Source organism: Arvicanthis niloticus, chromosome 2 (genome assembly GCF_011762505.2).
Source record: "Arvicanthis niloticus isolate mArvNil1 chromosome 2, mArvNil1.pat.X, whole genome shotgun sequence".
NCBI classification, from domain to species: Eukaryota; Metazoa; Chordata; class Mammalia; order Rodentia; family Muridae; genus Arvicanthis; species Arvicanthis niloticus.
Window position 1 is genome coordinate 10853386 of NC_047659.1, and position 288358 is coordinate 11141743.

At 47.6% G+C, this 288358-nt stretch overlaps 1 protein-coding gene and 2 long non-coding RNA genes across 9 annotated transcripts; 2 read left to right on the forward strand and 1 right to left on the reverse strand.

Moving 5' to 3' along the window:
• Nucleotides 1-57739: 57739 nt before the first annotated feature.
• Mvb12b (multivesicular body subunit 12B) lies at nucleotides 57740-212109 on the reverse strand. 7 transcript variants are annotated; one of them, XM_076928542.1, is made up of 11 exons: nucleotides 211930-212109; nucleotides 199168-199290; nucleotides 166643-166750; nucleotides 159968-160064; nucleotides 153749-153878; nucleotides 150731-150853; nucleotides 127682-127776; nucleotides 82510-82565; nucleotides 79779-79838; nucleotides 75312-75439; nucleotides 57740-61497 (listed from the first exon to the last, which is right to left on the reverse strand). In XM_076928542.1, exons 1-11 carry the CDS (start codon nucleotides 212002-212004, stop codon nucleotides 61200-61202), a joined length of 1293 nt encoding a protein of 430 aa, XP_076784657.1. In that variant the 5' UTR covers nucleotides 212005-212109; the 3' UTR covers nucleotides 57740-61199. The 7 variants fall into 7 exon arrangements, 6 of the variants coding, with proteins under 6 accessions (XP_076784657.1, XP_076784658.1, XP_034350762.1 ...); XM_076928543.1 differs by lacking the exon at nucleotides 211930-212109 and adding an exon at nucleotides 211705-211867; XM_034494871.2 differs by lacking the exon at nucleotides 75312-75439 and having other exon boundaries at nucleotides 211930-212105.
• LOC143441277 (uncharacterized) lies at nucleotides 67350-74276 on the forward strand. Its single transcript, XR_013108533.1, has 4 exons — nucleotides 67350-67650; nucleotides 69272-69779; nucleotides 71141-71316; nucleotides 71743-74276. It is a non-coding gene; the product is annotated as an uncharacterized LOC143441277 (long non-coding RNA).
• On the forward strand, nucleotides 153096-162542 carry LOC143441278 (uncharacterized). The gene is made up of 3 exons (XR_013108534.1): nucleotides 153096-153341; nucleotides 159804-160178; nucleotides 162102-162542. It is a non-coding gene; the product is annotated as an uncharacterized LOC143441278 (long non-coding RNA).
• Nucleotides 212110-288358: the final 76249 nt, after the last annotated feature.

Here is a 288358-nt window from a genome sequence, read left to right on the forward strand (position 1 = left end):
GCAGGCAGGCAGACATATTGCTGAAAAAATAGCTGAGAGTTCTACATCCAGATCCACAAGCAGCAAGAAGAGAGAGACTCTGGGCTTGGAATGGGTTCACTCTCAGTGACACATTTCCTCCAACAAGGCCACACCATCTAATTCTTTCAAATAGTGCCACTCCCTGGTGATCGAGTATTCAAATCTATGAGCCTATGGGGGCTATTTTCATTCAAACCACCATAAGCATGGGGTCGAGTGTCTGGCATGCTGATGAGAATTTCTCATCACTGCCCATCTACCCCTCAAGGAGAAGTCCTTCCCAGTTCACAGCTGGTCCTTACGTCCTGTGGGGGTCTTTGCTTCTTTTCTTCAATTGTGTTTAATCAATATGGTTGTTACATCTTCCTAGGGAAGAATGAGTGCTTTGGGTCTTTAGTAGTTACTTTTCTGTTGCTGTGACAAAATACTACAGCCAAGACAACTTACAGAATAGATTTGAACTGAGTGGTGAGGCTCACACTTTTCATCTTGGTACTTTGGAGGCAGAGGAAGATGGATCCCTGTGAATTTGAGGCCAGCCTGGTCTACACAGTGAGTTCCAGGACAGCCAGGGCTACACAGAGAAACCCTCCACCCCACAATGGTTGATTTGAGCTTATAGTTCTAGAAAGATGAGAGTCCATTAGCCTATTACCATAGTGGGGTGGGTGGGGCAGAAGTTGAGCATGGTAGCAACAAGCAAAAAACAGAGAGAGTAAACGCAAAGTGGGATGAGACTACAAACTCTCAAGGCCCACCGCCAATGACATTCTTTCATCAAGGCTCCGCCTCCCAAAGCCCCCACAATCTGAGTACTGAGAAATCAGGGATTGAAGTCTCATGGAACCTGCAATCTCACTGAGGAGAAAGAGAAATAAAATTCTGCAAACAAATGAACAAGGTTGTCAAAGCATAAGAGATGCAGCTGACAGAGGGTTACTGTGAGCCAGGTGCTGAGATCGGGGAACCTGGGCAGGGCCACAGAAAGTAGTTGCAGTAGGCCTGTCTTAGCCTGGACTTCCTAGAAAGCAGGGCCCTAAATAAAGGCATTTTCTTGGAGTGAGGATGTGACAGACATGAACTGAGGACGGAGAGCCAGGATGAAGGTGTGTCTCTGAGCACCTGGCATCTGGAGCTGGCCAGTTGTTGAGTCTCCCAGGACAGCTGTTGCTGTCTTTACACTTTTAGGGGAGACACTTGTCCCACAGAGTCACTTCTCACCGCCAGCCTGCTCTTCCAGAATGTATTAGTGAGGGTTTTTATTACACGATGAAACACCATGACCAAGGCAACTTGGGGAGGAAAGGGTTACTTTGGGTTACACTTCCACACCACTGTTCATCACTGAAGGAAGTCAGGACAGGAACTCAAACAGAGCCAGAACCTGAAGGCAGGAGCTGATGCAGAGGCCATGGAGGGGCGCTGCTTACTGGCTTGTTCCCTGTAGCTTGTTCAGCCTGCTTTCTTATAGAACCCAGGAGCACCAGCCCAGGGGTGGCCCCACCCACAATGGGCTGGGCCATCCCTGTATCAATCAATAATTAAGAAAATGTCCTACAGCCAGATCTTATGGAGGTGTTTTCTCAATTAAGGTCCCCTCTTTTCAGATAACTCTAGCTTGTGTCAGGTTGACATGAGGCTACTAGCCAGCACACGGAGCATCCAGGCTGCATGTGTGGACACTTCCAGTGGATCTCCACTGTGCAGGAGCCAGCCTGAGAGAGGCTCCTATGGCTCTTGACCACTGAGCCATCTCTCCAGCTCCTCACTCGTCCCATTTGTAATGTAGTTCAAGAATTTATTTTTTTAGAATTTACTTGTTTTTATTTTATGTATATGGACGCTTTGCTTGCATGTGTGTCTATATGCACTGTGTGTGTACGGTGCCTGTGGAGGCCAGAAGAGGGTATGAGATCCCTCTGGAACTCTTAGAACTGGAGTTACAGCACCGTGTGGGTGCTGGGAACTTCTGAACTCAGGTTCTCTGCTGCAGCAGCAAGTGCTCTTAACCCATCAGCCATCTCTCCAGCTCATAGAAAATTGAAATGGCACTCCTTTTCTGTTTCCATTGGCTGACATTGCTTGCAAACAACTACCCACAATTATCAAACCATTAGAGATCCAGATGGATGCACCCAGAATCCTGCTGTTATTAACAGTTAAAGCATTATTTTAGGTGGACATCCCATGACTTTTTTTTTTAAACTAGGCCTTTAAATTTTAGGTAATAGTTGTAAGGACAATGCAGAGAGGTCACACTGTTGCTGTCTTCCTGCCAATGGTAACATTGTATAAAACTGTGAGGAAAACCTGAGATGAATGCACACAGGAGTGTGTGTGTGTGTGTGTGTGTGTGTATGTGTGTGCCTGTGTGTGTACATGTGTGTGTGTGTGTGTATACATGTGTGTGTGCAGCACAGCATGCATGTGGAGATCAGAGGACAAGCTGCCAGAGTCCTGTCTCTCCTTCCATTATTTGGGATCTGGGGATTGGAATCAGGTCCCCAGGGCTTGTGGCAAGTGCCTTTACCCGATGGGTCGCCTTGTTCTGGAGTCTTTATAGCTGCTGGCTTAGAGGTCTTAGTTCCAGGAGAAGGATGATATCCCTCGCGGATACAACAAGGATCCCGTTGAACTGAAAGTTAAGATGCCCACCTAGATGCTTTGGGCTCCACATGCCTTTGAGTCAGTACTGAAGAAGGATGTTTCAGTGTTGACTGGGATGCTGGATCTTGGTGTCCAAGGGAAACAGGACCTTCACTTTACAAGGGATGTGAGGAGGAGTAAGGCTGGAGCACAGGGGCTTCTTAGGCCAGCTCTTCACAGTACGAGCCCATGATTTAGCTTGGGGAAACCTTAGCAACCAAATCCAAGTGAGAGCAATGGCCTAGCTCTGCTCCAATTTATTGCTACAACAAAGAACTCGATGCTGGCTACTTAACAAGGAAAATGGGTTATATAGTTCATAGTCTTGGAGGCTGAAAGTCCAGGCGGATGGCATCAGCCTCTGGGGACGGTCATTAGCTGCATCATAGCATGGTGGCTCATGGTGACAGATAATGGAGGATCTCATCCTTCAGGTACCCTTCAATTCCCTCTGCTCCCTCTTGTTGAAGTGGTGGGTGTCCGGCTGGAATGGGCATACCTACTGTGGTCGGTGTATCTAGGTGGGCTTTGGACTCCCCTTCTTCTGCACAGGGACACTGATCTCTCAGTGTCACAAGCTGTGTCCTTGGGTAATGGCCAAGCCAGCCAGCGATGCAGGGACACAGATGAGGAGACAGAGCTGAGCAGGCATGCTCACTGATAGTCAGGGACAGGGCGGAATGTGCCTGGAGACAAGCTGGGCTGTGGCTTGTGACAGTGGGACAGGCTTGGAGATAGAATGGGAGAATGGTTGGGGATCTAACAGGAAAGGGCCCCAGGGGAACCTGACTTGGAGCTGTCTCTGGTCCCTCTTAGGGGCTCTCTGCCCCGTCCCCTAGCAGACTGCTCCTTGTAGCTCAGCCACTGAAGTCTTTGAAATCTTAACTCCCATCGTGTTCTCTGTTTCCTCCCTGTCCAGACCTCATCTGTCTCCTGCTTCCCCACCCCCACCTGCCACTCATCTGTGGCTTCTCCCCCTCTGTCTGCTGCCTACTGTCAGCCTGGCTCCTGTTTTTCCCTTCTCCTCCAGGGAAGAGTTCAAAGTAGTGGCCTAGGGCCCTGCCCGCTGTCCGCAGCTTGCTCCGCATCGTGTACCCTCAGCCCACGGCTCCTGTCTTCCCTCACTAGAGTTTTAGACTGCAGCAGAAGAGGCACCCTACCCTATCTTCCCCATCCCCCATCCCTGAGGCCTGGCTCCCCCCCCCCCCTTCCTTCAGGCATCGTTTCTGACTTTCCCAGGAAAAGCTATCTCCCATTCTTCCTGGCTTGCCCAGTACAGTGTGTCCCTTGGCTTTGCCTGGCCCACAGCTGCCTGGGATTGGGTCTCCAGTTTAGGTTATGACCCCACCCAGAACAACCTCATTCAGATCAACAAACATGGATCTGCTCAAATGCAGAAACTGAGGCTCTACACAGAGAAATGGGCTCTGTGAGCAGGTGGCCCATTTCTGTATAGAACTCTTGGCAGGTCTTTACCAGTCTCCTGTCTCCCCTTCAGGACTCTGCAGTGTGGCCCCTTCAGCAAAGCCACTGAAGGGAACACTACCCCATCCTTGTATCTCCACAGGTCGGTTCTGGATCCTCGCCTCCTACCTCACAGAGATCAGATAGGAACATTCTCAGCTTCCCAGGGTCAAGATGAACTAGGAGTGGGCCAGCCTAGGGATTGAGAACTGTCCAACTCCAGGAAGCAGTGAATCCCAGGTCCTGTCCTTGCCTACCCCAGGGTTTCAGTTGCCCCAACACTTCTCCATGCTAGGAGAATCAAACTCCCAGTCAAACTGAGCTGACTTCAAGCCATTTAGCAGCTGAGCTCTCCTCAGTGGGCTGACTCTTGAGTCTGTAAACCCTGGATGGTGAAGGCACTCTATCCAATTTATACTGTACTTTTTATTTTGCTTATATGTATGTGGCTAGATATACTTGTATGTGCATGTGTATGTGCATATGTGTATGTGTGTGTGCATGTGTGTGCATGTGTGTGCATGTGTGTGTGCATGTGTGTGTGTGTGCATGTGTGTGTGCATGTATGTGCATGCATGTGTGTGTATGTACATGTGTGTGTGCATGTGTGTATGTGTGTGCGCATGTGTGTGCATGTATGTGCATGCATGTGTGTGTATGTACGTGTGTGTGCATGTGTGTATGTGCATGTGTGTGTGCATGTGTGTGTGTGTGGTAACCAGAAGATGGCCTTGGGCATTGCTCCCTGGTGATGACATGCACCCTATTTTTGAGTCAGGGTCTCTCAATGGCCTGTCCTCCCCGGTTAGGCAAGGCTAGTCAGCCAACGAGCCCCAAGGATCTGCTTGTTTTGGTCTCCACAGCACTGAGATTACAAAAGCCCACCCCCTGCTCATTTTGCTGTTGTTTTGTATCTTACATGCGTTTTGTGGATCCAGCTCAGCTCCCCATGTGTGTGCACCATATTGCGTGCTTTGCCAAATGAACTTTCATTTCAGCAGGGCTAGTGAGAACAGGAGGGCTTGCCTGGCATACAGCAATGTCCCGGACAACTGGTCTGGGAGCCACAGACCCAGCCACTGCGACGGAACACAAACCTGGGCATGAAGCTTGGGTACAGAGTGTTCACACTAACAACCCACTCTGCTCTTGCTGTGGGGGCTGCACCTCCATTTTCTCCCCAGGTATTAATTCTGTTCAAGTCCAGATGAGCCATAGAGGGTGTGGCCCCTCATGGAAGCAACATGCAAGCAGGCCTTGGGTGTGGAGGCCAGAGTGTCACTTGAGGTTGTAGAATCTTGGGTCTGATCTGACTCAGGAACTTCCCACTGGGTGGCCTGGGCAAGTTTTGGTCACTCTTTCTCTCTCAGCTTTAGCTTATCCATCTGTGAAAAATGGGGCTGATAGACTTTACCTCACTGGGCCACAGCGCAAAGTCAGAATCGTAATTGCTTCACTGGTTGATAAGGGCGGACAGCAGAAACTCCAGGCTGGCTTCTGTCTCAGTCCTGTCTGGCCCAAAGCCTAAGGTTTCAATGTTATGGCTGCTGTGGACTGTCCCTAGAGGCCCCTGTGTTGAAAAGTTTGCTCCCCAGTGTGCTGATATGGGGAGGTAGGGAGCCCTTTCAGAGGCTAGGTCTAGCAGGCCACTCTGCCACTTAGCTGTGCCCCAGAGGGGATTGTGGGAGTAGGCTTCTTCTTTATAAGCTGACTTATCTCAGGTAAGGAAGGGCCATCTGAGAACACTGTGGCCCTTGTCTCTGCTGTCATGGATGCTCAGGTCACAAAAGTCAACCAGAGGTGCTGAGGGGAACACAGAGCACCCACCCCTCACACACACACACACACACACACACACACACACACACACACAGAGAGAGAGAGAGAGAGAGAGAGACAGACAGACAGACAGACAGACACATACACAGACATACGGAAAACCCGTGGAGCCTGAGTATTCAGGGCCTCTAAAAGTGGTTGAATTTATCTCTTCATCTGCACCTTGAAAGATGAGACTGAGCAAGAGACAGCCCCCAGGGCACTGGGCAGGTTTCCATTTGCTTCCATCATTGTCCCTTGAAGTGCAGTACAGCCAATAGCTCATTGGTGAGATTTCACAGGCTTGCGGGGCAGACAGTGCACTCTAGACACAGGCCTACTAATGTCTTGAACCTTTTAATGGCTCCCACTGTCCAGAGGAACCAGTCAGCTAGTTGGATAAAAGTTCTGCAGCCCACACATCTACACTTCTCTGGTGTGGAAGACCCTGGGCACATGTGTGTCTATTCCGAGCCTCAGTTTTCTCACCTGGAGAATGGGGAAAATGTTTTCTTACATGCTTGCCTGGATCTACAGGAAGTCCCAGGCTGTGGAGCTTTGAGTGTTATTATTTCCTTCCCCTGTTGCTATGATACAATATCTGCCAAAAGCAACTTAAGGGAGAAAGGGCTCATCTTGGCTCACAGTTTGAGTTATGGTCCATCATGTCAGGGGTGGTCACAGTGGCAGGGTCTTGAGACAGCTGCGAAGAAGCAGAGTGCTAGATAGCAGTGCTCAGTTTACTTTCACCTCTTTATAAGGCCAGGATGCCACCGCCCACAGAGGGCAGGCCTTCCTTTCTCAATTACCCTAATCAAGGTAACTCCCAGGTGATTCTGAATCTCAAATTGACAACTGAGATTAACCATCACATAGGCTACAATTCATAAAGGCCCAGGCTAACCAGCATGAGCTCAAAAGTCAGGTTTAGTATGAGTGATTTGGATTCAGCATGAAAGCCAGACTCAGCATGAAGGAGTCAGGCTCAGCATGAGGGAGTCAGGCTCAGCATGAGGGAGACAGGCTCAACATGAAGGAACATGGCTCAAAAGACACGTTATCCTGTGATGGGAACCCTGCAAGCGCCTACTACAAGTCCTTGGTTCTACTCTTGCCCCCACATGTAGGTGGAAGCCTGGAAGGGCAGGTGGAGGTGGCCTGGGGTGAGGTAGTAGACAGGATGGTTCTGGGGAGGTAAGACCCATAGCCCTCCTGCTGCCCAGCTTTGCTGCTCTGTAGTGTGTCCTTAAACAAGTAAATTTACCTCTTGGGCCTTAGTTTTCCTGTGCATAGTAAAGTGGGAAGCAAACCCACCAGGGTGCCAGTGGGCAAGGCCTCCCTAAGGGTTCAATGGGATGACCCCTCTGCAAAGCTTACCAGTTTCTAGAGCAAGCATTAAGTGAGCAATTTGAAGCCTGGGATGAATTAGATTGGTCAGGAAGCCTCCCACGCAGGACCTCAGGACCCCAGTGTGTCTCCATAACTCCAATGACCTCATTTTCCTGACGGGGGAGACTGAGGCTCAGGCCAAGAGAGGACATTTCCCAATGTCACAAGGAGTTAGGGGTTAGGATTAGAAGCTAGGCTGAAGGGAACACACTTTTGTCTCTCCTTCAGACAGCTTTCCAGCCTGGCACCCCCTGCCCCTGCTCCCAGACACACTCCTCACTTCCATGCCTTCTGGTAGGTCCCACCTTGGTTTTTAATTTTTATTTTCTTATTTTATTTTATGGGTGCTTGGCATGTGCCTGACCTCACATTTGTCTCTCCTTCAGACAGCTTTCCAGCCTGGCACCCCCTGCCCCTGCTCCCAGACACACTCCTCACTTCCATGCCTTCTGGTAGGTCCCACCTTGGTTTTTTATTTTTATTTTCTTATTTTATTTTATGGGTGCTTGGCATGTGCCTGCCCAGTGCCCACAGAGGATAGCGGAGGACAGAAGAGGGTTTTAGATCTCCTGGAACGTGAGTCACAGATGGTTGTGAGCCACCATGTAGATGCTGGGATTTGAACTCAGGACCTCTGAAAGAGCAGCCAGCGTTCTAAACCACAGCGCCATCTCTCCAGCCTTCATTGAACTTGCCATTGGTGATAATCGATTTACTTTTTTATTTCTCATTCATGTCTCCCCACATGAATGACAGCTCTAAGAGGGTGCTAACTTCCATCTTTGACATTCACCAGGAAACCCTTAATTCTGAATCTGATTCTTAGAAAGCCCTTGTCTCATGAATTCATAGTTTTCTTTCTTTTATTCTTTTCAAGACAGGATTTCTCTGTGTAGCCCTGGCTGTCCTGGAACTCACTCAGTAGACAAAGCTGGCTTCGAACTCACAGACATCTCTCCTCCTCCGACTCCCAAGTGCTGGGATTAAAGGTGTGTGCCACCACCACCCGGCAAATATTTAGTGTGACTCTTTTTTATAATTTATTTTTATTTTATGTTTATTGGTATTTTGCTTACATGCGTGTCTGTGATAATGGCAGATCCCCTGGAAGGGGAGTTACCGACAGATGTGAGCAGCCATGTGGCTGCTGAGAGTTGAACTCTGGTCCTCTAGAAAAGTGGGCAGTGCTCTTAACTGATGAGCCTCTCTACAGATCCTGTGTCCCATCATTTTCTAATTAACAGAAAAACAAACAAACAAAAAAGTTTGTTCATGTTGTTTCAGCTACAGCACTGTTTCAGTGCTACAGTGCCCCGTTGCAGCCAGCAGATGGCAGCAGAGAACAAGCTACCTGCCGGGTGGAGCCCAGGTGAAGCCACAGGTTTGATTTTCCAGGTTGGCTGAAGGGCCATTCTATGTGTGTGTGTCTGTGTGTCTGTCTTCTACCTCTTTCCTTCTAAGCCTCAAGAAGCCTTTCTTAATAGCATACACTGAACATTGTCGTTGAGTAGGCACATTATGTTGAGGTGGCATGGGCACCTGCCCTGTTTCCGGCTTCCAGGGGTGGTGGTGGCTGGGAAGCACAGCCGTTCCCTGTGCTGTCCTGTGATGAGGCTTTGAGCATCTATGGCCTTGATGTCCAGACAGCCAACACAGTGCGGGGTTCTGGGTAAAAGTTATGGAGAATTTCCACTGAACCAGGTCTGCTGCCATCTTAATATTCAGAAGGCTGAGACAGGAAGACAAAAGGTTGAGGCCAAGTTGGGTTATGTAGTCAGTTCCAGGCTAGCCTGAGCTACAGCATGAGACCCTGTCTTTAAAAAAAATCCACCCTAACCAAAGCAAACAAGAAAGCCAAAAATAAAACTTTCTAAAAGAGTCAAAAGATGGTAGGTCAGAGTGCTGAGAAGAGCCCTTCTATGTTCCAGGCTTTCTGTGCTATATGGTCAGATGCAGGAGGCCGGATCCATTTGTTTTGGGTGAGGAACCCGTGTTAGGGCCATCTCACGTTCAGCAAGTGTTAAGAGCTGAAGCCCTGGGCTTGGCCAGTGTGTAGGGCTGAGCAGGGGAGATGCCTGGAGGTCACTTGCTCTGAGCCAAGGAGGCCAGCTCTGCAGGAGTCCCGGAAAGAGGCCTCAGCCCCTCTCTCTTCCTCAGACAGGCTTCTTGCCTGAGCCTTTCATCCGTGCAGTGATTTATCTCCTCATGCAGGACGGGGCAGCCTTGGAGGCAAAGGTGCTTTTGATGGGCTGTGAGCCTCTCCTTGGCAGAGCCTCCAGCTGCTCTCCAAGGGGCCGGGCTGACCCATACTTCCTCTCTGCCAAGTGAGGATCAGGGAACCGTAAAGCAAGGACCCCTAAAACCCTGTCCAGAGAGCACACATTTGGACCTCAGATGCTGCTGTAGCAGGATGGGGACTGTTGAAGCTTGCTGTCTGGAGGAGACTCTACTTGGAAGCCCGTTTCTGGTTCCCGTCTTATGGGGGCGCCTCCTGGTCCAGCTTGGAGACAGAGATGGTCAGGGTCACCCCAAAACTAGGGACCCCAGATGAATTCAGGGCTAAAAGAGCTCACTGGTGTGGTCAGGGAGCAGGCTAGACTGCGAAGAGACAGCTCCTGGGCACCCTCCATGTGCTAGACACAGACAATACAAGCCAGTCTTGTGACTCCCAGACAAAGAACCCAGGAGTGGGGGTGGGGCAGGGGTGGGGTGGCAGTGGGGGAAGAAGCTGCTTACCAAGGCCATACAGCTAGGAAGTGATAGTCTGAATGGATAATTAAGAGAAAAATGTTACATTATACTATTTAGAAAGAACCATCTATTTCTCAGATGTTCTCTCTCTCTCTCTCTCTCTCTGGACAGGGTCTCAGGTATAATGATAAACTTGATATAAAGCTGAAGACAACCTTGAGCCTGTAGTCCTGTCTTCAGCTACTGATGCTGGGATTAAATGAGTGTACAGTAACATAGGTTATGGGTGATGGGGATCAACTCAGAGCTTTGTGCGTCCTCTGCAAGCACTCTCCCCGCTGAGCTACATCCCCAGCCCACTTTTATTAAGTATTTCTTTATTTTGATACATATTTTCATTATCTTACCCAGGCCAGCATCAAACTCCTGGGCTCAAGCAATCTTCCTGCTCCAGCCTCCCAAGTATCTGGGGTCACAGGTGCACTGTCATACCTGGGCACCAAGTATCTGGGGTCACAGGTGCACTGTCATACCTGGGCACCAAGTATCTGGGGTCACAGGTGCACTGTCATACCTGGGCACCAAGTATCTGGGGTCACAGGTGCACTGTCATACCTGGGCACCGTTAATCTGTGTTAATGACTCAGTTATGGGGAATCTGGTATGAAACTAAGATCCTCTGTAGGAGCCTTGGGGAGGAGGCTTCTTTGCCCTCTGCTTATGTCTCTGCTCTAGACTGGCCCAGACTGGCCCAGACTGTTTTCCACAGTCCTCACAGAGAATCTGAGGGCCAGGAAAGGATGCTGGAGAATAGTATGGGGAGAGCAGCAGCAAGATTAGCTCAGGAGGGGCTGAGGAGGTGGTACCCATCAGCAAAGTCCTTGCTGTAGAGGTATCATGATCTGAGTTCAAATCCACAGCCCCACATGAGAAGCTGGATACAGCAGTGTACGTCCGTAACCCAGCACTGGAGGGTGGGGTGGACAGAAGTGAGCCCTGTGTTTTCTGGTGATCCGAAATAGTGAGCTCAGGGTGCACTGTCAGGGTCTACCTCAAAAAGGTAGGTAGATGTCAAGAGATGATAGAGGAAGAGACTGATGGCAGACATGTGCACACACCTGTACACACACACACACACACACACACACACTAGCATACACACGCACACGCGCGCGCGCACACACACACACACACACACACTAGCATATGAGTAAAATCAATGACAGAAAATGATTGGAAGTGTTCCCTCCCTCTCCAAAGGCTACATGTAAGGGATAAAGCATTTTGAAAAAAGCCCACAGTATTTATTATAGAAAAGGAGACAGACTTTGTAAATGAAACCACGCCACTCCCTTGGGCCAGTGCTACTGGACATTTAACCTTCCTCTAGCTCTAGAAATGTTGTACTCCTTCAATACACTATCTCTGTTTCTACCACTGTCTATGAGTTCCTGGTCCCGTTCCTGCTCCACCGCACAGATTTGGACGTCCCAGGAGTGGCTCTCAGGACACTTTTGCAAACCTGTAATGTGTGCAGGCAAGCTGAACTGTAACACATCTGTAACAGAGGTAAAAGGCAAGTGCTGTACACCTGTAACAGGTACAGGAGGCAAGTTAAGTTGCACACCTGGAACAGGTGCAGAAGGCAAGCACTGCACACCTGGAACAGGTGCAGGAGGCAAGCTGAGCTGCACACCTGTAACAGGTGCAGAAAACAAGCTGAGCTGCATATCTGGGACAGGTGCAGGAGGCAAGCTGAGCTGCACACCTGGAACAGGTGCAGGAGGCAAGCTGAGCTGCACACCTGGAACAGGTGCAGGAGGCAAGCTGAGCTGCACACCTGGAACATGTGCTGCATTGCCTTTGAGTGTGTCCTATCTACCAACTTCCCTTGGTCTAAACAAGCAACCCAATGTGGGTGGGAGAAGATTCAAGAGTTGTTTAGGACTTTTAGGGGATAGCACCTCACTTGGGTTTAATTAATCTAGAATTAACCCCAAGGATAGACCAGCCAAGAGCCAGAACTGAGCATCCCACCTGGGAGGTCAGGTTGTGATATTCATGAGCTTAGACTGCAGATTGGTCCTGGGAAGGGTCTCCTCAGATGGACCACTTCATCCTGAGCAAAGCACAAGGGAGGGAGGGACTCAGGTCCAGGTATCAGTGTGGCATGTCTACCTGCCCAGTCCAGAACATAGGCCTGAGGGAGTGGCTTCCTGGCCAGGTGAGGTGCATGCAGGCTAGAGCAGAAGACAAGAACTCACCACTCATAACAAGCTGAGTGAGCTGAAAACTGTCCCTCCTCCACTGGTCACCTCTGACGCTTCATAGACCAGTGAGGAAAATACCCTATAAGATAGCCAAAGGGTTGAGTGGGCAAAGGAGAAACAGCTGATGTTGACGCCTGTAATGGTCAGTGTCCTGTAGAGTAATAGAACTTATAGAATATATATTTTATATAGATTTATTATATATAGTGTGTAACTATATATAGGGTTTCAAATATTATATTATTAAATATATTATATATAACTATTATGTTATATGCAATATAGAGAGAGTATTATAATTGATTATAGGCTGTGGTCCAGCTAATACAACAATGGCTGCCTAAGAATAGAAAGTCCAAGAATCCAATAATTCAGTCCACCAGGCTGAATGTCTCAGATGGTCTTTGGTAGACTCCAGAATCCTAAAGAAGGAGGCTCTAATGCCAGTGCGGGAGTGGACTTGCCCCTGCTGGTGAGTAAGCAGGCAGAGAGAGAGAGAGTTCCCTTCTTCCATGTCCTTTAGATAAGGCTGCCAGCAGAAGATGTGGCCCAGGTTAGAGGTGGGTCTTCCCACCTGGAAGATGCAGATTAGGAGAGTATCCTCCCACCTCAAATGATTCAGCAAAAATCCCTCACAGGTGTGCCCAGTCATTGTTGAGTTTTAGTTAATTCCAAACATAGACAAGCTGACCACCAAGAATAGCCATCACCCCGGGAAGGCATCTTTGGGTAACCTACTTGGGATCTTTGTTGCTGTGATACACACCATGGCCAAAAGAATGTTGGAGAGGAAGGGGATTATGGCCTTCGGTGTCTCCATCCCAGCGCCTCACTGAGGCAAGTCGGGAACTCAAGCAGGAGCAGAGGCAGGAAAGCAATCCGGGGAGGAAAGCAATCAAGAAAATACCCACAGACATGTCTAAAGGTCAATCTGAAGAAGGAATCTTCTCAATTAAGGTCCCCCTTCCCCAGATGACTCTAGTTTGTGCTAAGTTGAGAAGAAAAATAAAACCTAACTTGCTGAGGTGTGGGGGAGGGACAAGGGCTTTAAAGGATGAACAGTGGTTCACCAACAGTCCTAGAAAGGAAGGAAAGGGATTTTTTTTCTCTACTGCACAGAGTAGAGCCAGTGCAGTAGAACAGAGCTGTGGAGGGGGCTGGAGGGCAGTAGGAGGCAGGTCCATCTGGACGAGCATGAGATAGCATCTGAGAGAGACAAGGCCAGAAGCTCTAGAAAACATTGCCAAGGTCTGAGGTACAGGCGGAGTCCACATGTGCCCTGGCTGCAGTGGAGTGGTCCTTCCCTCAGGAGCCCACCCCATCCTGCCTTGGTGACTCTTCTCTTTTTAGGGGTGTAGTGTTCCAGGGCCCAGAGGATCTTACTCACTTCAGGTTCCCCAGTGCTGTGTGCCCAGCTTGGCACCAGGAGGGGCTCGCCCAACTCTTATGAAGAATGAATGAATGCATATATTTCAAATGAATGAACAAATGGGCAAACAGGAACAGGAGAAATGAACCCAAAAAGATAGTAGTGGAGCCTGCAGAGGATTTGCATTTGGTTCTCAGCAACCTTGCAGAGAACCTTGCATGCTTTTTTGTAACTCCAACTCCTCGGGATTTATCGCCCTCTTCTGGCCTCTGAAGGCACCTGCACTCATGTGCACAACCCTTCTGCCTAACACTCTCTCTCTCTCTCTCTCTCTGTCTCTCTCTCTCTTCTTCCCTCTCCCCCCCCCCCCCACAGTTTCTTCTTTTAGAAAAAGAAAAATAGTGTTCAATTACAGGGGGCTTCATGTTCTAATGAATTAGTTAGAGTTGATGTGTCTATCTGTATATGCACATGTCAAACATGGTATCTTAAGGGGATAATGAGAGACTTTCGTGGCTTACAGTAAACAGGGATGGGAAATGCTGGGGTATCTGGATGTGAGGTGTCAAAGGGGAACACACAGAGCCTCATCTGCCTCACTTAGAGCCTGAGATAACAGGGCCCAGGTATTCCAATGGCAGTGTTGGAGAAATGCAGTCAACAGACAGAGTGGTGACACATCCTATAATCCTAGCACTTGGAAAGGAGATGGGGGCAGGTCAGAAGTTCAAGGTCATGGAGCCACCCTAGGCTACACAAGAAACTGTCTCCTAGAAAAGTGTTATCAGTTACTGAGACTCATATCACATGCTTTGCTGTCTTATTTGATGCCTCTAAATCTCCAAGCGAGACTCATAATCTTTGTTTTCAGGGTAGATGAACGGAAGCCACGATCCTTTCAACTCCTAGCCTACCCATGATCAAATAGTATAGTCCTCAGTAAGTAATTTCTGAGCCTCAGTTTCCTTATCTGTAAGATGGGGGCAAACAGTTCCTCCCTGAGATGCTGTGGAGCACACAGGTCTCAAGATGGGCTAACACCTGAGCCCTCTTCTAGAGCCACACACCACACAAGGGGATGGCTGTCACCTTGCCTAGGTTACCTGTGGTTTCTGGGGTAGCGCTGGACAGTGCTTCTGACTCACCCGCTTTCTGAGTGGTAGAAGCCTGGCACACAGTGGCTGGGGTGAGACTGCCTTGCTTGACATGTTGACTTTGTGAGAGGAACGGCCAGGGCAGGATGCTGGAGGACAGGGCTTAGGACACAGACACCCAATGAGACCACCAGTTTCCTAGCAGCTAACGCTGTGCTAAGGGGTTGTATGACCAAATTTAATTAAGAAACACACATGTCCCTGCTGCAGGCTGGCTATGACCAGGGCGTGGACCTGCGATTAAAGCTTAGCCTTACAGAACCAGCACAGAGGCATGGGTGCTGGAGCCGCTGGCCTTCTTGGAAAGAGTGTGCCCTCCTTGCTTCTGTTATTTATCGAGTTAATTTTGCCTTCTGCAGCGTGAAGCCAATCTGGGTCTGTGAGTCCTAACCCTGGCTCAGAGCTGGCCGTGTGCTTGCCTCCTTTGAGGGAGGAGGGAGGCCCCTAGGTCTGCTCCTTGCTCAAAGGACCTAGGTGAGGTTTTTGTGGCTTTGCTGAGAGGGAGCAGGTGACAGTTCTCTGGGGTCTTCAACCATGCCATCCAGATGGCAGAGCTATAGCTGCTTCCCGGACTGAGGAAGGTCCCAAAGAGACATCAAGAGAAGGACTCTGCACCTGGCAGCTACTTAGAGTACTTTTGTGGTTCCCCGTTAGACAACTGGATAGAACCTGGGCCAGCTGAGACAGCTGAGGAGCCAAGGCTGGCACTCAAAGTAGCATCTACCGGAATTAATGTGGAGCTCTGACAGAAAGATTCAGGTTCAAGTCTTGACTCTGCTGTGGTCCCTGGGTCTCTGCTCACCTGCAAAGAGGGACAACCACCTTCATCACCAGCCAGAACCCAGTGCCAGTGTCTTGAGAAAGGTGTGGACTCTTCTATGGAGGCTGTGAGGACTCCCAAGGCTGAGACGAGGCTGGGGGGGGGGGGGGGTCTGGCTTTGTGCCCATCTCAGGACAGAGCTTTCCGGGAGGCCATCATATGACTGCACCCTGCCGACAGGAAACCACTTCCGGCATATCTACTCCAGGTGCCCACTGCTATCAGGTGGAGGGGTGGGGGGCCGTGCATGTGCAGGGGTGACAGTCTCATGGCCAGATAGTGGCACAATAGTAGGGCCTTTGGGACAAAGCTATCGGAGGCGACGACAGGATACTGAATGGGCTTCTCGGAGCGGGTACAGAATTGCATTCGGCTTGGATTTAATTAAAAAGACTCAAATCTTTCTGATAATCCTCCCCGCAACGGCTGAAGCGGGGCCTGCAGCAGGCTCCCTGGCAACGGGTGCATCCTGCTGACAGAGAACTTCCAGGGGAGGAGATTGTGAGCCCCCTCGACTGCTGCCACTATCACCCTGCCCATCGCTGTGCAAGGCCAGGGTAGCAGCTGTGGCCCCCACCTCTACCGCAAGCCTCAAGCCCTTTGTGCCCCACGCTCCTCCGAGGCCCCTCTGTGGATCTCTTTGTTCATAGCTGAATCCCCTGCCTGGCGTCCACACTCCTTCCCGGTAGCTCTGGGCTTTTGCCTCCTCCTGGTCCTGTGAAGCTGTCAGGGAACTGCAGACTCCACGTCACTCTGTCCTCACCAGCCTCACTCCAAGTCTGAGTGCACTGGAGGAGGATGAGGTCAGGCATTGGTCTCTGATAGCACTGTCTGCCCCCAGCCTCTGCCTGCCGCCTCTGTCCAGCCCAGCATCCTTCCTTGTCCCCAGAAGCCCCAGACCCAACTCTGATTTACAGGTTAAGTGCCCCCTCTGGAGACAAGTGCCTGGCAGGAGTGGGGCTCAGGGATGGCTAATGAATGAGTGAATGAGTGAATGAGTGAGTGAGTGAGTGAGTGAATGAGTGAATGAGTGAGTGAGTGAGTGAGTGAGTGAATGAGTGAGTGAGTGAGTGAATGAATGAGTGAGTGAGTGAATGAGTGAGTGAGTGAATGAGTGAATGAATGAGTGAGTGAGTGAATGAGTGAGTGAGTGAGTGAATGAGTGAGTGAGTGAATGAGTGAATGAGTGAATGAGTGAGTGAGTGAGTAAATGAGTGAATGAGTGAGTGAGTGAATGAGTGAATGAGTGAGTGAGTGAGTGAGTGAGTGAATGAGTGAATGAGTGAGTGAGTGAATGAGTGAGTGAGTGAGTGAATGAGTGAGTGAGTGAGTGAATGAGTGAGTGAGTGAATGAGTGAATGAATGAGTGAGTGAGTGAATGAGTGAGTGAATGAGTGAGTGAGTGAATGAGTGAATGAATGAATGAATGAATGAATGAAGCTGAGCCCACCATAGTCCCAGGGCTCTTCTCCATCACTATGGATATCCCTACTGACCTGGAGGCTGTACCATGGGATGACTCCAGAGAATCAAACGGTGTCCAGCGGCTGCCATTAGAGGGCGCTCTTGCAGACACGGATCCCACGGGGTTGAGCTGGGGCTGAAGTCAGACTGCTCAGGTTTGATTGTTATCATTGTGACCCCTGAACCCTACAGCCACAGATAACTCTGTGGTCCGGGCTTCCTCATCTAAAGAGTGGGGTCATCGGGCTTTTCATGGGACCTACTTTCAGGCTGGCGATGAATGAGCTAAGCAGGAGCCTGTGGGAGGTGGCGGCGCTTGCTTGCTTTGTCTTTGTAAGGACCTCTGATGAAAGGAGAAACAAAGGCGTGGAGGCAGAGCTGGGTCTGCTGAAGCCAGGCCAGTACCCTACGTCAGCAGCCTCCTCCCCGAGGGCTGCCCTGCCGCTAGCAATGCCCAGCCTGCCTGCCACAGCAGTCTATGTTGCCCCACCCTTCCTCCCAGAGGTGAAGTCCCAGAACTAAGAATAGGTAGCAAAATTCTGTCTCAAAGATCATGTAGAGTGAAAAATTATAAAGGCCATTTTATGAAATATGTGTAGATTTTTCGCCTTACAGAACTCGGAACTGAAAATAAGATTTCAGGCCTTCACATTCCAGGTGAAGGACACTTGCTGGATTACATTCCCCAAGCCTCGCCCAAGGCAGGAAGGCATTCCTGACTACAGATAAAGATGCTACCACCTAGGTGGGGCTATAGCCCTATAGCCGAAAAAAGTAAAGATAGTAATCTGAAGTGGCAGGATAGGACACAATAACATGGTGAAAACCACATTTTTGAGAAGAATGAGTGTGCAGAGTGATCTCACATGACTCTAAATCATTTGGGCTAGATTCTCTGAAATGTTCCACTGTTCTTGGTTACCCCTCCCTTGGTCTTCCCAGTGCTATGTTCAAAATTTGTAAAACAACCAATCATGTGTAAGCGCTCGAAAATGCCTTTCTCCCCCCACCCCATGCTATAAAAGACCCTTTAACCCACCACTTGGGGCCAAAAACCCTGCTCTTGGAGCTAAAGAGCTTGTTGTTTTTGACCGCCGACTCCTCCCCTAATAAACCTCTGCTGATTGCATCCAGGTATGGTTTCTTGTGATTTTTGGGTGGTCTCGATTTCCAGAGGCTTGAGGAAGGGTCTCCGGAGTTTGGAGCTCTTCAATCACATCCCTGTATTAGGCCCTCCCTGGCATCTGCCCTGTGCTAAGAGTGCCCCTCCGGTCTCCAGGGTCCAGTGCCAGGGACAACTCCACCCCGTATCATTCTGCAGAGAGGACTGTGGTGGCTTCAGAGATGGTACCTACCACTGCTACTGTTAGGAAGATGTGAGGATGAAGGTGTGGGAGGGGGAGGGCACGGGGTGAGCCAGGAAGAGGCAGGCTGTCCTGTGCTCACCCAGCTCAGGGATGAGACCTGACGAGGATGTTCTTACCTAACTCACATGACAACTCAGTTTCAAGCCTGACTATGATGTTTACAGAGGAGAGTGGGGTTCAGAGAGGACAGGATTTTTCCTGAGGCTGCACAGCTCACAAGCCTGTCCTCAGCAGAGGCCTTAGAAAGACCACTGTATCGCAAACAGAATCAAAAGTATTCCCCTCCCAAAAGACCACATGCCCTCCACCTCACCCAAGCCAGCACGTGTCCTGTGTGCTGCTGGAATCAGCTCTCAGCATCTTAGTGTGAATCAGACAGCAAGTGTACCCCAGGAGAGCTGGGCCAACCTGGTAGCATGCCTGTGAAGGTAGCCTCTGACATTTCTCAGCCTGTGGGTTCTGCCACCTTTGGGTGTTGAATGACCCTTTCATGGGGGTCTCCTAAGAGCATCAGAGAACATAGGTAGTCACACTAAGACTTGTATCAGCAGCAAAATTACAGATATGAAGTAGCAATGAAAATAATTTTATAGTTGGGGATCACCACAACAGGAGGAACTGTATTAAAGGACTATAGTATTAGGAAGGTTGAGAACCTCTGCCCTGGACTATGTCTCTGTCAAGGTCAGGCCCAGAACCATCAGATAACTGAGAGTCATTCCAAAGGGACAGACAGAGCAGCTGCAGCCCTGGGGCTCCGTAGTCAGCGTAGTGTCATGATTTAGCTCATACCCAGTGTCCATCCCAGGGTGGGTCCCTCCATGCTGGAGGGGAAAGGCTTTTGGTAAAGATGAAGCTGAGAGGGCACAGGGCAGTGTCATGTTCCTGGGAATGGAGGGCATACAAGCAGACATGTCCAGCAGAGCCAGGGCTAACCCTAGGTCTCTCTGTCACTACTTGCCAACATCAAGGCACCAGGGCTTGGCTGTCACCTGGGAGCTTGGGGGCAGTGAGGAGTATGCTGGGGGATGCCAGGGTTGGGGGGAGGTTATCAGATCTACTGCTAGGAGGAGCTCCAGATGAGGGTGGGGCTAACAGGGGCAAGTGGGGAACCAAAGCCCCCAGGGACCAGACCTCTTCCTTCCAGAACCCAAGATGAGGTTTCTGACAGTGTGAGGTGCTTGGCGTGTTAGGAGATGCCACAGCAGTATTGCTGGGAGCACCCCCTCCTCTAATCTGCTCTGGAAGCTCCACATTGATGTGTACGGCACTTCTGTGAGCCAGTGGTTTAGACAGAGGATGACAGCCATTGTGGGCACTGGGGACCACATCCATATGAAATGGAGGTTGTTAAACATTTGCCTAGAACAACCTGCCTCCAGGATGCACACACAGCTATCAGCAGTGGGCTTGGGGCAGAACGGGTGTTAGGCAAATGAGGAGCTAGTGTGGAGACCCTGGGACTCTGGGTCTGGGCTAGCTATCTCCAGACTCACTTGATAGTGGGGGGCTGTGGACACACACCTGAGAAATAGGTCCATGGATAAGCGAGACAGGAGCTAAATGGGAGCAGCATCATGGACCAGAGCTGTGTATGAGGATGGAAAGGAGTCGGGGCGGGTCAGTTCCCAGGGGAGTAAGCTATTTGGTGGAGTAGTAGGGTGGTGGGGTGGTGGGGTGGTGGAATGGTGGGGTGGTGGGGTGTTGAGGTGGGATGGTGGGGTGTTGAGATGGTGGGGTGGTGGGGTGTTGAGGTGGGATGGTGGGGTGTTGAGATGGTGGGTTGGTGGGGTGGGATGGTGGGTTGGTGGGGTGGGATGGTGGGGTGGTGGGGTGGGATGGTGAAGTGGTGGGGTGGGGGGTTGTGGGATGGTGGGGTGGTGGGGTGGTAGGGTGGTGGGGTGGTGGGGTGGTAGGATGGTGAAGTGGTGGGGTGGTGAGATGGTGGGATGGTGGGATGGTGGGGTAGTGAGGTGGTGGGGTGGTGAGATGGTGGGGTGGTGGGGTGGGATGGTGAGGTGGTGGGGTGGGGGGTGGGGGGATGGTAGGGTGGTAGGGTGATGGGATGGTAGGGTGATGGGGTGGTAGGGTGGTGGGGTGGGGTGGTAGGATGGTGAGGTGGTGGGGTGATGGGGTGGTAGGATGGTGAGGTGGTGGGGTGATGGGGTGGTAGGATGGTGAGGTGGTGGGGTGATGGGGTGGTAGGATGGTGAGGTGGTGGGGTGATGGGGTGGTAGGATGGTGAGGTGGTGGGGTGGTGGGGTGGTGGGGTGGTGGGGTGGTGGGGAAGGGGCTTTGGCATTTCAGGCCACAGGTCCCTGGCTATTTCCAGAGAGCCTGGCTGAAGGTCCATATGAGTGTTCCTAATGAGCTTCTGGGAATCTGTCACTTGCTCAGGATGGAAACACAGAGGTGGTGGGGATGATTGGGAAGGCGCCTCTGCGGGACTGTGTCCTGGGCAGGTCCATGGGATGTCTTCCCTTGGCCAAGGTACGTCTAGTTAGTTTCATGATATCACCAGATGCCAGGCTCTTGGGCCAGATGCCAGTGGCCTGGCCATTCGCTGTGCATTTTGCAGGGAAATTATTATGCCTCTTTTACAATTAAAAAAATTCTGAAGGCTAGTGAGGTGAGTCAGCCAGGAAAGCACCTGTTGTGTGAACACAGTTCCCTAGGAGTCACCCAGTAAAAGCTAGGTGTCATCATGTAGACCTGTAACCTTAGAGGTGGGACTAGAGGTGTGGAGTCAGGTGGATCCCCAGAGCTCGCTGTTCAGTCAACTTAGCCAGTTGGTAAGATCTGGGTTCAGGAGAGACCTTGTCTCAAAAACGATGGTGAAGGGTAAGAGAAAGGACACTTGGCATGGACCTTTGACCTGTGCCCCTCACGGTTCACACACACGTGCACACAAACACATAAAAAATGTTATGAAATATACAAAATACCTACTAGAACAGCGGTCCTCAACCTTCCTAATGCTGTGACTCTTTAATACAGATCCTCATCTTGAATTATTTTCATTGCTACTCCATAACTATAATTTTGCTACTGTTATGAATCATAATGTAAATCTCTGTGCTTTCCAATGGTCTTAGGAAAGAAAGGGTCATTCTATCCCCAAAAGGGGTTGAGAACGGCTGTACTAGAGAAACCTTAAAGGAAGTAGAAGAATATAGAATAAATACAAGAAAACGAAAGAATAAAATCCTCCTATCCGCTAACACAGGAACACACAGGGGTTTACATTCTAAGAATATGCATCACCTATCAATGAATATGCATCACCTATCAATGAATATGCATCACCTATCAATGAATATGCATCACCTATCAATGAATATTCATGGTACTCAGCTTCTCGTGTGAGAGGAAATGTTGGATCAGCCAGGTATAGACAACACATGCACATAAATACAGGTATTCACACACACGTGTGTGTATGTTTTGCTTTAATGTACATATGTGCATCAGGGAGGCTAGAAAAGGACGTCAACTCTCTGGAACTGGGTTACAGATGGTTGTGAGCTGCCATGTGGGTGCTGGGAACTGAACCTGAATTCTACAAAAGCAGTTAAGTGCTCTTAACTGCTGAGCCATCTCTCCAGCTCCCAGAATTATTTTTATTTTTAAAATTATGCGTATATTTGAGTTAATCTGCTTGTGGATAAGTGCATATGTGTACAGGTACCTGAAGAATCCAGGAGAGGGCACCGGATCCCCTGGAACTGCAGTTACTGACGTTGTGAGCTGAGAAGGGAGCCTGGGTCCTCTGCAAGAGCAGCCAGTGTTCCTAACCACTGACCCATCTCTCCAGCCCCATAATCTCTTTCGACTGTTTCGTATTGAACATCCTTCTTTCACTCCTTCAAAATACTCTGACATACCGCATATTTTGTAATTTTATTTAGAAATATGTAGGAATTAATATTTAATGATTTTATTTATAGATAGGGTCTCACCACGGTAATTCTGTATGACCCAGAACACACTATGTAGATAAGGCTGGCCCAAACCATATAGAGACAGTCTGCTTCCCTAGAGCTGGGATTAAAGGCACTGACTATCACATCAGCCTAATATTTAATTGTTTTAAATATTATAGCAATTTAAAAATGTTCATTTTCATCTTTGGAGTCATACTTAGGAAAAATTTTCTTTCTTCCCCACATGCAAGAGTATGTAAATGTTCACCAATATTTTCTGGTAATTCAATTGATTTCCTTCTGAAACCTTGAGTCTTCAATCAATCTGGAGTTTATTCCCCATCAAAGCAGGGCTCTAATGTTATCTTTTGCTCTGTCTCTCTCTTCTTTTTTTCTCCTGGTTTTTTTTTTTTTTTTTTTTTTTTCAGGACCAGGGATGGAACCCAGAGGCCCAGTCACTGTCCTACGCCCCCTGTCAGCCTTTCCCTTTTCATTTTGAGTCAGAGTCTCACTAAATTGCTTAAGCTAGTCTTGAACCTTTGATTCTTCTGCTTCAGCTTCCTGTGTAGCTGGAATTGCAGTTCTGTGCCACCACAAACAGCTTCTTTTTTTTTTTCTTAAGGTTGATTTTTATGCCGGGCGGTGGTGGCACTCACCTTTAATCCCAGCACTCGGGAGGCAGAGGCAGGCAGATGTCTGAGTTCAAGGCCAGCCTGGGCTACAGACCAAGTTCCAGGACAGCCAGGGCTACACAGAGAAACTTGGTTTCAAAAAAAGACTGATTTTTTTTTTTTTTTTTTTTTAATTTAGGTGTCTGTGTGTCTTTGCTGTCATGGATGGTAAATGTGGAATTAACTAAAATCCAAGCAGTTAGGTACACCTTGGAGAAAATTTTCTTTTCTTTCTTTCTTCCTCTTTCAAATTTCATGTGCATGAGTGTTTTGCCTGCATGCATGTCTGTGTGAAGGAGTCAGAGCCTCTGGAACTGGAGTTGCAGGCAGTTATGAGCTGCCATGTGGGTGCTGGGAATAGAACCTGGGTCCTCTGGAAGAGCAACTAGTGCTCTTAAACAATGAACCATCTCTCCAGCCTGAGGATTGATTGAATTATTTGAAGTGGGAAGACCCTCCCTAAGTCCAGCTCTTCTGAGGTGAGAAGATCCGCTTTTAATCAGGGACACACCTTCTGTGGGCAGCCTACATCATAAAAGCCATGGAAGAAGGAAGCTTTTGCTCTCTGACCACTTGCTCGGCTCTAGCAAGTCCATCCATCCAGCCTCATGGACTGAGCAATTGCTGGATTCTTGGGCCTTCCCTTGGTGGACAGCCATTGCTGGACTAGCTGGACCACAGTCTGTAAGCCACGCCAATAATATATTTTCAGTCTCTCGGTTCTGCTCCTCTGGTGGAGACCCTGACTAATGTGGGTGCCTGTGGATCCTCTGTAGCTGGGGTTCTAGATGTTTGTGAACAGCTACCTAATGTGGGTGCTGGGAGCTGAACCCACCTCCTTAGGAGCAGCAAGTGTGTTTAACTGCTGAGCCATCTCCATGGTTCCCAAGCTTCACTTTAAAGAACAGAGTCTCCATGCTACCTAATTGAGAATAGCCAACTTAACTACATTTAATTGGAAAAAGTACATTTTAGAATGTTAAATTATATAAGAAGATTTCCCTCATTTAGACCTGAAAGAAACCATAGTGTGGTATACTTTTAAAAACATTTAAAAATTACATTTACTTATTTATTCTCTCTCTCTCTCTCTCTCTCTCTCTCTCTCTCTCTCTCTCTCTCTCTCTCTCTGTGCATGAGTGCATGAGCCATGGCACCAACTTTGCAGGAAAGCATTCTCTCCTTCTAGCTCATGGATCCCAGGGATAGACTTGGTGGCAAGTGCCTTTACCCACTGGGCCGTCAAGATCCACAGTAATGTTCTGATAACATTTGGTTTGTATGTTTTCATCAGTATTTAGAGGTAAACTCATTTGTAGGGTCTATGCTGGGCTTTGGGATTTAATGTGCGTGTGTATTCATGTGTGTGTGTCAGAGAGAGACAGAGAGAGAGACAGAGACAGAGACAGAGAGAGAGACAGAGAGATGTGGATAGAGTTGGGGCTGGAGGGACAAGGAGAAGGACTGTGATCCAGTCCTGGTCATGTGGATGGAGAGGCTTCTCTCTTTAACCTGGGGGTTCTTGAGGGATTGGTTCTGTCTGGCACATGTCAGGCCCTGGGAACCTATGGAGAATTCTGGAAGGCTGGGCAAGGTGCCTGTCACTCAGGCTTGAAAGCAGTCTTGGGGCAGGAGTATGGGCCTGAGTCATTGTCTTCACTCTCACAGTCTCCACCAGAACAGTTAATAACCAATGGCTGAGAGATGGCCTAGGGTGAAGGGCACCGGCTGCTTTTCCAGAGGACCCTGGTTCAAGTCCCAGCACCCCACACTGTAGTTCACAACTGTCTGGCGCCCTCTTCTGGCTTCTGTGGGTCAGACACCCACCTGGTTCACAGACTTTCAGGTAGGCAAAACATGCACACACATAAAAATAATTAAAGAAATAAACAATATTTTATCACACTTATTTACTTACTTGTGTGTGCATGTTATAGTGTGTATATGGAGATTAGGGGACAACTTGGGAGAGTTAGTTCTCTCCTACCATGTGGGTCCTGGGATTGGTGCTCAGGTTGTTAGTTTGGCAGCCAGTTCCTTTTATTTTAAAATTTTATTTTATTTTCATTTTATGTACATTGGTGATTTGACTACATGTATGTCTCTATGAGGGTGTCAGATCCCCTGGAACAGGAGTTACATACAGACAGATGTAAGACACTATGTGGTTGCTGGGAATTGAACCTGGGTCCTCTGGAAGAGCATCCAGTGCTCTTAACAGCTGAGCCATCTCTCTAGCCCTAGGCAACTAGCTCCTTTAACAGTACAAAAGCAATTCTGTAAAAGTAACTTAATTGGCTGATGAAATTGTCATCTTGGAAGCTTATTGCTGAATAAATTCACCCTTTCTAATTCTTTCTGATCTCTGGCTGGCTGGATCAACTCAGCTGTTCTGGCTCAAACTCCTCTCCAAGCTGACTGATTCAGTCTGGCTTCCCTCAGCTTCTGACTGAATTGCTCTGCTTGGCCTCAAACTAACTTTGACAATCTGTTCTAATCTCCTGGCTCCTTCTCATTCTCTGGCTCATCCTGTCTTCACCTGTGTCTAGCTTGTTCTCTCTGTCCTGTCTCTATAAAACTGTCCCAGTAAAACTGCCTCCTCTGCTGACTATGAGCCGTGTGAGTTCATGGACAAACTCAACCCCACTGCACTGCACTGACCACTGACTGCCTGAACAGAGTTCATGGCAACTTAACCCAACTGCCTCTCCTTGTTCTCTTGAATGGCCTCTTTCTCCTGGGCTCTTCTCATGGCAGTTGGACGTATCCTATTCTGCCAAATCTTTCTCTGATTTGTCACTTTGTCTGTCCCTCAATCTGATGTCATTGTTTGGGATTAAAAGTGTGAACTAAGAGTGTATCTATAGTCCAGCCCAAGTAGCCATTTTGCTGGGTTAAAATTCCTCTACACAGTTCTTTTTGTCTATTTATTTATTTTTAAAAATCAAGCGCTCAGTACCTACCAGGTTTTGTGCACAGAGCTCTGTGTTGATTTCTTTATTGGTGCATCATTAGATTTCACAACTAGTTTTCCAAAGAGAAAGGTTCTGGTTTGTGGAGTATGGTGATTTCTGTGGTGTAAACCCCCCCAAGGCAGCTGGCTACTCTACAGTTGCAAGCAGGAGCTCACTTAGCATAGAGCTAGGTGATGGTAGGAAGCACCATCAACAGTTATGGTCTTCAGTGTCTCTCAAAAGCTCTAGTCTCTTTCTTTTCTCTCTCTCTCTCTCTCTCTCTCTCTCTCTCTCTCTCTCTCTCTCTCTCTTTCCTTTTTTGAGACAGGGTTTCTCTGTGTAGCCATGGCTGCCCTGGAACTCACTCTGTAGATCAGGCTGACCTCAAACTCACAAAGATTCCCCTGCCTCAGACTCCCGAGAGCTGGAATTAAAGGCATACAACACCATCACCTGGCGTTACTTCTTTTCTTAATTTTGTTTGTTTGAGACAGACACTCTCTATGTAGCCCCAGCTGGTCTTAAACTCACAGAAATCCTCCTGCCTCTGCTTCCCAAGTGTTGGGACTAAAGTGTAGGACCCTTACCCAGCTTCTTAAAAACAATGTAATATTTAGTGTTTGTGTGTGTGTGTGCGCGCACACACACACATGTACCTATGTACAGATTCCTGTGGAGGCCAGAAGAAGGCTTTGGATCCCCCGGAGCTGGAGTTGCTGGCAGCTGTGAGCCTTCTGACATGCTGGGAACTGAACTCTGGTCTTGCAAGAACAGCTGAGCCATCTCCAGCCTCTCTGGTCTCATCTTTGTCTTCTTGGCTGTGTAAGAAGCAGCAGCCAAAAGGCTGTGTCTGCCTAGAGGTATGTCTTGCACACCTTACACACCTTGCACTCTTACCACAGGTCTAAAGTAACAGTGAACCAAAATTCTCAAACAACAAGTCAATTAAACATCTATGAGTCTGTTACCACATCATTCACAGTATAATTATTCATTCCATAACCACAGGTGAGTCCTCAAGATGTTGGTTCGCAGTAAAATCATGAGCGGGGAGCTTTTATTACTTTTGCTCTGACTATCATTTATTTAATTGCAAGTTTAGATAATTTGTGTATGTGTGGGTGACTGTGCACACTTGTGTTCATATGTGCAAAGGCCAAAGGGCTGCCTCTGGTGTGGTTCCTCAGGCACTGCTCACCTTTAAAACAGATGGCTTATTTTTATTTTATGTATGTTAATATTTTGCTTACATGGAGTATAGCAACACAAGTGCAGTGGCCAAGGAGGCCACAAGAGGGCATCAGATACCCGGGGACTGGAGTGAGCTGCCATTTGGGTGCTGGGAGTGAAACCAAGGTCCTCTAGGAACAGGGGGTGCTCTTGAATGCTCAGCCCTCTCTCTCCAGCCCCTACCTTTTTAGTTTTTGAGTCAGAGTCTCTCACTGGTCTGAAACTCACTGATTCGACTTAGGCTGGCAGGCCAGGGAGCCTCCTGTCTCCACCTCCTAGTGCTGTAATTATGGTGTGCATCACCATACCTGCCTTTTTATTCATGGTTTCTGGGGATTGAACTTGGGTCCTCAAGCTTGCAAGGTGAACCTTACCATCTCCTCATCACCAAGTCTATATAATTAAAAACTTGAAGCACACTCCTAGCTCACAACAACATAGATATTTCATAAACATCAAACAGGAAGACCTCAAAAACTAGTATAAACTGCTTCCAGTACATGAAGGTAATCCCCAGCTGTAGATATTGCTATCTAGGAGGTGGAGGGGGTTGCCCAGACAGTAGACGGTACAGTTGTGTATCTTTAATGAACCTCTGTTTTCCCATCTGTGAAATGGGGACAAGAAACTGTATCTCCCAGAATATTGCAGGAGACTGAGCTATTTCCAAAACAGTTAGCAAACAAGAAATGCTTGGTAAGTGGGGATCAGACCACTGTTGTGATATCATTGCTTATTTTTCTTTAAAATAATTTTATTTATTTATTTGGTGTGTGTGTGAGAGAGCTAGTATTTTGGCACACAATTTTCAGTGATCAGTTTTCTCCTTCCACCATAATATCTGAGGATCAGAGTCACGCCTTCAGGCTTGCCTCACACCGATATTTTTACCACCTGAGCCATCTGTGGGCCTCGTTATTATAATAATAACAAGCATGGACCCTGCCCTTAAGATATTCATAGTTGCCTCTGATCCCAGTACTCAGGAAGTGAGGCGGGTAAATCTCTGAGTTAGAGGCTAGCCTGGTCTACATAATGAGTTCCAGGACATCCAGGGCTATGCTCCAGAGGAAGGAGGTGGATGACAGCATATGCATATGTATGTGTATATGCATATGTATACATTATCATATATAATATATGATATTGCACTTTCTTCCAAGACGAAAGGAGCCACGGTAGGCAGGGCAGCCAGACTGGCCTTGTGGAGGCTCAGTGTGACTGCAGAGTGGAGAAAGGCCAGGAGGGCAAGAGTGGCAATGGCCATTGGAGGTGCCCTTGACCCCTCCTCCCCTGCAGCAGGAGGTCCCGCCCCTTCAGTCCTTACTCTAGCCTAGGCCACTAATCCTGGTGACACTGGGTCCTGAGGCTGGGGTGGGGCAAGCCGGGCAGCTGGCCTCAATTAGCTTGGGAGGCGGGTCTGGACATTGTCATTAGGAGAAAACCAGAGCCCAGCCATAAACTCTAATGAATGCATTAATGGACGGCTTGTGCGCCTCAAAGGGGGGAAAAAGCAGGTCTAAATAAAGTTATTAACACAGCCCACCTGTGTTCGGCCCTCAGCCGCTATTGTTCAAATAGCCCATTAGTTTCCCCGAGCAGCCGGCCTTGGAAGGCAGCCCTGCCTCTCTGAAGCAGCCATTTAACTGCGTTCACATAATTCAATTAGATTTCTCAGCCCTGGTCCAGAGGCTTTCATCTCAGTAATGGCCTGCAGGCCAGAGAAGGGAGCATGGGGTTAAGAAAGGCTTGGCCCCTGCCTGTAATGCCATTCACCAGCATCAGAGGACCCTCAAATGAGTTTCCTGGGGTAGCACTCTCCAGCCTTCAAACAGGGGTCTGAGTCTCATCTTGCCCGGCTCGGGATTTGCACTCAGACTCACGTGCATTATCCACCTGGTGTCCAGCCCCACACCCCTGGTTCGCTCCCCCACCCCATATCCTTTGTCCCACATCTTAGCCCATCTCTCCTCCCTCCACACAGCCAACCCTATTAATAAAGAGTTGAGAAAATTCATTAGGAGTGAGCCTTTTATAGATTCCGCTAAAGCCTTCTTCCTACTTCTGTCACCGAAATAAGGGATAAAAGTGCCTTTATCACTCTACAACTTGTTAATGTCCCACCCTGGGAGCACTTCATCTGTAATAAACATCTTCACAAAATATGCGTCTCCAGGGAGGAGCCGTTAATTTCCTAGAGGCCTCCCACATGTGAGGGTTTTTATTGCCTGCAGGTGCTCCTGTGGTATTGCGGGAACCACTAATAAACCACTAGTAAACTGCAGGTAACCATGGCAGACCAATAGGGCTGTGCACCTGTCTGCCAAGGCTCACAGTACCAGCCTGTCCCTCCCGAGGCCCAGCCCTGGTCTGGTCCTCTCCCCCGAGTCCAACCTGCCCCCAACCTGCCCCTCGAGACGACTGACCGACAGGTAAGTTCTGCTGCCTCTAACCTACTTGGTCCACTTATAGAATAGAGCCTTGGGAGGGGCCAGGGCTCTGCCGTCGTCATCATCATCGGAAAATTCGCCCCTGGAAGCTGCGTGCCTTAGCAGGGATTCCCTAACACACAAAGCTACAGACACCCATTTTCTTTGGCACCCTTTTCCCTCTACCCTGTTTGCCTGTTGGCTGCCAGCCCCTTCTGTTCTGCATCTCTGAGACACTGTGATTACTGACACACTTAACTTTCCGTTTTCTTAATAATCACTATGGAGGGGGAGAGAGAGTTCTCTCTCAAGCGAGATTTCTGCAAAAACGTGGCTTGCATATCTTAAGGGCAATTTCTTGAATGTTACCAATAATCGCTAGAACCATTGTAGCCCAGTCAGTAGGGGGAAAGAAACAATTACTAAAGGAATAATTAGAAGTTTGAATTTAATAAGTGTCTCTCTCTGCGCTTGGGTTCATTCCAAGTTTTGATGACTGAACAAATTGTGGGGTCCATGCTTGGGGTCCTGATGGTGTGTCAGGGTGGCTGTGGATACTGTCGTAGGCTCTTTTCTACCTGTAGATATGAGCTGGGGAACAGTCCCTGGTGCTTCACAGAGGCTCTGGTGGAAAGAGACAGAGGGACTGTTTAGGTCACAAGCTGAGGGCTCACAAGATGACCAGTGCAGACCCTTTCCAGGACAAGGTGGCTCTGAGCATCAGCAGTAGGGGATGGTTTGACCACCTTTCAAAGGCACTGTGTACAGTTTCTGGGTTTGAATTCATGGGTATTTTCTGTGCACGGCTGTGGAGGTGGCTCAGAAAGCCATGATGAGGTCTGGATGGCAGTTGGTCAGCACTGTGAATGCTGAGGTGGATGTTTAGTCCCCCAGGCTTGGCAGGGGCAAGCTTGAGGCTTGGACCTGGGGGAAACCATCCAGCCGAGGTTAGAAGGACACACAGATTTAGCCCTCATGCAAGGGTTACGGTGGCTAGAGAGAAGCATCCAGAAAGAGAAGATATCCTTAATAGGATTCCAAAAGCTTTGTTTGCAGGCAGGGACTCTTGGAAGGTTCCAGCAGTCCCGGAATCTAGGCGCTGGGGTGACATCAAGCCTGACAGGCATGGTCATTGCTGGTCTGGGGTGGGGAATGTCAGCATATGATGTGGTCACCAGGGTCAAGGCAAGTCTCTCGGTCCTGCCTAACCTCGCCAGGGGTCAGATCAACTCATTAGACCTTGTTCCCAGCTCCTTCCTGTGTATCCTTGAAGGTTGGAAGTGAAAGTCATTTGTTCAAGGTTCTCCAGTGAGAGGTGAGAGGAGAAGGCTGGGCGGAAGCACAGGCTGAGAGTCCACCTGAGCCTCCTCAGCAGGTTACAGAGTAGAGGCTCGCTCACCTTGGCCGTGGGGGAGCCCGGCCCTGCATCTGCCCCCTTTCCTGAGGCATGGCTGCCCTTTCCTCCCTCCCTGGTCAGCAGGGGGGAGAGGTCACTCACCCCTGCCCCACTCCTGCTGGCCAGCCTACTCTGGCCCACCAAGACATAGGAGGGCCAGGGACCCCTGGAGTGGCTTCTGAGGCACGTTGACCATGATGAAAGCCTGAGAGCATGAGGCCCAGCCCAAAGGTTAGAGGAAACGGGATTATTCTGCCCAGGGAGCGGAAGGCCCAGGGGGCAGGGGCCCTGGCTAATGGAGAGCACCAGATGCTGGCCAGCTGTTCTCTGTCTCCCTGGAGGCCAAGCAGGACCAAAGGGGGTTGGTTGTCCTACAGCAGGATGGAGTTAAGGCAGATAGGAGAAGGAACTGGTTGAATGAATGGATGATACCAAAGAGAGGATGTAAGAAGCGGGGATGCTAGCTCCTGGGAGCTGAGAAGGGCCTAGGCCCAGAACCTTGCCCGGTCAGTGTGCCTTTTATATGTGCAAGGCACTTAGAAAAGATGACCTCCTTTTCTAGGGATGTGACCCCATGGCAGGGCCTGTAGATGAGGTCTCACTCATTCTATATAGAGCCCTCTGTAGCCTCTTCCCCTCATTCAGTGCAGTAAGAGAGATGTTTGGGAGAAGTTTCAGGTTGAGGCTATTCACAGGTGACCACCAAGTCAAATCAAAGCCTTCGGCAGTCAATGCCTCCGAAAATTCCTAGTCCCACCTGCGAACTCCCATTCCCCACACCCAGTGCAGAGGCCAAAGGCCGCAGTGTGGCCTGATTCTTCACCCAGGAATCCCCCAGTGTTTTAAGATGTTTATGGGCTTCAAGTTAGCTGGTAGTATGTGCATTGAGACCGTGTACTGGGTGACCCAAACCTCCTTAGAGCCTTTATTTCTTCATCCCTTGACCCAGAAGCTCTGGAAGACAGGCTAAACTGGAGAAGGGAAACTTTTCTCAGGGCCGGTGGGGGAACTGGCCAGCTCCCTCCCTCCATCCCTTCCTGCAGATTGCAACTCTGTCTTATCAAGAAAGGAGACCGTGGCAAAGGAATCCCTCTGTCAGCCGTCCAATGGCCAGTTATATCTCATCTCCTGCCTTGTACAAAACACTGGCTGGCCTCAATTTTGTTTCTAGATTTTTTTTTTTTTTAAATAGAGCTGTTCCCACTCAGCCTTTACCAGCCTGTTTAGACCCGGGCTTCAGGAGGAAACAAAGGGCCACCCCTCCATGCAAGCTGCCCCCTAACAAGTGAATGGTGGTTTTCAGTACTGGTCTGTCTTCTGAGACATACTTAGATGCAAATAAATAAATAAATAAATAAATAAATAAATTCTTATTTGAAATTCATATGAAATGGGCACCCTTATTTCACTTGCTAAATTTGATCCCTCACAAGGGGGACCTTCCAGGCCCCTTCTGTGACAACAGAAACTGCAGCCAGACAGAGCTGCCTGCCCTCAGCTTGCAATGACAACAGATTGAAGATGCAAAGAGAAAAACACACTTTTTATGAAAAAGTATGTATTCATATGTATTTTAGGAAAATATCTATTTGTTCATACGTATTTTAGAGAACTGCCTCACCAGGGAGCCAGAAGGGAAAGAAGGCACTTTTGAATTTGTTCTTGGTGGACCTCAGGGCAGTGGTGTGTGTGTATGTGTGTGTGTGTATGTGTGTGTGTGTGTGATTTCAGTAATTTGCAATTTAGAAAAAAAATAGAGCCCAGGGCAAAAGATGCATTTTTCTCACTAAAATTCTGGGCTCTTAGTGTCTCAGTTTAATTCCTGCTGAGACACAGGTGGATTTTTCAGTGTTAAAAATGGAAAGAAAGGCAAATTCAAAAGTGCCAGTCCGTTGAATGGCGCTGGCCATACGAGGTTCCCTGCAGCAGTGAGATTTCATTTTTTTTTTTTAAATAATTGAGGGATATTTGAAAAAATTATTTCTAAAAGTCTGTCCCGTTTGCTAAGAAGGTTTTTGCCTTCCTGTCTCTTTGGGCGTCTTTCTTTTTTGAGCAAAGACAAAGATGTTGAAGACAGATTATTATTATTATTATTATTATTATTATTATTATTATTATTATTATTTGAAATAAGCAAATAGGAAAACAACCTGACCATTTGTAGGATGGATACATAGCAACTGAACTATGCAACTGAAAGTGGTCCCAACACACAGCAAGAGCATCCCTGTTAGATTGTCTTAGAAATATTTTAATGTTTGAGTTTCTGTTTTATACACCAGTAGCCATACACGGACCTGCTATAACTGATATTTTCAGCTCTTGTCCAGGTTACTTCCTTACAAATTCTTTCTAAAGATTTGGTGACTTATAAACAAAGTATCTTCAGGGACCAGGAGAAATATCGCAATGTGGGAAGCTGACAGTCAGATATTTCCTCTCTAGAATGGTCTCTGGGGGCTGCCAAGCTCCACTCTCAAGACACTAAATTTTGTAAAGCCCTGGTTTGCACTGATGTCCGCAATCGCTGCTACCCACGTGCATTGAAGGCAGAGGATGGAGGGGGAAGAATGGCTACACCCCAAGGGACCAAACCCAGGCCTGTGCCTGTTTTCCCATCTTTCAGACTCTCTGAGCTCAGATCTCAGTGGGGAACCTTAGTGGAGCCTGGAGGCGGGAAGGCCACTTGATGCCTCTTACAGCCCAGTGCCTGAGGTGTCACCAAAGAGTTAACTAGGATGTCCCAGTGCGTAAATGTGGGGTAATTAGGAAACAAATTCTCCAAACATCTTGAAAGAGGTAAGAGACCTTTGATCCTGCCACAGAGCGGCACCGTCTCCTTGCTGTGGCCTTCTGGGGCAGGCACAGATCTCATACCAGGCTAGAGGATGGTATCTTTTGAGAAATCAGCCACACCTAATCCCACGGTCCCTTAATTATCCTAACTGGTTTCGAATGGCCCAAGGCATTTTCCCTGAAGATTAGAGCTGGAGGAGGCCTGACACAATAATTAAATATGCAATTTGCCAAGCGTGGGCAATATGGCTTTGAAATCACCTTCGCAGGAAGCCTTATGGCTTGTTCATTGACATGTATATTGCGGGCTTCAGACTTTTATTTAAGCTGTTTTGATTGCCTTAATGGATTAATACCAAGCACCGTCAGCGAGGGGGCAAAGACTTGGGGGCTGTTTCTAATTTTGAAAATATTGCGCCTGCTTCCTCTGGTGTTGTGGGGAACTTAAAGCAACAGGCGGGTCCCACAAATAATGGCCCGCCATATGAATGTGCGTGTGCCTCATGTGTGGTGTTACAGGGAGCTCCAGTGATGCCAGGGCAAGCATTCCTAAAATGAGCCCATCGTCTGTGGGAAGAAGGATACCTTTTAAACCAGGGCTCCAGGGCAGCATCCAGGGGTGTGGAGGAATGTTACTGTCCTAGCTTATAACTCCTGGGTAAGAAACACTCCTCAGGGGTGGGCCAGGGAAGCTTGCTATCTGGGATTCCCAACTCAGCCTGTGCTGCTAGCATCTATGAGAGGCTTCTGGAAACCCAAGCCCAGAGCAACTAGTTTGTATCATGTGCTCCGATTTGGGGATCTGAGTTCAGGGGAAGGAGAGTGTACCTTGCATATCATTTCACTATGCTGGGTGAGACAGTGTCCTGGCATCTCCCTGGACAGGACCGGCTAGGAGAGGCTTTGTAGTGATGGGACACTTTGAAAAGGTTACTCCTCTGGGCAGAAGGTATGTGCTGAAAAAAATTAAAGGGCGGGCCAGGAAGGAAGAGGCTGAAAAAATACAGCAAGATCAAAGAGGTGCCAGCTGCTCTCACCTGCAGTCCCAGGACTCCGGAAAGGCATCCTGAGTTTGAAGCTGGTCTGGTCTATACAGTGAGTACCCAGCCAGCCTGGGCTACAGCAGGAGATACAGAACAAAACAGAGATAACAGAGGAAGAGAGCCTCACACAGATAGATGCCGTCTCAAGCTCCTGCAAGCAGAGACAGTGGGCTCCTTGCCTTTGAAGGGAGGACAAGGCCTAATTGTCCCCTGGATGTGCAGAGTGGCTTGACTTTTTCATCCTTTTTGAATGCCTTAATGAGGCTGTGGCCTCTCACGGTGGGGAGCTTTGCTCCCTGAAACTGGGTTTGATAAAGTGGACAGACCGTCTGGGACGAGTTACCAGGTTCCACTCCTTTCCCTTTTGAACCTTGCGGTGGTTTTGTTCTTTCGTGGCCTGCAGAGTGGGGACGAAGAGTCTGGCCTCAGTTGGCAAAGGCCATCCTACCTCCCAGGACACCCCTGTGTCGGGGGATAGGGAAACCTTGGTCATTAGCAGTGGGTAAAAGGGGGACTTAGGGTAACAGCATATTCAAAGGTCTTGGTCCACTCAGCTGGGGCTGCCAGCACTAGCATAGGCAGCTTACGAAATCAGACCGGCTTGGCACCCGTGCAGCCACAGGCCTGAATCACAGCAGCACTGATGTCTGTGGATCTCTCTGCACCAGGCTTGGGGCCAATGGTCTGACAAGAACCATCGATTACAGCCTCCAATCAATCACACCCTTTGGTAGAGGAGAAACAGATTTAGAGAATTAGATGGCTTATTGCAGATGCAGGAGGTGACGGCCCCTCTTGCATCCACTGACTTTACTAAGGGCCCCAAGTGGCTTCTGGACCCCTTAACATCCTCGGTTTCTCGTTGTGCGTTGTGTGCATCGTTCTTGCCTGTATTTGTTTTTTTCTAACATCCAGACTATGTCTGTGAATTAGCAGCACCCTGGCTCTGGGGTCCCAGGGCTCCTGCCCTCGCCTCCCCCATTTTATGATAGAACACAGCATCCAGACTCCCCTGAGCCCTCACAGGCCCATGAGGCTCTGGAAGAGGTGGCTGCTGAGCCAGTCACACATGGGCAGGAGGCAAGGGAAGGGTCTGTTGCTTGCTGCAGCTGTCCCCTGGAGGAATGGGAGCCCAGCGGGCCTTGGCTTTGATCTCTGGTGATTAAAACCAACTCCCTCTGGGTGGGCGGCTCCCCCCTTTGAGGATGCCCTCTCTCCTGGTCAGCAGACATGGAACAGAGTGTGGTTGTTGTGTCCAGTCTGGTCTTGATTCCAAGACAGCTGTGAAATGCCCAGCTCTGGTCATGGCAGGCCTGGAGATAACAGTCCAGGAGCCTGTGACTCCTCTCCTGATCTCAGCTGGTCTCTTCTTGCCGTGGATAGCAGCTGGTGCTTTAGGCTTTTCCACTGGGGTTCCTCAACCTTCTCTTGGGCTATGCCAGCCTGCTTGCCTGCTTACACCTCCCAAGAAGGCAGCTGGTGTACCTAGTCCCCTGCCACTGCTGGCTACTAACCGCTTCTCTCTGCAGGCCTTTCCTCTGTGAGGAATAACCTTGACTCTCTTGGAGCCTGTGAGAAGCAGACGTTGGGTACCAGCTGTGACTCTGCTCTGCTCTGTGTCAAGGAGGCTGTGTGTGTGTGTGTGTGTAGAGTTGGAAAAGGTTCTGCATCACAGTCTCTTCTGCACAGGGGTTAGGGGTACCCCAGAGTGCACCCACACTGTGGCAGAGGGAGCTATGGATCCTCTGGCTTGGTGTCTGGTGGCTGTTCTTCTAGTGATCCTGGAGAAGGAGGGTGTGAAGACTGTCACACTGGATGTTTCCTGCTTTCTTCTTGGGGCCCACCGAAGCTCGTGGCTGTCCCTGTGGGAAGCAGGAAATCTGGGTACACTGTTCCACCTTGTCAAGCCTGTGGGCACCACTAGGTTTCTCCAGGGATAGTGACTGCAGAGAAAGAAGTGAAAGCGAGGAGGTGTTGGTGGTGTGGTGAGGGGAAAGAGCTTCCCTTAGCTGAATGTTTGTCTTTATTTTTGACAATTTACTATATGCATACAATGAAATATGGTTCTTTCTTTATCCCCCGTTCCTCTTCCCCAAGTCGCCTTATGTCCCTCCTCAACACGCCTTCTTCCCAACTTCATCTTAAAAAACAATGCCACCAGATTTTTAATATGAAGTTTTTCAAATACAAAAAGCAAAAGCTTAAAAAGCAGGATAGACCCCCCCCTCCCCCAGCCAGCCATCTTGCTTTCTGTGGTTAGTTCCTAGCAAAAAAAAAACCCTGGGTTCCAAAATATGAAAATACTTGTCATGACACACTTGAATGAAAGACCACATTCACATAACCTTTACTTATTTTTACAAATTAAATTCGTTTTTTTTTTATTTAATTAATGCGTGTGTCCATGTGTGCACACATGTGTGGGGGCCCAAGGATAACAACAGACATGGGTTCTTTCCTTCCGTCATGTGGGTTCCATGGATGGAGCATAGACCAGCGGCAAGCGAGCGCCTTTGACCCGCTGAGCCATCTCAGCCCCTTACGTAACTTTTATTATATAATATTATCATATTATTTTATTATAAGATAGTATCATGTTTAATTTATAAAATCAACTCATCATAGGGACAGATACAAGAGTACACGCATGCGCATAAATGTCTGTGCATGATATGCAGTAATCATGATCCAGGCATGAGGGGCTTGGTGTGTATCCTTGGTGGGTGGGTGGTGAGTTCATAGTGAGTGCTCACATGCTGTTGTAGGGCACAGCCCTTCCAGCTTAATGGGCATCACCCCCATGAGAGCGGCAGGGATCCCTCACAGCAGGGGGAATGGGGGCATGGGGGCATGGGGGCATGGCACTCTCTCCTGATCTCAGCTGCTCTGTCCCAAACCTCCCAGCTATGTATGTAATCCTGTCCTTGTACACTTGGCCTTGTGGTTAGAGGTGTTAGAGCATGGGGGTGTGGAACACTCCAGAGGAGACCCCATCCTTCATGCAGCTACAGGGAAGTCAGCACCTGAGCTGGAGCAAGACTGTTGGTGGAAACGGTTCCCACTTGCTGGTTTCCCAGGTGGGACTTGGGTGGAATTACACTTTGGTTTGTCTTTGGGTTTTCTGCAAGGAAGAGTAGATGTATGTCTACATATTTATAGGGAAAGAGTTCTCATAAAGCACCCTCCCCCCAACACACGTAAAGCCTTGGCTGCCCCAGCTCTCTGTCTGTGTATATACATGTCTACATTGTTTGGAAGTACACTTCAGATGCTATCCTTAAATACTTCAGTGGGCAAGGGTAGTCTCTTAACCACAAACCATTTGAGGAAAATTAACAGCAATCGGAGAGGGAGGGCCCTGGGGGTTGATGGGACATCAGTACAGTGTCACAGTTTGAAACCTGAGGCTTTACACAGTGCTATTCAGTGGAAGCATCCCTTTGGTTTCAGTCCCCTGCTGGGCAGCAGAGGGAAGATGGACAAATGCTTGGGTTAGAAGCCAGAGCGGCTCACAAGAGCTGAGGCTGGCTGGCACATAGCAGACTCTTAGCTGTGCCCCTCAACTGTGAGTAAAAAGGGAAACTATCCCCTGCAGAGGCAAGTCCTCCAGACTGTTTTTCTAACTGTGTCTGTCAGCGGAGAAGAGCCAGTGGGAGAGGGGAGCCTTCTGAGGCCTGGAACTGGGTTTGATTTTCTGTGAGACTTAGGCTGACTAGGGTGCTGGCTCTCCTGGGAACATGAAAGCTGAGTTCAGACAAGCCGGAGTGGTAGCCCCTTCATTGACCCCCATGGTGGGAACCTGAGGATGGCGAGAGACACATGGAATAAGGTCAGAGTTCAAGCACCCAAATGTTCTTCTCTCAATTCTCAAGTGATGGGTTCTTGGACCTTTCAGTTATGATATCCAAGAACCCTCAGAATCTCCCACAGCTCTTTCTTACCTGAGGCAGCTTGGCAGGGCTGTTCACCTGGTCCTCCATGTTCACCCCTCGCCCGACAAGGCAGCAGCATATGGAGACCTATAAGTGTGTCTCCACTACTGTATGGCTGTGTTTCTTACAGGTGGCCTGCATGTGCCCACCTCTGTTTCCATGTGTAAGAAAAATGGGACAAAGAATACATTATTGTAGTGTGTATCTATATATATGAACATTTGGGGTGCATATCTCAGAGGGTCCCCACATAGGAACGTGGGCCTGTGTGACATTACAAACAGGAAAATAGGATTTGAGTCGATGGAGATGGAATAGATTTTATCATTCAAAAGGGAGGAATTAAAAAATGGTGCAGGGTCTACTTGGGAGGTAGAGATAGGAGGATTTGAACTAAAGTTTATCCTTGGCTAGCCTGGGCTACATGAGGTCATAGTTTTTGTTCGTTTGTTTGTTTTTAGAAAGAAAAAAAAAAACTTTGATGAATATTTCTGCATGCACCTAGGAAACTTTATGCTAAGTGAACCAGTCAAAGAAACATTGAGGCGTGGTAGCTGAGGTCCTGAGAAGGCAGAATGGCAGCTGCCAGGACCCGGGACTGGGAGAGGGAGAAGATGCGTTCTGGGGGTGGATGCGGGAGGAGCCCTGCAGCCCACTGTCGCTGGATTATATTGACGGCCACTAAACGAGAAGCACAGTTGAACAAAACCAAACCAGTGAGAGTTTGGTTTCGTGGTTGCTGCTCTTCCAGGCTTCCTGTTTCAGAAGGATGGGGGTACCATCTCCTGTCCCTGCCCCTGAGAGGAAACAACGGCTCAGTGGCTCCGCTCACCTCACCGTTGTTCTCCAGGAAGGCCAAAATACTCTCAGTCACAGAGACACTGCACTGGAGCTGAAGGCAGGCTTTGAGGACCGTGGGGTTCCTGGCCTCTGAGACCCATGGCTTCTGCCTTTGGAAGTCCCTCCAGCCAGCAACATCAGAGGCATTTTGTCAAAGGAAAAAACCTTGATGAAAAACTGTTTTATGAAACCCAAATTCAGGCATGTTTGCACGTTCCAGTTTGTCAGAGCGCGGGACCATAAATGTTAAGTATGTTGTTTATTATTGTGTGCAGCGATTTCTTTATGATGACAGTCTTATTTAGAAGTTCGTCACAGTCACTGCAGTTCTGTGTGTGTGTATGTGTGTGCGCACATGCACGTGTGTGTAGTAGTTCTAGAAGAATTGTAAAGGGGGGGGTGACAATTTAAAGAGATGTTCAGAAAACAGCTTTTATTCAAAAAGTGGAACAAAACAAAGTGGGTCCTACTGAGGCCCAGCCCCTCTTTTGTCAGGGGTCTTTTTGGTATTCTTCTGGGGTTTCTGGCCATGGACCTTGGGTTGGTGGCTACTGATAGTAACCATAGTCAAAGGTAGCTGCTGCCAACTGGCTGACACCTTGGTGACACATGCTCAGACCCCCACCCCCACCTTCACCCCCGGCCTCCTCGTTTGGGTGGCTGCTGTCCACTAGAGTCTTTACCTTTGCAAGTCTGTAACAAGGGTTGGGTTCAGTTCAGCTTTTAGCATGCTGAGGCCTGTGGGTCCTGGGAGGACCTGTGAGCACAGCAGTCCTGACACCTGCAGGCTGGGCAGGACTCCTTTCCTCTGGGGCTGCATGAACACAGGTTCCATGGTCTCTGGGCTGGGTGCTTTGGAGGGAATGCTCCACCCACATCCAAAGGCCTGTTTTCTGAATAGTATTTCAGACCTCAGGACTTAGCCTACCCGGCTGCTGCAAGCATCCCCAGGGCTGTCTGATCACTGTGCCCTCCTCTTTGGGTTGATGATGTGAATGCTCTTCACCCTGGAGGTGATTCCTGATTTCGGGGTTATGGTGGGTGGAGGATGGGTGGGGAGTCCTGTGCTGAGCAGAGTCAAATAGCCCTGGCCACACCCAAGTACCTTTGCAAAGCTTGGGCGGGTCTGTCCTCCCTTGTGTGTTGGGGGGGGGGGGTGAGTGCCTTTAAGCTCCTGGGTCTGTACTCTTGGCTGAGGTTAGTGAAACCCAGCTTGTGACTTGGCTTTCTTTTGGGTTTTGAGCTGGAAACCAGCTCCTAGTGGCAGGACAATGGCTACAGCTCGTTGTGTGAATAGGGGGCAGAGGCTGTGGCTCTGATCTGGACCACATAGCTCTTTCCCAGAGGAGCTTCCCCTGCTGAGGCTGGGCCCAGGGCCTCCACCACGGTACCCACAGTCTCAGGCACCACCTCTGCCCCTCCCCCAACCACCTCGGGTACCACAGTTCTACTTGCGTGCATAGATATTTTTGGGCAAAAGGAATCGAGGGGGCTGGCCTTTCTCCCCCCATACAGTCTAGAATCACATGGTGTCCCAGCCCCTGTCACTTCTGTCCTGAAGCTCCCCCAGCCACTGACACCACCCTACTACCTCGGCTGAGCCTCTGTCAAAGGATAAAGAAACGCATTCTTTTTAAGTTGCACAAAAGCTGTATGCATAATTAATGTGCAATAAGTGTGGGCGGCTGGAAATTAACTAAATGAAAAAATGAATATACTTAACTGTGAAAATTTAATTTTGCCCTCCTTCTTTGCCTTTCTCCCCCCTCCCTCCCCTTTCCGGGCCTCGCTCTCCCTCCCCTTCCCCTGCCCTTTCACAACTTGGTCTACTCCCTCTATTCCCGGAGCCCACTCAGATCATACTGTGAAAGCTTTGCCTGCTAACCTCTGGCCAGGGAGTCTCCACCAAGATTAGTTTTAAGCCAGAGGCCCAAGGTCCGAGAATGTTGTCGTGGGGGTGGGGCTGGGGTTAGCCTGTGGCACAACTGGAGTTCTTCCTTGGGGGACTTTGTTGAGTGATTTGTTTAAGGCTTTGGTGGATGTGATTTTGGGAAAACACAGAGTCAGTCCAATATGGTATTTAAAATTCTTAAAATTCATTTGGTGCTTAAAAGGCCAGAGCACTAAATACATTTACATATGTTCGAGCACAATGTATCCTAAGCGGGGAATCTATAGTGCCTTTATTTTTCTAAATTTTTTTTTAAAGGGTAAGACTTTTCTAGGTGGTGAGATAGATTTCCCAGTGGGCAGAAAAGGAACGTGGTGACATATTCTCATTACTGAGTGAAGCCTCTTAATAACACATTTGACTCCAAAAAACAACTCATTCACATGAGAGAAAATGTGAAAAGACGCTCGGTGAGAGAGAGAGAGAGAGAGAGAGAGAGAGAGAGAGAGAGAGAGAGAATGAATAAGACTCTACTAATAGCTACTTGAAAATCTGATTTATTGCACACAGGTAACAACAATATGTGAAAATATCAAATCCTTGGAAAGAAATCACTGCCAATTCTGTCTCCCTGTCATGCCTGCATCTGCTCACTTTCTGGCCCCAGTTGTATCTGCAGATAACTATCAAATCAGTAGCAAGACTGAGAGATGACGAGATGGCACCCACAGCTGCTTGGCTCCTTGGGCAAAACCGATGTTTTCTAAGTCAGTCTCTCTCTCTCTCTCTCTCTCTCTCTCTCTCTCTCTCTCTCTCTCTCTCTCTCTCTCTCTCTGTGTGTGTGTGTGTGTGTGTGTGTGTGTATGTGTGTGTTTCCCGTCCATGCTCAGCTTGCTGGTCTTTCCCAAGCATTTGCAAGCAGGGATGGACTTGGGTTACCCTATTGCTAGGTTCATTTACAATAAGAAAAGACGTAGTCCATACATCCTTGCGCATTGCTGGCGGCTCTGCCCAGGTACCTGGTTCTGCAGCTGCATACACATGGCTGGGGACCATAGCAAACTGTAAATAAACAGGTCTGTGGCTGCGGATACCACTGGCTGGCCAGCATGCCGGGCTCCACCACAGCCCAGCTGGAAAATTCGGCTTTGCCTCGGAGCAGGTGGCCTGCAGGAAGTGGAGGACAGGCAGCGGCAGGCATCAGCAGGCAGGTCCTGCAGCCTCCACAGATCTGCAGGATTCCTGAGTGCACTTTGTACAAGGGCGTGGCCGGACTCCACGTTCACACCTCTGTACCAAGCCGCTTGTGACCTAGGACTAGGAGGAGTCTGCTGGCATTGTCAGAGCAAAGCAACAGCATCCTCAGGTCCCCTTCGCTGCAAACAGAACTCAAAGGCTGTTCCGGGATAGATCTCAGTTCCATTTGTATTGATCACAGGGATATGTCTCATTTCCTGTGTGACAAATAAGGCCATCTGGGGACTGACTAGTGACACTGGCAGAAAGACATTTGTTTGTACAGCAATCTGGGGACAGCTGGAGCTGTCGTGACAGTTTTGAGGTTGAGGCAGGAAAGCCGTAGCTAAGATGCAAAATCACAGACCATGGACCGAGGATGCAGCCTTGCTATCCAAGAGTTAGTGGTGTTTCTAGGTGCACCATTCTGCAGATGACAGAGAATGCACTCGCCTCAGTACTGCTGAGGAGGGCATCAAAGAATGGAGCTGTCTCCACGGCAGTCACTGAAGAGGCACGACCAAAGGAGAGGGTGTTGGCTGGTGAATGGCAGATTGGCATTTTTGTTAGCAAACAGTGGTGGAATGTGACCCACATATGAATCTATCTCTAGCACGTCTATTGAACCGGATGGCTTTCGGACTTAGCAGAGAGATGGAGATGCCACCTCATGATACATTATTAAATGCAAATGCAGGCTGCAGAGCTGTGCACCAGCCCTGTTCTGAGTGTACTCCAGAGGACATGCACCCATGTGCTGGTCTCCACTTTCTGATGGGTCGGGCATGAGAAATTGTTCAAGGCTTACCTGGAAGACGAGAAGAGGAGGCTGAGGGTAAGCTGGTAGTAGAGCTGACTCTGTTTCAAAACCTTTGAGCTGTCTGAACGCCACATCGTGTGTGCGTGTGTGGCAGATGGCAGATAGGTCAACGTTTAAAGCAAAGTTTAAAATGTCACAAAGCTCTCCGTTCTAGGTACTGAGGGCTTAGCAGACTCCGTGGGCAGACAATTCAGGGCCTTCATCACACGGCCTCAGTTTCTCCATCCATCAAGTGGAATGACCCCATAACAAAAGTATTTACATCTCTGAGACGCAAACATAGCCCGGAGAAATCCGTAAACACTGTGTGTTTTATAAACAACACGTAAATCAATCTCCGCATAGTAATCCTTGTATTGACTAGTGTTGTCACTTTGGTCATCCTGGAAGAGACCTTAAAAACAGCCACAGTGTGTTCCAGGTCAGAAACGGAGATGGCAGAGAGTGATGCTGTCCATCTGGGGAACTGGTTCACTGTGTGGTCCATGCTGGGTTTGCTGGGTGGATCTGACACTTTTTTTTTCTTAACTGGTAAATGGTCTTCCGTGTCTCTGTATACTCAGGCAGGTGACCTAACGGAATTAAGCTTATTGGTTTAATTCCTTTGGGCCCCCTTGGCAAGGGAAGAGCAGCTGGGTGAATATTTTAATTAAGCTCTGACACCCAGAAGTCAAAGTGCTGGGTGGTTCCATCGGCAACTGCTCATGGTTTGGGGTTTTAATCAAGTGTGCCTTCAGAGTTCAAAATTCTTCCTGGGTAGAAATATGTCATTAGGCACCCAAGGTTTCCACTGGGAGAAAGAGAGAGAGAGAGAGAGAGAGAGAGAGAGAGAGAGAGAGAGAGAGAGAGAGAGAGAGAGAGAAAAACAAACACAACTTGACTGTATTTTCTCTAGAGAAAGACACTGTGATTCGATTAGCCTTTTTCCTTGACATTTTGCCCACTTTATTAACTTCTGCTCTGCTTTTAGGCAGGCAACTACTGTTTTACTTCCCTGAAGAAGCCCATAATATTATAATTCAAGTGTCAGGACAGATTAGGTTAAACGAACTGTGTAATTCCCGAAGGAAAACAAACTTCAAAACGGGCGAGGTTAGCCTTGTAACACACCATGGATTGCATTAGCGTCCAGCCGGCGAGCCCGTCACCTAATGTGCTAAAGTTGGCTCTGATGTCCCCTTCGCTCTGCAAGGTGAGAAATTACTTAGCTAACAAAATATTCCGTTTTTCTCCCCACCCCTCTTTGCATTCTTTCTTTATGAGATCTCAAATTGTGACATTCGCACCAAAAAAAAAAAAAAAAAAATCTCTGTGCTTATTTGTGAAAAATGTATATTAAAACCAAAACCCATCACATGGAGAGAAATCCCAGATGGTTTTATTCACAAGCAGTAGAATTAATGGCCTCTCTTCTCTTTATAAATATTAGAAGCAGATGAGTTCATTAGGATTGTGCCGTAATAAAGAAAACCTGCTTATTCTGACAAGACAGTCACTTATCTAATCTATCTACCGAGTAACAAAGCTACTTCCGGCCTGTAAAACACAGCCGAAGTCATTCGTGATACTTGGGCTGTTTCGAGATTAATGAAAACCACGCCAATTCCACATTCTGCAAAAGAAAGGCTTCGGGTGGCGGTGGTGGAGTGGAGATGGAATTCAAGAGATTTTTTTTTTTTTTTTTTTTTTTTTTTTAAATGTGAGTGATTTTGAAAAGCGAGGGTTTTGAAATGTTTACTTTGTGGTGGCTTGAAATTTTTACATCTTTCAACAAAGAGGCCAGAGAAGTGAAAACACGTGAAAAGACTTTCTGAAAAGCACGATTCAGCAGAAGTTGGGTGAAGCCGCTGAGGGTCCTTTATCCGGGGCAATCTGTGCGCGTCACGGGGTGGGGAGGCTCAGAGCTCAGCCCCACTGGTCCACCCGAGCCCGAGGCCTGGGCTCCGGCTTCAAAGCGCAGTTGGAGGAGCATCTTGGGAGGGAATCGGACACCTCGCTCTGGGGACCTTTATCCCCAAGCACTGTCGCCTGATGTGGTCATCTCGTTAGTCATGGGAAGCCCGGGGAATTTTTGTTTGTGCGTCTTTCCACACTTATTAAGCAAGAAGTGGGAGGCCGACATGAGAAACCAAAAGATGTTTGTCGTCCCCTGGGCTGCATCACTTGGGACCACAGCTTATCCATCACTGCAGAGGCATTGCGGAGAAATGGAAAGAGTCAGCCGTGCCCAGAGGGGGAGAAAGTGAGCACTCGGGGGCTCCCCGTCTGTACATCTTGGCTGGGCTCCCGTGGAAGGGCAGGGCGTGGGCTCATAGTCTGAGAAGGGAATGCCTTTGGGGGAGCCAAGCCACAGCTTAGGAAGAATGGCATGTCACCAGGTTCGGTTATCTCACTATGTAGCTCAGACCTTTCCCCCACTCTCCCTAGCTAGGGACCAGCGACAAGCTGTCATACAGAACTCAAGCACCTGTACAGACCTGTCTCTGCTGTGGGAAACGGCGAAGATGGAAATAATCTCCTCCTCTCCTCTCCTCCTCTTCTCTTCTCTCGTTTTTTTCTCTCTCTGTCTCTTTCTCCCTCCCCCTCTCACCGCCCCCCATCCCCTCTGTAACAATAGGGTTGGAATCTAGTGTTTCATGCCTGCTAAGCAAGTGCTTTAGCAGTGTGCTATGTCCTCCTAGCTGAGAAACCTAGTTTCTGAGCAGCTCCTTTAGACCACCAAGCCCCAATACCTCCATCACCAAGCCCCAGTACCTCGACACCGTTCCAGAACCTGCATCTCTCTGGCTGTCCTGTGTCCTGTCCTCTTCCTCTCGGGGCTGCAATGCTCCCAGAGGCCCAGGTAGAATTCTGAATTTCAAGATCATCAGACTGGCCCCTCATGCCCTAATCCCACATGTATCAAACTTCTGGGCAGATTTTTTTGGGGGAAGCAACAAGTTTGAGCCAAGACCCCATGATTGAAATTCTCCAATAAATCCCTCCCAGCTGAGCCCTGAGGGTCTGTAGCCAGCTTCAGCAAGAAGGGATGGTGGGAAGGGTTTCTTTTTTCTTTCTTTTTCTCCCCCCCCTTTTTTTTTCCCAAACTTCAAACAGGACCTAGGGGTGTGGGGGTGGAGAAGGGCTGTGTTGAGAGAGGAGGCCACAGACCAAGGGCTCAGAGTTAATTAAAGAGACGGCATGCTTACACCTATAAACTCAGCCTTCTCTGTACATTAAAGCCCGCTGCTTTCTTTCTCGTAGGGCCACCTTTCGTGGTGAGTCTGGAAGTAGGACTAGGCTCAAGCCGCACTGAGAATGGGGGGTGGGGGGTTTGCAGTCCCTGGAAGGCTCTGGCCAGAGCACTTTGCCCCTTCCACCAGGAGCTAAGACTGCATTCAATAGCTTTATTAAACATTGAGGATCTACAATTTCACATAGGCCTGGACGTCTCTGGGGATCTGTGGGGCACCACCTCCCCCATTTGTCAGGCATGGAAAGTGACATTCAGAGGGGCAAAGTGACCAACTCAAGAACGCATTGTGATCGGGGGAGAAGTCAGGGCTAGAAGGATAATCTTCTGTCAGTGGCTAGGGCAGGGACCAACAAGGGACATGCTGCCCTCACCCCAGCCCTGCCCCCTTGCACTGCCTGTGACATTCAATCAGGTGCTGGTGATGCCTGGCCCAGCAGTCCGGGCAGGGCCTCCTTAGCCTCCCAACGACAAATGGTTCTCGTTTGAAAGGGAGGTTATAAAAACACGTGCCCAGAGACACTGTCAGGGAAGGGGGATTAATCTTACTCAGTCAAAGACCATATTCCAAATATTTTTCTGGGGGTGGGAGGGAGTGGGGGAAAGAAACAGCCCTATCTGGGAAGGCAGTCGGGTTCCTGGGGTGTCCCTTAGGCTGGGCTCCAGGAGGCATGTTATGGTGCAGGATCACGGAGGCCAGAGGTTACATGTATGTACCTGGTGAGACTGGGTCCAATCAAGACCATTGCTCAGGTCCCCTGAGCACGGGTCCCCATGGCTGGCTTTGCAGGAGGCTGCCACACTGGCTTGGATGTTCACACCGTGTCCAGGGTCTTGGCTGTGTTTCAGAACCCCGAGAGTTACCGAAGAAAAGGATTAGATGCCTGGGACATTTTTGTTTTTCTGGATGGTGTCAAAGGCTGAGTGTTTTCTCCTGCCTCTGGAGCAGAAAGGACCCCAAAGACCAGCCAGGGGGGGTGGTCTTGCCTCTGTGCCCTTTACCTGGACACAAGTAAAGTCACCCAGAAGCGCTGGCTTTTTGGCTCTCAGAGTTGGGGATCTAGGTCCTTCCATTGACTCTGGGATTCCAGGCATAGTCTCTTGAGGATACAGGCTCTTGGCTGTGGCCAGGCCTGAGGTTTCCAACAATCCTGTTTATTGAGGGCATAAAGGTCTATAGTGGTATGTTATATGTTTTTCTATACCCTGGAAATTAAAAAAAAAAAAAAAAACTTGGAAGGACTTTTATTGAGCCCATTTTCCAACAGAGCAAATTGAGGCTCAGGGATGTGCAGGTGGAAACCAAGAAGCTGCAACGTGTCTGCTTAATGTTCTAAACATCTTTTCAAAGTAAGGACTGCTAGCTACTCGTTTCACTGATGCAGAAGCTGAGGATCAAGAATTCAACTTATCCAAGCCCTGCCCTGCTGGCAAGGGGTGGAACTCTCGGGCAGTGAGGACGGGGACTCCACAGTGGGCTGGCATCTTTCCAAACACACGTCAGCAGCATGCAGACCGTGGATTTGTCTTCCATCTGTTAAAGAAGCCCCATGTTGCTTTGCTTTCCATGTGAGAAGTTCTAAGGGCCCTAGATTCATGGTAGCACATGTAGGGTCAGAAGCATCCCCATGGGGTCTCATGAGGGCTGGCACCAGGCCACACATGCTTAGCCCAGAGATTCACTGTGACCTGACTAGGAGCAACAGACCCTCACTTAGGCTGTCCCAGGACTAGATAGTCCTCATTTTATAGAAAAGGACCAGGGACCCACCCCACAGCTACTTGAGGGACTGGGTTGGTCCTGTACAGCTCTGAGTTCCTCTTCTCTGGGGACCTAAAAGGGACTCCTGGTACTGCAGAGATCCACCCTGGAGCCCCCCTTTAGGCAGTAGAGTCCTGTGCTAGGGTCCTGCAATTTTGGGTAAGTTTATCTGATTTCAGTTTAACTTGAAAGTAAATTTCAAACAGGAGCTGGGACTGTCTAGCAAGATGGGGTGGTGAACAGAGAAAGTACCTGTATGCATAGGTGTGTGTGGGAGAGTCACAGACCTTATATCCCCAGGCCCCCCTCCTACCCACAGTGGAGGAGTCAGGGACTACCTCAGTGGTCAGTCAATTCTTCTTCTAGACAGCCCATTCCAGAAGTCTGCCCACTGTGCAATCAGATAATGGGGCCTGACCTCACTTGCTCCATCAGAAAAAATCTCAGAGTGGCTGATTGTTATTACCTTAGTTCCTGGGTCTGGGTCACCCGAGGAGGAGATGGCAGGCCTGAACTGCCTGGCTCCAGAAGCCATCTATCTCCAGAACCCCTACAACAGGAGACCTCCCTTCAGATGACATCTTCTGGGCTACATTTAGGAGCTGAGGTTAAGGGAGTGTGGATCACTGATCTTGGTTTGATGGGATCTCCTGGCATCACCTGGGCCTCAGGCTCTGTATTTGCCAACCCCTAGCAGCAAGACTATGCTGACAACACTCAGTGGAACACTGGCATTCCCCACCATCTCAAGACAGCATCCAGGCGCGTGTTCACCCAGGGATGGCCACCATCTGGGACCAGCTCCCAAGCTCAGGGCACACCTCTGTCCTCAAGAACACTTCCCCACCCAACCCAACCCCACCTGTCTTGGAAGAAACAAATTGTCAGGATAACATCTATTTTGAAACTATTTGGGAGGACAAGGAGATTTTTTTTAAAAACTGGCATAGATAAGTGTATGTGTGTATGTGTATGAGTATACATGCATGGCATGTATGTGTATCATGTGTGCACATGCATGCATGTATGCACGTGTGTGTGTGTATATGTGTGTGTGTGTGTGTGTGTGTGTGTGTGTGTGTGTTCTCCTGGAAGCCAGCAGAGGGCATCAGACGCTTTGGAGCTGGACTCATAGGTGGTTGTAAGGAGCCTGCCATGAGTGCTGGGTACTTAGGTCCATCCCTCTGCAGGGACAGTACATGCTCCTCTCCATCGTCATTTTTTTCAGCATCTCCCTTTGTTTCTAACATTGCAAGGTCTTGCTGTGTGGCCCTGGCTGGCCCAGAGTGTGCTGTGTACAGCAGTACACTCAAACTTGCAGTGACCCTCCCACTCTTCCTCTGGAGTGCAGAGATTGGAGACGTTGCACCCCATGCCCGGCAGACATAGATTCTTAAATAAGCCATAGAAAACTCGAATTGAAAGGGAAAAGATGGATCATTGACCCAGGTTTATTACTACATATTCACAGGTAGAGCCGCCAAGGTGGAAAGTGAGCTATGGGGTGGGATCAATGTCTGCACAGATATATGGTGAAGGAGTCCCTTTGGATGGGTAAACATATGAACTCATTGTGGCAGCATGGACTTTGAGCCTCGGCTACTTGAGTGGCTGAGGCAGGAGGATCACCTGAGCTGAGAAGTTCTAGGCTTCCCTAGGCAACAGAGTGGGACCCTGTGCCCTAAAGAAGCAGAGTAAAGAAAAGAGGCTCAAGTTTTCCTTTCCCCCACAAATGGATGAAAGATTTTCAGGCCTGTACGAATGACCCATTACATTCAAATGTGAGCTCAGCCCCATTTGTGAGCAGAGTAACACAGGACCCAAATGCACGAAGATGCAACTTCACGCTGACTAAAAGCCTGTAAGACCTAGAATGTTGTTGAGGAAGTGAGGCTATGGGACCCCTATGCTCACCCACGGTCTTATCGTGGCGCCTCTGCTTCAGGGACACACTGCTTTCAGCTCAGAAGAACACGTTAGCACACAGTTCTAACTTCATGGGGAAAGTGCAACTTCTGGAGTCCACATGCAGTTTTTGCTTCTTATTAACACCCCCTCAAGAGTGTGGTGAAATGGGTGTTTTGTTTGTTTGGTTTGATTTTGGTTTGTTGAGACAGGGTTTCTCTTTGTAGCCTTGGCTGGCCTGGAACTTGATCTATAGACCAGGCTAGCTTTGAACTCATAGAGATCCTCCTGCCTCTGCCTCCTGAGTGCTGGGATTAAAGGTTTGTACTACCACCACCTGGCTGACTGTTGCTTTGTTTTGCTCTTAAAGATTGATTTTTCATGAAGTTGTGTGTGTGTGTCCATGTGTGTGTGTCCATGTGTGTGTGTGCACATGTATGACACTCATGGAGATCAAAGGCATCGCTCAGATCCTCTGAAGCTGGACTGATGGTTGTGAGCTGCCTGGCTTGAGGGCTTGGAACTGAACTGAAGTCCTCCAAAGTGCTTTTAACTATGGAGGCCACTCCCCAGCCCCTGACACACGGTCGTCATTAGCTGTGCAGTATCTGTCTAGAAGGACGAATCCTCTTTAAAACATGTTTAGGGATATATAACTCAGAAAAGTTCAGCTTGTCTTGCATTCAAAAAGTCTGGGTGCCATACATTCACACACCAAAAACGTCTAAGGTTGGGCTGGTGAGATGGCTCAGTGGGTTAAAGGTGCTTGTAGCCAAGCCTGATGACCTGAGTTCAATCCCCAGGCCCCACGTGGTAGATGAGGAGAGTCGGCTGCTGGAGACTGTCCTCTGACTTCCACATGCACTTGTCACTAATGTCTTTCCACATATACACAAACAAATGTAAAAACATTTTGAAAAAGCTTACTGCAGATTTCTATTCATTTTTATACACTTTAGCATTTTAGAATAACTGTCAAATGCCAGTAGAATTCTTGCATGAATTTTTCCTTTTTGAAACTTTATGATTTTTAAATTGCACAATTCTTTTGCTGACTTGAACTGAATATGTTAGAAGAGAAGGCAGCATTTTTGTACCAATTTAACAAGTGAACCATCACCAAGAGCCTATTTTATGCCAAAATGGCTCTGGTCATAGAATCTAAGCTAAGGATAAAAATTCTTGCTTTTACAAAGTATAAAATGGTTTTAGAATATTAAGGTTGTAACATAGGATATTTTCAAGACTGGAGAGATGGCTCTGCAGTTAGGAACACTGGCTGTTCTTCCAAAGGACCTGGGTTCGATTCTCAACACCCACACAGCAGCCCACAACCATCTCAAACTTAAGTTCCAGGGAATTCAATGCCCTCTTCCCTCATCTGGCCTCCCTGGGTACCAGGCATGTAAGTGACACAGACATATTCACAGGCAAAACATACATGTGTGTAACAATAATAATACAAAATCAGGACATTTTTGCTAACTTAGACATCCTCTGCTTTCATGAGAGTTCAGAGGTCTTTGCAGACAATTTTCCTTTTGTTAACACCCCCCTCCCCAACACACACATTATGCCTCTTTGAAAGACTTTCTGTTTTACTTCCTGGTCAGTTGCTGACTACAGGGAGAGGAGCGCTGTTCACTTCCTACGGCTGTTTTTATATCTGATGCCCTTGCACTTCTCTCTGATCATGAGTCCTACTCATTTGTTGGGTCCACTTTGGCTTTTTACACAGACGATTATATAATGGACTAAAAAACGACAGCTTTGTCTCTTCCCTTCCAGTCCACATCCTGCCGTCCCCCTTTCTTGTCTTGTGGCATTGGCGCACGTCCCCAGTGCACCATGAGGAGATGGTGGTAGCAGACATACATCCTTGACTTGTCCTGATCCTGAGGTTGGAGCTTAAGAGGTTTGTAAGGTGTTTATTAAATGCGTCTTCTGCATTGTGGGAGGGGCTGCGGCTGTATTTCTTTAGTTCTCTGTGTAGATTTCCCAGGCCCCCTTCCTCGTGTTGAGCATTCTTGAATTTAAATACATGCTTTATGTTTATGTATATGAGCATGGTGTCTGCATGTGTGTATATGCACCATAAGTTTGCGCCTGCCTCCCACAAAGGCCAGAAGTGGGCATCAGATCCCCCCTAGAACTGGTTACAGGTTGCTGTTGGCTGCAGTCTGGGTGCTGGGAACTCACCCCATGGTCAGTCTGTAAGGATGGTCCTCTGCAAGAGCATCACGTGCTTGTAACTGCTGAGCCATCTCTCCAATCTCCATCAAAAAGTATTTGAAGATTTTATTTTATGTGTGTGACTGTATTGCTTGCATGTCTGTATGTGGACCACATGTGTACCTGGTGCCCTTGCGGGTCAGAAGAAGGCATTAGATCCCCTAGATATAGACTTATAGACAGTTGGTGCTGGGAACTGAACCTGGGTCTTCTGTAACCACTGTCCCTAACTGCTGAGGCCTCTCTTCAGCCCCTCCTGCATCCTTGGAATGAAATCTACTAGTCATAATTATTTTTGAATATGTAGGTGGATTCAGTTTTATATACTATTTCATGGAGAATTTTGTACTCAGACTCCAAAGCAAAACAAGGCTTTGATTTATGTGTGTTGTCCTTATTTAAGATCCACTTAAGATGAACCGAGCCACCTTCCTCCTTCTCCTGAGTTCTAGAGCAGGTGTGTCAGAAAAGGCATGTTGTTTCATAGGTTGTTCAGTTCTTTGTCCGTTACTATAACAACCACTGAGCTAATCTGCTTATAAAGAGAAAAGGTTTCCAGGCTCATGATCTCAGAGGTTTTCTGCTTTGAGCCTGTGCTGGAACATGAGGCCGAGCAGAGCCTCTGGCCTCATGAATGGAAGCAAGAGAGAAAGGGGAAGGGCTAGGCTTCCACTATTCACTCTGACCAGTGACGCAAAGACCTCCCAAGAGGCCTCATCTAGCAGGCCCACCACCTCCCAAAAGTTCAATTCCGGCGAGTGAGCCTGTAGCACATGGGCCTTTAGATGACACATGGGCTCTACACAGACGTGGGCTCTACACTGCAGCAGCCTCAGTAAACGCAACCTTAGGGTACCTTGGTCTTGAGGATATTTTGAGGGTGTGGAAAGAGATCTTTAATAATTGTTTATTTTTCTTTGTGTGTGTGTGTGTGTGTGTGTGTGTGTGTGTTTGCATGCACATGTGTATAGCTCCCCTCAGTAGCTGGAAGAGTGTGTCAGATCCCCTAGAGAAGGAGTTACTTATGTGTAGGTGTGTGCTGGGGACCAGACTCAGGTTTTCTTCAAGTGATTATGCACTCTCACCCTCTAAGCTATATCTCCAGCCTTGTGTTTATTTTTCTTTTAGTATTTTTATTATTATTTGTGGTATTACTACTACTACTACTGGTACTGGTACTGGGGATTGAACCCATGGCCTCAGCCATGCTAGGCAGTTACTCTCTTACTGAGTTATACCCTCAGCTCCAGTGTTTCTAAAAGATTTTATTTTAATTATTGTGTGTTTGTGTGTCTGCATGTGTAGGTGCCCTCAGAGGTCAGAGGCATTAGACCCTAAAGCTGGAATTACAAGAAGCCAAGCTCTCAATGTGCCTGCCTACTTGTTAGTTTTCTTTTTTATTAATTAATCAATCAATTACTTAATTGTATATAGATAAATATACAATAAATATATTTCTGAAGACAATATATATAATCTATACAGAATAAATATATATATCTGAAGACAGTCTGTAGCTGTCTTCAGACACACAAGAAGAGGGCATTGAATCCTATTACAGATGGTTGTGAGCCACCATGTGGTTGCTGGGCATTGAACTCGGGACTTCTGGAAGAGCAGTCAGTCTTAACCACTGAGCCATCTCTCCAGTCCTGTTAGTTTTTTTTTTTGAGACAGGGTCTTACCAAATAACCCCAAGCAGTGTAGAACTTTCTATGTAGCTCAGGCTGATCCTAAACCCTTGATCCTTCTGCCTTGGACTTGTTGCTTTAATCCTGTTACGAGATAAAAGTACCTGGGGCAGAGGAAGTCTGTTCACCTCATGAGAGCCAGGGAGCAGAGAGACTGAGAGTGAGAGCGGCAGGGAGAGGGAACGCCCACAGTTCCCTCAGGTGTATATATTCTAATGTCCTTACTTCCTCCCACTTCCTGAAGTCTTAGAGAGGCTGGCAATCAAGGCTGGCTGCTAACTGTGCTTCTGAGGGCTTTGATGATCCAAACCACAGCTGGGGAAGTGTGGAGCCTTGAACAACTTCATCTAAGCTGCACTTTGAAATCACCTGCCTGGAAGCAGGTCCCCTGGGCTCACTGCCTGCCGCAGAGGGTCCCGCTTCATCTCCTGGGTGAGGGTCTGCTGTCAGAGTCTGAGGAACTCTTAAGACTCCCATTGGCAGCTGAAGTTGACTGTGTCGTGTTCTCCCTCCTGTGGATATGGGAAGAGGGAGATGGGCATGTCTAAGGCTATTTGAGGGGATCAGTCAGGGGGTCCAAACCCTCCGAACCTTCTAGGCCTCTGTCCCAGACCTACCATTTCCAACAGCTGCTGTCTGGCCACCGCTCCCTAGTCTGAGGTGTGGGAAAGGGGAAACGGAAGCACAGGGTTCAGCAGCCTTCCTCCACAGCCCTGTATTTTCCCAAACCCTCTTAAGAGTTTCTACCTCAGGCCAGGTAGGAAGGTTCAGAACCAGAAAACAGTCCTGAGAAGGCTTAGATTAGGTTCTGTGGTTCAATAACCTTATGCCATCTTTCTCCCCAGAGCTGGCTGCAAGGGAGAGTATCTGAAGCAAAGGCCAGTTACCTGTTCCAGAAGCAGCAGCAGCAGCACCACCACCACCACTACCTCCACCACCATGCCACTGAGGCCTGGCAAGCTTGGAGCCATGCCAGGGCCAAGGCAACAAACCTGTCGAGGCCCATGGTCTCTCTGGGACACATCAAGACAAGTGTAGAGAGGCCACTGAGGGACCTTATGGTACCACAGGCACCCACCCCTCCCTGACTTCTACCATCTGCTCACAGCTCCTGTCCGCCACGCCCAATCCACGTGATGGACACTGCCACTTTCTAGACCCACGGCAGGGGAGAAAATAGTAAACATGGCATGGTCCCTCTTCTAGGGACACAGAACTGGATCAGAACACCCAGTTTCTGCAGTTCAGTGGCATGTGGGCACTTCCGGTGGCTTGAGGTGGAGAACAAATGCCTTTGCTGCAGCGTGGGGGCAAGGCAGGTCTTGAAGGATGCCGAGTTTACCAGGCAGAACTGTGGAAAAATGCATCCCTGGTAAAAGGAACGGACAATGCAAAGGCCAGGAGGCATCAGTCTAGGAGGGGAGTTACATGAGATCTAGCAGGGCCATCAGCAGGAGTGAGTCAGATCTGAGAAGGGAACTAGGTTTCTGAAAGACCCAGGCTTTGTTTTTAGGATGAAGGAGATTTAGGCAGTGAGAGTAGGGGTTCTCCCCCCCCCCCAGGATGAACAGGACAGAGATTGGAGTAACTCATCTGGGGAGGGGTTCTAAGGGATGTTGCAGCTCAGGGGAAGAATGTTGGGCCAGCCAGTGCTGGAGCTTTAGATTAAGGATTGTCCTGCAGCTGATCTTCCAGGCCCCAAAACTCTGGATTTGGGATGAGAATGGGGCTTCAGCCATTCCGGAACTGAGATTGTAATCTCAGAGGTTATGTTATCGTTCACTTGCTATGATAACACACCTGAGGTCATCAACTTTAACAAGTGAAATTTGTTTACTCTGAGGATTCAGATTATGGTAGTATAGTCTTTCAGCTCTGTTGCTTTGGGCTGAGGTGATGCAGATTATCGAGGCAGAAGGAGTGACTGAGGAGAGCTGCTCAGGCCATAGTGACCAGGGAGAAAGAAGGTGGAGGCAGGATGCAGCACCAAGGGCAGGCTCAAGGACCGAGTCCCTTCAAGTAGGCCCTACCTTTTTCTATTGCCTCTCAAGAGTTCATTAGATGATAAATGCATCAGTGGATTAGGCCCTTGTGAGCCCCTCACTTCCAGAGAGGCTGTGAATTGACAACTAAGATGGTCACTTTGCTTTTGGAAATCTAAATCATAACCACGCCCACGTGCTTGTGGGTGTCATGGTCACTGGCGTGGGAGAGTGGGAGGCTGCCAAGTGCCTGAGGAGTGAGGGCTGGCAGCGGCATCTGCTTGGGTCCATGAACCTGCTCCTGGCCTGGCCACCTCACCATCTTTGGCCTAGGTTGGAGGGCATGGGGACACATTTGGCCCAGGCATCAGGGCTCATTCTGTCTTTCCCATGTGGTGGTTAAGGCCTCTGCCTCCCGTGACTCAGGTACTAGGCTTTTATTTACTTCCTGGTGTCTCAGATGCAGGCCATAGGAGCTTTGCATTCTGCACAGGCCACACAGAAGGGCCTCCATGTCACTCAGCCATGTGCTCAACATGCTTGCCCTCATGCCATCTTCCTCCCAAGGGGGCTCTGTAGGAAGGGAAACCTTCATTCTGTCAGATGAGCGCCATTGCTGAAGTAACCCACATAGTCAGAATGAGAATACAGACCTGGCTCCCCTTGGAGATGTGAGGGAAGGACTTCCTGTGTGGAGAAAAGATTCATAGACCGAAGGCTGGGTTTGGAAAGTGGTGGAGCATACAGGTCTGAGGTGCCCCTAAGTTCTGGAGAATCAAAGATGACCATTCCAGCTCTCCTTCCCACCCCCCGCTGACTGGGGTATGCAAAGCTGCAGGCAGCCAATCCAGCTGTGAGACGGACCTGGAGATGCAGAAGTCATAGCCAGAAGGTGAGGGGCACTGTGATAATGAAACTGCAGGCCCCTCACAAGGAGCCTACATGTGTGTGGGACCTGCAGCCTTCTCTGCAGGTTTACAGTGGCATCCTGTGGCAGGTGAGCAGTCAGAAGAGGCCCAAAGCCAGGAAGTTTGTCCTGAGACCCAGAGGCAAGACAGCAGCAGGAGATGAAAGAGCCTCTGCATTCTCTTCAGGCCTTGCTGGGGAGCTTGTGAGGACCAGAGATGTCAGCAGCCCTGAAGCCCTCATCTCCTGCCAGCTCCTTCTGAAAGGCTAGAGTAGTGGCTACCTGGCCCCCAGGAGCCCTGGAAAGCAGGCGGACAGTTTGCAGCAGGGCAGAGGGCCTCCTCTGAGGGACACTGACCTCTGGTGGCTTTAAAAATAACAGCAAACTGGGGAAATGAGGTTAAAACAAACATTTATTTAACAAATTATATTAAGATACAGTCACACAGTGAGACCTCCCTCTGCCCAGCAGTCACCTTGAATAAATACACAGGAAGGCAGCTGTGCCGAAGGTCCTTGTCCCAGCGCCACATGGTGGCTCAGTGGCTCACAAGCTTTTGAAGGGGAACAAAGCCTGGTCTCCTGATGCAGATGGCCACAGTTGCTCAAGGCTCTTGCCCAGAGTGGGTGGAGAAGGCGGGGCTGCCCTGATGTACTGGGGCACCTGAGAGGGAGCCGGGTGCAGGGACAGAGCCCAGCACCTGAGAGGGAGCCGGGTGCAGGGACAGAGCCCAACACCTGAGAGGGAGCCGGGTGCAGGGACAGAGCCCAACATCTGAGAGGGAGCCGGGTGCAGGGACAGAGCCCAGTCTCTTCATCAGGCTCTTTGGCTCAGCTGGACACAAACCAATTCCGTGAGTTCAGCCCTTCATTGCTTGGCAGCACACTGAGGCCCTTTTCTACCTCCCTGGCCATGGGTCCACAAATGCGGCAGGATGCTCTCAGGCTGGGGAACCCTCAGGTGTGGGGGGCATACAGGTCAATCAGACTCTCAGCCTGACCCATGCTTGGAACCCACTGCCATGGTGTGATGACATCTCCACAGCAAAAGAAAGCCTACAGGGATGGACACAAAAGCCAGGTGGTTGGCCCAGGGGCTTTGGGGTCAGATTCTGTCTGTGCCACTGGCAAGCTTAGACACATGCCTCAGGCTTTTCATGTGACAGGGCAAAGAGCACCCACTGTTGGCTTGTGTGGGGGATGACAGGAAATGTGCTTAAGACTGCCAAGCCCAGTGGAAGGGATGGTGTGTGTGCTTAGTACCTCAGTCTCCTTGCTGGATGTCCTTCTGACAGAGGGGCTGCAGCATGACCTTGGTCACAGGGGGCCACATGCTGCTGACCACCAGGAAGTCAAGTCATGGCTTTCATCTGTTTCCCCCAAGGAGAGTGGCCTCTCACCTCCCCACATGGCAGAATCAGGGCTGACATAAATTCTTAGATTTGGTCTTATGATAAATTTGCAAGCGAGCCAGGATCCCCCCTCCCCACCCCCGCTTGTCACCTATGTGCCATTTCTAAGGCCTTTAGGAAAAAACCAACTTTTCAGTGTGGGGATGGTGGGGAGAGGGACCTGTGCTCTGGCCAGCCATTTCAAGAGAGATGCGTGTGCTTGGCGGGGGACAGTAGCAGTTGTGGGACATGCTGGTAGGGAGGGGAGACACACGGGAGAGGCTATGGCTCCTCATGTCTCCCAGGGAATCCTTGTGCTCATCTGACAGTGCGCCTGTCACACGGTACCCGAAGGCCACTCAGTGCTGCTGTGAGCCACAGCCCTACCTCCCAGGTCTGGATCTGCCGGGTCCACACAAGGTGGACATGGTATGCACACACGACCATTACCATCACCAGAAGACAAGAAACCAGGGGTTGGGTGCAACCTAGAACCTACCACAGACATCAAGTCATCCTCAACACTTCAAAAGCCGGAAGCTGTTGGTGCTACAACATTCTCAGTCAGGGTTCTTCAGCTAAGTCTCAACATCGGGAGGGCTCCAGCTCAGAGCATGTGCTCTGCCTTCCTCCCAGTGGCCGAGTCCTGTGGGAGTGCACGCGTGGGCTGCAGAGTTCTCCTTTCTCCAGGAGCCGCCTTACTTGGCTGTCTGGATCACTAACAAGGGTTCACAGTCTTCAGTTTTGAACTTCTAGGACCTGCAAGAGCTGCAGAGACGCCACACTCTCCTCTGAGAGAAGAGGAGGGCCATCTGCATCACATGGCAGAGGTGACTTCATAACTGGGGAATGGAAGAGGTGGTCAGACAGTGTACAAACTTAAATAAAGTCCAGAGCGTTGTGCCCGACCTTCCTAGTTAACTCAGACGATGGATGGTTGCTCCCTCTGTTGGGCCTCAGGTCACACAAGCCACTTGATGTTGCACCACCACCACCACCAGCAGCAGCAGCAGCAGCAGCAGCAGCAGCAGCAGCAGCAGCAGCAGCAGCAGCAGCAGCTGCTGCCACCGCCACCACCACAGGTCCTTGGGATCCCCAGGTTGTGGAGCCATCTGGGGTCAGTTCATTAGCTCCTTTGAGCACCAGTGTGACACTAGGTTTTGCTAGAGACGCCTATGTTGACTCCATAGGCCTCTGGGGCATCACCTTTCCATGACCTGTGCTGCCAGGAGGATGTGGGGCTCAGAGGCAAGGTGTTGATGGGTTCCCCATAGGGTGTGCTCACATCTGAGGGGAGGAGGCAAGGTGACCCTTCCTGACACACAGAAATGAAGTACCATCAAGCAGAGAGGCTGGCTGACTGGGAAGGAAAGGGAGTTGACAAAGGGCCTGAGGGTCTGGCACAGAGGAGGGCTGATGTAGGTTGGTGAGGTATTTTTGGCCTCGCCCCGGCTCATGCCATCTTGTTGGCTTGTTCTTGTTCCTGACCCTTTTGCCCCGCAGGTGCCCTGCTGCCCGTGGTTGTCTCTACAGCTGTAACTGGAGAGGTTTGTCATGGCCGCCGACCACTGTGCAGATCTTCACATCCACAGATGCTCTGGGGACCTAAAAGCCAACTGTGGCAAAGCAGTGCATCACGGTGAGGCTGGGAGCTGGGACCGCGGTGACCTCTGTTTTCATGGCAACACATGTGGGGTTCAACTTGGCACCTTGGGTTGACACCTGTGAAATGTCCTGGCCCAAATTCTTAGGCCTGGGGCAGAAGAACTTTTCAAAATAGCAGCTCCCGGTGGAAGGTGCCTTCTAGACAGTGGGGTGGGCCTGGCTGTGAGGAGTTGGTGCCTTTGTACCATTCTTCTCAGAGCATGCTCTGTGTGAGTTGCCACCAGGTCAGGGCACCAGGCAGAGGCATATGGAGCTGTTGTCGGCATGTGGAGGCTCCACAGATGAGCCCTTTGTGGGGATTGGCACCTGTGGCTGGGCACAGTACCCTAGCAGCCAAGTTTCCATTCAGGTAGGTACCCAGTCACCTCCATAGAAAGCAGGGTCCCGTCTGTGCTCTCTGGACGTCCAGTGTGTGGAGTGGGGTAAGAGTCCACGGTTGTCTCCAGTGCATCTTAGGCCTGCTTTCTCAGTGCTGTCATGAAACGCATGGGCCACTGGAACTGCTAACCAGCATTGCTTGTTCCCAGGTGACTGGGTCAGAGGCCATCAGTGCATCTTGCAGGGTCCTAAGGGAAGCAGTCAACCCTGGAGTCTCCCAGGAGGGAGCTAGTGGCTTTGTGGGATTTCTGTGGTAGGTGATGGTCAGTTGAAGGGGAGCCAGTGGGTGTCACTGGGTGTCTGGGGTATGTGCCCAGGCCCTCATGGGTGACTCCAGGTAAGGGAGGAGTTTTCTTTCTTGGTGGGGTAAGTGGTCATCACACAGGAGCCTCTGGTCACTAACAGCACATACATTAGTCAATTATAAACAATGTTCCCGGGGAGGCAGGGAAGTCTCGTCAGGCGAGCTGATGACCGTATATGACCAAGCAGCTGCCCAGAGTCTCTTGGTCAGTGAGCAGGGCAAGCAGAATGGGCAGGTGAGGGAGGAAGTGACGCTCGCCCCAGCCACCCCATCAGTAGTCTGGGCATCGGGTAGGAGATGTCTTCTCTCCCAGGAGGCTGTGGGCTCCTCAGGACTGGGGGATCTGCTGGCACCGGGTAGGGCTGGGTGGGAGCCGGGCTGCTGCGCTCTGCTCGGTGCGGAAGCTGTACTCGTACTGTAAGAGAAGGAAAGAAGCAGAGTCAGGCCACAGGACCCCAGAGAAGGCCCAGCTGAGCAGAGGGGAAGCTTCTGTTGAGCCTAGGGCAGAGTGACTGCAGGACAGGTATCCGGGCTGAGAACTGGGGCTGGGATAGCACTTCACTCTGTGTAAAAGTGTGTGTGTGTGTGTGTGTGTGTGTGTGTGTGTGTGTGTATGAGAGAGAGAGAGAGAGAGAGAGAGAGAGAGAGAGAGAGAGAGAGAGAGAGAGAGAGAGAGAGTATGTGTGTGTGTGCGAGTATCAGAGAAGGGGGGGCTCAGGAAGTGACAACGGGTAGGTAGCTTTCACAATCCATGCCTGTCTCTGCAGGGTGAGACTTTGGCACCAGCAGTGTCCACTACCAGTGCCAATGGCAAGCTCACACGAGAACTTTGTGTCATGCTGAGAGGCAAGTCCTTTCCGGCTCCAGTTGTACCTAAAAGAGGGACCACTGCAAGGCTCTTGGAGACAGACCTGAGAATGGACTCCATGCCTCTCTCAACCCTCAGGTCCTGGGACTCCTTGTTGTGCACCATCCATGACAGCCACCTCAGTGACCCGAGGGGCCAAGGGAAGGGCTTCTGGGCTGCTCTTGCAACCAGATACCCTCTGTAACATTTTCTCACTGCACCAGAGCTTTCCTGGTGGGGACCCTCACAGCTACAGACAAGCCAAGCAGCGACTGGTGGTGGTGGTGGGGTGTCAGCGTGTGTGAGCCTGCCTTTTGTTGGCCATCCTGAGTCAAGAGCCAGACTATGGAGGATTATTAACTCTTGTACTGGAAGACTCTAATTCTCTAGAGTAAATTCTGGCAGTAAAAGACTCCACACCCAGTGTAAACGCTGAGAAGATGCAAGTATCTTGGGTGGGAGAGGGGCCATGCTGTTCACTCAAGGGCTGGGATATCTGACACCCAAATGTGGGCACAGAGAGGTGCAAGACACAGTTCCTTATCCTGGCAGAGATGAAGAGGGGTTGTGTGATAGCCTGGAGTGTCCCATTAGGCGAGAGGCATTTATGTTAGTGGTTGCCAAACACGTTCAATAGATCAGAACTGGTGAGTGGTGGAGACTGGAAATGCTTTCCAACAGAGAGGAGGTCCATGAACTGCTGTCTGTGAGCTCACTGTGAGGACACTCCACACTCAGCCTGTGGCATGGCCAAACGGTAGTAGGAGAAGCTGCAGACCCCAGTCAGGCTGTGTGGCCCCGTCAGCCTCAACACGCACCCAAAGGGAGCTGCCCTGAGAAAGAGGAGTAGCTAAGGTCATGACCAAGGAGCCACTCAAGATAGCACCCATGTGACCTGTGAGTCCTGTCTTCCCATTCTGGATCTTGGTGGACTCATTTCTAAGGTGGGGTGTGGCCAGCCAGTTCCAGAGGTGGCACAGGCCTATCCTTGGTGGCAAGCAGTTTCTACTAAACAGCTGGTGGCTATGAGGGAAGCCAATCAGAGCACCCACAACTCCTCCTGACAGTCTCCTACCCTCTAGTGACCCCTGAAGGCACAGGATGCCATCCCATCAGGCAAACACCATTTTATCAGGCTATACCCAAGACTCTTCAGGCAATGGCCGGCACAACACTGCCACCTGGTGGCTGCTTATGTGTACGCATGTCAGTGAATAGCCTCTGTTGGCTTTATCTTACTCTGCTGGGGGTGATGGAGTGGTGGGTGGGACAAGGAATGTTTGGAGGATGGGGGTCATGTTGGGAAGACTGCAAAGTCATAAGTCCTGTGGAGTCCTTTGTTACGAGGGCTCACAGGGTAGGGGCAGAGGGCCCCAGGACTAACTACCGCCTCCTAGGGTGGTTGTAGAAGGCATAGGCCCAAGCTGGGGCACTTGGAACAGGAACCTTTCCCAGGGAAGAACAAAACCATGGAAGGGCAGAGGTGCAGGGGGATTAACGGTAGAGGCTTGAGGGTGGAGAGCCCAGGGTCCATTCCCGATAGTACAAAGGCCTGGAGCATCAGGACAGCAGTTCAGAGGAGGCACAGGCTGGGGAGAGGACAGGGATGCTCTTGTGCCTAGTGGCTGGGAGAGAGTCCCCAGGAGTGTCCAGGGGAAGAGCCTGTGTGTGTGTGTGTGTGTGTGTGTGTGTGTGTGTTTTGAGAGGTAGCTGGACCACAGTGACAACAGCATGTAGTCAGAAGACAAAAAGGATGGAGCTCCTGGGGCAGCATGAGAGGTGACACCCTGGGGTGAGATATAACAGATCCTGACCTGCCAGCCCTAGGCTAGCAGGAATGCAATTTTGAGTGGTGGTCATGGGGTCTGGGGTGGGTCTGATATATGCATTTTCTAGTGGCTTCTTAGGTGACTGGTTATTGGGGTCAGTTCTGAGAGCCACCCTGATCAATCATGTTACCAACATGACCATGGAGTGATGTGGGAAGGGTAGGAGTGGGAGGGCCAGAGGCTAGACCATGGTGGTCAGGTAGGTGAGGAGGAACTAGGGAGAGGGAGGGTAAGGTACCCCACCTTGAAAGCCAAGGGCGAGGTGCAGATGAGGGAAGGGAAAGGCCCATGTGGTGTCAGCAGGGTCAGGGCTGGAGACACTGTCTGAGCTGTCTTGCCATTTCAGAAGCATGCCATGCTGGTACTGTGCCCAGCTCCCAGGGCAGAAGGCTGCTACTTCAGAAGTATGCTCTGCTGTGGGCTCCCAGGGTGGGAGAAGGCCCACGGGACAGTGGAACTTTCTTCATTTATTGCTGTCTGGTTGGCCTGGCCCCAGAATATCCTAGCCTGAGATTGGTGCTGGGCACATGGGAGCTGCAGCTTTCTGGGTAGTGGGTGGAGGAGTACTGGCTGACCGGGCAGTGGGGCCTCCATGCCTGTGGTGGCTGGGAATAGGAGCAGGTCTCTGGGAGGCACGGACCTGCCTTCCAGCTCATCGTCTGAATGCTCCTTTCTTTTGCACTCAGGCTTGGGGTGAAGAAGGAATTGCAAGCTCACACTTGCCTTTCCCCGAACTGCAGCACAAGCATACAGAGACCCTGGGGGCTGACACAACACACAGATTCCTCGGCCCCCGCCCTTTCCCTGGAGTTTTTTCCTTTTTAGGTTATCTTGGCTGGAAAAAGTCACCACCCCCACTCTTGTTTTCCCTAATTCCCCAAATGAAATTTCAACATATGTCCCCCGACATAATCCCCCTTAGGCTGTGGATAACCTTCCCACAGACGATGTCCTCCACCGGGGATTCTTCGTCCCCAAAATGTTTGCCCAAGAGACTAGGACTGCTTCTGGAAGCCCTTTCACTCCCTTGGGCAAACAGAGAGCACCTTTGAAGGTGGATTTGAGCCCCAGTCTGTTTACTCAAGACATTAGTCTCCTGCATAAGAAAAACCTGCACTTGAGTACAAACAGCAAATCCTTTTTGAATTAAAAATATTTTCAATTAAAAAGCATTTGGTGTGCAGAGCCCAGTCCAGCTGAGCAGTGAGGGGCAGGGTGCCCTCTGGTGGATACAGCCTGTTATTGCAACTGTACTGCTGGCCTGGCTTAGGAAAGAGATATCACTGTCAGAGGCTCTGTAGGGGACTTTCCCAGAGGCCCTAGGACCTTGTAATGGACAGCTTCAGGCCTCTCGGGCAGACAGGTCGGACAGCGAGCGGGTCACAATTTCCACAAGCCCGTACTCACCATAAGACCAGCACTGTGTTAGTAGGAGGTAGCAGCATCATAGAGGCTAGGTCACTGCAGTCTCACAGGGAGCTGTGGGAGTCACTGGGGTGATCTGTGCCAACACACCCAGCAGTGCTTGTGCCCAAGAGGCAGAGATGGGGAAAGCAGTGGCATTTGTGAAAGGTCCTGAGTCCTTTTAACGGTCGGCAAGGTGAGGCAAGCTTGACATAGATGTGCTTGCTACCTACCAAGGGGGCAGTGGTGGGGGGAGGGGTGGGGATGGGGATGGCAAGCACACGTTGTACCTGCTCAGGCCCTCCTCCTCTCCTGATCCAGTGCCAGCCATATCCGCCTGGCAACAAGGAAGGCAGGAACACTACACTCTAGCACTACACTCTACAGACAGGAAGCAGGCCGGGGAAAGGGTCCAACATCCCGAGACTCCAGAGTGAGCCAGGACAGTGCTGGCCCTGGCCCAGAGGGGCACCTGGAGCAAGTGCTGAGCTGGACAGGTGTCCATGCCCACCCCTTGATGGGCTGCAGGTGGGACATGGGGCCAGGTGACAACCAGAGCAAAAGCAGGTAGTGTGGCACCAGATCACAGAAGGTCCTGGGACCAGTCTGTAGGCCCCAGGTAGGGCCATGCATATAGGGAAGTAAAGGGCCAGAACAAATACAGAGATGCTTCAGGGGTGGAGAACAGTGGAGAGAAGGCTGGGCTGTCACAGATGGCCTAATGCCAGGTCAGAGGGAGCAGAAGAGGCTAGACCAGGCAGCCCAGGATAGCTATGAATTCAGTCCAGAACAAAAAAATAATTTATTAAAATATCATGAGATAGTTCACTTACTATTATCTTTTTTAAAGACAAGGTTTCCCCAGGTAGCCCTGGCTAGCCTGGAATTTACTATATAGATCAGGCTGGCTCATATCCACAGAGATCTGCCTGCTTCTGAGTGCTGGTATTAATGGCATGCATGGCCATCCCTAGATCAAGTTTTTATATTTTTTGGAACTCAATCATACTGTTCTTGAGGATGAGCTTTGTAAATGACTGTGTAGCTCAGAGAAGTTGCAAGGCTGGCCACAGTGGCCAACTGCCTGCTCTTCAGGCTTCCCTTGGGCTTTCCCATCATCCCCTGCCTCCCAGGCTCTGCCATAGCCTGAACTCAAACCCAGATCCCATTTGTAAGTGTATTCTTAGACCTCAGCCCTCCCTTCCTCACCCACAGCTGACCTCCAGTGGGTCTCCATTCGGCCAGCTGCCCTTTCCCTCATGGGCTCCATGTCCTCTAAGCTGTGTCTTAGCTCTGGGAAGGCAGATCTATGGACATAAACTCTGGGAAGAACTGGGGCGGGCCTGCTGTGGGGCGGGCCTGTTGCACTGCTTTCCTGGGATGGGCTATCTTAGACTTTGCATCTGCCCTCTAACAAGGACTCTAGATATTCCACTAATATCTAGATATCCACTAGATATTCCACTTAGCATCCAGGGCTGGAAACTTCTGGCCCCATGCAGTCCTCAGGCAACTGAAGGGCAAGGCTGAATGACAGAGAGGAGGATGACTCTGGGGTCCATGTCTTATCAATGTTTTCTATGTGAGTCTGTGTCCTCAGCTTCTTAGACATAGGCAGACTGGGTGACAGCAAGGCCCAGCAAGAGTAGGGGAGCTGGGTCCCTAATGGGGCAGGATGACCAACAACATGACATCGAGCACACTGGTTCTGTCCTCTCTCCACATGGCCTCAGCAGAGCCACACACTACCCTACTCCCATGGAGCGACCGTCAGCCTCCATGTCTCTCCTGGAGAGAGGTGTACACTTCCTGGCTGCCCCATCACAGTGGCAGCAATATCACTGTCAACGGGGACACATCAAGGTGAAAAGCCCTGTACCATGATTATTAAAAGTTGAAAGTGAAAGACAGGCAGGTGATCCACACAGCTGAGAACATGGGAGCAAGCTTCCTCTATGGACACAAAGAGCCTTCCCTTGCTGTGGTCCCACAGGGCAGGCACCTGTGAGTATAGCCTGCTTGCTGGGGAGGCCTGGGGATTGGGCAGGACTGTGGAGATGTGCGTGTGTGTGTGTGTGTGTGTGTGTGTGTGTGTGTGTGTGTGTATGTGCGTGCCTGTCCTGGAAACCATAGCAGTGGTTGAGATGGCATTTCAGAATATCAAAACAAAACAAAAAGAGGCTGTCTGTAAAGCTCCCTCTTCTAGGTCACTGCAGAATACACCTGAGGAGACACCGCCTTCAGGCAGGGAATGCAAAGCGGCCCGGGACGCTCGCTCGCTCGCTCGGTGGAGGTCCCGTCCCACGCCATCTTTGCTACAATGCTTGCATTTGTCACCTCTGCCTGGCAACTTTTTCTAGCTCTGCTTGGGGGAATGCAGTACATTACCATGTGGGATAAAAGTCCCATAAACCTTAAGAAGAAAGTAGAACCCCTCCTTTGAAGGACTGGCAAACCAACCGCTCACCCTCGCTCTGCTTCTGCACAGGTAGGTGTGCTGATGATGTGACCCCGACAGAGGTGCTGACTGGACGTCCATCTCTGCTGCAGCTACTACTCCACAACTCTTTAGCTTACATGCTGCGTGCTCCAGGCCACCATGCTGACAAACTGTGGTAGCCACTTTCAGGTGCTGCTGCCTCTAATAAAACTCAAAAGATGAAGCAGCGTTCTCCACCTGCGGGCCACAACCTCCTGGCAAACCTCTACCTCAAAAAATGTTTACATTATGATTCACAACAGCAACAGAATTACAGTTATGAAGTAGCAGTGAGATAGGTTTATGGTTCGAGGTCACAACGACACGAGGAACTGTATTAAAGGGTCACAGCACTAGGAAGGCTGAGGACCACTGAGATAGAGACTCAATCATTAGGAGAACTTACTTCTCTTCCGAGGGAGCTGAGCGTGGATCCCAGCACCCACACTGGGTGGCTCATTGTTCATAACTCCAGCCCCATGGGGTCCAATTCCATCTTTTGGCCTGTGAGTACACCCTCACACACAGCATACACACACATGTAGGTACACAAGAGGCAAAATATAAAACCCCAAAGACAGTGGAGGGAGCTGGGGATTCAGAGCATGGTACTGCATGTTGATATGCAGGGAGAAAAAATGGCCATGTCCACAGATGACTAAAGCCGGCGCTGAGAGACTGCACCCGGCCTGTGAGATTATGCGGGAAAGAGAAACACATGGCCAATTCTCAAACAGGAGAACAGACAAATACACAGGGTAACACAATGGCCACTAAAGAGACCTGGGGACCTAGAAGGACCAGCTGAGGGGAGGGTACACCAGGAAGGGAACAGGTGCTAACTACACGAGAGGCCAGGGCAGTGTCTGGTCTGCTTGTCTGTGAGTAAGATGACAAGGACAGCAACGTTACTGTTGTTTCCCGTCAGGAGAGGTCTGCTCTAGATCACTGGGAGCTTTCTCTATATATGTGACAGATGAGACAGCACAAGCAACAGTCCTGCCGACAGGAGCCATAGAGAGACAGAACAGTCAGTCATGTCCTGAAAACAAACATGAGGGGGCTGGGCATGTGGCTCAGTCTGTATACTGCTGGCCCAGCACGCACAAGGGCCTGGGTTTGATCCCCTGCACTGTAAAAACCTGGCATGGTGCTACATGCCAGTAACCTAGCACTGGGAGGTAAAGATGAGAGGACCAGAAGTTTAAGGTCACCCTCAGCTAGATACAGAGTTTAAGGACAGCCTATCTCAAAAGAACAACAGAAAGAAACACACGAGAATTCATTAAAGAAAACCCTTTGGTTTCCCTTTGGCCGATATGCAAAGACCCCGGTAAGCAGGTGGACACACATGTAAGATGTCAGCCATCCTATTACCCATGACGTCAGTGCAGTCTAACAAAAAATAGAACCTTGGGTGTGTGTGTGTGTGTGTGTTATGTCCATTTTGGGGCTGGGCTCTCCACAGTCTCATTCTCTGTGGGTTCAGTGCTTGGTGGTTCTTGTTATTACTGCAAGGAGGATCTTCCCTGATTGGGGGATGTCACACCCCTCTCAGGCAGATAATGAGATGGCTCAGCAGGGAAAGGCGCTTGCTACCAAGCCTGACGACCTGCGTTCTAATCCCTAGGACCCACAAGCTGGAAGGCTGCAACTGTCGTCTGCCCTCTGTATGCATGCACCCAAGATAAACAATGTACTGAAAACTGTTGACGAAAGATGGAATGGTGGTGGCACGCATCTGTAATTCCAGTTCTTCTGAGGTGGAGGCAGGAGATTCATGAACTCAAGGCCAGCCTGGACTATACATCGGGACCCTCTCTCAAAATAAAACCAACAAAACAGTTTGTACAATGGCCCCTTGGAAGGCTGTAAGGTTCAGATGGAATAATCATGCCTCTAATTAGGAAAATCCTGGGGGCACACAGAGGGAACTCAACTAACCCACCGGGTAATGTGAGAGCATATCACAGGGCAAAAGGCGGAACAGAAGACACAGGAAAAGCCCAATGTGCGCATGGAAAGATGGGAAAAGATGACAGAGAGCTCACAGAAGAAAATGTTCTGAAAACTGTCTAAACCTTAGAAATAAAGCCAGCTCTAGAGTTTTCTTTCCAGTACCTGCTAAATAGATCAAGGTAAGTGTTTAATATTTAGTATTTTAAAATATAAAATACAGAAGGGAGTGCAGTGGCTTTTATTGTAAGAATGCCATGAAAACAGAACCCAAAGCATTTCCCTAGCCTCAAGGTTGCCTTCTTTAAAGCATAAAGGGCTCTTAAAAGAGGGGTGGGGTCAGCCTGAGAGGGGTGGGGCCAGCCTGAGGGGGTGGGGCCAGCCTGAGAGGGGAAGAGTCTGACACGCCCTCCAATCCGGGAATCTAGTCCTTGCAGTAGATAACAAGAACCACCAAGGACTGAACAGGCAGAGAATAAGAAACTGGAGAGCTCTGCTCTAAAGGGGACATTTGTGTCACACCCCTCAGCATGGTTCTGGGATCTGCAAGGAAGAAAGACAGGACTGAAAGACTTCTAAGAGCCAGCAGTGGAGGCTGGAGAGACAGCCGGCCCGCAATGAAGAATGCACACTGCTCTCCCAGAGGACTCTGTTCTGTTGTTCTGTCCCCAGCTTAAGTTGGGTGGCTCCCAGCTGCTGTAACTCCAGCTCCAGGGGGATCTGATGCCTCTGACTTCTTCAGGTGTTCTCACATGCATATGCCTACACCCATCCCCCACCATGTAACTAAAAATAAATTCTAAAAAAAAAAAAAATATCAGCCAGAGGCCCTCGGTAACATCAAGAAAACGGTGTTTCCCAGACAACAGGACAGCTGAACATGAGCTCACAGTTATGCTTAGACCAGGGCAAGCTCCAGCCAGCCAGAATCCTTGCTTCAGGGGTTAAGGAGGACACGAAATTCCACTCCTAGATGAAAAAATATTGGCACTTGCTGGCTGCTGGAAGAGGGAGAGTCTTCGTCGATGTGACCTCTCGTGGGATGACCACATGCTAGGGCAGACTCAACTGTCACCGAAGGCTAGTGGGGTAGCACAAATTTGACTCAATGGAAAAACAAAAACAAAAAAGAAAAACCAGAAATCTCAAAGTTGGGTGGGGAGGGGTGGGAGGATGGAAATAAGAGGAGCGGGGGTTGAATATATTCAAAATACATTGTATGAAAATTTCAAAGTATCACTAAAAAGCAAGTGATAACGACTTAGACAAGTGGTTCTCAACCTGTGGGTCGCGACCCCCTCAGAGATCAACCAGTCTCCTCATTGAAGTGACATATAAGGAATCCCGCAAACCAAATATTTACATTATCATCATAACAGTAGCAAACTACAGTTATGAAGTAGCAACACGATAACTTTATGGTTGAGAGTCACCAAAGCATGCGGAATTGTATTAAGGATGGCAGCATTGGGAAGGGTGAGAAGCACTGGCTTAGAGGTAGTGTTTGCTGTGTGCATATGAAAACCTGTGTTTGGCTCCCCAGAACTTGCACAGCCAGGCTTGCCAGCATGCTGCTGTAATGCCCAGGCCCTGCTGCAGCAGCAGGGGCATCACAGCAGCTCCAGCTTCAGTGAGAGACCTTATCTCAGACCTTAGCTGGAGGGTAACAGACAGGACACTTGATGCTGACCTCTGGATTCTGCACAGATCTCTGCATGGGTGAGTGCACCCCCACGTACCCCGAGGAGGGGAAAGGTGGGGGAAAGGGAGGGGGATGCATATTACATACGCTGGAGGGAAACCAAGAAGCCAGGAGCTCCATGTAAGCAAGCAGCAGACAGCCAGTGTGGGGACCGTGGAGACCGGCACCTCTGGAGTAGGTGGCAGTGTTTCTGGGCTGGGTTGGAATGTAGAGAAGTTAGCCTTGTGCTCCTTTGCCTGGAGCTGAAGTGGGCTCATCTCCATTTGGAAAGCAAACTAATATTCCCCCTTTTAAAGAAACCCATACCCTGGAGAGCAGAGCCCCACGCACAGCAGGATGCACCCACAAAGCCACAGATAAATCCCCCAGTGCCAAGCATGAGGAGCCTCTGAGCTGGCGGTCAGAGGGCTACTGTATTGCTGTTGTTCCTGTTTACCTCCTAGAGCTGGAAAGTAACAGGCTGCTGCTGAAAGACTGGGAGGAATGGAGGAGCGCTGAGTGGAAGCCTCTTCTCAAACAGACAAAAGCGCTATAGGGCTGCAGGGAGAAAACAATGGAAAGTCCTACTGAGCTGTAAACGAAGCACCACAAGGAACAGCATGGAAAGATGCACCAAGGGCAGCAGCGGCAGCAGCGGCACCTGTACTTAGAGGTAACCAAAGCCACCTAGCTGAACTTAAGGCCTGCTCAGTATGAGCAAACTCATGCCTGATACTGTGAACCTACAGCTACCTGTGGCTGCTGAGGCCACGGACCTGGAAAGGAATGCACTCTTGTCAGTGACAATCATCTCCAGCAGCATTTTAAATCCTGCCCCTTATGCCCACAGATAAGTGTGGCTCTCACTCTTCATCCAAGAAGCTTCTTTTCACAGAAGACAAGACCATTACAGAAGCTACAACTGGCCAAAATGCAGAGACTGTCTGACTGTGGGGTGCCCAGGTCCAGCCGATAAATATATAAACTCTACCCCAAAGATTCGAGGAACATTGCAGACGGCATGGGAGGGGCATGGAGAGTGGAGAGTGTCAAAGCCAGTGACCAGGATGTCAGTTACAAGATAGTTGTGTTTATTAAATCTCAGCAGTGTGGCTGCTCAGACAAGACCTGCCCAGTGATGCCATTAGCTGATAGACCAACGTGGATGGCGGAGGCTCTCACATGGCTCCAATACTAGAGGAAGAGCTCTCAGCGACTAGTGGTTGCTGAAGGATGGAGAGCCAGTCTTCTATAAGATGAACCTGACAGATTACAATCTATGTGGTCAGCCAACCCATCAGGTCATCCCTAAACAAAGACGGACTAGCAATGCTCAATGGACACTCTCTCTCTCTCTCTCTCTCTTTCTCTCTCTCTCTCTCTGTGTGTGTGTGTGTGTGTGTGTGTGTGTGTGTGTGATTGAAGAGGTCATGAAGTTGAAAGGGAGTGTGGGAAACACAGGAGAAGCTTGGCGGGGGAGCATAGGGATAGAAATACAGTATTATTGTATACAACTCTTGAAAAAGTGTTTTGTTGTTTTAAAGACAGGGAGTGTGGCCAGGAGAAGAAATGGGCTGCAAACTGCATTCTGGCCAGTTGTGGCAAATAGTCTCCATCTGCTGCAAAAGAGGCCTCTTTGATGAAGGGAGGGCTAAGGGGAGGGACTTAGAAGGAGCAGGAGGAGGGAGCAGGTCACAGACTGTGAGGGCAAGCTTGCTGGTGTAATGTTGGGTAGATGTGTGTGTCTGAGGTAGGCAGCAGGGGAGATTCACTCTTTACTTCACATGTTTCTGAGTTTGTATTTTTATGCATGTGCATATGTCTGTAGGGAAAACACTAAGTATCGAAAAATTGATGCCTGGGCAGGAAGAGACAGCTCAGCTGGGAAATCGTCTGCCATGCAAGCACGAGGAGCTGAGTTCAGATCACAAGCATCCACAGAAAGGCCAGTGTCACCCCAGTGGTGGGAGCGAGATCTCTGGAGCTCACTGGCAAGGCTAACCTAGCTCAACCAATGACCTCTAAACTCAGTGCAACACGCTGCCTCAAAAAGTGAGGTACAGAGAGAACCAAGGAAGATCCCCCCCCATGATGATCTCCAACTGGGAGGAGTCCCGATTTTGCTTCAAATGATGCCATACCAGTGAGGTCCTCCTCAGTAGGAGGGGAGAGGATTAACGCCGGTCTGTGGCATGGATCGTGGGTGTATGGCTGTGGTCAGCAGAATGTGGCAGGGTGAACCAACCCCCTCACACTTTGGAAGGCATTTTTTATGCCTTTAGAAATGCCATTTAACACACCTATTAGGTTCTTTAACAATTTAAAACTTTTCTTTGTAGTTGCAGCCATTGCATGTGCACTCACCATGCAGTGAGAAACAGTATAAACTGATGCAGTCAGCTGGCTGCTATGCCCCTGCCTCACCAGGCACTGTCTTTTGGAGTTCCTTTGTTTTGAGCAGGAATGGTCTCAAGCCAGTGTGCGCTCTGTAAAACTTGGGATAGGGCCTTAGAAGGATATGCTGGAGTTTATAAGAGTCTACTGGATTAATTACACTTGGTGCACGAGGTAGGAAGATTTGTTTTTCCAAATATTTTGCCTTCCTGGCCAATAATAAAGCTGTTGAAAGGACACAGGGTGAAGAACATCTTACCTTGCAGAGGCAGCGATGTAGTCCAGTGCAGTTCAAGACACAACCAGTAGATGGTGCAAAGGGACCACATATTTCTGTGGCTGCACCTCAACCCCTCATCAAATCAGTTCACGTGTATAAGCACAAGGAACACTTTCCAAAAGCAGAAAGGAGGGAACAACTGGGCTGGATCTAAGCACTTTGCTGTGGTAAAATTGGGACTCTGCCATTTCATTATGAATGTGAAACCGACCTGGCTTTCCTCCAGCAGACAGGGCTCCCCAGTCCATCCTAACCATGTTCATTTGAAGAGGCCCTAACAAAGTGGACATCTAGAAGTTGGATTTAAAAATTCTTTTAACCTCATGCTGCCAAATGTGGTTCCATTAATTTCACCTCTGAGTCGTGACGTAAATGCTATCGGGATCAGCCCCAAGCTAAATAAGCAATAAGCCTCATTTTTCAACACGCAAACACATAAAGATGTCAGCTCAAACTGTTTACTAATTAACACTTAAAAAGACACAAATTAGATATGCGTGGCTAAGAGCAATTATAATCAAGACGAATTTCTCTAGTCATTTGGGAACTGGGAAAAAAAGCCTAATTGCTGGAACCAATGTTTTAAAAACTGAAATCACGCCAGTTAGCAAATATGTTCATTTAAAGAGTATCTCACGTGACCACACTCCTGAGGCCTGACTACAAACGGGAGAACAAGGGTAATATTTAGGGATAAAATTAAAATTTTAAGCTCTCTTAGACTTATAACTTCTTCATTATTTATGTCTGCAAACAGCAACCCATAAAAACCTGTAGCAATTAAGTGGTTAAATGAGCTGCCTCCCTTGTCAATTTTAAGGGGGTGATTAATATTAGATGGTCCCTCTGCTAATGAGATGCTACTTTTTTAGCTTTCAAGTCCTCTGAAAATGGAGGCTGTCTGTTCCATCAGGAAGCAAGGTAGGCTAACGAGAGAGCTGTTAAGCCACAGCCCCATATACCTTGTGGAGGGTTCTGGGTGAGCCTGTTCATACGGAGTCTGCAGAGACTGGTTTCCCTGCACTCTCTCATTACAGGGGTCGTTGCTTCTGATTTAAAGGGCCTGTGTGGGATGAGCCTTCAAGGCCCTGTATCTCGGCCCACGAACCCTGGGATGGAGCAGGTGTGAGGCTGGTCTGGTTGGGGTGGAGGCCCATGGCAGCACAGGTAGATGGAAGGGAACAGAGGACCAAGACAGCCAGGGCAGGGATGGTTGTCTGGGAGGTGGCTGGAGAGAGAGTCAGGCACGCCCACCCTGACTGCGACAGGGAATCCATCAGATGGAGAAATGGGGCAACTGCTTACAAGGGAAATAAAGAGCCGCGGAGACGGGGAATATTTATTTGCCCATCTACTCACTCAGAGGGAAGACGCTTCATCATGGATCGCCGTGGAATTGCATTTTTTTCTCGCTCCTCAATGGAGCAGCTTGTGTTGGTGTGGGGGTGGAGTGGGCAGTGTGGTTTTGCGGAGACAGCAGCCCAACACTACCTTCCCACAGAGACAAGAAAACAAAATGGAAGACATACTATGTCAGGCCAGAAAACTTTGCTGTGACTCCTTGGTCACCTCCCATGGGAAGGGGAACAGCAAAAATCACTCCACTGCCTGGACCGAACTGACAGGTACCCGGCAGATAGGAGTGTGTGCCAAAGCTCTGAGAGGCGAGAGAGTGCCAGCATTCCGGCTCAGTTACTTTATTAATCATGGCTTCATCCATTTTCCACCACCCACATCTCAGTCAGTGTGTGCCTGAATGCTAAGGTTTTTGTGTTTTCAATGACCCCTCCACCTGCCACAATGCTGCTTGGTGGTGTTTTAAACGCCACCTTTCCTGGTGTCTTCCTGTGATGTAAGGGCTGTGTGTGCTGCACTGCCTGGGAGCTCTGGGGATGTGAGAGTGGAGGCACTTGAAGGTCTCTGCCAGCTCTGAGGTGACCAATAGTGACACTATAGTGACACTATGCTATGAGGCACTGTCCCGTAGCTGGGGTTGGGGAGGCAAAGGGACTTGTCTGAGGTCTGGGCATGGATGCAGAGATGAGATGATCACTAGATTCCTGCTGGCTTCCAACAAGCTCAGAGATAGACCCTGGCTCAAAAGAATGACGTGGGAAGGTTAGAGAGGACCCTTGGAGCCACCTGCAGGCATCGGGCCTGCACAGCCTTCTGTGAATTCAAGGCCAGCTAGAGTTATAGATACTGAGACCCTAACTCAAACCACAGAACAAGTATGGGCAGATGTGGCATCCAACACAGGCAGACTGGGGACCTGCACCCTGTCCATGACGTCATATCACAGATGGACACATGGTACTTGACCACAGATATGTGCATGCCTGTGTCCTGCCTATAAAAGTATCATGTGACCTAACACCATCAACACATGGCACCTGACTATAGACACACAGATTCCACAGTGTCCTGTCACCTCCACCACCAACACATCCATAAGGGAGCCTGTAGAACTTGGTCATACTGCCAGTCAGGCCCGCTGCTTCCTTTGTGTTCCTGGCCTACCAGGATAAGAGTCACACCCTTCCTTGAGCGTGTACACTGCCTGTGCAGCACCAGGGGACTCAGTGTACGTTGAGGTTGTGGTGACACCTGCACTGGGCAGGTGTCCTTGTTGGCAGCTGGCATGAGCTTTTGGTGCTGACATTTGTCTGAGGTTCTTGCTTCCTTCCTGACTACTCTTAGGCCGACAGGGTCAGCAGCAACTCCATGGCAGACCTGCTGGGGAAGGTGAGTGGCAGGCAGGGCTGGGCTAAGCTTCAGAAAATCCCCATGGCTAGGTGGGGTGCTCATGCCCGTCAAGTGGTTTGAATGAAAATGGCCACCCCAGCCTCATATGTTTGAATGTTTGCTTCCTAGTTGGTGGAGAGTTTGGGAAGGATGAGGAGGCAGGGCCTTGTTGGAGGAGGTGTGTCACTGGGGGGCGGGCATTGGTTTCAAAAGCCCAAGCGGGCCTAGTGTTACTCTGCCATGAGATTATGGTCAGATGGAGCGGTCAGCTGATGCCCGCTCGCCGGCCACCATGCTTCCTGCTGTGATGTCCATGGACTAACCCTCAGAAAATCGTAAGCCAGCCTGCCATGAAATGCTTTCTTCTATAAGTTGCCTTGGTCATGGTATCTCTTCATAGCAATACAATGACAACTAAAATGTTGGATGGACAGACTGACTAGTTGCCTTCAAGCTGTGCCCCCTTAGGGGAGATGGCAGGGAGTATACCTATTAGGCTACATTTGGTCCTCGTGTTTTCCCTGGAGCCACCTGCTGACAGTTTAGTTAGGGTCAGGGACTGTTCACTCAACCTCAGTCCAGGTTTCTTTTGCAGGGTGGCTGGACACCTTGTTCCCCACTACGGGAAAGAGCCAGGATCTTAGGAGATGTTCAGGTCTTTAGCCTGTGCCCCAAATTCAAAGGTGGTTATCTGGGCCAGTGAGATGGCTCACTGGGGAAAGAGGCTTGTTGCCAAGCATGAAAACCCGAATTCTATCCCTGGAACACACATGATGGGAGGAGAGAACAGACTTAAGCAAGTTATCTTCTGACCCTCATACACTGTGTCAGGCTCCCACTGCCACAAAATAAATAAGTATATAAAAAACTTAGGCATGCTATTTTTTGTTTTGTTTGGGGGCCGTGGCTTACCACGTGTAAAGACAAACCACGAGCAGAGCACATTTCTAACAGGCTGCGGGCTTCTTCACCAAGGCAGCCCAGCCTCCAGGGGATGAAAAAGAAAAAAGCAGATATCCTGACCCAGGCAGCACCATGCCAGCCCTGGGGACACTTGTTCTAAAAGACACCCTACCATCTTGCAGTGTGCACTTCCAGCAACCCCCCCCCCCCCCCACACACACCTTTCCTCATCCTCCATAAAGCACCTTTAGCATAATTCAGCAGCAAATGCAGGCCAGCTTTCTTACCAAGACAAACAGTGAGAAACGGACAAGGCTCTGCCAACCCCAGTGGCATTCCTCAGCCGCACACCTGGACGAGCGGGCATTGCTCCTGCCCCAGCCCCAGGAAACGAGAGGGGACAACAGTGATGAGCAGTGGAGATGGTGATGCTATCCCTCTGCAGGTTCAGGCCCTGCCTCAAACCTGGACATCTCAGCAGAGCCCTGCTAAGCACTGCTGGTGTTTCCCACTACTATGCCACCTGACAGAAAAGGCTCAGAAAAGCCGATCAGATGGGTTGGGATCAAGCCCAGGAGCTCCTTTCAGAGCTGTCCCCAACGCCTGGTGGTGGTGGTGTGTCTAAGAAGCTACACCCTAACTCAGAATGCTGAGGTAAAGAAAACACACCATGAAGACATGCTTGGCTAGGGGCCAGCCCCTGGAGCAGAGGGAGAGCCTAGACATTTGGTGTTGACATCAGATGCTCTGGCCTGACAATGGGGTCTATCTATCTACTCACTGCATCCAGAACCCAGGTGAACTGGCCTTGTAGTCCCCACTACTTCTACCAGCCCAGAGAGGCCCCTTTGAGGGGCTTCCATCCATAGGATAGGACTAGGCCCTAATCTTGCCTCATACAACAGAGGAAGGTCACTTGGTCACTTGGGTGAGAACAAGCCAGCCCCAAATTCTAGGACTGTGCCCACAGTAAGTGCTTAAGAAAAAGATGCTGCTGCCAAGGGCCAAGGTGGCAAGGACAGGGATGGACAGGAGGGGAGAGATGCCAATGCCCCTTTCTTGAGCATCCAACCCCAGCAGTGAGTACCTGTTTTCTCCAGAGTTTTCCATCTGTTCACACAGCACAGGCTGACACCCTTGGAGATAGCTTCTCCCATTACCCCAGCACAGACCAGGGGTAGCTGCCTAGGTTAGGCAGCCAGGCTGCTCCGATGTCTAAGTGCCCCTGCTCTGTCTTGCTCTTCCACTGCATCTGGAGCAGGCTACCCTCTCAAAGCCTCCCTGGTGCCCATGGGCTTCATCCCTAGGAGGTCCCCCCTATGCTGGGCTCCTGGCAAATGCTCTCCACTAGCAAAGAGACTGCAGAAGCATTTTAAAAGGTAGGTGTGATATTCTGCATACCAAATTTCTAGCATCTGGCCAGCCATCTCCGCTGTTGTCACCAAGCAAACAAACAAAACTGTAGGTGACAATCAGGGTTTTATGATTTACAGAGAATCAAAGACAAAGGGGGAGGTTTTCGTCTTGTTTTTGTTTTGACAGGCTTAGAAATTTGTTGTACTGCATTGATTCAATTTTCCTTGATTCCAGCCATCTTTCAATAATGCAGCCTGCTTCTGCTGGCTGGGTACATACGAGAAAGCCCCAAGGAACCAAGGATATTGAAATGGTTCTGCCATTTCCATCTTTGAGACAAATGTTCCTCTCTGAGGAGCTCTGGTAGCAGCATGTGACTGGCAGTCTTCTCTGCATAGACAGGATGTACAGACTGATGCTGGCCTCTGAACAGGGACAAGCCCAGCAAGGCCTCCATGAGACCCGCAGTTTCAGGCCTATCTGCTTGTACCTTTCTTTTGGACCCTGATCCTGGTGTCTTTTGTATGATGGCCAGATGTCATCAAACCAGCCAGTCAAACAGGGGTCTGGCTAAGTATGAGAGACTAGGACACTCCTCTGGATCATAAAGAGATTTGGTTAAATCTCTGAGACAGTCCTGGTGACAAATGATGAAACAGAGAAGACACTAGTCATAGTCTGTGTCAAGGGATGGGTGCACACAATGTGACTCAGTGTTTTTCCCTCAGAAGGGCTCTTGCACCCATCTTCCCTAGAACAAAGCCCTGATGGACGGACAGGGACCCTAGAGGAGTGAGCAGTGCCCGAGTCCGGCATACTTACCTCCTTTTCAATCTCCGCCAGAGACTTGATGGTGATTCCCAAGAGATCAAAGGGTTGCATCTGAAAATAGAGACCAAGTCACCTTTTTTGATGGCTGGAGAATGAATGCCCCTTCCTTGCTTTTATGATACTTATAATATCCAAACCATCCTACAATTCCACCCCTTCCCATGGGAATGGATATTGTGACGTTCAGTCGTCATGGGGTCCAGGGAGGAACCACAAAGAAATGGTGGGCTAAGCCTTAGTACCACAAGACTGCCTTGCCACAGATCCACAGCACTGCGGGGTCTGCTGCGGGGTTGAGTAGGTTATGGCCTTCTGGAAGGTGTGCCTGCAGTCACCTACCTCATCCTCTCTTCTTACAAAGGAGAAAGTGAGATTTATACCTTTGTGATACAGTATGGGGCTGAAGCGTCTAAACCAGAGGCCACCTTGATGGCCATCTCTACAGAACAGTGTCAGGTCTAAGGAGTTCCAGTGGTCTGCAGTACATAGGGAAGTCGGTGGAGCCCAGCTCTTTGGTAGTGATGGGGAAGGAGATCCCATCCATCAGGTCAATGGTGGTGGATGGGGCAGTTTTGCACATTAATGAGGGCTCTGCCATCCCATGGACATTGGGACATTTCTTGGCAAATACACAGGCCAAGAGGGTCAGCTGGAGTCCAGAGGAGCAGCCTCCCTGTCTGTGGGGCTGCACGCTCCTTCCAGGTACACAAGCTCTGTATTTCCTAGGAATGGCAAAAGCCCAGCCTTCTGCAGCCTTGCCAGCAGGTGAAGCCTGAGAACCACATAGAACTCAGGGATCTGGACCCAGGGTGCTGTGGAGGGGCCAGGCTAGTGTCTGTACAGGGCCACAGGGGGTCCTGCATGGGGGGAGGTGAGAGACTGCTGGGTGGTGGTTCTGAAGTCCAAACTGGCTGCCTCGTGGTGCAGGATGGGTTAATGTCATCCATCTATCTATCTATCTATCTATCTATCTATCTATCTATCTATCTATCTATCTAGTCATTTAGCTATTTATAGAGAGTGTGAATACACGCATCTGAAGGTCTGAGGGTGACTTTCAGGAGCTGGGTCTCTTTCCACCTTGCTGAGGCAGGGTTTCTCTTGTTTGCTGCCCTTTGCACTCCAGGCCATCTGGCTATGGCTCCCATCTCTTAGGGGTGCTAGGATGATACACACATACCACTGTACCCAGCTTTTTTGTGTGGATCACTGGGACCGAATTCCAGTGATTGGACTTGTGCCACAGGCCTTTCACCTTCGGAGGCATCTCCTCTCCCTCACTTTTACTTTAAAAGCCACTCTTAAAAGCCTGTTAAGTGGCATGGGTAGGCCCTTCTGGTCTGGCTGCAGGGGGATTAAACAGAGAAGTGCTTGGAAGAGCTTAACACTGGGCTTGGCCTGCATCCGTGGCCTTGAGCGCTTGCTGAATTGGCAGCAAGATATTTGTGAAGGCGAACTTGGGACAGGGCCACCAAATTAGACCCTGAGCTCCTGGGGCTGTGCTACCAGTAGCCACAAAATAGTTTGGCTATGCTGGAGACGCCAGCCTTCATGGTGTGAGGACGGGGCTGCCTGCCCGCCTGGCCCAGGAGCCAGCAGAGGTCCAGCTGCTGCATCATTAGACTCTAACTATTCCACTAAACTTTCTCAACTGGAGCTGGTGAGCAGGGCAGAGCAGCCTCTCCCAGGGAGCATGTAGGAGAGTGCCAGCGTCTCCATGGCAACACAGCCAAGTGGCTCTGCTGAAGTTCCTCAGGCTTCCTGTGTCACGTCAGGAGCATTTTTCAAGATTAAGCGCTTACCAGAAGGGTTCAGAGGAGGCCTATTATATTTCATAAAAATGGAAACGACAGAGCAGGTTGGATCGCCAGCCGGGTGGTTTTAAACTGGGTCCAAGAAAAACACTGAAGAGGTCTTTAGCTGGGCCAAACCAGGGCCGTGGTGTCTAGTGATGCTTCAGAGCCATCTTTTGCAGGAAGGATAAAAGCCAGAAACAAATTTAGTGACCCAGCGTGGCTCAGGCTTGCATAGCTGAGAGAGGGGTGAAGGGTGTTCTGAGGACCAGGTACCATCAGAAGGGTGTCTCCAGGAGGGGATGTAGCCCAGTACAGGGCCCTGGCTGTGGCAAACACCGCTCATGGTATGGCTATTGGCCTCCGCTCTTGACTGGCTCACCCAGTCCCTCTGTCATTCAGGAGCACTCAGGGCTCAACCTGGGCAGAAAGCACAGGCAGAGGCATTGACCCTCTGTGCCACAGCGAAGCATGCAGTGTGCACAGAATATGGCAGTGACAGTGGGAACTACGGCCAACTCCATCACCAGGAAGAAAACCCAAGGCCATATGTAGCGGCACAGCATTAGGAAAGTAGAGGCATGAAGATCTCTGAGTTTGATGGCAGCCGGATCTGTATAGTGAGTGCCAGGCCAGCCAGAGCTATATGTCTCAAGAAAAATCATTAAGCCTGGGCGGTGCATGTTTTAATCTTAGCTCTCAGGAAGCAGTGTAAGGACAAAGGCAGCTTGGTGCACAAAGCTAGTTCCAGGCCAGCAGGGCTGCACTGTGAGATCCAGTCTCAAGCAAGCAAGCAAGCAAGCAAGCAAGCAAGCAAGCAAGCAAGCAAACAGCCATCTAGACATAGCTAAGAGCTGCTCATATACATAGAAGCTGAAGGGTTTCGTGTTGGGGTGGGAGAGGAGGAAGAGCTCATACACAAAACTTACACTTTCTGGAACGCAGGAAAACTTCTCTGAAATCATAAAAGGCACACCATCCATTGCTGCAAGAGAAGAGAGGAGAGGAAGGCACTGAAGACACCGTTGCTGTCCAAGAATCTAAGATGTCAGTACAGAGAGGATCGGCGAGTACCTGGCTGGAGGCAGGTAATACCCAGATCAAGTAGCTGAGAGCTACAGAGTGGGTGCCCCTGTTCCCAGTGACTACATCCAACCCAGGGATGCAGATGCCTGTGTGGATCCTCTGAGTGTAGGCAGTGAGTCAGGGGAACAGCCCAGGGCTGGTATGGAAGCTCTTTCCTACCCAGGAGTTTGACCTAGTTTAAGAAGAAAGGGATGTATTTGGTGGGAGTGGACAGAGGACACCCTGGGAGGAAGCTGGCAGGGGCGTGTCCGTTGTTCATTCTCTAGGCCGAGCCACAGATTCCCTGGGTGGTGTTGGGTGCTCATTGGTCTCCATGGAAAGACAAGGAGTGCAGAGGTCAGAAGGCCAGGCCTGAGTCCTGGCCTGGGCTTGCAGTGAGCATTTAAAGTCATGTATAAAGGAAGCTTGGCCAATGGCTGGGAGTTATGCTCTGTGAGAACGCGCCCAGGGCCCGGAAGGGTGGGCTCAGTGTGCATGGGGGTGGGGGGAGGAGAGTCTGCGAGAACGTGCCCAGGGCCCAGAAGGGTGGGCTCAGTGTGCAAGGGGGGGGGGGGAGGCAAGGCGGACTGACTATAACACATGCTCCCAGTTACTGATCCTTTGCCATGGCTTCAGGGCTGAATTAAGACTTGCCCTGCGTTCTTAATTTCTACAGGACATGAGAGAAAGGATGTGGAACAATCAGCCTATGAGAGAGGAGTGCAGGGACTGGGAAGCCACTTCTTTCCTGTACCACATCCCCTGCAATCTACATCTCCACTGCCAAACCGGTGGCAATATTGCCATAGAGGATGAAGATGTGATGTCAGCACTCACAGTGTCACCCGTGAACAGAGAATCCAGATGCTGACTGAGCTGAGGCAAAATTCAGCTGACAGATCTGGCTCTTAGTGCAGGGACCTGCAGCCTGCAGTAAGAGGGTGGCTTGTGGCAGACTGTGATTCACTCCACACAGCTCTTGTGTGCTTTGACCTCAAATGCTTGCAGTGCCTCTTGTCACTTCTGATCGTTTTGAGATGACCAAGCAGAGCTCCAGAGTTTGGAACCTCCCGAGGTCAATCAGGCAGGAAGCAGTAACTTGGGAGTCTTGACTTATGAGGCTTGGACATGAACAATGGAATTTCACCTACACATGGATAGGGGAGTGTGCAGATTACTGCTCCTGCCACTGTGCAGAGAACGGAGCTTCTCCATACCCACTTCTACAGTGGCGTTCTCACCCGAAGCCTTATGGGAGCTCTGTGGCCTACTAGCTAACGGGGGGGGGGGGGGTTCATGTTGTAAGAAACATAAGGCTGTGTGATGGTGGCCACCAGGATGGTGGTGGTGGCAGATACACTCCTGTCTGCACTGGTGGCAGAGATAAAAGCCTCTGTATCCAGTCCTGACTGCAAGGAGCCGTTTGGTAAAGTGACTGAGGTGGGGACTTACAGTAGGAGGCTGGGCGGTCACACACAGCTTGCATGCACTACAGGACAGATCTTAGCCTCATCTGGTAGAGTCAACAGGAGAGAGGCCCAGGAGGAACAGCACAGAACACACTGAAGCAGGTGTGAGCTCCAGGCCATACTAACTGACCAAATTTCATTGTAAAAATCGTGTGTGTGTGTGTGTGTGCGCGCGCTGGGGGGCAGAGGGCTGAACAGATGGCTCAGTGGTTAAGAGCACTAGCTTCTTTTGCAGAGGACACTGGGTTTCATTCCCAGAACCCACATGGAAGCTCACAACCATCTTTAATTCCAGTTCTAGAGGATCGACACCCTCTTCTGGCTTCCATAAATATTGTATGTATGTGGCACAAAGACAGACATGCAGGCAAAACATTCATACACATAAAATAGAGAAATCTTTTTTAAAAGCCTAGTAGGGGTTACTGAGCTGGCTCAGTGGGTAAAGGCGCTTGCTGCACAAATGTAACAACTTGAGTTTGAGTCCCGCAATCGCAGGAAGGCAGAAAGAGGGAAATGACACCACAAAATTGTCACTGGGCTTCCACAGTGGTACACATACATCCTTCCATATGACACCCTAGGCACTAGAGAAGCAGATTAAACAATTGCTGTGACACCACGGATATCTGAAAAGAAACGTGTGGGACGTTTAAGTGACGCGTTGGTGGGGACCTAGTGAATGCTTGTTAGTTGGCTAACAGTGAAATTTGATGAAGGGCTCAGAATGCTGGCATTTGGGCTACATCAGAGCATGGAATTTACCAGGGTCCATGCAATACCTTGTGGCTTAGGTCCAGCTGAACAGGATGAATGGAAGGCATGCACAGTAGCAAGGGGACCTGGGTGACTGTTGGCTGGACACATCACTGTGATTTGACTACTAAACATGAAAGATCCCCTCTCAAGGCCATGGTGCCATAGCATGGCCACAGGATCTTGGTGCCACTTGGTCTTCTCCAAGTTTGAGAGTGACACCTCGTACTAGCATGGTATTCTCTCATGATCATCCTTAAGGGCCTTGAAGAGAGGCAGGACATCATGGGACCCTAAACTAACCCCATAAGGAAACGGAGAGGCTGAGTCAGGTCTGCTGCCTCTGGGAGGTAGAACCCTGCCCAGCAACCCAGCACTGCATTTGGGACATGGGAAACAGGCAGAGTGGGCTCCTTTCTAGATAAGAGAAGGCCTAAGGTGGGTGGAGGCCCATATCTGTTAGGAAGCTGCAGCTATAGGGAGAAGGGCTGTGACACCGATCACAGTTCAGGGGGCCGCACTATCCTCTTAGGCAGATGCACAGGCAGAGCCCACAGCAGAGCTGTTTGCTTGCTGGGGGACCGGGTTGGGTCTCTGCTTTGCAGCAGTTAGCATAGGAGGTAAGGCCCCTTCTTATTCAACAGCATCCACTCCTAGGAGCCTTAGCCTTCCATATTTGAAAATATTCAGTGGTTTGGCAAGCATAATCCTTAAAATGATGGCACACATTTTCATTTGATCCCCAAGACTGCTCATAAATCATCTCTGTCCCGCCTCTCCTGGGGAGCCCTGTCTCTCCCCCCCCGCCCCCCGCCCCTCTCCTTCCCTAGTCAGGGCTGGTACGTTTCTATCACCACTGTTCTAGAGCTGAGGTGCGGATCTCTGTCCTGGCAGCCAGGCTCTCACTGACTCTACTCCAGGGCCACACACTGCTGGAGAACATGGCTCACAGGTCACCCCACCCTTCGATCGGCAAGAAGTAGGGCATGGCTTCTCTCCCGGACCCTGCCTGACTGGTGCACAGTCAGGTTGGAGAATCAGGAATGACACCAGAAGAGGCACTGTCCCTTTCTCCGGGTAGTGTTCCCAGGGTGACTTTACAAAGGCAAAGAAGAGAAGAAAGGTGGAGGGCCCACAGTCCTACCAAGGTCTCTTCCACAAAAGAGAAGAAAGGAAGGAAACCCATGTTCCTTCCCAGTACAAAGTGGCAAACTTGCTCCAATCGGCTCCATTCTTCCCAACTGCAGCCTCTGTCCACCGAAGTCAGGCAGCACGTTCTGGGGCACGACGGAGCTACGGCTCAGGCTCGGAGCTACGGCTCAGGCTCAGAGCCCGGCCTGTGGTAGAAGGACGGGCTGGCAGCTCAGAAGTGAGCTCCCTTCACAGTTCAGTAGATGGTGGCTGTCCATGCCAGGGCTACCACACCTCTGAGCCTGTCTGTAAAATGGGCATACTACGTGACATTTGACAACAGTCAGGGGTCTGGCACGTGGGGATAGCTCCCTAGTATGATGGCTCCCAATATCTGACTAGAAACTGTGTCCCTTCAGTATTTGGCCGCTGCGTTCTTCTTTTTACTTAAAGAAAAAGATGGTGGCAGTTTTAACAAACGCTGATCCACGGGTTGGAGCTGCGAGGAGCAGCTGAAAGTGAGGATGTGCCGCGGGCTCCGTACGCAATTAGCATTCCCCTAAACAAACGAGCTTCAACAGAGCTGTAATTAAGCAGGCCTGTAATTAAGTATATGCCCTTTATCATAACGATCATGCTTAAAAATGGCATGAAGCACGGAACTGTGTTATTAATGCTGTAATCCCAGACTGAAGAGCAAGTACATAGAAATCTGCATGTCAGGCCTGTCACCACGAGTGTTTGTAAAATACATTAAAGAAAGAAGCCCCCAAACAATGAGCTTGTTCAACTGTTCTTTTTGCAAGCAGGCAGCACAAGTCAAGAGGACTGTGAAAGCTTACAGATCCCGAGGTTTAAACAAATAAAGCTGTATTTTGCTGCATGCCCCACCCCCGCTGGAAAGAGGCTATGAAGCTGCTCTAGGGCTTTGTTTTCTCCGTTTCTTCAGCTGACCCAGGTCCTGTCTTTGCTGTTCTCAGGGACGCTGCCCAATCCACAGGCTGCATCTGCTTAGACATCACCCCCACACACACCCCACACACACCTTCCCTCTGTGTGGAAACTATCATTCCACTTTCCAAAGCAAACCCGGAACCTCCTTTGATGCCCCCATCATGCCCTGGGGCATGCCTCCTTGACATCTCCACAGGCAGAAGGGACAAGGAAGGATTCCACCTTAGCATGTTTGATAGAGAGTCATAAAATAGAGTTATGAAAATGTAAACTTTAAAACAAGACCCTGATCCCAGCACTTCAGTTATTAGCGCTAACAGGCGCTGTGTTGGAGCAGTAAATAGCCAGTAGCCCACCACTTTCTCTTCTATTCTGCGGCCTTTCCAAAGTTCTTTGCAAATTTGGGACAGGAAAGGTGCCAACAACCCAAGATCTCAAGGCCATTTCTCAAAACTCATTTGCAAACCAAAATACAGGGCATCCTGCCCTCTGGGTGACTCACTTTGGGGGTATCTTTGGAAGATGTTTCTAGATGCCTCCGGAGCTGTCTGCTCTGTGACACTCCAATTGAGTTTACACAAGGCCAATGACTTCCTTCTAGGTCCCCAAAGCAATTTGTTTTGCCATGTTATTCATAAGCCAAAAGAAGCAATTTATCAGCCACAGCCGGAGACTCCGGAGCCCCACGCGCAAGCCCCACGCACAAGCGGACGAAGGAGTGTAGGCGCCGGAGTCAGCCGCACGTGCAGTGGTGCCAGCTTGTAAGCCATGTGGTGTTGGTAAGTCACTTAGCCCTGAGTCAGAGTTTCATCTGCCCCAGGGCACTGAAGCCCCATCTGCAATGCTGTGAGACAGTGAACATGAGTGAGCTGAGCACGGCAGCAGCCATTCATGCAGGATTTTCATCTGTAGAGCAGTGCCTGGTTTTTCGGGGAATGAGTTCAGATTACAACCTCATGCCCCATAACTGCTATGACCAGGACATGACCAGGATGCAGGTTGATCTGTCTGAGCCACTCTTAAGCTACAATGAGATAAAAACACAAAGCCAATGTCCAACCAGCTTCTCAGTTGGTTAGAGGTGGTAGTATTATTGCTGCAGAGGAAATGGCCCCCCACAAACCCCAGGCACACACGTTAAAGCATCTGGCCCATGGGTCCCAATCCAAAGGCACGGATGCAGTGCCTTTTCTGGTGTGACTCACAAAGTACCCAACAGTGTCTTCCTAGGCATCTGCCCTCTCTGGAGTTACAGGTGAAGCCTGATCCAGAACGGAGGTCCTGGTGCAGTCTAGTACCACGCAGGTAAGGAGTTAGCTGTGAGGTGACTGAGTCTCCCAGCCGACAGAACGCTGTTGCGGTTAAATATCCTTGAAGCTGCAGCTAGGATTGTGCTGTATCCTCCACAGGCACTAATGAAGGGTCTGTATGCTCGAGAGACCTGGCACCATTAAAATACCATTTGCATTGTGGTTTTGACCTCAAGTCTGGTCCCACGGGCTTTCCTAGAGGATCACGGGAAGAAATGCCATGAAAGGAAAATCTGGTCCATCGTGAGTTGGGAGGGAAAAGGGTCACTATCACCTCATGAATATGCCACCTCATAAATATTCCTAAGACTTTAAATCCATATCATAGAATGTACTAGACTACACCCCATGTTGGGGGCAGCTCACGTTATGTCTGGCTGTTGGCTTTGCTCTGCTAAATGAACTTCTGCTTAAAGTATCTGCGTTTTCCTTCAAGAAGCCAAGAACTCAGGATATTCCCTCCCCTGAATGAATTCAGCTGTTTGATGTGCCTTGGACAAGAGTCCTAAAGGGCTGGGAGGATGGCGCAGGGATGCAGGGAGGCTTAAGCAAGTCAAGGCCCTGGCTTTCACCCCCAGCACTGCAGAGTGCAAACAAAACCAAAACTACTGTAAAGAAGTCAGAGGCCAAACTACAGATGCCTCCCACAAACAGCAGCCCCGGGTTGTGTTGAGCGCTGGTAACCCGAATCTCACATATACACAATCATCTCCAGTTCCCACCTCAACACAAAGTGTTTGACACTGCCACTTTAATTGAGGGACAATTCCTTTCATATGAGTACCATGCTCTACATCCTGATACCAAGAGGCCTCAGTCCCCTGCTCAGAGCAGTCCCTCCTCTGATGCTGACACCTGGGTAGGTGAGGGAGGTGACATGCTCTACACCCAGAAGGGACTAGAAACCTGGCTAGAACAGCCACGCTCCTCCATGGGAAGTCCTTTAACTTTATAACTCTGTAATGGCTTGAGTTCAAGATCTCCTGCACTTGGCTTAAGGTGAAGATAGTTGTCTCAGGATCATATCCACAGGAGTAACCGGAGTGGGGTCAGTGCTCACACCTGCTCTTCTAAGACAGAAATTCTGAAGCCTGTTGGTGACCTGGAGATGAAGCAGGGAGCCTAACTGTGCAGAAAGAGAAGAATCTGGGCCCAAGGAGGCCTGTTCCTGAGTTCTCAGTGAGGTGTGTCTAAAACAAGGGGTCTCCTCCAGTCATGTCATTGTTACTGGAGTCAAGCTGGGTGGCCACTGGACAGGCCCTGCTGGGCGAGCACCACACACAGCCAGCTTCATGTAGACAGACACCTGAGGAAGATGCACCTTCCCCTCCAGGCCCCCCTTCCCTTTAACACCAACACAACAATTTTAGATTGTACTTTTTTGAATGTCTCAATATAGGAATCTGTTTTCCACAGAATCCATTCCTAAAGGCCAGCTAAGTTAAAATATCCTGAAGTCCAGAGCCCCAACCCCAAAGCAGGGTCTGCAAGGGCCTTGGGCCCCTAGCTGTTTTCTATGCATTTACATGTGTATTCTTGTGTAAAGAAATACACGTGCGTGTGCATGTGCGTGTGTACGTGTTAGCGAACCCAGAACCACAGCAGAACTGTTCTGCACTTCCCCCTTAGCTGTGGAACTTCCTTTAGAAGGCAAAGCTCTAACACAGACTCTTTTTAAAATAGTGACTTCACAAATTTAGGAATTCAGGGAATCTGAGCTAACCTTAATACTGAGTTGTGACAGCCCATGGATCCCTGATGTCCACTCTGAGGAAGAGGACAAAGCCACTTTAGTGCTGTCCCTGCCGACACACACAACATACACCTAAGCCAGAGGAAGCTGAGCCCAAGTCCTGGCTGAGGGACAGTGGCTCAGCACAAGGTACTAAGGTGCAAGACAGGACCTTCACCATCCAATTCACCTCAGGCTGAGCAAGGTGAGGGGGCTTCAATCAAACCTGATTTTCTGCCAAGTCTGTAATGTGCACATAAGGTTATTATGTCTACCCCAGGGCTGACATCTGATTTTTAATAGGAATTATCTCAAACACTAGATTTCTTAATTATAAAGTATATATCTTTGGGGCATCATAGAAAGTGTTCTTCAGTAGATGTAAATAAATCAACACTGGGATCTTTCCCTATTCCCTAGAGACTGCCCTGTACCAGCCAGAGGAAGCCCTGTGGCCAGGACAGAGGCTTCTCTGAGAGAGGGTAGGGATTGGTAGGCTGCAAACGCCACATGTGGCTCCTAACCCTGCACACACATCCCTTTGCAAAGCCCTTTTGTCACAGATGCCACCATCAAGTTTAAGCTGCTACCCCTCTCCTCCACTGGTGCTTGGAGATATGACTTGCTTTTGGCTAACTGGACATTAGTCCATGTGACACCAGCATGTGTACCTGGGAGTGCGGTCCCCTGCTGTGCCCCATCTGGGCTGGCTGAGTGAGAACCACAAGGCCACCATGTGGAGTGAAGATCTACAATCCTGGCTCTGTGCTCCTCATACCAACCAAGTTGTCACGTCTGAAATAAGTGCGGATGGTCCCATGCATGACCATCTAGTCCAGCCATGATGGACATGAAGAACCAGAAGTAACTGTGGGCTAGCTCAAGCCCTAAGTCTTAGGAGGTAATAAGGCAGAGAATCTAACAGGGAGCTGCATCTTTGAGGGGAAATTCACAAAGATTTCCCAGACACTTTTGTATCTTTACATTGCTCTCGGAGCCTCTGCACCTGGGGCTGGTCATTCCCCTGAGATGCGGGGATTCAGGAGAATGTGTAACAAGAATATCCAAATGCTGGCTGTGACTCTCAGATCTCTGTACAAGGACAAAGCCCAGAAGCTTTCTGGACAGGGGGCTGGGGGGTGGGGAAGGTGGCGTCTCAATGCCCCTCTCACCTCAGCTCCACCAGTATGTGGAGCTCCATGACAGCTGTGTCCCAAGCTGCTCCTCCAACAGTGCCTGGCACATGACAGCTAAATAGGCAACAGTGAACAGAGAGGCTTGTCCACTGTGGGTGGTGCTCGTGAGTGGGGATAGTTGTCTGTGTCCTCTGTGAGTGGCAGGGTTGTCTGGATCACTGGCTGGCCAAGTGCTTATGTACAGACTTTTAACATGGCTGCTGCCTGAGGCCTTCCTGGCTCTCCCTGCCTGAAATCAGATGAGAGGGTATCTCTGAGCTTCGGCATTTTTCAAAGCCCCTGTGTAATTACAGTGTAGCCTGGCTTGAGAAGGCAATCCACCTGAAATATCCACCTGAAACGCCTCATCTCTCCTGAGCAACACCACAAAGAGTAAACACATATTGGTGTCAGGTCCTCACCTTCTACACAGAGGCATCTCAAAACTGGACAGCAAACAACAGGAACGGTAGCCTTGGGCTTGTAGTCTACTCTTGTTTTGGGGAATGAAGAGGCAGGCAGGGAGGGAGTCTCAGGTCCTCTGTCAGGACAGTGGAAGATATAGTTTATATTCACACAGCGCTGGGAATTTAGGGAAGCTCTCTGCTCACAAATGTGGGATAAGAGGCTTGTTATTTGGGGATGTATCCTGCCTATAGGGGGTGAGGTGCTTGTTATGGCCACAGAATTGCTCAGAGGCCTTAGTCCACTGGTGTCCTCTTGAATAAAGGATGAGGTAGGAACATGTCTCCAGGTAACATCGAAAAAGTCCTCACTGATAGCAGAGAGCTGGGCATGTTTGAGAAGAGTGGACTTCTACTCCAGGGATGGAGATACTAGGAGGGCCACGGTAGCTGTGGCTGTCTCCAGGGGTGACATCCTTCATGGCCACCAGAGTCTCCTTTCAAGTGCAGATCTCACTGTCCCAAGAGCTGCCAGGCCCTGGCCTACGGATCCCAGCTGTTTTATGTACTTTAGGCTTCCTGCTCTCCAGCACACAGACACCCCAACCTGCTCAGCACATCTGCCTGTTGAGTCATGTGCCCTTCTTGTCTCCTGTCTGTATACCCCTGAAACCAACAGAACAATGGCGGCCTGGGTAACCTCCTGCCCTCATGGCTCACCATGCTCACTCAGTAGCCTCCACTGTAAGCATCTGCCTGACATCCTGATTACCAGTCCTTTGAGCTATGGGGCTATAATCACAAGAGCATGATGGAAGGTACAGAAATCAATTCTGCTTCATAATAGGTTTTTTTTTTTTTAAGATTCTGTGACAAAGGGACAATCCTACAACCTTTATATGCACATCTGTGTGCATGTACACCCATGTGTGTAGAGGACAGAGGTCAATCTTAGGTGTCAGTCGACAGGTGCTCTGTGTTTTTTCTAAGCAGGATCTCTCATTGGCTAGGTCCACCCCATGTCACCTCCTGCCTCCACCTCCGTAGCGTGGGGTTACAAGCTCTCACCGCCACAGTTGGCTTTTACCATTTCTATGGGTTCTGGGCTTTGGACTCAGGCCCTCATGGCTGGAAGATAAGCACTTCACCATCTCCCCACACAAGCCAATGCCTTTTACTTTGATTCCATGACGAGTCTGTGAGCACTACACACTAGGAAGGTACAGAGTTCCAAATTTTACTTAAAATTGAAGAGACTACCTACAGGTCAATACAACAATAACAACAACAACAACAACAACAGATCCCAGAGGTGTCATCCTAACACCAAGATCTTCCTCTCCTCTAATAAGTGGAGTCAAGGCCTACCCATGGCCACACTGGATCCTGCTGCCCACTCCATGGCGTGGGCACGGAAGGCTGGAATACCTGAACACTAACCGTAGCCAGGATGGTGTGCCGGAGAAGGGGCACCTTGTCCACACGGGTGTGTCCTGATAGAAACAGTACAGAAAGCCACAGCCACCCTTCCCACATGGCACTTCAGCAGGTAAGCTCTCTGGGTTGCAGTGACAGGGGCTAAAAGAGCAGCCTGAGACTGAACCAGTGACAGAGGTGGCGCCCGCTGTGATATGCAAACATCATGGTGTGTGCTGCTGCTGTCTATCAAGTTGTCCAAGCCATGAGCTACCCAGGTTTAATATTAACCTTTAAAGGGCATAAAGGCAGTGCACATGCATGCATGAACACACACACACACACACACACACACCCTCTAAATATTGGCAGCTGTTTCACTCTGTAGATCTTCCAGGAAAAACAGATATGAGGACACTCCCATTTTCACTGTATCCGCCACACACGTTCCCTGTCACCCCACAGCAATGTCAAGGGACTGTGGTCATCTCCCCGACACCCGACACCCCCATCAAACACTTCAGCCAGTGGCTGAACCTCAGCCTTGAGGTTTAATAACAGTGTCTGCAGAATTGTTCTCATTTCTAGAGCTGATGAACTTTTCCAGGCAACACAGTTGAAATAATGAGCGCAGAGATGACAAGGGATTCTCATGCAAGGCTCTTTGAACTCTCCAGGATAATAAGCACTTGCTCCACTTTACAATGGGCATATAAAAGAGAAATCTAAATAATAATTGCTGTAATTATCTTGCAAAATATGCAGAGATTAATGGTGATTATGAAAATCTGTCTAATTGTTCTCTGAAGTCATCGCTGATCAAGTGGTATCCTGGAAGGCCGCTGCCAAGGAACTTTTGACACTGAACCGCAGGTGGGCACGGGAGTATGTCACTGTGCCTTTCTCCCCACAAAATCTTACCCTGTGTTTATAAAATCCGTTTCCATCACTCCCAACCCCCTGGCCCACATTTTAACTCTTCACACCAGTGCCCTGAAGAGGCTTCCAAGACATCCTTAATGGGCTGCTTGGTGTCATTGTGGTTCAAAGCCCCAAGTTCAACTTGTTATTTATTCAAATAATTAATTACTCTTGTACCCATCGAGCAGTTTGTCATGACACATTAATGACTTGATAGACTTCCATGAACTGGTGAACACAGAACAGCAGAGCGTTTTTATCGTCATTTAATTTTAAAACGATCCTGTGTGAAATTATCTCGTCGTGAGTGATGGGCACATAAAGAACCGACTCAGCAAAGCCCCTTTTGGATCATTGCTTTATTAATGGGTAACGTCAGGGGAATGAAAAATGCTAACATTGTCATATTCTGGTGCTTGGTGGAGATGGATGGCAGGGGAGTGGGTGAGGGCTCTGCTCGCTCACCGCCGAGAGTGGGCCTGCCCTGCCCTTCCTCATGCCACAGCCAGAACACCCACGTACCCACCCGGCTGTCCACTCGAACTGGGCATGCCTCTTTTTTTTTTTTTGATTGTACAGCTCTTGTGTGTGTGGTCTCTTTTTTCTTAAACTTGGGTTTTCCATGAGTGATGTAAAAGCAGTTTCACAAAAACATTCCGCTTTATTGCGTTGAACATTAAACGTTATTAATCCAATAGAAGAACGTTAAAGATATTGCTGTCACCTTTAAATGTGAAATAATATTAGGAGCTTAAAAATGCTGGGTTAGGAGAAAAGATGTTCTCAGTTGCTTTCAAGGCTTCAGATGTCCGTGCTGGGTTGAAGATAAAATCCCATGTCTACACAGCTCACAGCACAGCATCTACTTAAGAGAGATGCCCTGGTTAGCTCCTTTTGTCTCTCAGCCTAAAAACCCTCTTCCTTGTTTTAATTGAAAACTTGGGAGTTTTTACAGTGACTTCCCACAATGCCACCCAAAGCCAGAGGATACAGCTGGTGATCGCCTCAGAGGCAGCACTAGCCTGTGGAATTGCCAGGCTGTTCTGACAGCTGCAGGGCTGCCGCCGAGGGACCACAGCAAGGGAACAGGAGCCAGGTGCTACTTCGAGCCTGCTAGATGAAAGGAAATGCCTGGTTTGTCTCACAAGTTTCCTGTTTCAGCTTTGGCTTAGCCGGGAATAGCTCCACCACCTGCTGAGATGTCCCTTGTAGGAACCTGGGAACAAAAGGGCCTTCTTCCTTTCTGTCTGTCACACTAGTTGCTGGAGCTTAGATTCACCAAGAAGATGGTGGCAGAGGTGCTGCTGACCTCCTAGCCAGCTGTATAGGGGCTTCCTGTGTACTTGCTTTTAATCATCAAGAAAGTCCCGAGAGGTATGCACAAAGGTCTATTACCCGGATGATGCTTACACCCCTCCTATTAACTGCACTTGAGTAAAGAGCACAGAAGCAACACATGGAGGCTTGGACGGTAGACAGCAAACGTAGGTTAGCTAGGAGCAAGTGCTTGGGCATAGGGCACACACAAGAATGCTGGTAGAAACCAGGCTGTGAGAACCTGAAGGCACAAGCCAAGGCAGGTGCATGAGGTGAAGCCGGAGGCTGGGTAGGTGGTTTGTTTCATGGAACACCTTAATCCTTCAGACGGATACTGGGGCCAAGTGCCTGTGACATTCCCAGAGATGTCTGCTAAGGCAAAGCTGCTTCATGTGGTGGGTACATCTCATCTGTGGGAGAGCAGAGCAGAGTCACGGCTTGCAGGACTGCTGGGTGGAGTTGAATCAATTTACAGGCTGTGGATATATAACACAGTTACCTAGGGGACCTCCTTAGGGACCACTGAGAGAGGCAGGCATTCATTCCTAAGTCACATGAGACCACAGATGCTACAGGCTGGAGTCCTCAATTCAAAGTCCAAGGCAAGTATCTCAACCGCAGAAGGGGCAGCCTCTTGGTAATGCTAGTCCACACAGCAGTGAGTCTGGACTAAGCTGGGCTGCTGCAGGTTCCTCCAGAGAGCAGCCTCAAGGGACCTCAGCCCTTAGAGCAAGTGGTACTACTTAGTCAGAGGCTGCAGTCCAGATGACAGTGTTTGGTCCTGGGTACACATGAACTCAGCCATCCTTACTGTTTTAAAGATGGAGTCTTTACAGCTGGCCCTGGATCCCAGAAACATGGTTCTTTCTAAGTGTGTCAGAGGCATAGCCCCTTGCATGCTCACTAATCATGCAACCCTCAGCCGTGGACCTCAGACTTTGCAGAAGCCTCCAGGCATGCCTGCACCAGGGCTCCCAGCAGTAGCGGGTCCTAGAAGTGCCTCTGCACACACAGGCCCTCTGTTACCTGGTGAGGATGGGTCACTGCTGACAGTTGGTTAAACCGTGGCCTAACCAGGCACAGTGAGGAGATAAGATCGGCCAGGCTCTGAACACCCCTGATGAACACGAGGCAAGATGTTTACAGATACTGGTTCCCGAGTACAGTCAATACTAGGAGATTGCCCATCTTCTGTTGCACAGGCAGCCTCAGGGCTGTAGACCACTCGGGGACTAGGCCTCTGAAATACTCAGTATGAAAAGACCCCAGAAAGGACCCAGATCTGTACTTAGGCACTGTGGTTTTAATGCCAGGAGTTTCTGTGGCTTATTACTTTCCCCAGTAGGGGGAAACATTAATAAATGCAGACACCTTGTGAATGACTCTTCTGGAATCCAGACAGGGTTTTATTTTTGTTTTTTTTCCCCCTCCCTCTCTGTATAATTCAAATTGAGCTCTTCATAGTCTAGGGCTGAGGAACGTGACACATCCAACTGGGACTGGAGCTTTCGCTTCCTCTCTCTGGGCTTCTGTGGGAAATCACTTGCAGCCACTTGAAAACCTTCCCTGATGTTTTAAAAGAGGCTCTTTGGTCAGAACAAAGTGAAAGAACACATTTTTGTACAGCCTCCTGGCTTAGAAGGTTCCACGCAGGTGACACCTCATCAAGAGAGCCCTCAGAAGCCGAGGAGGACTGCCTGTTTAGTGGGAGACCAGCAAGACCCCAGGGGAAAACATAGAAGCCCCAGTGAGAAGTGGGGCTATGTTCCAAAATACTTTCTTAAAAGCCCCAGGGAAAGCAGAACGTGGTGTCAATCAAGGAGGAGGAGAAGCCCTGCAGGAGCCAGGACTGGAGCAGAGAGAGAGGTGATGGGGATTTCCCAGACACTGCACACACCTGGCACCTCTGGATACTCTGAGGAATTCAGATCCAGCAAGATTCAGCTGGTCCTATCGTCTACCCTGGGCTCCAGTGAGAGCAACCTTCCCTGACCCAGCTTCACCACAAGAACATCTGCCATAGATGGGAGAGGTTGATGGAGTTGCCTTGTGTACCCAGAAGGTAGGAAGAGAACCAGGTGCAGAATGTAGGTCTCTTGATGGCTACATAACCATTTATTGGGCCAGTGGAAAAACTGTCTCAGCTTAGGCTTGGCAGGGACTCCGGAGTGTAATATCAAGGCTCTGGCTTGGAGAGGGAGCCAGGCTTGGGGCTCAGGGATATGGGACAACAGCCATTCACTTTCTGTTCCATCTTTCTTATGAACTGTCCCCAAACTGTCTCTTGACAGACACATGGAAAGCAGCAGGTTTTTCTTGTCTTGACTGTGTGAGTGTGGGCTAGCCTGTGATAGCTCTCAGCTTGATTCTATGAAGGCTGTTGGACAAGCACCAGGCTGTGGTCTCACTCTGTGTCCAGAGCTGAGGAAAGCACAGGTGGCCAGGAGACAGGGACCACTCTACCCGCACACAGTTCCTCTGGGAAAAGAGACATGGAAAAGGTGCTTCCATGGTTGCTTGAGGTCTTAATTGTATGAGCAGGACACAATGTAGGAAAGACGGGACAGGATGCTGTGTCTTTACATTAGACACATGGCTGTTTGGATCTGAGACGCTAAAAGCCACAGTAGAACATTCTGCTGATGGCAATCCAGAAGGTGAGGAAATGAATGAATTAGTCATTCTACAAAGGTGCACTGGGATTCTAAACAAATGAGTGAGCCTTTCTGACATTCTGCCCCAGAAACCCAGGTAGAAGCCTATAGGGAGCTGGAGACATAAGACACTTCAGAGGCTCAATGGCCAGCTATCCTAGGGTACTCAGTGGGAAAGTAACAAAGAGACCCTGTTTCAAAATAAGGGGAGGACCAATACTTGGGAGGACCAATACTTGTGGTTGCCCTCTGACCTCCACACATGCCATAGCATGTACATGCCTGCATCCACAAATGACTGTGTGCACATGTACATGTGTGTATATACATAAGCACACACACACAGGGAAAGACACACAGGGAGGGGGATAGGGATGGGGAGGGGGAGAGGGAGAGGGAGAGGGAGAGGGAGAGGGAGAGGGAGAGGGAGAGGGAGAGGGAGGGAGAGGAGAGGGAGGAGAGAGAGAGAGAGAGAGAGAGAGAGAGAGAGAGAGAGAGAGAGAGAGAGAGAATATATGGTCCTGATGAGGTGAGGGGGTCTCCAGGGACTTGGGTGGATGGGGTGATGAATGGGCTCTGAGGGGAGACTGGACTGCTGTCTGGAGTACACTGGGCCCCTTGTAAGGAATGGGCTTGTTGACAGGCAAAGGAGAAAGGAGGCAAATGTGGCATCCACAGGCTTTGACTGGAAATGCTGGTCCCTCCCTTGAGGGAAACTTCTGTGAGGGACAGATCTGCAGTATGAGGATGCCACAGAGGACACCACAGAGGACACTCTCAGAGGTGGTGCAGGCCATGGCTGAGTCATCCTTGGAGGTGACTGGTTGTGGCCCCATGGGCCTGTGCCTTATGCTTCCAAGTTCATGATGGCTACAGTGTGACTATTTCTTTCCCACCTGGCTCACAGCAGTCCTGTCCACCCAGTCGAGCCTGCACTTTGAACACTCTAGACAGGAAGCAGGCGTGGGGGTGGGGGTAGGTAGGTGGGGCTGAGTTAGTAAAAGCCTCAGCCAAGTATCCTGTCAGCTTGTTAAAAAAAAAGTCAATTCATTTTTATGTAAAGAAATCTCACCATTAAAATTATTAACAATGATGTCACCTCTTGGGGAATTCATTTCAGCAAAAATGTATTTAAATAACTTGATAAATGACGTCATCTTTTACTTACTGAATCATTCATTCTCAAGTTCACTGATGTCTGTCTTGTTCCTGCATTGCTGAGTTTTGTGAGAGACATGTGGACTTGCAGAGGTTTTTTTTTTTTTTTTTTTTTTTTTTTTTTTTTTTTTAATATGGCCATCTGGGGACATTTTAGACATACCCTACAAAATACTTGTTTGAGATGACCTTTTGCACTTTGTAGTCAACTACAAGCAGTATTTGGGATTTAGGATGCTGTGTGGGGATTGAAATGAGGCCCATACCCCACCACAAACTTTCCTTTACGCTTGCGCTGGGGTGATGGTGGGTTCTGAGTCATCTGACAAGGGTATTGGGAACTGAACCCGCAGGCCCTGTAAGATCAGCATTCATAACTGCTGAGCCATCTCTCCCGCCCCGTCCTCACTCCTAAGGGACTTCTCCTCTGGTCAAGACTAGAAACCTTTCTGTTTTCTGGGCCACTGTGGTAGCCACTCTTGAGACAGATTCCCTGGGATGGCAAAAGAACTGCAAACAGTGTCAAGACAGGTACAGGTCCTTCCAGGAAAAAAAAAAAGGCCCACTTGCTGTATTAATTCCTAGCTGAATGAAAATTAGCACCTGAAGGCAAGCGGTGGTGAAGACCCACCACAGGAGTGGGTGCCTGGCACAGCCTGAGCGTAGGGCTGGCATTTGCTTCACAAGAGGCTGCCTCCAGGCAAACTTTGCCCTCATATGTGTGTAAAACCTTTGGAATTCCACTGAAAAAAGTTTATTTCCAGAGTGATCTTTGAAGTTTGAAAATGAAAGCAGAAAGGCTGTTTCTCAGTCTGGAAAGCCAGGCCAAAGGTCTGTAATACACAGGGGCTCTGGGGTGTGGGGTCTCTCATCCCTGTCCCTGCTAGGTCCTCCTGATTGCTTTATGCACCCCCTTTCCCTCTCCCTCCCTGCTCTGTCCTCTCAGGGCTTGAGAGCCTTCCTGGGCCAGGAAGGAAAGTTGGACAGTGTGGGGACAATGCACACAATAGGACTACAGGCATGTAGCATGTGTTCTTATGCATGTGTGTTGTGTGCATGTGAGGGAGGTGGTTCTGAGATTAGCCTGGCAAGTGAGCACAGGTCAAGCATGTGGTCAGTACCTACCCCTCAGGGTAGACGGCAGGGGCTTGGCCACACCGACTCCGCCACAGTCCAAGTGGGCAGGCAGGGGATCATCTGCGAAATTTCTAATTTCAGAAGTAAAAATGGAACTCCAAACTTTAGTTAGGCCTGGGAGGTAGGGGCAGGAGGATTTCTGTGAGTTCTAGGGCAACTTGGTCTACATAGTGGGTTCCAGGCCTGACCCACCCCCCCACAACCAACCAAACCACACCACAGCACACCACACCAAACCCAAACTCCAAACTTTAGAACAGGTGCAGGACAGTGGCGACCAGCACTTCCAAGCTCCTGGGATCGCTTTCTGCCGTGCCGGTCCCTGGTTCAATACTACCCTCTGAAGCCTCTTGGGCCATATCCATTCTTTCAGCAGGACTGCCTCAGGTGATGAGTACACGGCAGCCCAGGTGCTCATGGGAGATGGCTTTTTCTGTGGGTAACATGGCAGAGGTAGGAACCAATGCTCAACAAAGCATCCTCAACTGGACAGAGGGGAGCGTCTGTCTCCTCCTTGTGAATGTCATGGTCAACAGCACTTCAGTGTGTCACCTACCTGGTCAGGATGACATGGCTTGGGTGCCATTTCTCTTCTATTTAATAGGGATGACCTGAAACTTCTGGAACTCAGCCCACTGTTCTGACTGCACTCTAAGGCTCTAAGCAGGCCACCTGTCCCCAAGAAGGGCTTAGGTGCAGAATGGCTGAAAGCATGGAAGCTTTCACAGGTCTCTTATTTCTCTCAGCAGTTAGCAACTATCCTTGAACTTCTCTCCAGAGACTCCACATTCAGCCCCACCACCCCAAACCCTCAGATTACCCTAATCCACTTGTCAGTGAGATCAAAGATGGCTGTTCTAGGCTGTGGGACACTTAGCTTAGCTGGGAGCAGAGGCTGGGCACCTGCCTTCTTCTTTTCATGTCTGGGATACTGACTGGGACAACTCACTGATCTCCAGGCCCTATGGCCCAGGCTTTGACCACAGAACTTCTACTGGAAACAGCTCTGTGCTCCTAGGCTAGTCTGGGTTGCCATAACCCTGCTGTGCCTGGAGCCCAAAACTCCAGTCCTAGTTCATGCTAAAGCAGGGACAGGGTCCTCAGGGCAGTGTTGTGTGTATTTGCTTTTATGTCCCAGAATCCAGAAGTAGCCATGGATTCAGTAAAGGGGCCGAACATCTGCATCAAACGCAGCAACTATACCTTATTATTATTATTTTCCATTATTTAATGGGAAAAGCATGTGTGTGCCTACACACACATGCCTGCCTGCATGTGTCCGCGTATGTGCACACCTGCAGCCTTAGGGTATGCACCTGTCTCCATGTGTGCACTTTGTCACTTCTACATTTTCCCTTTTCCTGTATATAGGAGAGAGGGAAGGGGCACAGGCTTGCCATTGTCTCTTCGGACTTGTGAACAGGCTCTAACATCCTGATCTTCCCCTCCCCTGGGTCCTACCTTGCTCTCCACTCCTCTACGGGGGCATGTCCATCCAAGGTAGCCCAGGCACACAGGGAAGGGGCCTGGTTCCTGATTCCCTTTTTTCATTGAGGAAAAACCTGGTACCAGCAGAGTCCCAGCTCAGGGAAGACAGAAAGTGTTTCACCACAGGGCTTGTCACCTAAACAGGGGCATGCAGGGTAGAGGCTGGTTCTCTGCCTCCCTGTGGGGCTCAGCAGCACAGATGGCCTTCACCTGAGGACAGCCCTGGAGCTTGAGTGCTATTCGCTCCATCTTCCTCTGTGACTTCAGGCTTCAGTGAGGGGCAGGAGCTCGGTGAGTAAACTACACATCAGACAGTGGAGCGTAGTTAGGAGACACTGGGCTAGCATGGGAAGCTGTGTGACCATGTGGAAGTTACCCAGACCCTGAGCCTTAGCTCGCACACCACAGACTGGGATTAATGAGGCCCTGCCTCTTAGCACTGCTGTGTGATGGCATTGGGGACAGGCTAGCACTCTAAACACCCGTACATGTAGCTGTATTGTTAATGTTCATTTCCAGAACAGGAAAGCATGGTCAGTGCCTGCTCCATCTCTTGTAAAGCAGAGTCCTGTAAACAACTCTCACACAGAGAGGGCAGTGTTGGCTGCGGGCTGCTCCCCATGGGAGGCAGCAGAGTTAACCAGCTCCAGCAGGGACAGAAGCACCTGTCACTGTTCCACGCTGTTGTCCAGAGGGTTACATGAACATGACAGTAGAGTTCTCTGAACACTCAGGTGCTGGGCACACAAAGGATGCAGGAGTCGGGTACATGCAACACACTAGCAGCAGAAAGAAAGGCATTCTTGAGGAGGCACAATGAGTGGAGGACATCTTCTTAATTTGCTGTGTGACCTTGGAGAAGTCACCGACCTCTCTGAATCTCAGTTCCCTATTTGTGAGATGGGGATGACAGGAGGGATAAGGGATAAGCCACCCATGAAGGTGGCTTAGTTCTGTAAACAGGCACAAGTCATTTGCTTCTCTATTGAAAGGCCAACCAGGATGACAAAAACCAGCTTCATGACACTCAGTTACCCATGAGCACAGAGACTCTAAGTACTTACTGGGCCTAGGAGAGACCTGTCCAGGTTGAGAAACACAGGGGCTGCTGGCAGGAGAAGGAGCAAGTGGCTATATTAGCCTAGATTGTCCTTCTGAGACACGGAGCGGCACCTCACTGTCATGCTAACAACAGGAAGCCAGGCCTGTGGGTAGACCCAGAGGAAGTACTAAGGGACAAGGGCCTGGTTGCTCTGTAGATATCTGGGCTGTGTGCCTGTGGCCAGTGAGACTACTCACTGATTTGCCTGGGGCAGTCTTGAGTGCACCCAAACCCCAGAGCCATGTATCTATTGGGGATGGTTCATGTGGGCTAGGCTGGGTCCAGGGGTGCCTCAGTCACTGTGATGTGAACAGAAGCCTGTGTGTCACCAGAGAGTGAGGAACTACAAGGAAGCATGGCCAAGGACTGATGTCCTGGGAGACATGAAGGAGCTGTGTCGTACAGGAACTTCAGGGACTGAGCTGTCTAGCGATGCACAGGGATGGACACACAGCAGCACTGTCCTGCTGGTGCTTGGGAAGGAAGGGACAGCTGTGGCAGGCCTGACGAGAATGGCTTCCTAGGGATTGTGTCCTGTCCAGGAAGACTACCTAGACTAGAGGCCTACAGGACGAGGGCAGGGGCCTGGAAGGGTTTGGAGCAGAGGAAGAGGATCCCATGATCCTCTAGGCCCTTGCACAGCTTCCTTAGCCAAGACCGTCACAGATCCCAAGGCCACCAATGCCACCTGCACCCCAAGGGGCACTTCTATCTGCGCAGAGAAAAGCCGCAGAGGGTCTGATACAGGCACAAACCTCACAGCCTGATCAATCTTCACGGTGCTGCCCAGTAGACTAACATCTAGAAGCATGGTGGTATACGCCTGTTATCCTTGGCACTTGAGGATAGCCTGGGCTACTCAGTAAGACCCTGGTTCCCATCTATTCCTCTGCAAATAGCTCGACAAAATACACATGAGAAAACTGACCTTAAGGAAAAAAATAGCATAAAAAAATAATTGTGAAAGAAATTGAAATTGTGTCCCTCCCCTCAAAATCCTCTAGCTGGGACCCACGTGTTTCCAAGACCAGTTAACACTTAGAGGGAAATTTTCTTCATTCCCAGCCCCTACGGAACAGATATTACAATATTTAAGAAATATTCTCATATTTGAAAGAAACATCTCTGACCACTCAGTCATGTCATTCAAAATGGTATTTTGATAAGCATCGAGCCTGAATCATTTCCATAAATGCTAGAATCATAACACAGACAACAGCAGCCCAGTGCTAATGTACATTTGAAGAACATCACACCCACTAAAGCAAGATTTACTTCAGAATACAACAGATCTAAATGCAGAATCATCAAAACAAAGTGATTCATCTCAATAAGCCAAATGAGAAAAAAAACCCTCAATATTGTTTGAGTAGATTCTGACTTTTTAAAATATGAAATTTAAATTAGTGCCTGAATTTAAAAAGGAACCACTGTGTGTGTGTGCATAGGTGTACATGTGTGTATAGTGTGCGTGGTGTGTGCTATGTACTATGTATTATGTAGTATGTGGTATGTGTGTATAGTGTGTGTATATGAAACCACCAGTTAAACCTAACAGGCAAAGCAATCAAAGCGAAGACCTAGAAAGAGGCTATGACCACGGGCACTCCCTCTTCCAGAAGGATCATGCTTCTTTAAAGGTGATCGTCCTTTCAGAAGTTTAAATTCAACTGTTTTCAAACAAATGTAGATAGAGAGTATTTTACTTAGAACTTCAAGTAACTTTACATTAAAAAAAAAAAAAAAAAAAAAAAAGACCTAGAACTGCTAAGACCATTTTGAAAAACAGCAAGACAGGAAATCAAGGACATGCTTCTGGGCTGCTCAGTGGTTAAGGGCACTTTCCTGCTTTTGCAAGGGACCCACATCAGGCAGTTGACACCAGCGCTAACTTCCGCTTCTGCGCCAATGGATCTGGCGCCCTCTTCTGACTGCTGAGGGTACTGCACTCATTTGCATACACCCCTCCACACAGACACATAAACATACAGTTTTTAAAATCTTCAAAACAAATGTACATGTTTGTAACAAATAAAAGTGTGATCGCCATTAGGCTATCTATCCAAAACAACAGGACAGGGAGGGAGCCCCAGAACATACCATGTAAGCTGTGACAGTCATTTAGGACTGCTTTTCAGATGCACTGGCGGAAACAGAGATGCAGTGTTGTAATGAGGCTAGTGAGCAATGCATTTTCATCCCTATCATGCAACAAAAATTATAGGTGAATTTTAGGCTTCAGTGTGAAAAAAAGTAATGACAGTGCCAGGATTTACCAAGAGACAAGGAAGGTTTTCCTACACATAGCAGCAAAGACACAAGACAGAAAAGAACACCCAAACCAAAGAGCAATATGCAAACTGAAGAATCAGTAATTACTGGTTCACAAGGAGCCCACCTCAGGAATCTCAGGCAGGCAGGGAATTGGGAGTAGGGGGTGGGGAGGGACCACACTAGTTACCCAGGAAACACACTCTAACAAGAAGCCACAATGCTGTCTCTCAGACAGACATGGCTTTTAGATACTAACAACCAGTTGTGAGGCCTTGAGGTGGGGGCCCCAAACAGACCCCCTTTTGTGTATCTGTCAGCAATGTAACTAATTCAGCCACTACGCTGGGTGGCTTATCATTATACACACAAACGGTTAAAACCATGTGACCTACATATTCTCCTAAAAGAATAGCCAAAGTGCAGGTGCTGACTCCCCACGGGCATACAGACCCAGGTTAAGTCCTAGTGCCCACTAGGTGACGGCTTTGGGAAGTCGCCACAACAGCTCCCTTCATGCAGCTATGATTTACATGACACCTTTATGCTTGTTTACATTTTTCCTGACTGCAAATGGTGTCGTGCACCATCTGTGAATGCCTGGGTGCGGGAGTTCTGAGAACGCACAACTTCTTATAATAGGTGTGTATGTTTTGTGGTAGTCAACAATCAAACAGACGATTATCTGCATATATTTTATGGATTCATGACACACTTGATTTTTTCTTAACTTTCTATAGTTTTAAGGGCTTCCAGTGTCATCTGCAGAGGTTTCTCAAATCCTCACAAATCTCACAGAAATAATTTGCATATAGGTGGGCTGGCAAAGCTTGAAGCCCAAACCAGTGATGTCCACAGATTCCTCTCACAGGCGAGGACCAACTCTGTGACAAAGAGTAAGATGTATGATGTCATCACAAGCAGACACTTAACCACAGGAAGGCTCAAACTGTCCACACATGCAATATAGGAGACGCCACAAGGCCAGGTCAGGTCAGGTGACACACATGGTGGGCATGACATGAAGCAGATATGAGATCACCAGTAACTGTCCACCAGGGAGGGGAGTGGCCAGAAGTGGATGCAAGTGAGCTTTTGGGGGTGATGGATATATTCTATATCTTGCTTCTGGGAGTGGGTTGTCAAATAGCTCTACATTCTTCAAGATCTACTGAGCATAAAAGTAATGAATTGTATCATATGTGACACTGTACTCTAATAAATCAAATTTAAAAATATCCAGAATGGACAATAACCTTTGCATACATATGTCCAGGCTCCCCTCAAAAAAGAGGTCAAGAAAGGACAGTCTCTAAAACATTGTTCTTATGAGCAAGAGATTATGAGTGACATTTATTTTCTTCCCACACTTTCATGTATGTTTTTCAATTTTTGTTTTTAATAGTGAACATTTAGTATGGACTTTTGTAATTCAGAAAGGAAATGGTTTGCATCTGGTTTTGATTTAACAAAGAGAAAAAATGAACAAAAATCTATCAATGAACCATGTCTCTGGCAAAAGGCCTTGTATTTTGTTCTTTGTTTTCTTTTTAAAAAAAGAACAAATTGTGTTCTTTTTATGTGTATTTATATTTCTGTGTGTTGGTGTGTGGTTATGTGTATCTGAGCACAGTTACCCAGGGAGGCCAGAGGCATTGGGTCCCCTGAAGCCAAAGTTATAGGCAGCTGTAAGGTGCTGGGAACTGAACCTGGTCCTCCATAAGAGCAGTGTACACTCTTAACAGCTGAGCCTTCTCTCCAGGCTCCACTTGCATTCACTTCTTACAGGACTGAAGGCCAAGCTCATGACCAGCAAACACATCAGTTCCATCAGGGCTGGGGGAGCCCATCAGCCATCTGAGTTCAGCACCTACAATGTCTCTGCTCTCAACAGGGGCTCTGAACACTGAGGGTAAGGACAGCTATCAGGAGGGCTGCCTGGTCCAAAAGCTTCATCTGCAGCTAGGAAAACAAATCCTGGAGAAACAAGGCTACCTTCTAAAGTTTGGAAGGTGAAGAAGACCCGAAGGACTCAAATTTGGTTAAAGTGAGCCTCTAACCTGTGAACAGTGGAACACAGGCCCAGATGCTCCAGCTCTACCTACCTACCCATCCTGGAGGTCTGGCACACTCTCAGGTGTTGAAGGTGCTATTTGGAAGAAGTGGGTCACTCCCAGTTCCCTTCCCATCTTCCTCTTTGCTTCCTGGCTACCTCAGGTAGAAGCTGTCAGCGCCATGATGCTCTCCCTCACTCTGGGCTACAGCAGTAGAACTTGCTAACTCCAGAGCCCAGTAAATCCTTCCAGCTTTAAAGCTGTTTCTCTCAGACACTTGTCACAGTGACAGAGAAGCTAACATCAGAACCCAGCTCCTGATGTGCTGAAGATAAAAGTGGACAGCGGAAAGCTCTGTAGACACAGTCAGTCAATGCTTTCCAGACCAGGGACCACTGCTTGGATTCATGGTTTCCCCCAGTTCAATGACTGACTTTGTATTCTTACATATGAAACTCACTTTTAAAATTCACTTTTTAACACTAGTGGGTGGCTCTAGCACCCCAAGTGCAGCGTTCCCTCTTCCCTTACAAGTAGGACTGTCCCCATCCATTGTCATGGCAGGATGGAGCCTCCTGCCCCACAGACCCTGGCTGTGCTGAGGGTCTCATCATGCCTCAGAAGAGGATGCTGGAGCCACTGGATGTAAAGCAGCCACAGGTAGGGGCTGCTCTCTCAGCTTGGGTCCCAGACAACTCACAGCTACCAACATGTCACCTGAGTGATACATGAGGTGGAGTATGGCAAGCCACAGGAGCTGGGGGACTGTTACTGTAGCACACCCCAGCAAAGTCTGATGGATATACCCATTTTAACCTTTTGAACAATGGTGCCCATTGTATGCTACATGGATGAAATAAAAGATTTAAAAGTCTAGTGTATCTATTTTAAAATCACACCCCCCATAGCACACACCTTTGAGAAACACTGTAGCAATCGCAATCACAGAGAGAGATAGAGAGAGAGAGAGAGAGAGAGAGAGAGAGAGAGAGACAGAGAGAGAGGAGAATCAGCTCTGAGGAGAGGGGCCTCCAGAACCATAAAGGCAAACTCTGGAAAGGTCTGAATCATAGAATCATACTCTCAACCCAAGAACTCCATCTCCAGTCTTCTTGCTGGCCGCACTCCTGTGTGCGTCACCATTAGACTCTGTGGGTAAGGGTACTGACCACCAAGCCTGAGGTGGAAAACTGGTAGGAGAACTGGTTCCCACAAGCTTTTCTCTGATCTCCATAAGTCCTCCTGGTATGAGTATACTCCTTCAATGCGTGCACACGCACAGGCATGTGTATGCACTAAGTTTTTTTAAGTGTTTGTATCAGCTGTAAGAAAGATCCCAGCTTCAGAATTGCTAAATGTGTAGGCAAAGTACTTCTAAGAATCAAGAGGAGACATGGAGAAACCAAAGTCAAGAGTCCAGTTCCCTGGGCAGGTGGCTTCATTATGAAATCACTCAGCCATTAACTCCTGTGATAGCAAAATCCACTGGACTGCCTAAATACAGAAGGTGCTTACTGACTCCACCTCTAATTTAGACTTTGGCACAATGGGTTCTATTCAGGGCTCTAGAACTTTCCATCTGGATGCATCAAACTCTAATCATTAATGGTCCACTTGTTTGGCTCAGGTAAATGACATTTGCATATGCAAATCATGTCTAAATATTCTGTACTATTAATGCTATCACTAATTACATAATAATAGTTACCAATTTCCACACAGATCAAACTTACAGTTTTGTAGCTATTAGGGAAATTGTGCTTTGTAATTAAGATAATCCTCATTTCCAGATGCTAATTAACTATATAATAATTAGTCTCATTCAGTAATGCAAATGAAGGATTTTCATCTTTATTGATAAAGGAGTTACTTCTTATCGGTTAAGGAGCGGTCTCCCAAGAAATCTTGCAGAGAAATGCTTTTCCTCTAAAGGTTAAAAGGTAACCCTTTTTTATCAGCCTCATTTGTGAATGCAAATTAATCACATGGAAGATAAATGCACTGGTCTTCTATCAGGACAGAACGTATAGCTTACTGGGTTTCCCGCTACACTTATAGATAAACAGAAGTGCTGCTCTGCCACATGACTGTGCCTCTGTCATCCTCCTTTTGTTCTGTTCAGGCGACAGGAAGGACCTAGAAACAGCAGTGACTTATGTTCTGGCCACAGTGGGAACAGGGGAGTGGAGAATTTTGTGAGTAAATATACAGGCAAAAAAGAATCACGTTTGCTTGGATTATTAAGTTTTCTGTGCTGCAACAGAACACAAACTGGCACCTCCCATCGTGACTAATGAGAGCTGCCTGGGTGAGAACAGAAGGGCTGACAGCCAGCGAGGCCTCGTTGGCAGGCCCCAGCCAGGGCCTCGCCGCATTCATCATCCGCTAAACCAATCCACCAATTCCGTACCACCATTTGTCATTAATTATGCTAATCAGCACACCATTACTCTCTGATGACACTGTAGCTGTTATTAGCTAGTTATGGCTTTTCAGAAGTACAACCGATTGTGTATGCACAGGCTGTGCCTGAATTAGCCTACAGGGAAGAAATGTCCAATTACAAAAAGAAGAAATTTGCTATTATCTTTTTATAACAAACCAATTTAGTAATTAGAAAAGTCTCTGAACTCACACATTCTTTTCCTCCCCTTTTGCTTAAAAAATAATTGAAACCAAAAAATGTACTTTTCAATAATTTTCTGAAAGAGGGGGCAATACAGAGACATTTAAAAATGGGTCTTGGGAACCACCGTGTATATCTTTGGTGATGCCAGGCCTCACAGAACATCTTTAGAAGTGGTGCTGGGATGTGCTTTGGTGATACCCGGCCCTCAGGATGCCCTCCCATTATGCCTTTGAATTAGCAGGATTACTTTATTATGTATATTTCAGCCATGCTGAACTCCTGAAAGCTGGAAACACAGCCATGTGACCTTTTATAGCGTGCTCACAGTGGAGCTAGGCTGTTCCATAAGGAGAGCAGGCTGTGGCAACCTCACCTGGCAGATGCTCCACAAGGGTGGTGACAGCTTTAACCCTCATTCTCCCTGTGATGCCGGGGGCCTCAAAAGTGACCTTAGAGATGAAGGGTTCAGCCAAGTTAGCCCCTGCATGTTCTGCAAGTGGTTTGGGACAGCAAAGGGACTGTCCCTGTGGACAGCAGTCACAGCAAGAAAAGAGAAGGCCCTTTTCTAAACTCCAGGCCTTGGCAAGAGGCTCACCCTGAACCCAAGTGTCAGCGGGGCTAAGCTCTGGGCACTTGTCCAAAGCAGGTATCAATCCCAAGTCTCCAAACTTGGGCTGGAGTCTTTGCCACTAGTTTGAGAAGCTTCAGCTGGATTAAGAGCTCATTAATATCATCAGAGTAAATGGGCCTATTAAAACATCTTTAAGCAGTATCTGAACATAAATCTCCCTAAACTATATTTAATGACTGTACTTAAGATACATTATATGCAAGTCTTAATGAGACATTAGATAGCATTTTGAAGATTAAAATTAGAGAATCCATATAAAGTCTGTCCACTTAATGTAGCCGTAAGCTACCCCGATGAACACATTACTACCAAATTATACTGCATTAGAACAAATATTTTTAATCATGTCTGATTTATTCATTCCCCTTTTTGCATAACTTTCATTTAAAAAATCCATTTGTAGCTTATGAAAAGTGTATATGAAAGATCCCAAGTTTTTGGAAGTAGCGTGGAAGGAAAATGGAAACAGAATCTCGGTACTGTCAAATGCAACTGCTCAGGGTTTTGAGTTATTTCCACGTGTGGTTTCATGGGTTGAAGTCACATATATTTAACTTTAAATTTCCTTCAGATTAGAGAGAAAACAGAATTCAAACAAACATGCTCTGAAGACTGGAAGCAGCAAAACAGACACGGTTCTAAGCGTGCGTGCTGCACAGGTGACAGGTGTATCCAGGCAACCCGTGCTCTTCCTCAGGGCTGCTCACTGCCTGTGTCTAGTGCTCCACTGAAAATCCAGATGGGCACACTCTGTTGCAGGGTCTGCGGCCTTCTGCTTGCCTTTGCTTTACCAGAGCCTGTGGAAATGTGAGTGAAGTCCTGTTTCCATGCCAGGGCTCCCATGTAAAGTACACTTGATGTGGTTAATGCAAGAATATTAAAGAAAAGGGTTTGGCTTCCCCAGGGTTGTTGGGATTTAAACTCCTCAAACAGACCAAATTATCTCCAAGTCTGCTCAAACAAGAGAGTGGCCTCCAGGACTGTGGCGTGGCTGTGGTGCCACTGCACCTGAATCACTGCAAACATCACAGCATCTCTTCTGAAGACAAGTTAACCTCCTGAGCATCCACACTGTCTAGCGTGCTACGGAGCTTAATGAGAGTTTTTTCTTTGTCATGGCATTGCCATGAGCCACACCCGATCCCTAGCCCCAGCCAAATGGGAGAAATTTTAGTACAAAAGAAAACTGTCTGACACACCCACCCGAATGACCCGAATGAATCAAGGCAGTGACTTCGGGGCTCCTCTGGGCAGAGTCCGTGGGGTGTCTTAGATCCTGCTTGCCAACCTAAAGCTCCAACTTTGGGAGCTGGCCAGAACTGGCTGCCATGAGTATTAGTGGCAGGAGGACAACTCAGACTCTAACCTGATCCCGGCTCAGGTGCCTGGCAAAAAGCTGATACTTGGAGAACAAAATTATCTGATGCTTTTCTCTTCTTCCTGATGCCCTGTACCCAAGTGCGGCCACCTTTTATGCAAGCTATTCAATTATGTCAGGCTTCTGGGATTATGTAAATCAAGACAAGTCAGCCCATGGCTCTTCTCTTAATAGAACGAGATTATGCAGGCTCCCCCACCCAGGAAAGAATAAAGTAACACAATTCAAATACAGCAGTCATTAAAAGAGGACTCCTCCCCCTGCATGGAAACCGGAAGCAACAAGCCTCTTTCCACTCACTGTCTGCTGATTGCCTCTCCCCAAAAGAAACTACTCCATAATACAATTTTGCGTTTTTAACGGCACAAACAAGGGCATTCTTCATAAATAACAGCCACGCTCCATGTACAGGAGCTTCTTTTTATTAGGGACACAGTGATGAACAATGAGCAATGTGTTCTATTATTCTTTGTCAAATCACAAAACGCTACATTAGAATAACTGTGCTGGTCAATGTAATATAGTAGATTAAATTCAACTTCTGTGGAAAAACCACTGTAAAACAGCATGATAAGAAGGCTATAAAAAATTTAATTTTACTCCAAACTCCATCACAAAAAAAAAAAAAAAAACGGTGTGAAAAGTAATTTTGCATAATCAGTACACGCCATCTGGAACAATTAACCGATTTCTATAGAAGTATGAGGATCAGTCATATCTGCTTATTAAAGATCAGAAATTATACAAGTAATAAATCCTTGAAAAAACTAAGCATACTCCCGCCTGTCAACGCTATTTTAACTTCAAATACTGAAGAACGCCTGATAAGGCTGAAAAGAAGAGATTAATATATGCAAATTACATCCAGCATTTAAAATCCCCACAACTGTCTCTGGTTTCTGTCCCTTATTGCTGCCTTTATGTTTTATTCATACACTACCTCACCTGTCACTTCGTAAGCTATAATATTATGGGGTATTATTAAACAGCATAAAGCCCTGCTTTAATTGGAAAGCTTCATTGCATTTTCCAATTATTTGGAGTAAATTAAAAGCAGATGCACATAGTTTAATAAAGAGTCTAATATCAGTTCCGGGAAATCAAAATTCATTGTCATTACTATGCCGTGATAGTTTTGCAAACTGTACTCAATTTCAGAGGTTTTCAAAAGAAAATCTGTCTATGCAATCTGTTAATTGTCATTCGGTTAATAACTGTTTAAATATCCAAACTACACAGCAGCTTCCTATTAAAAATATTAACTATAGGCTTCCTGCAAGCAAACAAACAGAGCGAGCGCTCCTGGGCTGGGTGGACTCTGCCGCCTTGGAGTACACCTTAAAACAAAGGGTGGGCAGGGCTCTGCCAGCAGCACACACAGCAGCCTGAGGCTGCGGGACAAAGAGCTGGGATTTTGTACTTTCACCAGCATGGGGATGGGGTGGGGTTTTAAGGTCCTCGCAGGCGGCTCTCTGCGGAAAAGGGCAGAAGCTGTTATAAATTGTGCTTTCAGAGGTCTGCACTGCTCAGCAAAAAATTATTCTCCAAAGTTTTAATTGGTACACCCAAAATAAATCCTTTTAATGAGTGAATTAACTGATTTGGGACACAAACATGGGAAAATCAAAGAAAGCAAATGCTATGAGCAATTTGTTCTTTAAAAGTGGACCCCAAAGGGCTGCTCCCTGGCTAGTTCACAGCCCTTGAGTGGAGTGGTCTGTGGCCTCTTTGGCACCGGCCGGCCACAGTGCCTACAACTGCACCGGATGGCCAGATGAAGGGCTGTGTGCAAAACTGCTCCAAGCAGCCCTGAAGGACCAGTCTGAAAGGTTACTCCTGGTGAGAAATACAGCTAGCTGGTGGACAGAGCCCCAAGCTACAAGTTGCAAACACACAAATACATGTAGTGAACACATTTACAAATGGAGACTCAGAGGTGCGTGCCAACCAGTGCGAGTAACCTTTTCATTTTTGCACTAAGTGGCAGACTTTCTCAAATCCTAGGTGTGTAAAGTATAATAGGACAAGCAGTAATTGACTTTTAAACTCCACCCACCACCAGGGCTGCAATTAAGAACTGCTGCTCAGCAAAGTTCATAACTTGTAAGGCTCTTTCCCCCAATCCAATTAAAACCCAGGTCTTCTGAGAAGGTGAGAATGTAGGATTCACACCACAGCTCTCGTTTCAAAGGGCAGAGTGGCCAACATCTAATCTGGCAAGGCCAGTCCCCTCCAGGCCAGAGAGAAAGAACATGAGAGCTTTCTGCCCAATAGCCGAAAAATGTGTTCAGAGATGAAGATAAAAGCAATTCTTGTGCAGTGATCCAAAAAATAGCATCTCTTTCCCCCCCAAAATTACTTGTTTTAATAAAGTAGACACACTGTGCCAACTCAACCATTTAATTATCTGCAAAAATGATGAATCAAAACAATAGTTTGCAACAATAAATGACTAACCTCTGATTAAAATGTCTGTCCTCATTAAATCAAAATAAAAGGCACAGTATCTTAAAAAGGAAAAAAAAAGTAGCCTGAGAAAATGAGCCACCTCAGCCTCTGTGGCCTCACCTATAACAGTGACCATGGCCTCCTGCATGGACTGGAGCATGTGCCTTCTCTGAGTCAGAGGACACATGGAGGGGTTCTGTGTGGTGCCCTTAGAGGACTGTAACATGATAGGCTTTGCTCCAATGTGGCTCCATGGCAAGGACAGGGGCTTTTATAATTGCTGATGTTATTTTGCTGAAGGGCCTAGTCTGGGGAGGCTGGGGAGGCTGGGGAGGCTGGGGAGGCTGGGGAGGCTGGGGAGGCTGGGAAGCTGGGGAGGCTGGGGAGGCTGGGAGGCTGGGGAGGCTGGGAAGCTGGAGAGGCTGGGAAGCTGGGGAGGCTGGGGAGGCTGGGGAGGCTGGAGAGGCTGGGGAGGCTAGGGAGGCTGGGAAGCTGGGGAGGCTGGGGAGGCTGAGGAGGCTGGGGAGGCTAGGGAGGCTGGGGAGGCTGGGGAGGCTGGGGAGGCTAGGGAGGCTAGGGAGGCTGGGAAGCTGGGGAAGCTGGGGAGGCTGGGGAAGCTGGGGAGCTGGGGAGGCTGGGGAGGCTGGGGAGGCTGGGGAGGCTGGGAAGCTGGGGAGGCTGGGGAGGCTGGGGAGCTGGGGAGGCTGGGGAGGCTGGGGAGCTGGGGAGGCTGGGGAGGCTGGGGAGGCTAGGGAGGCTGGGGAGGCTGGGGAGGCTGGGGAGGCTAGGGAGGCTGGGAAGCTGGGGAGGCTGGGGAGGCTGGGGAAACTGGGGAAACTGGGGAGGCTGGGGAGGCTGGGGAGGCTGGGGAGCTGGGGAGGCTGGGGAGGCTGGGGAGCTGGGGAGGCTGGGGAGGCTGGGGAGGCTAGGGAGGCTGGGAAGCTGGGGAGGCTGGGGAGGCTGGGGAGGCTGGGGAGCTGGGGAGGCTGGGGAGGCTGGGGAGGCTAGGGAGGCTGGGAAGCTGGGGAGGCTGGGGAGGCTGGGGAAACTGGGGAAGCTGGGGAAGCTGGGGAGGCTGGGGAGGCTGGGGAGGCTGGGGAGGCTGGGGAGGCTGGGAAGCTGTCACAGAAGATCATTGGCACCTACTGTACTGCTAGAACCTCAACCTAGAACTGACCTTAATACATGCATGTAATTAAAATGGTATAAAAGCAAGATGGAGGGGGATGGGATAGAGGGTTCTAGAAAAGAGAAATGGGGGAAGGGGATGACATCTGAAATGTAAATAAATAAAATATCCAAAAAAAAAAAAAAAAAAAAAAGAAGACCCCCTCTCAGATTAGAGCTGAGTAGGGGAGGAGGAAGGGGATTCCAGGCTGTAAAACCTTGAGACCATCAAACTTCTCTTACCCAGTAAACTGGCATCTCAAGCAAGCAGTGGCTTCTAAGGCAGGAAGTGGGGGGTTGCCTGCAGGATACAGTAAGACCCTGATCCAGTCAGGGCCTACTTCCCAGCTGTCTTACAGCCTGTGGAGGTCATAAGGCAGGCCAAGCGAGAGCAGGACCTCTGAGCCAGGCTAAAGGCACAAACGGCAGCTACCATTTCTGGACTGCCCTTTGTGGATGTTATTTCTAATTTGCTAAAGCTAGAAGAGAAAGTGTGATTCAAGCTTACAAAAGAGATAAGGGAAATAATACTACAAAAAAAAAATAAATCTCTATTCATGCATCTGAACAGGACAGCATCAAGGCAAGAATGGCCCCAAGACCAGTTCCTCTCTGGAACAAGACCATAAATACTGAGCACCTCCTGTAAGTCTGACCCTGGCTGGGCGCTCAGCACACTAGGAAATGAGATGTCTTTGTTTTGCTCTCCTAGACGAACCCTGAACTTTGGCTATGAAGACAACTACTCTGTGTGTGTGTGTGTGTGTGTGTGTGTGTGTGTGTGTGTGTGTACATGTGTGTGGAGGTCAGAGGTCAGCCTCAGGGGTCATTATTCAGGAAGGCTATCCTCAGCTTTTTGTGACAGTCTCTTCCTGGCCCGGAGCTTTCCACTAAGCTAGGCTACCAGTCCCAGGTTTTGTCTGTGGGTGCTGGGGATTGGTCTCAGTTCCTCACATAAACTCTACTGACTGAACCATCTTCTCAGTCCTGAATAATCCTGAACAAGACACGTTAGCTAAAGGTAGGGCTCCTTCCTTAGACCTGGGTGGTCAAGCACAATGCCTAAGCTCTACAGGAAACACATGCAACCAGGAAGCTCAGTGGCCAAAGCTGCCACCTGCCCTGAAACTATAAAGGTGACAGTACCTTTGGCAGAAATATCAAGAGTTGGGGACCAGGCAATGCTCAAGACAAAGCTCCTAAGGACAGCGTTCTGCTGACGCTGGATGTATTTGAAGTGAATACACAAGGCAAAGGTGCATAAAGCTCAGTGTGTTCACTGCCTGCGTGTGTCACCAGAGCCGTGTGAGGGCCAGCGAGGTAGGCTTCACCCTCTCCTTCAAGATTATGGATGTCACTTTGCCAGTGGATCAAGAGATTGCTCATGCTGTAAAGCATGCCAGACATGAGAAAGCACTCACTAACAAAGGATCTCACCTTGGAGGAAAGTTTGGCATCATTCACCATTGCAGAGATGATGCTAAGACAAACCTGAGCGTGAAAGCCTCATTCTCTGTGAATATGTGACAAATAATTCCATCCAAATACATGCTGGACCAAAGGCTCTCTCTTTCTCTCTCTCTTCCTCTCCCCCTCCTTCCCTCCCTCCCTCCCTTCCTTCTAATAAATAGCACAAAGGGACTTAAGATCATCATTGACTATAACTAAGAAGGAAGTGCAGTGGGCATGCAGGGCAGCACTGAAGGACAGATGAGGTGAGGTGGGGGAAGGGGTAGACTCAGGTGCTTTAAAGGTAGCTCTGCTGTCCTTAAATAGGCTGGGATCTCCTCTGTGCAGCTGCCAGAAGTTAGATGCATCTGTCCCTAGAGAAGGGAGGACACTCTGGTGTGAGACACTGGGCAGCTTCTGAGCTGATTACCACCCCGTGCAGCTGCATCACTGCCTGGTAAGTCTCAAGATGCTAGCTTGAACCCCATACCTTCCAGGCCCCAAGCAGGCAGGCAGAGAAATGGGGGTGTGAAGCAGAGGGGACATGGGCTGGCAGATCATGGGTCATAGGTTGGGGCCTCTCCAGAGAGGTGGCTGGAATATAAGAGCTGCAACTGTTTGCCATCCCTGGTTCTTTGGAGGCCTGATCTAGAGAATGAAGCCTTGAGGAAGGACAGGCAGGTGACACTGAGGTGGTCACAAGTTCAGATGGGACCTGATGCTGGTGGACAGACACAGGAATTCATGGAGCTGTAAAGTTCACAACAAGGAAAGGAACTGAGGGTTCAATCCCAGTGTGTGGCATGGTGGGTTCGGGGCCACCTCCTATCATTTTAAGGTTCCGAGAAGATGGCAGCATGAGAAGACTGGTGGTACCCAGAGATATCTAGACAAAGACATACATAGCACAACTCGTACAGTTCCACTCCTGATAAGGGGTTGTTGGAGGAGCCTCCTTCATCCCCTGAGCTGTCCCAGAAAGGACCTGCCAATGGGTCTAGAGTCCTGTAGTAGCAGCAACACTGCTGTGGCATCTGTGCCTGCTCCTGATGCCCTTGGGACTTAGAGATCCTGGTCAGCCCTATGTTGAAGGCCTTTCTCTAGTGAGATCCGAGGCGGAGGCCACTCGGGATTTGGAGCACACTGGGCCACGCTGACACTTGGGTGCTGTTATGAATCATTTGGGCTTGTACACTTTCAACTTTCAGCTGACAAAGGGAGAGAAACACACAGCAATCTGGACTGAATGAGAGTCGTGGCCTCAGGGCCTGATGTCCAACCTGGATTTAAATCTCAGCCTTGGGTGCAACCCTGAGTGGGTCCATCTCTCTAAACTCCTTTTCCCACTTAGAATAATTGTCTTGGGTTTTAAATTAGTGGCAAAATGCACACATAGTGCACAGGGGGGTTCTGCACATGTGAAGTACCTGGGGAAGGGTGGCTATAATTAAATAATTATTTCTATTAACTCTATTTTAGTAAAATAGATTTGCTTTATCTATTTCAGCTCCTTAAATAAAAGACGTTACCTTAATATCCTCTCCTTCCTTTTCAGCTGATGGTTGATACTATGAGAGACACACACATGGAGAACAAAAGGCAAACTTGATATTCAAGCCTTTGCAGACAGCAGTGTCCAGCAAACTCCGGCAGAGCTGCAAAGAGCAGATGCAGAGCTGGGATCAAGTGCACTTCCTTGATTACTAGTATGTTCTGGGCCAGGCCTACAATGGGGTCCTCTGCCAGGAAGGAAATTATGAGAAGATAAACACACAGGAGGAAGGAGTGCCCAGATATCTGTTCTCTGTCAGGGTGGTATCTACACAGAGTGCCCATGAGGTCTAGGGCCTGAAGATACAGAGTATCAGGCAGGGTCTTAGACCACCTTGAGCTGCATGTATCCATGGTACCTGTGGCCCCGATGGGGGTGTGACCACACCTTGTCTTAGACAACTGCAGTTGTTTTTGACAGACTGGCCTGGGAGATGGGGCTTCCATCCAGACCCGGCACTGCTCAGATCCCTGGTGGCAAACTCAGCCCTGAAGTTGATCTGCAAGTACCTGCCAAGGTCCATCCAAAGCCCCTTGTCTGCCTCACCTATGGATTTAAGGCATCACGGCCCAAGCTCTGCCAGGCTTTCAAACCAAACACAGACTGAGAACACAGTGGGAGTTGGCCACCTTCTTAAGAGCTCTGAAGTACCTGTCACCTCATAATATTTTTATTTTCCACAATGACGAAACTGGAATATGTCTTGGTGCTCCCCCACCTGCAGAGAGCACACAAAGGCCTCAGCAGCCATCAGCTCCATCAAGAATTTTTCCTGCAGACACCAAAGGCACATACAGGAAGATTTTATAGATGCTGCTGGCAGGCTCTGCCTGCCTGGCACTTCCCTCTTTCCTGCCCCTGAGCCGTCATCCTGTCGCCTCCCCAGAAGGGCCTGTGGGCTGTCTGCCACAGAAAACAGCCCATTTCTAAGTGATGATGCATGTCAGCATCCTGGCTTCCAGAGACGCTGGCTGAACTGCAGCAGAGAGCCTTTACCGCCCATTTCTCCGGACTGGGGTGGGGAGAACATATTTCCCCTAACATTCAGAAGTGACCATATCCATCAGACTTCTGTGAGAGAGCATGAGGCTACAGTGAAGACCATGCTGGACATGTGCCAGCGTGTCCTGGGTCACGACTCCCCACAAATTTTTGGGCTCCTCCATAGGTCACACCCTGCAAAGCAAGTAAGTATGGAGAGCACCCATATTCCCACTAGACTTCCTGCCTTGCAAGATGTTCTCACTAAACCCTGAATCCTCCCAGCAACTGGGGAGAGAAAGTGGAGCGCTGGACATGTCTTGTATTTCCCAGGTGGGAGAGCAGCTATAGCATTTTATCACTAGCCTGAGCATAATTCAACCCTGTAGGGGGCGCTATTCATGCATGCTGTGCAGTGTACAAGCTGGGAGGCTGCACCCAGCAGTTCTCTCTCTACAAAAGCTGGGAGGCTGCACCCAGCAGTTCTCTCTCTACAAAAGCTGGGTAGCAATTGTCAAAATCCTGAACATTGATGTAACAGCCTTTGTCAAGAGATCTCCTGTTGATCACAGAGCCTGCCATGGACCCCCATAGTCTGCTGAATGAGTCGAGGCTTAGCCTTGATTCTTCTGTGGACTTTGTTTTACCTACATCTTCCTGGCTTAGAAAGGGGAGAAGCCCACCCCCAGGCTTCCAAACAGGCCTCTGTCTACTGAAGATGCTTAGTACAAGGCAGTGTAGGGTGAGCCAGGAGGATGGTGGCAGACTGGGGCGGAGGGACCCTAAAGGCTTTGAGAAGAGCAGCTTGACAATAGGTCTTTGAAGATAGCTTGGGAAAGACACAGAAAGGCGAGGTGGGCGGGACTGCTGCTATGCTGGGAGCAAAAGCAGAGCCGAAAGCAAGGGCACGGAATGGCGCAGGCTGGCAAGACAGGGGTGCAATGTGTCAAAGGGCAGATTAATCTGGGCAGGTAAGGTCTGGAAGGATGCAGTCACTGATGGAGACACGCAGGTCTGACCGGCAGATGAAGAGCTCAGGCTATGCCTGGAGGAAGCATTTGCTGCCTGGACAGCAGGACACTACGGTTAGAAAAGGCTGGTCAAGCAGGCAAGTGGTGGAGCACTCGTGTGTCAAGGGACTTGCTTGGGCTAGACCACAAGCCCAGCCAAGTGGGGTTCTAGAAAACGAGGAGGGGCCATACTAACATTTCATGCCAAGGACTTATAGGGCACAGGCCTGCCATGGCCAAGGGCAGGGTGTCAGGCTCAGCCTCTCTGTGAAGCCCTGCAGAGACACAGGCTTAAGCTCTGAGTGCCCTGCGAATGTGCCTATACGTAGTGTTCATTAACTCCTGTGACACAGTGACCACAGGGAATGTACAAAGCATATCCAATTAGCCAGGCCTCTGTGAATATCTGCACTCTTAAATCTTTCTGCATTTCGAAAGGGTTAAAGCTTATTATTAGCATATAATTTACAGTCCTTTCTCCCAGGGAAGGAATAATGCACAGTAAATGCCACATTCATTTTAATAATACATGTTACAGTCTGTGCCCACATCTGCACAAAGGTAAAGGAGACAGATTTTTTTGACATGTCCCACTCTGCCATCTAAACACAGGCTTTTTGTTTCTTAAGTGACGGAAGGTTTAATCAAGAAAGCAGGCAATTCATCAATCGAAACAAGGCAGTGTGCGTGCGCCTGACAGCACACACATGGTTGTGTACAGAGCGAACCTGGCCACCTGTCAGCCACCCCTTTACATCAGGATCTACAAATACGCTGGGCGATCAATTCCCATCCTTCTGCTCAGCTCTTCTTTTCCTTATTATATGTTTCTGTAGACTTGATCTCACTGCCAGGCAGGGCTGGGGCCAACCAGACACAAGGTGAGCCACAGCTCGCACTCGGTAACAAAGTCCCCCAACCCCGCCTCCACTCACTTCCCTCTGGACCTGAGCCCTGCTGTCAGATGTGCTTTTGCTGCATTCAGGAACTCCCCCTACACACTGTACTCTGTGGCTGGATCAAGTTGCCGCTCCCTGCTGGGGCCTTTGATGCCTACACAGGCACTCACCTAACATCTTTCTAAGTCATCCCAGGTATCTCTCAGCACTCCAATAGACAAAGGAAAGCAGAGGTTGGAAATGCAACATCACTTCAGGCCATGAGAGCATGACCACGGAAGATAAAGGCCACAGCGACCCTGGGAACACAGAGGCAGCATCCTGAACAAACTCCCAGGAGCTGGAGAAGGCTCTTTCCCTTGGTGGCAGTCATTAGTGACCCACTCAGCTCATGTATGAGCTAAAAGGAGACACACAGTATGCCACAAGTGGAACCAAGTGTTACCCAAGACCTTCACTCTCTGTACACCACAGGAGATGTGGGCTGTCTGAGCGTCACAGCTCTCACTCCAAGCCTGCAAAGCTTCACTGGGCATGAGGCAGGCATATTTTCAATGTTTTGTTTGGGTCATGCTGTGTCACTCAAGTTAGTCAGAGCTCACAGAGATCTATCTGATCCCTGCCTGGCCTCTTAGTACTGGGATTACAGGTGTGAGCAATCATATCTGCTTCCCTCCAGAGAGAGAAAGAGAAAGTGTGTGTGTGTGTGTGTGTGTGTGTGAGAGAGAGAGAGAGAGAGAGAGAGAGAGAGAGAGAGAGAGAGAGAGAGAGAGAGAGAGAGAGAGACTGAGACTAGTCATTTCAAATGTAAGGAACCATGTTTGGGGTGGAGTGTTCTGTTTGTGCAGCTGGTAAGTTTTAAACAAGCAACACCCCCACCCAGACACACAGTCTCTTTGCCATGAAGTGTGCCCCCCCTCCCGACACACACAGTCTCTTTGCCACGAAATGAAGAGCTGCTGGCAGAAATTTTATCCCATTGGATGAAATGTATAAATCACGAGTTTCATAATACTGATAATTAAATGTCCATCTTCCAATTTAAATGAGAACTGGATTAAAACTGCATGGAGAAAGGCTGATTCTCAGAAATCATTAATTATTTTTAATTGCTTCTTGCCTTTGCAGCCCACGTCAGAGTTCCTCAGCTCATCCATAGATCGCTGTTTCAGATAAAACTGTCCTCCTTTCTGCCCTGACAGGAGGACACATTTCCACCCAGGTACCTTCAGCCCTCCTTGGCATCAAGCACCTTGAAAGGCTCCTTTTTAAGAGAGCAGTCATAAAGTCCAGAAAGATGGTTTTTTAGTATTCAAAGAGAAAACTAGGAGTGTTTGTGGGGGAACCTAATACTGGGGAGTAGGGAGTCAAAGCCATGGAGTCTCCCCATTGAGCCAGGGCAGATCAGGATGCTGGGCCACCTGCCTGGGGGGTGGACAAGGACAAGTCCCCACCTCTGCTCAGCACTGGACCCTGTGTTTCTACACTGTGGTGCCTCCTAGGGGCTGGAGGTGTTTGGGTTTCCTTGCTTGCCAGTTTTCATTTGTATTTGCTTAATTTTTCTACCTTTAATGCCCCCCTCAAAGTTTTCTGGGGTTTAAAAGACAATTAGAGGGAAGAAAGGGAAGGGAGAAACTGTAATTATATTTTAATTAAAAAAAAAACTATTTTAAAAAGGCAATTTTGTGAAGCCTACAACTGCAGTCAACAAAGGCCTGAGCACCCAGCTTCCACTGCATTGGAGACTCTGTCATTAAGCACATCCGCCATGCAGCTGAAGAAGCACCCTGGGTTAGGAACTGGCATGGAGACCCTTCCCTCGGGAGTCCTCTGGAACAGCTGTGCCTGCCTGGTAGCCGCCTGGCATAGTGTGCGACAGCAGGAGCTGGAGAGGAGCATCCAGTACCCTAGGTGCATTTTTCTTACAAAGGTCTCCAGTGATGTGGGCCATTTAAACTGAAAATGGACACCCTTCCCTAGGCCACATGGACTGTCCACATCAAACACCATTATTGACACAGAAAGTTGGGTGTGCTATGAAAAGAACTTGAATGCCCATCCATATAAATATTTATAGTTCTCTCACCCACATACAGTCTCCTGATGGACCTGCGATGTTTAATATGTATCTGTGTGGTAATTATCCACCAGGAATGTCACCCAGAGCCAGCAGGGCTGGCTGCAGCAAGGCACACACTCGCGGCCTCTCTGCTCACTCCGTTCCACTTTCAGGACTGCACACATGGAGTAGTCCTCCACTTGCAGTGTTCTGGGGAGAAACACTATTCTCTGTGATCAAGAAAAAGGATACTTAGCACCTCCCCAACAATCCCACTGTCAGACAGCTGCCAGCCGCACCCCTCCCCCCCCATACACACACACCTGGCTATCATTTTATCTCATCCAGGTTGATTTTGTTGTATGTATTTTGGGCTCCACCTAAAATCATCCTTAGACCAGGTGAAACAGAAACTACTAGATGGTCAGACATCTAAACATCTGAAGAAAGTTATAAGAAAAAGAAAGTTAGCCTTTGGGAAACATGATGGGCAGGTCAGGAGAGGAGCACCTCACTCCAGGGTCTGGATGAAGCTCTTACTAGCTGGGTCCCCAAAAATTCCAACACACTTCCCCAAACCCTAGTTTTCTAAAAGTATAATGGGAAAGTCCCTTACAGAGAAAAGACACGTCCTAAACCCTTTGTGAGATTGCAGTGGCTCTGAGTTTTATCCAGGAAACATTCAGAGTCCAAAACCAATCTTATCAAAAAAGGAGGAGGTGGCTTCTTAACAAGCACTTGAGGTTAAGTCAAGAGCCACTGAAACACTGCAGACAGCTGCTGCTGGGATGCTGAGTTGGGCTGAGGCCTGTTTGGAGAGTCCTCCTAACCCCATACCCCACTCCTTACCCCAAACCCCTGTGCTCTGGGTATGCCTTATTCTTTCCAGAGGTGCCTTTCCAGTTTAACAAACTATGACCCTGCTTCATGCTGGCTCATCCTGAAACTTCTTTTTGTGTCAAAGTCAAGTGTGTCTGGCTTTACTTAAGTCTAGGTTCCTAAAATAACTAGGCACTGTGGGCAATATACTACAGATGTGCCTCTGACCTTGCCACTTCTGACAGGGCTAAAATGCCAGCATAGAAGACTATTTATTAATAAGAGATGCTGGGTTGGAAAAATGGAAAAAAGAGCCCTGGTTGTTCTTCCAGAGGATCTGGGTTCAATTCCCAGCACCTATGTTGGGGCTCATAACCATCTGTAACTCCAGTTCCAGGGGGTCTAGTGCCCTCTAGCTTCTGTGAGCACTAGGCAGGCACACAGCACAAGCATATACATACAGACAAAATATTCATACACATAAAGAATAATCTTTTAAAGAGTATCCTAGGGAAAAAAAGATATACTAAAAAAGAGTAGTTGGGCCAAGTCCTTAGGTGTTTGTGAAGTGTCCAGTCAGATCCATTTGAGGCCAAGAGGGACCCTCAAAGGGGCTCATATCTTAGAGGTACATATAGGCCGTAGTCATATGACTATGGAGTTCACTCAAGAATAGACAGCATGAGAGGGGACAGTCAGAAAGGCACAAGCCACTGCATGCCCACGGCAAGAAGAAAATCACTTAAACACATTGGTGTGGATATTCCTAGAACTTATATTTTAAAAAAGAGATCTCACTGAACATTCAATTAGTTTTTTTTTCCTCACAAGGAAACGTTGTGTTTATTTTTCCTTCATTTATGACTAAAACACCAGGCCACTGGACAGACAGTTTGTAGGATATCCTTGCCCATACACACTTTCTCTGCTTGCCTCAGAGGCAACAGTCCTCACCCTAGTAGGTCCCCAGCTCTTCTTTTGATAAGTAAGATTGCACATCCGTAAGAAGTTTCTAGAAGACAGACCCAGGAGAGAAAGGATGAGGGCCAAGTGACTCTTCATGGCTTTGGGGGGGGGGGGACGGGAGGGGGGGCTCAAGATGGCAGCAAAAGGGATATGAACATTCCAGGACTTACACTGAGCCAGTGAGTTTCTCACCCACTTCTACTAGCAAGAACTATTCTCTGGACTGGGTAGATCATGGCCAGTGTTCCTGACGTGTGCTGAGACCAAAAACTGCTACAGGGCTATGAAAGTGCAGAGCCTGGCTCAGTGAGGGGAGGCCGCAGACAGGGAACAAGCTGGCAGAGGTGGTGGCCCTAGACCCTGGAAGCTTGCAGGTAGCAGGCCACATGACAAGGGACTTGTCTGGTGTTCCTGGGCAGAACAGATGCTAGCTCTACACTTTGGTCTGGCAGCATCCTGCATGGCCTCTTCTGCTGCCACAGGAGCACTGAGCTATGGCTCTGTACGACTGTCTTGGCTCAGGGAAGGGGGCTGGAAAGTAAATGTCCCCACACTTATTCAATAGGGCTGCATTTTACATTTCTAGTCACACTGTTCTAACATCTTATCTCTGAAAGGGCCAAAAATTATCAAATGGCTATGTCTATCTTCAGGAACCACAGGGAGCATGCGCCAAAGGTTCAGCACCGGAAGAGTGTCCTGATCCACACTGGTGTCTGGGAAGAGAGGGTCTGATGATTCATGTCATGGTTTTCAGAACTTCCAGTGTTGGGGAGTCAACACTGGGCTTGGCTGGCTGGGGCACGTGTCACCTCAGCTGATTTTGGATTAAACCTCTAGAAACCCTTATCTTATACCAAACTGAGACGTGTGCCACTTGGTACCAGATAGAGTCACGTGGGGGTGACAGGGTGGTTTCTGTGTCCTTGAGTTAGAATAGAAAGAGGTAGGCAGACAATATGGAGGAATGGAAGGGGGGTGAATGAACTTCCCAGTTCCCCCCTCCACTAGTTGCCATAGTGAGGCTAGAGGCCTCCATGGAGCTCCAGGGTCTGCAGGGTATTTCTGGTGGCCCTGTGAGAGCCAGCTCCTGGCAGAGTGATTTGGTGCCTGCAGCTGCTGAGGAGACCTGAGCTGTCTGTGGTCTGGGCTAGAGCCTCAGCTACCTCTGAAGATGAAAAATCCCACAGATTGTCATGGATATAAATGGGACAGGAAGTTTCTGACCCACTTCCCCTGTGTCCCAATGCTGTTACCTTGCTATTGCTAAACCAGCAGCTGAAATGAGTCCAGTCAACACTTCATCAACACTGCATTGAGGAAGCAGCGGTCCAGAGCAGATGATAACATTCCTACCACACCAAAGCATGTGCCCTGTGGGCTATTTGCTGAGGCAGCATCAACATCTGGGAAAGCCATCAGAGGACACAGGGATGGTGTGTGCTGCCCAGTGCCAAAGCTGTAAGATGTGCAAGCTGCAGACGAGAAGAAGAGTGTGAGGGCACTGTCCTTGCATGGATCTGAGGGGAGTGGGCCTGGGTTTCACAGTCCTGTTATGTACCTGACACCGAGCATCTGGGGAAAAGTCAGCTTTTCTACAAAACAGGCCATTCTTCCACGCTTGTTAAGTTCCCTCGATGACTCTCCTGAAATAGTCATGGTACGGAAGCAGTGCTCCCCAGAGACACTTTTCTTAGACACACACCACCTGCCCCTCCCCCCTGCCCTGGCTCCTGGAGCATAGCCAGAGCTGGGACTCAGGGCTCCCCCTTCCCAGCAGGAGTGACACCCAGAAATGGAACAATCTGCCTTTGCTTTCACTTCCAAACCTATTAGGGAGCGATCATAAGGAGAGGAACGCACACTGACAGGAATTACACCACTGTTGGAGCTCACCTATTTAGTAACCCGAAGTTACAGTTTTTAGAAAAGAGAGAGAGATTACCTTTTAAATAACCGATTCATTATGGGACATGAATGGATGTCATGTTCCCCTGTTCGAAATGTCACTCAGCATTAAGGATGTGTGCTGGTAAGTGGTGCTGATTTACTGTGCTCCCCTGACAGACAAACAACCCTGTGTGGGCCCCCAGTGATGGGGGTGTTTGTGGGCTTCCTGGGCTCTTGGCGAGTCACCTGTATGGCCTCACACCTCATGAATTTTTGTTCTGCAGTGAGGCCACCCCTTTTCTCCTCCCTGATGAACTTCCTGCCACAGGAATGCTATCCATTTCCAGGCCGAGTCAGAAACCACAGATGTGGACGCTGGGTGTGCAAGGGAGAACAGCCTGTGTCCCTGATGGACACACACTGCCTGTGAGAAACTGAGGTGAGGACAGGCAGGGACATGGCGGGCAGCGCTGTGTGTACAGCGGGGCCTGCCTGCGCTGGTAGATGAAGGATGTAGTAAGTGTCCCCCCAACCTGAGAAACCAATACGCTGTACCTCATTAGCTTCCAAACATGCCACTGGCCTTTCTCTAAGTTCCTACACAAAGGAAAGGGAAGGCCAGGTTCTGCAGGATGAGACAGCATGGCTGGGGACTGTGAGGCAGCAGCATGCACTGTTCTGCACTGGCCTGTGACCGTGGCCCGCATACCTGATATGGCATACAGATTGGAGAGCTGGTACTCATAGTCTGTGCTGGTGTTGTTCCTGCCTCGGAAGGTAGCCGGTAGTGTTAGGGAGATGTGCCTGGGAGAGACAGGGGAGAAAGGTGGTTACAACGAGCATGCTGTGGCCCCCAGCCTCAGAAAGCACATGATGCCATCCATAACTGAACAGCATTCTGGAGTGGCAGAGCAGGCGCTTCCGTAGATCTCCATCTTCTCCCACAGCCTTGGCCTTCTCAGGAGACCAGTAGCCATTTTCTTCCATCCTACAGGTATTTCACAGAGATTAGCAGTCTAACCCAGGGCTCAGTGTGAGATACCAAAACAGCCCGGCTGGGAAGAGTGGTTTCCACATCCACCACAGGTTGTAAAGAATTTCACTCTCAGGCTCTGACAGTGAGCATGGCACCTTGCTTCAGTATCTCCTCATGGAAAGCACCTCCCATAGGCCTACAAGCTGGCTATGAGCCTGTGACCAGGATGTGGAAGTGAGCTTGAGTCCAGGGCAAATACCCCACTTAGCATGCTCATGGCTTCCTTCAGACAACTCTGCAAGGAGAACCAAGTGATGGGGAGAGTCAGGCCCAGCAGGCCTGGGGAACAGAGGGGCATCACCAGCTCCCTGGAGGCCTGCCCAGGGCTGCCTTGGATGGCTCAGTTACCTATGTGTGGGCTACGCCCAGCTATTGATGCAAAGATCCCAATGGTGCAATCACCACAGAATTCCTGCTCACCCTTCCAGGCCTCACCCAACTGCCTGAATGTTCTCTCTCAGGGCCCAGGTGTGCTCAGCAGGGGGCAGATGTCAACTCAACAGCAGGGGCACGTCTCACTTTCTTCCCTATTTGCTAGGACAGTTTCTGTCACAGACTAATCACTGACTACTTGCTGACCCAATCAAGTGTTGGACATAACCCTCTTGGTCTTTCTGTGGCATCAAGTGCTGCTGGTTCAGGCACTGCAGTTCTCTGCAAAGCGTTTCCCAAAAGGACTTGTGTGCCCAGGCCTCTCTGCCACAGAGGGAAGCGGGTGGGTGAAGGGAGAAAGTAGCAGCTGCGGCATCCAGGACCTCACAGGGGGAGAGGGATGGTTTCTGTATACATATGTGGGGTGACCAAGAAGCATGGCAAGTGTAAACCGAAATCAAGTTTCCACATTTTTGGCACCTCCTCTTCTCTCAGGAAGGAAGCAGAGACATGGGGCTGAGGACACATCCCCAGTGCTCAGCAGAGAGGAGCTGAGTATGTTGCAGTTCCCAGTGTCAGACACAGGGTGGCCAGCCTCATACCCAATGCCTAATCCTTCCCACAGAAGACTCAGAGAGGAGACAGACCTCTCAACAGAAACACCAGTATGAACGGAAATGAGAGAGAGCAGATCCCCAAACCTTCCGGAGGCAATGATAACTTTATTTAAAGCTATGCTGCCTCAGAACCTGGACCCAGGATAGAGAGAATCACTCATGCCTGGGTGGCAATGTCCTGGCATGTTTCTGGAGCCAGTGATGCTAGACTCAAGATCCCTGCCAGCCACCCCAACAGGCAGCAGTGCGCTGTACACAGATAGACAGCTAGTGCCCGGCCCTCTGTGGGTCAAGGGCACTGCCCTCCACAGTTCACTGATTATGGGATCCAGTCTCAATGATAGCACCTGGGAGCTGGGTGGCCTCTGAAGGGACATGTCATCTGTCAGCAGAAACAGGTTGTGATGCAAACAAAGCAAGTGTCACAGAACCAGGTGGTGAGCATCAGTGGACCCTTTAAAGCGTCAGCTTTTTGCGCCCTGTCCCTGTGGCTTTCAGACATGCTTCAGGCCTTTGCACTTGCTCTGTCTGTAGAGGCTGGCTTCTCCAGGCTCGGCCACCTCACCTACAGCAGCTCTGACCACCCTACGAGAGACAGCCGTCCCAAGAACTCTTTTCTAGCCATGCCGCCCACCTTGCTCCCTGTTCAGCCCTCCCTCTGTGGGGCAGAGTTTGATTTGCATCATTTTTTTCTTCTCTCAACACCCCAGTGCGGAGAACAAAGCTCTGTAAAGTTGTCTAGGACTTGCTGAATGAATAAATTTGACTTTGACTTGTAATTAGGGATAATTTCTGGAATCTTCCAGCAAGGCTTCCCACTTGCCTCCTTCTCATCCTCAGGACTCGACTGGTTAATGGTTTGGAAAATGTCTCTCCCTCTGACTCAAGGATAACTTTACACAGTACACACTCTCCTCGTGGCATGGCTCTTAAAGCCAGGGATATCAAACACTGGGAGGTAGTTGCAGCTGTAGTACAACTGCATGCTCAAATAGTTCAAGGCCTTGGTACACATTGGTATCCAGGAGATTGCCGGACAGACCACACTGGCACCTCAGCACCACGAGAAAGAGGACAAAAATCTAGTTTCCACATTTGAAACTGAACCTGCCCACCCCAGGCATTCGCCAAATCCAGATGAGATCACAGCAGGCACCAATGGGAGGGACACAGCATTTCCAGGGCTGTTGTCTGGTCACTGGCTCTTCCGAAGCTGGGACAAGGGCTGCGCAGCTTCAACCACTACCAAGCTATCCCAGGAGGAAACCATGTCTGCTGCCCATTGTGTAACAAACGGGATCACTTCATGGGCAGACACAGTGACTATGGAGACATTCCCTAACTACCGCTGCCCTCTCCTGGGGGTCTTGGGGTCATCAGTCACAAACAACTGCTACTTGGCTCAGATATCAAGTTTTCCAACCTTTGGTTGATGGAAAGGCATCAGGGCCGCCTCCCCTACAGAGCCTCTGCCCAGCTCTCCTTCCTTAGGATCTATCTGGACCTGCCCCCGGGAGACAGGCCATCCCTGCAGGGCGGGCCGGACTCTGCTTCTGGAGCCTTTACATCAGTGCAGAGGGGCTGGCGGGCGGCTCTGTGACAGATGAGCGTCAGGCTGCTGCCAACAACAACTCCAGCTAAATAGATGCTAAGGGAAACTTCATTCTTGCCCCGAGTCAATAGGAAGCACCTTATTCAATTAACATGGCCACTAAGCCTCAGACAGCCCTGTACAAAAGCCCTTCAGTTACACATGACATTTTATTACGTGACAGTAGTTGCCAGCACAATTTATTTCCTTTCATTCTGCCTTTTTCTTGCTAATTTAAATCTGTATTTTCTAGTGTTGATTCCAGGTCTGTGTGAATGTTTTAAATGCAACCATCAATCTTTTGGACCCTGTGGTCACATGGAGGGGAGATGGCTCTGCTGGGCGGCAGCAGACCCAGCTGTCTCTTCAGACTGTGGAAGACAGTAGCAAGAGGGCTGTGGCTAACCTGCAGCTGGAGATGGCTGTTGTTTTTGTGTTGTGTTCCCTGTACTCACACATACGGGTCTCTTCGTTCTGTTCTCCCAGGGCTGAAAGTCACCTTCTGAAGCACCAGATTCCAGTGTGTGCTTCAGAGACCTAGGGGTTCCTGAGACTTTGAGTGGGATGCCAGGTTACAACACCTCCACAATATTGAGATATTTGACTTTCCTTAAATGGGATATTAAAAAGCATAAGCTAAGCCATGTGTATAGCTTATACATATAATTCTAGCATACAGAAGGCTGAGGCAGGAGAATCACTATGAGCTGCAGGCCAGCCTAGGTTATATCATTAATTCCAGGCCAGTGTCATAAACAAAGCAAGAAGACAACATCCACTCTCTCTCTCCTCCTCCCCCTTCTCTTGATATATGTGTGTGTGTGTGTATGTGTGTGTGTGTGTGTGTGAGAGAGAGAGAGAGAGAGAGAGAGAGAGAGAGAGAGAGAGAGAGAGACAAACTACACACAGGCCTGGGCAGTGGTTAACAGCACAGTATGCTCTGCAGAGGCCCTGAGCATTGTTCCCAGTATCTGTAACTCTGGCTCCAAGGGCCCACAACACCCTCTTCTGGACTCTACAAGGCAACTGCACTCACATGTACATACCACACACAGAAGTACTTACACATATTATTTCAAAAATAGTAAAAATAAAAATTCTTTTAAAATGACAATAAATGCTTGACTCAGAGAAAATAGGCCAATATGCACTGCACTCTGACACGGGGTCTATTCAGAACACTTACAACTTAGAAGATAATTCAGGCCGGGCAGTGGTGGCACACATTTTAATCCCAGCACTTGGGAGGCAGAGGCAGGCAGATTTCTGAGTTTGAGGCCAGCCTGGTCTGCAGAGTGAGTTCCAAAACAGCCAGAACTATACAGAGAAACCCTGTCTCAAAAACAAAACAAAAAAGGAAAAAAAAAAAAAAAGAAGATAATTCAGTATCAAAGCGGGTGCAACATTAGAACTGACACATCCCCAAGGAAAATACAAAGAACAAATTCACCATGAAAAGACTTGGTGACCATGAGTTGGGAGGGGCATGCGAGTTTCCAGCATAGTGAGACCCCCTCTACCTTCCAGAGTGAAATGAGATGTCAGAGATGGATACTGTCAACCCTTGGCAAGGATGAGGGGAGCCAAAATTGTCGGTCAGGCCTGGCAGGAGCACAGCAGCAAACTCTCATCAGAAAGCCATGTTCACTTCAGCTTTTAAAAGTTAAATACAGCTACTTACACAATTCAGCCATTCTTAGACTTCTACCCAAGAGAAGGAAATGGAAGTGTGTTTTTAAACCAAGATTCACTCACAAAAGTACTATTGGGTTTATTTGACAATACTAAGAACAGAACAGATGTATAATGCTGGTAGGTGACTTGTCATACTGTGTCATACTTAGCAATCAAAAAGGGACAGACTACTGACATGCAAGATGGCTCAATCTCGGGGCAGCTACCCTGAGTAAAACAAGGCAGAAATAACACACGCACAACATGCCGCCATTTCTAGAATACTCTAGAAAATGCAAAATAGTCTACGGGGCCAGATCAGTGGTTGTCCAAGGAAGGAGGAAGGACACTTTATAGAGACACTCAGAGGAGGCCCTCAAGACCTTGGTTTTGTTGAGTGTCCCACGTGTGCACACCCACCCACCTACAAAGCATATATAAAGTATGCACAGCTTACAACATGCAGATCCCACTTCAGCAAAGCCTGAACACTCTCCCGTCTAAGGAAGAGTAAAGATCTGATTAGGAAAGACAAGGGAGCTCATGGAATTCCAGAGCAAGCAGTGGGGGGCATCTTGGGTGGTGAGCGAGTCCTGGAAAATAAGGATGTGATTTTCTGACTTTTTCTATTGTACTCAGTGCCTGAAGATGACAGAGACCCTGAGTTTAGAAGATAAAAAGTTGTGCCATGGAAACCACAAAGAAGGCACAACCGTCTCTTTCTCTGATACATTAAAACTGTAGCTGCATCAGAAGGATTACTGGAGAAGTTTACGGCTAACCTGGGCAACAGAGTAAGATACTAGGAAAAATGCTCTCATTAATTCCAAGCTTAGGAATGGGAAACAGACAGGGTAAATAGACTAGGACTTATTAATGCTCTTTGAAAACACGAGGACAGTGAGGGATGTGGGAAATGGTGTGCTTTAGATGGAAAACATGGCTAGCTGGCATTCTCACAGAATCTACCTGGAAAGTCAGTACAAAATCCCCAACCAGCTACCTGCTGGCAGCCAGGTGCTGAGGTTGCCCGGCCTGCAGAAGTACCTGGATAGTTCCTCAGCTACCCAGCTACGAAGGTGGGCACAGAGTTTGCTGGAGGTTGGGCTTGGGTGCCAACTCTGCACTGCCTATGAAGGTTCACAAAAACCTGAAGACAGCACTGTAAAATCACCACAGAAAGTTATACATACATAGAACAGTGGCCATGGTGGGGGAGAAGAGGGCCTCAGCTGGCAGGAACTGGGGCTTTGGGCAGAAAAATGGGGACAGCTTTGATGACCTCCTAACATTGCCAGGGGCGGAACAAGTAGAAGAGACAGATGAGGTGGATGCTGCTCTGTAAAACAGCTGTTAGGCAGCTCCAAAACAGCATGTCACAGCCAGCCCTGAGGGACAGCCTCCTCCTGTGCACAGGGCTAGTGCCAACAAGCCTGAAGGATGTCCGGCTCTGGAACATGACTGAGGTGTCATCAGCAGTCACACTGAGGGGAATGTGGATGCACTCACCCCATGGACCTCATGCTTTTCATTGCTAATGTTCTGATGAAATGTTGCTTCCCTTCTAATCAGAAAGTTGACAATGGCAAAGCCAGGAGGATACTTTCCCGGAGATGGCACAGGGGACAGCCCCCAGCACAGCAATGGTGTGAAAGAGCTGTCTCATCATCTACAACAAGTGTGTGGGATGTGATCCCGGGCAGTCCAAGAAGGAGAGTTGAGGACAACGGAAGGACCATTCAAAAGCAATGGCAGCTGAGCTGAAGGGGTGGGGGAGGGGGTGGGGTGGCAAATGGCTAAATGAAATTCCCTTTTATTCCTGTAAAACACCACTGGGAAGAAGTCGGCTGCGATGCACAGCCTCAGCACCAGGTGTGAGGACGTGCTTAATGAACACCACTTAATGAAGAAAAAGGCTCTGAGAAAACACCTGGTGCGAGCAGGGTGTGGGAGTCACAGGACGGCCTTCCCTGCACCTGCTGGCATTTTAATCAGCACCTCTTGGAGCATCCCCACTACAGGCTGGTCAACGGTGTCAGAAAGAGGCCCCTGGACAGTGACTGCACTTGCTGACAGTCTGGGGACCCTTGCTTCTTAAGGACCATATGCTCAGGGGCTGGCTCACCCTGGAGGTAATTAAAATGCATCGTTTTCAGCTGAAAGGACCTGGCCTGCATGCAGACCCCTCTCAGACCTCTCAGAATGGCTCCTACTGCCAGGTCCTTCTACACTGACTGAGCTCTAAAGAGTCCCAGGGAAGCCATAGGCTACTTTTTCTTGGACCTGGATCTTTGGAAACAGAAAGGCAGCATTTCAACAGCCACGGGTGCAGACTTGTTCTCTGTTGTGCTTTTTCTTCTCTTGCTGTTCTTCAAGGCCATTCCCAGACACCACTGCTGTCAGTTCTTATGGTCTGATGTGACATTTCCACACCAGTGAAGGCGAGTGGTGTATGCTTACCACAAGCTTTCAAACTGTCCTAGTGAGCAGAGTCCTCCAAGGAGACACGAGTGTTGTTACAGGTGTGCACACAGGCTGCTGTCACTATCAAGGAGCCAAAGGCTGTCCACGTGGTTATTCTTTTCGGTTTATTTTTACATATTTGTGTGTGTGTGTGTTGTAAGTGTCAGTGCCATGGTGTGCACGTGGAGGCCAGAGAACAAAATGTGACAGTCAGTTCTCTCCTAACATGGGCCCAGGAATAGAACTTAGATTGTCAAGCGTGGTGGCAAGCAACCTTACCCACTGAGCCACCTCAGCAGCCCTGCCCATCACCTTTAATGGGGATCCTGCTATAAGCTAAGCACTGTGCTACGTGCTGAGATGGTTTAAGAAGCCAGAGAGAAGCAGGTTCTCCCAGCGGGATTCTACTGGCCATAAACCGAAACACATATACATCTATCACATAGCATAAAAGCTCTAAAACCCAAAGACCAGAGGAGTATAAGGTTTCAGGCTTTAGTTTTAAAATAATGAGGGGTCAGGGACAACAGCCAACACCTGTTGACAGTCTCCTGCATGGCCTCACCTGGGGAGAAATGGCTCAAGGAACAAAACAGCTATTCTTGGGTCAAAGTGAAAACTCAAAAAATGTCACATGGTAAGACACAAGCAATGCCGGGTGCAGAGAGCTGGATGACAGTGTGGACTCAGACAGTGGAAAAGGGCTTTCTGAGGAAGGGGTTGCCAGAGGCTTTGTTCCTGCAGGCTCCTGGGAGCATGCCGGTTTCCACTATTCAAGTGCTCTACAACCGTCTCTAAACAACCCAGTAGGGCACACAGTATTCTGTAGATGGGACACAGTGGCTCAGGGGGGTTAAGGAACTTGCCCAAGGTCACACAGCTAAAGAAAATGGCTAGGCTGTCATTGAAACCATGCTCTTTCTACCATACCATGTTACCTTACTGAGAAATTGCCAAGCACAAACACAAACTTGCTCACTTCTGTCCAAGCAACCATTTGATCAGTACAACTCCAGCCTACCAACCTATCCAGTGAGTTTCCCGGATGGGCAATCCCCCAACCCTCACCAGAGCATAATGCACTAGACAAGCCAAAAACAAAAACAAAATCTGTCATAGGAAGTTTAAGAAAATCACAACTCCCCGAGTTCCTGCAGCGCGGCTTTAAAGTGTACGCAGCTCAGCGGCATATGGCAAATCAATTACTAGTTTAAATCTTAAAACAAAAACATGGCAAATGCAGCAGAGAAATAATCAGGTACAATGGTTCAGCTCAGATTACAGCGGCCACTGGAGTTTTGAATACAATTAATCATCGTTCCAGGCAATGGGAAGCCATATTGACACTTATTCCTAATTTGAATATTTAATTAGGGTGAAGTTCTTCATCAAATTATCACAGAACTGGGAGAAAGCCTGGAAGACTTACACAATTACCACCTTAACCCCTTCCCAGCTGCTCCCTGCCCCAGAACACTCAGGCTCTGCAGGGAGGACGCCTGCTCTGTTCTGCCCTGATTGGGGGTTGAGGGAGGTGGGGGGTGGGAGTGGGGTGGCTTGGAAGAGTTAAGACTGAGAGGAGGAAGCCAAAGAAAGCCCAGCATGTGAACCAGCCTCGACTGACTTGAGATGGAGATCCAGATGAGCCCTGGAGAAGAGCTGCATGCTGGGTGCTGATGGAGCACCAGCTCCAACAGGTTTACCTACAGCCCCTACTCAACTCTCACCAGGAGCCTGCCCAGAGCCCTGAGGTGCCTGTATCCCCATCTTAGAGAAGAAGAAACAGAGGCTTGGAGGAGTGCTGAGACTTGCCCCAAGTGGTCAAGTCAGCCCGGTTAGTTCTGACAGCATCACCCAGAAGTTCTGACAGCTCCTTCCAGCCATTGGTATGGTTCATCAGTTAATCAACATGGTCTCTCAGCCGGCTTCTGAGACTTTGTGATTCCTGCTGCAGCCTCTTTGGCATATATTCACTATGTAAACCACGTCCACGTAAAAGATACATAGACATGCTTCCTGTGTGCTGTGTGATATGGGAGTTAACATTAGTAATTAAGATAGGACTGCAAGAGCTTGCGTTTGCCTCTGCCCAGCTACCATGGAAGGTAGGTTTATGACAAATTGCTGTCATCAGAAACTCTCAGCCTTGTGAGTTTATTGTTGTTTAGTAAATTCTGACATTGTGAGAAGTCACAAGCGGCTCGTCTGTGTTTCTGGCCTAGTGTGCTCACGGAACCCACCACATCTGGCTGTCATGTTGAACTCAGGTCTGCATGTGTGCATAGCAAGCACTTTCTGAGCTGAGCTGTGCGGTCAGCCACCCCAGAGATTACATAACTGGAGGTAAGAATCCCAGCTCAAGCCACATCTTCTCACAAGCCCCACCTCAGGCTTATGTCCTCTTCTGAGCTCCATGGACATGCTCAGGCACAGTGACAGACTGACAGGGCCACTGCAGCAGGACAGGCAGAAAGAGTACAAAATCACATTGTCCCTCTCACCACAGCCTCCCGCTGACCTCCTGCCTACATCTGGTCACAGCAGGACACCCCTGGATCTATCAGGCCCGCTCTGAGGAGCTCATGATGGGAGCAAATGGCATCGGGAACTCTGAAACTTTCCTTTGTATATTACATTAATCCATAGAAGAAAATCTCTTTTAATGAGGAGTGATGTAGTTACAAACTCTCCAGAGCCATAATTAGAGCAAACTAATTGAAGTTGTGTTTTGACACACTTTCCAAATTCACGGGTGCCGGGTGACATATTCACAACTCTGGTGCTGCACAGCCATGGTGACGGCAGAATCATTAGGCTAATAACGCTTATTTGCATTCTTCTCATGCCGGCAGCTCTCCCTTAAATACTGTTTCTACCACTGCTCCTTTACTGGAACTTTCCACTAGACGGTATTAGCAGTAATTATTAGTGCTTTAGTGGAATTTTAATGTTAAGAATAACAGCACGATTAGCATGCGCTGAATGGCAATGTTGTCTCTTAACTGCCACCCTTCTGCAGGTTTGGAGGTGCTCCCTCCGCCCCAGCCCCAGGGTGACCAGATGCCATCTTTGCAGCATTCATAACAACTGCTCAGGGTCCACACCCAGGGAGATCTGAAGTTTGGGCTCTTTATTTACTGTTTCAAAGCTTGATGAGAAAATCTTTCTTCTCTCCCCTCCTCTCTCTTGTAAGAACAATAAAATGCAATAGTTAAATAGAATTTTTTCCCAAGCAGTTAAAAAAAAAATCTCGATTTATAATCCTGTCTTTGGCAATAATACTAATGAGTTCCAGGAGTCCAGGCTGAGGCCAGGCACTGGCCAGGCTCTGTTGCCACCCACCCTCATGGTGATTAAAGGCAGACAGGAGACAACTCACTTGTGGGTGGAACTGGGGGTGGAGAGGGCTGGATCTATCAATGTGGAGACACTGCCATCAGCAAGGCCAATTTTTTGGGGTGCTTAACTCAGACAGACACACAGACACATACACACAAGACTTGGCAGTTATAAATAATAGTTATTAGTGACATGTTCTTTAAAAGTGACAAATTACCTCTGAAATTTAGAATCTAAGAGTTATAAAGAGTGAGCATGTTCCATGGAACATGACAAGAAATGACAGCCAACACACAGGGCTCCCACTGGCTTAGGGTGAGAGGGGGCAGGGTTCCCCTGCTCGGAGCACTGGGCTAACTGCCCCTCCCCCCACTCTTGCTGTTCGTATGGTGACTGAAGGCACATCCTTAGGGAGAGGAGAGCATATACTGATGGTATGTTCATCTTCAGTGGAAAACTTGAGGTACTTGCTGTGTTGTGGGGAGACAAGGGAGCACTGGAATCCCAGATTTCTTAAATATCCTAGAATTAGAAACAACGATGGCCTCACTCACCACCCCTTAACATGCGTGGGTTGTATTCCCACTTAGTCAATGGACTGCAGGATGCTATCAAGCCTCCACTGAGAAGAGTCAAGCAGCAGGCAGAGAACACACTTCCTTACAGGATGGCAGAGACTATGTGCTCCCTGAAAGCCCGGGAGTTTTCTTTTCCCCAGCTTACAAGGATTGTACCAATCTGCTATATTTCAACTCACAATTACTTCCAAAAAATAAGAAAATAAAAAGAGTAAGCTGTCAGAGTTGCTGTAGCTCTCCAAACCACTGTATTTATTCACTGCCCTTAGGTTTTTATCACACTTGAACCCTGCAATGCCAAAACACCTACCTTCTCTGTGAAAGAAATAAAGAAAAAAGCCAAGCCTGGGCCTGGGGCGCCACCCTTCTGTCCCAGATGATCAAGTCTAATCTTATAAACTGAAATATTTAAAGAGTCTCTAAACCTCACTGACCCGACTTCTAAAACCAAGAACACATGGGTACTGCTCGCTTCTCATCTTCTTCCAGCTGACATGGCCGCCTTTTCAGAGCAGGGGGGGGCAAGCTGCCTCATAATGAGCTGCATGCGTCAGAGCCCAGAGCAGGCAAGCGGCCAGGCGGTGCTTGAAGCCACAGACCCCTAACCAAGAACCCCAAGCAACACTTTCCTCCTCCAGCCCACTCTATCTTAAGAGCTATATAAAACATCTTGGTTAGCAGAATAAAGCCCTGGCAAAAGAGGAGATGGGACGTGGGCCATGGGCTGAACAGCTAGCTGTGTTTGGTCTAGTGCCAGTTCATACCTGCTGGCTGTAGGAAACGCAGAGGCAAAGAGCTGAAAACCCAGGAGGCTCCTTGCAGGCAAGCAGGGTGTGCTTGAGGCCCCTGGGCTCTCCTGCTGCTTGCCCTTAAGCCTCACTTCCACAGGGTAAGTCATGAGCTCGCCAAGGTCAGTTTTCTCTCAAAAAAAGGGACTGAATTATTTACCCTGTACCTTGGTTGCAAAGATGAAAGCTAAGTGTGTGCGCACGCACACATGTATATACATTTAAGTGTTTACATGCTGCCTAATACAAGATGCTCAAAAACGTGTAGCTGAAATGATACGGTATTTATTCTAATAATCACTATTAATATCATTCAACTAGAAAGAAAACATATGCTGTTCAAGGAGGATATTTGAATTGAATTTTACCCAATCCATGGGCAAGAACCCAACCCAAATAAACTCAAAAGGTTTTCTGAAAGTTACTGAAGGCAAAGGATTTTATTAAATATCCACATTAATAATTGAAACCCTGTCTTAAAACAGAGCAGTCAATCGTGGAGTGAGCGCTGGTGCAATGCCCATTTTTACTTTGCTTGTCGGCCAGATTTCCACTGGAGACGCAGGTGAAATATTCCATGGAGTTACCTGCAAACAGACTGTCAGCACCCACTCTGATAAAAGGTAAATATCCTCCTCTAAATGGCCAAGCTCACAAAACCAACCCCAAAGTGAGCTGATAAATCTGGTCTGACACACAAACAACTATTTTCATAATCCGGAAACAGCCTTTCTCCAAAGCCAGGAGCTAATACAGAGCAGAGATGCACTGGAAAGTGGGCCTCAGAAAGGACTTGACATCCACAACCCAGCTTTCCAGGACACGCTCCATGCAGAAGCCACACAACTGTCACTGTGAGAAATAAGACACTTGCTATGTCACACAATCTACAGAGTTCTAGCAAATTTGCAGGCTGCAGACACCTTGTTAAAACCTGGAGTGAGAGACTGACGGCCGCCGTGGCTCAGAGGTGGGAGCCATATTGACTAATAGTCAATTCTTCATTAAATAGAAGCCCTGACTTCCCAAGAAGCAGTATTAAAAATTAATATCTGAAAGTGTATTGCTCAGCCTAAAGTCATCATTCATATCTAACAATACCAAACTGCATTCTAATGAAATTTCTCCTTCAAAATTATCCTGATGCCAACACTAAGCTGGGTTTGGATTCAGAGGCAGCTACAGGCTCTGTCCACCAGCACCTGACTGGGCAGGTGGCTCCCACAGTATTCTCATGACTCCCAAGTCAACGCTTGCTGAAGCAGGGTCCTGGAGCTGTGCTAAAGGAATATGACACAGAGACCTTTGGGCATGGACTGTGCTGTCTTTGGTCAGCAGCTACAGCTCAGTGGCACCACCCCGGCCCCTGTAGTGTGAATTCAGACTGCTGATGTCACGTCCAGCCAGGGGGCCTCTGGAGGTTAAGTCTAACCCCTACAATCCTTGGGGAGTCCCTGCCACCAGCATTCCCTCTAGCAGCTGGCTGGGAGCCTGGAGAAGCGACCTGTTTAAGATAGCAGGGTACCAGAGAGCTGCCTCTCAATCAAGCAGAGGTCCAGCTCTCAATAAAAGCTCAATAAATTCAACAACCAGGGGCCACGTAACCACAGGCAGTGGGCACAGGGGGCAGCTTGCAAGCTGAAGCAAACCGGCCTATGGGCTGAGACCAGGGCTCTGAGCCACCGGCTGTGGGACACTAGGAAAGGAAGCTAACTTACTAATCTCCTTTTTCTACACCTGAAATGGGGCTGGCAATAGCACCTGCCCATGGAGCCATTGCTAAGGTATTTGTTTATTGTTCTTAGGGTCCCCGAGACAGGGCTGGGCAGCCCAAGAGTGTGGTGTGGTGTCTCTGCTACCTGTAGCTGACGCCTGGATTATCTGGACAGACAGACCCACAGGTGAGAGGAGGGTAGGTAAGTAAGTGCATGCTGACCCCTGGCTCTACACTGGCTCGGGGCATACAATCTATGTTCACTTTGTGAAAATATTTCCCAAATGCTGGGCACCTGAAGCTCAGAAGTCCTGACGTCTGTGGCTACATGTCCTAACCACTCTCTGTAAATGGTGTGGTTGAAAGGTTTTAGCTCACACTGCCACCGTGCCATCACCATCACTGTTTCTGTGTAACCAATCTTTTGGGGCTACCATGGGCAGGAGAGTGGCCAGGACCAGCAGAAGCAGTGGTGTCCAGCTTAACTCTTAAGGAGGGGAGAGGCTAGCTAGCATTCACAGGTGAGCATTCACTCTCACAGTGGCTGCCACAATGAGTCATAGCAGAACCCCCCAGCCTCACCCTGCCCCAGCTGTGAGCTCAGGCCTGGCTTCTCCTAACAGCCAGCTGCTGGTCCCTCTTGGGAGTGGAGTAAGGCATAGTGTTTCAACCCTCACAGCAAAGGTCTGTGTGCCCCGAGTAAAAAAGCTCTACACCTTAAAAAGTGTCACCTTAAACAAAATCCAGGTGGGTTTCATGTGAAGGAAAGAAAATCAAACTGTAGGGGTGTTGAGCCCCAAACTCTCTTGGCAGGATCAGGGCAGGGTGCCCACCCATCTCCAAATTGCCTGTGGCGCACTGTGGAAGATCAACCCAGACCATGCGACAGCCCACTTGCTATTAGCAGGGAGGCACAGTTCTCTTCGTAACCAGTTCTCAGCCTTGACTCCTAATCGGAGCATGAGGCAGGATACCTGTGACCCCTCAGGAAACGATGAACCAAGCCACAGCATCTCACCCCAAGCCTGAGCAGAGCCACCCTCTGCTGGAGTAGAATCTGCCAGGCACTCTTATAGGCTAAGGCCTGCAGTACCAATCTACCATGAAGACTAGGAAGCTAATGCCACCACAGGAAGTGGAGGACAGCTGGCCTCAGCCATGTAGGCCTCCTTCTCCAGTCCTACCTCAGCAGGTGAAGTGGGGGCTACATCTGTGGTACAAAGATACCTTGTAAATAAAGACTGACAGGAGGCAGTAGGAGGGTTTGAGGCTTTCCTGTGGACATGGGGTTCCACTACCGACCTGAGGGTTCAGCTTCATGAGGGCCTACTTTGCTAGTCAACCAGAACATTTCATGAGTCAGCAGAACTGGGCCCTGGGTCCAGCAGGGAGGCAGGGTTAGGCAAGCAGAATGGCATATAGCTCATGGGCTGTGACAAGGGATATGACAGCAATGAGAGTAGGTGGTGTGATTTCCTGTCTCCTGCAGGAAAGGCCATTAACCTTTTAGATGACAGCCCAGGGACCCAAATGATGGAACCATTTTTGAGGTCAGCAGGATCTATGTTCTCAAAATCTGACATCAACATGCAAAAGTTGTGACTGAATCCTGGTGTCCCCGAGAGGAAGACTAAGTAAGTGTGTGTGACAGATCTTCTGCCACCAAAAATGCCCCATTTCCCAGAGTATCTGTCACAGACTGATAATATCCATGTAAAAAGTTAAGTACAATTACGTCTGTCACTGAGAAACATACTTTGGAAACTGTGACTGACAACTTCCTGGGAGCTGACAAGTCACTGGGAGAGCCTCAAGTGCCAGGCCATAGAGACGCAAGCTTGCCTGACACCTGGGAATGGCTCCCAGCCCAGGATGGAGGGGAGGATGCTGTGACCCAGGGCTGGAAACTGTGGGATGCACTCTGTGGGGCGGGGCACTGGCACTGTGTGCATGTTCCACTTTCTAGGTGCCCCCATTACCAAAATGAACTGTATCAGGATGTCCAGCATTCTGGATCCATTCTGGGCTCACATGGTAACTGTTGCTTACATACACCAACACTGCTCTGAAACATGGTGCCAGCACCACTGAGGCCTGGGTATTGGGCAAGGCCAGTTTGTATGCACCTCATAGATAGGGCACAGTGGTAGCTTTCCTCCGACTGGAGCCTCTATCACTACCACCAGCACTGGAGAGGAAGAGGGGTGCCTGTGGAATCTGAAGCAGGCCTCACTGGCCAATGCCCACTCTGAGCCCTCCTGACACACTGCTGACCAAGGTACCCCAACAAGGTGTCTGCTGAACCTGAATTTCTAAGGAAGGGTATTTGATGCTTGGTTTTAGTTTGTCATCTTGACACAATCTAGAAGCGGGGAGAGTCTCAGTGAAGAGCTGTCTAAATCAGATTGGCCTGTGGGCATATTTACAGGGAATTACTTGGAGTACATTAACTGATATTAGAAGACCCAGCCCAAAAGTGGGTGGGATGAAACAAGCCGAGCACAAGCCACTGAATCTACTTTTGTGAAGTTTTGTTCTTTTGTTTTTAAAAAGAAATGTTGCACCCTACACCTTGCATACACACTTTGAATCCGAGTACTCGGGAGGCAGGTGGATCTCTGGTTTACATAACAAGTTAGGTTCTAGAGCTATAGAGACAGACCCAGTATCAAAAAGGAAAAGAAAGAAACCTTGACTTCCAAATCTGCAGCCTGTAACATCAACCTATCTTAGCCTTTCCCCTTCCTTCTCATATTTCATTCATAAATGCTGTGCTTTCTCTCCACTGGCTAGCCATCTAGATATCTGGAGGCCACTGCCTCTCTGTACACTGCAGCTTTTACATGACTCCACTGAACCTGACAGGTGTGACAGGGAGGCAGCCTGGCCATGCACAGCAGGATACGTGGTAACAAGCTTATATCAGTTTATCACCACACACACACACAGACCCAGAGACACACAAACACAGAGACACACACACACATAGAGACACACAGACATACACATAGAGACAAACACATAGAGACACAAAGACATACACATAGAGACACACACACAGACATACACATAGAGACAAACACATAGACACATACACACACACACAGACATACATCCTCTGGGCCAGGTCCCTGGATTTGCCCCTGTTCTGTAGACCCTGTGGCCTTTGAGAGGTCCCGTCTTACCACTGCCCTCTACCTCCTGGTTCCCACACTGTTGCGGCTGTGGAGTTATAGCTACAGCATCAACCCTATCCTTTGCACATCAACTCTCCCTAGAGACTGTGTCATCCGTGGGTTTGGTAAGCACAACTCTTGACTCTGATCAAGCTTCTGATTCCACTGCTCAGCAAGCTGGGGTCAGCAGCCCACCAAGATCTCTCCCAAGCAACACAGGGACATTCATTCATCCACTCAGGGGCTCTTGGCACTCTCTCAACCATGGAGTCCTGGAGCTTGTCAAATCTGAGTTCAGGCTGCTGCAGAAGCTCTCCAGTCCAGCAGTCACATGTGAGTCCCCATGTGTGAGAGGGCATGGGGTGCTCTGTTGTCACATGTGAGTCCCCATGTGTGAGAGGGCATGAGGTCCTCTGTTGTCACATGTGAGTCCTCATGTGTGAGAGGGCATGGGGTGCTCTGTTGTCACATGTGAGTCCCCATGTGTGAGAGGGCATGAGGTCCTCTGTTGTCACATGTGAGTCCCCATGTGTGAGAGGGCATGAGGTCCTCTGTTGTCACATGTGAGTCTGCATGTGTGAGAGGGCATGGGGTTCTCTGTTGTCACATGTGAGTCTGCATGTGTGAGAGGGCATGGGGTCCTCTGTTGTCACATGTGAGTCTCCATGTGTGAGAGAGCATGGGTCCTCTGTTGTCACATGTGAGTCTCCATGTGTGAGAGGGCCTGGGGTTCTCTGTTGTCACATGAGTCCCCATGTGTGAGAGGGCATGGGGTCCTCTGTTGTCACATGTGAGTCGCCATGTGTGAGAGGGCATGGGTCCTCTGTTGTCACATGTGAGTCCCCATGTGTGAGAGGGCATGGGGTGCTCTGTTGTCACATGAGTCCCCATGTGTGAGAAGGCATGGGGTCCTCTGTTGTCACATGTGAGTCCCCATGTGTGAGAGGGCATGGGGTCCTCTGTTGTCACATGTGAGTCTGCATGTGTGAGAGGGCATGGGGTGCTCTGTTGTCACATGAGTCCCCATGTGTGAGAGGGCATGGGGTCCTCTGTTGTCACATGTGAGTCTGCATGTGTGAGAGGGCATGGGGTGCTCTGTTGTCACATGAGTCCCCATGTGTGAGAGGGCATGGGGTCCTCTGTTGTCACATGTGAGTCTGCATGTGTGAGAAGGCATGGGGTCCTCTGTTGTCACATGTGAGTCTGCATGTGTGAGAGGGCATGGGTTCTCTGTTGTCACATGTGAGTCCCCATGTGTGAGAGGGCATGGGTCCTCTGTTGTCACATGTGAGCCTGCATGTGTGAGAGGGCCTGGGTCCTCTGTTGTCACATGTGAGTCAGCATGTGTGAGAGGGCATGGGTCCTCTGTTGTCACATGTGAGTCCCCATGTGTGAGAGGGCATGGGTCCTCTGTTGTCACATGTGAGTCTGCATGTGTGAGAGGGCCTGGGTTCTCTGTTGTCACATGTGAGTCCGCATGTGTGAGAGGGCATGGGGTCCTCTGTTGTCACATGTGAGTCCCCATGTGTGAGAGGGCATGGGTCCTCTGTTGTCACATGTGAGTCCGCATGTGTGAGAGGGCCTGGGTTCTCTGTTGTCACATGTGAGTCCCCATGTGTGAGAGGGCATGGGGTCCTCTGTTGTCACATGTGAGTCCGCATGTGTGAGAGGGCCTGGGTTCTCTGTTGTCACATGTGAGTCCGCATGTGTGAGAGGGCATGGGTCCTCTGTTGTCACATGTGAGCCTGCATGTGTGAGAGGGCATGGGTCCTCTGTTGTCACATGTGAGTCCGCATGTGTGAGAGGGCCTGGGTTCTCTGTTGTCACATGTGAGTCCGCATGTGTGAGAGGGCCTGGGTCCTCTGTTGTCACATGTGAGTCTGCATGTGTGAGAGGGCCTGGGTTCTCTGTTGTCACATGTGAGTCCGCATGTGTGAGAGGGCATGGGTCCTCTGTTGTCACATGTGAGTCCCCATGTGTGAGAGGGCATGGGTCCTCTGTTGTCACATGTGAGCCTGCATGTGTGAGAGGGCATGGGTCCTCTGTTGTCACATGTGAGTCTGCATGTGTGAGAGCGCCTGGGGTGCTCTGTTGTCACATGTGAGTCCGCATGTGTGAGAGGGCCTGGGGTTCTCTGTTGTCACATGTGAGTCCGCATGTGTGAGAGGGCATGGATCCTCTGTTGTCACATGTGAGTCCCCATGTGTGAGAGGGCATGGGGTCCTCTGTTGTCACATGTGAGTCTGCATGTGTGAGAGGGCATGGGGTCCTCTGTTGTCACATGTGAGTCCCCATGTGTGAGAGGGCATGGGGTCCTCTGTTGTCCCATGTGAGTCTGCATGTGTGAGAGGGCATGGGTCCTCTGTTGTCACATGTGAGTCCCCATGTGTGAGAGGGCATGGGTCCTCTGTTGTCACATGTGAGTCCGCATGTGTGAGAGGGCATGGGTCCTCTGTTGTCACATGTGAGTCCCCATGTGTGAGAGGGCATGGGTCCTCTGTTGTCACATGTGAGTCCGCATGTGTGAGAGGGCATGGGTCCTCTGTTGTCACATGTGAGTCCCCATGTGTGAGAGGGCATGGGTCCCCTGTTGTCACATGTGAGTCCGCATGTGTGAGAGGGCATGGGATGGTCTGTTGGAAGACAATACTGTTACTGGTACATGTGCTCCCAGGTGGCAGCTCTGAGCAGAACAGCACCCCCTTCAAGACTAGCCCACTTAGCTGAGATAAGTATGCCCTCAGCCCTCAGGTCACCCCATCCTACTGGAAAATGTATGCAACACCAGTGGGCAGGGAATGGATGCTCACTGCCTGGAGGGAGATACAGGCTCCAGGTCCTGGACAAAGACCAGAGACCTAAGCAGAGGCTTGTGGGTGAAACCAGGGCTCACTGGACAGAGGGTGAGTTCTGCCAGGCCATCTTATATGACTTTTGACACAAACGCCATTGAACTCAATATCCAATTTACTGGACATGGCCAATGAGCCTCCTGTCTACGCAGAGATCTCTGTGCAGGGAGACAAGGAGGAGGGCTCTAGAGCAACTGTTACCACGAATGCCTCTGCAGCAGTGGGGAGGCTTATGTGGGAAAGGTGACAAAGGTGATGGCCTGTCACCTGTGAAAAGGTCAGCAAATGCCCCTTTTGTCTAAAGCAGAGTTGGAAACGACAGCTCTCCAGAAAGCCGCTGGGGACGCTTCAGTCCAAGAGCTGGCAGAACACATGTCCTTTGCTTTTCAGACTGACTGCCAGTCTCCTGTTTGCCACCCACCTCATCTGCCTCTGGCCTGTGGCTCCCACCCAGCTAGCCTCCTGCCACCTCCTAGCTGGCCAGTAGAGGGCACCCCATCACCACACTCCTGGCAGCTATGCTTTGGTGCTTGGATCAGGTGTCTCCACACAAAGACCAGCAAAGTGTTCCTGATGTTTGCGGTTTAACGTTCCATGGGAAAATTACGAACTTGCTATATATGTGATGATGTCACCTACATAAAAGTACACAGGGGAAAGAGCTCTAAGGAAATGTAACAAAAGGTTATGAGAATTTCCTCAATGGAAATGGGCTTTGTTTTCCCATTCTTTTCTATATTCTGCCAATTTCCCATAAGCACTTACTGCTCTGTGACTGAAAACCTCTGCAGTGCTCAGGGATGGGGAGTCATCTGGAGGGTAGAACGTGGGGTTCTCACTGCTGGAGAAGCATGTGCTTTACACTTCACATGTGCTGGGATGGTGACAATGGGGACAGCTCAGTCAGTGTGACCTGAGCACTGGCAGCCCAGAGAGGTGCAAGACTCAAGGAGGCTCAGGCTCAGAATGAAACAGAAACGGGGGAGGGGGGGGGAGAAGGCGGTTGCCAGGGATCCATCTGACTTAACTCTGGGGTCTGGAGCTGGTGTGTGTGGGGGAGGGTGAGGGACATGGTGGTGGGGTGCAGCTTATGAGGGGAGACGAGTCTTCATGTTACCTTAAAGCCATCACTCCCTTACAGTCTCTTATAGAGACCCAGCCCCTTGTGGAAGAAAAAAGTAAAAAAACCCACAACTCAACCCTTTCTGTCTTCAATGGAAAATTCGAATAAGTAACTACCAATTCTTTTCTTAAAAAAAACAAAAACAAAAACAAAAAACAAAAAACCAAAGATGCTGAATAGGAAAAGAATAAAATCCAAGTCAACCCACAAAAGATAAAAACACCAAGCCCAGATGACTTAGGAGACTCCCACAGAGCGCACACTGCCTGTAAATCAACGCCCAGCCACAGAGGAGAGCTGGGAGACACACAGCAGCATTTGCATACAGGAGGTGATCCTCAGAAAGCCAGCGACTTAACTCAGCCAAATTAGAATACATTTTATATTGACTATTTTGACATTTGTTTTATTTGGCAAGTAAAACAGAACTGATCCAATTTCCTTGCAGCCATTGTAAACCATAAACTGCACCAAGGTCATAAAATACAGAAGCCTTATAAGCACTCTGCTGGCTTGAGCCACCTTCCAACCCCACCAGCTCCCAGAGCCTGAGGACTGCCTCAGGCCACCTGCTGTGACAGTAGGTGACCTGGCTCTCCTGTGACAGGCAAGCTCAGGACAAGTACTCTCCCTTTCTCCTCTAAGCTAGGGTCTTGAGGAAAGAAGAGAACCTCGATTGAGAAAACACCTCCATCAGATTTGCCTGTGTGGGACAGCCCAGCTCCCTGGGATGGTGCTATCCCTGGGCAGGTGGTCCTGGATGCTCTAAGAAAGTAGGCTGGGCAAGCCATGGGAAAAGAACACTCCTCCATGGCCTCTGTCTTCTTTCAATGACAGACTGACTGGGGTGTATAAGCCAAGTAAAGTGTCTTGCTCAGGGTTGCTTTTGGTCCATGTTTTTCCACAGCAATTGAAAACAAATTAAAATGGCTTCATTTCATGTGTCAGGAATTAGCACCTGCCTAAGGTGATGCCCATTTCTGGGTCCTTCCAGACCACATGTCTTGGGGGAACTGGCTCTATTTTCTCAAGGCAATTGAGCCCCAAAGGCTCGGCGGCCTCCACAGTTAATCCAAACTGACCATGAGCACCAGAGCCCAGTCTGAGTTGACCCACCCAACACAGGGGAGGATGCTGGCAGAAGTTATGGTGACCCTCAAGCCCTGGCCTAGGACAGAGCCATGATAGCCTTACCAGTCAGTGAGGAAGGAAGGCGTGCCCACCTGCATCCTATCAGCTCTACACTCCTGAGCAGAGACAGACTCAACTGGTCACCTGTCAGTCAGAGCTGGTCACCTTTAAACACTGCTCCTGGTGTGGGAGGCTGCCATGGGAAGAACTGGGTGGTTTGTACAAGATCCAAAAGACAGAGTCCTTGGCCTGGGGTCACTATGGTAGCCTCTACCCAAAGTGGATGCTCAGCCTGGAGGAACAACTTGCAGAGGGCAGAGCAGCCTCTTGAGGGCAGCTGCTCCATGGGGGGGGGGGGGGGGGCGTAGGGGGGGAGAGGGGCTGGCTTGGCACCCATTCTGTCCTGCTAAAGAAAGACATTCACCTCTTCCTATGGAGAGCTCTTCAATGTAGTCTCAAGTCACCTCAACCCCTAGCAAACCATCTGCCATCCCTCCTTCCGTTTGCTTTTGTAATCTCTCAGACTTAATTCATTATTGCTGTGTCCCTATCAGTTTCCTTAGGGACACCCTGTTTCTTATTCGTGGGAGTCTTTCCTCGACTGCTACTCTGCAGAGCAGACACATTACCCCGCGAACACCAGGACAGTCAGCTGCTGAGTGGCTGTGCTGGTCCCCAGGGACTCCCTGGAGTTAATTATTATAACGAATGCAATGTTCTGAAAACTCACCTCTTTCTAGGGACTGCTTCTAGGGGTGGCTGGCCTGTGCTGGGTGTCAGATGACTGCTGGCAGAGCTGAGAGGGGATTCTACCCTTGGGCCCTGACCACTTGGCCGCCCACACACATCCCTGCATGTCTATAAGTTCATTTGAATGGCAAGCCAACTGTTTGCTTGTTTGTTTTATTTTATTTGGCTTGGTTTTAAGACAGGGTCTCACTATGTGCCCGTGGCTGGCCTGGAACTTGCTATGTAGACCAGGCTGGCAAGGACCTCACAGAGATCTGCCTGCCTCTGCCTCCTGAGTGCTGGGATTGAAGGTGAGAACCACATGCCTGCCTCAGCCAGCTAGATTGAGCTGCTGTGGTAGATATTTGTAGCATTCACACAACATAGAATACAGAGTGGAATTCATGGACTTCTGACCATGACTTTTTAGGGCCCAAGTTTAGACTTCTGCAAACTTTCAGCTCTATTTTGCACTATTTTAGCAGATGTTTAAGTGGGTGTTTTCTAAGTTGTTGCATGACTCGGCAGGATCTAAGACCGTGTAAGTGCGTGGTGAGATCCCAACAAAACCTCACCTGGGAAGGTTTGGGGCTGGGGTGGAAGCGGCTGATGACTGGGAGGGCGTGGTGGGCTGAGACGAGTCGTGGTTTCTTGGCACTCTGCCCATGCGATACCAGATGCCCATGCTGTTCAGTTCCCTGCAAAAGAAAAGATAGACCTCAGTGCACTGCTAAGCTTGGAGCACTGACCTGAACAACTAAGCCAACTGTTAGCACATTTATGAGCTGCCACAAACCCCAGGTAGACCCCCATCTCCTCCCTTCATGTCCCAAGGGCTGCACCAGAGCCTAGCAGGAGTACAGTGGTGCCTCGAAGGCAAGCCATTGTGATGTGACTATCTTCACCCACTGAGCATGCTGGCGTGCCTGCTCTGGCTGTCCTGCCTTGCTTGCTGCCATGTAAGCATCCTTTGCTTTACCATCTCACTGGCCTCAAGCCCTCTATGCAGTCAGGGTAAGGCAGTCTGAGAGGGGTCTGTCAGACGCATGCCTTATTTCTAAGCATGAGAAGGGTTTTTCTTTATATACACACAACAATTCCAAATGTCAAGACTTGGTCCCTCATAGCTAGGAATCACTAAATGTGGCCTCATGCCAAGTTCAGTTGGGAAAACGACCTCAAACCACCAAACTGGAGGCTCACAGCTCACAAACCAGCACAACAAAGAGTAGATGCATACCTCATGTGGTGTGACAGGCACTGTGGCTGTGCCCCACACTGCACACCTGGTATGAATGAGGCCAGCTCACCCCTGGCAGTCAGAGGGATCGTTTCTGCTGCACATAGGCTCTCCCTGATGCCCAGAACTGTGTCTATGGGACTGGAAGCTGAGGGACAGCATCTCTTCCAAAAATAAAAGACATTTATTCTGTAGGTCCTGGGTGTAGGCTGGGGGCTGTTTTAAACCTGACCTTGCCTTATCAGAAGAGCAAGACCAACTACAGCAGCACCAAGCCCACCCACCTCCGCCAGGCCTCAGGCTGCCTGCTTCAGTGCAGGCTGTGTCCTTTCTAGCCTGAGCTATCTGCTTCCTACAGGGCAAGCACAGGGCCTTGTCATGTGGCACCTGGGTTAAGTGACTTTGGTTCTAAATCTTCAACTCATTTCTCTTCCTTAAAAATCATACTTCCTCTAGGAGAAGATGGTAGGCCCAAGATGAAATAAAAATTGTACTTTAGCAATTAAAAAAATATTATCAAGAAATATATTATTCTTTAATTTTTTTTTTTTTAACAGTCCAGACTTTATCCCCCTTCTGGTCCAACTAGTTTTATATATTAAGACAAATACTGATAAAATCAATTCTTCAGAATTGCTTAAAACAGAACTGCATCCTTTTAAAATAGTATTGTAAGGAGAGATGTAAATAGTAGATGCAAGTATGCTTTAAAAGTGTAGTGATTGGGGTTGGAGAGATGGCTCAGTGGTTAAGAACACTGACTGCTCTTCCAGAGGTCCTGAGTTCAATTCCCAGCAACCACATGGTGGCTCACAACCATCTGTAACGGGATCTGATGCCCTCTTCTGGTGTGTCTGAAGACAGCAAGAATACTGACATACATAAAATAAATGAATATTTAGGAAAAAAAATGCGGAGGTTGGCTGTCCTGCGTGTGTGAAGCCTTTGGGGTGCTGTGAGACTGTTCTGCTAACTGCTCCCTAACCCTGCAATACACCTGCTCCCACAGCTAGTTTAAATCAGGTTGCAAAGCAAAGCAGGGTTTGTGGGTGTGGGAAGGGACCGGCTGCAGTCTTTGGTACGAAGGATGGAGCTGAGGTTGGTGTGGCCTGAGCGTGAGCTCTACCATCGAGCCACTCATGCCCAGCCCAAGTCCATCTTGATGAGAGTATGTGAATCCACAGCAGAAAGGGATGAACAGACCTGAGCTGTGAGACCCCAGTCTCAAACTGTAAGTAGTGCAGAATGCATCCAGCCCCACCCAGCCCCGCCTTCCTGGACTTTTACCTCCCTGCTAATTTTGGACAGCCATCCCCTCCACTATTCTTTCTTGAGCTCTACTGAAATGGTCCTTTTCCTAGTTTAGGCTGACCAACGAGGAATAACCTTTCCATGGCAGCAGTAACCAGGAAGGGGTGCTTCCAGGACCCTGAATTCTGTGATGGGAAATTCAGGAAGGCAGATATCTTGTCTCTGAACCCGATTCTGAAGGGCGTCTGCAAATGGACAGCAATGTCATGCCTCCCTGAAGGAACAGGTATCAGACAGGGTCCCACCAGAGGACTGAGGGGGCAGGAAATGAGGTATTCTCATCCTTTGAGTTCCAAGCCCAGCTGCTGTGTCAGCCAATAAATGCTTCCTCTGGCGTAAGCCATGCTGGGTGGGGCTTCCTGTCACTCAGTCTCATGGGGGCACAAAAGGAAGATGGGATCTGTCTGCACTTGGACAGTTTATGGAGCAGCTTTGGGCCAGGTTCTGATCACTGCCAAGGCTACAGGTGACTAGGACCCGATGGCCCAGCACTTGCCTTGGTGTGTCTACAGGTGGCCTCTCTTCCCAGGATGTGCCACACTCACTCCCCCTCCACCCACCAGGTCAGCCTTCTCCTCAGAGCTGGTTCTCTGCACTTGGAGATCTTCACTCAGTAACCCTGCCTGGGATGATCGGTAAGTTACACTCCCGTCACTGTCAGAAACAGCCTTGTTTATCTTCTTGCTCACTGCTCATCTCTCCCTTCAGAACAACCTCTCTTTCTCCCCGCTTCCCCCTCACCATCTGTCCAATGGCACAAACAGGTTGGCTATAAAATGGCCCAGGTTGGTAAGCAGCATGGGGAGCTGAGGCCCACAGCGGCCTCAGGGCAGGATGCAGAGGGCCATGAAAGGTGACCGCACAGGAAGAGCAGACCCGAGCATGAGCAGCTACAGTGTAAGCTGACGTGGGCTGAGGTGAACACGAGCACAGAGCACAGCTGAGCCTTGTGAACTATGCTGACTTCTCAGTCTTGGTCCCACGAGTGTCTCAACCACTCTTGGGAGGAGACAGCGTGTGTGGAAACATCGCTGAGACTTACCCAATAAACGTGTACTGGGGAGGTGCCTGCTTGGTCCGGCCCATGATGCGAATGTCACAAATGGCGGCTTCGGTTGAATCCCGGGGAATAAACTTAATGCATAGCCTCTTCTTCCTAAAGACCACCTCCTCTAAGGAAAGGATGACAGACAGCTGTGAGACCGTGGAGATGCCCCTTCTCTCCCTTCGGGGCTGCAGAAGGGGAGGGTCACCCTGTCACCCCGCAGAGGGGCTAAGCTCTGCCCCTGCCCTTCCAGAAGCCCCCAAGGACAGGTGATGACAGCCAAGTACACCAGTCACGCTGCCCTGCGCCCAGGGCTGGCCCCAGATGCGCTGGCCAAGCCACCTAGGCTGCTGCCATGTCCCTGCACAGCTTCCTCAGGACGCAGCCACACCCACTGGAAGGCCCCTTTCTTTTTCATTTTTTAATGTTGAAATTCTCAAGCAAACTCCATGGAGTGAGAGCTGCAGGGCAGGAGCACCTGTTCCTGGTCAGCACTCTGGCTCCAGTCTCCACACCTTTACCTTTCCTGGATTTAGGAAACACATCCTCAACTCTATGGCATGTTGCCCCACCAGAAGGCATGGCTGCCATGTCCCTGCCACTTCTACCTGACAACAAGGAAACTCCTGAACTCATCCATGGTCTGAAATTCAAATTTCTCCATCAATGCACAGTGCCCTGCCCCACCCCTTTGTCTGATCGCACAATGCCCCGCCCTTTGTCTGGATTTACATCCAGAGGTTGTGCACTCTGCAGTGGGCTGTCAGGTCTCTTCAGTCACTTTTACTCTATAAGCCCCTCTCTCTCTGCTCCCCCTTCCTTTGTGGCAGAGAGAGGCAAGAAAAAAAAAGACAAAATAACAAAAAACAAAAAGCCCAATTGTTCTGCCACTGTCCCGGAGCATGTCAGAGCTGGCTAGCTCTGGCCCAGTGCAGACCTGGGTCTCCGCCCGCCTTGTGCACTGCCCTGGTGGAGGTTTTTGGATGCTCGCAGCTATGAGCCACACACCGGTTCTTGGTTTCAAACAGTGATCTCCTGATTGTGCCACTCTTTTTGCATTGATGAGTTCAAGTTCTTCTGTCTAAAATGTGACTTTTCTTCACCAAGTCTTTGAGCCTCTGAGGCAGGCTGTGGACAGGAAGGAGAGCCAGTCTGTGGCTCTTCACAGTCACTCGTTCAGTCTGGGCACAAAGGCTGGTGCTCCAGTAACTGGTGACAGTGACCATTGGCTCATCTGTGGTTCTGAACTTTTCCCATACATCTTTCAGTTGGATTTGTGGTTTTTAAATTTTTTTTACCATTTTTGAAATTAAAATATAATTATATCATTTCCCTGTTCTTTCCTCCCTATACCCTTCCCATAACCCTTCCCCCTACTGTCTCTTAAATTCATGGCCCCTGACCTCTTTTTCTTTAATCATTGTTATATACATTTCTAAATATATAGATGCAACCTGTTCAGTCTGTATAATGTACACAATTTCAGGGCCACCACTCGGCTCTGATAACCAATTGGAGGCCCTTCTCTCTCGGGGGAGGCTGTTTCTTCTACTCTTAGTAGGGTCTCATTATGCAGCCTAGATCAGCCTCAAACTTGTCATCCTCCTGTCTCAGCCTAACAATACTGGAATTGCAGGCATGTGCTACCTCACCTGGCTCCATCTGTTGGATCTGTGTTGGAGTCCTACCTCTGCCAGTGCTGGCACTGGCACCTCAGAAGTCACTTAAACCCTCTGGGACTCAGCTTTGCCACCTGTACAAGGGACCTGTTCAGTAGAAGCCCATTCCAGAGCAGTTCAGGTAGATGTCATGTGATAATATGGTTTCTTGGCGTTCTGGGCACATAGTAAGCGTTCAATAAAGAGAAGCCAGAAAGTCTTGCTGCAGGCAGACAGGCAGGCAGGCAGGCAGGCAGAAGGGCAGTCCTGTGGGCCTGTAGAATCAGAGTACTATTGAGTCCTTGCTAGGTTTTAGAAAAAGAGGGATTTCTTTTTAAAAGGCCATTCTGAAATGCCCAAATCCTGTGAGTTCTTTCCCAGAAGTGAAAGCAGAGGGCCACATGGTGTCTTCAAGCTGTAAAAATGTCTCTAATCCACAAGCAAACATCATCCTTGAGGCCGAGATGGCATCCTGGAGGACAGGGGTGCAGAAGCAACCTACCACCATCAGCTCTCAAGTTCAGACCTAAAAGAGATGCACTGGAGACCTCCTGTGAAGTAAAACGCAGGGCAGGTACTGCGCCTGCCTTTGCCACAGTTTGGCTCCATGCCTCCATCTGCAGCCAGCCTGGTAAAGACCGGGTCCACTCGTTCATTACACATGCTTAAGCAGGCCTCATTTTAAGTAAACATATTATACATAGTCAATAGAAATGTGTTCAGTCATGCTAATGAACACAGGGAGAGTACACAACACTTTACTAAAACAAACAGTCTTCCAGTGTGTAAGTGCTGTATGGACTGCAGCAGCCTATATTTTAAATTAATTACAGGAGTCTCATCTTTTTGGCTGACTTCATGAAATCAAGGCTTTAAGTGCTCTCAGGAGACGCTGGGCTGACCACGAGGCTCTTGGTCCCCTGGGAAGTCTTTGAGAAATGGTCCTTGACCAGAGGTGCTTACACACGTGACGCAGAGCACAGGACCCACTGGATAGCAGCTGGTGCAAACACAGGGACTGGTTTCCCAGTCAGAGCCACTGGGCCCCCTGCAGCAGAGTACAGGCCCACAACAGGGCCTCCTGACTGAATGAGCTCAACCAATAGAAAAATAAGAATAGGAAATCCCTTGTGGCTATGCCATATATCCATACAAAAGACATTACACACCAGTTAGCTGTCAAAAAGGAACATCAAGGAGATATTTAAAACTTTGAAATCCTTAGGGAGAAAACAGACCAGGGTTGAATGCAAATCAACAAGACAATTTTAATTTGTAAGCAGAGACCTCACCTAAGAAGAGGCCAAGCTAGCAAGCAAACATTCACAAAAGTGTACTGGCTTGCTAATAAGCAGCAAACTATAAATTAAATACGATTTAAATAATAAAACAAAATAAGAAGCAGAACACCAGTACTGGCAGATCTGAGCAAACAAAGCGACCTTAAGACAGTGAGATGCCAGCTTGGCAATAAAGCTTATCCTGACACAACTCATTCAGCTGGCAAGGCCCTGTGTGTGATGAACCCTGGGTTGATCTGGAGATGGACCAGTCCTGCTGTCTGGTCCTCAGGAACAAGAGAAGTAGCAGAGGCACAGGAAAACTTGAAAGGGACCAGGGTGCTCTGGCAACATTATAAGGCAGAGAGCATCCTTCTCATCTGACGAATGGGTAAACTGAGGCAGGGGAGCTGCTTGGGGTTTTACAAGCATGAGCAGCAGAGCTGGACTGACTACTAGGGCACAGAAACTAGAGTCCAGGTTGGTTCCACAGAGGATTCGAAGATAGACAGGGCCCTTCCTTCCCTCTGTTTCCCACTTGGGATCCAGACTCAGGTCTTCTTGTTCATACATTGAGCACTTTATCCACTGGGTCTTTCCCCTAGAGCGGCATGACTATGTGTAGAAATTATCAGAAACAGGCAAAGCTATGCAGAGAGTGCCAGCCAGTGTGGGCAGGGAGGTGAGGGCTGGGAAACAATGTCTCCGTGTGGTGACAGAAGGACCACGGTGGCAGGCACCCTGGGTTGTGTACTGTAAATGGGTGAATTACATGGTATTTGAATTGTGTCTTAAATCATTAAAACAAATCCTGCTACATAGATACATAAAATCTAGATGTGCAAGGTGCTTAGTACATGTGTGTTTGTGCATGCATATACATGTGTACACATAAGTATGTTGTATGTGTGCATGCATGCATATGTATGTATGGATGTGTATATGTATATGTGTGCATGTGTGTATATATGCACATGATCATGTGCATGCATATATGTAAGCATGTATGTTTCCATGTGTATTTATGCACATATACACTTTCATTTGTAGGCATATGTGTCTGTGGGTATGTATGTGCATGTGTGTGTATGCAGGCATGTGTATGTATGTGTGTATGGGTGTGTTCTTGCTTTTGACTAAGATGTAGTCACTGAGCCTTATTTTTCTCATATTAAAACAGGCCTAACACTCATCTCTACTGCGGTCTCCTAAAGGTAAAGTGAGATCACGAGGCTACAGCACTTAACATGGGGCCTTACACGAAACACAGCAGCTATCAATGCCCTAGTATTCATTGCTAGGTTAAAACACCCTGTCCAAAGGCAACCTGAGGAAGAGTGGGTTCATTGGCTTATAATTCCAGGTTAGAGTCTACCACTGAGGGGAAACCAAGGCGGGAACTCAAGCAGCTAGTCATGGCCCATCCACAGTCAAGGAGAGAGAGACAAATGCTTCCTCAGAGTTTACATTCACCTGTGCCTCACGCAGCCCAGGACTTCCTGCTCAGGGAAGGTGCCATCCACAGTGGGCTCGTCAGTTAACAATCATAACAATCCCCTGCCACCCAAACATATCCAGAGGCCAGGTAACCCTTCAGCTGAGACTCCTTCTAAGTGACTCTAAGTGACGTCAAAGAGACACTTAGAGCCAACCAGCACCGTGACATTTTGCTAGGACACAGCCCGGCAAGCAACTGAATCAGCCAGTGAGGGGCCACTGCTTTGCTGAAATAAGCGCCATTGTGGGCAGCCGAGGAGACACCGAAGCTGCTCAGTGTGAAAATGGCAAGCAAGTGCTGGTTCAGAAATGTTCACACCATGAAAATTTGAAAACAAAAATCACACACACACATAATATAAATAATGACAAAGAACAGGGTACAGAATTCCGTAAAAGAACCTCACAGATAAGGATCTCTGCTTTCTTACTCCCTGTTCCACTGCTGTGGAGTGGGCTCATGAGTAATTGTAGTGACAATCTGGGAGTTTTGGTTTCTTAAAAAAAAATATAAGAATGTGTTTTAGTTTTAATCCCAGGTGTAGAAATCTAAATTATGATTTGCCTTGTACTGTAGGAGAGGCGAGGTTTTGCCAGCTGAAGATACTTTCTATGACTGTATGACATTTGGAATTCTGGGAACTTTTCAGAGAGTACATAATAAATGCTAGGGCCCCTAGAGACAGGGTTGGTGGCTGTTGGTCCTTTATGGAGATTGGTTGTGGTTTGTTAGTAGTCATGGTCAAAGAAACAAGAGAAATTAGATATAGGGATCTCTCTGTATCTCTCTGTCTCTCTGTCTGTCTCTCTCTGTCTCTGTGTGTGTGTGTGTGTGTGTGTTTGTGTTTGTGTGTATGTGTCTGTCTGTCTGTCTCCTCTATCCTTCTCTCTCATCTAGTGACAGGGAGAAATTGGGGGACCAGGATAAAGGTGAGGAAAAGAAGAACCCACATAGTAGCAAAGACTAGCTACAGTAATTACAAATAAAGCAGCTCAGATGCGCAGGCTTCCTGACACTATCTTACCAGCCTGCTATTACATCAGCACTCCAGGACCAAAGCCCATAGCACCGCAGGACCCTAAGGCAGCCTCCCATTTCCCACAGTCCCTGAGGCTTAGCTCACTGCTATGCTGCTCAGTAGTTGGAACATCTGGTCTAATTTAAATCTTGGGTTTTTTGTTGTTGTTGTTGTTTTGTTTTTTGTTTTGTTTTTTAACTAGACAGGATCTCGTGTAGCTCAGGCTAGCCTCAGAATGTCTATGTAGTGAAGGATGACCTTAAATCCTGATTTTCCTGCCCTCATCTCCCAAGTATTGTGATTACAGATGTAAGCCACCACATCTGGCTCCAATTTAACCCTTGCAGTCTTGCATGCTCTAACTTGAAGTCTTTCTGGGTCCTGCCTCTTGTTCACTCTGTGAGCCCCAGACCTGGCACAGAGCTGTTTCTTGCAGCCCCAGGGCATCTTTTGATCTCTGCCCTCCTTCCCTTTTGCTTCAAGGTCTTAAGTGCTAAGCTTGGCTTCAGCACCAGCTGAGAGCAAACCAACTGTCCCTAGACTCACTGCTCTGCCCTTGAGCCAGGAGGCATCAATCTAAGACTCTGCTCACTTGCAGGCAAAGGCCCACACTCTTCAGACACACAGAGAACCAAGGTGGCTATCACGAACGGCAGGCTTCCTTCACCATCTACAGGAAACGCCCTGACATATTTCCAGAGAGAAGCCCACACAGAGGGGGGAGGAGGCGGCTCCCTCCCAAGGCAAGCACGCCCGACTCACGTGTGTCCACCGTCTCCTGAATGGGGATGAAGCCCACGGGCAAGGTATCCTTGACGTCGATAAGCTTCATGTCCACCAGCACATTCCCCAAGTGACTCTGGGGAAGAAAAGAAAAGACACACTGTGAACTGGGACTCGCCTCAGTCGGCTTGCAGTCCTGGCTTCAGGAAGCATGTTTACCACCATGGCTGCTGCAGCTTTACCACAGCAGGTTAGTTAACTGGGGAAGATGACGGCAGCATTTACCTGGGACTCTAGCACGCCTCAGAAAGGAGATTCCATCTGTGGAATCTCAAAGCCATTCAGCAGACGTCCCTGGGCCCTACCACCTCTCAGGGTCAAAGCGTTTTAGATAGAGGAGGTTCTGGGACACTTGCAAGAGAGGAACTACATCTAAACTGAACGAGGTCTGATCACACACGGAAGGAGCCGCTAGTCACAGACTGACAGTTTTCAGCTACAAGATACATTTTACAAAATCCCAAGAATCATAAACTAACTGAATGGCAGTCTAGCCACCTCTGTATCCCATGCCTTCTGAGGTAACTCGCTAGGGAGCTCTTAAGAGCTCCTATTTAGCTGGCAGAGGGGTCCGCAGTGCACAGTTTCCATAAAGACATCTTTTGAAGACGGTTGGTGGTGTACCATTCTATAATTGCAAGAGAGAATTCTTTGTAAACACGTCGGCCTTTGCAGCCTTCACTTCATGCTACAAACAGCTCTTAAAAAATCTGCCCTACATCTTAAACATGAGGGCTGCTGTGGAGATTCCATTCATGTCTTTAGAGTCATCTCAGCCTCATCAGAGGCAGTTAAGGCAAGAATAATGGGTTCCCGGCCCAAATCTCTCCTGTTAGGATTCCAGTGATGTGCTGTATGTGTCCACTTTGCAGAAGCACATGCTTATTTCCCTTGTCTGCAGTCCTGGACTAACATCCAAAGGGCCAGCCCAGGCTCTGCCCTCTCAGGAACCTCTCAGGCCAGTGTTCCCCTGTTGCTTAGAGATGGACCCAACTCCTTTTCTGTGCTTGGGGAGCCTGGCTCCACTTCCATCTTTACAACACAAGCATCTCTGAAATCCACACAGGGAATATTTGCTTTCTGAATGAAGCCAGACACTCTCTCTTTAAGACCCCTTTAACTTCCTATCAATTTATAATTGGACACTGCGGTGATGTGAGTCAGAATGGCCTCCACTGGGTCACATATTTGAATGCTTAATAATCAGAGAGTGGCTCTATTTGAAAAGGATTAGGGGGTGTGGCCTTGTTGGAGAAAGTGTGTCACTGGGGGTGGCCTTTGAGGTTTCAAAAGCCCTTGCTAAACCTAGACCTCTCTCTCAGTTGGGGATCAGGATGCAGCTACTGAGGCAGCACCATGTGTGCTGCCGTGCTCCCTGCCATGACGACAATGGACTGCAGATAAGGAGGCCTGCAGATAAATGCTCTCCTTTCTAAGAGTTGTGCTGACTATGGTGTCTCTTCCAGCAGTAGAACAGTGGCTAAGACACGCCTCATGAAGCATCCATCTACCCACCACCTGGAAAGACGTCTGTAAGAAACTGTACACTATGGGTCCTGGCTGCCACCACTAAATAGGAACCAAAATGATGTTTGCTCCTTCTGTTCACCCAAGTTGGCATAGTCCTTGGCACACAGTAGGGATTCAATAATTATTGGCTAAATACATTAACGTTTGTGGCAAACTTTTCAACAGGGTGGGGTGGTAGCAATCAGAAACTGAATCAGACTTTCTCAAATGGCAACTCGAAAACACGTCACCAAAATTCCCAAAATTTATTATTTGTTATTATGGCCCATAAGTAAAACATGCCTCGAGTTGAAATTTGGATGTCAGAGTAGCAGGTACAGCCTGTGGCCGGCACATCCATGACTGTACCATCAGACATCTGTCCTTCTCTCTCAGCGTCCCTGTGCTTGCCAACAGTGCTCAGGTGGCCAGGGCTCAGGAAGACAGTACGCACTGAGGTGCAGCATGTGGGGAGTGGGCCCTCTCTAATGTGGAAGAGACTCCCGACTACACGTGAAGGCCGGGCTCAGCTGGGAACCATGGAAGCACCAGCTGCCTCCAGAGCAGCCTGGTCTAATCGACTGTCCTCTGCTCCCTCCCCCAGGCAGCTGCTCTTCCATGTCACCACTGCTTCCTGCATGGAGACATTAACAACAGGGTACGCTCCACTGCCCCACAGATGGATGGACATTCATCAGTATCGTGCTTGACTGTCTTCGGTTTGATACTCTGGATTCCATGGAAGTCAACTTAGCCACCTCACCCTCCATGCTCTTGAAAAAAAATGCCTTTATCCTAAAACCAGAGCATTGGAAGTGTGGCTACTTTACAAGTGCTGGGAAACCCTTCCATGCATACAAACACGGGAGGCTGCCCTGTTGAAGCTTCCTGCAGCCCGAGGGTGTGGCCCTCTTCCATGGGGCTGACACTCTGCAGGGTCCCCCTACCTCTGCCTTTTTTATATATCACAGGCCTACAACACCATTAATTTTCCTGGTTCCCCTCCCCCACTTGTGCTCTTTCATTTCCTCCTCATAAATATGAAGAACGTATTCCCAATCCTTGCTGGGCAAATGATTCATACCAGGAGCCCGACATACACTGACTCAGGGTATTTATATTGTCTCTGGTAGCCAGTATTTGCTAGTATACTGTAATTATTTTTGACAACTTTGCATTTAAGGTAGCCACAGATAACCAACTTAATATTCAAATGTTCATAAATCCTTCTGTTTAACATCCTCCCTACCTAATCTATGCACATTATTATTACAGGTAACACAGAAAGTGCGGGGCATGAAAAGTGCAATTAATCTCACTCCTTCCCCAGGAAGCGATGTCACTCCAAAGCCAGGTTTCTATATTAATGGCCTGATTGGGTGGAAGGAATTTAGGATTCAAAGGAAGCTCCCCAAATTCCTATGTTGGGAGTCTCAAGTCACCTAATTAAGACTTGGCCTGCTCTGGAGATCCCACACCCTCCCAGATGGTTGTAAAATGGTGGTCTGCCAAACCTCCGTCTGACTATAGACCAGGACAGACAGGCAGCCGCCACCGGTAAGGATGTGCCTAGCTCCTGCCTCAGTTAAGGGCTGGCAAGTGGGCTCTGTCATTCCCCAAAATTTGATCCCAAAGCAATTCTTTCCCCTGATTTGTCATTTGGATGCCATAAAGGACACATTCATTCCTCTTTTGGTGCTGAGGATGAAATTGCTAACATGTTTCCTCCAGCTCTAAACACACTTATGCACCTAGGCTTCAGCTGAGGGCAGGCTTCTCTTGCTGCCCTCCTGGAGTCTTATCACCCCCAGAATCCAGCTACTGACGGGGAGCAACATGTTTTCTGGCAGTTCCCAGGGTGAATCCAGGGCCCCACATACACTAGCTAAGTGCTCTACCATTGCCCTTAAGCTGAGGACTGTACTTTCTATAATCCAAACCAATGAGTCCAGTGCCTTCCCTGAACCACAACGGACTTGCTGCCCCAGGTCCCAGGGCTTCACAAACACCTGGAGCCTAGAAGAACAATAGCTCACAGATTCAGAAGTAAATGTAGCAGGTCCCAATGTAAGTGAGGCAAGGGACCACGGTTAGCCTAGGAGGCCAGCAACACTGCCCAGGGCTGTGGTGCTTCTGAGATATGAACAGTTGCTCCAGCTGTGGGGCCCTTAGAGGAGGTTGAAAGGTACAGCCTTGCTGGAGGAGGTTCATCACTGGGCGGACTTTGAGCACATTTAGCTCTCATTCTGCTTCAGGTCCTGCTCTTACCACCATCCTGCCACATGCTGCCATGCCTCCCTGCCATAATAGATTTTTATCCCTCTCAGACCATACACCAAACTATATCCCTCCTTTGATAAGTTGCCCTGGTCATGGTGTTTTATCATAGCAACAAAAACATAACTTGGACAAGGTGTTTGACCAAGTCTCCAGGACCTCCTCCTGACAGACAGTAGGAGCGGACTCACTGGACCTCTACGGGAAGCTGAGGTCAGCAAACAGAGCAGAGACAATAGGAGGGAAAAGCAGAAGTGGCTTTCCAAAGGCATTTGGGGAGACTCATGGGACAGAGGGCCTGAGGGTGTGGGTGCACGAGGGTGCTCAGCACCTATAAGGTGATGACACCTCACCCTGCTCTGTGGAGGCCCCCAGGCTACAGTGAACCTGAAGGATCTGTGCAGACACGCCACAAGCCCTGTGCAGGTGACTATTCTGGTTCAGCTGTCACCATCCTGCTACTGAAAATGCATTCAAAGGTCGTTGGTAGAAAGATTCCCCTATTCAGTCATAAACTCCATACATTACAAGCAGCCAATGCATTGCTCTTATAATTAGAGGGAACTTCAGGGGATGACTTCGTCCCTCATCCTGAACACACTAGGAACAACATTCAGAACAAAGGATTGTCAATGAGCAACAAGTGCTGTGTGATCATATTACAGTCCACGCGCCGAACTGCCGAAGGGAAAAATCGGGACCTATAGTGGGGTCCCAGGCTGGAGAGTTATGATGATGAGATGGGTTGTGAAAAAGAAAAAGGCTGTGAGGGAAAGGAGACAGGGACTGGAGGCTGTGACTGACAGGGGCGCTGTGACTGATAGGAGGCTGTGAAGGACAGGAGGCTGTGAGGGACAGGGAGGCTGTGAAGGACAGGGAGGCTGTGACTGACAGGGAGGCTGTGAAGGACAGGAGGCTGTGAGGGACAGGGAGGCTGTGAAGGACAGGGAGGCTGTGACTGACAGGGAGGCTGTGACTGACAGGGAGGCTGTGAGGGACAGGGAGGCTGTGAGGAACAGGGAGGTTGTGACTGACAGGGAGGCTGTGAGGAACAGGGAAGCTGTGATGGACAAGGAGGCTGTGAATGACAGGGAGGCTGTGAATGACAGGGACGCTGTGAAGGACAGGAGGCTGTGAGGGACAGGGAGGCTGTGAAGGACAGGGAGGCTGTGAGGGACAGAGAGGCTGTGAAGGACAGGGAGGCTGTGAGGAACAGGGAGGCTGTGAAGGACAGGGAGGCTGTGAGGAAGAGGGAGGCTGTGAGGGACAGGGAGGCTGTGAAGGACAGGGAGGCTGTGAGGGACAGGGAGGCTGTGAAGGACAGGGAGGCTGTGAGGGACAGGGAGGCTGTGAATGACAGGGAGGCTGTGACTGACAGGGAGGCTGTGAAGGACAGGAGGCTGTGAGGGACAGGGAGGCTGTGAAGGACAGGGAGGCTGTGAATGACAGGAGGCTGTGAATGACAGGGAGGCTGTGAATGACAGGGAGGCTGTGAATGACAGGGAGGCTGTGACTGACAGGGAGGCTGTGAGGGACAGGAGGCTGTGAAGGACAGGGAAGCTGTGACTGACAGGGAGGCTGTGAGGAACAGGGAAGCTGTGAATGACAGGGAGGCTGTGAATGACAGGAGGCTGTGAAGGACAGGGAGGCTGTGAGGGACAGGGAGGCTGTAAGGAACAGGGAGGCTGTGACTGAAAGGGAGGCTATGAAGGACAGGGAGGCTGTGACTGACAGGAGGCTGTGAAGGACAGGGAGGCTGTGACTGACAGGAGGCTGTGAAGGACAGGGAGGCTGTGACTGACAGGAGGCTGTGAAGGACAGGGAGGCTGTGACTGACAGGAGGCTGTGAAGGACAGGGAGGCTGTGACTGACAGGAGGCTGTGAAGAACAGGGAGGCTGTGACTGACAGGGAGGACTGACAGGGAGGCTGTGAGGGACAGGGAGGCTGTGACTGACAGGGAGGTTGTGACTGACAGGGAGGCTGTGACTGACAGGGAGGCTGTGACAGGGAGGCTGTGAGGAACAGGGAATCTGTGATGGACAGGGAGGCTGTGAAGGACAGGGAAGCTGTGACTGATGGGGATGCTGTGATAAAAAAGTCTTCTTTCATTTTTCTATTTGGCATGTTTTATATGTTGTATCTTTTAATTTTTAATTACAGTCTATATTACCATTATAACTACACTTAGAAATTGGTGATAATGTTTCCAAAAATAAGTATCTGAATTAGAAGAGAAAACTTATCACCTCCCACAGAGGGTTATGGTGGTGAGCAAGAGTGGCCATCTCGGGAAGAAATGATGTACAGTCACAGGTTGGCCTCCCTTGGAAAGCTTTTTGAGATAGCTTTAAAGTTCCCTGGTTCATGTGCTCAAGTACTAAAAACCAGTGTAAAAGAATTGAACGTAAGGAACTACATCTGTGATGACGAGATGCGCCATGTCACACAGAGGCTCCTTAGAAACAAGGCCATATCATGTCTGGGGACTGTCATGGGGCAGTGGGTGTCATGGACCCTCCACCAAGCTGGTCTGTCCTTAGCCAGATGCTATCCATCCCAGTGGCCTGGGCAGACTTTCCCAACCCTAGTGCCCTGGGAGTTGTCACAGGAAGTGCAGCAAGTGAAACTTCCTGATGGCCTTTGGAGAATGCATCTTAATGGAATTCACTGTGCACATAGGGATGTGGTTAATAACGTTATTAATAAATGAAACACAGTGGTGGCTGCTGAGTCTACCCTGTTCACTGAAACCACAGATAAATTAATACAACAATGAACATAAACCACACACGAAAAAGAGGAAGCCCCAACCAGAAGTGTAAATTAGTTCTGCCCACTCAGCAAACGGGAACCACAGCCAGACTCACATTTTCTTTAGAAAATGATCTTGTGAAACACAGGTATCTGGTAACCTTGGACTTGAATAAGCCGTCCTTCCAGAGGTCAGCATCCACACCATCTGCTGTCTGAGCAACCTGCAGCAGAGAGACAGAGAAGAGGGTCACAGGTAAGACGAGATGGAACCAGAGTGTGAGCACGAAGCTACTCTACCTGTTCCAATTAGCACCGGCCCCAACTCTCCTGGCATCTCATTAGTGCGCCACACTCGGCACCGGGAAGAACGTTTCCAAAAGGGAAAAGGGGAGACTGTGAAAAATACAACTTCTAAAAATACTGTCCCCAGGGAAGCCATTGATTAAAGACACCCTGACAGAAATGGTTCTAATGAGCGAAGAGTAGCTTTTGTTGTAATGGACTGGGAAGGGAGTGGACCGGCAGCACATTAGGCTGCTTGTTGCAGTGTACATGGGGGTAGACATAGGGCACAGAACAAAGCCCCATGGGGTTGAAATGCACCTGCAAGGGGCACCCCCTGTGGTGAGAATGATGTGACCTCCTGCCCACAAGAGTGAGCCAGAGGGAGCTTCAGTCAGGGGTGCTGTTGGGGGCTGGGGTGTAGGTCAAAAAGCTGGCACTATACTGCATCTTCTTGATACAAGCTCCCAAAGTGGAATTCAAGGTCAGAAACTATATCATGATAGGAAAATAAACTAGACTCAGTTGATTCCATTTCTGGTCTCACTAGGAAGCCTCTTCTCAATTCTCCTTCAGGGCACAGTCCTGAGTAAAGTGAGCCTTTATTTGCCTCACTGGGCTGGCCGTATTAGCATGACAGCCAGTGTTGAGTGTCGGGTACACAGAGTTGACAAGGGGACTGGAGAAAGGACCCTACAACTCCCTTCCTACCTCACCCAACTGCCCAACATCACAAGAGAGAGGCCAGGAGAGCCAAGGAGCCGCTTCACATGTGAGCACAGACATGGAATGGGCTTCAGGCAGCCCGCCTTCTCTTGGAGCCATGACTGGGCTTCTCAAGTATGCATGGGGTGACCCTTGAGCTGATGAGCTCCTGCCATCATGGTGGACAGCTGAAAGTGGCTCTGTTCCCATGCAGGCGCAGTAAGTGGTCAACAGCCTCTAACACACACGCGGGAGTTCTTACTACGTCCCCAGATCCACCTCAGCTGCCACCCTGGAAGCTACTGCAGAAAAGCCAAAAGCCAGCCAGCCAACAAGAGAAAACACTTATTTCTCAGACTGAATAACTGTCAGTTAGCAAATCCAAGGGAAAAGAAAAGAATGGTCATTATGGCAAGAGGCTCCTGAAAGCCGTGTGAGAGAGGCTCCAGAGAAGCAACAGTTAGGCAGTGTCCTGAGCCAGTCACCCTGCACTAGGCAGGCACTTCTCAACCCATTCTCACAAAGCCACAGGTTAACCCGAATGTCTCTCCCAAGTCAGATGAGCTAATAATCTGTGGGCACAGGGAAGAGGACCAGGACCTCTACCAGGAAGCAGACAGCATGGAACTTGGAGGCAGATCTGAACTTAAAACCCAGCAGCTTCAGTGAAACCATGCCCTATGTAAAGTGGGCATGCTGCCTTCCCCAGGGGTCACGGGAGACGCTACAGATGATGCACTCACTGGTGAGCATCTGCAAAGATGACTCTGCTAGATTAAATGTGAGAATACTCAGGTTGATGTGGAGCCAGGCACTTAACACAATGCCACACCATCACTCACAAGTCCCAACTTGTCCCACAGCAGTTACTTGTGATTGCTGGTCCTAAGATTCCTGCATCATCTCCAGGACTCAATCTGCCCTTTCAGGCAGGACTCTTCCCCTACCATCTACCAGGACCAGAAGGTGCCACTCTGTGCCAAGCACTGTGCCTGACACAAAGAGGCCCAATGGATGCTCACTAAAAGAACGGGTGAGCAAGGCAACCATTCAGCCAGAGCTGTAAGAAGTCATGCCTCAACCTAGGAAGTCACTCCCGGCCCGGAACACTGGTTCCTTCCAGTCTGGGCCAGAGCACTGAGCAGATCTTGGGTGGCAGCTCTGTCCCCAACCTCCAAGAACCCAGAGGAAGCAGGGATCCCAGGCGCTCTAACTTGAACAGTGTCTTAGAAACTAGTTCTCAGATCTGAGGCCTGGATCAGACCTTTGCCAGGTCTGCTGTTGTGTGGACCCCGGATTCCACCTGAGACATACTGGAAGGTCCACTCAATCCAGAGCCACAGAGGAACAAATGAACTCAGAGCTTCAGACAACATATCCTGAGATATTCTAGAGGAGACACTGCACCCAGAACAGCAGACACCTAGCTGGACTACTACCTTGGAGGCACCATATCCCGAGGCATCCTAGAGGTACCACTGTAATCAGTGCAGCTGGAAAAGATCACAGAGACATCTGGACCCCTAGGAGATCAGACACAAGCTAGATAACTAGAAAGACAGGCTTCAGTCAGAGACAGCAAGTACAGGCAGCACTAGAGTTAACCAGATGGCAAAAGGCAAGAGCAAGAATGTAAGCAACAGAAACCAAAGTTACATGGCATCATCAGAACCCAGCTCCCCCCATCAGAGCAAGCCCTGAACACCCTATCACACCAGAAAAACAGGAATCAGAATTAAAATCACTTCTCATGATGATGATAGAGGGCTTTAAGAAAGACATAAATAACACTCTCAAAGAACTTAAGGAGAGCACTGGTAGACAGAAACCCTTAAAGAGGAAACACAAAAATCCCTTAAGGAACTGCAAGAAAATGCAACCAAACGGGAAAAGGAATTAAACAGAACCATGCAGGATCTAAAAATGGAAGTAGAAACAATAAAGAAATCACAAAGGGACAATACCCTGGAGATAGAAAACCTAAAAAAAAGATCAGGAGTCATAGACACAAGTATCACCAACAGAATACAAGAGATGGAAGAGAGAATCTCATGTGCAGAAGACACCATGGAAAACATTGACACAACTGTCAAAGAAAATGCAAAATACAAAAAGCTACTAGCCCAAAATATACAAGAAATCCAAGACACAATGAGAAGGCCAAACCTAAGGATAATAGGTATAGATGAGGGGGAAGACTCCCAACTAAAAGGACCAGTAAATATCCTCAACAAAATTATAGAGGAAAACTTCCCTAACCTAAAGAAAGAGATGTCCATAAATATACAAGAAGCTTACAGAACTCCAAATAGTTTAGACCAGAAAAGAAATACTTCCCGCCATATAATAGTCAAAACATCAAATGTACAAAACAAAGAAAAAAATACTAAAAGCAGTAAGGGAAAAAGGCAAAGTAACATATAAAGGCAGACCTATAAGAATTACACCAGACTTCTCACCAGAGACCATAAAAGCCAGAAGATCCTGGACCGATATCATACAGACCCTAAGAGAACACAAATGCCAGCCCAGACTACTATACCCAGCAAAACTGTCAATCATTATTGATGGAGAAACCAAAATATTCCATGACAAATCCAAATTTACACAGTATCTCAACACAAATCCAGCACTTCAAAGAATAATTGGTGGAAAACTCCAACACAAGGAGGGAAACTACAACCTAGAAAAAGCAAGAAAGTAATCTTCCAAAAACCCCAAAAGAAGATAGTTACACAAACATATCTCCAAGGATGTTAGCCCAAAAGCTTGGATTATCGAAGACTCAACCCACAGACCACATGAAGCTCATGAAGAAGGAAGACCAAGAGGGGATGCCTCAGTTCTACTTAGAACGCGAAACAAAAATGCTCAAGGGAGCAAATAGGGAAACAAAACATGGAACAGAAACTGAAGGAGGGGCCATCAGGAGACCATTCCACCTGGGTATTCACCCCATGTACAGCCACCTAATCTAAACACTGTTGTGGATGGCTGGAAGTGCATAATGTGAGGAACATGATATAGCTGTCTCCTTAGAGGTCAGCCAAAGACTAACACACTCAGAGGACAATGCTCACAGTTAACCACTGATATGATCAGGGGATTCCCAATGGAGAACTTAGTGAGAGGACTGAAGGAGCAGAAAGGGTTAGTGACCCCAGGTGGAAAGCAACAATACCAAACAACCAGAGCCCCCCAGGGTCTAAACCACCAGCCTGGGAACACATAGGGAGGGACCCAAGACTCCAGAGGTATATGTAAGGGAGGATGGCCTTGTCGGACATAGGTGGGAGAGGAGTTTCTTGGTCCCATAAAAAAAAATGAACACACAGTGGGGGGGGGGATGTGAGGGCGGGGAGGGGATAGTGGGGGGGGTAGGTGCAGTCACTGCCTCATAGAAGCATGAGGAGGGGGATGGGATAGGTTTCTGGGTGGTGGGAGGAAGTAGGCTAAGGGGATAAAATCTGAAACGTAAATACTACAACCAATTTTAACAAGCAGAAAAAAAAAGTCTTCAGAACCAACATCTTTAAAAAAAAATGTCAGCCCCTTGGGGGTGGGAAATTTTTTTTTTTCTTGATACTAAAACTTGTTCTGAGAATTGTATATTGCAGAATACACAGCCTTGGTGTATCTACTCATCAAGCATACTGAGCAGACCTGCCCAAACCTCTGATGTCCTGGAATTCCATCTGGATTCAGTGAAGACACAGCATCAGAGGCTTATCAACTTACTCTTCCCCCCACCCCTCTTCTAAAATCTCAATGCCCTTAATCAGCTTGAAGAAGTTAAAGAAGAGTCAGCGCCCCTATTCCCTGAGCTTGTGGACTAATGTGGTTAATAATGGTCTGTCTTTCTAGGGACAAGTAGTGGTTTTGTTGGAACAGGGGGGATTAGCTAGGACTTATTGCATAGCCATAAGCTATTGGTAGAAATCTGTATAATTATTATCAAGATGAAGTTATAATTTCTTAAATGGTACAAAATTTACTTTGATCTCAAATTTAAGGTTTTCATTGGTACGAGCCTCTTATTAATATAAAAATGAGATGAATATTGATACACTCATGGGCATTGTGCCTGTATAACACATTTAGGAATACAATGCCTAGACCCAGCCCTTTTTTAACTTTTTTAACTGATTTGGGACGGTTAACCTATGAGTTAAGGGACTATAGCAAATTCATATTTTTGAGTTTATTGTTAGAGTGTTTTCCATATTTTATTTAGAAATAGCTAAGAGGAGTGAACAGACAACAGTCCAGGTTACCTTACATGGATAGTTGGTTTTCAAAACATCAGAAGTCCATAGAACTGATGCTACAAATATTTATATATTAATGTTCATATTGATTAGAGACCTGTCTGCTCCTGACAGCTTCCTGTCGTGGATTCTAAGAAGAAATTGAGCATCCTTGGAGTTACTCCAGTTGTGTGGTAACAGCCACTAGGCAAGAATTGCCTCTCTCCATCTACAGACAAATTACTGTCCAGAAAAGGACACACATGCAGAATAGTCGACTGATTATATCTGCCTAGACAGAGTAATCAGTCCTTAATAATCCTGCATCACCAAGGTCTGTCAGATGATTCTGGGCCAGAAGGCTGAAGATTTGATGCTCCAACATTCGGTAGTATAGGGGCTTTTCAGGTGCTCAGAAGTCTCTATAAATTGGCTAAGTTTTAGAAGCTATGCTTTGTGCTTCCCACAATTATAGTTAACTCAGTCATTCTGGATTTCTGATGGGGTTGAAAACTTATAGCTATTTACTTTGAGAGAAAAGATTTGAGTGGATGGTCGTCAGCTGACATTCATCCTAAAGCCAGGTTCAGAACTAAATGTTTTAGTTAGGATAGATGACAGAGGTGCTGGTTAGTCAACAAAAGGATGGACGGGGTATTAGGACTATCTTGTACCTCACTGGTACAAATTGGCATAATTATGCTCTAATTGTGTTTTGAGAGAAAAGTTTCATTTTAACAGGAAGGGTGATGTGTAGGAGGAGCTAAGGTAGGAGGAGTACTGAGAGGAAGAAAAGGAGTAAGAAGAGGAGAAGAAGAAGGAGAGGAGAAGCTAGGTGATGAAAGAGAGAAAGAGGGGGGAGACAGGGAGGCAGATATTCATGTATCTCCACCAGTCAAAGATAGTTGTTATATCTAGGTTGGTCAGTGGGTTACACCTCTGATTGAACAATTCCAAACTTATAACGCTTATGATTAACATTATTTTAAAACAATGTATAAATGCAAAAAGGAAAAGGGGGCATGGGATAGGGGTTTTCTAAGGGGGGGAATGGGGAAAAAAATAAAAAAAAATTTTTTTTAAAATAAAAAAAAACAGAAAAAAAAGTATTATACATGTGTTTTAAACTTAAGCGATAATGAAAAAAACAAAAAAAAAAAACAAAACAAAAAAACAAAAAACAAACAAACAAACAAAAAAAAGAAGTCATGCCTTGTGCAGCTTCCCTAAGCAACACTGCTCCCAGGATTAAACTCAGCAAGCTAAGCAGGAGGCTCGCCCACCCTCCCTTCCCAGCTCACCACTCTACAAGCACATGCTGCCTAATACTGAGGCCACTTCCCTGGGCTGCGGGTTCTCTCTCTGAAGAAGGCTGACTTGTCCTGAGAGCCCAGGCTTGGAGTCAGCAGGTACCCAGAGGACACCAGTTCCTTCAGTTGTACCCAATGTCTGCCCTGTCACGAGATGTGACTGCTGTGTGGAGACTCATCAGAGATCTGTGACACTGCCTTACGAGAGGGACAAGAACATGAAACATGAAACAGGCAACTCAAGAAAGAATCTGTGTCCTCAAACTACTGAGATACAGTAGTGAAGAGAAAACCAAACCAAACAAGCTCATCCTGGCGGAGCGACTGCCACTGGGAAGTGCAGAAGGACATCTTCTCTCATAACCTTTGTCAAGCTTTCAGCATTTGCAATGCTTTTGTTTGTACTTTTAGGTTTTGTTTTGCTTTGAGGCGGGGCCTCCCTTTGTGCCCAGGCTGACTTTAAACTTGTTTACATCTCCAATGCTACTCCTCCCTCAGAGTTCTTCCTCCCATCTTGACTTTAAACTCTTGATGATCCTCCTGCCTCAGCTTCCTGAGTGCTAGGTGTGAGTGAGAAGCTTTTACTTCTTAAGATAGGGTCTCTCTGTAGCCCTGACTGGCCTGAAACTCACTATGTAGGCCCCAGTGAGTTCCAATTCACAGAGATCTGCCTGCCTCTGCCTCCTGAGCACTAGGATTTAAAGGCATGTGCCACCACTGAACTGTGCATGCACATGCTGGTTTGTTAAAATAAAGGCACATTCTAATTTGACCAAGTCAGAGAGCTGGAGAAATGACCACAGCTGTGGTACGAGAGTCACTGGCCCTTCTAGTGGCACATGATCTCATGTCTTGCTAGATGGTATCAACACATTTCCCAACTGGTGGTTATGTCTGGTGGCACATGCTGCTGATTCCAGCCTTCTCCATTGCCAGCATCCACATCTGAGTGCCCAGTGTTGGAGCTGCAGAACCCAGGGACGCCCTCAGAGGGGACGACAGGGACAGCAGGGTTATGCGGACCTTATAGGCCCAGCCTCCCATTTCTTCATTGACTGAGCTCATGGATTGCCTTTTGGCGGTCACAGAAAATAAGCGATTTATCAGAGAGCTTCAAGCAGCCCTTTGAGCAGTGTCCCAGCTACCTGCAGCTAGCAGATATGCCTAGATAGGAAGGACCAAAGCCAAGTGGGATGTTCTCCTCCTGGCTAGGGCTAGACACAAGGCAGCAGCCTGCTGACAGTATACTGTTTGTCAGGCACTAGTCTAACCAAGCCACCTACAGCTGTTCACTGAAAGGTCTTGACAGTCTAATGACATGGGAGCCCCCATCCCCACACCAGTTTACATTACTGAGCCTGAACACAGCAGCAAACTTACTCCAGCCATTCAGTGTGCACAGCTACAGGGCCAAACCCAGCCCCCTAGGGCCCCTGCTGGGAAAAATGCCTTCAGAGCATTTGACAAGCCACAGGCAGGCTTATCTGGAATACAGAAGGACCCTAGCAGACAGGGAGAGCCACACTAAAGACAGCCCAGCTATCGCTGTTCTGAGGGGAAGCTGGGAGCATGAACCAGGCGTTGAAGGCTACAGATACAGGGACACTTGAGGCACATTTGGAGGCAGGGCAGTACTGAGAGCTTTGCTTTGATGGCAGAGGTGTGAAACTGTACTATGGTTCAGTGTCTCCTCCAAAGCCCAGACTGGAGTGTGGTCACCATTGTGCTGTGAGGCTGAAGAGGTGGGGCCTAAGAGGTGCCTAGGCCATGGGCTGTGCCCTTGGAGAGGGACTTGTGATGTTACTATGGGTAGGTTGCTGTGGTAGGAGGTATTCACCTCATACATTTCCTCTGCACTTCCATCATCTATGAAATCTGCTACATTAACCCACCACAAGAAAGCCTTCACATGGGACATGGCTCCTCCATCTTAGGCTTCCCAGCCTCAAGACCCCAGAGCCAAATAACTTCCATTGTTTATAAACGTCCAGTCTGTAGATGCTATAGCAGAATATTATAGCAGCTGAAAACAGACCGAGACACAGCAAGACAAATTTTCATGCCAAACCATTTCCTTATTTTGTAAGACCTGAATCAAGAGGGACACTGGAAAAAGATCTCTACGTCCAGGTGTGACCCAGGGTGTCCTCGGGCTCTTCAGAAGCCCAGAGAGGTGAATGCCATAGGTGAATGTCGGGCCAGGGAGACAATGGAAAGATCAAGCTCACTGAAACCAGGAAGATTCTGAACTATACCCTAGGGAGAAAAAGCACATCGGTCCATCTGAGGCCTGGATGTCCTTTACCCTCAGTTTCTCTCACCACACATTATTTATTCTCCTTAAATCATCAGTATAAGTAATACATGGGCCACACAACACAGCTATGAGGAGACAGAATTGCTGTCTCAGTTACAGACAAGGAAACCAAGGCACAGAGAGTGTTGGCTGCACAAATACAGTATGGTCACAGGATAACATGTGCTTGTGGGGCTGTGCCCAGGATGTGTTAGAGGAAAAATAGCTTATCAGAAAGCACATGAGAGAATATGTGCAGAGAGCTTTCATAAGGCAATAGAAAAAGACAAACAAGCTAGTCCGCAGGCAGGCTACACATCAGCTGTCAATAGTGTAGAGCCACACAAAGGGTGAGCAACCCCTGGCCTGACCTTGGCTAGTTATTGATCTCAAAGGGGCTCTGACAAACTGATACTAACATTTAAAGCAGAGGCTGGTACAATCAATGCAAAGAGGCCCTAAGAACAGACACACCCATCACTTCTGTGTGACAAGAGGAAGACCATCACCTAGTGAGTTGCCTCTGCAGGTAGAGACACTTGCTGTCAAATCTGACAACCCACATTTGATCCTTGAGACCCACTTGGTATATGGAGAGGGCTGACTCCCACAAGTTGTCCTCTGACCTACACACACACACACACACACACACACACACACACACACACACACACACACAAATAAAGGAATTTAGAGAGGGGGAGGAGAGAGGGAGAGAAAGATGACTTTGGTATCAAAGCATGAGAATACACAAATGCCCCATGAGCTAGTTCTGCTTGCAGGCAGACTCTGGGAACATGGTCAGTTGTTCATTGTCCCTTCACTGAGGATTCCTGGCTTCTGAGGCCATGCTGCAGAGGGCAGAGTGCTGAAGGAGAAGGGTCTCACAGACCACATGAGCCACATTCATCACAGGGGAACACACGTGATCAACACATATATGAACATGAGTTAATACAATGCCTTACATTAAGTTTTTAAAGGATAACTGACAGCAACTTGGAGGGAGCGGGAAGGTTTGTTCTACAGCAGCAGCTCAGCCTGGCTTCTGGATGGGAAGAAAGTGACCTGGACATCAGCAGGGAGGGAGGGAGGGAGGGAGGGAGGGAGGGAGGGAGGTGCTCCTGCAGAAGATGGAAGAGCCAGTCTGTGTCTTCATTAGGGCTCTGTTCATAAAGACAACCAGGAGTTAGAAGTTTCTTATAGGACAGTCTAGGAATGATGGCTCACAGGATCCAGTTTTGTGTTTTAACAGCTGTGGACAGAAAAGGACCTAGAAACTAAAACACAAAGCATTGTTTGGCTCTAACAGCTGAAATGGGATATAAAGAGATACACAAGGCTGGGGGTGGTGACCTAGAATGGCCCAGTCAGAAGGAGCCTCAGCAGGGCAATCATGAGAACTTGAATATGGCTCATCAGAACCCACATAAAAGCCACATGAATGTGGAACCCAGCCTGTTGTTGCTCCAGCTCAGTGCACGGGAGATGAGGTAGGGGAATCCCACAGCAAGCTGACTAGACATAGGCTAAAACTGCAAGCCCCTGATTCAGTGAGAACCCCTGCTTCAATACATAAGGGGGAGAGCGATCGAGGAGGGCAGCAGAGCACACATGTATACACCCACACCCACACCACACAAATTCATGCAAATAAATACGTAATAACAGAGAGAACATTTTAAACCATTGCTTTGCTAGTGTATGTCACTTTTTTTGGGTCAATGAACACTTACAGCTTTTATGGAAAAACAACAATTGTAAGCTTTACTTGATAGAGTAAGAAATTGAAAAGTTGCTGGACTAAAACTTGAGAAAATCCTGTGAATGAACTGGTGCCCAGCTAAACATCTAGGATGCAGAGGGCTGGCCTGAGGAGAAGCAGTATCCAGGGGACCCAGTTCATACCTGCGGTTTCAGAAAAGCCCACCCACAACTCAAAGGTGAGTTTGGCAGACAGGGCAGTGGGAGGTGGAGGGGCAGGAAATTCTGCAGACATTCCAGGGGCAACTTCTGACTGATGCTGTGAAGTTCAAAGGCTTCTGACATGGCGGCTTGGCTCAGGTAGGACTGCAGAAGTCTCACGTCCTCTATCAGACAACACTGAGCCCTCCAGAAGGCGGGGAGCATGGCCCAGGTGAAATCAAGGGCAGTCTGTGCACCTGGACAGCATCATAGACTCCCGGCTGCTTTTGTGTCCATTCAGAACTTTGGTTTCTGCGTGTAGAACTTAGGTCAGCCACCTACCTTCTGCTGAAATGTCTAACATCTCTCAGAAATGAATGCCTGGCTCTGTCCTGGAGACAGGAGTTTCTGCCAGCCTCAGGGCAGTTTTCTCTCCCACAAGGCACAGGACACCTCAGCCCTCCCATCCCTCATGCCCTGCCTGCCTGCTCCTTTTGTTCTTCCCTCAGACAAGTCTTTTCTACCTTGGCTCCTACCAGCCCCTAACACAGCTGCACAATAGAATGATCTTGTTGTCTGGGCTGTGGCTGGAGGACCACTACCCCTCTACCCCCACCCCCACCCCCCATCACACAGCCTCTGTGAATCCAGCAGGCAGAACCGGGAGTTTTGGAGTGAGTTGGAGCTGAGTTCAAGTCCTGACTCTGCTGCTCACAGACATTTCCCAAAGTCATACTGACTCATTCCACCTCATCAAAATGTGAAAATATTAATGAGTAGGCCCCATAGGATTATTTGAAAGGACTGAACAAAACACACACACAAAAAAACACTTATTAACTATGAGATTCCCCACCAGACCCGTTACAAAACTGTAACAGACAGACAGACAATAACAACCATTGCATAGACATGGACAACACGGAGCCCTGCTGGCACTATAGCCTGGCATGGTCACTGTGGAAACGGTAGGGTGGTTCCTCATGGTCTCACCACAGGACTCAGCAGTTCCTCCTCTGAGTATATACTCAAGAGAACGGAACACGCGCACACACAACATGCTCATGAGGTAAGTCACTGAATGGTGGAAACAACATAAATGCCCAATGACAAATGGACATCATGAAGTTATCCACAGTGGAGTATTACTGGACCACGAAAAGGCAATGAAGTCCCAATAGAACCATATTATAGGAAGTCCCAGTATGCCATAGAAACATGATGCCAAGTAAAACAAGACAGTCACAAATCACACACTGAGGCTCTGCTCTCCTACAGTGTGCCAGGGAGACAATCCTCAGGGTAGAAGGGAAGGCAGTGGTGGCTGTCAGAGGGAGGGAGGGAGGGAACCCAGGGGAGCTAGGAACAAAGATCTGCGATTGGATATTGGTCATTGTTGGGCAGCTCTGCGTATATTCTAAAATGAACTGAACAGTAAACCCCAAAGGGATAAACCATAGCGTATGCACTTAGCAGGAGGCCTGGCACAGGCACACACTCATCATCTCTGGCCTGCAAATGAAGGATCCTATTTTATCCAGTGGACACTTTCTCAAGCATCTAGACCAAAGACAGTACTATGCACTCGGATATTTGCCAAATGGCAGAATCTTAAAAATGGAACATAGACAATGGCAATTGGTGCTTGGCATGCCAGGGGACACACAAGGCAGTGCTCCTCCAAGCTTAAGTGTCAGCTACAGCAGCCTCTTGGGCTGGGCAGGATAGAAAGAAGCAGAGCCTTAATCCCAGCAGAAACCCTGGAGGTGCAGCAGTGCTCATGGCCCCGAGGAAGCACTTCCTGTCAGGGAAAAGCAATTACAGACAAGTCAGCAACTAGGACTCAGGAGAGGAGGGGCTCCCAGAGAGAAAGGGCCTGGCCCAGAAGTGCCTAGCTTTTACCACAGCCAGATGGCCAGGGCAGGGCTGGACCCCAATCCTCCACACAGCTGTGGGAACTAGTTGGGTGGCCTAAAGAGTTCCCCATAGCTGGTGAACATGCAAAGGAGAACCATTCCTCTTGGTTCTGGAGCATCTGGGGGCCCTAAGGATAGAGGCAAAGACTATCCAATCAACAGCATACAGACACTACTGCAGCCACCACAGAACAGAAAAGCTACATCAAGCAAAACTTGAAAACTCAGCAGAAAATAAGAGATTTTTGCTTTAACAGAAGGAATTATTAAAGAAGTAGACATGCGTACAAGGGTTCTGATTTATTTTATTCCTCTAAAATGTGTGTATGAGCACATGACAGGCCAGATGACAACCTCAGGTGTCATTCCTCAGGTGCTCCCCCATTTTTATTTTTGAAACAAGGTCTCTCATTGTCCTGAAACTATCCACATAGGTCAGCCTGGATGAAGAATGAGCCTCAGGATATGCCTGTCTCTGCTTCCTTAACACACAACTGTCATACCCAGCTTTTAAAATTTAATTATTATTTTTAAAAGATTTATTTATTTACTTATTTATTTGTATATTAGTAGGCTGTCACTCTCTTCAGACACTAGAAGAGGGCATTGGATCCCATTCCAACAGATGGTTGTGAACCACAATGTTGCTGAGAATTGAACCCACAGCCTCTGAAAGACCAATCAGTGCTCTTAACTGCTGAGCTACCTCTCCAGTCCCTCTAGTGCTCTCTTTTGACCTACAAGGGTGCCAGGAACATACATGGTTCACATATATCCATGCAAACACTCAATATACAATGAAGAAATATAAAAAAGTTTTTAAAAAGTAATAATGAATTTATATTTTTTAAAAAAGGGAGAGACTGGTAGAGGGACTTATTGGTGAGACTCCAGCCAGGAGAAGACACACCTAGGGGAATGACCTGGGACGGAAGAGAGCGGAGGGGCTAAGCTTTGTCAGTTCTCTGCTCCTGTATCCTTCTGCCTGGGAGTGCAAGTTCCACCCAGGCAAGGATGATCCCAACACACTCACTAATTGATTCCCAGAACCCCACCTGGGGTCTGCACAAGGTGGCCCCTAATAGATCATTGCTAATTATGTATGCAGCCAGTCCCTTCCAGAGCTTTGTGGAAGCCCACTTCGAGCCCAGGAGGGTGGCTGCTGAGAAGGAACTTAAGGTTGGTGTGTAGAGTCTACATTCGTAAGCCACATGTTCGGCTCACTGATCCTGAAAACACATAGACATCGGGGTGCCTTCTACAGGACAAGGAGGTGGCTTTGTCATCAATCAAAGCAAACCAACCTACTCTAGGGAGGTCCAGCCATTGGACACAGTTCTGAATACAACCAAAAGGCTGTGAAAACCATGTGCCTAAGATGAACAGGAGGCCACACCCCTGATAAAGAGCCCGGTATCTAGTGATGCTAGGATCCGTCTGCACACCCCTCCTCAGGCTGGGAAAGGAGTCTCCTCTGTGTGCTGGCACAGCTCCTCCCCTCCTCCCCTGTGTGTGCTCCTCTCTGACCAGCTCTCTTCTTGGATAAGCAGGAGTGGCCTGAGTTTCTTTGAGGCTCTGAAGAGACTGAACAAGAGAAGGCAGCAAAAGGTAAGCGAGAGGAGTTAAGAGAAGCTGAACTCATGAGTCACCCCCAATGACAGCGAGTCAGAGCCAAGGAGATGAACTGGCGGCTGACTGAGTCACTCTTCTTATTTACTCTATTACTTGCCTCTCAAACCACATTGCCGGCTGTAATTGCATTTCAATTCATGTTTAACACACACATAACTTAGCTGGATGCTGGCATCCAATATCCTAGACACAGAAAGGCAGAACGGAAAAGAGCCAGCTAATTCAGTAAGCACGCTTCACGGGTCTAGTGGAGCCAGTGTGTACCCAGGCTGCACTGGTGCTGGGATGGAGTGACGTGGATGACAGCTCCTCTGCGGTCAGGGGCCTGATGCACAGACACTGGATATAACTGCACAGGGAAAGGGGCGGGGTACAAGTGTGAGGCCACAGAAACAGCAGCAGCAGTGCACTGTGGAGGCGCTACACAGAGTTCAAGGGGCAGAGTGGAGGCACTCTTACAGGCCAGGGAATCCCATGTGCTTGCCAAACATCTACCCAGTGCTGTGTGCTGGAGTTATTCTAGAAAGGTGAGCAATAAATTTGCTTTGAAGCTAAAATCATACAGCCAGGGCCCTGTTCTGGATGCGATGGGCAGGGTGTGGCTGACTGAGGGCTGTGGATGGGGGAGACTTGCCAGTCAGTGGCTCAGGAGGGAAGGATGAGAACAGAGACTTCTCAGAGTTGTGGGACTGTCCTTCCCAGGTCTCGAAGTTACATAGACATTGTAGACAGGGAAATGGGGACCAGAAGGGAAAGTTGATGACGTTCATGGGTATACAAGAACATCAACTGAAAAACAAAACAAAACCCACCCAGTTCTCTCCTAAGCAAAATATGCAATTGATAACCGGGTGAGTACACAGCAGGAATCCCGTATTCAGGAGTTACCAACATCAAACCTCTCTGGGGCTGTAGTGGCCCATACCTTTATTCCCAGCACTTGGAGGCAGAGGCAGGTGAAGTGGATTGTATTAGTTGGGGTGGGGGTGTCTGTGGAGAGCAAAACTGATAGAATGAAGATATATATATATATATATATATATATATGTTTATGTGTATATATAAATATATATGAAAAATACATATGTGGGGATTTATTACAGTGGCTTACAGGCTATGGACCAGCTAGTCCAACAATGGCTGTCCACCAATGGAAAGCCCAAGAATCCAGAAGTGTTCAGTCCACAAGGCTGGACGTCTCAGCTGCTTTTCAGTATACACCAGAATTCCATAAAAGTAGACTCTAATGCCAGTGAAGGGATGAACTTGCTAGTGAGGGTAAGCTGGCAGAGAGCAAGAGCTTCCTTCTTCCATGGCCTTTATATAGGCTTCCAGCAGAAGGTGTGGCTCAGATTAAAGGTGGGTCTTCCCACCTCAAAAGATCCGGATTAAACATGGAGCTTCCCACTTCAAATGACGTAATTAGGGGAAAAGGGTACAAGTGTACCCAGATGCTTAAGTATTACCCATAGTTAAATTGACAACCAAGAATTGCCATCATAGGGATGTTACCTAAAATCAACTAGGACTTGCTCTTTTGCAGAAATAACTCTCTAACAGCACTGCTGGTTTCTTTCTTGGAATGGAGAAGTACCAGAGTTCTTCATAAATGGCAGTAGAGGCTGGGTGTGGTGATGCACCTCTGTAATCCTGCACTTGAGATGGAGAAGCAGAAGGACCAGAAGCTCAAGGCCAGCCTTGGCTACTTCAGCTACATGAGACCTTGCCACAAAACACACACACACACACACACACACACACACACACACACACACACACACACACGCACACAGGGAAGGGGCAGGAAGAGTCAGAAGAGATGACTCAGTGGTTAAGAGCACTGACTGTTCTTGCAGAGGTCCTCAGTTCAATTCCCAGCTCCTACAGAGCAACTCGCAGCCATAGTAACTCCAGTTCCAGGGGCTTTGGTGCCCTCTTCTGACCTCTGGGAGAACTTCATGTATGTGGTGCACGTTTATACATGTAGAAAAAGCATTTAAACACGTTTTTAAAAGTCCAGCAACAAGCATGGCAGGAGAGTCTCAGCACACTGAGGTCTTCCATCCTCGGCACACTGTCACACATGGAAACTGTCCACACCGTTCTCACACCATTTACATCTTCTGCTTTTCCAGTTTTCCTCTTCTCAGTCTAAAGTTTGCTTAGTTTCTTTTTACTATCAGATTTTCTGGGTTACTGTATTTTTTACAAAGACTCTATTCTTAACAATAGTCTCTTTTAAAATTCTAATTTTTCCCTTTCATCTTTCTATTATTTCCTGGCTACTTAAGCCATGACACAATATGCAGTGGTCAGATACACAGGCTGCCAGAGCCCCTAGGAAAAGAGAGCACTGGAAAAGAACTGTATACACAACAGTCAGAAACATTACAAAACTTAGCCACGACTATAAACCCACAGATTCTGGATCTATAACGGGCAGGCAGAATATCTGTTAGGAAATTCATCAACATGCTTATATCCAGTATGCTGGGGGGGGGGAATAAAAAGCAAACAAGCCTCAGAAGACAGCGGAGTTGATGTAAGAGTGACAGCTGACTTCCATAAGAAACAAGACAAGCTGAAAGATAATGGGGCCACATTCCAGCACAGTGAAAGAAAATGCTGGTAAGCATTCTATACCAAAGCAGAACAAATAATAGTAGAGAGGAAACAGTGAATTATCCAGGCATGCAAATGGTGAGCACTCAGGAAGTCCCCTCCACGCATGTTCTTCAGGTTGAAGGGAAGCCACATCAGATGAAAACTGGGAACACGGAGCAATGAATCCAAGACATGGCAATATAAGGATAGCTGTAAGGAATTCACTATTTCCTACGTCTTTTTATAAGATAATAAAAATTTACATAAAAGCTGATAAGCATGCTTTGTGGGGTTTATGACATGCATAGAGGGAAAATGTATAGCAATCAGAGCACAAAAGCCAGGAAGGAAGGAAGGAAGGAAGGAAGGAAGGAAGGAAGGAAGGAAGGAAGCACCGAGCTGCTTGTGGGAGGCAGACGTGCCATGCTGAAGAGGTGAAGGCAGAGTAACTGCCCTGGACCAGACGGAGAGCTGGCTTGGCATTAAGTTCTCTGACAGGACCAGGTTCAGTCCCAGCACCCACATGGTGGCTCACAATCACAATCTCTAGCTCCAGTTTATGGGGATCAGATACCCAATTCTGGCTTCCATGGGTACCAGGGACATACATATATGTATGTAGGCAAGCACTCATACGTATAAAATAAAAAGAAATCTTTTTTTAAAATCCATATAGTAAGATAACAAAGAAAATAAAATGGGATAAAATAATTTAAAGGATTCAGGGAGTGCTGGGGATATAGCTCAGCGGTACAAAAATTGCCTGGAACAAGCTAAATTCTGGGCTTTATTCCCAGTGCTAAAAGAAAAAAAAGCAAAGAGGAAAGACACTGGAGAGAGGGAGGAAAAGGAAGCTGTCTTGGTTTCTTCTCTGTTAGTGTGATAAAACACCATGACCAATAGAGAACTATGAATGGGTTCATTTTGGCTTTACAGTTGCAGGGTAAGTGTCATGGTGGGAGGCTTGACAGCAGGGCCTGCATCTCTACATCTTCAGACAAATGCACAAAGGCGGAGACACAGAACTGACGACTGAGTAGGCTATATATTCTTATGGTCTGCCTCAGTGATGCGCTTCCTCCAGGAAGGCTGTGTGCTCTAAGCCTCCCCAAATATCACCCAAGTGTTCAAATGTCTGAGCCTAGTAGAGACACTTCTCGTTCAGCACAGAAACCAGCCACAGATGGGAGTTGGGGAATAACAGGTAACAGAGCAAACTAGGTGGAGTTAAACCCAAACACATCAATAACTGCTTTAAAGGTAAGTGACCTAAAGAAATAGTCAAATTGAATAACAGACTATTTATATTTATCCCAGTTTAAATATAAAGACACAGCTGGGCTCAAAGATACAGTATAGAAAAGGATGTTTCACACCAACACTAATCACACAAAAGCTACCGTTGTATCCTATTATATACCAAAGTGTCTTCAGAGCAAAAAAAAAAAAAAAAAAAAAAAAAAATGGCAAGGTCATTTAAAATGATAAGGGGGGGGGGGTCAACCAAGAAGAATGATATACAATTCTAATATTTATACACTTAACAACAGAACTGCAAAATGCAGAAAGCAAAAACTAAAAAGTAAACAAACTAATACTCCATAATTATAGTCAGAGATCCCAGTACCTGTCTCTTGATAACTGAAAAAGCAGACGGAAAAATCAATTGGTATCTAGAAGACATGAATGACAGTCAACCCAGCAGGCCTTCCTGGTGCCTGTGGTAACCTCAGCTGTGATAACAACACAATATGCTTTCAGATGTACCAGAGTTGTTTCCCAAGACAAATCACAGGGTAGGCTGTGAGGTAACCTCACAGGGAGGGAGAAGAGAACACAGACCAGTCCCTTTCAAGTAAAAGTCTTTCATAATGCCACCATGGGAAGCTAAGATGTAGTCTCTACTCCCAAAAGTTCCCAAGGAAGGGTACTGATCCTTGCATCTCAAGGAAGTAGGCTTGGTGTCATAATTAGCATTAATGGTCAGCGTGACACATCCAGGAAGAGAAAGCCTAGCTGAAGACCTGCCTCCATCAGACTGGCCTCTAAGCATGTCTGTGGTGCATTTTCTTCATTATTCATAGATGCAGGAGGCCCAGCCTTCCTACTGCTCAACCATGGGCAGTGCCATCTCTGGACAGGTGGTTCTGAGCTGTGTAAGAACGCTAGCTGAGCAAGTCAGGGGGAGCACGTCAGTGAGCAGCAATCCTTCAGTGTCTGCATTAGCTCCTGTCTCAGTCCTTACCTTGGCTTTCCTGATGATGGACTGTCACTAGTCCTCACTATGTGGTTTTGGTCAAAGTGCTTATTACAGCAACAGAGAAGTAACTAGGCCACTTGGTTACCATGTGACCTGTACTACAGTGACTCAAATCACCCTACAAAGGGGCATATGTGACTTAGGTCTCATGATAGGAGCCAGAGCGGCACTGGCTGGGGAGCAGAGAGTGTTTGTAATGGGTGACCACAGACAACTGCCCTGGATAGCAGATAGTGTTCATCTGTCTTCCCCAGCCTGCTGCACTTTACCTGGGTCTAACTGCCTTGACTGTCTTGATTACTTGAAAGGCCTGGGTTTTTATACATAGCCTGTAGGACAGGACAAATACAGCTTGCAGCTTGTGTATAACCCATGATTTGCAGATGGTTTTTATATTCCTTAAGGATTTAAAACATAACCATACGCCACAGAGATCATACACAGCTCATAAATGTTAAAAAAATATTATCAGGTCTACAGGAGAAGGCTTCAATACTTATTCCTATGTTCTCTGAGCACATGGAAGAGAATAAGTGGTCAATATTGCATACATCTAGAAAATTCCCAAATGTGAAAGCAAAATAGTATACTTTAAAATAAAACACTAATCAAGAGACAAATAAAGAAGGTATTAGACAGTTTTGTGAATGAATTAAAATTCTGTATGACATGATGTTTGAGGGATGCAGCCAATGCCCAAGTCAGAAGGAAAGTCTTAGCACTAATGCTTGTGTGTATGTGTGTATGGAGGGTGCCAAATCAGTGGACAGAACTCCCCCTTAGAAACAAGGCTACTAAGTCTAAAGATGATGAGAAGAAAACAATAAAAGAGAAAAGAGAGAAAAGAAAACCAATAAAACTTTGAGAAAATAAAATTGGAAAAACTCTAGATAGTCTTAGGAGAAAAAAAAGAGACAATATCAATTATTATTATTGAGAATTAAAGGAAAAGTAACAAACAGATCTTATAAAACTACAAACAAAATAAGGAACATTATGAAGAACTTAACGCTTGGATACCAGAAAACCTGAGTGATTGGAAAATGTCTTACTGGACATAAATTACTGACACTCATCAAGAATACCTGACACATGGGCTATGGAGACAGCTCAGCAATTAACAGCACTGGCTGCTCTTACAGAAAAACTCAACTCAGGTTTGGTTCTCAGAACTCACATCAGGTGGCTCACAATTGCCTGTAACTCCAGTTCTTGTGTGTGTGTGTGGGGGGGTGCGGGGGTGCGGGGGGATGTTACAGTGCCCTGCAGCCACCAGCACGGACACATGGACATACACATTCGGGCCCCCATACATATACTCAGATCCCTCTATTTTAAAAAAGCAAATGTTACAAACTATTTAATCTATCTATCTGTCCATCCATTCATCCATCCATCTGTCTATCTTTCTATCTATGTATTTTTTTGGACTACTAGGATTGAACCCAGGGCCTTGAACATGCTACACAAGAGTTCTACCACTTAACTATATCCTTAGCCTATTACAAACATTTCTACATACTGACCCAGAGAGTTTTCAAGGGTAAATTCTATGAACATTTAAAGAAAATAATACCAAATTTACAGTAAACACTTCAGAAAACAGAAAAGTGACACCCTTCAACAATCCCAGAGCAAAGAAGATTACAAGAGCAGAGTGCCACAGGAATCCATTCTTCTCATGAACATGTGCATAACATTTGTTTTCCCTTTTTTTTCTTTCCCAAAGTTTCATGCACGCTATGTAAGTGCTCAACCACCAACTACACCCCTATCCCTACATAACATTTCTTAATTCAATTCTAGTAAAGGAAATCAAGCAACAATCTTTTATGTCCACATGGAATTTACCCCAGGAATTTATGTTTGGTTTAACATTCAAACATCAGTGTGCTTCATTACACCAAGAATGAAAGAAAAACCACCCCACATGGCAGCAGCAGGGGCATATAAAGCACTCGACAAAATTAAATCTCCATGTAAAACTAAAGTTTTCTGGCCAGTATCTACAGATAAACCTAGAGTCAACGCCATATTTAAATGGTCAAACACTGAAGGCTTTTCCTTTAAGGTTGGAAACAAGGCATGGGAATTCATAACTGTTACTAAGTATCGCACTGGACATGCTAGCCAGTGCAATAAGGCAGGAAAAAGAAACCATAAAGGATATGAGATAAGGAAGAAACAAAACTTTGTATTCATAGACATCATTGCTACCTCATAGAGATTTAAAGGATGGTTTAAAAGGTTTAAGAACTAATTTAATAGCTACAATAGCCACCTGTACTCCTATAAATGAGAATAAAATAAGTAGCACTTCACAAGAGAATAAAAAATATGAGATAACTAAGGATAACTCTGACAAAATATCCGCACAAATTATACACTGAAAAAAAAAGTGGTTGAAATTTTAATAAAACATTTAAACACATATTCATAGACATAAAGACCTAGAACCGTTAACATATCCAATATCTGCAAACTGACCTGTATTTTAATGCAGCCACACACACAGTCCCAGCAGAGTATTTTTAAAAGACACTGATGTAAGAATTCTTAAATTTCTATTACAATTCAAAAAACGTAGGACACCCAATGAAACACTGAAGAGAACAGAGATGAGAACTAGCCCATTCGATAATGGCTTTAAAGCCAAGCTCACCAAAGGCAACAGTACAACTGGTGTCTGCCAAGCAACTGATTTAGACAATAGGATCCTGTTAATTCACTGAAGAAAGGGTAATCTTCAAAGATTACAACACAATAAACAATAGGATAAAAGGCAAACTTTGACCCACACATCAAGGTATACATAAAAATTAACTCCAATAAGTCACTGTCTTAACTGTAAATGTAAAGCCACTCCACGGCTGGGTATTAACAAAGGAAAGGAATGCGTGTATGTGTGCACGTTCACAGCTTTGTTGATTAGTCCCAGCTGGAAAAAGTCCAAGTGCCACCTCATGCCAGCTGAGATGTAACAGTGCAGGACAACTGCTAAGACAGGCCAGAACTACTGACATCCTCCACAGTGTGAGGGTATCACCAAATAACTAACTACACTATACTTGGCAGAGGGGATTTGGGGCAGGGGGAGGCAGGCAGGCAGCTGAGAGCTGAAGTGGATCAGTGCCTGCCTACTAATAAGGATGGGGAAGAGGGACGGACAACTAAGGTGGGAGGAGGCCTTTGGAGATGATGATGACCATACAGGCTGGTGCTCAGACTCATCGAATAGTATACTTTACATATACCAGTTGTGAGAATTTCTTCCCTGGGGAGGTGTAAACAATATGTACTCCTCCTTGTAAGGCCCCACAACAAACCAAAGTACAACCCTACCAAAGGTCACCGTGGGGAGCTTCTGAGTTTATTGGGCCTATTTACAGACAGTGGGCAAAGGGTTATTTCCAAGTCCATGGGAATCCCAAAGCCACACTGGGAGGACTTCAGCTGCCTCTCATTAGACATCATTGTGCCCAGAGAGAGGGGGCCATCATTTTTTAACTCAGAATCCTACTTTCAGATAAGGATAGAAAATCAAGGCAAGCTCAGAAAGAAGAAAACAAGGTTAATAAAAACATGTAAATATGGATTTCCTCCTCCTGAATCTCCTCAGTCACATGTGATGGGGTGATGACAGAATGCTTTGTAGCATTACATGCATGCTCAGGAAACACTCTAAGATGTTCTATGTCATTAATGAAGGCTGGAAAAGGAGAGGGATGCTCTGCATTTCACCTCAAAATCAGTAAAATGATATTGGTAGACTTACATAATATCTAATACAAAGAACAACCACTCAAAACACTTCAATAAGCCACAATAGGATCCTAACAAATGTTCAATTAATCCAAAAGAAAACAAAAACAAAAACAGACTAAATGAAAAATAAAATAAAACAAAATAAAATGGTTTAGCTGAGCCCTGAGATATCAAAATGTGTACTAAGTATAAATGGCCTAAATACATCCATTAAAGGACTAGAGATTGGTAGAGTGCATTTCAAAAAGTGACATAAGTTTATCTTCCCTTAATGTGTCTCAAAGCCAGTCATGAAGGCACATGTCTGTAATTCCCGCACTCAGGAGGTAGAGGCAGGATGTGAGGCCAGCCTGATCAACACATACAATGTGTGTGCTGCCTGGTTTCAGGTCAACCTGACAAAAACCAGAGCCATTTAGAAAGAAGGAAGTTCAACTGAGAAAATACCTCTACCAATCTGGCCTATGGGCAAGCCAGTGTTCACTTTCTACATTGATGATTGATGCAGGAGGGCACAGCTCAGTGGGTACAGTGCCAGAGCTGAGGGTCCTGGGTGCTATAAGAAAGCAGACTGAGTAAGCCACAGGGATTAAGCTAGTAAGCAGCATTCCTCCATGGCTTCTGCAATAGTTCCTGGCTCCAGTGCCCGCCCTGACTCCCTTTAATTATGAATGTGATGTGGAAATGTAGGCAAAAAATCCTTTCCTCCTCAAGTTGCTTAGAATCATGGTGTTTTATTACAGTAATAGAAACCCTAAGACTATAGGCATGATGGCTTAAAAAGTGTGCAAAAAAAAGTACTTCACTGAAAGGAATATCTATACTCATATAAAACAACAAAATTAACAGTCAAAAGTGACACACTCATCAGTTAATCCACTAGGAAGACATGGTGAACATAGCAACATCCAATGGTCCTTCAAAATACATCAGTGAAGCAGAAACTGACAGAGCCGAAAAGAAACCAGTAGATAAATTCACAATTATGATTAGAACTTTCCACACAGCTCTCTCAAAAACTGACAAAACAGTTGGACCCTACGAAACCTGAACAAGGACACAGGACATGAACACTGTTAACACAGAGAGTCTACTTGACCTCATGGAGCACCTCCCCATCAACAGCAGAGCATGCAAGGCTCCCCGTGCCCTGAGGCACAGACCACACACATCCTTCAGTGGACGGACTCAGTGCTCTCCTCAAACACAACAGAACCAAACTAGAAATCAGTAACTAAATCCTCTCCGTATTTGGAAACCATATTGTAAGAATTTATGTATCAAATACATCATCTAAATAAAAGTTTAAATGTACCGAAAAGTGTAAATAAAACATAAAAATCTGTGAAGCAAGGAGACCAATGCCAAGAGGAAGATCTGGACACAAAACACCCTAGAAGTGAGGAAAAGTCACACACAGAGGGAGGCTCACGTCCATAATTCTACCATTTAGGGGCCCTAGACAAGAGGATCACTGCAAGCTCCAAACAAGCCTAAGCTACAGAGTGAGAGTCTGTCTTTAAAAAATTAATAAATAAATAAACCTGACAAGGGACTGCAGAGATGGCTCAGTGGTTCAGTGCACTGGCTGCTCCTCCAGTGGTCCTGAGTTCGATTCCCAGAAACCACATGGAATCTCACAAACCACATATAATGGGATCTGATGCCCTCTTCTGGGCTGTAGACATTCATGAAGATGAACCCCTCATATATATAAAATACATAAATAAATCTTTAAAAAAAAATCTGACAGAATATTATGAATCTCTCAGCACTCATCAGAGAAACTTCTGTTTGCAGTGGATGACAACACAGAGACCCACAACTGGCCCAGCTACAGAGTAAGAGATTTAAATGCTCCACCCTAATGGGACATGTCTCTCACACCCCATCCTCCCAAGACTCAGAGGCCACTGCAGAAGAGAAGGCAGAGAACTACAGGGGCACAGCAGGGCAGCCACACATGAGCTCACAGCAGTAGTGATAACATGTGTAAGACCTGTGTAAGCTTGAGCTAGCCCAAACCTACAAGAGGAGCAGAAAAGTGGGTACGTCATTCTTCCTCCAGCTAAGGAGCTACTGGCAACTGATGGCTACTGGGAGAGAAAGGGTCTGTTTTCTCTAAGAGTGGTATAGCAGTAGCCTCTGGGAAGCTGACCACAGGCCATACATCCACAAGCTTGTGGGCAGCACAAATCAGACTGACAGATTTCTTAAAAAAAAAAAAAAAAAAAAAAAAAAAAAAAAAAAAAAAAAAAAAAAAGAGGACCCAAAGTTGAGTGGGAAGAGAGGAAGGTGCTGAGGATTGGTTCTAGTGCCTTGAATTAATCCAGTCCCCAAAATCAGGAATCTGCTTGTCCAAACACTGAACAATTGTGGTCCTTGTCCACAATTGGTTTTTGATTGATCAATAAAGAGCCAACGGCCAATGGCTCGGCAGGTAGGCTGAGGTGGGACCTTGAGGTTTGTGTAGGCTAGGAGCTGGGGAGAGGAAGGAGCCAGAGAATCACAATGACTCTGGGGAGAAGAGTAAGATGTAAGAGCTGCAGAGAGAAAGTGCATCAGCCGTGTGAGAATCTGGGTAAGTGGCCAGTGGTCACTTCCCTGACTGGGCCTGGGGTAGCAGGGGAAGGTTTAGGAGTGCCCAGCCTTTGAGCTAGTCATGGCATCATGTCATAAATTAACTGATGTGTTTGTGTGTGTGTGTGTGTGTGTGTGTGTGTGTGTGTGTGCCTTTCATTCGACCCATCAGGAGTCAAAGCAATGTAGCTATAGGAAGAGTTAATCTTGAAGGAGTGAATACGATTTAAAAAAAAAATCATGAAATTTTCAAAGAACTAATAAGATACAATAAATTTTTTAAAAAAGTCTCAAACCAGTCTGTTAATCTTCTGTCTCAGGATGTAGAAAATTAGCAAAATAAAGCCTAAGCAAATAGAAGACAACAGAAATCAATGAAATTGAAAGAAAAAAAAACCAATATGTAACTATCAATGAAACAGTTGCTTTTGAGAAAATTATCAATAAGAAAAGAGAAGATTATAAATTATCAATATAAAACAACTTCTGTAGACATAAAAAGAATGAGGAACTGTTACAAATAATTCTATGCACATTTGATAACTTAGATGAAACCAAGCAATTCCTTAAAAACTCAGCTGCTACAGTTCACTAAAAAACATGTGAACAGCCCTTTGATTATTAAGAAAACAAATTTGAAATTTTCAAACTTTCAAAGAAGTTAAATCTCCAGACTCAAGAGGCTTCCTTAAAGTTCCTTATATCATATTTAGTGAATAATTAACACCAATTATACAATCTTTTCTAGAAGGCAGAACTGGTATGGGGGTACTTCCAATTCATTTCATAAACTTAGAATTATCAGATTAAAAAAATAGTGTAAAATCAAGAAATCAGTTAATTATAATCCTCATGAACATAGCATAGAGATTCTTAACAGAATCAGTAAAGATAATTCACCAAAAATGAGTATAAATCACGACCAAATGAGATTTATTTTAGGGACTGCAAAGTTGTTCACTAGTCAATGTAATCTACCAGGCTAACTAGATTTAAAAAAAAATCATATCAATGGATGCAGAAAGGACATCTAAAAACTCATCCATTAGTCACGATATTCTCAGAAAAATGTGAACAGAAACTTCTTTAACTTGGTGCAGACATCTACAGTTGAATCCGTAGTCAAATACTTGATAGAATCTTTTCCCTGTGATCAACTGTTCAATGAGGTTGCTAACCTCACTGCCCTGCTTACAGGCTGACTCCTCATGGCTCAGTCTGCTTTCTTATAACACCATGGAGCACAAGCCTGGGCATGGCAGTGCCCACAATGGGCTGTGCCCTCCCAGGACAATTATTATCAATCAAGAAAACGCCCCACAGACTTTCCCACAGGCCAATCTGATGGAGGCAGTTCCTCAGTAGAGAATCCCTTTCCCCAGACCACAGGAACTTGTGTCAAGTTGACAAAAACCAATGAGCACACTTTAGAAATGACAAAATTATAGTGGGGAGACAAGAGGAGTGGATCCTGGGACTCTGGAGGAGGCAGTGGGGATGAGTGTGACCATAAGGGCCCAGCAGTAAGAATAGCATAGCTTATGATACTTTGGTATCTTGAGGCTTCGCAAGCAAACCCAAAGACAAGCTGCCTCTCCCCAGATCAGCTAATCTTAGAGACAGGAAGTGACTTCCCTTCCATACTTCTGACAAACCAACAAACACTATTCCACATTCCCATCTACCTTGCCCCTGCAAGTTTTCTGTTGCTGCAATAAAACACCAAGCAGAGGCAACATGGGGAGGAAAGGTTTTTCCGTCTTACCCTTCTAGGAGTAGTCCGTCATCCAGGGGAGCCGAGGCAGGGGCCAGAAAGGAACCTGGAGGCAGAATTTAAAGCAAAGACCAAGGAAGACTGCAGCTTCCTGGCTTGCTCTCCATAGCTTGCTCAGAGTTTCTAATACAACTCAAGTCCACTTGCCCAAGGGTGGCATCTCCCACAGTGGGCTGGGCCCTCCTAATCAATCATTAATCAAGAAAATGCCCCATGGGGGGCTTGACAGATGTGGTTGACAGATGTAGCACAGCAGGTAAGAGCACTGGGGACTGCTCTTCTACAGGACTCCAGATTCAGATTCAATTCCCAGCACCCACACCGTGGTTCATAATCATTTGTAAGTCCAGTTCCAGGGGATCTGACACCACTTTCTGGCTTTCTGGTGTACAGACTGGCATTGCAAGCAAAATACCCATACACATACAGTAAACAAACATGGGGGTGGGGGAGAGAGAATATGCCCCAAAGGCTGGAGAGAAGGCTCAGTGGTTAAGAGAGAGCACTTACAGATCTTGCAATGATCTTACAAAGAACCAGGTTCACTTCCCAGTGCCCACATGCAGCTTACTCCCAGCCACCTGTAACTCAGGATGCCCTCTGGCCTCAACTGACACCTGAGCTCATGTGATGCATGTAAATTCCTTCAGTCACATCCATATATAAATAAAAAAATAAATCAATCCTAAAGAGAGAAAATGTCCCACAGACACGCCCACAAGATAATCTGACGGAGGCAACTCTTCAACCAAGGTTCCCTCTTCCTAGGTGACTCTGGCATATGCCACAGTGACAAAAACAAACCAGCATATTCTCGGGCATCAGGCTCCTGCCATCCAAGACACCAGACACCTGACAAGCAGACACTACACCTGTGGCACAGAGACAGCCATTTCCACTAGATGGCTGAAGTCTGCCTTGCCCTGCACACAGAAGCTGCATGGAAAGATCATGCCCACACTGCCTCTGCTCTACAGGCTCCTGTGGGCCCTGACACTTCCCCTTCTGGCCCTGCCCAGCAGCAGGACATACTGTTCCTCTTGGGGACCAAGAGCAGAAAACCATCTTTTCAACAGCAATTTCCTCATGATCCACTGATCCACTGGCCAGAAATCATTTGGTTAAACTCAGAGTCCTGGTTCATGATGGTGTTTTCAGACACTACCACAGGGGTCAAAATGCCCAGTGCACCTTTGTTACCTTGTCACTTGATCTTAGATAAGGAGTGAGCATGCTGGCATTACTCCTTAAAGTACATATAAATCCATAATCACTTAAAACAAATCCTACATTTAAAAAAAGAACGATTAACTTCTTTGCCAATCCAAATAACTGAAGCTTTATCTTTCACAAGTCTGCAAGAGTGAGCCAGCCACCTCTGTGAGCAGAAGGAAGTATCAAGATGCTGTCATTGTCTAACTGAGCTTTGGTCTCTGGCTGCACAGCTGGGGGCAGGAGGCCAAGGAGACTGTTCCCCCCAGCAGGCACAGGAAGCCATGGTTTCTGACAGAACTTCCTGAAGTTGGCCTGCTGGCCTCACTGCACTCACTACAGCAAGCAAGGAGTGTCCTCCTCTCAAGGCAGGTCTGTCTCCAGACAGTTCACAGAAACTTTCCAGATTCAAGCCACAGGAAGCCAGGGCCCAAGGCTGGTCGGAAACTTTTCCGTGCTTTCAGTGAATCTTGGTTTAATGTATTTTCTATCAAAACAAACAACAAAAAAAGCAACACCTGGTGCCTTTATCGAAGCAAGCTCAGCTCTGAAAAGAAAAAAGCCTGTGAGGAGGGGGTTGTGGGGTGTGGAAACCTCAGAAGCAGTCCCTTGCTGGCAGAGCAACTCTGAGGGGGCCAGGAGCCCAGGGGCCCACAGGGGCCAGCAGGGGCAAGCTACTCCTTATCTCTCACCTGCTGCAGGGTGGGACACCAGAGGATAGCACCTCATATCCATCTGAGGTCTCCTGTCCTCTGGTTATGAGGGACCAAAGCCTATGGCCTTTCTAGAGAGATCTGAGTAACAGCTCCTTCACACTGGAGTGATGGCTTCACTATGGCTCATGCGTTCCACTTGACACTTACCACAGGCTTTGGGCAGGAGCTCACTACCTTCCTCCCAAGGGTTTTAAGTCCCTGAACATGATGGGAATTTGCAAGCTTTCTTGACCCTGCTTCAGCACTGAGCAGGTGGTTTTGTGAGGGTGGTTTGTTTGTTTGAATTTTTGTTTTCTTTCTTCTTCTGCTTTAGTACATGACAACTGGATCCCCATCTGCAGGTTTCCAGTTTTAGACCTGTGTGTCCTTCTGATCCCTGAACCCAACCCACTGCCCAGAGAAGAGCTGATTTGTCTCAGCGCCACAGCACCCTACATCTGACGCTTCAAACACTGGCAGCTCTACTGATGATGAAAATACCTGGGATACTTTGGGTAGCTATAAATTATGCAGGACCAGCAATTTTGAAGAAATGTTTTGTTGCCTAATTAGTTTCAACACTCTTGAAAGAATGGGAGATGAAAAGGGGGGGGGGGAAGGAGGGAGGGTGGGTAGCACACAGGCTACCCACGGTGCCCACGTGGAAATCGCCAATCTGTTCTGACCGCTGTTGGACACCACCTCCTCTGCTGTCCCAGTGTGACTTCACCTCTCAGGCCCTGCCCACTTGTACCTTCTCACCCTGGAATCCTCTCCATTTACACCTAGGCTAGCCTGCCACTTGCCCACCTTTAGGTCAGGGAATTGCTGTTCCCAACACCATCTGTGTCCACACTCAGCTCCCCACTGCCCCCTCCCCTCCCCCACCTGTGTCCACACTCAGTCCTCCTCCTCCCCTCCCCCACCTGTGTCCACACTCAGTCCTCCCCCTCCTCTCCCCCACCTGCGTCCACACTCAACCCTCACACTTCTACAACAGAGTTGGTGTTTGCTACTTTGTGGGGTCTTCCTTCTTCAACCTCTTTCCCACTCTTTCAACCCCTGCTCCTTAGGAGAAAAAACAGACAGAAGGGAAGGGGATAATCCTATCTTTAGACTACTTTCTGCCGATTAGGGGTGTTGAGTTCCTTGGGCAAGTTTGATCTTTGCCATCAGGATAGCTAACTACTTCTTGTTTCTTCTTTATGTATGGCTACTTAACAAACCAACGACCAACAACCAACCAACAACACAAACCCACCACTTATGGCCCTAGGATTTATATACCCTCTGAAATGTCCCCAGAATTCCAAATGTCATACAATATCAGAAACTATCTGCAGCTGGCAAAATCACACCTCTGCTAGAGCACAAGGCAACTCGTAGTCAGCTGCTGTGGGCAGTCTGAAGCAGCCCCATATCCCACACCTGGGATTAAAAGGAAAATATGTTCCTATTTCTGTGTTTTTTTTAAGAAACCAAAATTCTCACTACACTTCCAGACCAGTAGTCTTGCTTCTGAGCCCTACCCCAATCTCTGAGAGTGGATCATCAGCCTGTCACTCCAGGCCCTGAGCCTGTGGCTGAAAGACACACATGGGAGGCTGTTCTCAGAAGTCTGCAGGAATGAAGACAATGAATTGAGACAGCAAATGATTTCCAATGTCCTGCTTCCCCAATCCAATGCACCTTTGGCATTTCTAACTTTAAGCAGCAGCGTACCTAGAAAGCCTTTCTAAGGCAGCTGAGGGCCAGCTAATGGCATCTGGTGGCTAATGGCAGGAGCTGGTCAGAGTGCCTCACTGTGTGAGAGGCTGGGGTTAATCCTAGGCAGACTGTACACTGAGAGTAGTCTGGCCTCTAGCTCACAGGCCTTCTTGTCCTCTGGACAATCTTTGGAGCCTTCCCAAAACATTCATGCTCTTGGTTCCCGTGTCGCCCTCACGAGGAGCTCTGGCTGAGAAGGGAACTGCCGCTTCTCACCCTGCCCTCCCCACCTTTCCCCTTGAACTAGGGCCAGAGCTCTTGGGAATGAGATGTTTATCTGAGAAGAGGCTAGATAGAGGTCAGATGAAGAGAGGACTGCCCGCCCTCACCCAGGAAGAGCTCTTAGAGGAGCCTAGGACCATGTGCAGACTGAGTAATTACAGGCGAACTAGCCTGAGCCTCTTGCCCTGCTCACCTTCCACTAAAACACACATGCAGCATGGTGGTGAAATGTGCTTATTAATTTCACTCATTTGACACCACGCTCTCCTGCCCTGAGCTAGATGTTAGAAGAAAATGATAGGGATAGATTGTGCCCCTGTCAGGCTCCCAGAGACTTTCAGAGAGCCAAGCTATCAAAGGCCACTGCCGCCCACTGGCCAAGCAGTCTGCATGACCCCAAAGGTGCAGCCAGAACACTACAGATACCGACAGACAGAGAACAAACAGCAGGAAGCTGTGAGAACCAAGCCGGGGCTTGAGCCTCCAGGGCCCCTGGATGGTCGCGGCAGCTTCCAGGCAGGCCTGATGTACAGTGTGCCACCTCAGACCCAATTCATCAAAACACACTTCAGCATCTCTAATCAGGAGCGTTTTTATTAGCTTCCCCAAGAGTTTCATGGCACAAAGCCATACCTAATGATTCTATTTTATGGAAAGTTAGACATCCTGCCTGGGCTTTGAAGACTGAGGCGGGCCGAATGCAAACCTTGGTCAAAGAGGACCCTCCATCTCTTCACATGCATCTCCACAGTGGGGAAGCAGAGATTTTGTTTTCTTGATTTTTTTTTTTTAAATGGAGTCTTCTTTCTGCAGACTGACTGAAGAGGTTCTCAACGGGGGCCAATTTCACTCTGCCACCCTTCCCAGGGAACATCTGGAAACATCTTCGTTTCGGCTAAACAGAGGCCAGGGATGCTGCAGAGCACAGCTTATGATGCACATGATGGTCCCGTGACAAAGAATTATATGATCATTGGCCCTGACTTTGAGAAGCCCTGACTTAGAGCTCCTGCCCACAGAGTAAGCTAATCACTGTACAAGCTCCCTGTGGGCTATGGGGAAGAACAACACACTCAGGATACTTAAACTTCTGGGACAATACAAGACAACGCCCAGGGTTTTCCCTAAATCGTCTTCATGAAGCATCAAAACTAGAGGTGACTCTGGAAATCAGTGAATCTAATTAAAGGTGAAAAATGACCACCACAAATGTCAAAAGCCTATTATATCCAGAAAATCCTTCCCACACTCCACGGCTTCGGCAGGTCTCCTGACTCCCACCCTGAGCATCTCCTTCCCACACTCCATGGCCTCGGCAGGTCCCCTGACTCCCACCCCTGAGCATCTCCTTGGTCATGACTTTCCTCTTCTGCTAAGTCTAAGTTCTGAGAGGGAATATGCGGATTTTCCACACAGGGACTGAAGTAGACAGAGAACACAACAGACAAACTGGTATTGTGTCTTACCACATCATAGCCTGTCGGGGCTCGGTTCCGGGAAGCCACCACCCCGACTCCTGTGATGGGGTCCATTGGTGTCTCTGGCAAGGCTTCTGAAAGCTCTTTGACTTCAGGCATGGTGGCTTGATCCTGGTTTGGAAAAGGAAATGGAGAGCAAAAATTTCAAGCTCAGTGTTTAATGTGAGTGAGCAAGGTTTCAAGTAGACAGAGGATCTGGGCAGCCGTTCTCAGTGAGCAGTACATTCCTTACCTGGCCTTATCTGACCCTGAACTCAGACCAAGCTGTTAGTGTGGAATGCTGAGGGCTCGTATCAGGAGGTAATTTCCACTCAAACACAAGAGCACATTATCATATATTCCAGGCTGCCCTTGAACTCCTGTCTTCCTGCCTCTACTTCCCTCCCGAGAGCTCACATTACAGGCGTGTACACCTGGTTTTATGTGGTGCTAAGGGGTAGAACCCTTTACAAAGGCTAGACAAGCAGGCTACCCACTGAGCTACCTGCCCAGCCCACATTATTCTTAATTCTACTCCTAATTGCCTGATTTCTGACCAGGGACCAACACTGAATAAGCCACCCCTGATGAAGTCTATCCCTCACATGGTGCTTCTGTATGGAGCTGGGCTTCCAAACCACAGCTAGACAGAGAATTCAATGAGCTCCAAAACCAGAGACGGCATCTGGGCATAGGCACAGGAGGTGTGTGCGGCTCCAGACTCCACGCTTACAACACAGTGTCAGACAAGAAATTAAACCTTGGGGAGCCCCAGCTTTCTTTCAACTGTAAAATGAGGTCTTGAACCATGCCTGGGCTGTTGTGAAAACAGACTTAGAATATAAAAGAGGGGCCCAGAGAGGCACACAGTAGGCACTCAGAAAACAGCAGGTGGACTAGAAGGCTTAAGGGCACATGGGTTCTTAAGGGTACTCTAGCCGGAACCAGCTGGGAAGCACCATGCACTAGAGGCCTGGTCCATTTCTTTGTCTAATTTAACCCCAGGTCAAGTGGCACTTACTCAAAGCCAAGCACTAGCGGTGATCCTAACTCTCACTGGTCACTTGGATGAAAAGATGATGCGTGGAATTAATATTTTGCTACTCCCTGCCTCTGCCCAGGACCAGCAGAGGAGGCTGACCAAGTAGGGAGAGCAGTGGGCCTGGCCGCTTGAGTGGCTGTGCACCAGAATCCAAATAAAAACATCCACACCTGACATAGAGCACTTTTACTGGGCAAGCAGTGGGAAAGAACAGAATAAATCCCACCTCATTCTGCAGCAATTAAACCCTACTGGCTGCAAAGCTCTCTAAGCTAGCACAGCTTCTAAAGCAAACATCCTGCCAGAAGAGGCAGCGGGAGGCACATTCTTGCTCCTCCTCCTCTTATCAGAAAGCGCTGGCCACTCAGGATGTCTGTAGCCTACCTCACAGGAACCATCACACCATTACATGCAGGTCACCCGTTTAGTCAGCGGAACCCACTGGAAGCAGACTTGGTTCTGGTTAGGGCTTGGCAGCACCTGGCACCTTGCCCCTTAGCCAAGTTATAGAGTTATATTTTATTTGCTTCTACCAAAAATAAGTGTATAAAAGCCCAGGGCAGGAGGAGGAGACCAGGCTGCACCTCTCTATCCTTTCCTTGTTTGAATTTTCATTTTCTAGGCAGCTTTTATCCAGGGCAGCTCAGTGCTTAGTGCTCTTGCACCAAGTAGGTATTGAGTAAATATTTATCAGGTGACTCCACACATGTGACCCCAATATGGGTTTACGGTCAAATATCTGCACCTGCCCAATTCAGAGCAAATCTCTAAACAAAATGCCTCTGTCCCTGAAAAATTCTGTATTTGGGGGTCGAGGGGAACATAAAAATCACATGGCTGCAGTTTGCAAAAATATTGGTACCTGATGTCTGTTACCAAAGATGCTTTGCAATTAACAACTCATTAGCAGAATGTACGAATCCTGCCAGTGATAAATATCATGCTGTGAATTTAATAAAGAACAAGTGAAGCAAAATCCTACTGCCTTTACTATGAGAGAGAGAGGGGGGAGAGAGGGAATAAAGAGGAGAAAAAGAAATGAAGGAAAGGAGAGATGGAGACAGAAAAGAGCGAGACTGTGAGCACACACAAGGAATATCTCATTTGCTGGGAGACCCATGTTCCCCAATGACAATGCACTCCATGAGGCATAAAGACGACGATTCTCTTGCTTGCAGTCAATTGCAAGAGGGTGAGTATGCTTGCAAAGGGAAGTCACTGCTCCCATAATGCACCCCGGGAGGCATCCAGCAGCAGCTTCCAAGATGGCTGCAGGCAGCCTCCAGCTGAAGCAGACAAAGAGCTGGTCCTCAGAGCTCAGGAGCCCAGCTTGCCCAGCCCACTACAGGTCTGGCTCAGCCAACACAGTCATCTCCACGCTCGCCCCGCCTCTCTCCCTTGGTTGCCGGGTTGCTGTGCCCTGGGGATCAAGGCAGCCTTTGTGCCTCGGAGACAAATGGCTGTTCCAGAGCTGCAGCCCACTTGGCGGTGGGGCATGGCCGCCACCAGCCAAGGAGCCTCTTAATGAGAAACGCCCAAGATATCCATGGCAGAGGCCATCGCTCAAAGTGGCTTGCCCTGAATTACATATTTTGTGACTGCAAATTACTTTTAACAGCGTCTCTACAGTCACTTCAATTGACCTTCCTAACAAAAGGCCATTTATTAACTTGCACTCCATGTTTCCTCAGGCTGCCTGGAGTCTCCAGCCAGAAGGGAAGGCAAGGGAGCAGAACTGGACTCTGCAGCCCAGGGTCCTGGGCCAGGGCTCTGCGGGGAGGAAGAGGGGCCATGAATGTGAGCCCAACACAGGGACAGAAGGGAGCATGTGTAAAGACCGACACTGACCAGCCAGGCAGGACATGGCGAGGCATAAAACACAAAAGGCCTTCTTGCAACAACTCTTGGTTCCATCATAGTGGCTCTACTGCCACGTTTGTACAGAACTCTGCACACCCAGAGGATTTTCTCGGGTTCCTTATCAGCTGATACTTGCCTCAGAGTTGGAGGGTCCCCCAAACTAGCCTTATTTTACATAAGCATAAACTGAGGTTTGGTCCCAGACACCCAGCTGACTGACAGCAGGCAGAGGATCCCCCTCAGTCTAGTCTGTGCACTGTTCCTTCCACCGCACACAGTGACCAATGTCCTGCCCAAATGGGAAGGCAGGTTCAACACTAATTATATTTTAAAATGCCAGAGCACTTTTTTCCTCTGGCCATCGCTCAGTAAGTAAAGCAAAGGGAAGAAGTGTACAGAAAGATAAAAGTAACCTGGGATTAATTCCCTCACACCTCAGTTTCGAGATTCAACATTCCCCTCATAAATAATTTACAACAATAAAAATGAGCTAAGGCCATGTTTGTGTAGGACAGAGGTAAATTCAGGCCTAATGAGAGAGATGTGAGCTCGGCACAGGAGGGAATGGGTTGATCTATGTGAGGATCCACAGCACACAGGGGCTTCATTACCATGCTCAAGTAGCAGGGCCAACCGACCTAGAGGAAGGAAGCAGAGAGGCACCACTGTGCCATCCAGCTGTGGCCACAGGAAGTATCCACAAGGAAAGCCAGAGTGGGGTCCCTTTGTGTGACTGGGTGGCAGATACTGAGCCAATCTGAAACCAGTGGGTTCTCAACACAGGCCAGGCAAGGAAGGAAGGTGTTGGGCACTTGGGAGTCACATCTGCTATTGGCCATGGTAACAGTGACCTAGAGCTGTTCTGGAAGGTAACCTTCCAGATGTCAGTCCCCAACGACCTTTCCTGAGTGGGCATGTGGTCTCTGCCAGATCATTCCCAGGCTGAGGGCTGCAGAGCCCCCTGCTCCAGGCAGCTGGTCTTGTGTTTCTCTGAGCAATCCCTCCTCAAAACAAGAGAGCTAAGAAAGTGTGGGCATGCACTGCGAAAGATGCCTGCTGTGAGTTTGGTCTTCCAAGGGAGGGGTCTTTCCCCTCCACACCACACTACATGCATTGGCAATGGAGAACTGGCCAGGAGGAGGTCTGGTTCCCTACAGCGCAGCACCTCAACAACACTGTCATCCCAGGTTCACAGAGAAGTGAACTTCATAGTTTAACTATGAAGCCCCTTCACAGTGTGGCAGGCAGACAGCACACTGCTCCCTTGTAGCTGATCAAAGAATTACCACAACCATGCACTTAATCCCTAAAAGTCAGCAGTTCTGGGCCTAACTGACGATGCTCATTGTTTCAGAATCAAAGCTGCCTCGGGCCCCAGCCGGGAGAAAGCAAGCTACAGTAGCAGAGCTGAAGACTCGGGGGAACTTTGATATCATCACTGTTTAATTTCCACGGCCTTAGTGAGCCTGGGGTTTATCACGTTTTATCAACTCCAGTACTGAAATCAAAACCCAGCTAACAGCACGCAGTCTCTCCACAGAGGCCCCTTCCAGCAGTGGGGAGTGGGCCAGGGAGTTTCCAGTGCTTCCAGAGCAAGGACTGCAGGGGGGCGGGAGCTGCTGCCTTCAGAGAAGACCTGGCCTCCCTGCCACCCGGCCTCCCTGCAGAGAGCATGGACAAGGCTGGCTCAGAAGCAATGCCAACACCTGCCCACCAGGGCTAAAGGAGTGATCACATATCTTCTGAAAAGAGTAATTTCAAAGTACCAAAGGGGGAGGGGATTGCAGGTTAAACTGGCCGACTGTAATTGAAATGACAAAACCAGTGGATTAATTAAGGATGAAGTATATCCAGTTTGCTTGGGATTCAAGCTCAAGGGCACCACACATCACAAACTGCCCAGACCCTGCTGCTTGTGGGGCAGGAAAGGAAAGGGAGACATTCTCCCCGTCCAAGGGCCCCGGGGAGGCTGCTCCACAAGACAGAAGTCCCTGAACAGGGAGGACTCTGCACCTCTTTCCCAGTGGCTCCACGCTCAACTTGGGAACCTCCCAAGTACTAGTGCTGTTCTGCAGACAAGGAAGAGACAAAAGGCACAGCCATTATCTTCAGCACACCATACTGCACAGGACACAGGTGCAGACCTACCTCACCTGGAGGCTTCAAGCTGAGACCAGGTGTCATGAAGCACCCAGGAATGTGTGTGCAGCCAGCAATCAGGCTGCGAGAGAGAGAGAGAGAGAGAGAGAGAGAGAGAGAGAGAGAGAGAGAGAGAGAGAGAGAGAGAGAGAGCACAGCTGGAGGGCATCTGCTGAAGAACCTCAAGAGAGGGCCTGGTCCACCTGCACCTGGGTGTGTGCATAGCTAAGTTGGTGGTGACCCATCAGAAGTCAAATCCCTGGGGCATCTGCCATTTTTCCAATGGCAGGTGGTGGCAGGCCACTAACTATTGGGAGGGCTGTTCTGATACCCGAGAATCATAGCAAACATTTTTTTCTAAGCTCCCCTAGGTCACAGAGAATTTTCCAGCTGGGAAACCAACAATGGTAAGCACTTCCTTTTCCCCCAGTAAAGGTCTGGGTTTTTCCTAATGTCTGGTACACAAATGCACCAAATTCAATCAGACCATTCTCACTTATATTAATCATTTGAGGATCACACATACTTCCCATAAAGCACACAGGGCAGGCTCTCTCTAAAAACAAATGTAGAATGGAGTTTCCAGCACTAACCAGACAAAGCTGCCCGAAGGAACCCAACTCTGCACAAGCCCTAGAACACAGCCGGAAGTCCACCAGAACACAGATGAATCTCATTCTGCCTTACTTATGATTGCAGCAAATAAGGGTTGAGCCTGCCCATTCCCATTATGTCTAGCCTGGTCTACCACACTGGAAAACCTGACTGAAGGAAAATGGTCAGAAAACAAAATCATCCCAGGAGGTCACAAGAGCAAAGGTCCTTTTATGTTTAGTGCTCTCGTATAAGTAAGTCACACAGTGTCCTGATGGCCAGTGTCAGAGTATAAATGCTGTGTTACCTCGGTGCCAGGCTGATGAGCTCCCACAGCCCATGTCCTTTTTGGCTTTCCCATCTTGAGTGTTTCTCTGGTACATTCATCAATTCAATCAGCCCATCTGACAGCTGAACTGGAAGGGCCGTAAGGGCCTTCCAGTTCTCGCCTCAAACTCATGGGTGTATCTGGTACTCTGCTGGCTGGCTTTCTCTGCATATCCCACTGGCACCGCCGACTTGGCTCACCTCAACACAACCTCACACATTTTCTCCCTCACAGGACCCTGCATCTGTGGAGAGCCAGGATGAGAGGGATGCTCTCTTGCATTTGGGACACAGGAGTGTCTTCTGGGAAGCTACTAAAACTGACAGCTCTGAGCCCTATACTAGAAACAGACTCCTGGGGGCTGCCAGAGACTGGAGCAAGGAGCCTAAGAAACTGTGTTCTCCCAGGGTCCCTGATGATGCTAAAACAGTTGGTCACTACCTGCAATTCAAGAACCTGAAGATTGGTCCTCATTATATGTTTGATAAGCAAATGGTGAAAGAATGAAATGAAATGAACTTGAAGGAGACCTTCCCTTGAGAAGAACCTCAGAATGAGTTCCCTATCCTCTGCCTCCCGACCATAGGTCAGCCAAGAGTACCAGCTTCTCTCCCACAGACATCTACCCCCACTGTTCAACATGCCAGGCACTTCTTGAATTTTCCCAAGCCTTCTCCAACTGCCCATGCAGACAAATGTCATCACCCATAGCGCTAATAGCACAGGCCTTAGCATATACATATGCACGTGGACACAAGCGTGAACAAGATGAGTGCACACGAAGTCTTGCTATTCGGGCTGCATGGTTTCCTCACATTGTCCAAAGCATGCTACGTGCACCACGCTGACAGTCGGTGCTCAATACATCGTCCACATGTGGATGAAGAGTGAATGAATGAAGTGCTTTCCCTCTCAAATACTGCCCAAATTTCAGTGGATTAAGTAAGGCGGCTGCAGCATGCTTCAGGAGCAACAGTGATGGCAAGCCTACCTGGCCCCTTCTCATGGGACCCGCAGCAGGGGCACTGATGTCCTAGAAGGACAAAGTGAACTCCAGAAGTACCCATGTGTGGAGAGCAGGAGGCTCTGCAGTCTTTGGCAAAGTCTGGATCTCAATGCAGTGGTGGTGTGTGTGGGCCCGGAAGTGTCCCAGCTGGCTGCAAGAATGTCCCGAGGAGCTTGTGCCTCTACAAACAGCAGTCCTTCCCTGGTTCTGGGTCTGAGCTGAGAGTGAATAATCCAATGCAGACTGGGAGAAGCTCCACAGTGCTCAGTAGCAGCCAAAAGGTGTGACCCAGGCTACAGAGAAAACCCCCAAGGCAGGGGGCTGCAAATGACGAGACACCTTCAGAGGGAAGAACTGGCCTCCCTAGAGACAGAGCTTGTGGATGGGATGAGTCTTGCTGACCTTGACAAAGGCACAGTGGTATGATCAAGCATGGACTTCTGGGGTCACAGCAAGCAACAGACGGGCTATTTAACAAGGTTATGAAATGCCAAAACAAACAAATAAATCCAACTAAACTCCATTTTTTAAAAAATGGCACTGCTGCCTATCACACGGACTACGCAAGTGTGCTTAGGGTAAGAAGGGAAGCCAGTGGACCTCAATGTTATGTTTCTCCCACCTACATGGTCTCCATCAAGCTCCTCAGGCCTCCTAGGTTACTAGCTAGTGCAGGGACAGCCAGCAGAGCATAGGATGGAGGAGGCACAGCTTTAGAGTCAGACCAGAATGCCAGTTGAAGCTCAGACACTCAAAGCTGTGTGGCTCTACACAAATCAATCAACCCAGGCCTGCACTTTCACCAACAGGAGCAAGAGTAATTGGTATATTTTCTCTATGGAATTACAAGGTGCATAAAACATCTAGAACTGCATCAGAGAACACACTCTATAGAATAAAAAGGCAACTTAAAGAATGAAGTTATTTGCCACCCATATCTGCTTACAATATGTGATGAGGAGTTATATCCAAAGCTATGAAGAGCTACAGCTAAACAAGACTCAACTTACTCATTTTTAGTGGCCAAATTACTTGAACAAACATTTCTCCGAGGCTGAGAGATGTTTGAACCACATGCAGCACAGAAAATGTTCAACTAGGAAGTCCCTGGGAAATATCAGTTAAAACCCAAACCACAGTGAAGTGTCTTACACCCATCCTGCTGGATACCTTCAAGAAGAAAAGTACTCAGAGGGTACCAGACATTGGGAGGATACAGAGAAATCAGAAGCTTTGATGTCATTGGTGGGAATGGACATGGCAGCCATCTTTTTGTGGGGGGAAAGTATGCTAATTCCCCTGAGGACTAAAAATAACGTTTCCATATGATCCATTTCTAACTACATATCCCCAAAGAACTGAATAAAGAATTGCCAGAACAGCCTCATTCAATAGCCAAAATATGATGAATGGGTAAGTGAAATGCAGTCAATATGATGAATGGGTAAGTGAAATGCAGTCAATACGTCCAACCACGAATCCTTCAGCCTTCAAAAGGAAGGCAATCTGACCCATACTATAACACAATGAACTGTGAGGATAGCATGCTAAGTAAAATAAGCCAGTCAGAAAAGGCTACACATCCTAGGATTCCAGCTCCATAAGGCTCCCAGCATGGTCACACCCAGGGAGACAAAATTGAATGGAGGTTGCCAGGGACCCTAAGAAAGGGACTTGTTTAATAATTTCAACTTTGCAAGCCAAAAAAGGTCTCGAGATTAGGGCTGGAAAGATGAAAACACAAGAGGACTCGAGTTTAGTCCCCAGAGCCCATGTCAAAATGCCAGCTAGAGGTGAGTGCTGTCGCTGGAGAGATGGCTGGGCTGTAAAAGGCACCGATGCTCCTCCAAAGGAGCTGGGTTCAGATCCAAGCACCCACATGGTGACTCACAGCCATCTGCAACCCCAGTTCCTGGTGGGTTTCATCCTCTGGGGATGTACACAACACACAGACATATTCGCAAACAAAACATTCATACACATGAAATACAATAAAGTTACATATTTATATAAATAAATATGCAAATAAAAACCAAGAAATGGCAACACACACTGTAGTCCCAGTACTGAGGAGACAGAGACAGGAGACTTTCTGGGCCACACTGGCCATCCTAGCCTAATAATTATGGATCCAGACCAACGAGAAAACCTACCACAAAAATCTGAGGTGGATGGTTCTGAGGAACAGCACCTAAGGTTGACCTCTGGCTTCCAGACACATGCAGATGTGCACAAACCCACACTGAGAGAAAAAGCTCCACAGATTAGCTGCAAAACAGTGTGACTAAGCTGTCACTGATCTGTTAAGACTGACTAAGTTGGTAATGTTTAGGTTATCCACATGTAATACTTTTCTAAAAACATCTAGAACTGTGGGTCTCAAACTTCAGCAGGCATAAGAACACCCCAAATGTGCTTACCAAGTCACAGGTTCCAGAGTCCCTTTCCTAGAGATTCTGCCTCAGTGAAGTCTGGGGATGGAGTCAGTCCTGGGATCTGCATTTCATAAACTCCTCAGGCTTATTGGGCCCATTAAGAACTCATGTTATAGAACTGAAGAAATGGCTCAGTGGTTAAGACTGCTCTTATAGAGGACCCAAGTTTGATTCCCAGCACCTGCGTTGGGTGGCTCACAACCACCTGTAACTTCAACTCCAGGGGCTCAAACACCCTCTTCTGGCCTCAAAGAGTACCTGCAGTCATGTGCAGAAGCGTGCGCGAGCGTGTACACACACACACACACACACACACACACACACACACACACACTCACACTCTTAAAAATAAATCTTAAAACAAATTTATGTATGGGCCAAGAAAATGGCTCAGTAATAAAGACTTGCCACCAAGCCTGATGGCCTGAGTTTGATCCCTGGGACCTACATGGTAGAGGGAGAAAACCAACTCCTACAAGTTGTCCTCTGACCTCCCAACACATGTGACCCTCACCTCACTATCACACACAAAAGTGATTTTTAAAAAAGAATTATGTATTTCTCTACTTAAATGACTATACAGGTGTTCTTTTGATCATTTTGTCCTGATCAGTATCTAGTTGTTTTTTTTTTTTTTAAATTTTAAAAAGAGTGGATGTAGCATGTACACACATATCTGTATCTATATATAAAAAGAACACAGGAATGCATTAGTAAAAACCCCAGCTAGAAAGCCAACTAGAGGGCCCTCCTTCCTCAAGGAAGCTGAGCCACTGAGCTCCTGTGTGTGGCCCTGGGATCTGGGCCCATGGGGCTCTCATATTTCTGCCAGGACAAGCTTAGCATCTTGCCAGGAGTGTGTCAACTAAACCAAACACATGCCCATAGGATGTCCCCAATAAGGGAGTAATGTCATACACACCCTGCTGGGGGGGTCTGCCGTCTCAGCAGCTGGAGCAGGAGCCTGGCTCAAGCCTCTGCTCTGTAGACAACACTGAGAAACCACAATTCCCTGGGCCCGCAGAGGAAGCAGAGGCCAGAGAGAGACCCAGGAACAGCAGAAGAGACCAGAGAGGAAGCCGTTTACTACAGGCACCCTACACCCCATATCCCCAACTGGCAAAGAAGGCTCTGCTCACCATCCACAGCCAGTAACCAGCATCCTCAGCTCAACCACATCCAACTATGCAGTCATTTGTCATCTTCCCTGTGCCAACTGTACTCCACACTTCTCCATACTCAACCCCAGCACCATCATTATGTGGCTATGTGGTGAGCCTGTTGGACTTGAAGCACGGCACACTTCTAACCAGCCGTGGCGTATAGACCCAAGCCACTGGCTTCTGATCCTCGGGAAGCAGATCTGCCATGAAACAGGCAGAAATTCAATGTTGGGATTCTCCCCTACTCCTCAAGCCCCGAGAGGCTTCTGGCCACTGTTTTCTCATGGCTATGTGGTCTTGTAACACATACAGACTCAAGATATTCCTGAATTATTTTCCTGATGGGGCCTGACCCCAGCAACAAATCATGTAAGCATTAGGCCTGCTGAGTGCTGGATCCCACTTCATTTCCATGAGGCCCTCCACCTCTGGGAAGATCAGGGGCCTTCCTGATTGATGATCCTTATGGCATAGGCATTATTTGTAAGTCACTTTTACAATTAAGAAAATGGGGATTCAAGAAAGGGATAATGCTTTACTAGGTTCACCTGAGTTCTAAAGCGTGCGATAGAACTAAGTCCTCAAAATCAAAGTCAAGCCACGTTCACTATAGCATGGCTTTCTATTTGCAAAGAGGCACTCAAAAAAACAAATTAAGTGAGCAAACTTCATTACCAAATGCCTAACAGTAACACTGACCCCGCTGCGGGCTTTGGCTCAGTGGTAGAGCTCACCCATGTGCACAAGTTTGATGCTAAGCCCTAGAATTATTTACTGATAAATTCACCACACTAAGGCAGACACTACGTTAAGGTCTCCTGCAACACTTCGTTTATATCCCACCATGACCCTATGATAGATATCTTCAGTCTACATGCCAAGAAATGGCAACTCAGAAAACTTCGTTCATTTCACCAACGGCACATTGCGAGTAGAAAAGCCAGACGAGGGCCAGAGTCTCCTTCTTAAACTCCTTGCACTTAACCTTGGTGAAATAGTCTAGGTTGGTCTAGGTCCGCCAATATAAGCACAGCAAAGGTCTTTAGCCTATATCGGGGACACAAAAAGGAATGGGCAAAGTAAACAAGAAAGGGTGATTTTATAGTCAATGAACCAGCTGTCACTAATCAGTCCACCTCCGTGGGACTTGGTGCCAGGGTCCCTGTAGAAGCCACAATTCTCAGAGAGATCCCGTTAAATATGAGTGTGGCACAAATTCTCAAAGCACCTCCAAATGATTTCCCAGCTGGCAAGAAAGATGCCACCATCTCTGGTAACTAACCTTTTGCCTGCTCAGAGTTTTTCAGTTAGTATAGGTTTCTACAGGCCTTATCTTCTAACTTTTCCAAGGCAGCTGATAAGATTCGCCAGCCCTGTTAAAGGGAGATAGGATCCAGCCAGCTGTCGTGAAACATAGATTACCCCAACACGGCATCACCAGAGACAAAGGCTCTGAAAGAGGAGCCTTGCCTGCTGTCTGCCAATGTGGCTGAAATCCAGGCGCTCTGGGTCTCCCGTGGGGGCAGGGAATAGGGGTAATGGCCATTTGCCTTGGGCCTGCCTTGTCTTGCTGAACAGGTCGTTGGGGTGAGGGGACAGAAGAGAGGGGCTGATAATTTAGGGACAGCTGTGTGCTAAAGACAAAGGAAACAAAGATGCTCCTTGGTCTACCTTATTCACTGTGTCTGTCTCTGAGGATGTGGTCCCTGGTGCTGTGCTAAGCAGCCCCTTGGGCCTCACTTGCCCTGGCTGGAGTCTTTGCAAGGGGAAGCTCATCAACATGCCCACCACGCTTCCTGGATGGCTGGTCACCTTGCAGACAGGTGCCCTTACAGTTAGGGTGCCCCCAGGTAATGATGTCTGAGGGTCAGGTGCGCGCTCATCTGCACCCACGTGACAGCTGAGAGCCAGACCCCAGGCCAGGCGAGTCAAGGGAACTGTCCCCAGCTTGTGCCCCGGTGGAGATCGTCACCCCTCACCTGGCTCCACCCTTGGAGCGCTGCTGCCACTCGAGTCCCCAGCTCGCTCTAGCCGCAAGGCCGAGCCGGAGCCCCGAGAGCCCGTGGCACCGCGCCGGGCGGAGGCCGCCCTCCCGGGGCCTGTCCCCACGCGGGGCCGGGTGAGCCGCCCGCAGGCCTGGGCCCGGCCGGCTCCTCCCGTGCCCGCCCGCCCCTGCCTGTCTTCCCGCGCGGGCCTCACTTAACTGTTCCCCGCTGGGGCGGCGGCGGCTGCGGCGGCGGCGGGTCCCGGCTCCGTCTCACGCAGAAGCAGCTTCTCATCGCCCGGGCGGCGCGGGAGGAGCCGGGCCCGGGGCCCAGGCGGCTGCAGCCGGCGCCGCAGCTCGAGCGCAGCCTCCCCGGGAGCGGCGGCGGCGAGGGGCGGGGCGCGGCCTGGCGGCGGCGGCGGCGGCGACGGCAGCAACAGCAGCGGCTCGGGCCGGGGCCGGGGCGGGAGGGGCGCGCAGCCTGCGGCGGAGCCGGGGAGCGCACCGCCCTGTGGCCCCCGGCGCCCTCGGTCCCCGCCCCCAGTCGGCCTCCGCTCGGCTCCGCTAGGCCTCGCCGTCCCCCTCGTCCACCGCTCAGCTCGGCAGTAGGTCCCTGCAAGACGCTCCGACACCCAGGCCTTCGGGCCCTTTGCAGAGACGCCTTCCCACCTGTCCCTTGTAGGTTTGACTGCACCCCGGGGCGATCCCCTCTGCTCTGCCCACTACGCGGCTGACCTAATGCGGTAAAGCCGGGCCTCAGACTGACCCCGCGCTCAGGGCAGGTCTCAGCTCGCCCCTCTTGCTGGGCGATTTACCCACGGAGGCCTTGGGGCAAGACTTGAGGAAGCATCTAGCACTGGATGTCTGACCCTGCAATGCCTGGGGAAAGGTACAGAAGTCAGGAAGAAATGGAGCAGGACCCTCAGGCTGTAAGAAAAGGCAGCAGCAGCCTTTGATCCTTGAATCACCTGCCAGCTACACAGCCAGGCCTGCAGGCCCAGGAGGGGACTTGTGCTAAGCAGGATATTTAAAACAGAGGACCATACAGTAGCCAGCGTGGATTTGCTCCTGCATCAGGACTCATAGTCACACATCCCATGCTTTCCCAAAATAGCCAGATCCTGAAGCAAAAGGTGCCAAGCAGAACTGGCTGTCGAGGAAGAGATCCCGTGGGGACAATTCTCAAATGTGTGCATACAATCCAGGTATTTGTGTCACTCAGAAACACCACTGATCCAAATGGGTTTCTAACAAGTCCAAACACACCATAAGGAAACAGACAATCTGTGTTTTTAAACTGGTACAGAGCCCAGCGTGGTGCTCAATTTAAATCCAGCCCTCGGGATGCAGAGGCAGGCAGATCTCTGAGTTCGAGGCCAGCCTGGTCTATATAGTGAGTTGCAGGACAGCCACACAAGGCTTTGAAGAGAGACTCTGTCTCCAACAAAAACTTGCTACAGGCAAAAGAAAAAAATAATTTATTTCCAGGTTTATCATAACCCTGATATCAAGACCTATCAGAGGTAACACCAAAAAGAACTCAAGTACAGAGTTCTATCCCTAGAGAACTGACTGTGTGCTTTTATAAAGGATGTCTGCTGTCAAACAGTAGAAATTGCCGAGTGACACCGTCTGTCCACCTTTGGGAGACTCTATGGACCCCTCTGGGAAGTCCCATAGTAAAAACAAAACAAACAAAAACCTGACTCATTTGTTTAGGCAACCGTTTCCCAGAATCATCTGGGCCAGGAAAAACCACTCCCCCCAAAGCCCATCAGTTAACCACCCACTATGAGAATCACCTTCATATCTGACATACATCATATAATACATGCATACATACATACATACATACACACATAGCTGTTGACCTATTAAATAAAATTGTAGCATTTTCTGATCCACTTGGCTGTAAAACCAGCTCAAACTCTACAACAGTGGTTCAGTTCGGTAGTGTTGGGTTAGCAACAGTGGTGACATGACCTAGCAGAGACAGCCAGGCCACAGCCTTGGCTCTAGTCAGCAGGAGGGACCCTGAGGGACATTCCTAGGAGTTCTCAGTTGTGCCTCTCTCAGGGAAGCGAAGATCAGCAAAGACGAGAGACCCACAAGCTTCACAGCTAACTGTACTGCCAAGCTCTGTCTCTGTCACTCCGTGGGGTCCTATTTATACCCTCCAAGTGTCCTCCACCTGCCTTGCCTCAACATGTGTCTTCAGCACTGCATCCAATCAGCCTGAGTCCTCAGAAGTGGCAACAAACTGCAGCACACCACCAGTTTTTTGTTTTTTGTTTTTTTGGTGTGTTTCTCTCTTTGGAGTCCCAACAAATGCAGCCCAACTATGCAGTGTAAGGCAGACCGATACATGTGTGTTGTTAGCAAAGGCTGTTTTCATCGCAAGTCCTTTCATGTGCTTGCTTTAGCAGAACATCCTCTCTCCTGTGTCTGCTTCAAGAAAATGTTCCTTCAGGAGTCTGCCTTAGCCTTTCACACCTGTGTTCACTTTAAAGAAATGTTCTTTCACGTGTTTGCCCCAGCAAAATACCATCCAAACAACTTTCCAAAGAACCCTTAAGTTTCCACTCACCCCTAATCAGCAGGAAATAGTCTAATGATATCAGTGCCCCCTTTCCCTCTATCCTTCTTTCTCTCCTACCTAGTGTTGGGTTGGAAGGGTGCAGATGGGTGGTAGGAATAAGAACCCAATAAAGTAGCCAAAAGTCCAATTACAGGCCATTGTGTGGTTTTTTGGAGAATTGAACCCAGGACCTTTGGGAGAATAGCTAGTGGATCTCTGGGTTTAAGATTTGTCTGTTCTACATAGAGAGTTCCAGGTCAGCCAGGGATACATAGTTAAACCCTATTAAAAAAAAATAGATAGATAGATAGATAGATAGATAGATAGATAGATAGATAGATATGTGTATGTATTTATAATTCATTGCACTAATTTTAAAAATAGTTATATCAATAGGATGAATACATCAATTTTTACATGTATTTTTATTTTGTCTGCATGTATTTATGTGCAGTACATGTGTTCCATGCCAATGGAGGCCAGAAGAAGAAATTAGATACATGGAATTGAAGTTAAGGAGAGCTGTGGGCCACTATGTGGGTGCTGGGAACAAAACCCTGGTCCTCTGTAAGAGCAACAGGCATTCTTAACCCGAGTCATCTTTCCAACCCCAGAATGGATACTTTTAAAGTACTTAATGAATCTCAACACCAATGGCTTATTAAAACAAAACAGTAAACTAGAAAAAAATTCAAATGTTTTTGTTGTGGTTTTTTTTTTTTTTTTTAAACGGGGTCTCATTTTGTAGCTCTGGCTAGCCTTGAACTCTCTTTGTAGACAAGGCTGACCTCAGACTCACAGAGAGCCATTCTTTTCTGCTTCCTGAGAGCCGAAGACGTGTGAGTCACCACACCTGGCCACATTTATGCATCTTAACATGGCAAAGTTAATCTATCAGAAGCTTGAACATACACATCTAATGGCAAAACACTGAGTGTGTTCTCACTGAAGTCAGAGACAAGAACACTGGAATGTGTTATTTAAAAGAACACAATAAAATAAGAGAAGTAATTGAGAGCAATAATGGAGACAAAGAAAACATTTTGTGATTTGTTCATGGCTTGTTTCCCTAAGAGTAAAGCTCAAAAGCATTGACTTAAAACGTTGCAGAGGTCTTAAGGTGGACCATCGTAAGATAAACACCAAAAACAGTGGTTGGCTTTCTCTCCTATAGGGAGAGACTTCCAGCCTCTCCACCCTAGTGGGGGTTGGGGGAGAAGTAGGCTGGCAAGAGTTAGTGAGCTGGTGAAGGGATTAAAACCAGAGCAGATGGCTCTGAATTCTGTTTTGGATCTGAATTGACTGCAGACAGAATTTTTTTTTTTTTTCATAAGCTTTCACTATTGAGCAGATCTGTTTCTGAGGCATGGGCATATCGCTGTCCCATTATTCCCGAAACTACAGAAATGAATTTGGCTCCAGAGCAACACCCGCACTTCCCAGACACCTTTGGCAGCAACAAGGGTAAGATTTTTATGTCCCATTTCCTTTTCCTGTACGTCTCAGTTTGTAGGAGGCTAGAAGGCAGAAAGGCAATGCTATAGAGGTCCACACACAACATGAAATGTCAGTGACTACCATTCAGAACGTATGGTAGGAAATCAATGTTCATACTATTGATAAGTAGGTACGAGGAGTATGCCAATCACAAGCATAGTAGGAAATGACAAAGTCCATATAAAGAAAACAATAAAGCCTCACTAAGAGACATAACAGAAGATGTTCATGAATGGAAACCTCATACATTCCTGGACAGGAGGTCTCAACACTGCAAAATATCTCCTAGCTCCAGCTTACATATGTATAAATCTACATCAAAACTCAGTAGGATTTTTTTGGAATGGAGTGAGATAAACCGTGGCGAAATCATCGTAAGGTATATCTGGGTAAATAAATATTGGAAAAGGATCTTGGACATGGAGGAGTTATAAGGGGATATTGTTTTAACAGCTATTAAACAGAATGCAAAACTCTGGTACACAAATATAACAATAGGTCACTAGTGCAGGGTATATTATTTAGGTGTGTGGGTCCACGCAGGAGCACACTACGCTTGTGTGCATGCTGGAGCATATGGCCAGCTAGACCAGCAAAGGGGAGTCAGATTCCCTAGAGCTGAAAATCCAGGTGGATGTGAGCAGACCAATGTGGGCACTGGGAACTGAACTCAGGTCCTTGCTGTTTACAAACAGCAAGCATTCTAGACTGCTGCTCCGTCTCTCTGGCCCCAAGAAAATACAGGTTTTCTGACTTTCACCGATAAATATTTTTTTATTCCTTGTTTTGTTTATATACTTCAGTACAAATGGGCGATACAAATTTGTGTCTTCCATACATCCTGTTCCAGACCACCTTATGTGCCTAGGCCTCTCCAAAAACTGATGGATTTCTAGGCTTTGCTCCCATCCCAACAATGGAAAATAGCAACCAAATCAATAAGTACAGAATGTTCACATACCATGTGACAGGCTGCTTTAATGTCCTCTAATAACTTCCAACGAAGTAAAATACAACTCTGATGCTCAGGCACACCCTGCGAGACTTTGTGTCCTTTTAGGCAGCTGCTCTAGCCGGACAGGCTTCCTCTGAGATCCTAAAATCTCCAAGATTTCTTTCAGGGCTATTGGACTACTGTGTCTCTGTCTGCAGCCTGGAGCTTCTCAGCTTAAACCCTGGAACTTTTGCTTCTCGCCCATCAAATAGGTCTGTATTTACCGACTGCATTAGTTTGTTTCCACTTATCATTCACCCTAATTTACAAAAATTTGTTTTCCTGAACTATGATCAGACCCTTTTCCAGACTGAAAGCTCCATTCACTAAACAGGTAGAGTCTAGATCTGTTTGGTTTTCCAAACATAAATATGCTCCTTGTACCAGCCCCTTAGGAAGCATTTGCATAGGGAGAGGTGTCAACTTTAAAAAAAAAAATGAGCACACTCTTCATTCATGCCCACAACTTTATTCAAAGTAAACTGACAAGCATATTTTGTTATTGCTTATGGTATGAAAATATTAGACATACTCTGTTTAGTATGGTATTTTGTTAAATGAAAAGCAGGTTATGAGGATAGGGAGATAGCTCAAGCGTGCAAGTATGAGGACCTGAGTTCAGTCCCCAGATCCCACATAGAAGGCTGGCATGAGATGATTTGTACTTGTAAGCCCAACACTGGGGTGGTAGAGGCCGGCATGTCTCTGAAGCTCACTAGCCAGTGAACTAAGCCTAATCAGGGAGCCCTAGGACCAACAGAGACCCTACAAATAAGGAAGAACGACTGTAGAGACACTCTCTTGTACCTTGTGAAAAAGCATCACCTGTCAATAAAGAGCTGAATGGCCAATAGCAAAGCAGGAGAGACTAGGCAGGACTTGGGCAGAGGGAGACAGTAAGGAAGATTCAGGCTCCAGAAGATTCGCCACTGTGATGTGGAGGAAGTCAAAAGTATGAAACGGAGGAGAGGTAGCCAGCCATGTGGCAGAACTTAGATTAGTATAAGCTGGTTAATATAAGTTAAGAGCTAATTGGGGAGCAAGTCTAGCTTAAGGCCATTAGCACTGTAAATAAATTTAAGACTCCATGCCATTATCTGTGAACTGGGTGGACATGGAAAAGCCCATAATGGTTACAACTGCCATCCACAGTAAGGCTTGTAAAATCCTAGCTTAAAGTCAGAGAAAAAGCCCCTGGGGGGCGGGGGGAAAGGTGGGAAAAAGACACTTACCAGCACTGGGTGTTTCCTATGGCAAGACACTAAATCCCTTTAAGAGGGAGCAAGCAAAGACCTGTGAGCAGCTGGTAGTGTGTGGGCAACCAGAGCCTCAGTGCACCGCCCAGCAGGCAGGTGAGTAACTTCGCAGAGCTGTGGCAGGACCCCCTAGGCAGGCCACTGCCCAAGGTCTAACACAGAAATAAACTCCAACCCAGAGCTGGGGCACGTAGGTGAGGCTCGCAGTCAATACCTGCTGGTGTGAGGCTCAGCTCTCACTGAATGGCAAGCAGTGGATTCAGCCCCCAAACCTGTAAAGGCAGTTTGCTAGACCAAGCCGAGGGGGTAGATAGAGCCAGCCGCTGTAGACATGAGTTGACAGAGGGAGTCTGCAGATGCTCAGAAGGGCAGACAGGAACATTTTCCTAGAGCTGCTGCGAGACTAAAAGCCCCAGACTTCTGAACTGGTAATGTATAAATTTGAAAACAGTAAAGAGAGAAGCAAATATTTAGTTTGAAAATAATAAAGCGAAGTCTCCAAAAGAAGGTGAGAGTCGGAAAGATTAGGAAGAAAATGTTTTCTGTGTTAAAAAAAGGAGAATGCAATGTCAGAGGGCACGTGGACCCCATATAATTTCATTTTAGTTGCTGCAGTCATGGAATTAATTACAAAATGTTCAGTACTGATCACAGTTTTCTATATCCTCTCTAAGAAAAATCAGAATAAAGCAGACTTACATAAGGAAAGAACTGAGGAATGGATTACTAGATTAAAGTCCATGGAACAAAGAGTAGAGGATTCTTTAAATCAGAATAAAGGATCTTCAAATCAATCCAGTTCAGAGTCTGTGGGGTTACCTTGTGATGAAATTGCAGAATGGCAACCCATGGAGATGCAACAGTCTGAATGAAGGATTCAGATTCTGTTTAATGATGCCACCTTAAAGCAATACCATACAATAGATTATGTATTTTATTTTGTAGAGCTTAAAAATCTGAAGTATGCATATGTGTTGATACATCATACAGTTGATGCATGTTCAGAATTCTAACAGCCTTTTGCCTTAAATTCTGAAAAGGATGATTCTAAGATTACAAATTTATTAGAGACAGTGGCTATCTTGAAGATGCCTTCAAAGATTAAAGGTGATGATACTCTAACATATGTATCCATTAGAATACAGCAGTCTTTTAGACATTATGGAATAGAACATGTTATAAATGTATCTTAAAGTCCTACAGGTCAAGCAATTATTAAAGGATCTAGCTACACTTTAAAGAAATGAGGAGAATATGGGATCTCCCAGAGATAGATTTAATAATGCTTTAATGACTTAAATTTTAAAATGCCAACGAGACAGCACAGATGCCGAAAAGCACTGGCTTTTAGAAAGGATTGCTGAATTAAATCAGTATATACATACACACATACACACACACACACATACATACATACATACATACATACATACATACATATGATAACCTCAGAATGGAAGGCAGGAAATATGTTGTGTTGGGGGAGAGGTTTTGTCTTTGTTTCAGCAGGAGATGAAAAGCTGTGGATTCCCTCAAAATTAATAAAGATTAGATTTAACCAGAGGAGACCTCCTGAAAATCTTGGCTGCAGACATGAAAGGAAAAAAAAAAACCAACAAGAACAACAAAATAAGTAATGTGACTGCTGATCCCGCTGCATGGGAGCAGCTCTTAGGCCGGCCGAGACATGAGTGTCCCCAGCCAGGACTTCAGCTAAGTGTAGCCAATACATCTTGTTGTCTACAGAGTCCTCAGGACTTATCATGCCATCCTTTCATGTGGCATGGATGGAAATTTATATTACAGTTTGGATATACATTCCAAACAGACTTATAAAGTTGATGCCTTTTTTCTGCTCAAACATAATTATCTTTAGCTGAATTGTGCACACCCCACATTCCATACATGTTAAGTTATACTACCTTTACAATGTATACAAGTTTTGAAATGTTTTATGTTTGGAGAACAAAAGGACCAGACACCAAAAACAACAAGACAAGTACCCCAGGTGATCCTACCTTGAAAAATGCCTTAGCTGCTGTTTCATCAACATTTGCATCCAGGACAACTTCAAAGCTATCTCAGTTGGTCCAGGCTTACAGACGGTTCCAGCCAGAACCTCAATCAAGTCCTGCACTGACAGCCAATGATATAGCTAGCTTTCTTAGGACTTAGCAAATGTCCTTAAAGACCCCCAAAGTCACCCTCAAACAGCAGGAAACAATTTTAAGAGAACAATGCCCTGTTCCCAAGAGGTGGGATGGGTGGGTTTCTGTCATTTGGTGGGCAATGGATGTTTGTCATCATTTTAAGGGGGTTAGTCACAAGTTGTTAATGGTCTTGGTCAAGGAAGAAACAAAGTATAGGAAGTTAAATTCAGGGTTTTTTCTCTTTTTTCTTTCTTCTATCCTTTTTTCTCTTCTATCTAATGTTAGGAAAAGCAGGAGAAGTGATGAAAAGGAGGAGATACAGTAATGATTGGATAAAAGGGTAGTTACTAAATCGACTTTTAGACTAAAACGCATTAACAAGCCAAATATTTTACATTGCGTTTGTATTTTGTATATTGATACAAATTTAGGTTATTTTTGCTACAACCTACTATATATATGTTTCAACTCTTGTATAAGGTATTATACCTATGCAATTTATTTTAAAATACAATGTGAAGTTCTATTCCTTTTGAAAGCCACTTTGTTTGAAAGCCACACATTGTTTAGGATAATTACAAAATTCAAGTTAGTAGTTAGTCAATCAAACTTATGGCCATGTTAGATATTAGTATAGTGAGTTACAGAAATTTGTTTGAGAGGGTTCCTTTCGGTCTAGGTCCAAGCACGAAGCAGATCCCTGGCGGCAGCTCTGCCCCCAATCTCACAGAACCCAGAGGAAGCAGACCTCCCAGGAGCTCTAACCCGGGCAGTATCTTAGGTAAGGAGACAGCAATACCCGCCCCAAACAGGGAGTAACTGGGACCCACTAGGATCCACGAAGTCACCTCTGGCCTGGAGCACTGGTTCCTTCTTGTCTGCGCCTGAGCACTGAGCAGATCTTGGGCCTCAGCTCTAACCCCAGTAGCAACACCCACCCCACACAGTTCTGACACAACCAAGATAATGGGAAAGACAGGCTCCAGTCAGAGACAGGGCAGGTAGCACTAAGGAGATCCAGATGGTGAAAGGCAAGCTCAAGAAAGTCCTGAATTCCCCATATCACCAGAAAAGCAAGATTCAGATTTAAAATCACTTCTAATGATGATGATAGAGGACTTTAAGAAGGACATAAATAACACTCTCAAAGAAATTGAGGAGAACACGGATAAACAGGTAGAAGCCCTTAAAGAGGAAACACAAAAATTCCTTAAAGAATTACAAGAGAATACAACCAAACAGGTGAAGGAATTGAATAAAACTATCTAGGACATAAAAATGGAAGTAGAAACAATAAAGAAATCACAAAGAGAGACTTCCCTGGAGATAGAAAACCTAGGAAAGAAATCAGAAGTCATAGATGCAAGCATCACCAACAGAATACAAGAAATAGAAGAGAGAATCTCAGGTGCAGACGATACCATAGAAAATATTGACACAACTGTCAAAGAAAACACAAAATGCAAAAAGTTCTTAACACAAAACATCCAGGAAATCCAGGACACAATGAGAAGACCAAACCTAAGGATAATAGGTATAGATGAGAGTGAAGATTCCCAACTTAAAGGGCCAATAAATATCCTCAACAAAATTATAGAAGAAAACTTCCCTAATCTAAAAAACGAGATGCTCATAAATATACAAGAAGCCTTCAGAATGCCAAATAGACTAGACCAGAAAAGAAATACCTCCCGTCACATAATAATCAAAACACCAAATGCACAAAACAAAGAAAGAATATTAAATGCAGTAAGGAAAAAAAGCCAAGTAACATATAAAGGCAGACCTATCAGAATTACACCACACTTCTCACCAGATACTATAAAAGCAAGAAGATCCTAGACAGATGTCATACAAACCCTAAGAAAACACAAATGCCAGCCCAGGCTACTATACCCAGCAAAACTCTCAATTACCATAGATGGAGAAACCATCCACATTATTCCACAACAAAACCAAATTTACACAATTTCTTTCCACAAACCAAACACTACAAAGGATAATAGCGGGAAAGGCTATTCCCTAGAAAAAGCAAGAAAGTAATCCTCTTTCAACGAATCCAAAAGAAGATAGCCACACGAACAATGCCACCGCTAATAACAAAAATAACAGGAAGCAACAATCTCCTCTCCTTAATATCTCTTAACATCAATGGACTCAATTCCCCAATAAAAAGACATAGGCTAACAGACTGGATGTGTAAACAGGACCCAGCATTTTGCTGCATACAGGAAACCTACCTCAGTGTCAAAGACAGACACTACCTTAGAGTAAAAAGCTGGAAAACAATTTTTCAAGCAAATGGTCCTAAGAAACAAGCTGGAGTAGCCATTCTAAAACCTCCAGCCTGAGAACACAAAGGGAGGGACTCATGGCTCCACTTGTATAGGTAGTTGAGGGTGGCCTTGTCAGGCATCAGTGGAAGTGGAGGGCCTTGGTGCCTGAAAGTTTGGATTCCCTAGTGTTGGAGAATTTGAGAGCAGAGAGGTGGAATTGGGAGGATAGTGGGAGCACACCCTTATAGAAATAGGAGGAGGGGGGATGGGATAAGAGGTTTTTTGGGGGAAAGAGAGGAGATAACATTGAAAGGTAAATAAATAAAATATCCAATTTAAAAAACAGATAATGGGTCTGGCAATTGTAGTTAAGCAGTGGAGACTTTTTGTCAACAATTTATTACAGGGATTTTGTATAATCCTCAAGGACAAGGTAGTATGGAAGAGGTCCTTGGAACTTTAAAAAGATTGTTGAGACAAGCTGTTGCTGAGACAAAGAACGATGCTGACCTGTGAGCTTGCTGAGTGCCCTGACAAGGGTGACTGGGGAGCTATATTGGACATATGTTCCTGACCCACCTTTGCTTGACTATATCCCAGATGGGACAAGCTGCCTTGCCTCAAGTTTTTAGACCTTATGGGATAGAGAATCAAAAAGAGAAACTATGTCTCTTGTATTCTTAAAGATGACCAGCTATTAGGACTCAATCATGTACTGATCTAGAAATCAATCCAATATGGAAAATAACAGTCTACTTTTGGAAGACTGGATCTGGACCTTGTCAGAGACATATTTGGAAGCTAGCTGTAGCTCAATATGATGTTAGGATAGAAAGAGATAATGTTGGGACAGAATCTGGATTTCAAACAAGGGTTAGTGCATGTTTTAAGGCTCCTTTAATTGTCAAACTAAAATTGGTTCTTTCTCTTCTACAGTATTTATTGTAAGTTGCATTGACTGTATAATTTCCAATTATGTTAGTGTGTTGAAATCTGGCATGTCTGTTACAGGGGTCTATCAACCAGCTTTCGTCTCACTGCCCTGAGTATTAGAAAACCTCGGTTCTCTGAAAAAAGCTTGAAAGTGCTGGAAGAAGTGAGTTAAGCAGAAGCAAGAGGGTAGCAGGCTTGATTATTGCTGGTATAATAGCTTTAATTCCATTAATTGCTAGCACCACTGCTTCTGCAATAGCATTGACACAAGGAGTTTAGACAACTATTTTTGTTAACCATCTAACAAAAAAAAAATGTTACTAATGTATTGAGTATACAAAAGGATTTATATAGGTATCTGGAACAATGAGTGATACTCTATAACCCATTCAAATTATCTGAAGGAGGTTCAGGGTTCAAGAGTTACAAGCCATCCCAAGTGTCATGATAAATATCATTGGAGTAGTGTTACTTTTGAAATTCACAATGATTGTCATTATAACTAGAAAAAGTTTAAAGACACTTATAGGATATTTGGCATAATCCTAACACCTCTCTGGGTGTGTTAACTTTGCATAGTGAAATTATGAATTTAAAGAATGTTACTCTGTTGACTTTTGATGCTTCAGATAATGCTAATAAAATTATCCATGGCTTGAGCTCAGTATTTCCATTTTGGACAAACCTCAGGAATGGCATATATAGCTTGATCAGGCTAGCCTTTCTTGTCCTGGGAATACTTTTATTCCTGCCCATCGTGTTAAAACTTATCTTTAACAGCATCAACATGTTTGCAGCCAAAGTACATGGCTTAAACCTGAAAATGGACCCCCAAACAGAGTTATTAAATTAACAGGCTGACAAGCCAAGGACAGGTAAGATTCTGCACAGAGCCTTACCAACCTAAGATAGAAGTGCATTGCCTTTGATAATGCATATTTCATGACAGGTAAGGAAGGCATTCTTGTCAGAACGACCTAAGACAGGATCAGTCTTGTTAACAAAATAAAACAGGGGGAGAGGTGGAGAGCCTTTGGGGCTGCTCAGCAAGAAGCTGACATGGGCCAAGGACAAGGAAAGGGGGGTGCTTGGCAGGAATATGGCATTGGCCAAGGGCAAGGAAGTAGGCTTCAAGCAGGAATCTGACATTAGACTAAAACAAAGAAGTAATTTCAGGTAGAAGTCTAAATCGTAGGCTACAACAAAGAAGTAATCTCAGGCAGGAATCTAAATATTAGGCCAGAACAAAGAAGTAATTTCAGACAGGAATCTAAATTTTAGGCTAGAACAAGGAAGTAGGCTTCAGATGTGAAAATGACCTTGGGCTAGGATAGGGAAGTAGGCTCAGATACTTTGGTCATCCTGATAAGCCTTTAGAAACAGTGATCACAGGAGTGTTCACGTAACTGGGTTTAATGCCTTGATTTTTTCTTTGACTATTTGTGTTTAGTGTTTTGTTTGTTCCTCGACTATTTGTATCTATTGTATTGCTAGACCCTCAACCTAGAACTGACCTTAATACATGCATGTAATCAAAATGGTATAAAAGCATAAAGGAAGAGAGAGTATAGGATAGGGGGTTCTAGGGAGGGGAGATGGGGAAAGGGGATGACATCTGTATTGTAAATAAATAAAATATTCAATAAAAAATTTGTTTGATAGATTGGACAGATAGTATACAGCTAGAAGCACAGATATACTATAGCTAGATGGTCTTCAAAAACCTCAGAGGTCTACAGAATATTTATTTATTTAAAGATGCTTTATTAACACAAGGCTTTTTGTGACAGTGAGACAGGTCTGCTCCTGGCAGAATTCTCTTACTACTTCAAAGAAGATGATGGGCATTGAAGAACCTCTCTATGGAGTTTGCTTCATACATGGCAAAGCTAGCCATCAGCAAAACAAACAAACAAACAAACAAATAAAACCCGAAAACCAAAAACCAACCAACCAACCAACCAAAAACAACAAAACTGTTCTTGCTTCAGCTACTAACAGAATACTACCCAAACTGTGGACAAGCAGAACACAGAGGAAGTTATCTGCCTAGCTTTGCAAAGACAAAGTAGGCTAGTCCTTCATAATTCCAACTTCACAGATAAGTCTGCAGATATTCTCAGCCAGTAGGCTGAAGATGATTCTCCAATGTTGCAGAGAAGCGTTGGGTGACTGTCCAGGCAGCCAGCAGTCTCTGTCATTTCTGTAGTTTTGAAAGCTGCTTGCTCTGCACTTCCTGTTTACTCCGTTAATATTTATCCTTCCCCAGGTCTCTGATGTGGTTGAAGACTAGATAGTTACAGTCTCACAATGAGGTTTAGGTTGTTTAGGATTTAAGAAAAATGATTTAGGGTCTAAGAAGATGTTTTTAGGTTGGTTAATACAAGTTGAGATAGAAAGTGAATTAGGTATAGAACTTTGAACTCATCAAGATAGGATAAATAATAAAGTACTTTCTCCAAGGTTGCCAAATACAAATGGACTGGACATTATGAATGTAATTCTGGCCTGATAGCTCTTATAATTGTTCTTACTGCATACAGTTTATTGTTGTTAAAGAAAGAGCCTTTCCCCAGACTAAAATTAGGAGATGTAGAGATACTCTCTTGTGCACTGGGTAAAAGCATCACCTGTCAACAAAATGCTGAATGGCCAGTAGCTAAGCAGGAGAGACTGGGCAGGACTTCTGAGAGAGACAGGGAAGTCTGGAAAAGAGTCAGGTGTGGGAAGATTGGCCACTGAGACGTGGAAGAAGTCGGATGTGTGAAACTGAGGACAGATAGCCAGCCATGTGGCAGAACTTAGATTAGTATAACCATTTAAATATAAGAGCTAACTGGGGAAAAAAAACCTAGCTTAAGGCCATTAGCATTGTAAATACATTTAATCCTCTATGTCATTATTTGTGAACTGGGTGGACATAGAAAAGCCCACTGTGGTTACAAACAGCACCCAACTTTTGACCTCCAACATATCTACGCATACATATGCATTCACACATCTAGGAACACAGATAACCCATGCAGGCACACACACACATGTGCATATGCACATATACCCACACCATACATGCCAAGTTATACAATATAATGCACTTAGCATATAAACCCATAAATTTTACATGTATTTGTATTTATTTATAAGAATTCTGTTATGCATAAAGATACTTAGGGCAAACATTAATTTTTAAGTTCATCTTTCTCTTAGAGATGGGTCTACACGCAAAGCATCATTTCTATTTTAAGGTATTCATCTCATTTAGAAATATATATGCATGTGTTTGACGAAACACCAGGCATCTTCTTTCAGTGTTCTTATGTGGGAACAGAACAATTACAAGCATGCATCCTGGGGCGTTGACCAAATTGGCCACATGACCCACTTCAAGAGAGGTTGGGAAATTTGCTTCAACAGTTATGGTCACTTCTCAAGAGTAGCAAGATAGCCAGGCTACTTTTTAAAACACTACTCTGTTATCAGAGAAGAAAGCAATTAAGACTTTTTAAAAGGTTGTGATCGTAAGTGTATCCTTATAGAGCTGGCAAGATGGCTCAGTGGATAAGGTGGACCTGAATTGGATCCCTGAGACCCAGTAGAGAACTAACTCATACAAATTGTCCTCTGACTTCCAAACATACACATACATTGTTGTGCACATGCACACGCACACGCACATGCGCGCACACACACACACACACACACACACACACACAGAGAGAGAGAGAGAGAGAGAGAGAGAGAGAGAGAGAGAGAGAATATCTTGGGGAAAGATTCAGATTAGTTTTTCTATTCTGATGACCACCCTAACCTAATGAAGCCATCCATGTCAGTAGAGCCCAGTTGCTTCAATGGAGAACATTGGAGCCAGAGCAGTGGGTGGTCCTAGGCAAGCTCTCCAGTGTTTTGGTTTAGTGTGTGCTACAATTATATCTGCCTTATTCCTTACTACACTCTTCTAGGGATGGTTCTGAGACTCAGGGAGAGCTTCCTCACCTCCATGCTATCCAGCAGCTCATTCATGTCCTGCTCTGAGGCTCCGCCCTTCAGAGTCTCCACATTCTTAGCCAATGAACTGGAGAAGTGAACTGGCCCTTTTTCCTTCGTCTTTCCTTTTCTTTCTTCCTTGATTCCCTCTTCCCTTCCTTCCTCTATTTTCCCATCTCTCTGTGCTTGTGTGTACATGTGTGGGTGGATAGCTAACTACATGTCTCTCCTATGACTTTTTAACCTTAGGCTCAAGTCAAATTGCCAGCCTTCCAATGAAAGACTTCAAAAATCATTTCTCTTTAAAGAAATTGGTTCTAGTGACTCAAAAGCATAGTAGCTTTCAGATCATTTATCTGTACAGATTCTTTTAAAACTCCTAACATTTTTGGGAGAGGTATTTATTTATTTATTTATTTATTTATTTATTTATGTTGGTTTTGTTTATTTTTCAAGACAGGGTTTCACTGTGTAGCCCTGGCTATTCTGTAACTCACTCTGTAGACCAGGCTAGCCACAAACTCAGAGATCTACCTACCTCTGCCTCCTGAGTTAAAGGCGTCCACCACCAGGAAAGACTATTTTTTAAGTAGTTTTTGGTTTGTAGCAAAATTGAACACAAAGTTCAGTGTCTCTGCATGTAACCCTTGCCCTCACCACACACACACACACACACACACACACACACACACACACACACAAAACTTCTCATCTACATTAACATATCATTGTCACCCGAAGCCCAGGACTTACATCAGGGCTCAGTCTTGGGATGTGTGTTCTGTGACTTTAGATAGACATATAATGACATGTGTCCTGGCCCTGAGCACCCACAGACACCTGTTCAGCCTTCTGTTCCACATTCCTGGCAACTACTGACTTAAAAAAAAGAAAACCAACTCCATGATTTCACCTTTTCCAGAATGTCACATAGTTGATACCTAGACTGATACTCCTCACTTCAACACACAGAAGGGTATGCTGTATCTTATCTAGTTCTAGGGGTTGGGAAACCCAACAGCATGGCTTTGCCAAGGCCCTTTTACCATTACAGCACATGGTGGAAAGTAAGGTAGGTAGGGAGAGAGAGAGAGAAAGAGGGAGAGAAGGGGGGGGATAGTATGTACTGACTAGCTTTGTGTGTCAACTTGATACAAGCTAGAGTCATCAAAGAGGAAGAAAGCCTCAGTTGAAGAAATGCCTTCATGAGATCTTGCTGTAAGTTATTTCTCAGTTAGTGATCAAGGGGGTTGGGGAGACCATTGCAGGTGGTGCCATCCCTGGGCTTGCAGTCCAGGGTTCTATAAGAAAGCAGGCTGAGCAAGTCATGAGAAGCAAGTCAGTAAGCAGCACTCCTCCATAGCCTCTGATCTCCTGCCTCCAGGATCTGTGTCCTGTTTGAATTCCTGTCCTGACTTCCTTTAGTGATGAACAACAATACAGAAGTGTAAGACAGATAAACCCTTTTCTCCCCGACTTGCTTTTTGGTCGTGGTGTTTTGTCACAGCATTAGAAACCCTAAGACAGGTAGATAGATAGACATTCAAACCAAGGTGTGGAAATACTGACTGTGCTTTCTCGGCCCTTATTCCCCCTCCACTGCCCCTGTAGATGATATCTTGAAGGTTTAAGATGTAGCTACAAGATGGTGGCAGCCTGGACAGTTGAATCATCATTAAAAATCCTCCACACATACAAGGCTGATGTAAGAGAGAAATAAACATCTGTCAGAGAAAGCCACAGAGATAGCCGGGCTTGTTTGTTCTGCAACAAAGCCTAACCTAATCTGACTGATACACCTCGCTAAAATGCTCTCCAGTACTTTCCCCTTGTATTTGGCAGGTGGGAGTGGGGTGGGGAATCCATAAACTTTTTATTGGCTACAAAGTTTTTTCGTGGTGGTTCCTGTCCACCTCTCAGACTTATCCCCTGGTCCTCTGCTTGCAAGGTCATACCATTGCAGAATGTTTGCCCCAGGGATGCTTTAAACAACCCAGTCTCATTGGCTCAGCTCACCTCAGCATCTTCCTGCCTGGAATATTCTGCTGCCACATTCCCTGTTGACATTCATCTCCACTTCAACATCGCAGTCCCTGGAGCTGTCTCTCCCATCACCTAAGCAGAAAGCCCCTTCTATTTTCATCCTGATACTTATGGCTGCTTGTCACTGCCTGGTGTTTTCTGTTTAATGGCTTGTTTGCAGCCTTCACTATCTTGTCGGTCCTGTTTGCCTAACAAAGAGCCTGGTGCACAGCAGGACTCTGATGAGTGACTGGATGATATCCAAGGTGTTAACCACTTCTAGTGAGCAACAGGGAAGTGTCCCCATGTATTGCTGGATGACAAGCCTTACCAAAACAGTGGCTTACAATAACAATAATCGTTTTCTTTGTTTACAAATATGGTGCATCACCAGGCTCTGCTAAACCATTCTCTGTTGAGGCCTCTCACAAGATTTGTACTCAGATGATGATGTGGGCCCAGGGCATTCTGGAGACCTCATCACTCAGATGTCTGGCTCTGAGGCTAGTAGAGTCACTGATGGGCTCAGTGTTTATGAACTATGACCTAGCTGTGTGAATTCAGGTAGTTTACTTAATATCTGTGAGCCCCAGACCTTTAATATAAAATGGGAGCTGATGTCATAGGGTCAATCATTTATTAGACATTGTTTTAATTTCTTTTCTATTTCTATGACAACAGATAGTGATCAATAACAACGCACACTGACCAATAGAATCTTAGGAAAGAAGAGGATTTATTTTAGCTTATACTCTCAGGTCAAACTCCATCATTGAGTCAAGGTAGAAACTCAAGGTGGGAACCTGAAGGCAGGAGGTAGAGGCAGAAATTGTGGAGGAACTCTGCTTGGTGGCTTGGTCACAGGCTTATGCTCAACTAGCTAAAAACCACCTGCCTAGAGATCCTGCTGCCCACAGTGGGCTGGGTCCTGTATTAATAATAGCAAAGACAGTTCCTCACAGACATGCCCATGGGCCAATGTGATCTAGGCAATCCCTCAATCTGGCTTTTCTCTTAGTAATGCCAGGCTGTGTCAAGTTGACAGAGTTAACTAGCACAGTTATCATCTGTGTTTCAGGCACAAGAAAAGTAGCCCAGACTTAGAAACAAAAAGGGATAGCAGCTCTACCTATCAGATGTGAATGGTAGTTTTATTTCCTCAGATGGAGGGGTGGGATGAGAGACATATCCAAGCTTTATGAATACATTGGCTGAGCCTAGAGCATTTCTATCTAACTACCTCTAGGACAGACATGGAAGTTTCTAGCCTTCATACAATCTAATCTTCTGCAAGCCCAGACCTTGAAGGCTTCAGCTTCCAGTTTCTATCTGCTAACCTAGGCCTAGGACATTTCAGCCTCTGAGACTTATGCTGAATAAACTCACCCTTTCTGGCTCTTTCAGAATTCTGGCTGGCTGGCTCAACTCAGCTGTTCTGGCTTTAACTTCTTTCCAAGCTGACTGATTCAAATTGGCTTCCCATGGCTTCTGACTGAATTGTTCTCTGCTTGGGAAAACTGCCTCTGAATTCCATGAACTGAACTGCACTGACTGCACAAACTGAACAGAACTGAACTCAACTGCATCCAACTGAACTGCATCAAACTCAACTGAATTCAACTCAGCCTCTCTCCCAGCAGGGCATTTATACAGCCCCTCTTTCCTGTCTGTTCTTGTGAGAGTTGGGCATGTCTTATCTCTGACTCAGTCTGTTAAATCCTTCTCTGATTTGCCACTTTATCTGCCCCTCAATTAGATGTCATTGTTTGAGATTAAAGGTGTGTACTAAGGGTGTGTCTATATTCCAGCCAGATCATGCAGACCTAGAAGGTCTTTGGATGTGATCACTTGCCAGAGCAGCCATGTTGATGGCTTAAAATTCCTCTACAATCAGAGCTTTGCTGAACTACAAAGAGTGGAAAAAACCGTGTCAGCCTCTAGGTCTGGGAATGGAGGAAACAAATGAGAGTCCAGGGCTGTGCCATACTCCACATTGGAGGCTGGAGCCACTGTAACTTATTCTGAGAAGTTAATAAGTAGCCTCATCTAGACCCACAGTGAAGCCTTGGAGCTTGAGGTAAGCACCAACTGTGTTAGAGTCACAAGCTAGGCCTGGAAATACAGGCTCTGCTCAGTGTGACCTCACAGACAAAAATGACAGTCACATCTGAAACCAGATACCAAGAGAAAGACCCAACAGGCACAGCCAGCATGATATTCTGTACCCTAAGTGTAGAGGAATCGTGCATTTTAACCTGTTTGGTAAGATGAAGACAGTGGTACTATCACAAATCAAGAACAGGAAAGGAAGAAAAAGGAACAGGCTGATGTGTGGTGGGGCTGTGATACACACACACACACACACACACACACACACACACACACACACCGGAGCTGAACAAGCCAAGGTTGAACCTTGGTGTCTATGTGGTCTTGTTGAGGGTGGGAGAAAATGAGCCAGCAGACAATGAAATCCCCTCTTTCTGGGTCACGAGTGACCAGCGTCACCACCTCTTGTCTGTTACTGGTTTTCAAAAAAAGACAGAGTAACGATACGAACAGCTTCATGTCTCAGGGCTGATGTACATGGTGGAAAATGTCTAGGTTAGCTACAAACTTCAGTTTTCACCAGGACTTAGACATGGACCCTATCCAAAGCACAGGCAATGTTTCTTTCATTCATTCATTCATTCATTCATTCATCTCTTCATCCCTTCATCCCTTCTTCCCTTTCTAGCCAAGCAACAACCTCCCTCCCCCCAGATTACTGGGAGCCATCTGTGAAAATTCAGGCTGCAACATCCTTCATCTTGTTTGGGTATTAGTTTCCTCCCCTAATCACTGGAGATAAAAACTGCCCCTTTGCAGAACTATAGCCTACAGCAGGGCATTGCATATGAGGCTGACCAGAGTCCTAGAGGGCCTGGCCTACACACAACCCCCGGCTTCAGAGAGCAGAAAAAGGGCTCAGTTGTGAGGTTAGTATGGCCCCAATGTGCCAAGACAATGGGGCTTCTTCATGGCTGCACACCCTCTCCTGGACTCAACACCCCCTCTAGCACATTCCACTCAGGCCCACTACTGTGCTTGCATTTGTGACAGATTCAAGACCCAAAAAGGCACTGAATTCATCTTGGAGCTAGCCCAGCCCGAGCCACCATCCCAGTGTGACAGCCCCAGTTGGATCTGCCCACACTCTGCTAACACTGATTCTCTGTCTTCTTCCAACTCTCAAATCCATAGGGCCCTTTCCTCTCCCTTCACAAACCACCGTCCAGCCCGGTGGCCACAGATGGCAGGGACAATCGCCACAGGCATGCAGTTGTGTGTGCCCACATTCACTCGGACTCAGAAGGGAATAGATCCTATTCTTTCTGGCCCCAGACTCCAGACCTCTGACATCATCTGACTCACAGACATACGCACGATCACCAGGCCGATGCAGCTTGCTGATCAGGTCTCACAGCCAAAGGCACAACTAGACCCTAGAGCCCCAACAATGGATATTCACAAAGACGGAGTCCCAACAGGTCTGATGCTCAACACTGGGAGCTGAATTGTGCCCCCAGATTATCTCAGCATGTGATAGCCTCTGAAGACAGAGCTCGTACAGAGGTCATTAGTGTTAAATGAGGTCATAGGGTGAACACAACTGGTGGGACTGGTATCCTTACAAAGTACTAGGACACAGATACACAGTGTCAACCCAGTGAAGTTACAGGGGAAAGAGGCCTCAGGACAAACGGAAGTAACTGATAACTTAACCTTGTCATTCTAGCCTTTGGAAGTATGAGACCACAAACGTCTACTGTTTATTGTTCTTGTCTGTTGAACTTTGTTAGAACAGCCTGAGCAGGCCAGCACAGACAAGGAGGCCAGAAGTCCCCTGTAGCCTTGTCTTAGTTAGGGTTTTACTGCTGTGAACAGACATCGTGACCAAGGCACCTCTTATAAGGACAACATTTAATTGTGGCTGGCTTACAGGTTCAGAGGTTCAGTCCATTATCGTCAAGGTGGGAACATGGCAGCTTCCAGGCAGACATGATGCAGGAGAAGCTGAGAGTTCTACATCTTCATCTAAAAGCTGCTAGCAGAATACTGGCTTCCAGGCAGCTAGAATGAGGGTCTTATGGCCCACACCCACAGTGACACATCTACTCCAACAGGGCCACACCTTCTAATAGTGCCACTCCCTGGGCCAAGCATATACAAACCATCACAAGCCCCCACCCCCAAAGCAACACCAGACCCATTTCTGAATCCCAGCCTCACACAGAGCCAGAGGCAGATCGTTAACCCCACAGGTCAGGGAGCAGCCCGGGGCCTGCCAGTGAGCTGTGTCCCCCAGCACTTTCCTCAGCACCAGCATGGAGACTGACCCATCCTCCGCCATCACTGAGATGTGAGAAACCTCTCACACTACACAGCAAAACTGGAAAATGCTGTGACAGTTGTGTCACATGTGCTGAGTCCCAACTGTTTACACGAAGGTCTGACCTCAACAACACTGTGAAGCAGGTAATTCTAGAAAACTCCCTATTTCAGAGGTAGCAAAATGAGGCACGTAGGCATTACCTTAGCTTCCAGTTACTGTACCAAAATACCCAAGGCAGTCGACTGAAAGGGACAGGGTTTATCTTGGCTGAGGTTCTGTCCTTGGTTACTTGGTGCCATTGCTCTTGAATCGTGGTAAGTAGCTCATCATGGAAGGAAGCTGCTCATTTCATGGGAGCCAGGAAGTCGGAAGGAGTAGGGGGAGGGGTAGGATGAGGAGGAGTTGGGTGACGGAGAGTAGGCTGGGGGTACATGAGGTTCTTTTCAGTAGCTTTCACCTCTTCAAGGTCCCACTACCTCCTCCAGAATCCCATGGCTTCAACACATGGGCTTTTATCCTAACTGCAGCAGATATCCGATCACTGACATGAGGACACATAGTCAGCAAACGCAGAGCTGACTTGGTGATTCAGGAGGCTTAGGTCGACTCTGCCGTGAGAGCTGGGGACAATGCTGGGGGACAAAGGGCCTCAAACTCCTGGTGACAAAGCAATTGAGCCAAGATGCCTTCCAGCCAGGTCCTTTGGGCCTGAGGTCCCAGCTGACCCAGGGCCCAGAGCTAATGAGCTTTATTTGTGAAGCTGAAAAAAAAATTAAAATATTAAAAACAAAACAAAATACCAAAGCACCTGCCTGTCTCTAATGTCCTTTCTCTTGACTTAGCCTGATGTTTTTTTTTTTTTCTGTAATATCACTGTAAGTAAAGAGTGTAATATAATTTAAAATTATCGCGTGGATTTTACTTTGCAGTTTGCAAAGTCACCTTTAAATGCAAACAGGAGAGTGTTTAACTTCTATGTGGAATTGCCTGGATTATTTTGTAGCTCATATAGACAGATGCATTTTGCTCTTTCTAGACACGGAATTGCTGCCTCCAAGTAGCTTAACTGATTGCATCCCATGTCTTAATGCACACATGTCTCCTAACACTAAGTTAGCACAGAGACAGGAAGGAAAGACACAGAAGAAAAAGGAACAGTGGCTGCTATGATTTCCTCTCCCCTCCCACCTCCTCCTCTTTCTTCAAAGGCTGGAGTTTGCTAGTAAGGTCTCAGGCATGCCAGGCATGCAGCCTACCAGGGAGCTGCAACCCGGGCCTTCTGTTTCTGTCATTTATTTATTTGTTTTGTATATGTATGTGTCAGTGTGTGCCCCTGTCACAGCCTGTCTGTAGAGGAAGCTCTACAGCTCTTCTGTGTTGTTCCTCTCCTCCCACCATATGAATCCCATGGATCCAGCCCAGTCATCAGGCTTGGCCACAAGTGCCTTACCCACCGAGCCATCTCACTGGCCCTTAGCTTTGTTCTTCTTGTTCTCTGAGACAGGCTCTCATATAATCCAGGCTGGACTTGCAATCCCTGTTTAGCTGAGAAGGACTTTGAGCTTCTGATCCTCCTGTGCCTACCCCTCAAAGTGCTGGGATTGCAGGTGTGCTCCACCACATCTGGTTTATGTGGCACTAGGAACTTAACCCAGGGCTTTGTGTATGCTAGGCAAGCGCACTTCTCTTTTTGAGACAGGGTCTCACTAAGTTGCCCAGGCAGGCCTTGGACTTGTAAACCTCCTTCCTTGGTCTCTGTTCTGGCTAGTTTTGTGTCAATTTGACACAAGCTAGAGTCATCAGAGGAAGGAGCCTCATTTGAGGAAATGTCTTCATTAAGAGATCCAGCATTTTCTCAATTAGTGATCAATGAGGGAGGACCCAGCCCATTGTGGGTGGTCCTGGGTTCTATAAAAAAGCAGGCTGAGCAAGCCATGGGGAACAAACCAGTAAGCAGCACTCCTCCATGGTCTCTGCATCAGCTTCTGCCTCCAGGATCCTGCCCTGCCTGAGTTCCTGACCTGACATCCCTTAGTGATGAACAGCAATATGGTAGTATAAACCAAATAAACCCTTGTCTCCCCAACTTGCTTTTGGTCATGCTGTTTTGTCGCAGCAATAGAAACTGAGACAGCCCCAAGTAGCTGACAGCGCTGCTGCCAGGCCTGACCTCCTTTACTTCTTGTCAATATTTTTAATGTAAGCTAACACGGGGAGGTAATATGAGGAAGCAAGGCCATGCTAGGGCCCTTTATGTAGCTTAGAATACCACTGTCTTTCCAAAAAGTACACACGTTCTGATCTAAGAGCCAAATGTGGTCTCCTGGAGCTGTGGCACCCCACGGAGTGGAAGACCTGGCTGGCTCATCCTGGAGGCTTTCAGTCTTTCTGGACTTGTAGCTGTGAACTCTGCACTCACGGGGCTTCAAAACTGTTCTGTGTGCAGAATGAGGCAGTGGCAGTGGGTGCACACTAGTTTGCTAGCATCTCTGTTCACTGGCATGTGCCTTTGACTCATTACATTTGGGTAAAACGATGAAGCGTTTCAAAATATCAACAGCCAAGCACTAAGCTGAGTGCAGGGCCTTCTGGGTGTGGATGTAAAGTCACAGCGTGCTTGACACCGAATCTGGCCGTGCTCACTCTGGCCACATTTCTGCCCAGGCTCCCGGCCTATCCTCTCTTGGATTACTTCAGGCACTACTGTGGGACTCCAAGCAATGTCTCGAGAAGCCTTTGTGCCTTCCAGGCCTTTCCGATCCCAGGGCTACTTCAGCCAGCCTGGGTCTTCTGTCCTACACCAGAGATGGGCAAACATACCAAAATCAATCCTTAGCCAATCTGATTTCTGGACTTAGGAGTAACAAGGACATGCTTGTTGCCCGTTTGGAGGGGTCTGGGTGCTTCTGTGCCAGAGAATTACTTCAAAGATTCAGTCCCTTCAGGTACCACCCCTAGCCTGAGTTTCCCTGGGCCCACTTGTCCTGCAGGGTTCTTCTAGATAAATATCCCTAGACATCGCTCGCCAGCCTTGTCTCCCTCTCAGTGTTAGGGGCCTCCTGAAAGCAGTTTTGTGTCTGTATTTTAACCTTCCCACCTCATCCCACAAAATCTACCCCCAGCTGGGGGCTCACACCTGCTCCAGGGCCGTCCTCCTAGACCTGACCCTGTGACTGCCTTTTCATTGCTAGACTTTGTCACCTCTTTACCTCTGCCCCACAGGTTTCTGAGGCATAGATTCTTCACAGTGGTGTCACTGGAATTCCCAGAGCATCTGGCCACATTTAGATTTCGTAACCCTAGGTAACAGGGTAGAATACAATGGTCCCCTAGAGACCGAAACCAGGTTGAGTATCTGTATTTGAGGAGTAGGATGGCCTATCTCTCTGCTATGGGGGCCAAGATAACAGATAAGGACAGAATGTGGGGCTAGTCTCACTGGACAGTCATAGTGGCAGCTTCCTCTAGGCACACAGTGTGAGCCTGGCTAGTGGGAAGCGACTCAGTGCAGGGAGCCGGTGTGCTTTGAGAAGGTGGACTAGGCTACTGCTTAAAACAGCCTTGTAAATAGGAGCTGAGGCTGTGTGGTGGTTTGAATATGCTTGGCCCAGGGAGTGGCACTATTAGGGGGTGTGGCCTTGTTGGAGTAGGTCTGGCCTTGATGGAGTAGGTGTGTCATTGTGGGCATAAGCTTTAATACCCTGTCCTAGCTGCCTGGAAGCGCGTCTTCTCCCAGAAGCCTTCAAATGAAGATGTAGGATTCTCAGCTCCTCCTGCACCATACTTGCCTGGATGCTGCCATGCGCCGGCATTGGTGATGATGGACTGAACCTCTGAACCTGTAAGCCAGCCTCTATTAAATGTTGTCCTTGTAAGAGTTGCCTTGGTCACGATGTCTGTTCACAGCAGTAAGACCCTAACTAAGACAGGCTGCCATGGTTGATTACAGCTATGATCAACAAGCCACCCTTTTCCTTCTGACTAGTGTCCTAGACTACATTTCCCAGCCTTCCTTGCACAGAGGCCAGCCAACTGTCCAAGTCCCAGCCAATGGACTGTGGAATAGAGTGACTTTAAGGTCTGTGGAAGGGCATTCTAAAGTAACAGAGCCACACAGGGAAAGGAGCTAGGTCCTGGATAACTGCATGAGACAGAGCCATTGCTGCTGCCCCCAGCTGACTTTCAAAGTTAGGGGCAGATTCTGTTACAAGGCACTGAAAAATAGCGGTGTCCGTGTAGTAGTTCGCTTGTCTTGAATAGCCCACCATTTCTGCCACCCAGTGGTAGGGGGTGTATATGTCCCTGGTTCCTCATTGTCTTTCTGTAGGTCAGAAGGCATTTACTGGCCTTCTAGAGCGATTTTTTTTTTCTTTAAAACTAACTTTTTAATGATATAAACAAATAGTCCACAATGCCCTCTCCCCTTTCTGTAAAAGATAAGAATTTGGAAGCATTAACAATTAAGCTTAAATCCCATCTGAGTTTCTCTCTCCCACTCCCAACACAGCAATGTTCCCTCCCCACAGCCTCAAGGCGGTTGGGGGTAAAAGTCTCCTATTTAAAACAGGAGTGATTACTCCTAGTAGTGAGGAATATGGATTCTGAAGGTTATGGATCTTGAAGTGCCCACTTCCTGTAGCCAGGCAGGAACACCATTGGAGAGAGAGGGACACCAACCCACCCACAAAACTTTCAACCCCAAATTTATCTTGTCTATAAGAAATGCAGGGCTGGGAGGGAGCAGAGACTGAGGGAGTGGCCAACCAATAACCAGCCCAACTAGAGACCCAGTCCATGGGCAAGCACCAATCCCTGACACTATTAATGATGTTCTGTGATGCTTGCACACAGGAGTCTAGCATGACCTTCCTCTGAGAGGCTCACCCAGCATCAGACTGAAGCAAATGCAGATAGCCACAGCCAAACATTAGATGGAGCTCGAGGAGTTTTATGGAAGAGTTGGGGGAAGGATTGAGGGACCCGAAGAGGACAGGGACTCCACAGGAAGACCGACAGAGTCAACTAACCTGGACCTTGAGGGCTCCCTGAGGCTGAACCACCAACCAAAGAGAGAACGTGGGCTGGACCTAGGCCCCCTGCACATATGTAGCATATGAACATATGTAGTACATATGTGCTGCCTGGTCTTCATGTATGTTCTCCAACAACTGGAGCAGGGGCTGTCCCTGACTCTGTTGCCTGCCTGCCTGCCTGCCTGCCTGTGGATACCTCTCCCCTAACTGGGCCGCCTTGTCTGGCGTCAGTGGGAGAGGATGCACCTAGTCCTGCAGTGACTTGATGTGCCAGGTTCAGGGTGGGGATAATACCTAGAGGGGGCTCCCCTTTCTCAAAGGAGGAGGGAGGAATGAGGGGAGGATTTGTGTGAGGGGTTACTGTGAGGAGAGGTGGGGCTGACGTTGGGATGTAAAGTGAATAAATAAATTTTAAAAAGATAAAGGCATCATACACTATAGTTTCTCAACAAACAGACAAAGCAGAGTCACTCATGTCAGACTTGGCAAATGTAGCTGTAAAGGACCATAAAGGAAGGGCTGTCACACAGGAGTCATGGATGGCAACAGTGACCACAGGACAACTTTGCAAATCACAACTTACTACACAACCACAGGAGGACAGCTGGGAGCGCAGGGACAGCTAGCTGAATCTGTATGAACACTCCCCAGCACCAACACCATCAAACACCCAAGCCATCACCACAGCACAGAGGCTTCCCCGGCTAGCATCAGCATCTAAACAACTTATGAAATTGTTCTCTTTCCCAATAAACCCCCAACCTCTCTGATTTAACTATCTGCTTGCCTGCTTATTCTGAGATGGAGTCTCATGTAGCCCAGGCTGGCATCAGACTTGCGATGTACTAGGCTGTCCTTGAACTCCTGATTACCCCCACCTCTATCTCCCAAGTGCTGAGATTACACACTGTGCCACTATGCCCTGCCCCAATCCCAGCCTGTTTCTTTGTTCTTTGGACATTGCAGCAGTGACCCTGGTTTGATATGTATGTTCCAAGTATGTTCAATGTAATATTCTTTGTATATTCCCAAACAAATACTTTGGAGACATACCTATGATTTCATTTTGAAATCAGGCTTATTTTCATTTAAATTGTCCTTTTAAGTATTTTTTAACATAAAAATATTGTTTCTGACTGTCTCTCTTGTCCCTACCTGTCTTAGTTAGGGTTCCTTTACTGTGAAGAGACACCATGACCAAACCAACTCTTATAAAGGACAACGTTTAGTTGGGGCTGGCTTGAAGGTTCTGAGGTTCAGTCCATTATCATCATGGCAGGAAGCATGGCAGCATCCAGGAGGAGCTGAGAGTTCTACATCTTGTTCTGAAGGCAAACAGGAGAAGACTGAGCTCCTCAGGCTAGGAGGAGGTTTTCTTTCTCAATGGGTGGAGCCTGAGCATAGGAGACCTCCAGAGCCCACCCCCACAGTGACACACTTCCTCCGACAAGGCCACACCTCCTAACAGTGCCACTCCCTATAGGCCAAGTATATTCAAACACTACCTATAAAGTGTGTGTGTGTGTGTGTGTGTGTGTGTGTGTGTGTGTGTGTGTGTGTGTGTTTATGCACGCGCATGTGCACATGTACCTTTGGGATCACCAGCATATATGTGTTGTGTGTGGAGGCCAGAGGTTGATCTTTTTCTCTCACCACCTTATTTTTGTGAGGCAAGGTCTCTTACTGAAGCTGGTGTTCATTCACTGGCTGGTGTAGCTGGCCAGTGAGCTCAGCCTGTCTCCACTCCTCGCGCAAACACTGAGGTTACAGGCATGTGCCACCACTCTCAGCTTTACACTGGTGCTGAGAATCTGTAACCATACTTTCTGACTACTTTATTGGGTTCTTATAACTACCACCCATCTCTACCCTGACCTTTTCCAACCCCCGATACTAGGTAAGCAAGAAAGGTTATGGGGAAAAGAAGTATGACTTTTTAGACTTTTTTTTCCTGCTGATTAGGGGCATCTAGTTTCTTGGGACAAATCCAGTATCCACGTGACAGGGTATCTCCAGCCAGCAGACAGCAACAACAACAGCACCATCATCAGCATCATCATCATCAGCAGCAGCAGCAGCAGCAGCAACAGCAGCATCAACATCAGCAACAGCAGCAACATCAGCAGCAGCAGCAGAAGCAGCATCAACATCAGCAACAGCAGCAACATCAGCAGCAGCAGCAGCAGCAGCGGGAACTCACACTGACAGCTGCTGCTGCAGTGTCTCTTGGGGCTCTGGCAGTTTTACACTCTCTCAAGAGTCCCCAGAATTCCAAATATAAATAATCTTCAACTGGCAAAATCACTCCCCTACCAGAGCATGAGACAAATCATAGTTAGCAGCTGTGGACAATCAGAAGCAACCCCATATCTCACATCTGGGATCAAAACAGAAACATACTCACATAATACTTCTGTTTTTAAAAGAAAGCAAAATTCTCACTACAGGGATCCAAACACAGACCCTCATGTTAGCACAGCAGGCCCGGTTTTATCTGGAGATGCCCCGCCAGATACCCTGTTCAGCCTCTGTTTTACCTTCCTATCTTGTGAACAACAGCACCTCTTCATGAGAACACAGAGACTTGAGTTGGTCTCTTAAGTGGCATCTCACATCTACAGTGGCTTATGTAATGTATCCCCCATCAGTGGATATTTAGGATTTCATTCTCTGTTGTTATTAATTATTAAAGGAAATGTAAAGATAGTTTTTATTCTTGTGTATGCTTGAGTCTCTGTGTGTAATGTGTGTGTGTCCACAGAGGCCAGAAGAGGGCGTTAGATCCCCTGGAATTGGAGGTAACACCTGAGGAGCCACTTGATGTCAGTGCTGGGAACCAACCAGGTCCTCTAGCATGGCGGCAAGAGCTCGGGTACCACTGAGCTGCCTCTCCAGTCCCAGGCTTTCACTCTGTGGACAACACCCTCACAGAGGCCCCCATGCAAACGCCCTCTCCAGGAGAGAGATTGGCAATTCGATTTTTATTTATTTTTTATCGATTTTTTTGTCCTTCAAATTTGTTGTACGGATTTTCATTGCTGCCAGTAGTACTTGAGAGCGCTTACTTCTGTGTACTCTTGCTAGCATTTAATGTCGAACCTTAATTTTTTAAAAAACCAATCTGATGAGTAAAATATGTTTTGTGGTAGCTTAATGGTTGTCCCTTGATTGCTACTGAAAATGAACATTCTTCAAGTTTATTGGCCGTTTGAACTTCCTTTTCTATAAATCGACTTTTTTTTTTTTATCATTTGCTGGGTGTTCTATTGGGCCATTTGTCTTTTTCTTATTGATTTGTTAGAATTCTTTATATATTCTGGATGCTAATCCCTTATCTGCGATATAAATTGCAAATATTTTCTCCCTGGAGATAGCCGTTTCTAGCTTGTTTACGGTGTCTCTTGTCACACTGAAGTTTTACATTTTTACTGAACACATCTGTCAATTGCTTCTTTTGCTCTGCTTGCCTTGGGCCTCGCTGGTTTCAGCTGTGACACTGGTGGGGCAGAGTTGAGCATTCAGAAACACAATCCCTGGGGTGGGGGTGGGGTTTGAGTGAAGGGGAAGCTTTTCTGACCCCCTACTGGAGGCATCAGAGGGAAGTGCAGTTGAGCAGACAAGGGGAGCAGATGCTAAGGGGGAGAAGGAAGGCATCTCTCCTTCTGCGGGGAGCCAGGAGTAGTTCAGTGCTGCTGAGGACAGGCATTTGACTTCTGCTCCAAGCCCTTTTGTTTTTTTCATGTATCGTCAAACGCTTCCTTACATTTCAGTTTTATTGGATTCTTTTAAAATATATTTTTATTACACTATTTGTGCATATTTGTAAGCATATACACCATGAAGCATGATGTGGAAGTCAGAGGACAACTTAAGAGAGTCAGTTCTTTTCTGTCATGTAAGTCCCTGGGATTGAACTCAGGTCATCAGGCTTGGCAGCAAGCATCCTTACCTGATGAACTCCAGTTTCATTGAATTCTTCTCCAACCAGATGCTCCTGGGTTTTTTGCCACTTAGTATGGTTCTCTGGCTTTCAAAGGAGGGGAAAGAACAACTGGGGCATTATTCACGGCTCAGCTGTTTGCAGACCCTCTTACCAGTCAGGATCAGCCAGGCTGAGCTGTAAGAACAAAGGATGCCAAAGTTCCAGGGGCTCACAGCTGCCAACGTCTATGTCTCTCTCGTGCTCTGTGTTCAGAGCAAGCTGGCTGTACTTGGCAGCCTGAGCTTGGTTTTTCTTCCAGGATTCATACCCGAGCTTTTCTGGGGGTTGGGGGTTGGGTATGGGGAGGTCTGGAACATGTTGTTTCGATAGGAAAGGGGATGTGGCAAGCACAGCCTGGCTTTCACAGTTGCCATTTACTGTGACGTGCCACTTCCAGTCACATCTCAGCCAAAAACAGCTTGTGGGGTTAACATTGACTTTATGGGGCTGGGGCATGAGTGACTGATGGCATCTTCTAGGGGACTCTGTTCCTCTGGTCACTTCTGTCTCCTAGGCATAGAATGTGCTCACTTTTAGGCAAGCAAGTCAATGTTCCATTCAATTACAGATCAAGTTCATGTCAGAGAAGAGAACGTTTGATTCAGAGCTCTGCATCTCTGTCTCTGTCTCCGCCTCTGCGTCTGCCTCTCTATCTGTCTCTCTGTCTCTCTGTGTCTCTCTCTGTGTGTCTCTGTCTCTCTGTCTCTCTGTCTCTCTGTCTCTGTCTCTCTGTCTCTGTCTCTGTCTCTCTCTCTCTCTCTCTCTCTCTCTGTCTCTCTCTCTCTCTCTGTCTGTCTGTGTGTGTGTATAACACACCATGCACATGTGTATCCATGCATGTGGAAGCCAGAGGTCAGCCTCAGGAGCTGTTCCACTAGAGTGGTTCACCTTGTTTGTTTGGTGAAGGAGATTTTATTTGAGTTATTCAAGTCTGAGCTTGGAGACATGAACTAGATAGAGACTGTGTGGCTCACAGAAGGGCATCCCCCATTTTCAAAACATCAAACAGTCTCTGGGTTTTCTAGGGACTATAGATGGAAGATTCCCATATATGGAGTTCTGTGTACCCCCCATGGAGAAGTCCTCTAAAGGGCTTATAGGACAAAGATTTGATTTTTCTTTTGGTCTTAATTCTCCTTCAAGTGGCCCTGTGTGTCCCTGCTAACAAAAAAAATTGTAGATAACTCCATACTTCCTGCATCACCTCAGAGTGCCACCCATCGAGGATGATGAGCTCATGGAGTCTCCCTTCAGTGACTCCTCGACTGTCTACGGACCCTAGCATCAGCCAAGATCACTCGCAACTGGAATGGGGCAGGAAGGAAGGAGTCCATGTCTGTTTTTGAGTCTGGTCTCTCTTTGGACTTGGGGCTCACTCCTTAGGCTAGGCTGGCTAGCCAGTGAGTTTTGGGAATCTGTCTCCACCTCAGGTCACAGTTGTATTGAGCAAAGTGACTCAACTGTCATTCACAGGCCTGGTATAGTGTGGTAAAATGAGTCGGCATGGTTAGACAGGAGAGGCCTATGGAAGCCGCTGCCCTGTAGAGAGGCTGAGATAGTCTCTATTTCAGCAGCGACTCAGCCAGCTTCCTTCTTCCCAGGGTGGTGCCCAGCCTAATGTTTCCTATTGTTTCCATTTTGAACCGTGTGGAAATTCATCTGGGGGCTGAAAATTATTGAACACCATCAATTTCCCACTGGCCAGTGTGGAAGCTAAGCAGATGTCTCAGCATTTTCTTCTATCCATAAAAGACAGGCGAATCCCAGTCTCCTGATCTCACAGAAGTCCCAGCACCCACAGGGAAGCTCACAACTGCCTGCAACTTCTCTTGGGGAATCTGATGCCCTCTTCTGGCTTTCATGAGTACTGCACACATGTGGTACTCTATAAGTCAGGTTCATGCAAGACATTAAAATAAAGAAAACAGAAGCCCAAGGGTAACCTTAAATCTTGAGAAATTAGAATGTCTGGTTGTACTAGTAAGGAGAACATTGTGAATGGTAAAATATTCTATCACGCCGGGCGGTGGTGGCGCACGCCTTTAATCCCAGCACTTGGGAGGCAGAGGCAGGCGGATTTCTGAGTTCGAGGCCAGCCTGGTCTACAGAGTGAGTTCCAGGACAGCCAGGGCTACACAGAGAAACCCTGTCTTGAAAAAAAAATATTCTATCACATGGTATCATTCAATCCACTTCTTTAATGGTCTCCATTTCAAGGGTAAGGGAATCACATTCACAGAAGCTAAGGTTCCAATCCCCAAACCACACTTCCAGTATATTTTCTAATGACAAGAAGAATCTAAACCACTTATACTTCCTCTTCAAATTGGGATGGGAGTGGGGGTTATCCCAGGCTATGGATGTGTGAGGCTGGCTCTCTATGAACCTCTTAACAAGTCTTCCCATAGTTCCTCAGTCCCAGGAGAAGACATCTGCCTGGCCTGTCAGAGGTCACAGGTCACTATGATTGGTTCCAGTGGGGTCATATATTCTCTCCTGGTCAAGGGACTCAGGTGGAGATCATGCAATAACACAATGTGGCTCCAGAGGCAGCAGAGTGTCTGGGGAATGACTTCTGTCCCCCAGAATAACTGCCTGGAATGATTGAGTTCAAGCCTTGTGTAGTCATAACGTAGCATCAGGAGCTCGTTGTTACATGTACTGAGTGCATTTGACCCTCACAACCCTGCGAAATCATCTCCAGCCTCACTGAGAAGGAAAGGCTCAAAGAGACTATGGGAGAAGTTCCGTCTCACATCTTAAAGTCTCTCAACTGGTTTTCTTGCGTGAAAATTATACTGTGGAGGACAGGGATACCTTCTCCCTAAAGCCTCCCCATCGTTGATCTCTCCCGCTCATCAGAACAGAACCCTGTGGCTTTATGCTCTGTCTGAGGGTCACAAGCCATCCATTTACACTCACGCATGTGTGACACACACACACACACACACACACACACACACACACACACGCTCACCTCCATTTGTTCAGTGTATATAGTTCCTGAGTACCAGGTTCTGTACACCACTGAGACCCCGATTTCCTGTGCTTTATTGTCCAGTGGGGAAGACAGACATTAAACAGATAATGACACTAATAATTATTTCATTGCAATTGTTAGAAATGTTATGAAGAAGTCCAGGGGGGCTCTGAGCATTTATGACCAGAAAAGTGACTCAGGGGGGTGGGAACAATACCATCAGGAAGGCAATGTTAGCTGGAGTTCTGGAAGGATAGCGAACATAGAAACTGACTGGAGGAATAGGAAGGCAGAAGACAGTGCTGGCAGTAATAACAAGATTCGAAGGCTCAGAGAACTTGGTACAGTAAGCCTGGACCAGGGAGACAAAGCTTAGGAGGGGTTCCACACCTCTAGTTCTGCCCTCTAGGCAACTCCACCTGCATCCAAGCTTCCTGCCCAGGCTAAATCTTGTGGAGGCATAGTAGGGGCTGGAGCAAGGGAGTTGGGGGCATTTGTCTCTGCAGAGGCAGCAGCTGCAAGCAGCTGCTATTCTCTGGCCTTTCTTTGGCTCCCGGGTCAGGAGGAGGGAGGCAGCAGAGGACGTACCTAGCACGATTTTTATATATGTGTGGCCATAATATTTAAATGTCTTGGCTGTAAGCCTGAGACTAGGTCCCCCGACAGCCAGGCCTTGCTCCACACGCTCTAACAGCTGTCTGTAAAACCCGTTTATGGAGCCACCATAAATTTCCCAGATGCTGCAAACCACAGGGCCGGGGGACAAAGAGTCGTAGGGAGGGAGGCGTGAGAGAAAATGGTGGCCTCAGCATCTCTCCCAGCTCGTCCTCTGGGCCCCCTATCCTGCCCCCTGCCCACCTGGGGCTGCCTTATCCTAAATTCTTTTATTGAAGCTGATCTGAACAGTGACCCCGTGGGGCTTGGCTGAGCAATCCAGCTCAGCACGGATGCAGGCGCTCTCAAGATTGCGGCAAAAGGTGCCGTAAATCAGACCTAAGTGTCATGATAGTGATTTGAACTGACACTGTTTTCACCTTGTCCATTTACTGGGAAATATATAACAGGAATAGATTGAGCCTGTCATATTGTACCTGAAAAATACAGCTGTTGGGGAGGAGAGGCAGGTGGCACCATGGCAGGATCCCAGCGGGCAGTGGGGTGCTTAGCAGTCGTGGGGGTGGGGTTGGGGGGGGGGGGCTTGTCAGCATTCCATTGGACTGAAAGCTTGCCATAGCTACCGAGGGCCAGACTGTTCTGCAAGTTTAGGCAGAATGGCCTGACCAGTCTGTCAGGTAGCCATGTCCCCACTTGCTACAGAGACTCACCTGCCCCTCTTTAGCCCTGAGGGGCTCCACCTGCCCAGACCACAGAACTGTGTGTGTGTTGTGTGTGTTGTGTGTGGTGTGTATGTCTATCTGCCTCTGTCTCTGTCTGTGTGTGTGTGTGTTGTTTGTGTTGGGATGGAATTCAGGACCTCACATATATTAGAAAGTGTTCTACCACTGAGGCACACTCTCAGCCTTAAAACAAGAAACCAAAATAATAAAAAGCCTTTTAATTCAGGATATACATACAGAAAAGCACACAGGTCATAAATACATTGCTCAGTTAATATTTCCAACTAGGCAAAAACAAAACAAAACAAAACAACAACAACAACAACAACAACAAAAACCCCTGCGTTGCTGGCTCTCAGAGAAGCCTTACCCCCAGCCTCAGAAACTCCCAGAAGCCCTCCCCCACTGGAAAGGGCTGATGATAGCCGACACAGTTTTATACATGGGGTCACTTTGAAATTCCCACCTGTTATTTGGGTTCCCAAAATTACAGAAGAGCCTTTTGTCCTCAACATAATTCACAAGCAGGTGTGGGCTGCAGCTCAGTAACCTGGTCACAGCTGGGCTCCCCTGAACCCTGAAAACACAAGGACAATACTAACAGTGGAGAAGAGGACCTGGAGAATGGCTCAGTTGTAAAATGCTTACCATAAAAACCTATCCCCTGCAGCCATGTGAAACACTGTGGTTATACACCCCTGTAACCCTAGCTCTGGGGGATGAGGGTAGAGAGAGGCAGAGACAGGATAATCCCTGGAGCTCACTAGCACGCCTGTTTAGCCAAACTGGAAAGCACTGCCTGAAAAAACAAGGCGGAGGGAAATCGAAGATGTGTGTCATAGATATTTGGCCTACACACACACACACACACACACACACACACACACACACACGTGCACACACACTTGGACATACACATATACACAAGGAGAAAAGGTGAGGAAAATCAACAGAGGATTTTAATCTGACTCCAGAGGAGAGATGGGCAGGAAGGATTTTTTTTGAGCAGGGTGTGGGACAGCAGGGTGGGATCAGAGTCAGGAAGGGTCATCCAAAGGGGATCAGGGTACACAGAGCTCTGGACTGTGGTTGGGAGATGAGGGGTGGAGAGTTATAGGGGCTCAGGCTCAGACACAGGGCTGGGTTAAGTGCAGTGACTGAGAAGGAATGGCCCCCATAGGGTCGAATGTTTGAATGCTTGCTCATCAGGGAGTGGCACTACTTGAGAGGGATGAGTAGGTGTGGTCTTGTTGGAGTAGGCGTGGCCTTGTTGGAGTAGGTGTGGCCTTGTTGGAGGAAGTATGTCACTGGGGGTGGGCTTTCAGTGCTCAAGCCACTCCCAGTGTCTCTCTCTTCCTGCAGCACCACGTCTGCTTGTGTGCCAGCAGGCTTGTAACAGACTAAGCCTCTGAAATGTCAGAAAATCCCAATGAGATATTATGATCATGGTGTCTCTTTACAGAGATAGAACATTGACTAAGATGGTTAAGGCTCTGGCATCAGAGGGGGATCAAGGACAGGTTAACAATCAAGGATGATCCAGGAGGGAAGACGCTGGAGCCCAAACCTTACAGTACCAGAAGGTGCATGCGAGGTGAGGGCCCAAAGCCCTGCCAAGACATGAAGGAAGGATGAGTTCTTTGGAGTCTGGGCAAGGCTACTTCCTTTCCCATCTGCCCCTTCTTGAAGCCCAGTGTGGGTAGCTCTGCATGGCCAGATCCTCCCAACTCCACAGACCAAGCAGAAATCCACAAGCAGTCAACTTTTTCCTTGGAGTCAAGGTAGCCTCTGATTAGTTCTCACCCTTGTCTTTCTTCTGCCAGTCTTGGAGCTCTGCTCTAATCCCATTCTGCTGGCTGGACCAACCTCCTTCCACACCTGCTTATGAGGGAACACCCTCATAAGCAAATGCTGTCTCAGGAACAGACAGCCCCGCCCCTCCCTTTCTCCCTCCCTGCCCTCATCACTGTCTACCCGCTATGTCTCTCCACTTTCTGCTGTCTGCCTGTTGACTCTTCCCATGTCATGACATATCACCAAATGTTGTATTTTATTTTTTAAAAAGTCAAGGAAATGTTTTATAGAGTGTGGTAATGAGGTGGGAGGGGTGCCTCAGCGGGCCCATGCTGAGGCATCCCTTTCCCCTGAGATACCAGCCATACAACTGGTGTAGTAGAAAATAGAGTTTATTTAGGGCATGGGAAGGAGAGTTGAGAAGGGAGTAGAGGCAGAGAAAGGAGGAGAGAGGGAGGGAGGAAAGGGGGAGGGATAGAAAGACAGAGGGAGAGAGAGAAGGGAAGGGAAGGGAAGGGAAGGGAAGGGAAGGGAAGGGAAGGGAAGGGAAGGGAAGAGAAGAGAAGAGAAGAGAAGAGAAGAGAAGAGAAGAGAAGAGAAGAGAAGAGAAGAGAAGAGAAGAGAAGAGGCCACTCAGGGACATGGGGTGGGTAGGGGAGAGAGAGAAAAGAGTTAGGGAAAGAAAAGAGTCAGAGAGACAGAAGGGGCAGAGAGAGCGAGGAGGGGCCAAATAGCCCCTTTTATAGCAAGTCAGGTCTACCTGACTGTTGCCAGGTAACTGTTGGGCGGAGCCCAGAAGGAATGCTAACACTCATTCCCATACAGACAGCAATAGAGCAGCTCCAGTACCCAACTCCGAGTTCCACCTTACAAACACCAGTTGAGAAGCTGGATGACAAGAAGCTAAAGGGCCAGCTCCGAAGTGAGGAGATCTGTGGTAGAATCTTGTCTCAGTCAGAACATCATTTAACTGCTCTGGGCCTCACTTGTTGAGTGGGAAATGAGAGGATGCTGCCCTTCTCAATGGGGCTTCACGAGGATCAACACAGTAATGGCATCAATGCCAACATTATGTACTTGGTACTGATTGCATTTCTATGACCTCTTGGTACTGGAAACACTGCCATTCAGTCCTTCCAGCCACTGTCTTCCAACATCCCGGTCCTTGTCTGCAGAGCCTTTGAGGTCCCAGGATGCTTTGAGCCATATGCTCATGTTCACTCTCCATAGCTCTTGGAAGCTTCAAAGTCAAGGCAGGATGTTATCAGCCCTGCCCCTGCCCTTGGGTCTGCTAAGTATCTGTGGCAAGGCTGAGAAAGACTTACTCCTCCTTCGTGGGGACTCTTATTTCACCAGGCACCAAGCTTTCACGTGTTGGCGTGTAGCTGGAATCAGCTCCAAAGGGGGAGCATGCAGAAGGAACACCATATCACCCAGTGGCTGATGGGAGACTCTGTGGTCCTGATGAAGGGCCTTTATCGACCTCTCTCTGCAGATGAGGCTACATTGCTCACAGGCCCGGGGACGGGATTCCATCCATCTGGGGCACAGAACGTCAGGAGGCTGGGATTTCTCATCCAAAGGCGACAAGGAGTTCACACTGGGAGGCATTAGTCTGATGAGTTCCCTGCAAGTGGAGGAGCTGTCAGGCATTCATCACAGCCAAGGGGAGGCAGTGTCGGGCTCTTGGACCAATGCCCCAGGGGTCCATCCTTTCTGGGAACTTCAGAACCTTGCCAGGTCTGAAGACAAGGATGGAAAACCATCCTTGGAGTGGCTCTGGACCTCTCTGTCATCCTCAGAAACCTCTCTGCCTCTTCATGAGAACTTGAGCAGGTGACTCAACACTATGAACCTCAGTTTCTCTGTCTGTGAAATGATGCAGGAAGGAGACCTCCCTCCTGGGGACTGCAGAGCTAAAGTGACACCCTGTGCCATCTGTCTCACTCCAGGCCTAGCAGATGCTCTGTCACTGCTGCTCCCGGCTCCCACCCCCACTTTATTATTCTACCAACCTATCCTCCCCCAGATAGCCAAACATGGCTCATCTTTCACCTCCAGCATGAAGCATGCTGCCATCCTTCATGCATGGTGAATGCATGTGTGGACAAATGAATGGATGGAAGAAATCCAGTTTCTCTCTGTGTGTATCCATGTGTGTGCAGGTATGCACTTGAATGTAGAGGATCCAGGACAACCCTCTAGTGTTCAGAGATATCCACCTATTTTATTTTATTTTATTTTATTTTATTTTAGTCAGGGTCTCTCGGGGATCTGGAGCCTGACAAGTAGGTTCTGCTGGCCCCGCAGGCAGTGAGCCCCACAGATCCACCTGTGTCTGTATCCCCAGCACAAGGCTACACCGTGTCTAGCATTTTAAAGCTGTGTTCTTGTGCCTGTGCTTACAACAGGCACTCTGTACCCTGAGCTGCCTCCCAGCCCAGAACATGGGCCACCCACACTTTGCTGCAGGAAAAAATAAACGTCGAGAGAGACTATGTGGTCCTTCGCATGTTCTTCCCCCCTTTTTGCTTGTTCTTCCTAAATCCCTTCACTCCACAGTCTCTTATGGCACAACCCTCCCATCCGCATGCCACCCTCCATCCTTGTCTTCCACAGCTCTACCCCCAAGATCCTGCACACGGTTTCCTTTCTTGTGTCTAGGATTTTGAAGATCCAGTAAGGGATGCTGTGTACCTGCCCATTCACTTCTTGAGCCAGCACAGAATGTTACCCAAAGGGTCTGTTTGAACAGGATGGCTGTGGGGGGAGAGTCCCTTGGGATCCCCAACCTGAGTTAAAATGATGAGGCTGTCCAAACCCATGAAGACTTCATGGGCTCATACTGTAGTCCTATGTAGGCCACAGGAACTGTGGGCAGTGATACTACACTAGCCATTGGGTTCTGGGGTTAGCTTCCCGTCTGGGATCAGCCACCTAGTATGCCTTGGGGGCATCAGACACTAATGGAGCCAATCTGGGAAATTTTAGCACCTCTCCTGGTAGCACAGCCATTTCTGTGGTCCCCTATCCTCTGCTGGTCTAGCTTTGCCTGTGTGAAATACATCCTGGTTTCCTTACCTTGCTGACAGCCACTACCTTCTCCCTGTTCCCACCCCAGAGGGTCACTTCCTTGTCCCCAGCTGAGGAGATAGTGCAGAAGCCCCGGGGACTTGCCCTACCACCCTCAACTCTTCTGTCTGCGGTATAAGAGGTCACTGCCTGTGGTATTCCTCCCTGGCCTGGAGGCAAGGTGACTACAGAAGCAAGCATGGTCGGGGCAGGAGCTGCTGGAGCCACGCATGTTTTATGGCTCTGCCCAGACTGTTAATGGCCTCTGTGACATTGCTGCTCCAGCAATAGCCACAGAGAGGTCATCCATCAGGGGGCACCTCCCCAGCAGCCCCCACCTCCTCTCAGATAATCTGTCCTGAGAGGAAACACTGCCAGGAGACATGCCATTCTCCTGGCTAGGGTCTAGCAAGTGGCTAGCTTCCTCTGTTCTAGGTAGGCTCAGAAAGGACATGGAGACTCCAGCAAGATAATAGCCAGGTGTGGATGCATGTGTACACAAGTGTGTAGGTGTTCATCCATGCATATGTACCCAAATGTCTATCTTTGGATATGTGTATCCACGAGAACATGTTTGATTGTGTTCATGTACAAGCCTGTGTATGTCAATGCTTGTATGGACATGGGTTAGGGAGGTATATATAAAAATGAGTGTTAGTATGTGATTTAATCTCTACCTTGCACAAGTGTTTGTTTAAACGAACTATGTGCTGCACGTCTGTAGACATGTTTATGTGATTCTGTTTTCTTAATGTGTTCTTTAGTAAGCCTGTGTGCTCCGCCATGTGCCTGCCTATAAGGGGCTCTCTTAAGTATCCGTGTCATCAATGTCTGTGTCACTTCATTTAATCGGCACAAAGTGCACCTACTCAGTGCTCACCTTGTGTTTGGTACTGAGGTCATAGCACTGAATAGTCTCTGCTTATGCTTCATCAGGGGAACAGACAGGAAAATAAAACAATGAAAAATTAAGTTGGAGGCTGGAGATATAGTTTAATTTGTAAAGCAATGGCCATGAAAACACTGAGGACATTAAGCTCAGTCCCCAGAACCTACATTTAAAAGGCCAGGCTGAAGTGGAAACGTTTTGCTTCTTTGGAAACTTAGTTGTGTCACCCGACATTTTTCTGGAAGCAGACACATGAGAGGATGTTTTGCTGGAGCAGATGTTTGAGAGGGTGTGTGTTTAGAAAGAATATAAATACAACCCCACAGACAGTGAGGGGATACGCTTGCATTGCTACATCTCGCAAGGCTTCACTGGTCTTCACTGGTTTTCACTTTGTAGGGAGTGGCGTGCCAAAGAACTTCTTAGGGTATCCTGGCTGTCTCTTGCCGCTTCTGCTGACTCCTGCTGATTCAGTAGAACCTTGTGTTTTCTGCTGGATCAAGCTGCAGCTACTGATTCATGTTTGGTGTTTGCTATTAGATGGACAGCTGATAACCTGACAACAAAGATTGGAATCTCCCCCAGAGAACTACTTCTAAACAGGTCCACACCCCCCTCTTTCTATTGACCTTCTTTCTCCACTACCTCTGGTTGATAAGCTAGAGGGGAGGTTGAAGTGTTTAAGAACCCTAATTAAAGTAGGTTTTGAAAAATTTTAGCTCACACCAGGCTTGAGAGCGTGTACTTATAATCCCAGGGCTGGGGAGGTAGAACACAAGGACCTCTGGTGCTCATCTGAGCCTACTTTGGCAAACTTTAGGCAAATGAGAGACCATGTCTCAGAAAAATCAATGTGAGTGCCATCTGAAAAGTAATATCAGAGGTTTGCCTCTGGACTCCACACACATGCAGAACCACATACACCTGCACATATGTACAAGCCCTCATATAAACAAACATGCACAAATTAAGCTGGGCCAAGAGATAAAGTTTGAGTTGGGGTAAAGATGCTATTTTGTCAGCGTGTTCAGAGAGGGCTTCTCAGTGGAGAGGGACATTGAACAGAGGTATAAATAATGTGTGCATGTACACAAATGTACATGTGTGCATCCACACATGTACACACACATCAAGTTACGTCAAGAAAGACCAGAGTCTTTCTTGTGGAACTCTGGGAATAGGGAATAGGATGGTATTTTAATAAACATATTAGTCAAGATTCTCTAAAGGAACAGAACAGATAGGATGAATAAATATATTAAAAATGGATTTATAGATTGGTTTTCAGGATATGTATAATATAGGTATTCCAACAATGTCTGTCTTACATTGGAGAGACCAAGAATCCAGTTGTTGCTTAGTCCTCAAGGCTGAATGTCTCAGTGGTCCCAATGTGGTGTCAAAGGCATGGAAGATTCCTGGAGAGCTGCTGGTTTTCAGTCTATTTTGGAATCCTGAAGAAACCACATCTACAGAGTAGATGATCTTGCCAGCAAGTCTGAGGGCAAGCAAGGAAAAGATTCCTTCTATGTCCTTGTATGTGGGATGCCACCTGAAGGTACCCCGCCTAGATTTGGGGCGGGTCTTCCTGCTTCAAATAATCTGATCAAGAATATCCCTCACAGGAGCATCCAGCATCTTCGGGTTTAATTGATTTCAAATGCAGTGAAGTTGACAGCCAAGATTAGCTATCACAAAAAATGGTGGTCGGGAGGGGGGGGGGACCTGCTGAAAGGTAAAAATAGTTTGAAAGATTTGGTCAAATTCTTAAGAGTTTGAACGTTAGGAAAAAGTAAAGACTGCCATGGGTTATAGTACACAGAATTTCAAAGTAATCCATAAATTTTATCAATATTCCCAGAGAGGACAGGAGAAAGTTCTTCACAGATAGTGTACAGTACTGATACTGAAATGATAAGATTATGAGAATTACCACTTTGCCGACTTCAGAGCAGTATCTGCTCCAGGTAAGGCTCCCTCATAGATGCTAAAACCTTTGAATGAAATCTTAAGGACTGCAATATGGGCACATAATTTTCAAATAATACTCAGCAAATTCTCTTCCTGTTTCAAATAGGGAGTCTTCTTTCCCAGGGCAGAATGTGGCAGCTGCCCATTAGCTAAGTGATTGAGATGTCGGTGCAGCTGACAGTGGACTACAGGTCCTGCTTTAAACAGGGACACACACACACCCCCGGGGTTGCTCTTGGCTTGAACCAGGCATTGAAAAGCGCATAAGAATATTGATTAGCTTCCGCATTCGGGACTTGATCAATATGATAGGAGGTGGCAGTATTTATTAAGATGGGGAAGAAAAACAAGTCCCTCCTGCTGGCAGGTTACGTTCTAGGTGTCACGCAGTTAGAGTTGTTGAAGAGGCAGCTTGCTTTATGAACTTTATGAGTGGTAGCTCATGTCGGTGCATAGAGATGGAGAGGGGAATTTAGGAGTCGTCTGTACCATGTGACCAGTGTTGTAGAAATCCGGGGTTTTTTTTTTACCCAGCCTTTGACCATTTAGTTCCCGAATAAAAGACACACACAACCTTTATATTTACAACGAGCCTTTATCAGCAGAGCTGTGCAGATACCTACCCTCTATGCTATTAGAATCTACTTTCCTATAGATAATCCCAAGTTACTACTTATAATGTTTTATCTGGACTCCAATTGGCCTCGTTTTCATGAACTTTCCCTACTCAAGGTGGCTTCTTCCTCCTCCTCACTCTTTTCTCTTTTATTGTTCTTTAACTTCAATACCATCAGTTTAGACTCTTGGGACCTTTTAGTTTGTGCCTTGTGCTGCATTAACCCTGCCTAGCTGTTCAGCTAGCTCAGGGCTCTTTGCTCAGCCCCTTGCCAGCCCTGGCCAGGCCTCTCCAACTTGCTCTGCTTCTGTGAGGCTTTAGGCTGTCATGCCCAGGCATCTGCCAATAGTTTCTGGCCCATGTACCCTGCCATGCTTGATTGTGTCGGCACCTCTAACCAGGCAGCGGGCTGGGAGACTCAGTGGACTCATGCTGGATGCCAATATGTTGCAGAAATTTTAAATCCCGATCCAGGATTTCTACCCCTCCTTTGATCATTCTGATCATATCAGTTTCCTGGATAAAAGACACACACACAACCTTTATATTTGCAATAAACCGTAAACAGCAGAAGAGCTGGGCAGATATCTATTGTTTATGTTATTAGAATCTACTTTTCTATAGATAGCCCTGAATTATTACTTACTATCTGTACCATGTAGTTTCTACTACCCCACTTTAAGCTCCAGGTGGATCACACTACCAGTCCTGCCCAGGTTCCCTGGATCTGCAGATGAAACACACACACACACACACACACACACACACACACACACACACACACACAAGCTTATTTTTAAAATGCATTTAGCTCAATGGTCGGGCACTTCTAAGCCTTGTGTGGCTAATGTGCCCTTACCTTTACTCCCAGCTCAACACTCTAAATCTTCCCTTAACTTAGTTGCCCAGTTTTCTTCTCCTGGCTCAGCATCCCAAATCTGCCCTCAGCTTAGTTGCATTTCTAATCTCCCACCTGCTACCCCAGGTCCAGTCAGGGAATCTGCCAATGGCCACTCCACCGAGATCTCACATGGCTGGTGGCTCTCTCCCTCCAAAGCATGGCAAAACTCCTCTTCTGGGTCTCCTAGCCCACCTGTGGAAACCTGAAAGTCCTGCTTCTTCTGCCCAGCCATTGGCCGCTAGCATATTTATTGATTGATCAAGAACCAATTGGGAAACAGGACCTTCAGCGTTCAGATGCAGATTCCTGATCAAAACTGTACTTGGGCCAGTGTAGCTCTAGGCACCAGGAATTTCAGGGTTTGGGGTGTTTGCATACTAATAGCCATGACCCAGGAGAGGGAGAGAATGGCAGATGGTAGTGGACATCAAGGGAGAATTGCCAGAGCTATAGTCTCCAGCAGGTATCACAGATGTAAGTCAAGCTGTCAGGGGTAGGATAGAGGTGAGATGGAGCCTTGTCATTCACTTCAGTGAGAGAGAGTCAAAAGTGAGCATATCTCAGCCTGTGTGAATGTGTGTCTGGAGTCCACTGAGCAGAAGATGGGCTGTTCTATAACACTGTCTACGTCATAGAGTGGGCAGCATGTGCAGTGGATACACAGGCAGGATAGTATTGTTGGCAGGAGATTGCATTGTGCTATTCAGAGCTTACAATGAAAACATATTTATTACTTATCTCTGGGATTACCAGTTTAGTAGTTTCATAGTTGGGGCTGCAGTCGACTGTGAACTACAGAAACAGTGTAAAACAAACCCACAATCTAGGAGGCAGGGATTGCATGGGAGGGTTGAAAATAAGGCACTAAGTTTTAATGGATGCTAGAAAGTTTAGTGGGTGACATTAGGGATGCATGTTTTAGAAACATCATAGGTGAGAGTGAAGGCTGCCAGTTAGAAAGCCAGTTTGCTTCATGCTAGCCACTCCCTCTGTAATCATCCAGGGCACCAGAGAGTCAGAGGGTCAAGTTTATCATCAGTCATTGCAAGTTACCCCCTAGCCCCAACACACACCACCACCACCATCACCACCACCACCACCACCACCACCACCACCACAACCACCACTACCACCACCACCACCACCAACAACAACAACACCAACAACAAATACAGAGTGGGCAACAAACCACAAAAGTCAATTTTCTCACAGCTCCGTGGAGGAAGACACCTAAGGTCAGATGCTGATGATGGTGTTTCATGGGGGTCTCTCTCCCTAGGCTGTGGACAGCTACCTTCTGAGTGTATCCTCAGGGCACATGGAGAACTCCAGTGCCTTTCCTTAGAAAAGCACCGAGTCACTAACCCTGGGTTGGAGAGATGCTCAGGGCTTGAGGGGTAGGACACAGGTAATATGGAACTGTTTGCATGGCTCTTGCAAAAGAACTGGGCTTGGTCCCTAGAATCACATGGTGGCTCAAACATCTATAACTACAGTTCAAGGGAATCTAATGCCTGGAAGACTGGTTTCCATGGGCACTGCATGCATGTGGTGCAGGACATACATGCAGGCAACACACCCATGCACATAAAACAAAATAAAAAGAAATTTTAAAAATCCACAAAAATCAAAAAGGTATTAATCCCATCAGGAGACCTCACTCTAGTGACCTTGTCTAACTCTGAAAGCTCCCTTCCAGATACCCTAGGGGCTGGGCTTCAGTCTATGAATAGGGATCACAGTTATTCCTGCTGCAGTCTTTGTGATGCATAGGGAGGCTTCGAGCACTGGGTTGACAGATCCCCTCATTTGGTTGTCTGGGTGCCCTTCCTGACACTGTGCTGTTCCAGGCTGTAGAAGTGAAGCCCTGTACTCTGCAGCTGGAGTGCACTCTTCTTTATGGATACTCCACACAAGGAGACAGTTCCTTATAAACTAAGTGGAGGTCCCAGGTCCAGGGGCACCAGGCATCTGAGTCTATAACTCACAAGAAGAGAGATAGGGCAGAGGAGCAGACAGGTCAGACACTGTTACTCAGAAACAGAAGGACATCACCTTGATTGTGCTTGTCTTTCTTCTTTGATCTTGGATTTTTTTTTTTAAACAAAAGCTCTCTAGTAAGATATTGTTGACATACAAAAAGTACATGCTTACTATATAAAACTGGATTAGATTCAGGACAAGCACATACATACCCAACAAAACCATCAAGGCCATAGACATAGTTATCAGGAAAGAGCTGGGGATGTAGACCCAAGGTAGAGCACTGGCCTTGCATGCACAGGACAGAGTTACAGCCTCAGTCATGTAAGAAAGCATGTCTGTCTCCCCTTGTGGTATCACCCAATTGTTATTTACTCCTCCTTTTTCATTTTAAACAAAATGGCTTTTCCAGATTAAAAAAGTATATGTACATAAAGTGTATGGAAGCTGGAGAGATGACTTGGTGGTTAAGAGCACTGGCTGCTCTTCCAGAGGACCTGGGTTGTTTCCCAGTACCTACATGGTGACTCACAGCCACCTGTAACTCCAGCTCCATGGCATCCGATGCTCTCTTCTGGCCCCTGCAGGTACATGTGGCACACATAGATACACAGGCAAGTGCTCACTAATGTAAAATAACCAAACCTAATGATGATGTGTGTTTATGCATTGTGGTTTGATTGAGAAATGTGTCTTATAGGCTCAAGTATCTGAATGTTTGGTCCCGAGTTGGTGGTGTTGTTTGGATTGGGGGGGGGCATTACAGAACCTTTAGGAGGTGCAGCCTTGCTGGGGGCGGGCTCTGAGTGCTTATAGACTCACCTTCCTTCTTGTTCAAACTTTGCTTCCTGCTTGTGGATGAAGCTGCCATTCCTCCCGACCATGGTGGACTCTCCCTCACAGAAACAATAATCCCAAACTAATTCTTTCTTCTGTCAGTTGCTTCTGGTCATGGTGTTTTATCACAGCCACAGAAAGTAAGTGATACACACGTGCATGCACACACACATACACACACACACAGATACACATACACACATACACAGAGGACACATACATGCAAATATGTATATATACATTATGGCTATGCATATTTGCATATATAATGTAGTTAATCTCAGAGTTCATTCATTAGGATGAGCACCTGAGTAACAGAAGTGCAAGTAGCTTCCTAGTTTTTATCTTTTGCCTTCTATACTTCTGTAGTTAACAATATTTCTTCATAATAAAAATATTGTTGTGAGGCTGGAGATGTTGATTAGTGGTTAGCAGCACTGTCTGCTCTTCTAAGGACCTAGATTCAGTTCCTAGCACCCACTTGGTAGTTCAAACCTGCCATAACTCTAGTTCCAGGGGACCTGAGGGCCTCCTTGACCGACTTGGGCACCAGGTACACATGTGGTACACAAACATACCTGCAAGCAAAATATTTCTACACATAAAACAATAATTTAAAAAACAGTGTTTGTTCTATTTATGTGATATATTCTCAAAACCAATCTCAATGTCCTGATGCATGCCTTCCCCACACTTCACACTCCTGTGTAGCGGGCACACTTAGGGCTTGCTAATCAGTACTGAACAGAACCATATTACATCCCTGGCTTGATTTTCTCAATTAGTAATACACGGTGGAAACACTATTGTTGGTTTTTTTTCTTCTTTTAAGTCTTATTTTTTTCCTATAATGTAAACTGCCATGATTTAAACATTCTCCTATAGATGAATTCTCTCTCCTATAGATGAATTCTCTCTCCTATAGATGAATTCTCTCTCTTATAGATGAATTCTCTCTCGTATAGATGAATTCTCTCTCCTATAGATGAATTCTCTCTCCTATAGATGAATTCTCTCTAGTTCTTCAGCCACAGTAAAAACTGCTACATTAAACACCTTCATCTATGCCCACACCTGAGAGCTTTTGTTTATTTCTTTGGGAGACTCTTATGAACAGGGCTATTGGTTGAAAGATGTGTGTGTGTGTGTGTGTGTGTGTGTGTGTGTGTGTGTGTGTGTGTGTGTGTGTGTGTGCGCTCGCGCGCGCGCGAGCGCACAGGCACGCACACTTAAAATAGTTTCTTTTCCATATTGCTTTCTCCAAACTGGCAGAATTAATTCTATTGTCACCAGCTATCCTTAAAAATCCACTTTCTCTTGCATTCTCTTTAGGAGTAGGTGTGAACACTCTTGAATCCTTGCCAATCGTATGGGTGAGAAGTGCCACCATGTTGTTATTTTAATTTGCATTTCCCTGAGTGGAGAAGCTCCAGCCATATGTTTATTGGCCATTGGGGTTTACTCTTCTCCTGCCTATTCACGTCCTGGGAACTGTTTCTGTCGGATGCTTTGTCTTTTTCTTAACAATTTGTAGGAGCTGAAAATTAACCCTTTGTCTGTCACAGGCATCAAAAACACATTTGCCTCCAATTGACTGTGTGTCTTTTAATGTTGTTTATGGAAATGTAAACGTGTTTAAATTTACATTTAAATTTTATATGGCTCAGTGGGTAAAGGAGCTTGCCAGGAAGCCTGAAGGTCTGAGTTAGATTCTCAGGACACACATGGTGGAAGGAGACAACCAAATTCCAAACATTCTCCGACCTCCAGAGTGAAGCACATGAATGCATGAATGAATGAATGAATGAATGAATAAATTTTTAAAATTAAGTTTTATGTAGTACATTCCCGCCCCAAAACAATATAGTACCAATAAAGAACAGTGGCCACATTCTTAAGTTATTAGATGTATGAAGGTATGAGATAATGTAATCCATAGTCAATAGGAACGGCTATCAGTGGAACAGAACCTCAAGGTGACCCACACCTTAGAATTAAGAGGCAAATATTTTAAGGCTGTTGTTATAACTCTGCTCAAGGAGATGAAGGGAAGCATGCTAGCAATGGATGATTAAAAAGAAAACAAAGAAAAGCAAAGAAACAGACGTGTGTCATAGTTAGCTTCAACTGTCAACTTGATGCAAACCTCAAGTCACCTGGAAGAGGGAGCCTCAACTGAAGACCTGTCCAGCTCAGGCTGGCCTGTTGCCATGTCTGTGGGGCATTTTACCAGTTGTTAACTGATACAGAAAGACTCAGTCCACGGTGGGCAGTGCCATCCACAGGCAGCCTGGGCTGCATAAGAAAGGTAGGTGAGCACGGGGGAGCAAACTAGTAAGTAGCATCCCTCCATGGCCTCTGCTTCAGTTCTTGCCCCCCAGTCCCTGCCTTGGGCCATTTTCTGTTTGAGTTTAAATTGTATGTGTGCTACGAGGCTAGGATCCAATCCCATTTCCTTACAAAAAGATTACCGCTTGTTTTCCTTTCGTATCATAGTTGCGTTCTGGCAATGTCATCCTAGTATACAACGTATTCTGATGACTTTCTCCGCCATACCCTCTCATGTCCCTTCCAGAACTATTGCCACTGCCTCTTCCCTTTCCCAGGTCGTGACTTCTGATTTTGCTTTGTGACCCCCTTCATTTAACCAGGGCCATTTCTGCGAGCCTTGGATGGAAGCTATCCATGGGAGTCACGGGTCCTCCGTGGGTAAGCAAGGATTCCCTATTTCCCTGAATCTTTCAGCAGCTAGGGGCGGGGCCTCGCGAGCCCCTCCTTCATCCACGCCTGCCTGCTAAGGGGCCCTTTCTTGTGGCACCCACAGCTGCTCCGTATTTCCAGAACTTGGCATTTCACAGCCATTCTTTCCGCCCCCTCTTCTGAAATGTTTTTTGAGTCTTGGAGGGGATGGTATAAACGTTTTGTTAGGGATGGGTTCTCCTCTGCCATTTACAGAGAGAGAGAGAGAGAGAGAGAGAGAGAGAGAGAGAGAGAGAGAGAGAGAGAGAGAGAGAGAGAGATTGAGATTCTTTTGCTCCTGTGATTTCTTAATTAGTGCTCCCCCGTACTTAAATGAAATACCGTTTGTTGAATTGTGGTGGTGGTGGTGGTGTGTGTGTGTGTGTGTGTGTGTGTGTGCATGTGTATGTGTGTGTTCACGGAGACAGAGAACAACTTCAAGTGTCATTCCTCAGGAACTATTTACCTGGAATTTTTTGAGACAAAGTCCATCACTGCCCTGTAACTCACCAAGTAGGGGATCCACCTTCTCTGCCTTCCTGCAGCTAAAATGGCAAGGGCCAGAGTCATCGAACCTGACTCTTCTGTGCAGGTTCTAGGCCTTGAGATCCATGCAGAGAGCGTTCTACCAAGCTCTCCATCTCCCAGCTCAGAACTGACATGCTTATATCAAGGACCCATCCAAATATATAGCATAGAGTTCCAGTTTCTTACAATACATTTTTTAAAACTTGAATTCATTTTTCACAATTCAGTGAAAATTGAGGTGAAGTTGAGAATATTTTGTGCATCTCCATATTTTCTGAGACATAAGGAACAGCATTTGTTGGGATAATTGAGAATAATTCTTCTTAACCAAAGTTACATGACCTGTGTTTTATCCTAGCTGACAGTTGATGCTCGTTCATTTTATTGTCAATATGTTTTGTATGTTGAAAATATCTTACTTCAAAAAAGCAAGATGTGTGTGGTAATGCATGCCTTCAATCCTGGCATTGGGGAGTGGACGTAGATCTCTGTAAGTTTGAGGTCAGTTAGGGCTACTACAAAACAAATATCCAAAAGGCAATTCATGCACATCTAAGTTTTTTTGACAATGCATGAATCTATAAAGAATAAAATAAACGATGCCTGGAATTCTCGGAATCAATGGTAACGATTTCTACCATTTTCGTGTATTTAACAGCAGAGCGTTTTTTTTCCACTTTCTGTGTTCATAAACATGCACTCAGATCTGCATACATACATAGTTGGTATATAAAACTTTATGTGCACATGCATCTAATGTATACATCTCAGATAGTTATATGTATCTTACATGTACACACACAGACATACACACCCAGATGGGCTGATGCCAATATCGTTTTTAAGAATAGGCTCTTAGATGCATCATGAACTCTTTCTCTAGTACACAGTGCTATTTTTACAAAAATGTACAGATTCTTTTGTAGGGCTGCAAGGGATTTGCATAACAAATTCATTTTTTGTTTGTTTTGAGACAGGGTATCTTTATGTGGTCCTGGTTCTTGCTATGTAGAACAGGGTGGCCTCAAACTCACCGAGATCCTTCTACCTCTGCCTCTCGAGTGCTGGGATTAAAGGTGTGTGCAAGTCCACTATTTGAAAACTTAATTCATTTTCAGACAGACGCTCATCATGTTGCCCAGGTTGGTCTCAAACTCAGAACCCCCTTTCCTTTTTCTGAAAGGGTGAGATTGCTAGCGTGTACACCCATACTTAGCTTCTACTAGTAGTGAATATTTTCAAAATGTAGTGAAAGCTGAGGTGAACTAGAGACTGTGGTGTGCATTACTGTCCAGTTGACCATGTGCTCATTCTGTCTTTCAGCATTCACAGGTAAATGTATAGAAGGGATTTCTAAAAATCTTCTCCTGTTTTGAGAAGCTCTATTAACAAGACACGGGCTGGAGAAGCAGAAGTAGGTTAGGTCTGAGCACTCACCAATCAGGAAATATCTGGTGACCCGGTGTACTGGACAGCCAGCCAGTGCTCACAGGATATTGGGTAGACCAGAGTGTGTTCTGGAGCTTTGGTCAGCAGACTTCTGGTTTATTTTTAAATTGTGTGTGCATGTGTGTCTGTGTGTGGGTACATGCTCCTGAGTGCAGATGCCCACAAAGGCCAGAAGAGGGTGCCAGACCCCCAGGAACTGAAGGTCCAACTCAAGTCATCTGCAAAAGCAGTATATGCTTTTACCACTGAGCTAGCTCCCCAGGGTCTGGCTTGGTGGGATTTTTGCTTTTGGTTGGTTGGTTTTGGTTTTGTGAAACAGAGTCTCTCTATGTAGCCCTGGCTGTCCTGAAACTCCCTATATAGACCAGGCTGGCCTCCAACTCAGAGATCCACCTGCCTCTGCCTTCCAAGTCCTGGGATTAAAGGTGTGTGCATCACACCCAGCCCCTGGTTTGATTTTTTTGAGACAAGGTCTGGTCTCAGTATATAGCTCTGGATAGCCTGGAGCTTGCTCTATAGACCAGGCTGCCTTTGGCTTTGCTGTGATTGATTTTACGCTTCTGCTTTATGAATGCCAGTACTACAGGCCTGTGCTACCACAGCCAGCCCATGTTCCTTGTTAAATGTGCATGCACACATCTCTCCTGCTTCCCATGGGCTATTTGCTTGTTTTCTATAATCTTCTTGGAACACATATTCTTGATTTACGTGTTTATATTCCGTACTTAGCCTGGTGTGGAAGCTTCAGACATGTTGGCCTGGCCCTTGATGCTAAAACGGCCTCCTTCCTGTCTTGACAATGTGTCGTTCTTTTGTTGTTTACTTGCTGATCATCTGGGGCTGATGTAATGTGCGGCAAGGATCAAGAAACTCGTTTCCTGTCGGGCATCCCGTTGATTCAGCACTGAATGGCTCACTCCCGGGCTGGAGAGATGGCTCAGAGGTTAAAAGCATCTGCTGCGCTTCCAGGCCACCTCAGTTCGGCTTCCAGCATCCAAATGGTGGCTCACACCACATATAACTCCATCTCCAGAGAAGGCAACACCTTCTTCTTGTTTCTGCAAGCATCCTCTCCTGTTGCACACACATGCACTCATACAGACACACACACACACACACACACACATATAGACATAAAGACACAAAGAAACACACAAACACACACAGATACACACACACTCACACATACAGACACAAAGAAAGACACACACAAACACAGAGTCATAGGCACACACACAAACACACACAGAGGTTAAGAACACACATGCACTGGGGAGATAGCTTGGTGGTAGAGTGCTTGCCTAGTGTGCAATCCCCAGCAGTGGAAAAACAAAACAAGATTTTCTCAAAGGTTTCAACAGGACGGAGCTAGTGAGGCTATGCCCGAGTCCCCACACTCACACACAAAGCCAGGCCCTGTGGCACACAGTCTAAATCCCAGCCCTGAGAAGGCAGATCCTTAGGGCTCCCTGGCCAAGCAGCCTTGCCTAACCACAAGCCCTAGGTGCCAGTGAGACAGCCTATCTCAAAATAGCCTTAAGGTAGCTAGCTCCTGAGGACTGCACCAGACATGGGACCCTGTGACCCCACCCCTGCCCCACCGCACACACGTAAAGAAATCACACCCTGTGTGGGTCTGCTCCTCACTCTCCCGATGTCCTACAGATTAATTGTCCTTGGGGCTGACCACACTACTCTCATTATGCTAGCATTATTAAAAATATTGCTGTCTAATTTTTATTTGCCTTCTTTGAATTCTCCTCCTCCATTCTTGGTCACTGGTCTTCTACTAGACTCGGGGTTTGATGCGCGATTTCCCACCCCATGGTCTTTGCACAGCTTTGCTGAAACACACTGAGTTTTTGGTTCTTGGTCTTCAGGACTCGCTTCCTTTGACACTTCCTCAGAGATGCCTCCCCTGCCCTCCCTGGCTAATTGCTCCAGGGAAGCACACCACACTCACCTGACATCTGTTTGTAACATTGCTTACAATTGATTTTGCATTTATTCCTGAGTATCTGACCACATCTCATCTACCGGGCCCGGAGAGTGGAGAGGGCCATGGTAGTTTTCTTTGTTAATGTAATCCCAGGGCTTAGGACAACCAGGCATGCCATGCCATCAAAGGTTTGTTTTTTTGTTTGTTTGTTTGTTTTTGCTTTTTGTTGTTGTTGTTTTGCATAAGTGAAGAAAAGAGTTCTGTATTTATGGGGATCCGTGTGCACCTACCCATGTGTGTTCTTGCTTGATTGTGTCGGAGCAAAACTTGCAGCTTTATTCTGGTGGGAACTGTATGTAACACACCAAGCTCATAGCAAGAGACCAGTAGAGATAGACCAGCCTCTACTTCCTGTCGCCCTGTGCTGTCCGCACCCGGCTGCCCCTTTCCTCTCTGAGAGATGAGGAAGATGGAGGTCTCCAGCTGCCTCTGCTCTGCTGCCCTTGTGCAGTTGTCTGCCAGTTGTGCACGCCGATTACTATGAATGCCACCATCTGGTACGCCACGTGGACATCATAATCTTTTCTTAATTACATTAGCAGCGCAATCAGTTACTGCATTACAAGGCCGGCGATGAGCTTTTAAATCTTGGTGGAAATCATAAATAATTGCACTAAGTACCAGGCGCCAGATGTGTGTGCCAACTTTGGTTGCACTAGATAAATAGTAACCTTACAAGAGCGTTAGACAGCAGGCGATCTGGCCGGCCATGGGGCCACATCACACCTGGGCCTCTACTGCAGGAAGGCACCACCAGCCAGTCACACATCCTAAGACAGGTTGTGGAAGGAGTCAGAGATCCTGGGAGGATGTCAGTGCCAGGGAGCGAAGTTGACCCTTAGAGACAGAGCCAGACTGGACAGGGAAGAAATGAGAGTGAAAATGGAGTGGATGGATGGATGGATGGGTGGGTGGATAGATGGGAAGGAGGGAGGAAGAGTGGGAGAGAAGCAAAGAGAGAGACAGAAAGAAGCATAAACACACACACACACACACACACACACACACAGAGAGAGAGAGAGAGAGAGAGAGAGAGAGAGAGAGAGCCACACATACTCAGAGGCAGAAAGAGGTAGAAAGAAACACAGAAAGAATGAGAGAAACACAGAGACAGACAGACAGAGATGAGAGAGAAACACACACAGAGGCAGAAAGAGAGAAAGACACAGAGAGAAAAAAGAGAAAGACACACAGAAAGAGACAGACAGAAACAGAGATGAGAGAGAGAGAGAGAGAGAGAGAGAGAGAGAGAGAGAGAGAGAGAGAATGGAAGGAGGAATGACCACAGGGAGTATTGAATGGGAAAAAGTGTGAGGGGGAGGGGAGGAGGGGGCACAGAAAAACAGTGAGCCTCAGACATCCTGGAGGAGCAGGAGCCTGGGGATTCACAGGGAGGCCTTGTTTCAGCTGAACCCCTGGCAGGCAACTGTCAGGGACCCCAGCACCAGCTCAACTACTGAGGATAAGGGCCATGTGACTAGAGAGTGGATGGAGGAAGCTGTGGCCAGGCCTAGTGGGCTTCCAATAGAAGGAATCTTTTTTCTCCTTGAGTCTAAAAGGGAGGTAGGTGGGAGGTGTCATGGCAGCCCCAGAAGCAGCAGTTCTTTTTGTGAAAAGGTCATGGTAGAAGCTTCTGATAGAGGACGCCCAGGGCTGAGGAATCTTTTAAGAAGTGTGTGTGTGTGTGTGTGTGTGTGTGTGTGTGTGTGTGTGTGTGTGTATGCATTTGAGACAATCTGATTAGTCACAGTGAGCCAGGCTAAGTGCAGGCCAGAGGAGCATGGTGCCTAAGAATGGCACGTAGGAAGGCATAGAGACAGAAAGAGAGAGAGAGAGAGAGAGAGAGAGACATGGAGACAGAGAGAGAGAGAGAGAGAGAGAGGGAGACAGAGAGAGAGAGAGAGAGAGAGAGAGAGAGAGAGAGAGAGAGAGAGAGAGACATGGAGACAGAGAGAGAGAGACATGGAGACAGAGAGATGGAGACAGAGATGGAGACAGAGACAGACAGAGAGAGATATGTGATAGAGAGATGGATGGATGGATAGATGGATGGATGGATGGATAGATAGATAGATAGATAGATAGATAGATAGATGAATAGCTGCAAGGTAAATAAAGCAAAGGGGAGAAGACATGCATAAGTTGAGGTAAGTGGCAGGTTCAAAGTGTCACTTTTCACTTGTGACATGTCACCCAGATGGACTTTAACAGGGCTTAAACATTTTAAGCCCCAAGATGAAGAGAACAGGAGAGAAGGCACAGTGAGCCAGATGTGAATTGGATGCTGAAAAGCAGGTGCTCGATGGCCAGGCAGACAAAGCTGGGTCCTCAGCCTGTACAGGGAGAGCAGCCAGGTCCATGCAGCTGGGGGAGGCCCAGGGAAGAGGCTGGGCAGGACCTCGGGGGAGGCAGGGACAGATTTCTACAGCCAGGGGCCATCCACACTTCCTACTAAGGCAGTGCCTCTGAGACAGGGGCTTGGGGAACTCTAGACCTGGGACACCATCTAAGGAAAGGGAGACCTGGACTAACCTTGGGGGTGTTGCTGTAAGCTACAGTAGAAAAGGCCTGTCCTTGTCCCTGACACGGCTCACAGTGCTGGCTCCGAGACTGAGAGCAGTGCCCACATCCCCTTCTTACCCCAGGCCAGTTGTGTAGGGAGCTGTGTTCTGGGAAACTACATACAGAGATGCTACAATGCCCTCCAATGGCAGGGCCCTGTTGCTGATTTCTCTTGGTGGTACCCAGAGCACCCTATCACCCTGTCTCCACCACATCACACCACACTGGAATATGAATGACAGCAGGGCACTGGCAGGTGTGTGTGGGAAACTCTACAATGAAAGACACAAACCAAGCATGTAGGTAAAGAGAAAGAGGAAACCAGGAGGGAAAAGAGATGGCACATGCATTAAACACATGTTAATAATACCCTGTGAAGGATGAGGCAGCACAGGGGCCATAAAATAAGGTTACAATGAGAGAATTAGAAGGAAATGCCTAGGGAACACAGAGGGGTTGAAAAGCAAAGGGAATCTAGAAGAGTTGAGTGTGGTGCCCCAGAAAGACTGAGGCAGAAGGATTGCTGAGTCCCAGGACAGCCTTGGCTAGAGTAAGACCTTGTCTTAAAAACAAAAGCAAAAAAGGAGGGAGAGAATTAATGACTATAGATGCTGTAGTTAACAACAACAACAAAGAATAAACAGAAAGGGTATCATCAAATACATAATACGAGAAAAAAGTTCCCATGTCAGGAGGTCAAGGTCAGGAGGTCAGGAGGTCATGCCTCCTGCCACTCCAGCACCAGAGGATTTGATGCCTCTGTGGGCATCTGCACAAATGTAACACACACACACACACACACACACACACACACACACACACACAATATATTTTATAAAAAGTTAAGTGCTATGTTTTTCTTCTGAATATGCTAGCAGAAATAGCCTATAAGTAAGTGAGGGGAGAAACCATATCGAAAAAAAGCATAAGACCCAGAGAAAGGGTAAGGGAAAGTCCTGAGTAGCAGAAGTAAAGTAATGATTAAGTATGGAAAAAGCCCAAAAGTTGTGTAAGCAGAGAATACACTCACACTATACTTCATGGCCCAGCTATAGCCAATATTTTATAGTTTTATCTATGTAAATATTGAATATAGCCGGGCGGTGGTGGCGCACATCTTTAACCCCAGCACTTGGGAGGCAGAGGCCGGCGGATTTCTGAGTTCAAGGCCAGCATGGTTTACAGAGTGAGTTCCAGGACAGCCAGGGCTACACAGAGAAACCTTGTCTTGAAAAACCAATGTATATATATTTCAAATATCCAGTTAACGAAAATTGTGAAAAAGCTGTGTTATTAAGATAGGAGGAGGGTCATGTGTGGTGTGGTGTAAGAGAACCGGATTTTCATCTTTCTTACTAGAAAGGCAATAGATACTTTCTTCTGCAACATAGAGTGGATAGTGTGAACAGTTATTCTGAAATATGAAGATAAACAGCAGGAGGGACACTAAAAGTTGAAAAAGTTGTCAGCTCGCCATTACGATACTGAAACACTCAAGGTAACACATTCACTTAACTCACAGCTCTGATGGCTCAACCTTAGGCTCAAGCGAGTCTATCTCCCTTTGGGGCTACAGTGTGCATTCTCTGGGGTGGTATAGTGTGTGTGTGTGTGTGTGTGTGTGTGTGTGTGTGTGTGTGTGTGTGTGAATTCACCAACAGTAAGAGCTGGGGAGAAGAAAGAGAAAGAACCCGTGTGGGTTGCCACAACCCTCTCCTAGGGCATTCCCGCAATAAGGTAAGGGCTCTCCATGAGGTCTTACCCCATGATAGCCCACTTTCTTTCCATCCTGAGGACCAAGACCTTTGGAGGGCACTTGTCAAACACAGCGTGCTCTTGGGGAGGGACACTGGGAGTGTAGCAGGGATGATGCCTGTCTAAGCTTGGGTTAAACTGCTGTAAACAGACACCATGGCCAAGGCAACTCTCATAAATGATAACATTTAATTGGGGCTGGCTTATAGGTTCAGAGGTTCAGTCTATTATTATCAAGGTAGGAACATGGTGGCATCCAGGCAGCATGGTGCAGGAAGAGCTGAGAGTTCTACATCTTGTTCCAAAGACAAACAGAAAACTGGCTCTCATGTGGCTAGGAGGAGGGTCTAAAAGCCCATCCCCACAATGACAAGCTTCTTCCAACCAAACCACACCTACTCTAATAAGGCCACACCTCTCAAGAGTGCCACTCTTTAAGTCACGCATATTCAAACCACCACAGTGCCTTTTATCATTAGCAGGCATTGTACTGTTTGACTTCTAAACCACATACATAGTCTTTGATAGCAATGTAAGTGTTCAAGCTGGTGGCGAAACTCAGGGGTCAAACACTTGCCTGTTGTGTGTGTTAGGCCCTGGCTTGAGCTTTAGCACTGGAGATGAGGGAGAGGAGGAAGGAAAAAAAAAGATTAAAGTAAAATTTTTTTAGGGAAGGTAGCTTGAAATGAAGCTGGCAGAGTGGTAAAGGGCACCAGATCCACAGCCCTTCCTCGGCTTCTTAAAAATCCAAAACTTCCTATGTGGGAGGATTTTCAAAAGGAGGGACAATGTAAGCATTTTTAATAAACAGATTTGGTTTCTAGTTGTGGTGTGTGATAGTTAGCTTTAAGGGTCAGTGCAGCACGACCGAGAATCACCTGAGAGAGTCTCTGTGAGGGACTGTCTACATCAAATTGGCCTGTGAGCATGTCTGCAATGGATTGGGTAGACCCAGCCCACCATGGGCAACACCATTCCCTAGGTAGGGAGTCCTGAACTGTTTAAGAGTATAGCTGATATGCTTTGTGCTTCCCATAATTTCAGTTAACTCAGTCATTCTGGATTTCTGATGGGGTTGAAGACTTATAGCCTCATAGCCAATCCCGGCCATTTACTTTGAGAGAAAAGATTTGAGAGGATGGTTTTCAGCTGACATTCATTCTAAAGCCAAGAAAAAAAAAAAAAAAAAAAAAAAAAAAAAAAAAAAAAAAAAAAAAAGCCAGGTTTAGAATTAAGTCTTTTAGTTAGGAGGGACAACAGAGGTTCTGTTTAGTCAACAAAATGATGGACTGGGTATTAGGTCTATCTTGTATCTTACTGACACAAATTGGTATAGTTATGTTTTAATTGTATTCTAAGAGAAAAGTTTTATTTTAACAGGAAGGGTGATATGTAGGCGGAGCTAAGGTGGGAGGAGGAAGGAGAGGAGGTGAAGGAGAGGAGAAGCTAGGTGACAAGAGGGGGAAAGGACATGGAGGTGGATGTTTGTGTGTCCCTGCCAGTCAAAGATAGTTGATATATCTAGGTTGGGTATTGGGTTACACTTCTGATTGATATTGAGCATTACCAGACTTATAAAGCCTTTGATTAACATTAAAAAATAGTATAAAAGCAAAAGTGGGGATGGGATAGGGGTTTTCTAGGGAGGGGAAAGGGGGAAAGGGGATGGCATCTGAAATGTAAATAAAATATCCAATAAAGATTTTCACATTAAAAAAAAGAGTATAGCTGAGCACAAACTGACCAAAGGGCATGCGTATGCCCCTTTCCCTCTGCTCGTGACTGTGGATGTGAGCAGCAATTTGAGGTTCCTGCCTTGACCTCCCTACAGTGATGAACTAGAACATGGAATTGTAAGCTAAAATAAACTTTTACTTGTCAAGGTTACTTATCAGGTTATTTGAACATAGCAACAGAAATAAAACTAGGACAGTGTCCTAGACTTAACCTTCAGAGCAAGAGGCACTGGCAACAGGAGCAGGAACTGAACCCAGTGGGCCAGGGTTCTAAACACAGTTCTAGCTCCCTGTGAGCTAGAAGCAGGAGACTCTGTGAGACAATGATGGCGGAGAGACCATGGGTGAAGCTTGCCAAAGCACTTCCGGTGCCCCCTTTGGGTCACCATAAGGATAGTGGGTTATTCTACCAAACTGTCTGAGATAATCAACTTGCAAAGATAGTTTTGGGGGTTCCAGTGGATGACTATTTGGCCCCGTTGCTTTGGACAGGGGACAAGACAGCACTACGGAGAGAGGACGTACGTGGAGGGAAATGCTCACCTGGTCAAGAAACAAAACAGAAGAAAGGGACAGGTGGACCCCCACCTCTCCTTCAGGGACCTGCCCTATCGGTCTGATAATGTCCCGAAGGCTGTCCCAGCACCCAATAGCTCCATCCTGGATATCAAACCCGAGTGAGGAGTGAAGACCTACCCTCCATCCCATAATAAGAGCACCTGAGATTCAGAGTAGCCAAAGTGAGACAGCTTTTTTTTTTTTTTAAATAAACTGGAGAGTCAGACTCAGCCCATTGGTGGTTGCACCCCAAGAGCGCAAAGAACAATTTTGGTGTTTGTTTTAAAGTGGGTCCTTTCCCTCCTTTCCTGGCTGGGGCAGGAGGGGCAGGAAGGGCAGGCTGTGTCTTACACGCCTCTCAGGTCCTGCGGTTCCTTCTGCCACCATCCGTCTGTTTGAAAGCACGGGTGGTTTCATCTCTACCTTTTAATCCTATTTTAAGGTTTATAAAGCTCAGGATGCTGCCACAGCCTCCAGCTTGGCTGTGTCTCTGTTGTAAACGTTTTTTAGTCTGGGTTGAGGAGGAAAGCTAGGCTAGCAGGTGAGAGCTGGAGCCTGTGGTTTTTATTCATCTGTAGTCAGACCAAAGCTGACTGAAGGCACTTTTCAAAGGGAGGATCATTACTGTTACTATTATTACTATTACTGTTACTGTTACTGTTACTGTTGCTATTACTGTTACTGTTACTATTACTGTTGCTATTACTGTTACTGTTACTGTTACTATTGCTATTACTGTTGCTATTACTGTTACTATTACTATTAGCATTGCTATTACTGTTACTATTACTGTTACTATTACTATTGCTATTACTGTGTTACTATCACTGTTGCTATTACTGTTACTGTTACTATTGCTATTACTGTTACTATTACTATTGCTATTACTGTTACTATTACTATTGCTATTACTGTTACTATTACTATTGCTATTACTGTTACTATTACTATTGCTATTACTGTTACTATTACTATTGCTATTACTGTTACTATTACTGTTACTATTACTGTTACTATGACTGTTACTATTACTATTGCTATTACTGTTACTATTACTATTGCTATTACTGTTACTATGACTGTTACTATTACTATTGCTATTACTGTTACTATTACTGTTACTATTACTGTTACTATTACTGTTACTGTTACTATTACTATTGCTATTACTGTTACTATTACTGTTACTATTACTATTGCTATTACTGTTACTATTACTGTTACTATTACTATTACTATTGCTATTACTGTTACTATTACTATTGCTATTGCTATTACTGTTACTATTGCTATTACTGTTACTATTACTGTTACTATTACTATTGCTATTACTGTTACTATTACTATTGCTATTACTGTTACTATTACTGTTACTATTACTATTACTATTGCTATTACTGTTACTATTACTGTTACTATTACTGTTACTGTTACTATTACTATTGCTATTACTGTTACTATTACTATTGCTATTACTGTTACTATTACTATTGCTATTGCTATTACTGTTACTATTACTGTTACTATTGCTATTGCTGTTTTATTTCTCACAGTCTGTACAAAATCACAGAACACAGAGAACTCTCCAGGTCCAACCCACAGCAGATAACAAAGCAGAATGCTTGAGGCTTTGTTTGTTTGTACAATTTGAATTCATTCTCTTTCCTTCCCTTCCTTCCTCCCTCCCTCCCTCCTCCTCAGTCCTCCCTCTCCTTCTTTCTTTCCCTCCCCATCCCTCTTCCCCCTTTGACTGAGGGATTTTTTTTTAAGGATTATGTTGATGGTAGAATTATTCTTTAACATTTTCTATATTAAAAAATCTAATAAATGGTACTTTTAAAAAAGCAATATATAACCAAAAGCTATTAGGAATACCAAGATGAATCTTGCAACATCACTGTCTTAATGAGCTACCCTGACATTATTACATTGTTTAGTCTTTGTCAAATCAAGTAGGCAAAGTAGAAACAAAGCCGTGGAGGAGATGAGGAATGTCATTAATACGGTTGTTTACTAGGTATGGTTCACGCGCGCGGTAACCCACACAGAACACACAATCCCAACCTGTTCCACTTAGCACTTAAGAACATTAATCCTTCTCTAATTCACAAAAGCCGCATTTCTCCCTTTGAACAGTTGGAAAGTTTAAGCCACAGGAGGGCAGAGGGTGGCTCTGCCTCAGCTCCATTGTTGAGTATCTGGGACCACAGCTGTAAAAACAGGCACTCCACAAATGTTTAACCCTGTCCAAAGATAAGCTCTCTTACTGTATTGCATCTTGATCATGGACTTAATGGGGTTTAAAATCACCATGGAAACAAATCTTTGGGTGTGTCTGTGGAGCCTTATCTAGATTAGGTTGTGGTGGGATGACCCACCTAAAGGTAGGATCCCTGGGCTGGGATCTATGACTGAACACAAGGGAAGTGAGATGAGCACCAGTGAATATGGGTCTCTGCTTCTGAGTGCAGACATTGTGGCCAACTGCTTCACGCTCCTTCTGCATGTCTTCCCAGTCATGATGGATCTTCACACTCCTTCTGCATGTCTTCCTAGTCATGATGGATCTTCACACTCCTGCTGCATGTCTTCCTGGTCATAATGGGCCTTCACACTCCTGATGTCATGTGCTATGCCATCCCAGTCATAGTGTCTTGCATTCTCAAAGTATGAGCCAAAATAAACTCCTCTTTTCTTAAGTCGGTTAGGTAACTTGTCATAGTGATGAGAAAATTAACAAATACAGCATCCAATTACAGAGTTTAAGCAGAGTTTGGAAAATGCAGCAAGTTCACTCCCAAATATTTAAAAACCAATGTAATAGCATTTACAACTTGAATCATTTTTTAATAGAATTTTACAAGCTATTCCAAAATTAACAAAAAAATGTACACACACGTACACACACACACACACACACACACACACACACACACAGGTTTAGAGAGATGGTTAAACAGTTAAGAGCAGGGGATGCTCTCCCAGAGGATCCAGGTTCAATTCCCAGCACCCACATAGCATCTCACAATCATCCTTCACTACAGCTCTAGTGGATCTGATGCCCTTTTCTGGCCTCCAAGGCCACCATACTCACAGGATGCACAGACATGACAGCTGGCAAATCACCCACACATATAAAATAGTACAATAAAATTTTTATTTATTGTGAGTGCTCAAGCATATGTATTGATGCATGCATCATGCCATGGCAAACATGTGGAAGACGGGGGGACAACTTTTGGGAGTCTGCTGTCTCCTTCACCACATGAGTCAAAGGGATTGAACCCAGGCAGTCAATCTTAGCAGTAAGTGCTTTACCCATCTCCATCTGGCTGGTCGCATCTGTATTCCTTCTAAGATTTATAATTTCATAAAGTTAGAGAATGTATTTTTTATTAATGTGTGTGTGCATGAGTGGGCAGGCATGCCACGTGTGGAGGTCGGAGGCTGATTTTGGGGTTCTTTCTTTTTACTGTGTGGATCTTGGGCTTGAACTCGGGTCCTCTAGCTTTTGGGGGTATGTTCCTTTACCTACTGAGCCATCTCACTGGCTCAGGAGATATTTTAATGGTGGGATAATAATGCCCCAAAGACAACTAAATGAACAGAACTAAGTAAAATCCAGAGACTCCTGCCCACTGAGTTATTGGCCTAAATAAGATACGATGTAAACTGTTTGCAGAATAAAATGTTATTTGACAGACAGCGTGGAATGATTGCCTCTAGATGGGGAAGAAAATTATATCCTTATCTCACACTCTCCAATGGATAGAAGTCCCAAAAGCAAAAAATAAAGGAATGGGCTGTCAAGATGGTTTAGAAGGTAAGGCGCTTGCTGCCAAGCCTGATGACCTGGGTTCAAACCTGGAACCCACATGGTGTAAGGAGAAAACTCACTTCTACTAACTGTAGTTCTCTGACCTTACACACACACACACACACACACACACACACACACACACTAAATTCAATAAAAATTTTAAAATTAGCACAATTGTATTAGAAGAAGTCAAGGAGATTGTGTTATCACTCTGGGGACAGGGGTCTGTGTGATCACTCTAGAGAAGGAGGCTGTGTGGTTGCTCTGCAAAAGGGGGCTGTGTGGTCTCTCTGGGGACAAAGGGCTGTGTGGTCTCTCTGGGGACAAAGGGCTGTGTGGTCTCTCTGGGAACAAAGGGCTGTGTGGTCACTCTGGGGTCAGAGGGCTGTGTGATCACCCTGGAGTTAAGGGGCGAGAAGCAAACCAAGCATCTCAAAGCTGAATGAACGTGGCCTACAGCTATGGCAAAGTGCTGCAAGCACTGACAATCCCTACGAGCTAATGGATTAAGATCAGGAAAGCACCCTGTAAATAAATCCCAGAGAATGGCGCTGGGCCCATGGCTCTGTGATGAAGAGCAGGCACTGCTCTTTCAGGGGAGCTGAGTTCAGCTCCTGGTGTTCATGCCACATGCCTCACAACTGGCTTTGCCTCCAGTTCCAGGAGATCTGAGGCTCTTCCAGATTACACACACACACACACACACACACACACACACACAGAGAGAGAGAGAGAGAGAGAATAAAAACAATTCTTCTTAAGCCTTAATGATCACTATCTATGCTATGGCTAAGGCCTAAGTCAGGTGTTGCTAAGTCAGCACCTGACCATCGTGATTTCAAACCCTAGTTCTGGCTTTGAGGAGCCACTGCTCAGGCCTGCACCAGAGCCACTCTGCTTCTGACTAGTAATGCCTGAAAGCATCGTGGTGTGCTGTGTCCACACGTTTCTACACATTTAGCCATTTTTCAGAGTTTCATTTTTATTTTGGTAATTTTCCTATTTTATGAGTTCTTGTTGTGTAAATTTAAACCTTCCAATTAATTTTTAAATGGAAGCAATAATAAAATTTTTTCCTTAAAATCTGTAAGAAGAACCAGTGAATTGGACCAGCAAGTCTGCTTACCACCAAAGAACAAGGAAGAACGGTGAGTGTGGGCAGGGAATAGAGGGCAAGAGCAAGGGGTGAAAGGAAGGAAAAGAAGCAACAGCTAATCACAGAGAAGGAATGAGGTGTGTGGTAATCAGAGTGAAGATACTGCTTCATCTCAATGGGAGGCTAATCACAATATAAGGCAAGGCAATTGCTGCTCCCTAGAAATTTTTTTCTAAAATATTTATTTATTTAGAGTATGTATATGTGTGTGTATGTATGTGTGTGTATGTGTGTGTGTGTGTTTCTGTGTGCACATGTATGTGTGTCTGTGCCATCGCATACCACATGTGGCTATCAGAGAGCAACACAATGTGGGTCCCAGGGATTGAACTCAGGTCATGAGACTTGGCAGCAAGCACCTTTGCCCACTGAACCATCTCTCTGGCTCTTGTTGGCAATTATCTTCAAGAGCTAATGCATCCAGTGCCAGGGGACAGGAGCAGGAGGTTCACGATGAACAGAGGACTATCAAATGTGACTTAAACTGTGCCTGAGCTGGCACTCCGGCTCTGAGAGGCTTTGGACAAGCCTGGGGTGATCAAGTATGTGCTCTGCAGAATGCCGGCTGCCCGCCCTTGCTTCTGTCTCGGTGAAAGGAGCACTGGCACAGATTCCTGCCCACCTATTTTGTCTCTGTGTGGTGTTGAATACAACACTTTCTATCCCAGCAAAATCTGGATGTAACTTCAGCACCATTGAATAGAATATGGTCAGTAAACCACATCTGACCTATAGGCAAGACACTGCAGTAGTTGAAATGAGTGCATCGGATATGTAGTTGCTGACAGGAAAAGATGGCCATGCACAGGAAAGAGAGAGGCAGAGTGGTGTGTGGGATATGATGTCTTCTGTGGCAGACAACAACAAAACAAGCCATGTTTACTCCAAGCCCCCATGTATATAAAGGACAGGAGAGTCAGAGAAAGTCTGTAAAGCAATCTGGACACTGGTGTCCTTTCGTCTTTTACCCAGACTCCTCTTCAAGTTTGTATGAAATAGTTTGTGAGGCTTTTAACATACACTCTTTCACTCTCTTTAACACACATGCATATATGTGCATGTGCATGCTACAGACGTGTGTGTATGTAATAAAAGTATCCAGAATTAAGAAACAAATAGGGATGTTTTTAAGATTTATTTTTAACTATGTATATTTGTATGTTTGTATGTGTTTGTATGGGTATGTATATGTGAGTGCAGGTGGCCATAGAGACCAGAAGATGGTGTATTATCCCCCTGTAGCTGGAGTTCCTGGTGTATGTGAGTCACTAGAAATAGGTGCTGGAGACCTAACTCAGGTCCTCTGCAAAAAGAGTGCATGCCCTTATCCACTGAGCCACCTCCCAAGCTCTGAGAGAGATCACATATTTTGTTTTTGCTTTTGTTTGTTTGTTTGGTTGGTTGGTTGGTTGGTTGGTTGGCTGGATTTTTGTTTGGTTGTTTGGTTGGTTTGTTGGTTGGGTGTTGGTTTATTTGTTTATTTGTTTGTTTGTTTGTTTGTTTGTTTTGAGATGGGGTTTCGCTATGTAGGTATAGCTATGTAGACCAGGCTGATCTTCATCTCTTAGAGATCCTCCTGCCTCTGTCTGTCTAGTGCTAGAACTAAAAGTGCCACCTCAGCAGTCTCGTTTTCTGTTATTTTAAACTAGGTCTGTAGGATATACTGAAGTTCAGTGGTCTTGGGGTGAGAAAAACACTCACTAAATGCAGAGCTAATTTGGAGAAATATAAAAAACAAATGTTCCATTAAATTTCCTCCCAAAAATAATGTGGAAAACATAGGAAGGAGTGGCTCACAGAGTCCTCAACATCTGAAGTATAGTTATTAACTTCAGACTTTTGTAACTCAAGCATACAATATATAAATTTGAGCATACTCTCTGAAGCATAGAAATAAATGTTAAAAGTTCAAGCCATCTGGGAAGAAGAAAGTCAGGAATAAAGAAGCCTGGTTGACTAGAGAAAGGCTGGGAAATGAGGTTGAAGAAAGCAAGCGAAGAAAACAGACAGCGAACGGCAATCCCAAACGAGGAGAAAGAAGTAAAGTTCGATACTAAAATAACTGTGAATGGACTAAACCTCTCACTTAAAATACAGAGATGTCCAGACTGGGGCAAGAAAGACTGAGAGCCAAGATAACAAAACAGAAAGTGTTTAGAAATCCAACACAAAACTTGGGGTGTAGCTATACTAGGATCTGGAAAAACAGAATTTGGAGGCAAAGCAAAGAGTACAGATAAAGAGTGGTGTTTAATGGTGAGACACAACTGACCAGGAAGAGTGAAGAACCCTGAACTTGTATGCACTTACCAACAAGCTCAAAACATGTAAGGCAAAGAACTTTGCTGGAATTATAAGGAAAAGTAGAGAAAACCAAAAACCATGGAGTGAGTGAGATTTGTGAAGTTCTCTCTCTCTCTCTCTCTCTCTCTCTCTCTCTCTCTCTCTCTCTCTCTTTCTCTCTCTCCCTCTCTCTCTCTCCCTCTTTCTCTCTCTCTCTCTCTCTCTCTCTCTCTCTCTCTCTCTCTCTTTCTCTCTCTCTCCCTCTCTCTGTCTCTCTCCCTCTTTCCCTCTCCCTCTCCCTCTCTCCCTTTCTCCCTTTCTGTCCTTTATATGTCAAGTAGGTGAAAAGTGAACCAGCCAGATAAAGAGCATTCAAGTATAGCCATTATTGGGAAGAACAAAGTAACACCATTAGCAGGCAGGGAATTACAGTTTCTGAGAATGTGTCTGTCAAAGTTTAGTGAATCATCAGCCTTTTCCTAGTGAGTAGTTATAAAAATTACCATGAATCAGAAACCAGATAAGTTATGCAGACCATGTACCCCAATAGCAACACAGCAAAGTCAGATATCAACCCCACATAGACTGTCAAACACCCTGTTCATTTAGGAAATGGAGCTAAAGTCAAAGCACCGTGTTTCAAAAATGTATGAGAAGCAATATCAAGAGAAGAAAGTCAGCAGGAAATCCAGCTAAGCATTCAATTCAAGGAAAACAGAATAAACTCAAAGGGTAATAACAAAGGAATAATAGAAATTAATTCTATATAAAACTAACAGAGGATAGGTAAGCAAGACAGGGTTGTTCGTTGTAAATGCCTCATCTACTCTTCTGTTAAGGCAACCAATGGAAATTCATTTAATCTGGGCTTGTTTACGATTCAGAGAGTTAGTACCTACTATCATCATAACCATCATCACCACCACCATCATCACCATCATCACCATCACCACCATCACCATCATCATCAAAGTCCACTCATTCTTTACAAACAGAAAAAGCACATTATCATCCCCAACAGATTGTGTGGGGAAGCATGTGACAAAGGCAAATGCTAACTTTTGAAAAACAATCCAGAGAACGGACAGGAAGCTACTTTGTCTCACAGCCACGTTGCTCAGGGAGTTACAGTGCACAGGCTATTTACTGGATAAATCCTTCTACTAAGTAAAAAATTAAAATGTAAACGTTGCTACAACCACTTCTATTTAATTAGATTAGAAAATAAAATAATAAAATGGAGATAAGGGAAGAATTTATGGGAAGGAAGTGAAAGGATTGCCATTGTTAGCTCCGCCTCCATGTCATTGTCTACATTTGAAGAGAGTTTTAAGGAAGTCTACTAACAAACTAGCAGATTAAAGGAATTCAAACAAGCGGCAATTCGAGCTCCAGATATATAAACTCTTGTGTTTCTAGACACTAGCAACAAATGTAATATGGAACATTTATAAAAATAACAGAGTAACAGAATCGAGAAGAAAATTCTACGTTAGTAAAGAAAATGAAAGACTTTCCAGAGGGGCAGAGGGTCTAGCATGTGAACGCCCCGTGTCCTAAAGCTGGGAACTTTCTTTAGATAAACATATAAAGTCGACAGCCATCTTAAAACATCAAGAGAATTTTCCATGACCCTGATGCTCTTAAGCTGTGAAAAACGCAGCCATAGTCAGGAACAGATTTATGTTTTAAGTATGTGTGCAAACTAATAGATGACACAATGTTCTCCTCCCAGCTACGAAGACATCTGATGAGGCCAGAGGGAGGAAGCGGTACCGCCTCAGAGCTGGGAGGGTTCGGACAGAAGGACAAAGGAGGGGAAATCCACCCAACCAGTGAGGAGCGGGCACATGTGAAGTCAGAGGGATGGAAGCTGCCTCACATGCTATTAACACACGGGAAGGCAGAGGGGCAGATGCCTCATCACGTGCTATAAACATGAGGATGGAGGGAGGGATGGGATTGCTGCTGTCCCCAAGCCTTTGTGGAGTAAGGGATCCAGGCAATGGTGACTATGTGTTCCCAAACTGTGCTGGTCGACTTGACGCGATCACCAACCGGAGCATACGGCTTCCTGGAGGAGCATCCTGGCCCCACATCTAACCCAAATTTCATCAACTTTCTATAGTGAGTGTCTACACCACAGGGATAGAGTGGCGTGTTGACGGGCGCATACCAAGGGGAGGCTTTGGGGGTGGGGGGAGCGGACTTGATCTGTGTTTGTGGAATCTATGTGAAGCAAGAGGTCTGGTTTTCTCTAATAAACATTTCAAGCAGGAAAGATGTTGAAATAGACTTGGGTAATGCACAGGCGTTATTTGGAGCCTAATTAAAACAAACTGCAAACAAACAAACAAACAAACAAACAAACCAAAAATGGTGTGGTTCCAGAGTATGCAAGAGGATCTGGGTCTATCCCTACCATTGAAAATAATGGAAAAATAAAATTATGGTATTATTTGAATGAATTTTAAATGGTATGTAGTTATTGTTTATTATAACACATGTGTGTGTATCATGTGTTTGCATGGGTTTTCATAGAACAGCATGCTTATGGAAGTGAGGGGACCGTCTTGTGGAGTCAGTTCTCTCAATCTTCCTGTGGGTTCTAGGGATTGAACTCAGGTCGCCAGGTTTACACAGTGACAGCCTTTACCTGCTGAGCCGTCACACCTGTGCAGGAATGTTTTTATTGATAAGAGGGCTTACTGTTATTTTTAAGACTAATGATGTTCTTGTGGTTTAAAAAGAGTCCTGATCTTTTCAAGATTCATGCCAAAATATTTATGGCTGGAAATTAGATGATGTCAGTGTTCATGAAGACTTGATGCTATCATCTGTCAATCAAAATATTCAAAAGCTATCAAGTGTTTGGAGGCAGAAATGAATCAAGATTGTTCATAATTGGATAATTGCTGAAGCTGAGCTGAGAGTGTGAGAGGCTGGCAAGTCCCACTGTCTGTCCCTCTGTGTACGTTTGACAAAAAGATGAAAGGAGAGTAAATAGCCGAGCTGTTACCTGTATGCGTGCAGAGGATGTAAGTTAGAGCCCTGCCTTGTCTTGGTTTCTATAAAGATAGGTGCTAGGCTTGGGAGAGTGTCATCTTTTCCCTTCACCCCCACCCCTACCCTCACCCCCACCCAGACTTGATTGGGCAGAGCAACCGAGCTGGCCCTGGAGGCGTGGTGTAGTTGAGCCAGCCCTAGGGGTCAGGAGATCGAGAGCTGACCTTGCCTCCTGCCCATGGCAGCATTGGGCAGCCTAGCCAGAGCAGTGCTGGAGAGCTCACCCTGGTGGTGTAGACAAGGGAGAGATGGTGAGGAGGCCAGCTCAGCCACCCAAGGGTCCAGGGCTCTGAGTTGGCCCACCCCAAAATCTGTATCGTCTACAAACAGTTGGAATGCCTGAAAGAGCCGGACCTGCTGATCCAAAGCTGCAGGATCTCATGACACAGGACAACAACAGGATAACCGGGAGGAGTCCCAGTGAGGATCTGATATTGACGGTGTCACAGAAGCCAGAGACCTGGAACCAGACCGATGACTCGTTGCAGTGAACATTTGCAAGTGAAGATGTGTGGACAGAGGGATATACTGTGAGACACACTGTGACACACCACAGCTTCCATGATGAGATGCTTTCTATGCTTTGGTTGTTGCTGGTTGGTTGGTTGGTGGTTTTTGTTTTGTTGTTTGTGTTTTTTATTTCGGGAGGAAGTTGCAAGGGTGAAGGGTGGATATGAGGGGACAGGAGGATGAGTGGGACTGGGGTGCATGATATGAAATTCACAAAAAATCAAAAGTTAAACAAAAAGGTTCTAAGAAGATTGAAGACTAAGCATAAACGGCAAAACCTTGAAACTTTTAGAAATACTGGCCCCTATGTTTATGACACTGGAATGGGAGAGCTAAGCAAGGCAGTAAAAGTGTTCCCCATAAAGGCAGACACCGATAGCTTTACATAAAAATCAAACATTTACACACAATTAAATGTGCCTTTAACAGAAGTGAAAAGACAAACGACAGTCTGAGAAAACTCACTTGCACTAAAAATATTAATGTCCACAATATATAATGATCTTTTACAAATCAATAAGAAGGAAAACAGAAATGTGTGAGGCTCTAGGCAGGGGATTAAGAAAAACTCGAGTAGTGAATAAATACTTGAAAAATTAGGTCCTTGTTGGTAATGGTGTGGTGACACTGGTCCTCGTTATGTAGCAGGTGTCATTATCTGTGGCTTAACCATCCATGTTTGTACATCTACTCCAGGTAAGCTTTCTCCTCGGTGCCCAAGGAGACATAAGGACTTGTTCTCATGATGGAATAGTGTAAAACTGAGGGACTGTGGAGGGGCTCAGTCAGAGAAGTGCTTGCTGTGGGGGCATGAGGACCCAAGTTCAGTCCCCAGAACGGGCACATACAAGCCTGGTGTTATGGCACACACTTGTAACCCCAGTGTTGGGCAGGTAAAAACAGGTGATTCTGGGTGTCAGCAGCCAGTCTGCTTAGCTGACTTAGTAAACTTCAAGTCAGTGAGACATCCTACCTCAGAAAGCACAGTGGGCTGGGGAGATGGACCAGTGGAGACAGCACTTGCTGTGCAAGCCTCAAGCTTGGAGTTCAGATGCCCAGAGCTCATGTAAAGCCCAGGTGGGCGTGGCAGCCCAGTTATGACTCCAGAGATCAGGTGGAGAGCGGAGTCCCGGGTCAAGCAGCATAGCCAGACCAGCAGAGGCAGCAAGCTCTGGGTTCACTTGAGAGGCCCAGCTTGGTGAATAAGGCATACAGCAAAGGAAGAAGACCCTCGACTTCAGCCTCTAGCCTTCTCACTCACGCACACATGCATGCATACATGGAGGTATGAGTGCCTGCACACGTATGCACACACAAACTCACAGGCACATGAGAAAAACAAAAGGTGAACAACTCCTGAGGAGCATGCCCAAGGTTGACCTCTGACCTCCATGTGCATGCATACACACACTTGCACACGTGTGCACCGATGTACGTGCTGAAGGCTTACACACATTGCCCAGCCTGTGCTTTTGCTGGAAGCCTCTGCAGGCAGGTGACTCTCATACCCTGTGGGTGTGGTGCCCTCAAGGGGATGAGGTGAAAATGAATGAGGGACTTGATCTTAGCATTAAGGTCAGTTGTTAATCTAGTGAAATGGATGTGTGTTAGGTCATTTTCTATACCTTTTCATATGTTTGAAATATTTCATAGTTAGAATTAAAAAAAAAAAGAAAATGCACTGGTTTAATATCCTCAAAACACTACCTTGTCACACATTAACTATTCACTGTATGATTTTTCTATCCGGGAAACCCTGGATGATTAATTGGGAAATACTTAGGACTAATAAGAAACATCGAGTGTCCCCTGGGGTAGGACAATTGCAGAGCTCTCATTTTCTGTTCTTGGGAATTGTTTGTAGTTTCAAAATGATGAACACGTTTTACGCTTGCACCCAGAACACAATAATGATAGTTTCATTCTGAAAATTAAATAAAATGGAAGAGTGGATAAAAACCACCCAATAAAGTTCAGTACGCAGACAAATAAATTAATAAAATTAATGAGAAGAATTGATTTTGTTGGAATAAAGCCTCAATTCAAAAAGCATTCTGAATTAATCAGTAATTGGGAGTGTGCAGAATCACCAGTCGAACTGTATAGCTAGACACAAAGGAAGACTTGGATAAACAAAGAGTCCAACAAAGTCCTAAGGTGTGGAGTTCAGATTCTGCAGATGTCGGCTCTCCTCAGATACATCTAAGTGTTGTCAAAATTCCGGGTAAGGGGCCGGAGAGACAGCTCAGCAGGCAATGATGCTTGCTGCCAAGCCTTATGATCGGACTTTGAGTCCCAAAGTACACACACACACACACACACACACACACACACACACACCATGCCCCCACACCAATAATAATAGTAACAACAACAATAATAATGTGAATTCCAGATAACATACACAGGCTATGTTTGGTTGGAGGAAAATCTCCTCGTGTGAGATTTCTAAAATTCACCTGGCAGAAATGAAAAAGATTAAAACAACGTAAAAGCTATCCGGAAGGGTGATTAATAACAGGCTTGTCTTCCGTGGGCAGGAGCACAGCTTTTTGAAGCTCATTATATTTTGTATTACAGAACTGAAGCACATTCATTATACAAAATACAAGGAACAAAATGTGGAGAGTGTAAAACGTACACAATCCCGCCCACCAGAAACTATCGCTGTTGATAGTAAGCAGGCTTTTGGTAATCCCTTTGGTAAAGTGTGTGTGTGTGTGTGTGTGTGTGTGCGCGCGCGCGCGCGCGCGCACGCGCATGTGTACGCGTGTGGGGGGTGTGGGGTGGGTGAGAGAGCAGTGATCAGTGTTGGATATTGTCCTCAATCTTTTTCCTTGTTATTTTTTGAGGCAGGGTCCCCCACAGACCTGGCGCTCGTTGCTCGTTGATACTGCTGAGGTGGCTGACCAATGAGCTCCGAACACCCTCCTGTCTCCTGAGCCAATCCCAGCCTTGGGATACAGACTGACTCTAGCCTGTTTTTCACGAGATTTGAGGCCCAGGCTGACACAACTCACATACTTTACCCACTGAGCTCAGGCCTACCTTTATCAAGAAACCCTTTATACTTTATGGTGTTTAATGAAGACATCTTCATATCCTAGATATTTTCTGGCAGAAGTTCTGGTTCCAAGTCACATGGACTTTGGTTCATCCTTAAATGTTCGGAAATCAAATGCAACTCTGCTGCTTGGGTGGCTTCTTCTAGAAAGGATTCAGAGCTTCATGTTTTTCTTCTTAAATTGTGTCTGTGTCAGGGGGCTATGGAACTCGTGAAGGAAAAAGTGGGAAAGAGAGCGAGGCGCCACCGGCTACTGAGATGCCTCGAAGAGTCCTGATCTGCCGGACAAGGCGTTAGATCTAAGATGGCTTCCAGAATACCAGTGAGACAGCAAAAAGAACCCAGGCCAGGGTGGTGGCCACTTTCCCTGTCTTCACAGAAGTCCTAACGAGTGTCGATGCCCACCTCCTGCTCCTTCCGAGTTAACTCATCAGGCAGGGCTTTCATTGAGGCATGGTGATCGCACAGTGAGATATGATTGGCTGAGAATTAAGGGGCTTGAGATGGGCTCAAACACTGTAAACAAACTTATGCACTTTGCAGTAGACTGTACCCTGATGCTGGTCTCCAGAGTCTGATTTCCTGGGATTTGTCACATGACTCTATCACCTCTCATTCCCCCCCCCCATCCTCTGTGATGTGTGTGTGTGTGTGTGTGTGTGTGTGCGCGCGCGCGCGCGCGCGCGCGTCTGCCTGTGGGTTTGCGTGTATGAGTATGTGTGTCTGTGTGGAGTTATATGCATGTGAGTACAGGTGCCTGCAGTAGCCAGAAGGAGGCTCTGGAGCCACTGGAGTTACAGGTACACAAGACCTACCTGATGTAAGTGCTGGGGATTCTGGTGATGCAGAAGAGCAGCGAGTGTTCTTAACCACTAACTCTCTCTGCAGTCCATAGCCAGAGCTTTAAGGAGACTCCAAAGTGGCCCATTCCAAAGCAAGTCTAAAAACCACTATTGGAAATAGTTATATTTTTATATAAAAATAAAACCTAAAAAACAAAAACCAAAAACCCTTCATTGAATCTAATTCATTTACCATACAGTTTGCTCAGTTCACCTATGCACTTAATCTGTCTCATGCTGTAGGCAGTTGCCAGTCTCATTAAGGGCTGAAGAAACGACTCATTTGATTAAATGCTTGCTACATAAGCTTTAGGACCTCTCTCTCTCTCTCTCTCTCTCTCTCTCTCTCTTTCTCTCTCTTTCTCTCTTCCCCCTCCCACCCCCCCCCACTCCCGTGTGTGTGTGTGTGTGTGTGTGTGTGTGTGTGTGTGTGTATGTGTGTGTGTATGTACAGGCACATGTGGAGGTCAGGGGGCAACCACAGATGTTCATCTACTCTTTCCATTTTGTTTGAAATAGGGTCTCTTGGTTTTCTTCTGTTTACTGCAGGCTAGCTGGCCTGCAATCTTCCAGCCATTCTCCTGTTTCTTCTGTGTCCCATGGGACTACAGGAGAGTGATGTCGAAGGCCCTTACTCCCTCACCTGACCTTGCCTCAAGTTGTGGGGATTTGAACTCCCGTCCTCCTGCTTGTGCGGCAAGTGCCTTACCCACTGAGCCATCTCCCAGTCCTGCTTTAGAGTTGAGGCAGAGCTGTTGAATGCTGCCCCCTGCTGGTTATTGTTCCTGCACTTTTCATTTTTCAAGAATGCTATGAAAGAGTCACTCTGTGATGTGCGTTACACAGAACCTGGATTTGTGGTTTCTTGGATATGGCTTTTGAGGTCTATATACATGTTTGTTGTTGTTTCATTTTTTTAATGTAGCTGGGGAGCTGGGGAGCTGACTCAGTGGGTAAAAATGCTTGCTACACAAGCATGAAGATCTGTAATCAATACCTGTGACCCATATAAAAAGCCAGGAAATACCAGCTAAAAATACCAGCCCTGGTGGAGTGGACACAGGAAAACCCCTGCGGCTGCTGGCAAGACAGCCTGGTCTAATCAGAGAGTCCAGGTCAGTG

Bases quoted from the DNA above. Each gene is read 5' to 3' on its own strand.
- Mvb12b (XM_076928542.1), bottom strand. From the start codon at position 212,004: ATGAGAAGCTGCTTCTGCGTGAGACGGAGCCGGGACCCGCCGCCGCCG. The intron at 166,751-199,167 runs GTAAGACACAAT...TCTCTGCTGCAG, and splicing joins CCCCGACAGGCTATGATGTG to GTTGCTCAGACAGCAGATGG. The intron at 61,498-75,311 runs GTGAGTAGATGG...CTTCTCTTACAG, and splicing joins ATGAAGCGTCTTCCCTCTGA to TACGAGTACAGCTTCCGCAC.